The sequence below is a fragment of the Tachypleus tridentatus genome, chromosome 8 (genome assembly GCF_004210375.1).
Source record: "Tachypleus tridentatus isolate NWPU-2018 chromosome 8, ASM421037v1, whole genome shotgun sequence".
NCBI lineage: Eukaryota > Metazoa > Arthropoda > Merostomata > Xiphosura > Limulidae > Tachypleus > Tachypleus tridentatus.
The window spans coordinates 22,333,646-22,622,003 of record NC_134832.1 but is presented as its reverse complement, the minus strand read 5'-3'; the positions used below and the strand labels follow the sequence as shown (position 1 = coordinate 22,622,003).

Sequence of the window (288,358 nt, the reverse complement as noted above, 5' to 3'; positions counted from 1 at the left end):
CAACTCTCCCAGCGCCATGTTTAGCAACACAACAACAACTTACCTATTTTAAACTAGCAAAGTTTGATGTTGAATACCCTTTCTTCAAAAAAGGTTCAAATTTTATGCTTACACGTGATTAATACATATATCACATTTGTAGGATAAAATGTTATTTTATATATTCCATGCACGTGCCCATTGTAGAAACTAAAATATTTAACCAAAATTACACAAAACATGTACATTTGTTTATGGCGTATGGTATTACATGCTTCACTCAACTTCGTGATTGTTGAAAATTCAGTGTCAGTTTTTGTTTGGTCTAGTTCGATTAATTCAAATCTATATAATTCAATATGCCACAAATAATTACGGTTAATTTAAGTGTTTTCTTTACAGAAAATGTAGATTTCTTTGTAACGTTTGCACTTCACAAATCTAAACGTTAATAAACATATACTACAGACTGTTTGATATCTTTGATCAACAGATTATTTAGTTTACAAAAGTCTTGTGGAAAAGGCAACTCGAAAGTACAAACTATAACGGTATTGTACTAAATTAAATAAGTGTAAAACAACATTTATCAAATACAATGTAAAGCGAGTTGCTGTATTTAAATAAAGCAAGTTTTGTTCATAATACAGGTTTGCACTTGTAATGAATTTAAAATTGTAAACCAATTTCTATATAGACATGTAAACAAAACAGAATTTTTAACAGGTAGGTTTGTATAGTTATACTTTAAGAAACGTATTTGTCAAATGCCTGTACCTTAGTCTAGTTAAGAGAGTTGGTAATACCACAGTTTTTATTGCTATTCAGGATTCATCTCAATAAAAAAAATTCCTTGCTTACCTGAAAATTTTTAATAATTGTTGACAACTTCATTTTTTTTAGAAATGAAAAGAACTAGTCACCAAACCTCAGGTGAATATCATGGGCATTTTATGTAAAGTAAAAATGCATAAATCTCAATCAAGCATTAAATTTAATTGATGTATAAGCTACTTAATTTTTGAAATTTTAATTATTTTCCTATGTCACAGTCCTACATATATGTACTTTGTACCTTTTCTAAGTATTACTGTATTACGCATGCTACTTCCAAGATTTTAAGAAAATGTACGATGAAGTCCATGACAAACCTGAAATGTGTCACAGAATATACTGTAACTTCAAGCCAGTCCATGTTCAAAAAGTTAGCTTTAACACCTTATAAGTAATGTTAATTTTATTAAGAGTACTTCACCTTTTAGACTTACATTCTGCACTCAAAGGTATTTCCTTTTGAATATAAAGCAATGAGCAACATTGGGAGAGAAAAAAAAGCACAATATATGATAAGAAAGCTCAAATATACGATAAACATACTAATAAAGGAAAAAAGAACCAAGTGGTTATAAAGTCACCATGAAGAATCAGTTAAGGTCATCATTAATGGCAACATCTCAATATCAACACATATTTTTCATTTATGTTTGACAATGCATTTAAATGACTCAAAACTACTCAGAAAAGTCTATGGTAGTGTTTATCAAAAAAGTACTGATTACATAACTGTTTAATCTATAACATTTCAGCTTTCACCACATGTAATTCATTATCTCCAAAACAAAATAATATTATTCAACCCATCACTTGTCATTATTCCATGAAAATTTCATTATCCAACATAGCAAAAAAACAAAAAAAACTAGTATGCTCATAGAAATACATCAAGTTAAACAAATAACTACATTTTTATCACAAATCTGGTAGACAACTAAATCTCATTACAGATTTTAAAGTTAAATCATAATTTGTAAAAATGCCACACCTACCCATTTCATAAAAACAAGAAACACCAAACAAAGAAAAGTTTACTAATATGACTTAGTTCAAATGCACTGGCTTTTTTCATACACATACAACATAAATTTTACACTCCACTACTATATGTGTGTGTAATTATGTTATTGAGGTACTTTTGCTATTTTAACAAGACAACCTTAAAGGTAGGATAGTCCATTCATATAGCAAAATCATTATATTATTGATACACCTGATGCACCTTTCAACCCACAGAGACAAATATATAAAATGTTTGAAAATAACTAATAGGTCACCCACAACAAAATGCACATTAAACAGTGGTTAGTTTACAAAAAAAAAGTTGAACACTTCAGAATATACATCTTTATATATGAAATAACAAATTCAAGCAACAAGGATTGTTACTGGCCAAGATAAAAGGTATCTAAATAATGAAAAATACAAGTTTCTGATATTAATCATAAACCACATGATTTAAAATATGATATAATCTATTACACTAAGTTTTAAAAATTCATATTCAATTAATGCCTCAATAAGTTTTTTAGTTTTGTATTAGACTTTTAACAAGATTATACTAAAAATTAACTGCTTGTTCTACAGTAAAATATGATGGTGTTTTACTGCATGTGAACTTCAAGCAAACTAATAACAAGTAAAAATTAAATGAAAGTGATAATGTTGTCAGAAGTTTTCATCTTTTTTTTTGTTTACATTCCTACGAAAGAAATTAAAATAAATCTTCATATTTCAACATAACCTCCATGTATATCTTTATACCAACAAATTATGAGCCCTAATCATTTGAAAGACTTCTGGAAAGTCCATGCACAGTCTTTATATGAAGGTTGCGGCTATCCAACCACAAAAAGGATTTGTTACATATGTCACAGTAGTATTTCTTCCTCTGTACTCTGTGGATGTTCATATGGCGTACCAAACTGCTCTTCTGAGCATAGTCCATCCCACAAATAGGACAAACTAGGTCTCGTCTAAATATTGTTTCTTGTCGCTTTCTTGGCCGTCCAAGTCTTGATCGAAACCTGTGTCCTGAAGGAAAATAAATCATTTGTCAGCACATACAAACATACACAAACTATTAATACTAGTAATAAAAGACAAGTAATCTGAAATGGTTAAATACAGAAACCTACCACACAGTTTGCTTCATCAACCTTTCTTGGAATATTATAATTTAGAGGTACATCAAAATCATTGTTAAAACTTCACTGAATAATTCCATCTATAAACACATATATATATTAAAAAAATAAGAACTTGCAATTTCTTTCTAAAACAAGACTAGAGTTGTTTTTTATCTGTAGATAAGATACAAAAATATTTTTTTACTGAAATCTAGTAAAATGACACAACTTTTAAATCTACTGCTAAAACTCTATTGTTGATATAAGCACACATTTAATCACATACTTTATCCATACTTTATTAAATACAAATTTCAAGTACACAGTACAATCTACACATACCTGTAAAATATGAGTAAAATATAGCACAAATTTAATGTACAACATTAGACACATGTAGCACTTCATATGACAACATACAGACATCACAGAGCAAAAATTCATTTGTTGTAAATGTTTATTTAACCTATAAATGCTCTCCATGTTCTTGCTCGTATTATACAAGTTCTGAAGCATAACATATACAGGATGAATAACTGATAAAATGAACAAGATAATAAATACAGTTTTAGAATAAGCTAACTTACACCAAACTTTATCAACTAAATTCTCTGATTTACGCTTCTTGTACAATCATTAAACAAAAATATCTTAATACTTATTAGTTGCATGTCTCATTTATTTAATGTGTATGTTTTATTCGTAATTATTTTAAAAGTATTTGTTATGTAAATAAAAACACCATTGAGTTCTGTGTCATCTTTTGCCCCCAATTATACTGTAACAGCATAACTGCAGTGACCAACTGTTGCTTAAAAAATATAAGCATAATAAATAAGAAAATGTGCATATTTATGGTTTTCTATGATATATGATTGAGTAGCTTACACTAAAACAGTTTTGATGCAAATCAACAAGTCATGTGACAACCACTGCTGACAGTGGAACAGAATGTACCAAGCTAACTGTTGGCATAGCTTGAAATTTCATAGGTTGAGTGAAAAACTTATTACTTTTGAGAAGGGTATGTAATAACAGTCCTTTCCAATACAACATATTCATACACTTAAGTTGTAAAGCTGTGTTCAGATTAAGTATTTAGAATTTCTGAGAAATAGACTATCCTCATACTTAACTAAACTGGAAAACAAAGTAATATTGATCAATTAAGGAACCAAAATCAAAAGAGAAATGTAACAAGTTGCACTCGTGCCATGATAACTGTAACAAGTGATAATTCACAAACAGAAAGATCACTGGTAAAATAATCAAAATGAATCATGATCTCAATCTGAAAATGAACATAACTGGACACAGGTGTGTTCACCAAGATAAGGTATCCTGTTATATACCTCCTGTTAAACTGCTACACACCTTAAGCATCTAGAGAAAGAAATGATTATTCATGATGTTTTGTATAAAGGTACGCTGGTCAAATTGCCAGATACAGCACGTAAGGATTAATTTCTGTATGATCAGATTGTTGAAATAGTCACTAGGAAATAATCATTCCTGTACACTAGATGGAATTCACAAAGCAAACAGGCTGCTTTCTTTTAGATTTTACAATGGAAACTATGCTGAAGTCTTACTGCTAGGTCACTGGTTCCTAACTACCATTCCACAGGGAGATTTTAGTCGATCCACTTTATACTTGAAAAACAAAAAGATGTTTCAAACTATACTTACTTGCATATAGTTTTAGAATGTAACTTAGGAGTACTTTTAAAAATCAATATCCTCTGAAGTGGTCTATCAAATTTGGGAATCAGGACTACATGGTTGATGAAAAAGTGGCAAGGCCCCAAAATCATTTTAATATAAAGTTACTCAACCCTCTGTATAACACTTTAACACATAAAAAGAAGGCAGTACATATTGAAAAAATTTTAATTCTTAATACACTGAAATAGCAGACCCATATTCCCTCCATCTCTTATTTTTAACAAATCTTTTGTGAGTGAACAAGGAAAGTCTACTGGCAAATAAAAAAATGTAGTTGCACTGATTTATTTTTATATTTTATGTTATCTGCAAATCCAATTGCATTGTGTTGCTTTTAACAATATTTTAAGTTTATTGTTAACCTTTAAGGGAATAAAAATTACAGACTTCATTTTAAGAGTCTCCCAAAATACAAAAAACATTTTCTGTGACCCAATCACCAAAATGCATACAAAACACTAATAATAATGAAAAAAATGACTAATATCTTTATTTCTTACTATTAGTAACATCCAGTAACAAGTCCAAAGTTGTATATCATCTTCTACAAGCCAATATTATTTTGAAAGTTTTTTTATCTCCCTTAATAAAAATGAATCAACAAGGTTTACATATATAAACAGTAGTATTAATGAACTGAATGCAATATCTCTTGGAAGTTCTACTCTTAATGGTTGTTACTTCCATAAATTGTCTAGAGCTATATCACAACAATTAGCAGCTTTTTAATGTTACAGTTATCAAACATTACATAAAACAATAAAAGTTAACATTATCTCATTCTGTTGTCTATGCTTCCCAAGTTATAAGTCTCTTCACAATTTTGTGGCCTTAACTTTCTATGCACAAAGCAAAAAGAAGACATAGTTTATAGGCTTATCATAACTACACCTTCAAGTTTCATTTATAAATTATAAACACTGATCAATATCACCCATTATATTTTCTTTTTAGGTGCATGTATAAATAAAAATATATACACAAATATTATACAGATGAAGATCTGCATATAATGGTATAATATTAAAAACTTACTCTTGATTATACAAAGACATAAAATAAGAAAAAAAAAGAGGGGCTAAAAATTTCAATATGTTATCTAGACTGGGAAGTTAAGAGCTTATAGCTTAATGTCTAGACAAGACCCAAAAAATTCTGGCTAAGTTTATGTGCAAGAAAGACCAAGGAAGCTGTGGTTGAGAATTTGGATAAATTCAAGATGTTGTGACTGAATTTACTAGAGGGAGAGAGAGAGAGAAAGAATAATAATACCTACAGTTATGTTTCTGCATTTTTTGCAGTTTATTTACAAAATAGACTTATGAATAGTCACCAGAATTTATGGCTAAGTTATGTATGGAAGAATGACCTGAAAACGAGTTTCTAGAGAAAACCTGTGCTAAGTAATGGTGGTTAAAATTTTATAATATAAAGACTAGAGAACTTGCAGTTGATTTTTACATTCTATGTTAAAAATCTAAAAGTATGTCTGTAAATATATAACAGAACCTGTGACTGACTTTTATGTAAAAAGAAATACCTGTGAACTTAGAGACAAGCCTCCTTTAAACGAAATCAAAATTTGTAGCTTGTTTTTATATAGAACTAAAAAACTATTGGAAAGAAGATAAAAAAAACACACCCTAAAATCTATGATTTTCTGTGAAAAAAATTTACACCTTATAAATGTTTATGTAGAAGAAAATCCTGAGAATCCGAGTTTGTGTAAACTTCTTGAGAATACGATGTAGACAACATTTAGACATATATAAGTAAGAACTTAAAACTTAAAAAGCACGTGACTGATTAAATCCCTGCTATATAAATAATGTATAAAATGCTGAATTTATTCAGAAATCAGTTATTAAAAGCAGGTATAGTACGTACAGAAGCAACCATTTTTGCAAAAACACGGATCAAAAAAATTTAATTAAAGTCAAAATAATGACTTAAGAATCTCAATGGTACTCAACATTTGTTAAGAGAATATTACAAAAGCTGTAAGTTGTTAGAGAACATGCCAATAAAGTTTCCTAAAGACTTCAAGTTGTGCTGTATTTACACACAAGTATGATCTGAAAAAGTTTTGATACATTAAAAGCATGTCCAAAACTAAGTGAGAAGATGAAGTTAAGCAGATAAAACCTTAAGTTTCTATTTTAGTTATTCATCCCATTAATATACAAACTTTAACACACAACATAAAAACAGTCTTAATTTAAACCACTACTTTAAAGTACATACCATTAAGGAAACACAAAAATATCTCACAATACAAGTTCACATTAATATCAAAACCTGGATATTCATCATTACAGGTTATATTAAAACCACTTTAATTTAGTATTAAAGAGGATATTTCTAGCTTTTTACTTATATGCTGTATGACAAATTCTTTAAGACAATTCATATCAATCCATATTATATTTTTCAATACTTTGTAAAATCACAAATACTAAATTTTTAGTTTCAGTATTTTGTAAGTGATTAGAAAAAACAAAAACTTGTTAAAAAAAATATTGTCTGTACAAGACACCATCTATTTTATTGAATCAGCTGACACTAGGCAGTATGTTAGCATTTTAATAAGTTGCTATACTACATAAAACTATTGAGAGTTCCAGTTCATTCACTGAGCATCAATACTTTGTTAGTTTAAACTCAATATTACTATGTTATGATGAGATCCCTTGTATGGGTGGTAAACAAATTTATATAAACCCTAATTAAGAGATAAACTGATTACAGAAATTTTTTTTAAATAAAACATAAAAGATGTTTATTGTAAACATGGCACTAATTTTCTAATAATACACAGAATGACTTTTGGTAAGTAGAAATCACTAGAAAAAAAAAAAAAAAAAACACTGGAAAGAACTTGCTGTAATGGACTGAAAAGCCAAAAGTGAAAAAGCAAAATGACTCACATTTGGCATACATTTTAGTGTTGCTAAAATATACTGAACTATTGAAAAATAAATATATGTAATGTAAAAATGCCTCACGTAAAAAATAACAGAGTATCTTACAGGTCACTGATTTAAACCAATGCCATGATACCATAAGTAAGCTGCACTCTAGAAGGAATCCAGTTTGAACATAAATTCACCAATAACACACTTAACATGTCATAATACACCAGCAGTAATCTCCAATACTATGTATGTCTAATCCAGTTTTTTAACTTTTGAACAAAATGTATTTCATAAAATTCATCTGTGAAGGATGATTTATATCACTTCTTCTATTACTGAGAAAACAAAAAGTAGCTGAATGGAAGTTATGCTTTATCTACCTGAATAAGATGATTTTATAAATTGCTCTATGAATCTCTGTAAAATATACCAGATTACATCAATAATCTTGTAAGATACTTTGGTCTCCATTTTAATCTGGTAAAGAAACACATTATGCCACACCACATATATACAAAAACTTGCGATCAAAAACAATGTGACAAAAAAGACAGAGTATGTTCTGGAAACAATACATACACTGAACTACATAATGTATATGGTATATGTCACTTAATTCCTAACATAATTGTAGAACAAAAAAAGTCTCAACACTATAGGAGGGAAAAGAATTGAAAACATAAATGAATTTGTGTGTACAATGACACGTTGAGAAGTTGTAACTGATATCAGGACCAAAACTATACCTTGTATAAACAAAATCAACAAAGTGATTGTTTGAATGATATAAAGAATATGATTTATTGCATACAATCACACCTAACTTTTTAAATCTTGTCTGAAATTAAGATATTCATGATTAAGAATCACTAAAGAAATCAGGAGATGCTGCTGAATATAGCTGAGAGTACTCTGAAGATTCTGATGATTTGGTTGATTGAGACTGGCCTGAAAATGCAGGTGATGCAGCACTTCCTGCTGGTGGACGCAAAACAGGAGAGTATGCTGATGAGAGAGACAGGCTAGAAATGGTGGGAGACATGGTAGGGAAGGGGTCAGAGCATATACCAATAGGCTGGGGAAATTGAGGAAGACTAGAAAATCCTACAGCATTGGTTAGATTGATGGAAGAAGAACTCTTTTCAAGAGATGTAGAGGAGAGAGGGGGTTGTTTATGATTGATCAATGAATGTCCAAAGTTATTACTACAAGACTGAGATACACTTGATACTGATGGTGGTGATATGTTAGCTGGATCAGAAAAAGCACAGGACTGACTGATTTTAGCACAACTACTTGAAAACCCAGAACCCTGTGGCATATGCCCAGGAAAAGCAGGAGGAAGAGGAGTAGAAGGTGGAGTTTTATGTGATGCCAGTTGTGCAAAGCTTGGAGACTGAGGTGACAAAGGATTACTGCCAGGGGGAATGGAAGGAAAAGGTGTATTAGACTTAGGTGAAACTGGTGCATTGCTTGAGGCAGGGAAAGGGAGTCTTAATGGTGGAGTATGATGTACCATTCTTTTATGAGAATACACATTAGTTCTCCAGAAGAAACCTTTGTTACAAATATCACAATAGTACATCTGACGTTGAGGTCGGTGCATATTCATGTGATTCTCCAATATACTTTTGTTTGTGTAGCTTATCTTACAAATAGGACATTGATTCCTTCGATTGGCAAAAAATCCCATACGAGGTGGTCTTCCTCTTCGTCTTGTACCACCTAGAACTTGAAAAAAAAAGAAGAAGGAAACCAACAATTAGCTAAAACTGTTAAACTTAACAATTCTCATTTCTAACAACTTTTTTAAGATCTCAACAAATAAGGAAAACATGTAAAGACCAGTTCATAAAATTTCTTTAAAAATCAATAAACATTCTCTCATATTCATAATAATTCTAACAAAAACTTTAATGAACCAGTGTAACTTACTTTTATTAATCACTTTACTAATCTTTTTTGGAAATTTATATTTAGAAATTGCGAAAATGACCTTCATCAAATTAAAAAAAATCAAATTAACATTACCACTTATAATTAAAATACTATAAAGAACAATATATGCAGCACAGTTATATTTCAATCACTTTTTAATTTATATTTTGAGGCATGTTAGCATTATCCACAGTAAACATGTTTGAAAGAACTCCAACAATTTAGTATTCTGCACTTTTACTACCAATAAATACAAATTAAATTATAACAGTTTAACCACTAATATTTTTTGATGAAATCATGTAAGAACTCACAGAGTATATAAATCTCATACATAACTTCTTTTATTTAAAAAATTTCAGTAAGGCAAATAATGAAAGACTGTTTTTACAATATCTTGTTTATGTGTAATAATTATCCAACAGTCCTATGTAGGCTAAAACAATTTCATTATAACTGTTTCTTCATAGCATCAGCCACTGATGGTGAGTGTGCTGTCCTCAGGTGTCGAAGCAAGTGGTGGCGCCACCAAAACATGCGATGGCAAACTGGACAGCAGTGACGATCACGAGTAGGCCCATGTAATGCCATGTGACGTTGCAGACCTAGTTTTGTTGTAAGTGTTTTTTGACAAATTGGACAAAGGAACCTTTCCACTAGTAAACTTTTCAGACTTCCTCCTGCAAGACAAGAACTACAGTATATGTAATAAGGAACTTCACCAGCAACAATAATTATTTTTCTTTTGTAACAAAAGTATTGCAAAATTTTAAAATTGAGCATCAGGTATGAACATCTAGTTCTAATTTAAAACACTGTGAATTAGAGTTTAATTTAACATTTATAGCTTTTTCATTTATATACTGAAACATCACAAAACAATTAACTGCTAGATAGATATACAACTGACCAGGTGATGCATAAAAATGTCTGTAGTAGGTCAAAACTGGAGTATCTTATTTAACCACCATTACAAACCTGTTCCCAAAACAATGATCTAATATACAAGTACTCTATTTATGTTACTTAGTTCATCAGTAATAGAAATGGATGTTAAATATTCTGAATGTTATCAGCTTAAAATGCTAAACTACCTTTCCTTTCAGTCTGTTGTTGTTAAACAAGTGTCTTCAATAGAAGAAAACACAACTAAAAGACCAATAAAAATAAACATTAAACAGTCAATCTTTTTTGTAGGCAAGAATAATCTTTATCTTCATTTAGTCAATATAAAAAAAAATTGTGAAATTGTTTTTGTGTAAAATGAAGTTCAACATAGTTAAAAACTGCAAAAGGTGTTCATATAGATTAGCAGTGACAAAAAAATCAAAAGGCTTTTCTTTGTATTTTAAACTACTCACTGCCATTTGTATATGTTAACAAACTGAAAACACTTCACAAATTAAACATTAAATACTAACCTAAAACATAAGTTTTTATTATTCTACACAAAGCATCTCTTCCAGTTACTACCAATAATTTCTTGCTTTTCCTTTTTAAACCAAATATGCTCTTTTGGTGTATACGTTATCCAGTAAAAGTTTCCATAGTCTCTGTGTATTAGGAAATGTTCCAACCATCACAACCACACATGAAGTCCTGTGTTGACATTAAAGTAAAACAATGGTTTGTGTTATATTTACAATTATCTAAGATATATTCATGGAATTCATGCAGTCTATAATAGCATTTTGCAAAACTATTGGTAAAGGAACTTAGAAAAAAATAACATTTTATAAATGTAGTATAACTTTAATGCCCAAAATGATCAAAAACATTGTATTATTTTATCCATACAAGCGTGAATAAAATAATGACCTAATATTACGAATATATTACATAACATTATAAAACAGTTAGTCTTGCATATACATACATTTACAATCATATTTCACTGATAAAGCTCCACCTTTTTATTCTCACACATGAGACACACCATAAATAGTTAGCTGCTTAATATGGTGCATTTCAATAAAATGATTTTAAAGTCGTTGCACCTCAAACTGATATAAAAACAGCAAAAGATTATTATTTGATATACAATATAACAAAACGGTCTGAAATAAAACTATTTCCAGCCCTGAGTGCCATTCTTGAAACCTAAGCCAAAAACAACAGATAGACATGTCTTATTAATCATAATATATTATGATATATTATATTATAATATATTATAATATATTAATCATAATATATTACATAACATTATAAAACAGTTAGTCTTGCATATACATACATTATACTTTTATCATTGCTAAGTTTAAATGCAATAACATCAGTATTCAGATTTCTATAATGCATAAATATATTTCATTATATGAATGAATATTAAACCCTCTACACAAAATAAAGTTTTTTTTTCCCACAATATAATGAGCAAGTGTTTTCAAACACCATACTCATCAGGCACATAAAAACAAAACATGCTATAAAACCCATATCTACTATGTAATGCATACAGCTTGCATCATGGATCCAACATGTTAGAAGCCTCTAAACTACACTTCTCATGTGCCATTCTAAGGTGTCGATACAAGTTGTGACGCCATGAAAATGCTCTGTAACAGATGGTGCAGTGGTACCGGTCACGTGAGGTGGCATGTACAGCCATATGTCGCTGAAGTATATACTTTGTTGTAAGCAATTTCCCACAAATTGGACATGAGTGTTCTGTTACTGGTCTCATTATCTCTTCACCTGATATAAAAAGACCACAAAAATATATAATGTAATATCATGCAAACCACAATAAAAATTATCCTTTTAACCCACTGTAATGAATATTAAAATTAAATCTAACTAAAGTTTATAGGTTAAGACATCAATTAGGAAAGGTAGTCTCAAAAGATGAGAAAAGCATGCAGCCCCAAATTCTTTATTGCCTAAACAACAATCAGTATTGCTGACCTTACAACAAGACATGCAGATTAAAACATTAGACCAAAACAGTATCTTCTTTTAATGTCTTATCACACTTACATGTACTGTACACCCTTACTTTGTTTTTAATTCTTGATTGCTGTAACAAATGCCAATCTATTATATTTTCTTAATTCAGTAACTAACTGATACTTTTTCTAATGATTACAAAAAACATCTTATTTTGTTAAAGTAATTTAGATTACACAAGTTGTTTTTTTTATTTCTAGCATAATTACTATCTCATAAAAATAAATCATACCCTGTATAATGCTAAGAAAAATTACTCTGACAAATGTATATTGAAATTTGGAAAATCAATTAAGAATTGTTATTAAAACAACTTCAAAATACTAAGTTCACACCAGTATAATTTTTATTTCATTATCCTTTTCTCTCAGACTCAAAATGAAAAACAAAAATTTTTTACAAGATTCTTACAAACTCTTTATTTATCATCCACACTTCAATACTAAAAAGAGGGTAAGATAAAAATGAAAATTTTATAATACTTTATTAACTTAAGCATTCCTAAACTTCTTTAAAAAACAAAGGCAAAGCATAAAAAACATTCCTTGGTATTCCAGAAAAAAATATTAAGTATGAATAATTATGAAGCTTCTACCAAGTTAGCAATAAATATGCTAGTGACTTTTGGGGGGAAGGGGTGGCAGTGATGGCCATTTTTCAATTCTTCTCATTTTGGTTAAGTTGAAGATCATTGAATAAACGAATTATGAATCTGGATTTAATCTATATTCTTTAAAATATTCATAAAGACTCACTTCCTATTACTGACTTGCTCATTACCATTACCTTTCTCATCCATTAAAGATACATCTCATTTACAACAATTAACAAGAAACTTAGTTTACTTTCTATAACATTCTTTCTTCACAATATAATCACTAAAAACAAAAAGTGTCTTCAAACTATTTATCCATGAGTTACAATCACAAAGATGTTCATTCTGTGCTTCTTTCTTCCTGGTATAGAGATGGATGAAACAACTTTCCTTCTATTATTTAGTTTAACTGAAAATATAAACTGACACAATACCATTGCAATATACTGATTTTGATCATCTCTGAGACACTACAAATGTAATATGTTGGTAATACTATCTTAAAAATAGCACCATAACACCTAGTTTTAGAAGTATGTCTACATGCAACACAGTAAGATTCTCAGTGAGCCGTTTCTAAATATATACAGTAAGATTCTACTAATGGCTATGCCTTGTACAACATTTCAGGGTGTTACAAATCTCTACTGATTACACTTTGAACTCCAAACCCTAGGCCCCCCTTCAATATTTTGAGAAAGAAGTTCTACAAACCAATCTCCTAGAACATTTACAAACAGCTCTCACACTGGAAAGTGACATTTTCTTCCTACCTACTTTCACAGGAAGTTCTCACCCTGAGTACTTGTCAAACCACTATAAAACAAAAGATAATTACACAAACAAACTTTACTTAAATTTAAAATATAAGTTCATACAGCTCAGAAAGTTTTCCTGTTGCCTTTATACTTTATATTTATTCTAACTTTACAGTACATCCAAGTCACTACAGAATTAATAATCAGTGATGACGATAAAACCCACTTGTACAAAAAATGTATATGTAAAAATGGCTGATTTGGGTTGAGAAAATTTTTAATGTAGAGGAGCGAACAACATTTCGACCTTCAAAACGTTGTTTGCTCCTCTACATAAAAATTTTCTAAACCATTTTTACATATATATTTTTTCACTACAGAGTTCTTATATCTCAAATTTAAATGACATACTCTTACTGGAGGTTAAACTTGAGATTCCTCAGATTCCACTAGTGTTTGAGATATGCTCTATTGTTTAACTTTTAATTTTAACATAGAACTGTTAACCTCAGTAGATACCAGAAGCCACAGAAAATAGAATAAATTTAAATACCTTAACGAATTAGTTTATGGTTTGTTCTTTTCTTTGTATAACTCTCTATACTGGTCTAACCTGATTGAGGTGCAATAAGCAAATCTATGTTGTCAAAACATTAAAAAATAAAGCAAAAATAACTGCTGATACTTTTAAATGTTTAATAATCTTAGAAATAACATTACAGCAAGTATAGGAGTGTAATACAGTTTCACAAGTAACATCATAAAAAACATCACCATTTGACAGGCTCTTAAATATTATATAGCATTACGGAAATGTAATATATCTGAAGAACTGAGTTGTAAATAACAAGTGCCAAAAATAATTCTTTACTATTTGCAGTGATTCACTATCATCCATTTGACATTCTCATAAAGTAAGTAACACATTTGCCAAAGTTTCAAGCACCTTATTCAATTCCTTAATGCATGAAACATACAAGTTAAATTCAGAGCTTCTTGTGTAAGAAATAACCCCCCAAAATGACTTTTCTTTATATTGATTACAGGATCACAAGTGTCACTACCATTAATTTATTTTCGTGTGTTCATCAGCAATATGAATTGCTGCTTGTTTCATCTCCTTTTAATTTCAAATTTGATTTGTTAAAAAAATTTATTCTGCAATAAACTGAAATAATAAATAGCATATTCCATTTACTATTTATGATAAATAGCATATTCCATTTACTATTTATGAATGTGCTGGTAAATTCTCTGTTCATGCACAGAATGTCATCATTTGTACACATGTAGAATCTCAATATTGGTAAACTTAGTGATGGGGATTCTTGCATGGTACTTTTTTGTCAGAACTGATTAATTATTAATAAACAAAGTAGCAGCATTCAACAATACCTTTTAACTTAATCATATAAATAAAAAATTTTTAAAAACACAAATACATCTGGTTAAAGAAAAATTAGAATAAAAACACTTGACAATCCAAATGCTTTGATATAAAAGCCTTCCCTCTTCCAACCCTGAAGAAGGAAAGTACATTACGTGAAATTCAATTAGCTGTAAGATTTTTGCATTTTAAGTGATATACTTTTTAAAAGCATCTTTGAAAACTAATATTTTCCAAATTTCAATACATTTATGAGTTTTTATATTTTAAATGCAGGAAAAATTATGGAAAATATTAGTTCAAATTACCATATTGTTAAAACAAAAAATATTTCAAAATATAGTTTGTATTCTGTAAGATACAAACTAATAAAGAGAGAACTGCAAAAAGTACACAAAAATACTTTAGCTAAGTGTGTTTCAACTGGTACTAGCTTATTTTGACTACTTAAATTTAAGATTAATAATCAGAGATACAGTATGAAGTAACATCTCAATAAGTATGAGAAATTAATAGTCTCAAAAGCAACATCACTATAAGTAACAGTTATTGATATAGTCTAAAATGTGGCATTTAATACTCTCTCAAGTGCAGCATTTGAACAAGTATAGAAATTTCATACAACCTCAAAAGTAGCATTACCACAAACATCTGTTTTAGAAGTAACCTTATAATACGTATGGGAGATTAAAACAAGAACTAAATTACAACTGAAACAATAATCTTTGTATACATCTTCTAACAGATTTGTGATTGTAAAATAAATCAAATAAAAAATCAATCGCTGAAGTAAATCTATTTGTGAAGACTCACTTTCCAAAAAAAAAAAACAACTTAAATGTTTATAGCATATATTCTAATTCTATTCACTGAACCACAAATAACCAACAATTAAATTACAGGTATGTAGAGTTGTTTAAAAAAAACCAACTTAATAATACAAATGACAATTTTCCAAAGCACAAGTCTTTTCAAAACTAACAAAAACTTATTCTAAAATTAGCAAATATATATTGTTGAGGATGAAATTAACTTTGCTACTTACATACTTTTTTCTTGTAATTAAGCATAAAGTTACACAAATGGTTATCTGTGCTCTACCCACCACAGGTACTGAAACCTAGTTTCTAGTGTTGTAAGTCTACAGAGACATACCCACTGTGTCATTGGGGAGCCTTACATACTCAACACCAAGAAAAATAATAATCTGCATTTAATGTATAGACTGATTAACCTAAAATAACTTTCTGTGGCAAGATATTTAAGTAAACTTCTTAAATAAGAAATATGTTATCAATAAAAAAATAAACTGCATAACATATTATCAAACATGCTGTGTACATATTTCTTGCACTTGGATATAATCAATTTATTTATTCAAGACTGGCAAATCAAACCTCCCTCTTCATCTTCACAAATGTTTACATGTAAATTTTTATTTCCTCTTACAAAAGAGACTACCATTAAAAAAAATGCTAACAACTTTATAATCTTGCTACCAACATTTTCAGAATAATGTAAATTTGCTCAATAAATTTTATTCACATGACAGAACTCATGCTAAAAATGTAAAAAAAAGAGGTATTCTTTCGAGGTATTACATAAAGTAAAATTTTGGAAAAATAAATAATCCAGCCTAATACAATACCAAACTAACTTGATCACACATAACCTCTCAGTTAATTTGCAGATTCTACATGTTTCCGTTTAGGACAGTCACGTCGAAGGTGGACACTTAAAGTTTTTTTCCACTTGTATTTCACAAAACAGTATGGGCATTGGTGTAAAGTGTCTCTGTGGCTATGCATGTGCTGTCTTAGAAGGTGTTTTCCACGAAATGACTTGTTACAAATGTGGCAGCGGTGGTAAATGGAAAAAGAAGACTGATGCCCTTGAGAAGATATTCTCCAACGTCTTGCAGTAGACAAAAACAATTCTGAAAAAAAATGAAACAAACAAAAAAACAGATAGAATATAATAAAAGTATTCTAAAAATTGTACTCGAAAATATTAAATTTAAGATATATTATGCTACAATAAAAGTTTTATTATTTTCAAAATCACTTGTAAACTTACATTACATGATACATCAGCTCCTTGAACATTCTCATAAGTGTATGCACTGTCTGTCTGTTTATACAATGTACCTTTCATATTGAAAAATGCTAAAGGATATCTTTTATTATTACTATATCCTATCCCTGCAGCATTATGCCACTGCATAATATTATTACTTAGGTCATGTATGCAGACTTACAGTTGCCTGTTTGTTACCTTAGCCTCTGGTTTCAATCTTCTCTTAACTTATATAAAAAATAAAAAAGGACAAGTTTTTTGTGTGAAAGTTATCTTAGAACCTTTAAATAACTGATTGCTACAATCAATCCAAAAAACAAACTTTGAACAATGAGTTTGGTAACCTCACTCTCACAAAAGCAAATAGTTCACATCACCCTAGAATTAAACATCCATAAAAAATAACTGTACTTATGAAAACACAATATAATCAGAGATAAAGAGATATCAGACACCATGTTTGGTGTTTTGTTCTTGCATGAATAATGTGAAGGGATACTAGGTTACATTTTGTATACAAAATGCTATACATATATAATCTGCCTGTTTTATTTATATGTACCAAATGACGTATAAAACATTTTAAAACAGTGAAAAATTGTTCACAAATGTGTAGCTAAATTAAAGTATGTGGATTAATACAAAATAATTTCTTCTTCTTCTAAAGTGTTTATTGTTATACATGAAATTACTAGAAGAAATACAAAATAATTTATTTGTAAATGTTTAAAAAACTACAGTGTACAACTGAACAGATGGATACCAGGTCATATCATAATATTTCACACTTACAAACAACACATACACTAATTATAATAGCAAATATATCTTTATTTTATGATTATTGATTGTCAAAAGTATCTCCCTTTTAACTCAAGGCACAACACTTGAGTGAAACACTAGCACAACAACCTTATAATAATCCTACCTTTGGATTTTTTCATTCTTATAATGTATGGTCTGTCTTAACTGTTTTTCTTTTCAGACTTATGGTTCTTTGCCATCAAAATCTATGATATAACCTCATATGTGTACTCAATGTAGTTTTCCAAGAAAACCGCCTGAAGCATACATTACATTCATACTGTTTTCTCCTCAACCTATGTATTTCCATATGTCGATTACAAGTGCTTTTATCAAAGAACACTTTCTTGCAAGTGGGACATCTTGGCCTTCCTGTATCTGGATCTTGTTCAAGTTTTTGTTTTGAGGAGATTTTCCATCCACGCCTCCAGTGAGCTGGCAGCCAGGTACAGCCTGAAACATAAGAGATTATCAGAACAATGCACAAGCATTTGTATTCTCAATGGCAAAGCTAAAGTTTAAAATAATCCCATTTAAAGCAAAATGTATAAATAGCTATATAAATTCATTGCTAACACACTGTAATTAAAGGATATATATTCATATATATTTTTCTTTAATACACAATTTGATTATTCATACCAAATACAGTGAAAAACTATTACATGCTATTTTCTGTACCAAATCATGATTTTGACTAGAAGAAATTCAAGATTTTTTTCCTGTTTTTACTAAAGGCTAGCCTGAATAGTTACTGAAATCCTCCTGTTTGTGAAATAACTCAAAATTTATTTTAAGAAATAAAACAAAACTTAATTTATGGTGAAACAATACTTAGTGATGTGTTTTCTTAAGTCTCATGTCTCAATATCAACTTGGTTTGTAAGTTGTTTTTTACCACTACAATACTTCATAATTATTCATATGTCCACTGAGTAAAATAAAGTGTGTTAAAGTCAACATTTAAGAAATTAATGAGATTACCATTATTTTCTAAAATGCACAAGTCTTTTATATGTAAAAAAAAGAGAGAGAGACAAATGCATAGTTTGCTACTGACAGAGATATATCATAAAAAGAAATATCAATATTACTGTATTTTATGTTTCTCCATTTGTTGCATTGAAACTTACATTAACGTCAACACCAGGAATATTTATTTTGTAGATGTCACATGCTCTCTAGGTGTCTGCAGTAATTCGTTTACTCAATTATCTGGTTAACATACTCTTCGCATCTTAATATGTTCTTCCAAAATAAACACTATACTTGTTTTAAAACAAATTTTACAGGTAATACAATTTTTTTTCTATTTACCTACAGAAAATTTCCTGTTTAGGTAAAAAAGTTCTTTAAGAGCATTTTTGTTATGGAAAATGTTAAATATACACATCTTTTTCTACTTATTTTTGCAGTTGTAATTTTTATTAACTATGAACTGAAAATGCCAACATTTTACAAACAAATACTTTTATCAGTGTTAAGATTGTACTTGATTTCTTTACAAAACAATAAACAACTTCTTTGTTTCTAGTTATGAATATCATACTGTACATTAAGCTTTGTTTCATGATCCTGTTTGTTTGATAACTTAATAATGGAATTACATGATGAAATTTATATGTACCAATACATAAAAATCTATTTTTTTAATTTTTTTTACAATTTTAATGATGAAATTTTAAATAAGCTTTAAAGCAACTGTTGCTTATCCATTTATTGGGAAGCGCATTAAAAACCCCACAAAGAACTGTAAAAACAAAACAACTTAATGAAAATAATCACATTTCACTACATGGTGGTACTTTTACTTTATTTCTACAACACCTAAAATAAACATTTTTGTACATAGCTGTTAAACAATACTTTACGCTTAATGCTACCATAAAAAATACATAGGCCTTGAAATAATAATGAAATTATTTTCCAAGCAAAAGAAAACAAAACAACTTCTTATAGTTTACAACATTGCTAACTTTGTTTTGTCGTTAAATACAACTAAGGTTACCACTGGATATTAAAAAAGTTTACAAAAAAAGAAATGAATGTTTAGCCATTAATTCATAATTAAGATATTTTTTATCACAGCTAACAAGCCTCCATAGAGTGGACTGGTTACTTATTTAAGACTTTTCAATTTTTGTAACTTTGTAAGTACCAACTACCTGTAAATGCATGTGTACTCAAACTTTAAAGACTTTTCTAATAAAATAAATATCATTTTTATACCTCTTTTATTTTTCATTAAAACATTAATAACATTCACAAGAAGATATCTTAATCATCACCTTTTCAGAACGTAAAAAAAAAGGTTTTTTTTTAAAACAAAATTGTCACTTTTTACAATCAATTCCAAACAACAACTTTTTAGATTGGTACTTAACACTGTGAACTCTTTTAGTATGCATTTTCAGATAGTTTATGGTTGTAAACTTTTTATGGCAGAAGTCACAAGAATATTTTGGGTGTTGTGCATCATGCAAAAACATATGACGTCGTAAGTTACTGGTGTCGAAAAATGTTTGTGAGCAGATTGGACATAATGGTCTTCCTTGGTCATTAAACAAATATTTTTCTGAGCATCTCCTGCCTGCTCGTTTATACTGGTAGTTCACTTCAGATATTTCTTGGTATTCACCTAAAATTTAAAAGAAAATATTTTATAAATACTTTGCAAGCTAGATTACTAACATCTAAACCAACAAGATCTGTAGGGTACAAAACTGAAAGAGCATTATGAAAGCATTTAGTGACTGGAAAATGAAACAATAGAAACAAAGTTGAAATTTTAAATCATGCAAGCAAGATCAGAAACAAGTTATTTCTTCTGAAATTCACATAATAAATATGATTCAAGTGATGCAATCTTATTTCTCCATTCTTTTGTTAGTAACACTGTAAAGTGTTTTTTTTTTTCAGAATACAGATATAACAGAAAAAATGGTACATTTTTATATCCTAAAATTGGGAAATATTTGCATATTAATGACATCACACATATTTTTCAATAAATACATAAGTTAAGGTTCATGTTACCACTTTTCCCATTGAAAATTAACTTCCAAAATTTCACATAAATGAAAAATTTATTAATTATCTTCAGATTTAAATAAACATTATGACAAAATCATTGCTATTTTAATAATGAATTTATTAAATATCAAGCTTAATATGGGAAAATCCCAGTACCACATTAAACTGACTCAACATTTCAGCACCTATATTTTACATACAAGTTTAATGATACAAGCTTGCAATGATAATTTCATAACTTAAGAAGTTAATACCTACATTCAAATTGTAACAGTTATAATAATAATAAAACTCTCTAAAATGGTAGAATAACTTAAATATTTAATACTTATATCAACAAATATACATTAGTAATACAGAAATAAATTTTAGTTTTTGTCACCATGATTTGCATATGAAAATCAATATAATGTATGTAATGTTCAAGTAAAACAAGATGCATTAACATATGTCTAAGCTGCAAAACACATAACTCTGAGAAACTGCTATCAACTTCATTTTTTTATTCTTGTGAAAAACATTATAAGATACATAATACAACAATGAGCAAGTTCAACAAGTACTACAAAATTTTATTTTTATATCTTTGTTTTTAAATGCTATACAATATGACAAGAAGTGAAAAAAAGGAAACACCAAGTGAAGAAATGCAAAGATAAACACTGGTTATTATCTGATGGTTTCTAATATATGATTTTAGCTTAACATTTGTTTAAGAGCAGAATTTGGATTGGTAAATATCAAGAAATATCATAAGTAACAAGCAAATAAATTAAATGACTTACAAGGTGTTAATGTACTTTGATATTTATCTCCCATGATAACTAAAGACAGTTCTGCTGTCTGGATGAATATTCATCAATATAGTAATAAGCAAATAACAGATAAAGCTTAGAGATATAAAGGAACACCTGTACTCCTAGTGCTACACTATGGTCAAAGAATAACTGGTTGTACACACATTTTTTTTAAATAACCCTGTAGAATAGCCTTATTCAACCTATGATATGGATCATCTTGCAACAGAGTGGATGTAATAAAATAACCTACAGAATTAAATCTGCAGTTGAATACCTATGCTAATGACTCCTTTAGAACTGGGCAGTTTAATCAAAATTCCTATTAAAGTCAGTTAATTGAAAATATTAATTCCAATGGTTACTGTTTTCCATTATTCTAATAATGATTTAAATAAAATCTTGATTATATCAATTTAAGGAAAAATTAACCAACTAATTTAAACAAGGGTTTCCAATTATTATAGATTTTGCTTATTCCAACAACTGATTAACCAAAGTTATGATTAAATCAATTGTTACAAAGATAATCAAATAATGAAATTAAGGTTTTCACTTAATACTGTTTTTTTATTATTCCAATTACCTACATAATCAAAATAATGTCAAGAAACCTGCTTGCCTTCTCTTCCTTATGGCAAAGGTATTAAAAGAGTGTTTGCCACTATCATTAATTTTGAACTACCACCATTCAGTTTTCTTCTGCTGTTGTTATTGAGCTTCTGAATGGAGTGAAGGAAATTGGTTGGCATCACTTTTTATTTTACATATGGTTTAAGGAAAATGTACTAATTGGTTAATGGCACTACCTCTTAGTTCTAATGACCATACTTGAATAAAATAAGACAACTCCACGAATGAAGTTGAAGGAAAGTAATTACAGAAAATGCATTTGAAGTTACCAAAAAAGGGGAATAAGTATGAAGAAACTGTAAATATCACCTATGAAGTAATAACTGCCTAAAAAGATTGTTTCATACATGCTTATATCAATTAAAAATATTTAAATTCTGAACTAATCCTATAATAATCCTTGTCTTTTCTCTTCTGTATTCTATGCAGTGCAATGTCAGTGTTACTTCTAACTTACTCTTACAGTGAAAGTTAATTCTCATGCACATTTGTCATAACCAAATGAATATATTAAACATAACATGTTTTAAGAACATTCATAAATGTTAGAAACAGTAAATTTTAGCTAGAAAATTGTGAAAAAGCAATTACATTCCACAATAGAAAATACAGACTTGATACTTTAGTGTCTTCAAAGTTCCACAGTCAAATGGTAAAAAAAATACAACAGTATTAGCCATGACAAAATAGAATAAAACAGTCTTCTCCTTAATTCTTTGCTCAAGAAAAGTTTAAAACAAATATTTGTGCTGAGATCTTCTATAATAAAGATTTAAAGATAGTCTGTATTATTATATATAAATATTCCCTATTTTTCAGCCAGAAAATGGTAAAAGAACATGGCATTCTTTTATTAATATTCTAAAAGTTATTATAAGGAAAAACAGAACAAAGGACTTCAAAAACTAATAGAATTATTCACAATAATTATGGGATGTACCTTACAATTTTGGTTTTCATTTCTACAACATAATTTTAATTTAATTAGTGTTTATTCTCATTAGTAAATTATTATAGAACTGTTACATGTGAAAGTGAACAAAAATTTGTTACTGTCCAACGAGTTTATTTGTAATTTGAAAATGAATACTGCTATTGTTTTTGACAGTAGTTTAAGCACTTGAAAAATATGTAACTCTTGCTTCTTCTTCAGGTTGAAAAATAAAACTTTACTTACAGGTAATACAGAACTTAAAAGTTACAATAATATATAATTCAAGGTACTAAATGAATTCTGCAATACTTTTGCTAATTAGAATGCGCATTTTCAACAATGGAATTTCAAAAAAAGAAAAAGCAATAACAATGCTAAAATCAAATTTAAAACAATCAGCTTACTTGAATTGTTTTTATTTTTTAGCAACCTGAATAATGTTTTGATAACACCAGTAACAATTCTATAATTAAGGATAAAGGGTAGGGTATTATGTTATAAGGCTTGGAAATGTGATTGTGTTGTTGTTAATAAAATGTATACAAAATACTTATAAGCTGCTATGGTATATACAATATTGTCATAAACTTTTAATAACATTAAACATTACGCATCAATATACTACTGTTTTTTGATAAATTCATAAATCAAACTTTCATAAGTTACATATGTTTAGCTGGATAGAGATTTTGGTTCTGTGTACAAATGTTTAATCACATAACAACACACAGAATCTTATAAGGATTCTAATGTGCATGTATATATGTATATATATATATATATACATATATCCATATTCACAAAACCTTTTGTCTAATAAAACATCTATCTGTTTTGTCAATCATTTAAAAGCTTTTAGCAAATCAAATTAAAAGTATTAACGCTTCAAGTTCAATTAAAAAACTAAAGTGTTTTGTATGTCTTATACAAATCTTTAACCTATCCATAAAATTTTCAAACTTTAGGACCAAGAAAATAACATTAATATAAAAGAGATAACCATACAAAATATTCAGAAGCCTTAAATCACAAAAATTGCCTATATTTCTAGGTTTTTACTAGCAAGTACATGGTTACTTCCAAATATCCCTAGAGATTTTGCAACTGTTTTGGTCAATAATAGTTTGAAACTGTTTGCTGAAATCACACAAACAACAAAATCAATGCAATCATGTACAAGAAAAAAATTACCAAATGCTACAGTAAGTTATTTCAAAATAAAGTAGGCTTCTATCTTCTAAACTGAATGTTAACATGCATGTTTATGAATTTAATATTTGTCTCAACTACTAATTATAGCACTTAATGTAACAAATGTACAAGTTTGTGACACAACAGTTCTTAATTATTTACAACTGCTAAATTTCACCAACTTGGTGGTTGTATGAAAACCAAGAAAAAATCTAAGCTACGATGAAATATTCTTTGCTATTTTACCTACACTTTTGAAATGAAAGTTAAATACAAACATTCACCTATAATGGGCTCTCATCATTAATAAGGTAGGTTCTTCAGTAGCTTATGTCAAACTTCATTCCGTGAACTCGTTTCTTGTGTAATTTCAGATAGTTTTTCCATGCAAACTTCCTTTGACAGAGGTTACAAGAATAAAATGGACGCTGTGGATTATGCATGTCTAGGTGTCGTCGTAAGTTACTCGTGTCAAAAAACGACTGGAAACACACAGGGCATAATGGTCTTCCTTCATCATTAAACAGGTATTTTTTGCTGTAACTTCTTACTATGTTAGTACTTTGGTAGCTTGCATCAACTGCTAACACTCCTGGGCAATTACCTAGAGAATTATTGATAAATCACTGGTTAGAGATTTTTCATGACATATTTGAATGATGATTTTGAAAACTGAAGATATAACTAGAATAATGAAAAGCCTATAACTTACAAATCTAAAATGACAAGGAGGTTCCTAAAACATATGAATGGTGGGAACAATTCATGCAATGTGTGAACATATTAACCTCTAAATTGAGAAACACCTTACCTTGTGGTCAGTATTAAAACAAAATTTCATACCGAATTGCATTTCTTCTTATTTGGATTAACATAAAGATTACATATATTTCTACATTCCAGAGTGATATAATGAAAAACTGCTGTTATCAATTAATTTTATTTAATGTTATACATATATACACGTACACATCTTAAGTTGATAAAACAGAATTAACATATATACATATATGTTCTTGTAGTGTTCCAGTTAAACATGAAAAAGAACCAGTTAGGAGTTTTGTGAAAGAACAAATAGATATTTTGCAAATTTCTCATATTTATAATTCTAATCACTCATCCAGTATAACATATTTAAAACTTTGCACTGTGGATAGTTAACTTTCAAGGCAACACTGTCAAATCAAGCTCAGGATTTTACACTAATGAAAGTTAAATGGTAATCAACAGCTTCATCAAACCATCCTGTCCAAAATTTTGTAGCATTGACATATTCATAGCATTCACAACAGCTTAGCTAAACCAATAGGTCGGGTCATAAGGTTTGTTCTGTTTAAAATTACATGCCTGTTAAAAGAATTTGCCAAAAATTGTATTATGTTTATGGTTTTGCAATTTTAAAACAAAAGCAAACTTATATGTTTACTAAATTACTACAATTTTTACTTTCTAGTTGCTGAACTACTTCCCTTTTCACTCATCAGATTATTATACCACAAGATTTTCTAGTCCAGATAGTTAATTCCTAGAACCATAAATTTCAAGATACTCCAATTACTTTTAATTCATACAGTTTTAACATCATGACTTTAATGTTCATGCCTAACAAATCACTATTCTCTCCATCATCATGTTTTAACTAAAAATGAAATGCTGTTCTTTATTTTCAAAACTGTTAAGATATTTAAGTCTACAGGTCCAGGACTTCCACCATCATCAATGTTGAGAAATGAGTCTTAACTGTATGAGTTGCTTATTAACCAACATCCATCTTCAGAACAACTACACTCATCACCTTTAGGAACTGTCTAGTAACTACATTCTTCACAACCAAGGTTTTACAAGGGTGACAGTTAAACTATGAAATACATCATTTACACAAACACAATACGTTAAAGAAAACTATGATTATGAGGATTAATGACACATTACAGTAGTTTTGTGTAAAGTTAGAGCCTAAGTTAAAAAAAGGCAATTAAATCATCAAATCTTGCACTAAAAATACTTTTAAAAAATCTGTTTTCATTATGAAAGGAAAAACCAAAAGTTTTAGAAACATATTTTATTCACAAGGTACATAAAAATGCATAGTAAATCAATATTAAAAGTAATTTGATACAAACAGACCAAAATCTCTGAATACTTACAAAGTTATTAATCAAAACTAAATACAATCGTGAAACGAATGGTTATTCATGAACCAATAATACATTATACAGATTTCCCAGAGTAAAATAAATTATATCAGCATTTCATATTTAAAATTAAAATGCATAATAATAAATGTTATAGCATCACATGTCAAATAAATCCAACACTATCTATGTAACACAAACATGTTCAATATGTTTAAAAAAGTTATTGCACTTTAAACTGATTATTATGATAGCATGCAACTAATACTGCAATTAAACTTCTAACACAAATTCCAAATAGAATTGTTATTCACTAATATTTTAGACTTTTCTATGCTTAAATTCTGTAATAAAAAAGCACTTGAAAGTTAAAAATGAAGTTTTGAGTGGGAAAAAACAAAACAGCTGGAAAAACCCTTAAGAATCAAAGAAAAACATGGCCATAAAATGATAAACAAATATCACAAAAAATAAGAGTAAATGCGTATAATTTAAAATGGAAAAAGTTACTCAGATTAATTAAATACTCTTCTATAATCTTTATTGTCTTTGTTTGCTCTGATATACAGATAGGATAATAGTTTTCTTAAACCATATTTCTTTTAAACTTCATACAAAATTCAAGTTTTTTTTACTTCATTGGATTTTTTTCAGCCAAAACATTTTACAAATTTGCAACTTGTTTTCCAACACTTCATTTCAATTAGATCAAAGTGGGGTGGGTTGTAGAGTTAGCAGCTACTTTACCCAAATTAATTGAATATACATTATACTAATTATTCCTAGTATGCTTTCAGTCCTCATTCTTAAACAATATCTTGTACTGGTGGTAAACAATAAACTATCATTTAAAATACACAACTGCTTTCTTACAAATATAAAGCTAGCATCATAAATATATGTAATAAAAACATAAACTACATGATATACATATCCACAATGTGCTATTCAAATTCTGCTTAAAGCACTTGGTTTCAATCTTAAGAAAATGATAATCTTACCACAGTAATATTAAACAGAGTACCCTAACTTACAGTGCTACAGAAATAATTATGTTGGCAAGATAATAGTTTCTTTAAAACTTAAAACTTCAATTTCATGAAAGATATTATCAGTTTGTATTCATTAACTCCAGATATTACTTAAAGAGAAAACATATCAATCATAAGCATATACAAATGTGAACACAGAATATTTTCTGTGTCATGAAATAACTATATCAACTTGTTTTACATGATTAAAATACTTTCAATGAAAGACAACAGCAAAAACTGTGCTTTAACTAGTTAAAAAATAAAACTACCTAAAATTTTTAATGTTAAAAATACTTTACAATAAAACAGTGATGATAATAGTAATCATATGATAACATCTTTATGGCTTTCACTTTCTATGTAGAATTATTTCATATGATATTAACTATATAATAATAATAAAAACAAAAGTAATTATCTTTTCACAAAATATGTACAATGAAATTTAATGGTAGACTTACACTTCAAGTAAGTGAATTTACAGAGTCCTTCCCCATCATTAACAAAGTTAATAATACTGGTTTATCTAGAACAAATAATCAAAATGAACCATACATGCAGACAAAAATAATAACAAGATTCTATTTGATGTTTCTAAACAATTTTACATAAAATAAAAAAAAAAACAAACACATAAAAACAAAATGGAATTGTAAACCATTTTCAAACATTGTGAAGTCTCACAGCATTTACAGTAGCTAAAGGGCAACATAATTTTTTTGTTACAGATTTTTTCATACAGTTAAAAAAAAAGTTTCATGTGGCTTCAATATGTGATAACATTTGTTTCTTTTTCATTTGATGCTAGAAAACAAGAACACTTTAATCTAGACAAAACATACCCTTATAAATAAGTATGTTATAATTTCTTAATTTCATCTGATACTATCAAATTATCTATTGAACTTCAACATGTGCTATCACAGAACTTACATGATATAAAGCCATGAAATAACTGTTAATCATATACCTGCTTAGATATCCCTTTTACTTTTCAAACAAAAATTCTATAGCACTAGGATTTTAAAAACCACTTATGAATAACTGTATCATTCCCATCCATGTTAATATTTAGAATGGAAGTTCAACAGTCATATGATTAAATAATAAATCACCTATTCATAAATATGATGTATTCAAAATGATTACAGAATAAATTACAATTAATCACAATTATTACATAGCATATTACATACAGAAAAACATTATGATTGTGTCATTAGAGCTGGGTGGTTAGCAGTATTTATTAATGAACTGATGCCCCCATTAATCATTACATGGCCATGGCTAACTGATCAGCATAGTATTCCTCAAATGCAGGTTTTTCCCCTCTAGTTAGCAATTTAACAAGGAGAGAAAAAGAAACATAAAAGTAACTTAGAGATGGGTGCTGTCAATCAGTTGCCTTCTTTCTTATCAACATTTTAAAAATTGGTAATAGTAGCAACTACCCTTAGTAGCTTTGCCATAACAAAGACAGGACAAGCAAGTTGGGTAACAATGGAAATTAAGCCTGAAACCCTTAAGTCAAGAGCCCCCTCCCTCAAATTGCCAAAATGGACAATGTTGAAGAAGAAAAAAATTGGACAGAGTACAGATAGCCTATTAGGTAGTTATGTCCTTACAATAAACAAACTAGCAGCAATGTATCAATTACTTGGAATACCAGAAAATAGTAATAATCAGAATCCTCATTTTCAATTAGTCAACTTATGGAATAATTAGAAACACTACTTTTGATTAATCAATTCAATCCTAACTTTGATCAATCAGTTGATTTACAAGACAGAAATTGATGTAATTTCTGCTCTTAGGTAATCAGTTAAACCACCCAGCTCTATGTGTAACAAACCCAACTAATGAATAATCACATTAATTTCTTGTTTATTACTACAGATTTAAAGTATCCTTGAAAAGTGTGTCACAGAAGAATAACCATCTCCTGAACTATTACATAAATACTTCTGAAAAACTTGCGCATTTTACATGCCCCATACTTACAAAAAAAAAACTCCATGTAAGTAGATTCAGTTGTTAAACATAATACAGATATTAAAAAGTTCTAATATAAACCAAATGTAAGCCCTTAAAAGCTTTACGACAAGTTAATCTTTCCACAAAAGATTAACATGGTTACATTTTTAAATTACATAACTAGATGTAGCTTAAAGCTAACAACAATCATTCTATATTGATCACTTTAAATTACGTGTAACATGTATATAAAAAACAGTAAATTAGTGAAAAAGACCAAATTATATTTTGTACATTTGCTATATATCTTTAAACATAATGACCATCATCATTTGTATAAAATTTCTATACTTATTCACAGCTATACATGAGACTGTGCAATCAGTACATTAAGTTTACTGTAATAATCATATTTTTATAACATGTATCCATGACTTAGACAATAATAACAACAGTTTACCAGATCTTGTCTATAAAAAACATTCATACATAAACCAAAATTTGGAACAAAAGAAATCAAAGATGCACATTAACTCTTTTTAAGTGATATGTTTTGCCTAACAAAATGTTACTTTCTTACAATATAATATAAAACTTTGTAGTACACTTAAATTGTAAAAATTAAACAAAAATATACTTTATTTCCATAATATACATAACACATTATAAGTATGCTTCTAATAACAAGATGACCACATAAATGAGCATCACATACTTAAATTCTGTTGTATAAAAAACACATTTTATCAAACATTTGAGTAAACCAACACATTAAAAAAGTGTTACCAGTGATGTATTTGTTACTTTAATTAAAATCTGACATTGAAAGTTTTCCTATGTATTACTTTCTACTTGTACAACTAAACAATATTATTCAGATTTGTACATGCTGGGAAAAATGTGTTTGTGGTCACTTATGATTTACTATTTAAAAGTTATCTGAATTACATAAAATATTTTTTCTTAATTTTCTCTCATGATTTTGATATCTGAGGATAATTATTATGTTAAATTATAATAGTGTTTTATTCATACTTGAAACAAGCAGAATGTTTTTGACTTAAAACATCAGTTTGTTTTCAGTTGGCATGGACCAGTTATTGTGTCTATCCTACTATTACATTTCTTAGTTAATATTTTCAATCCTTAAATGTATACTTATAAACATCACACAAGCATGCTTCATACTTATAAATTACAATCCAATCATTTAGTTGTGTCTGAAAACAAGTTTAAATTTTTGTATCTTTTGGAAAATCAAAATAATACTGTGAATAACACACTACAGTGTTAATCAGTAAATGTAAAAGTTAATTTTTCTGTATTAGTACAGATTACACATGATACTAAACTACAGAAATAAAAAATTAGAATTTTCAAAGGTCACTGTAGGAAAAGAACGAGTTTCTGTCAGCTGAAGCAAAATATACACTAGTTAACATTCAATAGCTATCATTGAAAATGCAGTTATTAGTACGGATACATATGTTGAGATGAAAAAAAGGTGATTAAAATCTAAGGTAAAACTAAAGATCAACCACAAGTTCATATGTTAGTGAAAATGCTTGGCCTAATAAAGTTTAATGGCACTGGTGTATGATTTTTTTCACAAGAAAATTTGATATATTGAATTTGCTTTGAACACTTTCTGTAGAATATATAAGATTTTGAAACAATTCCACCTACAACAATACCTTAACTTTTTCAAATGCTTAAGTAATAATTCCAGCTTACCAAGTGTATGAAGCTCCAGACTCAACTGATCATGACAACTCTGCCAGCTTAAATGCAAAGGCTGTCACTCAAGTTTATTAAATACTGTCCAAAGCATATGCTGTTTTACTTGTTTTCTTTTATAATGATAATAAACAAATATGTGTAATGCCACCTAAACTAGCTTTGAGTGGAATGTGCTTTGAAATGAAGCTACAAATAATTCTACTATTTAAAAAAAAGAATTCCAATCTGACATTTTCTAATAATATCCCTGTTCAGTGTACTCTTATCATAGAAACTCTTTTCCATATTCTGGTCTTTTCTTGATGACCTTTGGAATAGTCATGTTCAGTTTAGCAGGACCTGAGGACAAAGAATGTTTAATTTCAGATACTTAACTTTGCATTTATCTCACTTATGTAAATTCAATTTTTATAGTTTGAGCTATAAAATTTAAAGAAACATTTTTCTTATAAATCATTAAAGTTTTTGGCACAAAGTTCAATGCTACACATACATTTATAACAAACTTTAATTATACAAACACATTACACAAGTATAATGTGCATAAATTTAAAAAAGTGTTTGGTAAATATTTCTGTTTTAAATGACCTATTACAGATGTGACTTTAAAATTAAATAGTTATTGGTCAAGATCATGACAATAGAGCTATAAACTAAGTCTTTACCTTTATTTGCAAATGTGTTTAGTTTGTTTCCCCACATCACTACTATTCTTCAACACAATATTTCTTATATAAAAACTGAGTTAAATGCCAAGTGATGTCCAATGTTCCCATTAAATAAGAGAAATTTCTTTTATAAACACAGTTCTGCTTCTAATCTTCATTCTTTTAAAATAAACTACATATTGTGCTCCACTGGATATTTCACAAGAATAATTGTGATAACAAACCTTAACCATTTTATCTAGAGATAGTAGAATCAGAAAAAATAAATAAAATTATGTTAAATGTATATACAGGATGGCCTGTAAGTCCCTACCCATCCACATGTTATTATGTTATATTCAATTACCCATGTATTATAAATTTTTCTTTTTTTTCAGAGAAATATGGCTGATGTAAGCCCATTTACACTTAAAGAGCATATTGTGACAAGTACATGAGCACAAGAATACTGGTGACACCACACAGATAGACTGGATACATAAGATATATGGATGGGTAGGGACTTACAGGTCACCCTGCATTTAACTTATCACCAAAAGTTTAAGATTTATGACTTTCAGTGTTAAATTCGTTCTTATATTATCCTTAAAAAGTGTGGTCATATTTTATACATATAACAAGGAATTTCACAAATTCATATTTTTGAGAATGCCAACATTATAAGGCTCTAACAACCAAATAGACCCTCTGATCAACAGGAGGACCTTTAGACTATATTTTCACTTAATCATAAAAAGCACAGTTTGGGCTTTTCTGTATATAAATACTTGATACACTAAAAGTGACCAAAATAATAGTTTTAGTAATAATTATTATATATTTGTCACTTTATAGATTTAATAGATAATTTCTGTTACTTTACTATGATTAATATCTTTATGTTTATAGTGCAAGTTCAAAATTACTACTAATATGATCTTGCCTTATTTATGAGCTCACTGCTGTCCTTTAATTTAGGATCTTCTTTTAAATAAATTCTTAAAAATAATAAAAAAGAAACAGAGGGCTCAGTGATGATGTTTGCCTTGGGTCTTGTACTGGCTCTCAATGCTCCTGTAACCACAAAGTAATGGATTTGGTGGTGGTGGAAGGAATTTCCCTTTTTCACTCAAAATCATTACCATTATCTCCTATGGTTTCAGCTGTGTGAAAAATGTTTCAGAAAGGAAAAACAATTTGTAAGTTATATTATGTTTGTTATACATTATATGATAAGAATAAAATGTATTTCTTCCACTCAAACTGACAGTTTTAACAACACTAAGTATGTATGAAAAGATAACTTATTTTATCACTCAATTAACTATCTGCAACATTTTAAGTACCTAATGATGCACAATAAAATTATATGGCTTACAACAATCTTAATTCAACATCGATAATATAACACCACCTTTAAACTTTGGTAAAATCCAAAATTTTGAGTCACCATTATGTCAATACAGATCAACTATACTTACTTGAAATAATGCAAGAACAAAAACAACGTTACATATATTAACCTTTCTCCAGCTGGTTCGGTATAACATACAAGTTTGTTTACACAGTTGCACACTTAAGTATTTGCACTATAACTTTTGTTAAAATTTATGTATCTTCATAAAATTTGATAGAATTTTAGTAAAGATTACAATTTTTAAACATCAAAAACAATTTTTTATGAAATACTTTTACTAAAGATGTGTTTGTGAAAATACTGAGACTGTTTCATTACAAGTTGAGTGCAAGTGATTTCATGGTATGCTTAAAAAAAACTATTTTTTTCATTCCAAAAATCTCAAATATTATTTGTGTAATTTCTAAAACCTACTAAATACATTTCATTATAATACATAAATTACAATGGCAAAGCATAATTTTTATAGCCTTCCATCCTATTTCTTTACAGAGTCACAAAATAGAAAACCCACTTGTCTCATCCTCTTTTGTAAATTGCTAAAACTTGTCTCTGACATTTTATATCATTTGTAACCAATAGAAAGCTCTTGTTTTCAGTATTGGGTAAGGTCAATTTTATCTTCAATTTGAAAGTTTATGTTGCAGTGTTCGTATCAAATATCTAAGGGAATTATTTGAAACCCCTCTTGTCCTGGTAATAAAGCTGATTAAATTACAACAGATATAAAACACTAATTGCTTTGTGTGTGTTATTATTATGTGTTCTTAAGAGCATTTTTGAAGTATATAAAAATTATTTAGTGTACTTGTACCATTATTATAAAAAAAAAAAGGCCTAAATTTCACAACAACCAACAAAAAAAATATAAAGATGTCAAAGGTAAGTACTATATTTCCTGTATATTCTTTATTTATACCTATAAAAGTAACTAGTATGTAAAAATTAAAATCATATTAGATCCAATAAGATTAGATTAGGTAAGCTAATAAAATTTAATAATAAAAATTATTCATGAGGCATTCTCACAAGTAGCTATGGCCTTACATCATTCAATACAGAATGTGAGATATACAACTTGTGTGGAGGAATTATTAGTTAGACACTGTTCAAAGAGTAATAAAATGATAAAATTAGCCCTTTCATGATGGGTTCATCTACAAATTTACACACATTAAGTATTTGCACTATAACTTTTGATACAATATGTGTTTCTTCATAAAAGTTGGTAGACTTATACTATAGATCACAAGTTTTTGTACACAAAAAATCAGATTTTTTAATGAAATATTTTCACTAAAAATTTGTTTGTGAAAATATAGTTTGTTTCATTACAAGTCAGAGTGCAAAGTGATTTCATGTTATGATTAAGAAAATTATTCTTTGTCACAAAAATTTCAAATATTATTTACATAATCTCTAAGAACTCTTAAATACATTTCAAATGCTTGTTTTTACTAAGACCTTATAAAAGGTTGTCCAGAAATAAACATCAAAATTCTCAAGATGACATTTAGAAGCTGAATATTGGATGGTTGGTTTAAATCAACATTTGTCCCTTATAAGGTGTCTTAATTGTTTACTGTTTCAACTCTACTCAGAGAAAGTTTTGCAACCCCCAAAGCAGCATAAACAAGAAAGACTTTTGTCTGATTTTCCTCTACAACTTCATACTTGGATGAAAAGCTACCAAAACTAAATGAAACATCAACCAGGCATTAGGCCATGGATCTGTTACTGAATATACAGTTCAGTATTGATTCCAAATGTTTAAACATGGAGATGAGAGTCTTGAAGACCATGAAGGTCATAGAAAAAAGCCATCCTTAGATGAAACACATTAAGAGAAGCAGTTGAGACAGACCCTTGCTCACCATTATGCGAGCTTGCAGAAAAGCTAGACACAAGCAAATCAAGCATTGCCAACCATATGAGAGCAACTGAAAAGATGAAAAAGTTGGATAAGTGGGTTCCACATGATCTGAGTAAAGATCAACAAAATTAGCGTTATGAGACCTGTCAAGGACAACGCTTCAAAAATTGAACGAATTGAGAATCAAGGTTTTGCCTCATACACTTTATTTCCCAGACTTTTCTCCTACAGATTTTAATTTTTTCAAGCAATGTGACAATGTTTTGACCAATAAATGCTTTCAAAACCAGGCAGCTACAAAAGAAGCTTTCAGGGAGTTCACTGACCATACATGCTAATTTCTACAGCAGGGGCATAAACAGCATCATTACTTGTTGATAAAAGTGTTTTGAAGCAAATAGTGCTTACTTTGATTAAAGGATGTTTTACAACACTGGTTTATACTTTTCCAAACTTTGCAGTTCAAACACGACATTTATTTCTAGACAACCTAATATTTTATGTTATTTTCTATACCTTAACTATGTGGGGTCTGTCACTTGACCAACCTCATAACCATCATAAAAAAAAAAAAGAGCAGGTAAATATAAATTATACTTTTTTTCATACTAAAATGACTACATATTATAGCGCGAAAATACAAATGTTTAGTCTAAGCAGCTGATGTCTCATAATGCTATATATATTTATTATTTTTTATTACATTGACCTTCCAGTCATGCCGAGCTAACATCACATAACTTCCACTGACATGGTGCATGTGTACTCATGTTATGTATGCAATAATATAAATGACATTTTGTCTTCCATCTTGGCTGTATTTTAGTGGACTAGTATATTGTAACACACAATCACATTTCAATTATTACACTTGATTAACATGTATATGAATTATTACTATTTAGAAATAGATTATTAAACTTATTTTTTTAAATATAGAAGAATAAATCAAGAAGTAAAGCAAACAATTATCTCTTCTCACTATGACCTTTGTACTCAGTTGCGACTGGACAGAGGTAGATAAGCATTTTAAAAAATTCCCACATTTTTTGCATGTAGGTTTTATATATACAGATACCATAAAATTATATTATAATTTATTAAGCTTAGTAACTAAGATGTATTTGGGTTTAAAAATATGAAACTTCAAGCAGATTAAATACACAACCTACCTTCTTGAAGTCTTGGTTTGAAAAAATGTGATAACCTTTCCACAGATATAAAATGGCTTAGGAGATCCCCTGGGGTATATTCTAAGCTATCAATGGTTATTCACGTGCCATATACTGAAGTAAATGCATGTAAGAAAATGTTTCCAAAAACAGAAAGAGGTGAACAGGACCACTGTGTTTAATTCAGGACATAAGCTATATCTCAGCAAAACAAAAAGACACGACGTTCTTATTTTGTATTCTAGCTTGTTAATATTGGCAATTTGAATTCCAAATTTGTATAAAACTACAGACTTAGTATTTTGACATCACAAACACCTAACTTTAAACTATGTTGCATTCAACATATCACATGATTCACTAAAATCTATTTAGATGTGTTCTTTTAACATTTACTTTTAAATTAAGAAATTAACTCACATATAATATTAAAGATTGAATTATAATCTAGAATTTGATTCTAAACTTACTGAATACAAATCAACAAGTGCAATGACATGGCCTTTGATCAAACACAAGAGTTAAAAATAAGTTCTTATTCTAAAACTATTCCGGTTGTATTGAATGCTCCTTTCATAATCTTAAGTTTAATTTAACAGCAAGATTAACTTGACCTTCTCATCTTTCATAGCATCATATTCAGTCATATCTCTGGAATTAAGTTAAGCTGCAAATCATCTACGGTTCCAGACTTTTTAGACACCTTGTACATACAGTTCAAAGTTTTAATGATCAACTAATTTGATCACATTTATATAAAATTTTACCTTCCAAATACTTGCAATTTCAAAATTAAAATAAAGTTTGGACTTTATTTATTACTAACTGAATGCTAATGAGTGGAAGTTCTATGCTTATTTTTAATACTTATTTACTGTAGCTATGATATTAAATTCACTTGTTACGGTGGCTTCTAACTCTTAGCATAATCAAATAATTCCAGTGTGAACTTGTTTTAACTTGGCATGAAACAACATAAGGCCAGCAGTACAAGTTTCAAGTAAGATATACAATCTGGCTGTTGGATACGTGTGTATTAATTATGTTTTAAATTTTAACCAACTATAAAACATGAAAACTTTCCTACACCATTTAACAACAGTATGGTAGACTAACTGTACAGAAACCACTGAACTAATGTTATGCAAAAATAATATAAAAATAACTGGAAACAGATTTAATCATAAAATAAAGGCCAAGCTAAACAAAACAATCTGGAAACAAATAATAAAAACCTTTTTTTCATTACTCCTGATTCTGTAACTAATATCATGATACATAACAACCAGATGTTTCATTCATAACATCTAACACAAATGGTAAAAAGCATAAATGTGACAGTGCTTAACAGAGCAATTTTAATAAAAAGATTTTTGATACATGTATAAATATATAATGAAAATAAATTAATATTTATTGTACTATCTTTGTAATTGCATTTCCTCATGTAATGAAATTAAGTTTATTTTGGAAAAACAATTCATTGATATTTTTGTGTTCATCTATTACTAAAAAACTGTTGAAATGACTGATATTTGTTAACATTATGTATGACAAATGATTTGAGAGAACGTTATGATAATGTTTTTGTTTTAGGTAATCTACTAATTTTGAAATTAATCAGCTGTAAAAGATATATTTCACTATAATAAAAAATTACAAAACATGATATGTATAAAAGGAAGTTTACTGTGCAGTCTAAGTCATTATGTTGCCAAAATTAAACAGACTGTTACTGTTGAAAAGATGCACACTCTGTGTATATTATGAAATTGAAGATCACTCACGGAGAAGGCTTTCCAGGCTATACTTTCTATGCACTATAATGGAAGATAATTAAAGCAATGTAGATGCTACATGAAAATCCTTCTGCAGCTACAGTAGCAATATATCAAATGTCAAATATTAAGAATAACAATAAAATAGAGTTTTGAACAACAGTTACGTTTTACTAAACAAATCCTACAGATATTAGGTCATACTAAAACATTTTTATTATAATCATTCTCACAGTGCTTCTGTATTTTTGATAATAAAATGACAGGATTTCTTATAAAATAACAAATGACCATTATGGTAAAAATATATAATATAATTTACTGAAAATAAAATCAGTTGAGCCCTAGCTATAGCAATATGCACAATAAGTTGTTACTTACAGCAATATTGGCACTCGACTTATAATCTGAAGGATGTAGCTTCAAATCCCTATCACACCAAATATGCTCGCCCTTTCAGTCATGGAAGTGTTATTATGTGATGGCCAATCCCACTTTTCTTTGATAAAAGAGTAGCATAAGAGTTGGCAGTTGGTGATGATAACTAGTTATCTTCCCTCTCGTCTTACACTGCTAAATTAGGGACAGCTAACACAGATAGCGCTCATGTAGCTTTGCATGAAATTCAGAAACAAACAGCAATACTACTCTTTACATGCATACATTGAATTCACGTGCCATATAACAAATACTCATGGTTGACAGATTGAAACAAATGTGTAAATATATTCCACAGTTAACATTCACAGCATTAGTCACAATGGATAATTCTAATGTTTCCCATTAAATAAAAAATAGTACACTTAATTCATGTACTGGACCTTGATGGAACTGGCTCAAAGTAACAAAACTCAAGGTAAGAACACCTGTTTAATAAATTCATAAATCCAATTACAGTTCAGCATTTGAAAGTAAACTGTTTGTGTCTTTGTGGCCTAGCCAATTATTTCTTTACTCAAACTCCATTAGTTTCAGATAGGTTCATAATTTCTTTGTTATATATTTTGCTGATCCTCTTATCATGTAGCAGACCTATCTAATTCACTTATTAGGGAAATAACATTCACCTGAAAATATAACAGCAGCATTCATTTATTGCACCTTAAGGGAAATGTCTAGGGGTAACAAATCTTAAGGTAAAAACACTAGTTTAATGAATTCACAAATCAAATTAACCCTTTCACGATGGGTGGGCATAGCTGCACATTATTTGGTCTTTGGTAAGTTATTTTCAAACTTTTATTAAACCACTCTTCATTCATGTTATATCACTTAGCACAGCATAAAATTGCAGCTAATAATCCACAACGTAAGAGTATGCAAGTAGTAAGTTCTTAATTTCATAAGGCAATATTTTAAAAAATCCTGAATTTCCCCTACTGTAAGAAATGTGATATTTTCTTTAGTCATGCCATCTTTATTTCATTCAGTACCCCTCCAATAAATATGAAAGTTAAAAAATACTGCTCACTGTAAAATCACCCTTGCTCAGACAAACAATAAATTTTATAGGATTCAATTTTGTTTAGTTACAGAACCACCAAATACAAAATCAGACCTCTCTTGTCACACTCACCTGACATATCTTCTCTTACAGGATTTGTTAAAAGTTCTCTTTTATGTTCAATTCTGTATAACCAATCAGCTATCAAATGATGTCTTACATTATAATGTTTTCTGAATAGAAAATTGTCAATTTCTCAGTAAGTACAAACTTCATTCTCTTGGGAAAAATAATAACTACCTTGGATGAATTTGTAACAGTTTTAGCCACACAGTTAAAATGCCAGAAAAATTGTGATAATTAGAAGAAACTGTCTGCTTTTTGCATGTTATAATTCTATGTTATTTGCATTATTTAAAATTTATTTAGTAACTTACTACTATCAACATAAAAAAGGTAAGATTAAGTGTCATTGACAGTTGAAAACAACAAATAAGCTGACCCAGGTAAATACTTTATTTTTTGTTTTTTGTGTTTAATCATTATTTATTAGAACAAAAGTGCCTCAGATATAAAATTAATGAGCTCTCTAGTGTAGTTAAGGTTAGATTAGGTAAAATTAATAATAATAATAATGCTTCACGGGACAAGCATGCAAGCAGCTCACAGCTAATTTAATTTGATAGCATAATGTCAGCTCCACATTTTCCAAGTGATTTACAACTTATAATGGCATGAATAGTAGTAGTTAGTTGTTCAAAGAGCAATAAAACAATAAAATTTAAGTATAAATCAATGTATACTGTTAAGAGTTGAAAGTTACTCAGAATAATGAATGTAGTTTCACATCACAATTCGAAGTCACTCTAAAAAAAACAACAGCAGCAATTTAGATTTATTTCTTCTTTTGGTGGTTACAAGGTCGGTCAAAGTGACTGACCCCATATAGAGTTATGACATAGAAAATAATACAAAATAAAGTTTTACTCAAAACAAATGTTTGGAACATATTTAGGAGGATTCAGAAACTATACAAATGATGCGAGATTTCTAGGACAAAGAATAGTTTTTAATTATAATATGAAAATCACAATGTACTTGTGCTAGTAATGAAACAGACTTGATATGTTCATAAGCAAATCTTGAGTGAAAATACTTCTGTTTACTAAAAGTCAAGAAAATTTTGTCAAGATACCATACTGCATTAAAAAATTACAATATAAATACCTAACACACATAGATGTGTATACAAAATTGTGTATTTTCAACTAAGCCCATAGTGAAAGTGTTAAAGGAAACTATCCAGTATCAGAAAGCAAGTTGTTTATGTCTTTAATATATTAAAGATTGATTTCACTGAGTACTACACATATCATGTTCAATCCACTTATTTCCTTATTCAAACTCAGTTTTAGATAAATTCAGAATCACTTTGTGATATTTTGTTAATCCTCATGCTACACAGCAGACCAACCTAATTCACTCTTTATGGAAATCAGTTTCACCTAAAAATAAAACAGCAGTAACTTAACCTTTTGTGTAGAATATATGTTACCAAATATATTATCAGATTCAGAAAATTCTGATTGTGCCCTGAATTACAATACTGCAAAACTACAATTTCACTTCACGTAAATGCCCAAGCAGCAGTGAGACAGTACAGATGGATTAACTCTCTACACACTCTATGAGTATGCACACTGATTGTCTCAACAGTTGACACAAAACAATATTAAAGCCCTTGTAGCATCAATGCATTTTAACAATATGGGTAGTGATGATTTTATTGGTAGACAGATTCAATGAATGACAAATCAACAGCTTTGGGAAAAGTAAATGAAGAACCCACACTTAACTATGGTGATATTAATGTACATATAAATAAAGCATAATCCTTACACAGTGATACATGCAGCACAAACATATGACACTTGTTCCACCTTTATGAGAAAAATAATGAACTGTGCCAATGCTACAAACCACATAAATATGATGCAGCTATAGCATTCAAGGTTCTATGATAGGATATACTGTAATCTTGCATGAAGCAAGAACATGAGGGTGCCAGGATGTCTTATGCACTACTTCTTAGTGTTTTATATTTGAAAAATAAATGGGGGCTGTAAAGAACCCACAGAGATTACTTTTTTTTAAATATATTTTTCAGTTTCTAAAAGGCTTGAATATTGTAGAGGATAGACATGCAGCAAATAAAAAATTGCAGAACTAGGTCATGGTTAAAGTTTTCAAACATATTTTTAAAATGTCTATTAACACATCCATTATTTTAAACTGATAAAGCATTGTCACATTTTCTTTGAATCATTTCAATAAAATTTTATAATTAACTATACAATACCACATACTAAAATATAGTTCATACATGTCAGATCACTGGGCAGGTCAAGAGACCAACCAAAACACAGTGTGTTAGCACAGCAACAAAATCAATGGAAGTGTGTAGTTACTGCACTTCCAGAAAACAAAAATCCGACACACGAAACTATTTTCCATAAGTGTGACAATATTGTAGTGTCTCATCCTTTATAATTCTCTCCAATGTTAGGTATGCAAAAACAGCAAATGCCATGATATTTATTGAAGGGAATAGCTGTAAAAATCAAAATTGCATTTATGCAGAAATGTGAGAGTACAATGTTGTCTGTCAAAATAATTGCACTCACTACCAAAAGTTTGAAGATCTGTTCTTATCTGGTTGCTTTCATGTCATGGATTAAACACTGTATTCTACATGCCATTCAGAGAAAAAACTGTCCACATCAAGATAAAGTCAAGCTCAATTAAAAATTTGAAACTTCTCATAGAAGTTCTGGATATAACTAATTATTTTATACAGAATGACAATGATAATCAACATATGGTGCTCATTGTCAGTAACTTCAAGTGGGCCCAGACTTATCCATTAACTAACACTTCAACACAGTCTGTCACTGGGAACAGGTAGCAAACCTTTTAAGTATGATCATGGCTCAAAATTTTAACAGTTTCACTGTTCCTTTAAAAATTTAATTAAACAGCTTTATTTCACATGTATGCCAATAAAACTAACATCAGAATGTACTTTATGATGCAAATCCTTATATTACTCAAGTTATAATTTCTTAGTTTTTAAAGAAAATATTTAGAAAAATTCTCAGTCTCTGCAGTGGTGTGCAAGTTATCTCAATTTTCCCTTTTCAATTTGTATAACTTTCACAGAGAACACGTATACTGTATAATATGTATATATAACTTACAAAAAAGACAAAGCTCCAACATTCAGTTTCAAAGTCTCAACTTTTCCAGTTAGTAAGATAAATAAATTTTCAAAACCATTGACAGAAGCCCCACCAATCCATCCTTAACTTTCGAAGGATTTTTCAAAACAATATCATCTTATTTGATGTATGTATCAAGAACTTTCTGTAGATGATGCCAAGCATCACAGAACTTAATGTGTTATCAAAACTATGATTAAATCAATGTCCAACAAAAATCAACTAATCTAAATTGTTTCCAATTATTATTTTTTTATTATCAAAACTATCCAAGTTTTGTGTGAGAATAGTCCATTAGCTGAATATAATTGATTAAGGAGCCAAACAATCAACTGATTAGCAAGGAGAAGAGGCACTTCAACAACCAATCTTCAGTCTATCAGTTTGGGTTGAAATATTATACATTGTAAAGTGTTTACTTGTAAACCTGTAAATTCTAATTATTCAGGATGAATATCAGCCATAAATCATAACAATGTAAAGAAACAAGCGACTATATGGTCATTATATTTACTATGTTCAAACATGAGTATCATTGAGTTCATCTGACAGTAAAATGCACCCCTGTGTCTTCATGGACGTATTGAATAAATAAGGTCTGCACTGGTTAATGCACAATAATTTATAATTCAGCAGAAAAATAAGGCAACCCAATGCAAATGATTTTGCATTTTAGTAAACAAATAAAGGCACCAAATATTAAAAAGAAATATCGTGACATGGCAGTAAAGAAGGTAAAACTGCATACAGCCTTGGTATGCTCATCTCACATAAAAACAGTTTTATTATCAAAAGACTGCTCCTCATCTTCTACTTAGATGGTTTAGTCACCAAAGTCACCATAAAAAAGTTAAAAAAACCTAAAGTAAAATATTCAAATAATTCAAAATAAAAAAGAAACAAAAATAGATCTGTATGTAGCAAAATTTATATAAAATTAATCAAAAATATCAAGAAAACATTAATTCCTAAAAATATTTTATTTTTTACATTAGAAACATATACCAAGGAAAGGACAGATGCAACCAGTAGTATATTACAGTAACATGATTACCTCACACACTTTACAAAAACAATGTAAACAATGCCAATATCATAGAAGAAAATATTTCAAAAAAAGCTAACTGGCTTTCTAACTGTGTTATAACAGCTTGTAAAATTTAGCTAAGCTAAATGACATATGCCCTGTTGAAATAGTTTGAATTGGAAGCAAAACAGATAATTCTCTGTATAGAAAACAGCATAATATGTCATTTGAGAGATTAAAACATTGGCTTTCTATTGGTTACTTTAATACAGCATTAAACGTCAAAGAGGACTATTAGCATAGAGTATGTAACAGGATATTATGATACATGCATCTGATTTTCTAGTTTGTCATTCTGCAAATATGTAAGATTGTAAAAAAAAAAAAGTTAAAAATTATTTTGTTACAGCAAAAACCATGTATACATGTAAGGGAACTACTGACCAAGAAATTTCTAAAACACTTTTTGTTTGCAAGAAAACAATGTGATAACATCATACTTCAGAAATTCAAAATACTAAAGAGCATTTATGATTTTGGTATTTTAAAGAAATATCATTTATTTCTTTGTCTGTTAACTTAAAACAAGTAAAAATGAAGAATGTTGATTTTATCAACATATGCACACTTGAAAAAGGAAAAAATTCAATGAATACTTGGAAACTTTCACAGTAATTATCTACTCTCTAGGACTTGAATGCACTAATTATTAAGAACTTGGTTTTGTTGTCCAATTTCTGAGAAACACCAATAATTACTTAATGGAAATGTTACAGTATGCTAGTTATTTTAAATTTTCATAAGTACTACAACTATTGACCATGGAAAACCTTCTAAGCAAAACATTGACCAATGGAAATCAAAAAATAAATCTTTTTCCAATGTCAACATAAGGCAAACATAAATGCTATGTGCTATAAATAAACAAGAGTTTTGAAATTGCTTTATGTACTTACAGTAAACTAAAAATAAGATAAATGTAATATACAGCCCACCACCCAATTAAAATAGTTGATTTTCACAATTTTCATCTGAATTATCTAGCATTTTATTCTCAGCCTTTGCACTGACTTGGCCTACAACTATATTGTTGATTTAAAATGACACAAATAGACTTGTGTGGTGTACCAATCAACCCCAACTTTGTTGTAAGTGATTATTTTTTATTTTACTATTTACTTTATTCTTACTTAATGCTTTACTATCATTATTGCTGACTATTAATATGCCTGAAATGAATTACATCAAAAAACTGTTACTGATGCAATGCAGGTAGAAACACAAGCAGTTCTTTTAAGTTTAAAGTAACATGATGATCCATTTTCATTGACTCCACAAGCAGTGACAGTGTATATAATGTAAATAACAAAATAATGTTGTTTTACCATATATCTGTTAATCCTTTCTATACAGGATTGGTCATTTACGGTTAACCTTGCAATCACAAAGTAATCACCTAAATAGCCGTGAAATTATAAACATAACTTTTATATATATATTAAATGTATCATCATTAAGTTTTCAAGCTTTTAGTAATTTTTATGTGTGTATTATTATTATTAACATTTTTTTCTTTCCTTTTTCCTTCTTTCTCTTTTTCCATCAATTGTATATATATGTATAAAAAAAATTAAAAAATAAAAGTAATAATGGAAAAAATAAACAAATAAAAAAGTTAAAAAAGGGCAAATCAAGACAATACATGGGCACTGCTCTGAAAAGGGCTGGAGTACTGTGAGTTACTATGGCCCAAAAGCACTACAACAACAACATAGTAGTAGCCTACATGAAAGTTAGGAATGGAGGAAGAGGTCTTGTGCACCTGACCCTCATGAGTATTTAAAATTCAACATACCCAAATACCCACAGAGAAGAAGCAAAGTTTTTAGTAAACATTACAACTATTTTGTAAACAAACAAATATTTTGCTAATTTTTTACTGAAGATATGTCTGCAAATTTATGGAATAAGAATTTGATTCTGACCAGTTTCAGTTCAAGGTGATTTTCATGTGAAGATTTTTTTTTCTATTATACAATTTTTACACTTCATTTATATATCTTTTAGGATCTCCTACATAAGTACCAAGTTTTCTTCAGCAAAAATTTCTTGAACCCAACACTACGTATATAGCATGGTCCACCTGACAGACCTTGCAATCAAAAATAAATAATATGATATAGGTCTAAATTACCCTTTTATATTTCTAGAATGACTCCATATTTTTACCAGCAACTACATATAATTTATTCTTACAACTAAAGCTAAGACAATTCAAATCTTCCTGTCATTTGCATTTATTGCCAGATATAACAGTATCAAAATTAATTATCACAGAGAAGCTTTGTTTAAAAACAGTATAATATTACCCACAAACTCAGTCAAATTACAATGTGCTGCACTAACTAGACATTTTTTATCAAATCAGTCCCTAAATTCTACATATTGTAGTTACTTTTACAGTGATAAATAGAAAATTTACATTAAAAAAAACCAAGAAATTTGGTTCTCTCATGATGAAATTTAACTCTTACTTTCCAGCAGGGGTATTGTTAGTACTTTGCTTAATTTCTATTTAAAGTATGCAGTTTAAAACACAAACTATTATCACAATAAAACAAAACATCCTAAAGCTATTATAATTTAACTGACTTCTTAATGAAGCTATATGTGCACTAAAATATTTTGTTTACTTGGTGAAAGTGATCTCAGAGACAGCAAACTACAAAACTGGTACAGAATAATTAAAATCCAATAATAAAAATGAACTAACCTATGGAAAAAAGTAGCAAGTCAAAATATTTCTATTCTTTATAAGTAATCCAAAAGCAAACATCAGTTAAAACTGTTTTTGTTTTATTTACTTAAAGAACCTGCTAAGAAATGCAGATCCTGTGAGTTGCAGTTTATGGATTTCAACAAAGCAATAAGAGATACAGTAAGTTTTCACTCTACCTTGAGGATATCTAACATAGAAGTGTGTAAGGCTTCAAAAACTTTTTAAATGATATGGAAATAAATTATAAATTGAACCATTCAGAACAAAAACACATGATAGAAGACTGAGAATTAATTAATTCAAAAATATTATTTGAAACTGAAATGCCCTAGAGGTATAACCTACATATATTCACTTGTGCAACCAGAACAAGAAATGCATTATCTGTTGGTAACACATCCTCAAAATAAAAATGTTCTCCAAACAGCATGAATTAAAGAACTAATTTCTACCCAAAGGTCAATTTTCCCCAAAAGTAACATCAACTTTTTTCTTATATGTACCATTATAGTTTATATAAAATATGGTAGAACTATTACTAGTTGAAATAGAAGCTATGCTGCCTGGTTATTGTCACAATGCATGGTTTACAGCTAGAGTATAATTGCATATAGTGAGATGAACTGTAATGTGGTAAGGTCCCAAACTCATTTTCTACTGAACCTCTTTATACTCTCTCAGATATAATTTTATATTTCTTCAGCTGTAATAAATGTCCTTATAAATTTGTCTCTTGTTAAAAAGCGTGGAATTTTTTATTTACTGTCACAAATTTCCTGCCATAACCTAATAAATTGTTAATATTACTAATATAATACACTTCAATTAAAATAAAGCCATAGACAGAGAAACACTACTTATCAGTATATATTAACCATCTCATTACAGGTATCTCAAAGTGTGTGTGGTTATATTTACAATTTAATTAAACTAATTTATCATCAATGTATACAAACTTGGGATCAAAACATAGGTAACATACTGATTTTTAATATTATACAAGTTTTAAGTTATTTATTTTAAAAGGAAATATTTCAATAAATCCTCAATTGCCCCTAACATGATAAGTCATGACATTTGTTCTCTAGGTCTTACATCATCTCTAATCTACTCATCACACCTCTCTAAGCACAAAATTTAATGTAACTTAACTGATCATAATACAGAAGTTACTACAGCAAAGTATAATATTTATAGCCTTCAATCCTATGTCTTCACAGAGTCATAAAAGAGAAAACCCATTTTTCACATCCTCTCTTTTGCAAATTGCTAATAACTGTCTGATATTTTATATCATTTATAACCAATAGAAAGGCAAAGTTTTAGCCTTTTGAATGGCACATAATACTATGTTGTTTTCAGTATTGAGTATTGTCAATTTTACCTTCAGTTTGAAGGTTTATTTTGCAGTATTCAGATCATGTAGCTAATGGAATTATTTTAAGCCCTTCTTGTCTTGGTTATAGAGCTGATTAAATTACAACAGTTATAGGACACTCTTTGCTTTGTGTGTGTTATTATGTGTTCTTAAAAGCATTATTGAAGTATATATAAATTATATATACATTTTAGTGTATTTGTGCCATCAAAGTAAAAAAGGCCTAAATTTCATCAGCAACCAACAAAAAAAAAAAAAGAGAGAGAGAGAGAGAGAGATCAAAGGTAAGTGCTATATTTACTGTATAATCATTATTAAGTAATTAGTATGTAAAAATTAGAATAATATGAGGTCCAATAAAGTTAACTTAGGTAAGGTAATAAAATATAATAAAAATTACTCATGAAGCATGCTCATAAGCAGCTCTAGCCTTACATCACCCAATACATAATGAGAGATATACAACTGTGTGAAGGAATTATTACTTACACACTGTTCAAAGCACAAATAAATTATAAAATTAAGTATAAACAGATATAGCCTGTTATGAGCCTTAAGCCATCTGGGATAAACAGATGTTTTTCTTATTTTCCCACATCACTGCTTCATGGGATCCCAGTCTTCTACCCATTTCCTTCAGTCATGTTGGTTCAATCTCTTTCTTGTTCCTTGTTTTATAGCTTCTGTAAGTTACTCTCTCACAAGACTGGCTGTCGTATCTTTTGAGAGTAACTATTTTATGAAGACAATCCTGGCTTATGGTCCAGTCTGTGCTCACATATCCTACTTTGTTCATCTTTGGTTTCTCTTTACACTAGTCTCTGGATTATTTGGTTTTTTTCTCATGTGGTTCTTCTTTCTGTCCACTTTCATACTCTGCCTCTTTTTTTTTTCTCCCCTTCTCCTCTTTCCCATGCCCTTTATACAGATCTTGTACATCTTCAACTTCTGAAGATACAAGATATATCTTCTGCTTTCTTGATGGAGTTGTATAACCTATCTTCCATCCTACTCTCAGATTTTATTTCCATCTCCCTATCATACCCCCCAAAAAAGACATGAAATTGGCACCTTCTCCTTGAACTGTCATCTCTCTAACACTTTTTTGTTGTTCTTTAATTTTGAATGGATGTCTTTCATAGTTTGTATTGGGCCCTCACTCCTATGTGTGGGTGACCAAGGTCAATATTTTGGATGCCATTCTTTATATTTTCATTTGTCATGTCTCCTTTAATTTTGTTTCATTTACAGATTCTCTCTTGTTACCACAAATTCACTTTAAAGCTTGCCATATTCTGGGTATTCTGAATATTGATAATGGATTGAAATAAAAGTTGATTCTCTTCACAGTTGAAATTTAATCCTGATTTAGCTCTGACTAAATTCTAGTCACTCAGCTGCTTCTTATGTAAATGTTCTTGAGTAAAGTCCTTATTTGTTCTGCTGTTTGTCTGGAAGTCAAACTATTCTAAGTAATTATCTCTTTGAAATTTTTAAAAAATGTTCTAACTTTTTCTTATCAGTACTTTTGTAAACATTTTCTCTAATCTCTGTTGACAGAGATTTTGAGTTGTCATTTTAAACAAGTCAGCCCTGCAAAATTTTGAAATACTAAAACTCCTTGTAAAATTATGACCAGTAAAATCGTCATAATTTTCTTCCTGAGCTATCTGTTTCCCTTTGAAAATTATCATTTTTGTTGAAAGTACAATGACTTGACTTTTCTGTTCTATTACCCAAGAGTACAATTCTTCTTCAAGTTCAAGCCATTTCACTTTCTTACCTCTGAAGTTGCATTTACTGCCCCAAGCTGACAGTAACTGATCTTTTTGTTTACACTAAGTACAAATCATTTTTTCAGTTAGCGGTGGCCCAAAAACTCTTTCAGCTGCCCTATGACCATGTTCCTTTACATACTTTATGACATCTAGCTCAAATATTATATTGTAGCATTGTCTTTTTTGCTTTGACACGGTATTCAACTTGATTTTTTATATTCCCTAAAACAATGACTTTTTTGTTATGTAAGGCATAGCGTGTCTCCAGCTTTTTTGCAATAAAAAGAATGAACTCACAAGGCCAATGAGCAGCTGTGATGCACCTCACACCCTAATTTCCACCAATCAGTGCACTCACCTTCTGGTTGCTATGGTTTGCCCTTTCTATTCTAAGTGCTTCATATTCCACCATTAGCCAAAAGATGGCATCACTCAAAGAGGATGTATGAGAGGAGGGGATGTTAACTTGTTTACAATTGCTCTGGCCTGAAGCCACAGATATATACATATATATATATTACAGCACGTGCCCCCATATCTTGCTCTGTGTTGACAGGTGGTGCCAGCAAGCCTTCCCTAGCAGCCATCTTGATGTGTACACTCTCATACTTTTTGAACTTACGTTAACTGCCCTTATAGTTTTGTGCTCACAATTACTATAAATTTCCAAACTTATATGTTTTTATTGTGTTCTTTATGGATATAACTCTAGTATTGTAAGTAGAATGTCTAATTTAAGTTAAAGAAAGGTCCCCCTAATGGAACACTGTTCTACAGTTGTTTTTCATAATAACCCATTTTCTTTAGCCTACGAGAGAAAAAAAACAAGCCCAAAGAAGTGTAAAGGTTGATCATGCTAGTTTCTAATCCTTGTTGTACAAGGTAGATATGCCTAGGGAGGCATTAAAATTTTAACCTTTGGTGTATAGGATACTTTGAGACCCCTTGGGAAAATTTAGTTGCAAGTGATCAACATTTGTCAATCAACATAAACTGCCTGTATTATTGTTTTTAACTTAATTATAAAATGTTGTGCCTAAAGTTTGAAGATACATCTTCCTTTGGCATTGCATGTTTTTTGCCATTATATAAATCTTTTTCAGGCATAAATTTTGATGTCAATTTCATATATTAATTTTAACTATGTTTCAAACACTTTGACATAGAAATATTTTATAATCAATATTTTGTCAATTCCCAAACTTATTCATTGTAATTCACAAAAAAATTAAAAATAGCCATATTTAAATTTCTGTAAATCTGAAAAGTTCTGGCTGTAAACAACACAACCTATTTTTTCATTCATTTACAAACTTTTCTGTCCATCCCAAATAACAGCCTTATTTTTACTAAGAAACATATCATCCCTTGATAAAATATTAAATATTTTTTGATTTCCAAGAATTTCCCTTAGTTCTCTTACATGGTTTGGGTAAAAAACTGTTATGGTACCACATCAAATAATCTGATCATCTACAAAGAAATCTCAAATGAATTAGAGTAAGAAATGGACTGCCATATTACAGCAGAATAGTTGTATTGACTTAGGGTTTTCTTTTACAGTTTCTGTAAAATTTATTTCCGTTCCTCTCATTTCTGAATGCTGAAAGTACTTGTGTGTGAAATTGTTTGAAAGCTAGACACATTTTCTCCAATGAAAAGACATCAAATACCTTAGATAAAAGTATTCTTATACAGTTTAGAAATGAGTTGATTAGGTAACAACAAAAGATAACAAATTTAACCCACAGACTGCTGATTTGCCATATAAAATACCATCCATCTTCAGCAGATAAATACAATTGTGCTGTATACAGTGTACGGCTTGCAAAAATACACAGCATGTTTAAAGCAGCCACAGTCAAAAGGTTGAAATAGTAACAAATGTACAATGTTTGGAGAAGGTTTTGTCATTGTCAGGAAAGAACAGTTTACCTAGATAAAGAAATAAAGAAGTCACATGATTGGAGATTTTTTAAAGCTTAATAAAGATATTTTGCTGAGGTATGTTTTTTTTACTTAAACATGCTGTTCTTACCTTTCAATACATTTACTATGGTTTTATTGAGTTGCATTGTTTGCAAATATCAGTTTCTATACTATGTTCATGAAATAAAGTTGTCTTCAAATCAGGTAAGTTTACTGTGTATGATAGGCAACTACAAAATGTTCTGATGACATAGATCCTTGCTAAATATTACCTTAACATTTATCCATTTCAATTCATTTCAACTGTCATATGTTTTAAACAAAAACTATTACAGCTTATGATAAAACATGATTTTGATATTTAATTACCAATTTAAAAATGTACAAAAAATCAGTGTGGAATTAAGGCAATTTAAAAACAAACATACCTGCTACAGTGTAATGGTATTCAGTTGACATTCATAAGTTTTCTCCACTATGACCAGACAATTTACATGTGCAACCTCTTGGTTAAGAAACTGACACTGATGGAAGAGATGGCATGCTAGTTGTCCACATAATGGTAAAAACAAAGGCCCCCTGAGATGGAAAAGGGAGGTAAAAGCCTTGATAACCTGAAAAAAAAAAAAAGGAGCTAAAGCTCGCCTAAAATTGGTAGACATAACCACAATGGGCAAAATGAAACCAAAATGAGATGCTGGGGAGATGGGAATGTAGAGGTACGCATCTAGAAATAGGAAAAAGCAGACTCATTGGAATCATAGCATGGGCTTTCATATCATGTGGGGATCGAAACATACTAACCCCAGAACATAATAGGTTCATGAACCTTATGGCATGAATCCCAATATCTGGTGAGGTGGAGAGAGAACAAATACTGATCCAAAAGATTCTCACTAACAAGGAAAGGGGAAGATGAAGATAAAATGTTAAATTCCTGGCCCAGTAATCCCAGGAGGCACAGATTATTACTGGAGCTAAACATTACTTTGTAGCAAAGGAAGGGGAAGAAAACAGGGTGTGAAAATCCATATCCTCATGTTCAAGTACCCCTTAAGCAGGGATGAAAAGAGACTCCACAAGTGAATCAGGAGTCTGCATGAAGGTAGCCAACTCTCTACAAACTAAGACCTTAACATCTGCTGACAATTGAAGATCCAGAAGTTGATTTTTTTTAAGTGAAGTTATGTTATATGTACAAAAATCAGTAGCAATAGTAGCTAAAACGTGAAACTCTGAATCTATTTCAATGAAGAATGGAAGTATAAAAGCCCAAAAAGTGAACTCCCAAACATTACTTATTATAATAAAAAGCAAGATGCAAATGTGTACTAAAGTCTCAGAATACAGCAAACAAAGAAAAAACTAAGTTCTAATAAAAAGTAAGGAGCTGACTGAAAATTCCATAAAGGAAAGCACAAGCAAAAAACATGCCTGAACACTATGGTGCCAATTGAGAAATGAGGATTGGCTAAGCTACATAAAAATACATGAGTTGTGCTATGAGTTTTGCTCCTTTTGATGGAAGGTTGTCAGGTGCACACTTGCATGCTATCACTTTTGAGGGCAGATGGGAATAAAGGCTAGTTATGAGTAACAATTTGCAAACATAGAGGGCAATACAAGTTGGGAAAAGTTATTCTGTGAGAGGAGGGTAAGATTATATATCAAAGTTTTACATTTTAGTTACCTTTGTTATGTGACAATAAACAAAAAAATTACATATTAACATTAAACAGTTGTGAACTTACTTTAGAGTTGAGGCCTATTTCAGTAATGATGAAGAATACCACCACAGAATTGACAGACAACATATTTACTGTACATTTTGGAACATATACATTTTATGTTCAGCAATTTTCTACAGTGAACAAAACTCTTGGTTACCAATAATCACCAGTATGTTAAGTAATAAAAACACACACAAAAAAATTATGTACAATGAGAATCCTTTTAAAGAGTGATACTAAAACTAGAGGGAAGAGGATTGCAAAACCAGTCAGCAAACTTGAATATAAGTATCCACAAGAAACAAATTAGTAAAACTATCTACATCACTAGTGATAAAAAGTTAAAGCAAGTTTAATGTAACAGAAGTTGCATTATAATTCAAGCTAGGGAAAATTTAATAATTATACTCTCTTTAAAGAGAAGTTACAAGTCTATAAGACTCATGGCAGTAGTTTGTTTTTTGAACACAGAAGAGGTACAGAGAGATGATAAAAGGAGCTCAGTTCTACAGAAAATTCTTAAGTGTTCATGAAACTACTTTGCAGCAATTATATGTATAAGAATAAGTGATCCATAAACAAAGTGAGGTTGGAAGGTATTTTTTGAAAGAAAAAAATGCTTTACCCGATATGTCAACTTAAAGACAATTCTAAGTTGAATTTATAAGAGTTTATTGAGATAATTTACAAAAATTAAATTTTACTTATTTAGGTAAAGAATACAGAAGTGTACAGGGCATTTAAGTTCAGTCATTAATTTAGTATTACTAAAGTAACCGAGTGATTATCAGTAATAGTTTCCAAGAAAATGTCCAAGATAGAAATTTTCCTATAGAGAAAGATGTAGGAATTTTATTTTATTGTATGAAAAGACAAAAGAAGAACAAAGGTTGAAAACTTTAGTTATTAAACAAGGGATCAGATTAATTTTGTACTTTAAAGGGAGAAAAACTGTCAAAGCAATTTTACAAGTCAGTGAAGATTTTCTTGAGGTAAGCAGATACAGAAATATCATAAGCACCAATAGTTCATAAGAATTTCTATTTTGGGGTAACAAGAATTTAAATATATTTTTTTTGAAATTTGAATGCATGATCCACAGAATAAACTGTAACAAAAGTATTGTCAACATACATTCTGTAATAGATTGGTTTAAACTGAACTGTAAAATTCTGAAACCATGATAGCTGATGGTCATTTGTACCCAAGAACATATATACGTAGCACTGTTTTTTGTTTTTTTATACTATGTTAATTTTCCACAAAATCCTTAATGTTCCTTTCAAATATGCAATTTAGGACACAAAAATGCATTAAGCACTAGAACAGAATGCTCCAAACCTACTTCAATATATATGGATTCTTAAGTAAGCTATAAGTAGATTTAAAAAAAAGTTCCATTAGTTGATGATTGCACAAAAATACAATCACAAAGAAACTGAGGTTAAATATCTACTTGGGACACCAAAATGAAATAAAACAATATACAGACTCACAAGATGCTCTTATTATTAATTTTAATAATTCATCAACAATGTCAGAAAGAACTAATGAAATTTTTGAAAAAAAATATGGGAGGTGTATGTCAGGTGAGCTCAATCTTTTTTTTTTTTATATACCTCATTAAAATAAAAAGACTGGAAGCTCTAGATTTATACTGAAAAGCCAAAATATAAATGTCTACATTACAAGTTTATGATTAGTTGGACCTTCAGAAGATCGTATAAACATAAATAAATTACAATGAGCAGCTTGGAGTACCAATGCTTCATATGACACAAACTGAAAACTGAGGGTTATTTTTAAATATTTTTTTCTCAAATTTAAGATGTTAAAATTGAAATAACATTAAAGTTTAAACCTCAAACTATATTTTAATGCCAAGTATACTGACACACTTTGACAACAAAGTTGTTTAATTAAATTTTGAATATAACTCAGTAAAAGGTCCCGACATGCATGCATTGATCCTGAAAACTCTTGGTGACTTTTTATTTGATAACCAACTTGATGATATGTATCCTTGTGTAGTAAAACTTTATCAATAAGCAGTCACAGTTCTCAATGTCTACAGCTGACTTAAATATGGCATAAGTGCATTTAATTGAGACAAATCCTCAAAACAGACTCAACACAAATCATGTGATGTCACATGCTGAGGAAGATAAGATACGAAACTTTAATTTTAATTAGGCCTTCTAATTTGCTCAAAGGAAAAGAAAAGGAGAATATTTACAAATACAATTATAGAATCCAACTGAAATGTCTAGGTAAGGTGTTTTGCTACATAAACACATTTATTGTGTTCCTTCTAAATTTATTGAATTACAAATGTTGAAGTGGTGTGTCCTTTGTTATAAAGTAAAATACAGTGATCCATTTCTCCATCTACTTGGTTGAAATTTATCACAAACTGTAACGTACTGATAATTTTTAAATACTAAATTATGTACATTTTTAACCTAAATGCTATAAAATTTTGAAATTCTATCTAAGCACTGATATACCTAGTGTCAAACATTTTTCTTTTTGATATTTTTAGGCTTTTTTACCACCACTCTGTGATGTAAATGTATTTTAATGAGCAGTTTTATATCAAAGATGCAGTGAAAACTCCAAATCAAAGTCTGTATGGTACATTAACTCACATGACATCTAATGAGGTAACTTGACAACATATCCACAAATTATACACTCTACACATACAAACTTAATAAGTAGATGTAAGCAAATATACCATGTAAAACTATTACTAGAAAATACAGGCTAAGACTGATTAGAACAGTTGGTATATTTAGAGTCAAATTTTGTTACCAGTACTAGAAGTAATATGTATTTTGAGCTTAATACATAAGTCAACAATGCATATGCATATAAAGAAGTGGATATATCTGAATACTATATTAAAAAATAAAGAAACATTTTGTCATAAATATACAAAATGCAAATGAAAATTTCTAAGAAATCAATATGAAGACACCTCTAAAATTAACGACTTGTTATTTGTTCTTCTAGTTTTAATATCTACTGCATTGCATCTAATTATTTTATTTGACAGAAGAGAAGTTTAAAATTATGATTCTAAAAAGACTGATGTTATGTAAACACACTCTGGGAAGCATGAGTTAAATTCATCGTTAAACTTAGTATGGCTAGAGATATAAACTTCACAAATTAAGCACATACAACTTCATTGCATGATTTATGACCAAATTCAGAAAACAATTTCATTTTAATTTAAGACAAATGTTTTGATTTTATCAATTTTTAAAAATTTTGGTTTTACCTGTTTGTTTGAATTTGTGACGCAAGGTCATCCACGTGCAAATATCTTTCTTAATTTACCTTTTGTTACTTTTAGTCTTACCAGTTGTACTGTATTGCAATTACTAATATTAAGAATTTACTAACAAAGATACTAAATAATAACGTTATACATAATTACAGCATACACACCTAAGCTACAGCCTAAAGGATTAGTTGCTGCTAAGCCTAACCGTTTCTTACCAATTGAAATTTTAGCCTAATTGCGACGAAAATTGTTGAAATATATTCAAGTCTCAGTTAAAAAGACATTAAAAAGAGCAATAGAAAACTACAAATACTATGTAAATATCAAATATATTTAAGAACAAACAGTTTACTTATGTTCAATAGTAACAAAAACAAGTCTAAACACTAACCGTCGTTTTCTTTACCAACTGGTCTTTCACATACTTTACTAAAACTTCACTTTTGAGTACTAAACTAATAAAATGTTAGTATTACTGTTTGCTAGTATGTATATATATATATAATATTATAGAAGATATCGATTTTATTCTATTATGATTCTGTAAAATGAATACAGCGACATGATAATATATTGGAACATTTCTCACTATTATACTCATCAAAACAATTTATTTAATTTCAAATATTACGTGACAGTTAACATACTAATGAACTGAAAAGAGGAAGCGAAACCAGCATTAATTTTACACGAAAAATCAGCACATATAAAAGGCTTTTGACAACACAAAAAATTAAAGGCGTTAGTAGGAAACACGTGCATATAAAACTTACCACAGTTACGAATAAATAAAACATTACATAAAAAATACAACGTCTTTTTAAAAACAATAAGTATTACATCAAAATTCATGTAATTATCACAAATATATATACTTGGATTATGTATTTTAAAAATGTGTTCATAATATTTTCTTTTATAAAAACTAATTTTGTCACCAATACATTACAGACGCACAATATGCAATTATCTGAAGTCCAACCCGCTAATATCTATGTTCTTAATACTTCATATAATTTTGCTACCGTATAAGTTACAAGATAGTTAAAGCTTAAATTTTGAAATGAAGAAAGCATGGCTTTGCGCAGATCGAACGTACCGACAGTTAACGCTGCTCCTTCAACAAAATGTCCGGATTATTCTAAATTATTGCCTCTTCATAGCATTTCACAGGGTTAAAACGAACAAAGCAACTTCATTGATAAACTTAGAACTACGTAAAAAGAAATAAAATCTAAATACTAATCTAAATCTAAATTAGTTTTTATAAAAACTAATTTTGTCACCAATACATTACAGACGCACAATATGCAATTATCTGAAGTCCAACCCGCTAATATCTATGTTCTTAATACTTCATATAATTTTGCTACCGTATAAGTTACAAGAAAGCTAAAGCTTAAATTTTGAAATGAAGAAAGCATGGCTTTGCGCAGATCGAACGTACCGACAGTTAACGCTGCTCCTTCAACAAAATGTCCGGATTATTCTAAATTATTGCCTCTTCATAGCATTTCACAGGGTTAAAACGAACAAAGCAACTTCATTGATAAACTTAGAACTACGTAAAAAGAAATAAAATCTAAATACTTTTATTTTAGTTGACTGCATATAAGATCGTAACACCTAAGAACTTCACAGACAATTTGAGTAAATTAAATTAATTTACAATAAATGTTAGAAACACATTATAGTTCAGCACTGTGTCTCGGGGACATATAAATTTATAATGCTTAATTAAAAATCGGGTTTTCTATAACTGCAGTTGATAGAGCAGTGATAACCTATCTTTTAGCTTTGTGCTTAACGAAAAACTAAACCCAAAATACATTCAATTATGAATGTTTCGAAACTGTTTCAAATTCCATCATCAGCTTAAAACCTCAAATGTATATATATATAAATTCCCTCCTCCAGTGGCACAGCGGAATGTCTGCGGCCTTACACCGCTAAAAACTGGGTTTCGATACCAATGGTGAGCAAAGCACAAATAACCCAATGTGCAGCTTTGCGCTTAACTACAAACAAACGTAACCTATATAAAAAAAAATTCTATGATCTAGAAGTTTCGAAACAACCAAAAGTTTAGAAATAACACATTTAAATGGGAGAAACAAAACAGAATTGATGGTAAAACAGGCAGTAAGAGAATAAGGAAACAAATGTTAGATAAACTGTTTCAGTTGCAATACCGTGTTTTACAGTGATATTATCTAATTGCATTAATCTCCTAAAGATGTGCGTTTTCCCACATTAATGAAGTTCGAGTGTGCAGCGTATATGTTTAATAACACTGTATAAAGTAAGAATAAACATTACGACTGGTTTGAATGATTTTAAGCACGAAGTAATGGGTTATCTGTGCTTAGCCCAGCATGAATATCGTGGCCTGATAGCTGGCGTTGTAAGCCTGCAGACTTGCCGCTGATACATTGGTGAGCTAAAGCATGCGAATGAAACATTGCGTGTTTCATTACAAGTTTGAATTACGTCTTTTTTAAATAAATAGTTCATAATTTGTTGTTCCATAAGCGGTAATTTTAAAGCTTTCGAGAAGAATGGGGTAGTATACCCGTTACGCGATAGGATACAATATGTGTGAATTATACTGAAAATTTGTGTAAATTTCCATTTGATATTCTGAACAAACAAACTTTGTTTCTACCCTAAAACAAATCTAAATGGTGTACTAATTCAACAATTAAGACTTAACAGACTACTTTTCACAAATTACAGAGATAAAACACAACGCGTAAGCACAAACTGTAAAAAATATAAAACAGCAAACAAAAAATAACTACACAAACATTCATAAGCTATACAAGTTAATACAATCTAGGTTTGTTTGTTTTTTCGTAACAAACGCTGTAGTTTGTAATTTAAAAAAGCATCCCAACACGTTGGCTGTTGTGTGACCCACCAGACAGTCACAGCATTTTATTAATGACGTACCACGTGACCCACCGGTTTGTTTTTCAATTTCGCGCAGAGTTACACAAGAGCTATCTGTGCTAGCTGTCCCTAATTTAGACCAGAGATGACAGCTAGTCATCACCATCTACCACCAACTCTTGGTGACTCTTTTACCAACAGAATAGTGGGACTGACTGTCACATTATAATGACCCCATGACTGAAAGGGCGAGCACATTTGGTACGACAGGGATTCAAACCCACAACCTTCCGATTATGAGTCAAGCACCCTAACCATCAGTTAACTAATCATGCAAATGTTGTGTGGCCAGAGTAATTAGTCAGGATATACTGTATTGGAAAAACACTTACATAGATAACAACTAGAATAATCAAATGCAGTGAAAAAATATTCAAGACCTGCTTCCTGAACAAATATGACTTACTTGGCTGATGTAATCACTGGAAATAGCTTGATTCATATTGCAGTGGAATGAGTTGTACTTCATCTCAATCTTATTTCCAATTGAGGGGTGCACCCACTTTGTCTCATACCAGCAATATTATATCAGCCCAATGGAAAACTCTCCACTAATTGTCCTACTGGGGAAGAAATAGTTTTTCCCATTAGTCCATTTGAATAAAACAAGATGTACTTGCATGGGGAGAGAGGGAGAGGGGAAAGTCAGACATGCCTGGATCAAGTACGAAGTACATGCATTGCACATACACAGAGTTCCACTGATAAAATGTGTAACTGATTACCATGAATAAAAACAGTGAGTGCTAGCTAGATGCAAGTACACACTTATGCATAGTACTGTAAATGTTTGTTCCTGAAATATGGCCCAAAAGGTAATATACACATATACTGCTGAAGCAGTTTGGAGAAAACCTCACATCTCAATAGTGGACACTAATCTAGTGTAGGTGCGCTTAACACTTTGTGGTATTCCACTCAACACAAATTTTGAGAGACAGAAAAAGTATACTCTCTGAGACAACACTGGCAACTTGGTGGTTCCATTGTCTCTGTATTTCCATATACAACTTACCTTCAGAGATCCTCTGTACAGAATCAATTATGGCAACAGTAGGGAGATGAAACTATAATATAATGGAAGTTATGTGATACTAATGGACTGAAAGTTGTCCACATCTCTACCTGCTAGGGAATGGTGATGATAAAAAGCAAGAGAAGTCACAAAATAACAAACATAATGAAGGAGTGAGAGAAAATATTAAAAAAGTGATAATCTGAAGAAGAATAAACTAACTAGATGTGGTTAATAACACAGTCAAAGTGGAAGGAGATAAGTTAATAGAAGAAGAGGAATTTTGCATAAAGGTAAGACAGTTAATGGCTATCAAACTGGGCAGTACAAGTGAGATAAAAATAACCCTTTTTGTTACAAACAAGGTTATTTGAGTCAAAATGATCACAGATGGAAGAAAGGAAAATTAAATAGAGAAAACATATAATAATCTTTCTTAGCAGCTCAAGTTTTGAAGAGGAATGAAAGGTCAGGGAAGATTAACTTGTCCTTTTGGTTACAGTGTGGAAAACATACAGGGTAAAAAAAGCAGAAGTAACTGCTCCTGCAAGTGGGAAAGAGAAGAAAATATGTCTAAAGCACATATAAAGAGATTGAACAAATCCAGACACAAAGCTGTAGAGCCTAAACCTGGAGGAAAAAAAGAGTGGAAGCTAAATGGTCATGTGAATTGGAAAGACAGCAAAGACATGACTTTCATAGTTGGAGCAAGTCCTCTGAAAACACCAGAGGATAAAGAGATCACTCTATACAAGGATACAGTCAAGGTAAGACAGCTGATCCACCATCATGTCCTTACATATCATGCTACAATAGACCTACAATCATATGTAGTGTTCATAAACTCAAAGGAGAAGTATAGTCCAAGTACAACATAAGTTCCGAGAGCAAGTGCTCCCTTCTGGTGGATGGGGAAAAAACAACAGAAAAAGTGTTTGAATGGATCATGGTATGAAAACCAAACAAATTAATATTTAATGCATGTCATTAAATGGGTACAATGTGTTAACTAAATAATATGTTGTTGTTTTTGTATTTTATGGTTCAATATTTATTTAGTACTACTACAAACATTAGAATTTGAATTAAGAGTTTTCTTATAAATTTTAAGTATATCATAAATCTGTAATTACAGTATTATTTACTACCTACTTAATTTGATGCTACTAGTTCATTCTTCTAAATTATTCAGCAGGCAAATTGTTTAAAGTACTGAAAACAAACATGGTGCCCAACCTATTACTTGATTCACCAATTGTCATTTAGCTAACACATATTGTTCAAATCCTCCATTAATATAGATTTACCAAGATCATTAAAACAACATAAAAATAATACATACTCCACAAGGTTGTAGCTGGGATAATTTGAGTGGAGGGTGGTAAAAAACCAGCCAAGCCCATATATGCATGTGTTTTTTGGCTCCCACCATCAACCCCACCTCAACCTGGCAAAAACAAAAGTTATTATTTTCATATTTAGAACTTTAATGACTTTGAAAATTGTAAATTATTTCAGAAAGTCTGATAAAACACTTCACATAAGCAGTAACTAGACAAGCATGAGTTATAAGGTAAATGACAAGCATAAAAAAATAAAGGTAGAAACAAATTTTACTCCAGGCTGAGTTTGATTTTTCTGATTGATCTAACTTCGACAGAGGGTAATTGATATAAATTAGTCACACTAAGATTAAAAATGTTCTTGTGCAAAACACACATTGATATACTTTTAAATTTTAGATATCCATAAAAGTCTGACAATATTTTTACACACCACATAAACTTTTACTGGAAAGAAAACTGGTTTTGTATAGTATCTGTTATTATTGATATTGTCAAATTTGCCACTTGTTCAGTTTCATATGCAAATTTTTTTTTCTGTATGAGGGTTATTTGCTTTGTGACTTTTATCGAAAAGTGTCTTTCTAACAAGCTAATTATAAAGTAAACTGTGCTGCGACATTATCAAAGAAATGCTCAGGGATTTTTAATGTCAGGTGGCAGTAGGCACACTGCATGGGAATGCTTACCAAGTAGAACAAGTCCTGGGTGGCCCTGCCCACTGCCATCCATGATATTCCACCACTATTAGTAACCTAGACATGTTTTTGATTCTCCCCCATCCAGACTTACTGATGAGGGATGAAGTTTTCTGAAACTGGTACAAATCAGTGACAATAAGAATGAATATATTAGCAGAATTTGATAATTTATTGTCTATTGGGTATATTAATCAATTACATTCAACTAATTAATTATTTTTGCAAGACATGGACAACTGGAATAATCAAAAATAGTGATAATCAGAAAAATTAGTTTCAATTAATTGAGTAGTTTTGTGACATTAACTGATGTAATCATAATTTTGATTAATTAATTTCATATTACACTAATCATGTAATGATTACTCACAGTTAATTGATTATATCATTTAATCAAGTTAATTACCTAATTTTAGTGAATATATCACATAAGATGAAATGTGGGTGAAAAAGCTGCACAATATTCCACAATGTAGGAGACAGAACAGAGAATAACCACAATGAGAGAGACAACAACAGTATACATACCACTTCTGTTAATACACAGCCACAAAGGACGAATGATTAGAATGGGAAATTAAGGATGCCACATGCTAAAAAAGGACTGTCTGCTGGGCAAGTTACATGAGAAAAGTCAGACAAAAAACAGAGAATGGGAATGGCTGGATAATGCACAGCAGTTTAGAGCTGAAGGAGGAGGGTGAACAAAAAAAAAGAGAAAGTGTAAGAGAAGGTATTACCAGAAGTTGGCAAAAAATTGGAAACCACTGCTAAGCTAGTCAAATTGGAACCACCAAAAGAATTAAACACAGTTTGGCCTGGACAATAGAAAGGATCTAAGAGCAACTGGAATGTGACAAGTTATCAAAATTTTCATTCAATGGCTGTGGGCACAAAATGGGAGATCCAATATCTGAAAACAGAGGAATTTGACTGAGTGCCCCATACCTGGAGATGTACGAGATCATAGCTGAGTTGTTGAAATGCACCAACCAACCAACCAGCCCTGAAAGGTCAGAAAGAAGTAGCCCAGAATTCAACAAATGGTGAGGATCTCTTAGAGACTGATATGGAAGAAGGACCCAGACAGAGTCCATTATCCCAAAACTTCTCAAGAATCTAGAAAGTACCCTAAACAGATTGAAAAGCAACTGTAAAGATGTGGCATTATAGATGAGTAGGAAGAAGAGGAACACCTAAAGTGATGTTGTCTTGCTCCAACCACTTTGGAAAGACAGTCTGTAAAGGAGAAGAGATGGGAATTCAAAGGATTCTTAAAGAGGCTCTAATGTTTCAATTAATCCCTCTGAAGGGTACTAAGTGGGTATAAATATAAAGGATGAAGGTTTATAGAGAAGCCCACATATCTAAAACAGAGAGAACCTCTCATGTAGTAGGAGAAGGAGAGCAGTTGAGGCTGCAAACTAGAAGATCCATATTCCTCACTTGAAGGGAAGAAGGTAGGGCATACCTGAGAAAAGAAAATGAAAAACACCTCAAAATAAACTATGCAGTGTGAGGGAGTGAGAAAATACTTCTCCACTTGCATAAACCAACCAGAGTATGAGGAACAGAGTCTGCTTGCAAGAAATCAAGAAGTAGCTGGTTCATGTAAGGGAAGGCCAAGGAATGAAGAATACAGGAAAACACACAAACCACTTGATAAAGAGCATAAGAGAATCAAGGTGAGTTTGAGCAGAAGAGTCCAGAACTGAAATACATTCTCCTGATGGGCAAAATAATGTCTGGACATTGGGGAGACAGGAATGTGTAGGAAAGCATCTGACACATCAATCTCTGTCATCCACAAACCAGAGATTAAATCCAAACAAAGTAATAAGTACAACTTCCTGGCCAAATATAGGAATAAAAGAACAGTGCAGAGCTGACAGATTCATGACAGGAAGATAGTCCCCTGTGTGTTCGGAGACTAACAAAATGACGGGAATAAAAATACGAACTAAAAGAATCTCCCAAGTGATGGCATCCTTGCCAAGTGTGTCTCAAACAACCACCTAAGAATGCTGGCAGGAAGCAGTATCTCAAAAGAGGGAAGAAAACAGGATGAGGGAAAAAGGAGTAACAAAATGGAAAGGAGAACCAAAAGCTGAAAGACTACCCCAGAACAAAATGGTCTACGGCAAAAGACTCAAACTACCTTTATAGGGCAAACCCAACATCTTTGTTCTTGTAGAACAATATTTTTTCATGTTGACCTTGAAATTTTTTGTAATGGCTATCAGCTGTCACTTCCATAAGACCTTTTACTTTCAAGAATTCAACGTTTTCACAAGAGATGGTAAGTGCATCTGGAAAACATGAACTTTTCCTCTTTACATGAAGTCAATAATGATCTTAAGCTATGAATATTTTACATCTTTCAAAATGCCAACTGGATGGTTGTATGTGCTTTCTATAAATAGACTTTGAAAGAATGGGCTAAGTGCAGGCAATACCACTTTGTACGGCTTCAGATTGTTACCTTCACATACCAGAATCACTTTAAAAAGAGCTTCATTGAATAGAAACCCTTCAAACAAAGCCAGTAATCACTGTTACAATTACTCCTGTATAAGCAGAACTGTTGAGAACCCATCTTGAAGTATTTTTGTGGTAATTCTGCAGTATACAAAAATTATCTTGATATAAGTAAAAAGAGGCTTAAATATTTATTTCCCATAACAATCATTATTTCTAATATAAACACACAGATGAATTGTAGTAAGCATTATGAATTTTAAACAATACTATTATTACATTTATCTCCATACCACCAAAAACCTGAACTGCAATAAATGTTCTATAAAATCATTATCCTAATAAATATGATAAAAGGTAATGGAGTGTTTAATTATTAGAAAAGATACTTTTACTATTATTATCCAGTATCTTTCATAAATAGCAGGATAATAAACAAAACATTATCCATCAATACCATTGACTTTAACTAAATAGCAAACTTGTACTTTTTAAAGTTATAAAAAGGCTTACAAGAAACAAAAAAAAAGTGTTAGACTATAATACGTTGATAATATAAAACAAATTTGACAGAAATGTAACTAAACCAAAATATTTAATAAAATACATTTTATATAAACAGGGCACACAAATATAAAAAAAATGTTTTATACCAATTAAGTTAACATCATTGCACCTTCTTTAAAATACTGAGTATCATATATTTAAGTGTATAACCAGTCTTCCTATTACTGTGTAAAAACAGTAATTATAAATATTAATGATGGCTTTTCACATTGAGATCCTTTTGAAACTCTTCCACTCTACATTAAAACATTATTGCTATAAAATAATGCAATATATTGAACACCTCTTAGCAGTAAATCACTGGTGCTGCATTTTTACATGAAGTTAAAATATTTATCTCATGGAAGGCCAAATCACAAAAAGTAAAACACAAGTTTGAAATAAATTTTTGCTGCCAAAACTAGCCTCTCAACACAATCTTTAAACATGTAACCCAGCTAATCAACACCTAAATGGTATAAGGTCATTCTGTATTTATATAAAAGTCAGTTACTAAAAAAAAATAATAACTACAGCTGGCAAGTCAGAGAATCAATAGATAGACAGAGATAACAATATAGTAACACGTGAAACTCCATACTCTATGAACATATGTAGGGAGAGATAAACTATTCAAACTAATGTAAAGGTTTGAAATTCTTACAGCCAAATTTAAACTGAAGTTAAAACTTTTCCAAGGGCAGTATACTACAGTTAAACAGTAGCAGCAATGAACTTTATAGAAAAATCAGGGAAAAAATCTATACAAATTTACCACAACGTAATTTGGTGGATTGACAAGAATAGAAGAGTTTTCAAACAAATATTCATTTGATGCTTTCATGTAGGTTTAGTCTTAAACATGACATGTGAAATTCATTTACTGTGGTGACATTTAAAAAAAATTGTTGAGAAACATATTGAAAAAGGTAACTCTAATTACATGGCCAAGAATATGTAGCCTAGCTGAGTACTGACATAAGTTTTTAACCTGGCTAACTATTGAAAAATGTTCTCAACTATTACTCAGTATCAACACTCAAAAACTAATCAAGTGTATATAAGAGTATTGATTTGATAGATATATGCAAATTAGCATAGAATAGAAACAGTATTTAGCCAGCTTTATTGGAAGAGCCAAAAACGTCCTTTAATTTCTTCAGTTGTAAAATGTTTCTTGTGAAAAATTCATAAGTTACAGTAGTAAAGTAGTGCCATAAAACTGTAAAACTGATCCAGTCTTTTATGGCATAATGTTTTTTAAATGTATGTGTGTATATATATCAGTTTGTTATAACCAACAACATGTTGAAACAAAAATAAATGAAAATAAAAATAAAAACAGTGCACTACTTTAAAGAATCTCAGGGTACAAGCTATAATGTGGGATATAAAATGTACTCTAGGTTTTGAAGGTGAATGAAAAAGTAGGGCCAATATTGAAGTGTGGATACACCATCTATCACTCTTAACCTCCATTTGCCAGTTTCACATAAAGAAATAACAACAGAAATTGAAATTAAACATATAGAAATAAAAATTAGGAGAGCAAGATATTACACATCTATATCACCTTTCATTTATTTTTATTTCTCAATTTTTTTTCTTCTTTACTTTGGAGAGTAGTTACCTTCCCACAACTGTCTGCAGGCAGTGAAGGGTGATATAGATGTGGGGCAATGTGGGCTTGAGCACCCACATCTTGCTCTCCTAATTTCTATTTCTACAACATTAATTTTAATTTCTATTGATATTCTTTTACTTTATTTCTTTATACAAGACCGGCAAATGGAGGTTAAGAGTAATAGGTAGTGTATCCCCACTGCACTGTGGGTCCTACTTCCACCATCACCTCTGAAACATAAGGTAGATTTTATATCCCATATTATAGCTTTTACCCTGGGATTATTTAAAGTAGTGCAGCATTTTACTTTTACTTATTTTTGTTTCAGCTTGTTTTTGGTTATAACAAATTAACATAATTAGTCAGAGGTTTGGATTTGCTGTTTTTAATTCAGTCCTTCCACTTGATTTTGTTTTAATTTAATTTACTTAATTCTATCTGTATTATTTTTTCTAAAATATGTGTGTATATATATAAAGAAATTTTTTTATTATTAGTTTTCATTCATTTTTGTACTATTAGATTGGTGAAGCACATGACCATGTTATGAAATACCAGGCTATATATCTTAAATGTCCAAAAATTGACAACAATATGCTACTTAGTATAATCCACAACTATAGTTGTAGAGTCATTAAACCTATGATAGTCTTGCTATTCAGTTAAGCATAGCTGTATAATAGGTAGCAGGCCCTGTTGACTAGCTACCTTCCTTCTGGCTGTCAGTTCTATATTTTAGATAGATATGCCAAAATTTTAGGTATTTATCTGGCCATTTAGTCCATGTGTTGCATAAAGTTTTATTAGATTGAAAAGACCAAATACCAATTTCTTAGTTCATTCTTATGCTCTGTACTGGAATGTACTAAATTTTATAACTTTACATTAAATCTTGCTTTTCTTATTATCTCATATGGTTGATCATCCTGATAACTATCATTAATTCAATTTTTAATATTTATGGTATAATTTTCACAAATCATATACTTTTCTGTAATCAAGATTGCTGTATAAGAAGATCTTTTACTTGTTGTTCCTTAAACTATTTAACTATTATGTCTTTTTTAGCATTATTTCATTTAAGTTGTATGCATGTGTTTTCTTATAGCAAAGCCATATCAGGCTAACTACTGTGTCAACCGAAGGGAAATGAATCCCTGATTTTAGTGTTGTAAATCTGTAGACTTACTGCTGTCCCAACTTGCATGCATTTGTTCATATATTTTCACATAAATGACACCATTTATTGCATTATATTACTTTTGATTTTATCTGATTTTCATTAGGTCCTTCTAGAGTGTCCATTCTTCAAACCTTTTAAGGAGGAATATCTATGCAACTTTCACTCACTCTTCCATGTAATATATTTCACCTTAATCTAGAGTATGCCATCTTAAACTTTTATCCAATAATTTCATCAGATACTTAATTAACAAAACTGTCAAGCAAAGAGAAGAGGAGGAAATAGGCTGTCAAAATCTTAATCATCACGTGAAGGCAAATCCTTCTTAAACTTTTATCCAATACTGTCATCAAATACTTAATTAACAGAACTCTGTCATCAACAAGTATAACAATGCTTAGGTTTCAATAATATAAAAATGTTCTGATGTTTCTCCCGATGTGTTATTTTAATTTACAACTTGCATGTTCTAACAAAAAAGATGGAACCCTTTCCTCTTATTAATTTGTTTTTAATGCTTAAATTACTTATTTTAGGAGATGGAAGAATATCTCAATAGACTGAATTGTCCTCAATCATGTTACTCTTTTTTGTCTTTATATTTGTTTAGTATATCATATTCCCATGACTCACCCAACTGAATTTTTTCTAACTTCATTACATAGATATTCTAACCATACATTGACACTGTTTGATTTTCTTTTCATTGCAGTTATCGCCTTCATCTGGCACAAAGCTTAACTGAAAATGTAAATACTATCACAGATAATTTATTTCTCTTTCTCAAACTCAATCTTTTGAGTATACACTAAAATCCTAGATTTGGTAGATAAATATTTTCAATAGTAATGAGATCATGAGGTTACCATTAAAACCTAGTACACCTATTAAGCACTACTGGGCTAAAATAATTCTGAGGCACATGCCACTGTTTCTCTCAACAAAAACATAACAGGATTGCTCACAAACTGAATCTGAATGAATATCAAAATTCTACCTTAATATTTAGTAAATGCAAGTTCTACCAGTGAAAATGTTACTCTTTAAAATTCATCAGACCTCTAGTTGAAACTAAAAAAATGGGAATTACCATCATTGCAAGATTCAAACAAGAGGACCACTGAATAAATATTTATTCATTGACCAGCTGAAGTCGGTTTAAAAAAAATTAAATTCTTGTTGTTATCTATTTATTCATACAGTTTGTATTTAGCTGTCATGTAGAATTACTTTTATAAAGGGTTGTTTTTTCCCAACTAATAAACTTTGATTGTTAAATTTAGCAACTTACTTAACAGCTTTATGGGTATTGATTTCTTTATAAAAAATTCTAGTTTAATAAAATAAAGTTGTATTAATGCAAAAATAAATCAATGTAGTAGCACCAATTAATGTATCCATATTATAAATCTTTCACCTCTATGTAATATTTATCTAATATTTAAAACCACAATGATTTATTTACCTAAAGATAATCTTTAAAACCCCCATCAAACACAAAACATGCAAAACACACACAACTCATTATACTCTTATGTTATTTAAAACATGACCTATCTACTTTCATTTAGACATAATAAACCAAATTCAAAAATAATGTTGGAAAACACCACATTTATTCTCCAATAATGCAATACCCAACACAAACCCTGTTGATTATATGAGCTACAACAGATAATTAAAAATTACATCACAATGTGTTGATTAATCTGATAATTAATGTTTAATGGGGCTTTTCAATTTCACTTATTTAGTTACTCTATGTGGTGCAAAGACACGGATCTGTTTAATCTTATATTTATTTATAGTAATGTTAGCTTCGAGTTCAGGTATGCACAACTATATTGTCGTTATTGACACTACATAAATGCGAGTGTGGGTAAACGCTACTCAGCCTATACAAGTGATAAGTAGATAAATTATATTTTTGATAAAAGTTAAGAAAAAATTACCTTCACACTCCATATAAATATATTTTTCTAGGTCGTTTTTCCTTAGCTTTTGACAAAATGTGTAAATCCCTCCACTTTGCACAACAAATTCTGAAATATTACAAAAAATATATAAATTATGATGTAGTAACAAGTGTTATTATTACTCTTAGAACTTTTAAAACAATTTATAGCAAGCCGTCTCATCTATCTCTTATTCTAAGTATTGACAAAATGTAATAACAATTTAGTAGCAAAAATCAGTTCAATGTGCTGGTTATAACTTGTACAACATTTTTTAAAATATGATAATGTCAAACCATTATTATTATTATGTTCAACTGTTTCGTTTTCAAAATGAAAATATGACAACAAAAATTAACATACAATATTTTAGAATACTAGTTGGTGATTGGTTATCCGCTGACTTTTACAGAACGCTAAACTTCAATTAAACTCTACCTTTATAACAGCGTCAAGCATATTGCATAAAAGTATGACAAGCTGCTTTATATTGATAACAGTCGATATCATCGTGCGCTTTTGTCAGTTGCTTGACATGGTTTACTTAGATTTTGCTTACCACAATTTAATTTAGTTAATCATTTTAATGTTTTATAATAAATCAAAATCAATAGTTTTGACTTGAACTAGTTTTGTTTCCTTGAAAGCAGGTCACGTTTATCCCACATTTTAATAATACATTTCTAGAATAAGTGATATAAAATTAAACTTTTATTTTTAGTTAATAATCATAAAACTATTTTCACTATGAATACTCCTAAGCGAGTAAATCCTATTTAACGTTAATCTCTTTGTTCCACGTCTTGGTCTTATGATTTAAATATTTATAAAACATGATGATAACAAATGTAGTAAGAAACGTTTGCAAAATCCTGGAATACACTGCTGGCCAAAATCTTAAGGCCAATGAACGTAAAGAAAAAAAAATGCATTTCTCGTTGTTAGACTCAACCACTTATTTGAGTAGAGCTTCGAAAGATGACAATAAAAAAGGGAAAATAAAAATAAAATACCTTTTTAGCATTTAATAGGGAAAATGTAAACACTATGAAATTAGCCTAAATACTAGCTGGTCGAAAGTTTAAGACCATACCAAAAAGAACTCCTAAACAGGGTAGGAAATACCCAACAAGAGGTTTCAGTGGCGAGTTGCACGGCCGTCATTGCAAATAACTGTAAACATTCGCTTTAGCATGGTCGATATAAGCGTTTGCAGAAGGGTGGCTGGAAAGTTATTCCAAGTGGTGAAGATGGCTTCACGAAGATCATGCACTGTTTGGAATTGATGTTTATTTCTATAGACTTCCCTTGCCATCCACCCCCGAACATTTTCAATTGGGTTCAGTTCGGGCAAACACGCTGGATGGTCCAAAAGAATTACGTTAATCGCATTGTTAAAGTCCTTTGTTCTGTGGGCATTGTGAATTGCAGTGTTGTCCTGTTGAAAGATCCAGTCATTTCCACATAAGCAAGGGCCTTCAGTCAATAAGGATGCTCTCTCCTACATGTCAATGCCTACAAGCTGTTTGACGCCCCTGTATAACCTGAAGGTCCATTGTTCCATGGTAGGAGAAAGAGCCCCAGATCATGATGGAACCTCCTCCACTGTGTCGTGTAGAAAATGTTTCCGGTGAGATATACTTATCGTGCCAGTAACATTGGAAGCCATCTGGACCATCCAAGTTAAATTTATTCTCATCAGAGAACAAAACCTTCGTCCACTTTTTTACATCCCATGTTTGGTGCTTCTCAGAAAAGTTTCACCGAGCTGTTTCGTGGTGTGGAAAGAGGCGTGACTTTTAAAGACGTTTACGGTTATTATAACCTTTCTCTCGTAGATGCCGTCTTATTGTTCTTGATCTGCATTCTGCGTCTGTAAGGGCCTTAATTTGGTTTGACGATCGGCTGGTGTCTTGTCGGACAACCAGTCGAATCCTCCTGCTCAGCGCCGGCAAAATTTTCTTAGGCCGACCACTTGAAATTCTCGTTCCGTATCGCTCGGGGTCTTTTAAGAAATTTGCAACAGTAGTTTTACTACGCCCAATCTCACCAGCGATGGCACCTGGCTTTTGCAGCTCGACAATTCTGCCACGTTCAAACTGTGTCAACTTTTTAGCCTTTGCCATGTTTTTACCCAATGTAACACAAGAGATGTCAGTGGGAGATGTTGACAACCCGAATGCTTGAACACAAATGACTAAATTTTGTTACGTGTTTACCGATTAACGCTTCGTTTCAGTATGGTCTTAAACTTTTGACCAGCTAGTATTTAGGCTAATATAGTGTTTACATTTTCCCTATTAAATAGTAAAAAGGTCTCTTATTTTTATTTTCCCTTTTCTTATTTTCATCATTCGAAGCTCTACTCAAATAAGTGGTTGGGTCTAACAACGCAAAATGCATATTTTTTCTTTTTTGTTCATTGGCCTTAAGATTTTGGCCAGCAGTGTATGCATAAGCACCTGAACCAAGTGAGTTGTTATTATTCTGTCACACATCTCTTTTTCATACATATCGTAACAGTCAATGGCACTGATGTAAAGTATTTTAATTACGAATAATGGAAAATACTTCAGGTGTTTGAATTAAATTTGACGTAACCGTCACATTTACTTATTCATTATTATTTAGTGGCTAACTAATAATTTCCTGTATTTTATTTCCTTTTCCTCATGAAAGAATTACGACAGGATTAACGAATCAAGGTACAGAGGACTACTACGTCATTAATGAATTATTTCTCTTCATCCCTCAAATTACATGCTTTGTTTGTTTGTAGTTAGACACCAAACTATACAATGGGCTATCTATGCTCTGCCCGCCATGGGTACTGAAACCTAGATTCTAGCGTAGTAAGTCCGAAGGCATGCCGCTGTGCATCTGGGAGTTACATGCTTTGTTAAAGAAAAAATGGCCCGGCATGGCCAAGCGTGTTAAGGCGTGCGACTCGTAATCTGAAGGTCGCGGGGTCGCATCCCCGTCGGGCCAAACATGCTCGCTCTTTCAGCCGTGGGGGCGTTATAATGTGACGGTCAATCCCACTATTCGTTGATAAAAGAGTAGCCCAAGAGTTGGCGGTGGGTGGTGATGGCTAGCTGCCTTCCCTTTAGTTTTACACTACTAAATTAGGGACGGCTAGCACAGATAGCCCTCGAGTAGCTTTGTGCGAAATTCAAAAAACAAACAAACAAAGAAAAAATATTCACAAATAAAACGCATAAAGCTGTCGTAGCATTAGAAACTAATTATTTGTTTTTGAAATTCGCGTAAAACTACACGAGGACTATCTGCGCTAGCAGTGTGAGACTAGAAAGGCAGCTAGTCTTCACCATCCACCGCCAACTCTTGGGCGACTCTTTTACCAACGAATAGTGGGATTGACCCTCACATAAATTTAATAGTTTAAAGATAAAACAAAATACAATACTCTGCAAGTTATAACACACTTCACAATGATACGATACAATATGTTACAAAACGTAATTGGTGCTGTGTGACTTAAACCTAAATCTTATCTTAAGCGCATATATATACTGCATATCAATAAAATAAACAAGGGAAATATACTATACACACATATATACAATAATTTGAGGAATAATTTACCTAAAGTAATCCCCGTGTCGTTGTGCCTGACCTGCAAGGATCAGGTACTTTTTAGGCATCTTTCTCTCTCCTTGATTGATTTTTTAAGTATAGAAACTGACGAATGCACTATTCTATCTTCCCTCTTTTCAGTTCCATGTCTATTATTATCATACTACAGCATTTAGTGACGCAAGCTGGTAGCTAATATGATCACTTTTAATTTTCATTGCGAAATGATTATGTGCTTCTCGAATAAAATAAAAAAAAAACGTGGTTGTGTTCGTTATTCTTTCCCAACAGTACTATTCTTTTGGGATAAAGAAAAAAAGTAACGAAAATAGTAGGTGTTTTTCACTGTACTTTCTTCTAAATTTTTTAAATTTCGGATTCAAAATCAGAGACTTGTGAAGATAGCGTTTCAAGTTATCAAGACCTGGCATGAGCAAGTGGTTAAGGCGCTCGACTCGTAATCTGAGGTCCGAATCCCCGTTGTACCAAACATGCTTGCCCTTTCAGCCGCAGGGGTGTTATAATGTACGGTCAATTCCACTATCCGTTGGTAAAGAAATAGCCCACGAGTTGGTAGTATGTGGTGATGATTGGCTGCCTTTCCTCTAATCTTACACTGCTAAATTAGGGAGGGCTAGCGCAGAGAGTCCTCGTGTAGCTTTGCGCGAAAATAAAAAACAAATAATAATCAAATTATAAAAAGTTATCGGCGGTGTAGTTTCTAAGGGGCCAAATTCTTTTCAGTAAGTATCTGTGACTTGTTAATAAATTTCAACAAACAATACATAATCCATTTGTTTAAAAATAATATATTAAAAGAAGTCAAAAGTACATGCAGATCTTAATTACATTGTCAGTTTTCACGCTCGTATCCAGAGCTTTAAATAACTGTCTCTTTATCGTAAAAGTCTACCCAGGTTCTTTCAATTACTTTAGAATACAAATGACAAGACAAACTATTCTTCTATACTCTGTTATTACAATACATGATAATTGTACTTTTTACAGCTAAAATCACAATCACTCAGTCTAGATCCTTTCATCAAACTAAACTTTCGATGTGTATTTATACCAAGACAAAAGTCAAGATTGTTTCACACTTCACTAGATATTATGATGCAATAATATTCAATTAAAACAACGAGTAAAACTCTGATTTTTGTAATAAAATACAATAATATAACAATCACAAATTTGTAACTTTGATCTATACAACATATGATTTGCAAAAAAGTTACATAAACAAACCTGTGAAAAACTACGTTTCTAAAAGTAATTAACACTCGTGCTATATAAATTAAGTCAAAACTCCTGCAATAAACTTAAACTGAAAGTCATACATGTTTAAAAATGAGCCTTTCTTCAATAAAAAATGTTATCAATATTTTTGTAATACATACAAAAACTGTTTTCAGTTCATGCACTAAGAATACTCATACTGTCTGCACCGAGATTTGCAGTTTTCTTAACGACTTCAATGTAGAACCAGTAGTTCTAGAGGTACAACACTAAATTAATAATCCTCGTGCTATCAGGTTTGCACCTCTGTATTTAGGCAAGTGGTTAATGATCTTTGTGGATGATAAACTTCTTCCCATAAAAATAGTTCTGGAATTTTCAGATAGCTAATATGATAGCCAGACCCCGTCATGCAGTCACAGAGTAGTTCTCGCTATTAAACAGCTTTTCATTGATGTACATTATGAGAAACACTCTCTGCATATTCTTGTAGAAGTAATGCTCCAGTTCTAATGTCTGATGAGTGGATTGAACAATGAATGACTTGTTAAAGTGCAACATTCTAAGAACTAGTAAACTTCCTAACACGTTATTCAAATTCTGGAATGCCACCTGCTATGACTTTTTCCACTTCAAGTTATTGAATTGGCCTTTCTTAGTTAAGTCATTCAGTGGTGCAATAACTTCAGTGTAGTTTGAAATGAACTTGATATAGTATCCACTAACCACAGGAATGATATGTTCATATTGTTTTGCAATCAGAACTAGTGCATCTTGTTTGTACGTTATCTTCTACTCTTCAATGGCTTTCTATTGGTCGCTCTATTTCTACACAACAAACGTCGGCACAGAATAAGTGATATAGCATTTATATAGTCTGATGGTCAAACTTGCTGTCCAAAGAGCTCTCTGAATTTGTTCAGTGGTTTTCCCATCTGGCTGTTAAAATGTCGTTCACATAATACTCAGTGTTAATAGTTTTGTGCAACATCTTCCTCATCATCTGGTTAATCCTATGATTACTGTGTCCTATCATCTGCATGATCTAACGTCACTATTATTATATTTTGTTCCAAAAATAAAACTTTTTTCAAAGTTGACAGGAACCTTCCTAAAAGTGTATAGTTTCAGAAAAAAAAATCATTATATATATGTATATAATTTTTTCTAGTATTTCTAACAAACAGAATCGTTATTTAATGTAGTTATTTGCACTTGGACTCTGAATCATTTGCAAGGTGATTTTCAGTATAAAAATACTATTTATTATTTTTTTACAGTTTTCACATTTCCTTTGCATAATCTCTAGAATCCCTAAATAAATACAGAAAGTGTTTTAAGGTAATGAATGTTCATGTTGTATTTTCAATTTCACTAACTCTAGCTATTATTATTAACATATAGTGAACTGAAGTGTTTGGAATTAAGAAATTTAAATATATATATACCATTCATAACTTTGTTCAATAATCTTAAAATATCTTTTGTGTTTGGGAGCGTCATATGCATAATTTCACGCTTCTACTTAATTTTAATATTTCATTTTTCTTTCCAATTCTTTGGGTTTTATCACTTATATTAAAAAAAATTAGAACTAATGTCCACAGGGGATTATAATCAGCAGATGCATTAACCACAGACAAAATAGTTCGCACACGCCCATTTTTTATAAACATTCCTAAACAAAATTTAAAAAATCGTTAAGCCTTTCAAATATACATTTTAAAACATAAACGTAAAATACTAATGCAACTTAACAGTCTATCAGAGTGTTATATGTGTAAGGTGAGAAAAATAGTCAAGTGCAAGGGACACCAATCTTGACTATGGACAAGCAGCACTTAGATAGTCATTTCTTAAACCAATTTATGGCTACATATCCTTTCTGCCCTGAGAAGTTAAGTGAGAACCATGCTCTTTCTCTTAGTTATAAGCATACCATTCAAGTATATAAAAAAGGTTGTTGCTTAGAAATAAATTATTATTTGTATTTTAAATGTGTGCCTGGGGTCTACCAGAAAATAACAAGTTATAAGCTAATTCTTGGAATGATAGCTTTGTAAAATGAAACTAATATTTAACCTTTGTCCTATTGATTCTAGAAGCTCATCTAGATTGTCGTAAAGGTACTGAGATAATTCTAAGCAACCACATCTAAGATTTTTAAACTCCATATGTCAAGAAACGAAGTTGCATTTGTTTGTTGCAGAAAGTTCTTTCAAAATGAAGCAATAATAACTTAGATAACGTTAAACTTTGATAATGGTAAGTTAATTAAACTACATAAATAGTATAATGTTTTAATCAAATTTTGAATAGAACTTAAAACACTTTCTGATATACGACTATGCAAAAAGCAGTCACAGATTTAAATGTCACTATTAAGTTGACTAACCCAGATAGCATCCTCATAAACCAGTAGCATTTGTCTGGTATCACATAAGTTGTCTTCTCTTTCGAGTCTGCCTCCACGGAGATCTATAAATAACTTTTACTAAAGTCGGAAGTTGATTTAGGTCCCTGGTGTCATAGGTTAATCTTCTGGAACTCTATACAGAAGCAGTTTGAGCAATACTTCTTTTTTACAATTGCCATAGGTGAACAGTATACTAAATTGGAAGACTCAATTATTCTAGCTTCTAACATTACCGCGACTTCAAGTTAATTCAGGTCTCTTATCATACAGAACATTGGTGGGGTTTCACTTTGAGTGGTCCATAATCGTGAACTCGATCTTGTGTTGGGCAATGTCTGTCTTGGCTGGTTTATCTGTCAATACATCTGCACACTAGCAAAATAGATTTTGTAACTATATTTGCTGCTTGCCAATCAATTCTTCATTAACGTTGACGTCTTTCTACCTTTCATTTACACACAGTAGTCTTAGGCAAAGTAAATATTCATCTTCTATAACAAATTCACCATCTTCTGACTCTGCGTTTATGACAGCCACACTTGCAATACGAGGTCTGTTCAAAAAATACGCGGACTGACATCATAAAACAAAATGTACTTTATTTAGAAGTTACAGGTCTGGGACCCCTTAAAAGTACTCTCCTCCCTAACGCACACACTAATCCCAAAGGTGTTTAAACTTGTTGAAACAGTCCTGGTACGCTTCTTTTGTAATGTCCTCCAGCTTCTTCGTCGCATTTGCCTTAATCTCGGGAATCGTCTCAAATCTTCTTCCTTTCAAGGGTCTTTTGAGTTTGGGGAACAAGAAAAAATCGCAAGGAGCAAGGTCAGGTGAGTAGGGGGGGTAAGGAAGAACAGTGATCGAGTGTTTGGCCAAAAACTCACGAGTTCTGAGGCACAAATTTCGCAGCAACGCGGTGTATCTTCAATTTTTCGGTGAAAATCTCGTAACAAGATCCAACTGATATCCCACACTCTTCAGCAAGTTCCCTGACAGTCAGACGTCGATTTGCCCGCACCAGGGTGTTGATTTTGTCGACGTGGGGTCGTCAGTTGACGTGGAAGGACGTCCAGGACGCTCATCATCTTCAATGGACTGTCGACCATCCTTAAAACGTTCATGCCACTTTAAACATGCCGTACGCTTCATAGCAACATCACCGTAAACCGTGTTAAGCATAGCAAAAGTTTCAGTCGCAGATTTTCCAAGTTTAACACAAAATTTCACAGCAAGTCGTTGCTCCTTCAAGTCATTCATTCTGAAATCCGCCAAACGAAAAAATCGCACTTCACTTAAAACCGCGTAGCTAATACACAAATGAAGATATCTGCAATCGGAAAATGGCGTCGTAATCAGCTGATCTGTGCAAACCTAGCGACACCAATCGGATTTCCCTGGAACCAACTGGAGCCGCGCAATTCAAACAGTCCGCGTATTTTTTGAACAGCCCTCGTATCCATCTGTGCTTCAATAGCTGTACCCATTAAGTCTTCTTCTTTTTCGAAGTACCTCTTCAATAGATTGGCAGGGTAGCTTTTGGTTTTCCCACTCACTCTCTCTTTATATTCCTTGATCACTTCATGCACTTGAAAAGAACCTTTTCACTATAGGGTGATCTCTTGGTTTGTAGGTAGCAAAACCAAGATCTTCTGTCTCACTTTAAAACGTCTATTCTTGAACGTCTTGTCATAGAGGTACTTCTAACTGTCTTGAGTTGCATAAACATTTTGAGGAGGTTGAGAAATCTCATGCAGTCAATTTATAGAAACTAACGAGTATTTGTATATGTTCCTCATCCTGACTTTTCTTCTCTTGTTTAAATTTCTTTCAATATCTACAAAGAACTTTGCACTGTTCTTTCATGAACGGTAAACATTTTATACTGACTTGTGGGACTTTTTAGTAACCAAATAATACTGCCTGTAGGCACCTGCCACAGTTACATGAGCTATCCTGACACATCTTCTTCAGCATAATCTTTAAGGCTCGCTCACAAAGTCTGTTATATCTTGTATTGTATGGGGTAGTAAAAAACTGTCTAGTATTGATGAGTCTACACATCTCGAACATCAGTTCTGAGGTAAGCATGGTCCTTTGTCACTCAAGACTTCTTTTGGAAAGCATACTCTGAAGAACATTTCCAGAAGAACTTATTCTCTCCTCTCTGTCTCTATATTTGGCAATGCCATAGTTTCTGGGTAACGTTGTATATTTGAATATTTTAAGGACATCCTGATTGTCCTTGTAAGATACATGTGCTAATGATCTGATCAAGTCCACAGCTAGTCTGCTGAATAGTTATTCTATGAGAGAAATCTTACACAATGATATCTTGGTACTTTCTCTCTAGGCACTGTCCTCTGGCAAATACCCCATGACTTGCAGGATCTGATCATATATTTGATGACCAATGGAAGTTACTAGTGATTCTCTATACCACCTTCATAACTGAAAGATGTCCTCCCACAATAGACTTGTCATTTAACCTCATTACTCGAGTCTGGTTTACTGTTAGTACTATTATCTGTTTAAATTCTGCAGTGGAACTGTCTTGATAGATTTGGTACAGCACACCCTTTTGATCCTCTAATCTGCAAGTCTTTTCCCCTTGATCTTATGCTCGACTTTCTTCTAGGCATTGTTTTATAATTTCTGCAGTGGAAAGTATTTCTTCTGTGCGTTCTTGAGTTCCTGTAGACCTACATTTGTGATGTCATCTTTCAAGACCTGCAAGGACTTGGTGTGCCGTTTTATTTCCTAAGTTCTTGTGGAGATTGTAGATGCTTCATTGGTCTCCTTTCTGTTTGATTCATCCAAACTTCTACTGCTTGGTATACTGCTAATCACCAAGTCGTAGATGGGAACCTTCCTACATATTGCCTCAACGTCTCCCACATAGTATTGAGTGTCCACCTTTAGTCCTACTATGTGACACTTCCTCATTATTATGTCAATCAACACACACAAATGGCTAGACGCTAGGCAAGGTACATTAAACACTAAAGTGATTTCCACTGCTACGCCCAGTATCTCATAGAACTTTCATGTTCTCAACAAAGCTTTCCCCGACTGTCATGTTGTGATTTGTTGGCACGTGTCGATGTTCTGGTCGCCACTGGCACTGTTGACTCATTTGCTGACTTGAGCTTCCCATCAATTTTGCACTGTTTAATCATGGTGATAGCATTTCTTTCTTGTGGTTGAGCGATGGCCGTTAGACAGTATTGACGCAATGTGATTTCTGCACAGTACTCTGAATGTCAAAGTGAAGAAATTCAACCAAGTACATAAACGGCGGGAATAACTATGCCTCTCTTAAGGTAGCCAAATGCCTCGTCATCTAATGTGATGCACATAAAAGTATTAACGAGATTCCCACTGTCCCTATCTACTATTTAGCAAAACCACAGCCAAGGGAATGGGCTTGGAGAAATCAAGATTATAAACTTGTAGTCACTCACAATGTGTCCCACTTTATAACAAGTACAGCATCTCTTCTCCCTTTTCTTTGTTAACATTTTGTCACCTTTGAGGGAATCCTACTTGTGGTCAGCCACCCCTGATTTTGACATTTAAGTGGTTATTCTTGGACTTTGCAGTTATACTGCCTCCATAAGGTTACACCTACTGCTGTGTCAATTTGATCATCTCATCTACCTCATTTAGAGCTCCTTCATTTAGAAACAGAGAAGCATGAATTGTTACCACATTAGCTGGTATGCCAGTCTTTCTAAACTATCTTCACACAATTCCAATCAGTACACTTTGTGAAGTATCACCTTAAATGTGCTACAAACTGTAATACAATTTTTGCAATGTGAGGTTAGACTTCTCTGAAAATCGAGCAAAAACTTCCTTTGTAAATTCATAGCATTTCAGCAAGGTCACTTTTAACTTGCCATAGTCCATAGCATTTTCTAATGTCATGCCAGCATATGCTTGTCAACCTTTTCCTGTGAAAAGCAGGCTGAGACAAACTGTGCAGTAACCTTTGTCCCAATTCTGACTTTGGGCAAATCGTTCATACCTCTCCATTCATGTAATTTTTCTGTTAATCAAATTTAGCATTTTGAATCCGTTGGCACTGACCTCACCATCATCTTTCCATCCTTTCTCTTATTTCCAGTTTCTCCTTTTCTTCATGCGTTCATCTTTCTCAGTTTGTTCTCTTACTCTTTCTTTCTTTTTCATCTGCTTATCTTTCTCTCTCATATATTTATGGCCTTCCTTCTCTAGGTCTTGTTTCGCCTTTTTCCATACATTTATCAAAATCAACATGGTTATAAAATGTGGTTGTGACCTCTATGATATTTTGGCCACCACTATAGGTGTTGTTATATATGAATATTTACCATGACACCTACTTCTATCGTTATAGATCCTAGTTGACTTATCACAGTCAGAATTTATGTATATATGGGTGAAATTCTTTAAAATAGGTGTCTCTGACTTGTCAGTGATAATATCAACAATAAACAAGTAGCTCACAACCCACTTGTTTTAAAATAATATATTAAAACAAGTCAAAGATATATGCAAATGGTCGTTGCACTATTGATTATCATAATTGATCCAGAGCTTTAAATAATTGTCTCTTTTTCGTCGAAGTCCAGAGACACTGGTTCAATTATTTTAGAACATTATAAAATATTCTTCTCTACTCAGTTACTACAATTAAATCTGTGATAACTTCACTTTAACAACTGTCGACGTATGTTTCTTACAGCTAAACTCACAATCACAAATTCTTCTATCTATCGAACTAAATTTTTATACATATTTATATCACAATAGAGGTCTAAAGCCTTTTGTACACTCTATTAGACATTATGATGGAATAATACTCAATTAAAACAACGAGAAAAAATCGGTAGGTTCTGGTAACATGATGTAATATAACAATCACTAATCCTAACTATTGAACAACATGATTCACAAACAGTGACATAAACCTGCGATAAACTATAACTTCTAAAAATAACTAAATTTGGTACTCGAACTATATAAACTATCAAAATGAAAACTCTCGCATTAAACTGAAACAGTCTTATACAGCTAACAGATATACAAAAGTAGTTAGTTTGTTTGTTTTTGAAATTTCGCACAAAGCTACTCGAGGGCTATCTGTGCTAGCCGTCCCTAATTTAGCAGTGTAAGACTAGAGGGAATGCAGCTAGTCATCATCACCCACCGCCAACTCTCGGGCTACTCTTTTACCAACGAATAGTGGGATTAACCGTCACATTATAACGCCCCACACGGCTGGGAGGGCGAGCATGTTTAGCGCGACGCGGGCGCGAACCCGTTACCCTCGGACTACGAGTTGCACGCCTTACGCGCTTGGCCATGCCAGGCCTGCACAAAAGTAGTTACAGTGCTGACTTGCTCCAGGAATGATCAAGGGCTCATTGATGGCACTGGAAACCTATAAATGATATTAATGCCTTTTTCCGTTAGCCCCCTTTGGTCATGTCAAACTCAGCATTGTCAAAACTGAAAATGCTTACTGAATTTCTTTGGTAACTCAAATGTTTCTTAATCGACTATAAATATTCCAGTGCAGTAAGCTTTTCAAGATTCGTATGCTGAATCATTGTTTAGTTATGATCTCAGCTAACAAGCCAGTATTTAAGGCTTACTTTATTTTTCCCTTCACACTTACTTTAATTACAAGTGTCATTTGAAATGTTCAATATTCATTAATAAAAATAATAAATCCAACTTTTATACCAGAACTTTTTGGCATTGGTATCCTAGTGTATGGATTCAGGAATAGTTTAATTCTCCTAATTATCCCAAGCTTTGAGTTTATGACGGAAAATATCGTTAACAGCATAAACAACCACCTGATGAAACAATGTATTCTAATTTTTATAAGATAGTAAGAAATTGTACTTAATTAGCTATGCTCATTAATGAGTTTATTTTTAGTTTTGATCTAAGTAAGTTGCCTTTGGGCCTGGCATGGCCAAGCGCGTAAGGCGTGCGACTCGTAACCCGAGAGTCACAGGTTCGCGCCAAACATGCTCGCCCTCCCGTGGGGGCGTTATAAAGTTACGGTCAATCCCACTATTCGTTGGCAAAAGAGTAGCCCAATAGTTGGCGGTGGGTGGTGATGACTAGCTGCCTTTCCTCTAGTCTTACACTACTAAATTAGGGACGGCTTGGTGCAGTGGGCTAACAACCTACTCACTTAAATACCTGTTGAAGAATGCGCAAGCGATTGCGGCCCTATGTTCCTTGATGGAATCTAATGATGATAACTAACTAACTAACTAAGTTGCCTTTATCCTTGTTGACGAGATAATCCGTTTGACACCACTTTGAAGTCAGCGCGAACAGCGGTTGAGAAAAAACTACGTGACACACAGACACTGAATCGTATTATATAAATTCATATTTATACCAAATCTTCCATGACTTCATGATTTCACAGTGTACATCATTAGGTCCGACTGATGTACTGCCAGACTGATTAAGGGCCAGTTTGAGTTTCACCAGTGTAAAGGGACGATTATAGGCACAGAGACAATCAGCTCGAAAGGAAAGAGGTGATCACTCTGCCTGAGTCTTGCTGGCAGAGAAAGTGGAGGAAGAAGCAGAAGTGCTAAAGTTTTAATTTGGAGTATCGGCTATTTCCTGGCCATCAGAGAGCAATTTCAAGAGGGGAACAAAATTATCTTGCCCACTAACCTTTCGAATCTTGTCCGAAATGATTTTGGAACTGGTGGTAGAAGATATGTTGGCTGTGAACTTAATCCAAGATTCCTTCTGCCTTTGACATCTTACCCATTGAGCATGTGCACGTGCATGTTGGAAAGTGATGCAGTGCGAGAATGTAGGATACCTACGAAAAGTATCCCAAGCCCGTTTTTGAGCCTTCAGTGCCATGTGGTAGGCAGGATTCCACGACAAACGAGGATATCGTGAAAACGTGTCGAGGTTTTAGGAATACATTGAGTAACTGCCTGGATAATAGTCAGGTACTGCTGCCACACAGTCGTCTATTGATGGTTTACAAACGATGGCAGGATCATGTTCTATAAGAGCAGTGAAAGAAGGCCAGTTTACTTGATCCAGCTTCCACCGGGGCACGTGAGTCAGATGTCATCAACCATGGCCAGTCTCTCTCAAAATTATAGGAAAATGATCACTGCCTCGTGGATTATTTTCTACACTGCATGAAAAGTGGAAGAACAGTGAAGGGGAGGAAACTGAGAGAACAATAGTGGTAAAGGACTGACTAGGTGCATGAAAATGAGTAGAAGAAACAGTATTGAAAAGAGATAGGTTGTGATCAGAGAACATACGCTCTATGGAGCGACTCCTCCCATCAATATCAGCACTTACCCAGAGAGGATCATGTCCATTAAAGTTTCCCAGGATTAAAAAGGAAGATGGCACCATTCAATGAGAGCATCAAGGTCTGATTGATCATATGTTTCTCCAAGCGACAGGTAGAGAAGACAAATACTGATAGTATGATCCAAGGAAACACGGATGGCTACAGCTACCAAGGCTGTGTAGAGTGGCAAAGACAGAGTGGGCACATGCTGATGAACCAACAGTGCCACCAATCCATGCACTCGTCCATCACACAACCTATCATTTCTGTACAAAGAAAACCGCCGAAAGGTGACTGTATCAGCAGGTTTCAGTTTCAGGTTTCCTGTAAGGAAAGACACACAGGATGGTAGGGTGTAATCAGTGCTTTGATGTCATCCAGATTAGAACGTGAATCTCGACAGCTCCATTTTATCAAGCTGGCCATTTTTATTTAGGTGTAGGCAAATTGGGTGGATAGCCCTTCTGTTTACGACCACGTCTTTACTGTCTTTATTCGAGGGAGATCTGTCGACCTCCATGGATCCTGTCCTGGGTTGATTGGGCAGTTCTTTGCTGTTGGAATAGGATTCCAGCAACTGAGGACGTGAACGAATGTTCATTTTGCATCTTTGGGTGGGAGAAGATGTACCTAAGGAAATACCTGTACCCAGAACCAAAGGAAGTGGATAGTGGGATTTGCTGGAATTTATGTTAGGGACAGAGATGGGTGTTGAAATTGATTCATCAACTTTTTTAACAATGGAAGTCAAAAAGACTTAATTTGGTTTGAGAACGATTCTTCTGGAGGCTCAGAGAGATCCGTCTGCTCTCACACTGTAGTAATGGAATGAAGTGCAGCAGCATAGTCCGAGATGAAGTAGTGGACAGCAGCTGTCGAGCCTCAGGGTAAGTAATGTTTTCAATTGTTTTCAAATGCTGCACATCTTTTTCTTCCAACCATTTTTGGAAAGAACGAATGTAGGACGGGTGAAAGCCATTGTAATTGACACAATGAGGGTCCATTTCACACTCACAGGCCTTGCCACCATAATGAGCACACGTCAAGGAACCACGACATGACGTTTTCAAGTGACTGAACTGTTGACACTGGAATATAGCCATATCCTGCAATTAAGATAACCTGTCTTGATGGTGGCAGGCTGACGTGGTGACGTAAATGTGAGAATTAGGACATTGGTTAGCATCATAATTCCATCTTTGCAAGTGGATATATGTCTGACTGCAGAAACTCAATGGGTGGAGAAACCAGCAAGGATCTTTGACTCAGGGATGTTTTTCAAATCCCTCTGAACAATAACTCCTCGTGATAAATTCAAAGTAGCATGAGGTGTAACCTCAATAGGTATATCCCCAATTGCCTTTCAATGCAAGAGGAGTTCACTGTGTTGAGAAGTGGATGTTTCCACCAGAGCAAAGCTTCTTTACTGACTTTGGAGAGCCAACAAGTCCCTTTAAACCCTTCTGAATGAAAAAGGGAGTCACCTACCCTAAAGAGTTATCTAAAAGAGAATGTAGTATAAGAAAATGAGGTACAACAGGTGTTACAGATGTTGAAAATTGCTGCTCAGAATCTTCAAGACGTGGTCATTTACCTATGGACTGTTTTTTACTATTTTATTTAAATTTTTATTTGGAGTCCCCATAATAAAAAGGAATATTTTAGTGCCCACTGACTCCAACAGAGGCACACTCCAATGCCAGGATTTCGAGAGCACTATACTCAAACACCAGCATCAGATACAATGTCCATAACACTTGTTGAGAACATCCAACACTGGTACTTGGTTGATCCTAGCCCAAGTGGACACAGGGGGCCATTCCAAGGCTGCCCATCTACAGGCATTCAAGGCCAAAGTGGTGTGTTAGGGTTGGACCCCTCAACCATCAAGATCCTCTCCTCCCCTTCATGGGTCTCCACGCATGGCAAACACGTGGGTGGATGTTTAGATCCCAGAGGCTGTAAACTGAAAGAACAGAACCTTCCCTGGGAGGTCCCCTCACTACATACAGGAATCCAACCAAGGGGCACAGAACAACTCTTCTGTTACACAGATAAAACCAACAGTTCATGCAGTAAGTGCTTCCCATACATCCAAATTTTTGAATCCAGATGATACACCTTTGATTGGTGAGTGACAGAGACAAGACAGTTGGAAACATGCCTCTCCAATCATGTCTAGCCAATGAATGTTTTCAAGATTTGTCTCTTATTACTAAGCTAGGGTGATGACTTCATTTGGAGTGCCTGATACATTGTATATCATGCAAAGATTATTTGATAGTGCATATCTATTTTAGTCCAGTAAGGAAAACCTTTTGTGTTTACCAAGAATGTTAAACATTTTTGTACATCAAATTTCTTGCTACGTGTGTAGTGTTAAGAATAAAATATTGATCATGGAATGAGGTTAAACCCTTTTACTTGGTTATCTTTTGTTTTGTGTCAATCCCCTTTAAGTGTTATATGTGCTTTCTGAGAGGAAATATTGCTAGAGAGTAAAATAATATATACATATATATATCAAAAGGGTAATATTTCTCATTAGTAGCTCAGGTGATGCCTAATGAACATCCTCATTTACTATTGGAACGACAAACAGCAGCGTGGAATGCACTTAAGCAGTCAAAACGATGGCAACCTAGAATTTTCAATTTAATACTGTGCTCTCAATCTAGAACACAATGTCAGTTTCATGTTCAGAACCAATCTAAATCCAGATTTTCAGTTAAGCACTGTTCATCAGTGAGTACATTTTGCTTTATGTTTTAACATTGAATAAAGATAAGTTTCATTCTGTTTAGTCTCTTTATTGTTCAAGCCTTGTCAGAGTTAGAAATTTAAGAGTTAACTCTTTGAGACACTTTCTTAAACTACTGTAATTATTATAATTATCTCTAAGGTTACCACTGTACTTGACACTTCCGTAACTACAAAATTGTTAAATACTAATAGTTTTTGTATCATGCAGGAACTTTAATAACCTTTGTGGCAAACAAGTGCTTTATACTGCCCTAAAACAAAGATATAATGGCCACAGTAAGATTTTCATGCTTATAAGAAGACTTTAGTGGACTATAATGAAATTTGGTATTGACTGCAGTTACTTGCAACAATAAGAGAGTAAAAGAACTATTAACTTAGGTGCTGAAAAGATGTAGATACTTGTGTAAAATGTGTGAACTAAGATGTGAATGCAAAGCTCTATAAAAGACACAGTATGTACAATTGCAACAGTACTATACTGGAACATTATTTAATGAGAGTTACTGTCAATGTGTTTGTCCTCTATCAGAGGGTAACTGTGGGAATAAATAAATGACAGTGATGAATTGCTTTACCAAATGGCCCAAATAATATGTTGTTCCTAAACATGAAATTCTATCAAACAAAACTGTTAATGAATTTGTTTCAAGATTTCAGGTAAATAAGGAACTTCATTCAAATCAGGAACATATTCACAGCCATTCAACCATCTTATGGTGGAATGATGGAGGTACAGTTTTAAATCAGTTGATCATTTACATGGATGAACATTATAAAACATGCAGTTAAGATCTTACACTATTACTCATGAGTTGTTTCTTACCAATAATAGAGTTAAAGGCATCACCAAAGGTTAGGAAATAACTCAAAATACTATTTGACCTTTTGTACTTAGATTCTGAAAATAATCATTAAAGGAATCTTATGTAAAGTATAGAAAAACTGCAGAGCACCATTAATTAGATACATTTCTTTGAAAAAAAACTGAAATCAGTAAATAAAATTAAATGCTGCTATGAAATCCAGATTTCACTGTAGTGATAAAAAATGATTATGCAATGTCTTCTACAAAAAGATAAGCTTCAAAATTAAGTGTTGTGAAGGGCACTGTTATAGTGAAAAGAATCAGTGTGATTTACAGTATCCAAAAGAACAGGTACTCAAAATCAAAGGTCCTGTATCATAATTATCTTTCCAAGTAAGTCAGCAAGAAAAAGGTCAACTGGTTGGCTTCAAAAAGACTTTGCCAGCGATGTTGACTTACTGAAAAACTTAAAATTTTCTGATAAAACCACTCTCTGAGCATCAGTTAATTAAACTGATTAAACTGATTCTTTAAACCATCCATCTGAAAAGACAGCAAGTTGCAATAAAGGGCAAGAGGTCATTCAATCTTCATATCATAAGCTAGAAAAATAACACTATCAAAACTATTTGATGAATAGAAAGTTTAAGCACAGTAAATGACAAATTCCAACTGTATTTTAACACATTTAATGAATGACTTAGTAATCGTAAACAGTAACTTTATTACTAATTATGCAAGTTTAATATATTATTATCTTATTTGACTTTATAAGCCAGTCAGGAAGGAGCATTGTAGGCTATGTTTATAAAATATTTTAATCTGGACACTTTGTTAGAGATAACTTTTGGTATGACTTGAAGGCGACATGTAATACCTTCAAACTTCTTAAACGTCTAAATTTCAGTGACATCTTGAAATTTTTGAAGATATCAAGAAAAACTTAGTACAAAAACACTAGTCAGTTAATCTGTTAACTAGTAAATTAGTTCATCCACAGGTTAAGTGCTGTATATTTTTGTTGAATTTGTGCTGTAGTTACAAGAGGAGATTCAATAAATGGCTGTTATGTCTTATCCATGGGTTATCATATCAAAAAATGTAGACTGTTATCAAATAAATTAATAACTTTGAAGTGAACTGGTTTTGGAAGTATTTACAAGACTGAATTTGGCATAATTTTCACTGAATAATAAAAATATAAAGTCTGCTTAATGATATAAACCATAAAAACAGTAATTTTCACAGTATAATCACTGTCCTCTCTCCTTTTTAGTTTAGACAAGTGAGCATTGCATCTGTCACGGAATATGTAAAAATAAAATTTTTAAATATCTTTAAACTATAACCTTTCATCTTTTAAAGCTTATTTAGATATACATCCACATGACTTGTACTTGTGACCATATGACTGGTACTGAGTATATTTGTACTGGAGAACACTAGTCAAGTAAAGTGGCTAAATTATCATTGCTCTATGCATTATTAGGGATAACTGAGCCTTTGACATCACATAAACTTTCTTGTGAGAAATATTACTGCAAGTATGTATAATGGAATACACTATCTAAAATGTTAGTAGTACTTTCAATTGATGCACTTGCTGACACACATACAAAACACTGGAAGTTTTATCATGACCTCTACACAAAAATTATTTGTACGTTTCTCTGGTAGTTATAAATATCTGATTATCATTAACATGTACAATTTAAATAATTATATTGATAACCTGCTAAACATATGTACCATGTATGATGATAACACCAGTAGCAAATTGTATAAGTACAAAATTTAACTCCCCTTAACATAGCTGCCCACTGGATGATTACCATTTAGTGAAGCTGCCTTTCTTGTTGTCCAGCATTTTTTAATCTGTGTTTCTGAATCATAAAAAAATATGAAAACGTATATTGTAAAATATAAATGCATTAATTTTCTATCACTCTGTATTTATGTGGGGGAAGGGGGATTGTCACAGCCTAAAATATTTTCAAAGGTGAGCCCAAGAAAAAATGTTTCACAACCCCTGCCCTAGTCTATCACTTCAAAATTTAGAATTGCTAGCATAAATAGTGGTCTAGTTTTGCATGAAATACAACAAATAAACCAATTATGGATTCACTCTCTTCTTATTTCCATACTATAAATAAATGCTTTTCCATTATTTCACGTACCTGATTTTTAGAAATAGCATTCAATTTCGTAAATGCCATTTTATTCTACATTCTATAACTCAAATTTGTTGCACAGATCAATTGAAGTTTAGCTGAACATACAAAAATATGATAATACTAACATTATAACACCAATTTTATTTACTAACAGAAAAATTACAAATACTATCCGTAATAACTTTGAAAATATGGTTAAAGATATTCACATTGAATTTTCAAAAATGCTTAACAAACAATCAAAATACGTTGGCCTCAATAGTAGAGTTTGGTTTATTTGTTTGTTTTGAATTTTCACGCAAAACTACACAAGGGCTATCTGTGCAGAATAGTAGAGAATTTACTTTTAGTACTATAAGAAACTAGTAACCAAAAGTTATTTAATGATGAAATAGATTTTCAAAAGACAGGTGTACTTAAAAAAACAAAACAAAAAAAAAAACACTGAAAGCAACCCAGTTTAATATTATCGACACTTGCTCAGTATTGGATTTCACATTACAACATAAAAATATTAATAATCAAGATATTAACAATGTGGTTTCATGGATGGGAGGGGAGAATGACTATCATTTTTTTATTACTAGAAGACATGCCATGGTTGTTGAAACAATTCTTTTGTGAATATTAAAATTTTAAGATTAATATTAATTATTTTATAAAGCACATAGTAGTATTAACTTGGTCAAATAAAACATTAGCTAATATTACTTTAAAACATTTATATGAAAAATGAATATTTGGTTTTTAACCAATGATATGTTTTTCAGAAACCAAAAATACAATTTTTTCAGAAAAACAGATTGTGTTTGGTACGAAGAAAACCAGACTGTTTAAACAATAGCCAAAACATCTTGTTACAAAAATTTTATCTTTCAGAAATATTTTCAAATCAGTATGGAGTCTGTGTATTCCCAATTTGCGGTAAAAGGTAAAATTATTATTGAGATCACTTTAAATAATTCATCATTGAATATAAGGAGTTGTCATACAAGTAGGGGCTCAAATCTCTCAAATCATTAACTATTGAAAAAAGTAGAGTTAGAGGAGATCTGATTGAGATGTTTAAGGCTATAAGATTGTATCACTTTTTTTTGGTATTCAACAGTGAGAATAGTAGGACCAAGAGATAGAAGGATAAATTTTAGCACAGTATGGGTATGAGTCATCTTCAGCTAAGAGTTTTATTTTTCTAACAGGGCTATTGACATTTGGAATAGGTTTGCCTTCCAAAATGATGTTAAAGGCACTAAATTTAAATGAGTTTGAGAAAAAGCATGATATGTATATGAATTATAATGGCTGGCTTTTAATCTGTTTGTTTTCTAAGTTACTTTAGAATGCAAAAACAGCAATGTACCAACAGATCCCATGTTGTCCAAAAGCTTTATGTTCTGCTTGCTGAATATACAACAAATTTTGAAAAGAAAAACAACTTGTTTCTCTCATTATATTCTAATGTTAGCAGATACAAAACCAATTTTAAATTACAGCACTAAACAAATCACTTCTTTATTACTAAAACAACATATTTTGAAGTGGTATCGCTTGGCAGTAAAAACAAAATGGCTTAAAGGGTAATACCTTTTTTTTTTTTTTTAATAACGTCAAAAGCTTCTCAGTTTTGACAATCCAACAACTCGTTCACCTTCAGATAGTAGAAAAGTACAAAGCAATAGAAACAAATGTATTCAGTTTTTGCAAGCAGCTTTTTGCTAATTCTTTTTAGGTCTAAAGACAACTGCACAGTAGCAGATCAGAGCTTATGAAAAATAAATTCAAAACAAAGGACTCTTATCACTGTATTTTGATGTAATTTACAATTCCATATTCAACCTCAACAAACATTCAAAAATAAATAATTCATTAAAAACTATGAAAACAAGAAAATTTAGACATACTGCAAGTACCTTTTTTTTACAGCCATAATATGCTAATTAATTATCGTATGTGATGTGAATTATTCTATAGTTAAAACTACAGTTTAATAATGTTAATGAGATAATAAAAAGTAAAAAATTTCGTATATTTCATTGTTGTTATAGCAGAGGGGTGGGAAGTCACAAAATTTAGTTAAGACAATTAAATTACGTTTTTACCCTATTGTAGCTTGAGCGAAATCATGCATCAATGACACACACTTCTTGTAACTTGTCAGACTAACAATTTCTATCAGTGTATTCTAAAGACTGCTGATATGGGTATTAGCACTTTCATTAAAACAAAGTAACAGAACAATGTTTCAACCTTCTTAGGTCATCTTCAGGTTAAAGTGTATTTGCAACCAACTGGGACTCAGCATATGAAATGAAACAAAAACTGAACATATTAAGAAACCAAAAAATACAGCCACAAAACTATGCTCACCACATAAAACTAATGATGAAATCAATAAAATAAAACACTTCATCAACATCAACAAATTTCCTCCAAAAACTGTTGAAAAAATTTTCACACATACCTAGACCAACAATGAACAAACAATAATAAATACTAAGATACAACAAACCCCAAAACCGTACATTGCCAAATACCACATATTCCCAACATCAGCAAAAACATATCCAGCATTTGGAAAAAAAAAACTTGTAATAAAACACAACATTCCAGTAAATACCAATTTTATTCATATAACAGGAACACAACCAAAGTTCATACTATTAAAAAAATACACTGACAAACATAACACCAACATTATTCATAAAACACAACTGCCACGACTTCTATATTGGAGAAGAAGGAAAAAGAATGGAAACCAGATTCAAAGAACACAAAAAACACCTTCACACGTTTTTGAATACTGCAAATCAAATAAACACAACATAACCAAAGAAAACACCCAGATACTATGTATGGAAACAAATATAAACAAATGCAAAATCAAAGAAGCCCTACTTATACACCAACTAAAGCCAAAATTAAACCAATTTTAAGGAACACTTTTATACCTATACTAATTTATAACCTATCATCTAACTGCAATGCTCCCTATAATCCCACACCCCCTTTACACTCTCAACCATAAGTCATGTGCCACAACAACGATCAGTTGCAAATTCTCTCTTTGTTAACCTGAAGGTAACTTAAGAAGGTAGAAACGTTGTTCTCTACTTTATTTTAATTAAAGTTGTAATACCCATATTAGCTATCTTGAGAATATATTTTTACTTCAAGTGGGTTTCTTGTCGTCAAGAATTTGTATCATCGTTATAAAAATTAACAGCTTTATAAACGCAAATATTTATAATATTTGTAGGTAGTACAAATAACTTGATAATTTGTCAGTATTTTGTAATGATGAATTCCACAAGTTTCTTGCATATTTACTTAAGATTGCTTAAACTCTGAGCCTTATACTAACCATTGTCTGAAATGAGCGCTATTTAACATTGTGTGCCGTTTTCCTGTGTCGCATCAATCCGTGAGGCCACATGAAAGAACGATGGCACAAGCTGCATCTGTAGCTATTTCGGGAAGCCTGAATGAAGTACCATATGCCTCTTCATAGAACCTTTTGTGGTAAAGCTTTTCTGACAAATATAACAGGCGTAGTCTTGAACTTGGTGATTGGGTGTGTTCATCACTTGAGCCATAAAAGTGTTCTCTGTTTCATAAAATGAAGAACAGGACTTTATATAATAAGTATTCATGACATGTTTGTTACTAAAACCACTTATGTTAATGTTTTATAAAAAAAGTTTGTATATAATAATGTAAACTTTAAATCTGTCTGTTGTAATATATGAAGCATCACACAAATAAATATTTAGTTGAATAGAGAAAAGGCCAACAAGTAAACTGTCATCACCCATCAAATGATTAAGAACTAAATAGAGAATCAGTATGCCATGTATAAAAGTCTGGGCTGTTCCAGTAAACTAATGTGAAAATTAGAGTATTTTTTATGTTGAGTTTTTATACTTCAGTAATTTTAAATTCCCTTTCTCTTCTAACAATACAATTCACTAAGAACTCATGTCTATTTTATACCCATTTCTAAAACTGAATCTGCTACTGTGATTTACATGTCAGATTATTTAATTTTTATAATAAAACTTCTCTAGCAACATTTTTATATATATATATAAGCCAATTACTTCATTTCTGAAAGTATATTATTTTAAAGGGTATGTAAATATTATATTAAACACACACACCCACATACCCTTTAAAATAGTATACTACATATATAGCCCCTATAAAAGAAAACAACACAAATTACATAGCAGTTAGTTTTTGCTTATAGCATGACAAAAAAACAACAAAAAAACACCAGTTCAAATATTAACTAGCCTTTGAGAGAATTTATAAAGAAATTTGTAATGTCAAATAAGTATTTATATCTTTTAACCTGAATTCACAAATTAAGATGTAAAATAAAAAAATTTAACTCAATAAATTATACTTTGTTTATCATTCCACTCCTGTTTCTTAGAGTATTTTCAGTAGATAGTAACTACCCATTTTATAATTTTTGTTTTGTGATTCAATAATTAGCTTTAATTTGTCACTAAAACCTTGAATAAATATTTTAACAAATTAAACACCTACACAACAAACAACATTTACAATAGTAATGTTAAGTTTGCTTCAACATTACCTTTCAAATAATCTGATGAAACTTCTAAATAAAATAAATTTTTACAGTTGTACCTCAATCAGGACAGTATATTCTGTACCTATGCTATGCACTTATGAATAGTTTGATATCTTTTTTCAGCATTACAATGAAGCAACAAAATGTGACCATACATTTAAACAATACTAATTATTTTCAAAATGTTTTCTCATTTACCTGAAACAGAAAGCATGACTGTAAAGATTGTCATTTCAATATATAATTAAAGCAGTTTTACAGTATCAACCTTTAAAGAATAGCTTTAAAATCAGTTATATCTACAAGGAATATGAATTTAAAACATAATTGTGTCTTTATGGCATATTTTTCAAACTGTACACTTTTGTAATATTTATAACTTGTCTTTCAATATGTATTTTTACAGCATGTAAACGTATATATTACAAGTTTAAGCCTTAACTCTATACATCTTCACAATGTACACTTTTAATCAGGGTTAGATCCATGATTTTTGCTAAAAAAATGCACTTTTTTTTTATCAAGTCTAAAGATACCTTTGATTCTTAAACCACCAGAAATGGGAGAGAGGGTTGTACAACATCAGTATCCACCTCTATTAATGAATAAGCCTCCATATTATACACCTTCATAATGTAATATAAATGTATTAATAGTATACATGTTCATACATTTTGTCCTTAGAGAATGTTTCAACTACACACATCTTTGCAGTAACACTTCCTTATCTCACATCTCAATACTCATCTAATTGCACTTGTTTCACAGCATATATCTTAACTCAATTTTATATATTGTCACTTTTATAACTTCATTGTATTGTTCCATTTTTAATGGTCATGTAAGCAACGCAAGATTATAATTGTTTTTTCCAATATGTACTTACTTATCTATTTTGGTAAATACCAAGTTTCCCTTTACTATAAGTGCATTTCTACAGCTGCATTAAGTTCTGTTCCTCTATCATGTTAAACTTAACTGAAATACAAGGTAACTCTCCTAAATACTAATAGAGAAACATAAGCAGTTTTATCCACAACTACATCTTCACAACTACACGATGTTCTTGCTTTCCATATTACGTATTAGGGTTCTTTTCAAAGCTTCCAAATTCAGCAACTGCAGATTTTTTAATAATTTGCTTGAAATTTTTTCAATTAAAAAAACAAAAAGAGAAAAAATCAAAACTACACAAAAAAAATCTATCACAAACAGGTTCCAGATTTTTGTTGCTTGAGTAATCACTGTAAATCTGTACAAAAATAAATTCTTTATGTCCTTTTGACTTTAATAAATGCTTACATATATTAGATGTGCATAAGTTCATTATACTTCACAAGCAGATTGCAATAATTTAAAGTATATCAATAAAATCCTCAGAAAAACATACTGAAAGAAATACAAAAGGGAACACATCAAGTTTTAAGTTTCTTCACTTTTCTTTACCAGTAGAAGTTATTATTTACTGTGTGTAACTTTTTTCATATTTTATCCATATGATTTACAGATCTTAATGTACTATTAAATATAAATAACTACAGCATGTTCATTGCACTCAAAGATAAACTGTGATAAATGTAACATCAATTAGACAGAAGTGTAAACAACTAATAAATTCAATCAAATTAATCACACTTGAACTACTAAATTTGTTTCCTCCCTTTAAAATGTTATTATAGTATTTTTCACCATAAATAAGGAGACACTGATATACATAAATCAAAAGAATAAACCACCTTGAAGCTTTACATGTTTAACAACAAACTGTTGGTAATTTTTATGGATAACAACTTTGAATCAAACAAGACTCAGTGTATGCAAGCTTAATTAAGTAACTGGGATAAAACAGAGAAACAATGTTAATAATAATGCAGCATCTACTTAAGTTATATAAATAAAACTTTCTATAAAAAAATGATAATTCCATAAAATTATCAGATACCAAAAACATACCAAATAAGTCTACAGAAAGTCAAATTGACAATACAATTGCTCAAGAAGATTTGAAGAAAATAATTAAATAAGAAACAATAATGCAGTCAATACTCTTAAGCTGAAAGAAATGTTTAAATGGTTATTATAAAAGTTTTGTCATCAATAAAATGAATACTATTAATCCAGAGCAATAATCCCTGTCAAAATATACCAACAAACCACAGAAAACATAAATGCTAGTAACAAAAGGAAACTGCACCTGTTTGATGTGGTCTCTGAAATAGCCTGAATCTTTAGTATCTATCATCTGATACACAGCTAAGTGAAGTTACTAAACTCCAACATGACATACTGGATGACCCACTTGATTTTTGGCCATGAAAACAACTATACACTTTTGAATCAAGGAACACATGAAATACTTAGTATTTTATAGCTGGACAGCTTTACACAGTTATCTATAATGTTATTCAAAAGATACAGGTCATTACCAATCTGGATGGCTGAATTTCATGAGTCACTCTGTGGTGATTATGATTTCTGATGACCAAGGATTTATGTTCCCCCTGGTGGTTTGGTATTCCCAAAAATTACTGCTCTTTGGTGTGTAGTTTTCATTTTAATAATGTTGAAAATTTTGAAAAACATTAAAAGAGAATGTAAGCATAGAGGAATGATATCACACACATCTCAACAGCAGGAATTTTTGGCTACATGAATCTAGAGAGAGGAAAAAAAAAACCAAGAATAAGGATATGATAGATCAAGTAATCCTGAAAAAATTAATCAATCAGAAAAAACAAGCACATATATAACTTGATGCTCAATTCACGTCTTAAGAATTTGTACAAAATACATAAACAATCAACTTTTTTGTTCACAACTCAGAAAAAGAAATCTACCAAAAAACTTTTTAAACCTTTTTTATTTTATTCCATTTCACTTCAACACAGACTTCAGTAGCTTGCACTAATCATAACTTTGGTCTCTGTCTTCTGTACAAACCTCAGAGTTCAATGGAAGTATTCTTCTTTCAACATTCTCAACTGATGCTTTACAGACAGCTAAATGATATTTTAAAGACTCCAGTCTTGCATAACTTTTACTGCATTTGCAACACACAAACTTTTCTGTTCTCAAACTTTCTGGTTTGAACTTGCAGTGGTAACGAATGTGTCTTGAAAGATGAGTTTTGTGCTTGAAGGTTTTAAGACACCAGGAACAGTGATTTCCAAGTGTATATTTATACAGGCCATGTTTCTTCCTGCCTGTAGGCATCAAACATTACTTAATAAGATTGCTACTAACATCTTTTATTTTTCAAAATATCTACAGATTCCAAATTCCTTGCATTGTAAGTCAGTTTTTCAGAGTATAATATAAAATAACAGTATAGCAGTTAAGAAAAATAAATTATTAAAATTACATAATAAAGTTAAAAGGCTCATAAATAAGGATATTCTCAAGCTTGTTAATAATAAATTCTAGAAAGTCAAAGCAAAGCCAAAAAAGAAATATTTCACAATAAAAATAATCAGCTATGACATATACATATGTGCACATATAATTAAATTAAATTTTAGAAATTTATTTTATAAAATATTCACTCATGTTGTTATATTTAGTGAATAAAAATCTCAATGTCATTTTATTGTCACTTGGAGTAAAAAATCATGGCAGTTATCGCTGAATGAAGTTACACTGGTATAAATTACTGTAGCATATACAAAGTGTCAATCTTAATGTTTATATAAGAAAACAAACAGTAAGCCATTTTCTCCTGTCAGAAACACATAAAACATAATACATACTGTTGGGCTAACCAGATATGCATAACAAATAATGCTGTGCATCTTCCAAATATTAATTAATATAATGTTCAGTACTTTTAAATTTATAGATCTGGGTCAGGAGAATGGTGGATATTTATTCATTGGATAGTTCATAACTGCACCAGTCTTCCTCTTCTTTCCAATATTCCATGCACAGCTTGCAAATGTGATTTGTATGAACCAGATCTATTGAAAGGTTTCTGACAAATATTACAGTAGTAAAATGGTGCCCCACCATGCTGGGTGCGACAGTGTCTCTTCATATTTGTAGAAAAAGTAAAAACCTTCTTGCATAAAGGACAAGGAAAACACCCACCTGCAAATATATATTAATAATTTTCACAATACATCATTAACAGTCTAATAGTTTTCTCTTCAAATATAAAAGGTGATTTACTTTAATGCACAGTTTCTTCTCTACAAAATGTATTTTGTTTTATTTTGCTTTCAAATATAGTTATTACAGCATTTTAAAAAGTAATTAAAGATCATAAATATATTTTTACATTTTTACACTTATTGATAAGTTGCATTAAAACTGAGTCTGAACACAAAAATACACATTTTATTAAATTTAAATCACTGTAGTTGCCAGAAACAGTTTGCCAACATTAATTCAATGTTTAATTAAATTCAATTAATGAAGTTTATCTTACAACAAATCACATATGAATATACAAATAAATGTTTACAATTTTAAAGGTGTGACTCAACACAAGTTGGTGCAACTCAAAATTAATCCCGTTTCTGTAAAACATGGTAAGTTTTACATTCTAAAGTTTTATTTTCAGAAAGATAAATCTCTAAGAAAATACCATAGAAAAGTTTTTTCAAATAATAAATTTAGAAGATTTACATGTTTATAAAATATACTGCGTGAATAAATCACTGTATGGTTGGAAGTTAGAAAATTGAAAATTTCCTATAAAACCACACTTAAAAATATATTTGAACTGCCACAAATCTCATCAAAATATTTGCATATTAACTTCTGATTTCAGTAAGTTTCTTCAATCAAGTGGTGTAGTGTATTAATATTGAAAGCAAAGTTTACTCTGAAATTATCTAACTATAGTTTTACCAGATATATACTTTCTTCCAAAAACATTTTCCTAAAACAGTTAATGAAATTTATTTCACTAATATACCTCTCTGGTAGTACATGGACTTCACAATTATGTTACAAAAAGCAAGGCACAAGAAAAATAAATCCAATTATGACAACTGTAATTTTCACTATGAAATGGTTTTATTTCTAAATATAAAGTATAAACATTGAGCATAAAGTGTTAGATTTTATGTTAAAACAATTCTGAATATGCAATAAACATGTCATGTGACAACCTAATCCAATAAAAGGTCAATAAAGAGGAGTGAAATATATCAAACTACATTATGACATTGTTTGGCAATTGAAAGGTAGTTTGATGCCATTGAAAATTGATTGCTTTTGGGGAGGGTATGTAAAAGTCCTTTCTGATGTTAAACACTTGTATACCCTGATTAAAAAGATGTATTCAGATTACAAATTTAAAATTTCTAAAACCGAGATGTTCCTTGTTTTCAAACACCTTGGAAAATGAAATAATATAAACTTGGAGGAACAGAATTGTCCCTAAAAAGATATTTGCAAGAAATTATTTCTCAGCCATTATAAGCAAAGTACAATATTTTCTAGCAGGTAAAAGTCCATTTTTATATCCTAAGCTACCTTATGCTACAACCAAAAAGGATCTCTTTCTGGAAAGGAGTCCCACAGTATATGGGTTCACCAAAATAAGGCTTCTAGTCATCCTCTTATTCAACCATCACATACTGCAAGTGGCTGGAGAATAAAACAGATACCAGGAAACTACAATTCATACTAGACAGACTATGGAAAGCCTTTAGAAAAGAGTGGTGCATTTTATATATGACTGCCTTAGTACATAGCTTTTTACAATGGAAAATATAATGCAGGGGTATTGCCAAGATGCATAGTCAAAAGACAAAATATTACTGAATATGGCAACATGGAGCACAATGAGGCTCCAAAATTGTTTTAAATGTGCTCTCAACTTCTGTGTATATAATTTGGTAATTTTAAAATTTTCAGTTTTGGATACAATGGTAATAAATGTCTTGTGTGCTACCTGACAAGAGTATTGTACATAACAGCAATCAAGTACATGCATATAAAAAATATTCACCATGCATAATACACTTTTCTGAAATTTAACAACACACAAATGTACTAACAAGTATGTGAATAGATAAACAGAGAGAATGTACATTTTTATTAACTAAAACTTTGTCTCTTTGTAGCAGTGAGGAGGAACACTTGTGTACAGTTTCTTTATTTCTCCTAAGCTGAAAATTAAAAATAAAATTCCAGTATATACAGAAATTACTTTAGTACTTCCTAAAAACAGGATTACATGTACATATATTTTAGAAGATTCAAAATAAAGTGTTCAAGGGCCTTCCAAGTGACAGTATTAGAAATCATTCAAAGTCATGTCCTTCAAAACTTTTATAAATATGCATCAGAAAATAAAACTTTAATTATGAAGATGCAGACCATAACAAATGAAACATTTTAAACATAACATTACCAAGATCACTCCACATTAACACCAGTTGAAGGCAAAAATGCATTTAATGTAAGCATTTTAACATTATTATGAAACAGTGGCAAATGACCAACAGCTCTGTCCAAAATGTTATTGAAATATGGTAGATGCAAATGTGGCAGCTACATTGCCAAAACTGGTTGTTGTCCTTTGTTCACTCACACAGAATCTACACAAATGAACCTGAAATGTGCAGCTACATAGACACATTTCCTCTCAACTGATGTGTAAGATAACATTCACTTAGGAAGTACTTAGCATACAATGTAGCATCATCCAGATCATTCTGTTGACACTCTACATATAGTAGGAGCATATTAAATTATTCTTCAACTAAATTCTGTACCCTTAAATAATTTCATAGCAGCTACAACAGAATGCTTTCTGTACTACCTTATTTAGAGAGCATTTGTTTCAGTAACATTTAACCTAATATACCCTTTACAAAGATGCAATATTCTGTTTATATAAAAAGTCTTGATTTTACAGGACGAGGGAATTTAATCACTTTTGGTTTAAAAGTGCTTAATTTGTTATTAGCTACACCTTTGCAAATGATATGCTGAGTGTATAGTTCATATTAATAACATTTCCAACCAAAATTATTTTGAATTGCCTGAAATTATATTGTTACATAGTAAGCCCACATTTCATTTTATACTACAAAGAGTTATTTTCCAATACCTTTATTTCTGAACCACCTCTCCTTCTCAATAGGCTTCAGAATCACTGTGTGTTTGTAACTTCTACTTATGTGTTTATCTATACATTTTTTTTATTATGAAATGTTCAAGGCCATCCAATTGGTGAAAGTATGGCTTTTCTTATTCAATTAATGTATTCTTGTATGATAAACATTTATTACTCTATGTTCAACAAGTTTAATATATTGTAGAACAAAAGATAAGAACCGTGAAATAAACTTTGCAAAAGTTTTTTTTTATACAAGAACATTTAATACAAAGACAAAAGGGTGAGTATGGATAGTAAAAACATCATGACAAGTGAGAACTATGAGCTACGTTATATAATGATTCACTGGAAATGGCTGGAAAAAAGCTAAGAAAGATGGTACTTAATATTAACTTACACTTCATTCACAGGTATAGTAATTTACAAGTATACTTTAAGTTATCATTTTATACTACTCTAAATATAGATAAACAAATAACTATCCCCAAAGTTTTAGAGTGCACTTGACATAAATAAAACTTTATCATATTTTTAATGTAATGTGTTAAATTGAAATTTTAAGAGTTTTGTAATAATTTTAGGAAATACATTTTAAATTTTACATATTAGTATCAGTTAGTTTCCCTTAACATGCCTTTATTCTAAGTTCTATAGGTAGTCTCCCATTAAGTTGAGCTTTAACCACATATCTGATGTCAATGACCTGCACAACTTCTAAATAGTTCATGCCAACTTCATTATTGTAATCCTAGCTTTATCACTGCCCATATGCAAAGATTATGAAAATACTATAATTTAATAGTACATCATAAAGCACCCTTGTCTTTTACTTACACAAGTTGAAACTCATATTCATAAATTAAACATTGCTTTATCCATACATTCATGAAATTAGAATTGTCTCAGTACTCAGTACTGAATTGACAATAAGTTGATAAGTTTGTTTGTAGAATTCCTGCAAAGCCACAAACACTATCTATGCTAACCCTCTCTAATTTTGAGCGACATACAAATTATGGTGTGACTAAATAATAGGATTTAACCATCACCCTCATAACTCACTGACAATCCCAAAGTGTATAGCACATTATCATTGTAATTTTACTGTGATAACAAAATGTGATGCACAGAACTGTAGATCTAACTATGTTATACTAACCACTACACTGTGCATAACCAACATCTGATAGAACTATACTGCTATAAGAAAAGGTAAAAATAACCCTAAATCTGAATGAAGCACTTTTACCGTCACTGATTTTGCAAGGATGATGATGATTATTTTATAGAACAAAAGTTGTGTCATCAGCACCGTTAGGCTTTGACCCATGTTAAAATTATAAAGGAAGATGTTGATAAATCAAAAGAAAAGATTCAGTGTCAAGCTAACAACTTTTTACCTTACATAGACATATAACAGTAATTAAACATCAAAAATGAAATAACCATTTGCAAAAGCAACAGGCCAATGGCTACAGGCCTAACTACACACTTCTTTCCTTAAAACCTACTATTCAAATTACAAACAATGAACCTCTGGATTAGTTTAAGCTTTTCAAATTAGTTTACTAATTATCTTCACCTCAATATATGTACTGATAAAAGTATATTGTGCACCTGTTTCCAAAATACTAATCTCGCACAATACACATACAATGGAATAGATAATTTTAGAAACCTAATCATCTGTAGAATCTTATTTCTAATTGTTCAATTTTAGTGTCAGAATAAATATGATTTTTCTCAAAGTTCAATGGATTAAGAGTGAAAAAATTCAACTAAAAACAAGATTTTGTAGATAATTTATGCACATTCTTTCTATGAGCATACATATTGTTCCTCCATAAGAATGCTTTGTTACAAACACTGCAGTAATACTTTTTCCTGTATGATTTATGCAGATGCAAGCTCAGATGAGCATCCAAATCTTGTTTCCTTCCAAATGTTTTGTTACAAATGTGACAGTAGACTCTTTCTTTGGTTGTTCTTCTGCTGTTCAGTAAAGCTACACATATGGTAAAATTTGGATTTGTCAATAAAACATTGATATAAATGGTTGCTTTATGGAGCAAATGTAAAACATTTACACTAAATCAAAAACAACAAGGTAACAAGATGGATAAAATACACAAATATAAACTAATACAACTTCTGAAACAAGTGTGACACAATGGTAGAAATCCAAGTAAATGTGTCAATAGTTTCTAATATCATCACAAAATAAAATGTTTAGAAACTGTAAAACAAGTTACTTGTTCAGAACATTGAAACTAACTTTTTTTTCAGTACAAGCTTGTTAACAAGAACTATGAATGACTTACATAGAAAATTCAAGTAAAAGCATAAGCACCAATAATAGGTAATTCAAACTACTGTTGAACTGTTCTATAGACATAATTTATGATTACATGTCAGCTGATTTTCACAAGACTTCATATTTCTCTCTCTAACAAAACACACATATACAATTTGACGTTTTGTGATGTTCTAAAAACATACTTTGATGGTAACCTTCCAATATTACAAAACAGCATTTACCTCAAAGTTTAAATTTATACAATATGTCAGATCATGTTCACCCAAAATAAAGAAGTTGAGTGGTATTGCAATAGTTGCACTTCTTAGATAGTACTTGATACATAATTTATACCACACAATGTACAAGACTGTGATGCTTATATTGGGTTATACTGTTGTGGAAAATTCAAAGAAAATTCTTTTAAAAATTTTATTTAATAATGTTATAAAGTCACTTTCTTGCTACCTTTCCAGCCATAATCATTCCCCCCTTCATATAACAAATAAGGATATTAAAAAGTCTACCTTATCTGTGGTTGAATTTCGGGCATTTAGCTCAGAAAGCAATATTCTAAATATATTGAACCATCCACACCTAAGAGATGAAATCAAGATAATTATCAGTTATAATAGTCAAGATAGTCAGTTATCTCTTTCTTTCTTTGTGAACCTGATGATGACCAAAAGGTCAAAACGTTGTTCGCTCCTCTACATAAAAAAATTTTCTCAACCCAAACCAGCCATTTTACATATATAAATCAAGATAATAAAATGTCTAACCTAAGCATGGCTCACAGTAACATACTTGAAGCTTTACTACAAATATATGTTATAAATATATATAATGATTTTTGAGGAAGGTTATTTTGTAACAAATGTTCCACAATTTTTCCATTTCAAATTTAGATCTCTTATTGAATATTTCACAGGTAAATATCCACTAACATTACTACAAAGAAACATTGTCAGTGTTAAGCAGCTGTTTCATACCAGTAGCTTATTCACTTAAAGTTACAAGGCACAGGCATATATAGCTATTGTAGAAAGGTTTATTTTCATTTTTAGCATGTTTTTTTAACTAGCACTTTCTTTTAAAATATCTGAAGAATAACAACAGAAATAAATGATTGAACAGCTCACATCCACTATCTAGAGGTCACTGAATTACTACTCTTTTTATCTTTCTCTAGTTCAGTAGTCCCTAATAGGTAAACTCAGGGACCATGACAACCCCTCAAAAGTCTGATTTCACGGCAAGCACTGTCATTAGATATTGTTAAAGCAAGGAAAGCTGTAGTTGTGGAATGTTGCAATTCTCCAAAAAGCTCAGACTTGGTCCATGATATTATGTCATCATCTGAAGCGGCCCAGTGTTGAAAATAAGTAGAACCATAGTTTTAGTGCCACTCTCAGTTATTTCCCTTACTGACTTCTTAATTTTCTATCCTTTACCTTAACTACTTTCTTCTTCCAGGTTTTCACTGGCTATGGTCCCTCTGGTGTTTACAGAAGAAGCTGCCAGATTCTACTTTTCATTATTCTACATTGTTTTGATTTGGCTGTTGCTAATTTTCAGGGTCTTCATTTTGGAAGAAATGGGGATGACTGTGTATTATAACAACTTACCTGTTCATTCCACTCTTAGGTTTCAGCATAGAAAATCTTACTGTAACATTGTATCATACATAAATGATTTATAAGTTTCATACTTTATGAGTTAAAACATTCTACACCCTAAGACCTGTTGTCTCAAACAATTAATATAAATAACATTTCAGTTCAAACTCTGTGCGTTGTAACCCAGGTTACATGATGAGCTCAGTTACTGAGCAAAAGACCTTGTTGTTTGCTGCACTTAATAGGTTGTATTTGAAATAATATATATTCTCCTTATTAGAAACTTATATTGAGTTGGTAAAGAATTAAGTAATTGTAACTATCAGTGGCCTGTGATGTTACTTCTAACCTTTAACCACTGTTTTTCAGTTGTTGACAAGTGCGATTACTATGAAAGGTCTTGACAGTGCTTCCCTACCTTCTTAAGATAGGGACCACATGAGACAGCAATGGTTGTCTCTTTCAATCTTGGTGATTGTAAGCAAGATTGGGTGCAACAAAGACTGTATCATCGTATCACCTGACATTATTTTTCGAAATCACGAAAATAATGAAAGTTTTAATATCTACAAACAAGTACAAGCAAATTGTTATACAAGTCTTAAGTACAATGAGGTTAACTATTTTAGTTCAAATTATTTCTTCTAATTAAAAGAAAACAGTAAAAACATTTTATAAATCCACGATCAACACATCCACTTCAATAGGCAATATATTTTGCGGAAATTATTCTTTCTATGATAATGCTTAAGTACATACATTTAATTCTAGGCTTCTAAAGTTTTAACTTGCACTTCTAATACTATGGCTACTTAACATAATTTAAAGAACAATTACTGCTAATTGAACCACAAAATGAATTTGCTGTTTGTCCACTCTTTTCAATCTATAGACCTCTAGAAATTCATGAACATCCTAAAACATCATTTGTAACAATAAAGATTCAGTTTTCTTGTTACAGTTTAAGAACAAAATTGCACTGTGTTTTAAGAAATTAAAATGTTTCATTTGAAAATTTCACTAGCATTTATACTTATGTCTCAGTCATTTTTAAAGACTTCAGGATCAGCTTCCTCAGATTATGCACATCTGTGTATTGGGTTTTGCCACATTGCCTGTTTTATGAGAAGGTTAGAAACATTGCTGTTTATGTAGTTCACATAAATAACATTAATCAAAAACTTTATAGAAAAAATTCACCAAAAATAATTTCTAACACATTAAAAAGAGTCTTGCTCACTGTTTTAAGCACATTTATATTGTACAGAGGAAAGGTATTTCAATAGGAATATGTTTTTATTACACTATAATACCAACTGGGTTGGGTTGGTTTGTTTTGAACTTTACACAAAGCTAAATGAGGGCTATCTGCTCTAGCCATCTCTAATTTAGCAGTGTGACTAGAGGGAAGGCAGCCAGTCATCACCACCGACTGCCAACTCTTGGGCTACTCTTTTACCAACAAATAATGGGATTGACTATCACATTATAATGTGAGCATGTCTGGTGTGATGGGAATTCAAACCCACAACCCTCAGATTATGAGTTGAGAGCCTTAACCACCTGGCTATGCCAGGCTACTTTTTGTTCTGCCCACCACAGGTACCAAAACCCAGTTTCTAGTGGTGTGAGTATGCAGACATAACATTGTGCCACTGGGGGCCAATACTAACTTATTAGCATACATAACACAGAGCAATACAACTGCTGCTCATAATAGATCATTACACTGATCAAACTGCCTTGCTATAAGAATGAATGTTTCTTAGTTGAAAATATCAAATATAATTTTTTAATGTTTAACTACTAAAACAGAAATAAGAATAATACTAAACATGTAAAATGATTCTTCTAGAAAGCAAAAAAATTTGAATTTGACAAGATTATTTTCAATACTTTTTTTAATAATATGAGGATTGAATGAATGGTTAAACAATTTACTCTGACTCAGGCTCTTGTCTTGGCTCTCAATGGTAATTTGGAGGAAACATCTACATCACTAGTAGCAAATATTAGTTTTAATGAGTATCTTCTAAACCGAAATATTAACAATACCATTGATTAAAACAAAACAACGATAAAGAAATTACAGGACTACAATATTCTACACGTAGTTTAACTTTTGTCATAAGCAATGATGTTGAAATCTTTCACCAATTTAAATGGAATAGAACAGGCATTTAATATTGTATTTCTTGTCTTGTAATTAGAAATGTTTTCTTGCCCCTCCATTCTGTATTGTTTTGTCACAAACATTCTATTTTTTAATGGAATTTTCAAATTAGTATTCTGTAACTAGAGTGATATTAGTTTTTTCTTAAAACACATCTGATAATTATCTGGAAGTTATGAAGACCTCACATATGAAATTTTAAATTTTTGTTGTGCATAAAAGTATTTTTAATCATAAAATGAAAATTAGTCTGTATGTTGCCTAATCAACATTTCGAAAGAAACAAGAAAATCTTTAACTAAAATATCTTAACACTTAATTTAAAAACCTGATATTCTGTGTATGAAACTTATGATAAAGTTACAGCTTTGTGCTGTAGTATCTTTCCAATTATTACATACACTTTATTTAGTAAATTAATATTAAATGTAATGCATTTTTAAAATTTGATTTGTTTCTTAATATGCAACATTAAAGGTTAAATAAAAACAAGATTCTTATATCTGCGGAACACTTTACAGAAGACTTGTTTCTTTGGTAGAAAGAAAATCAGAGTCGTTATAACTTAACATGATTTTGTTTGAAAGAAGGTCAGTATTGAGGATTTGTTCTAGGGTCTTAGTTATTCAGGATTTGTATTAATGATATGTGTAACTTCATGGGCAGCAACTTATTCAAAAACTGTTGATTATACTATCATTTCTTTAATGTATAAATATAAGGAAGTCTTAGGAAGTGAGCATTCTTTAGTAAAAATTTCTCAATGGGAAAATATTAAGTTGTCACATGGGTTATAAAATTTGGAGTTATTTCCCAACTGTATGAGAATTTTGGTGGTGTAGAAGAAGAAAAAAGTGGTACTAATATAGAGTGTGTGCTGCAAAGATATTAACAGTATAGTGTGCAGTTCACATTGATACTATCATTACCACCATTTTAATTATCCACTTTAATTTCTTTCTAGATGATTTATATTTATCCATGTCTTTGTTCAGCAAATAAATAAATTTTGTGTTCCAAAAAGAGTGCTTTAGTAAAATAACCTTCATTATCAAGAATTTTGAATTTTAAAGAATTATGTTGTTTTTAACTTATTCATGTTGTAAAGTTAATTTATGTTAACATAAATTTGAAAAAGAAATGTAGATGAATAATAATTTGATCAATATTTCTAAAACAAATCTAACATTTTTATACAATTCCTCCTGCTATAATATTCCTGTAGATTTTAAATTCTGTCATCTGCTCATTTCAACATGAATAAGTTAAAAACAACGTAATTCTTTAAAATTCTTGATAATGAAGGTTATTTTTCTAATGTGACATACATGTCAAAAGAGAACAGTGTGGCTTAGAAGGTCTATTTTCATGTTGTTGATTATGTTACTTATAAAGAAACTAATCGTACTAAACTGGCCTTTACTGAACTTAAGAGTAATATTTCACTACTTTGCAACACCGTTTAGGGTATGTTTCAAATATCATGTTTTCTTGTCTACAAACAAATAAAAAAAAAAGACACTAGAAGCCAAAATCAAAACCTTTTGGTAATGGAATTTTATTATTTAAATAGATTCATATAAAACAGTTGTAAAATATATTAAATTGTATACATTTTTCGATTACTTTGTATTGTATCATCTTTAAAACAAACAAGTTATCTTATATTAATTCAGGATGCAGCTTCATAACAGCTTAATGTCTAATATATTTTGATATGCAGATCTTACTTTTGATATAACAGTATTTGAATATGCATCAACAGTGATCAACTTTGAAGCAGAGTGTGTACATACATGTACATCAAGCAAAATTCCAAAGTAATTTCCCACATGAAACTTGAACTTTCTATAAACACTTGCACACAGTTGTTGCTGTAAATATTTCACTAAATAATATGCACTTACTGAGATTTAAGCAAGACATGCATTCACTGTGCAAATTTTCTTCAGTTATTTTCTTGTTGGTCCAATGCAATATATCTTCATTATCTTTACAATATACTTCCAGTGATTCAATCTAATTCCTTGTCACTTTCAGATGAAGACTTTGTCATTCTTTGTTTTCTACCATTTGGTTCTATACACATTTGCATGCAGTAACATTTGATGAAAGTTGCTGAGAGTCATTGCTCAGTTACCAATTATGTATAATTCAAACTTGTTATTTAACTCATTTCTTAACTATCTATATGATTAGTTTCTAATTGGGAAGAATAAAAATATTCTACTTGAATCTCTTTAAAGAGTTTTAGTGTTGAGTCAGTAGTATAATTATGTCCCACAATTGCAGGGGACATAAAAGGGGTGCCAAATCATAACTACAATTATAGAGAAACAAATGTAGAGGCCAATTACTTTTTATGTGGAGAGAGGGCATCTTTTGTAATTATGCCACTGTGTTGAGTAACAAAAATTCAAAGTTAAGACTGAATTAGATTTAGGTGCATATGTGAGAAATAATGCAGAAAAATGAGATTTGTTCTCATACGAAAAAGACAAATGGTATTGTTAAATATCTTGCATGAATGTTTTGTTTATAAAAGTAATTGGACAACTGAAACAAAAATAGAAAAAAAATACTTATTCTCACAATCTCTTGAGGTATTTCACTACCTTATTAAACAAAATATACTCACCAAATCTATTCTGGTGTATTGGATCTAGGGTATTCATCCATGATTTTCCTCTCATGATCAGATATTGCTTTTGAATAGTGAAAATAGCAAAAATCTAATATAAGTTCCAATTTTATGTATTCTCTAGATATACTATTTACAAAATAATCACAGATTTATTTCTTTTTCACCAAAGGTAAAACTAAAGTGTAATCTCTGACACACTACACCATCTGCTGTAGACTGCAATTTACTGGTTCAAGACTCATTAGCAGAGCTTGGGATAGCAAATCACAGAAAAACAGTGATTTGCCTTTTTATTACAGTGATGTGTTTAAAATACTTATAAAGGATTTCAAGTCCTTTTTAACTCACCATATAATAACTTAAGTTAAGTATGTCACTAACATTATGGTGCCCCATCTAATTTATTATTTGGTATTATAGTGAACTAACTTTATATAATTACATTAGATTTATTTTCACCAAAGATAAAACTGCAATAATTATAAACACACTACAAGTACAATTAGTTGTAAAAAGACAGAATTTAAGATGATTTTATTTCAAATTTTCTAAAATAAACTTGTTAATTTAACTACATTACTTTCAACTCTAAGAAACATGCTATGGTATCAACAAAATATTTGTAAAGATACTTAACTAAACTCTTAAAAACATTATGTAAAAAATGTTCAAATCAAATATTTACATTAAATTTTTCAGTTTAATTTTGTAGTCATGCACTCATCACTTAACTTTCACAAAAATAAAGTATGTATACAAATACACCTAGCACACATTTTTACTAAACATGTACTTTAGGAACATAATCTGCAGACAACATAAAAGCACTTGTCTTTCAAAGCAGAGTTTGCACGTTCATCCTTAATAAAAGCATTTTTCATGTAACAACTGACCTCCCTTTTAAAGTCTTATATAGTGATGATCTCCAATACTGCTAACAGCAACTCATGCCATAAGCTACTCATCTTGCTAGAAAAATAAAAATGTCTTAATTACAACTTAGCCTGTAATTCCAAGCTTTATGTTTGCATCATCTTTCTGTCTTTAAAATACAGCAGAAATAAATCAATGGCCACTATATATTGAACTTCAACAGGATAATTTTTTACTCAACTCTTATCAAGATCAAATAAATTAGGATATCTTAACCTACTCCCACAAAATAACTATTTCATCCACAGACTAATTTTAGTAGCCCTTCTATAAAATCATTTCCAAAAATTAAAGATCCCTTTTTAAATAAGGAGACCAAAACTGTAAACAGCATTACAATTTCTAACTAGTAGTTTATATAAAAATGATTACCTATTTTAACTTGTAATCAATACCTTTTATAGTACATGCTAAAATTCTATTAACTTTAGTAGCTTCAATCATTTATCCACCTCTATACCTACATAATTTTCTTCAGCCACACTATTCAATTCTCATCTACGTTAAATATGATTCAAATTGTTACAACTCAAATACATTACTTTGCACTGGCTTGATTAAAGGTTACTTGCCAAATATCTGGTGTCCTTCCCTCCAGCTAAAACAACAACATATTTAGCTCAAATTTAGCAGATACGAATTTAAAGTTCTCTATAACAGGAAAAGAACATCAGAATATAAGATGTTATGATAACTAAGAATAAAAAGATGTGTGGTTAATAATTTTATTATTTTCATACACTAAAATATTGTAACTCATGTAAATGAATGTTATACAGAGGACTATTAACTGCAAAAGCATGAATTATGGTTTTAGCACTACTTATGTCAGATAAACTGCCATAACAAGTGTGAAAATACCAAAATAACTTAAATTCTATATAAAAATTAAAGTACAAAATAAACTGTTAATAAAGTAAGGCTGTAAAATGTATGGAGTTATTCATCCAAAATTATCAAACACTAAAACATTCATTATAAAATTCATAAGTACCTTGGTTAGGCTATACGAAGCACCAATAACTCTTTAAAAAATGACTATGCAAATATTTATTATAAGTTTAATTATCATTCGTTTTCAACTAAAACAAATGTTTGAAATAAAAAATGAATAAACACAACTATGTTTAAATCAAAATAGACTAAACTGCACAAAAATTGCTTTTATAACTAGCATTAACGATGACGAAGTACCGACTAACCTTCGTCTAAACTGTACATTGCATGGTATTAATACTAGGTATTAATAAAATTAATAAAAAGGATAACAACAAATACAGACAACATTTTGTACAATATTTTGTTTATTATTCATTTAAATTTTATGATGCTGTAGTTTTAATTAAATTACTTTAGTTACTTACTTACAAATTATATAATTCTTTTCTTTTGCTTTAAATACTAAAAGTGGAATCTGTTGAATTCGTAAATTTTTATCTGTCCTCCCCTCATGTTATAAATAATGTTATTTAATTTAAGTGTTGTTATTCTCGTTATTAAGAAATTTCGTTTATCTCGCAACACACCAGTTACTAGCTTCTCAGTGTACTACAATAAAATTTTCCAAACGAAAAAAAAAAAAAGCATAATGCAGTTATAGTTATCTGTTTTTCAAAATTCTAATGGCTGTTATTTTGAATTAAACGTAAAACGCATAATTTGTAGATACTGTGTTAGTCTCGTTCAGAAGTAGTACTTTTGTTTAAACTTATGTAATGTACAAATTAGAAATATATGTTGGTTAAAAATCTAAAACCTAATGAAACTTACTGCTTATCAATCTTACTGCTTAACTTAGTTCCTTGTTCTAATTACGTCGTTGATGTTCGCCTTTCAGTTTAATTCATTAAACATTGAATTTAAATTAAAAGTATAACACTATACAAATGCTAAAATAGCTTGTTTTAATACTTCTTAGATTCACAAACCCTTACACTTTCTGTCTCCTTGTCTGATCAAAAACATGTAAATTATTTGGCATTAATAATAAATATTTTAAACATAAAACGAGCTTTGAAAAGAATAAGAAAATAAGTGGCAGAAAATAACTCCAACAAAACACTTCTATGTGTATATATATATATATATATAAACATAACATGAAAAAATATCAGTTTATACTATTCGTACCTTTTACATTATCTAAGGGGAAAATTCTCATATAACTTTACTAAAACGTTGTTACGGTGAGTTTATTTTTATTTGTTTGTTTGTTTGCTTTATATTCTAACAAGTGTAAAACTAAATAAATTGTGTTGTTGTTTTATTAATTTCGCGCAAAACTACTCGAGGGCTATCTGCGCTAGCCGTCCCTACTTTAGCAATGTAAGACTAGAGGGAAGGCAGCTAGTCATCACCACCCACTGCTAACTATTGGGCTACTCTTTTACCAACGAATAGTGGGATTGACTGTCACATTATAACGCCCCCACGGCTGAAAGGGTGAGCATGTTTGGTGCGAGCGAGATTCGAACCCACGACCCGAGTCGCACGCCTTAACCGACTTGGCCATGCCGGACCAATAAATTATGCACTTCAAAAACTGCTTAATAATATGATGTAATATTGACAGTACATCACGTATCCCTCCCTGTTCATTCTCTTTAACTAAATATTTTGATTCACTTTAAATTTCGAGTTTTCGGTTTCGAAAAAAAAATGTAAATACTTAATACAATCTCCCTTTGATACATATTGGTTTGAATTATGACGGTTTGTATTTTAGTATGACGCAAGCGACAAATGGAAAGCGACATTTTTTTCATAGTCTAGTAAGAATTCCAAAAGCTTCATAGGAACCTACCTTTCTCGAATAAAATATTTTTATTTGGTATATTCAGATAAGCTAGATATACTTCAAAACTATTTCACAGGTCCGCTAAACACGAATTTTGTTCAAGATTTGAACTTACCAAGTAATACTAAAACGCTTATTAACTGCGATTATACTAAATAAAACATACTTAACAAAAAGTCCTCCGCTGGTACAACAGTAAGTGTATGGACTTACAATGCTAAAAACAGGGATTTGATTCCCCTCGGTGGATTCAGCAGATAGCCCAATGCAGCTTTGCTATATGAAAAACACACACACTTAACAAAAAGTGAACTATCTTTATTAAGACGCTTAATATGAAAACGTCTATGCCTATTCATTGTAACCTTCCTGTATTTTGGCTCAATTTAATTTGTGTGACTTGCTTTGTTTGTAATTATTAACCGAGATTGTTTTTTGAATTTCACGCAAAGCTACTCGAGGGCTATCCGCACTTATTAACTGAGATATGAAATACTGTTGAATTTACGCTGTTCGACTGATATTCCCACGTGACAATTTATTTTCAAAATACATACTTCAGACATTATCTTCTAAGTATTACCCAAACAACCATTGAAAGACATTGCTAACTTAATTATTACACAAGATCATATTAAACAACGTCCTCCACGAGCGATAACACATTAATACTCCTAACTTGAAATTAACAAAGAAACAAAACCATTTAAAAGAAGGCTAATTTGACTGTTTTCTTGACTTTGTGTCATATGGAACTTGCACACATTCGTAATAAAGAATAAAGTGGCAATCCTTAATAATACTATCGAAAAAAAGAAACCCATGATACACTGACTACATATCCTATATCCACTCAGATATTATAATTCCAAGCGATCAAAATATCTTATACTATTCTTATCGATAAACTACAAATACAACTGTTTCTTCTCCGTCTGTGACATGATGTTTTACTATTCGGAAAAAATTACAAATTAAATCGAATTTCTCTCTAAACTAGTATGTTTTTGTTGTTATTTTTTATATATTCATGAATATTCACTTCCTTCCAAGTATTTTAAGGTCGAAATTGGAATAATTTCTCGAGTACTGATGAAAATTACTCAAAATAATAGCTCACAATTCAGTAATTACAGTTAACTTCATGATACAAAGTCCTAGCATCAGGTTCAAATTATTTATATCCATTCTCATGTAGCTTAATAATAGTGTTTCTTCATGCATTTTATACACTTATGTCATACAACATTCATAAATGCCTTTGTGTAATGTTCCAGTATGCCTAGTACGACAATCCTGCATCTATTTATACATATATATCAAAATACACATTTATCTCTATTACACATCATTTCCTACAATATCTTCTTATAAACAGATAACCTCCGACTTCCTATTTATTTCACTCCGTAGACACGTCAGGTTACTTTCTGAAGTCATGGTTAGTAGCTTGGCTAAATTACATGCTGTCATCTATAAGCTATCAAAGTCATGAAATTTTTCTTTTCAGGCTCTCACAAAATTGACAATTACAGATTGATTTCAACTGAACTAAAATTGTTGAGCTAAATTTCTCGTAAAACAAAAATAATTATTTTGCTTTGACTATAGCATAAGTCAATGTACATAAATAAAAAATACAACCATCCTACCACAGAAATGTGCACAGGCAACTAAGAGTTAGCAGATATTAAGTGTTATTTTTATTGGAATTCTAACTCTCCTACCAAATCAGTTTAGCAATTTTCACAAAACATTAGAAATTTTATCTTGGAGAAAAAAATCACTCAATAGCTTGGAAAGCAAGGGTTGCAAAGCCATTTCAACTGTGTTTTGAAATATCATATTCAGTTGTGTGAACTTTCTATTCGTTAGGCGGTATCTCCATTAGCACGAGTCATCTTAAACTGTTTTAATAGAACAGCTGTCATCTAACATCTTATATATGTTTTATTATTTTAACATTCTGCTAAAAATCATAAAGTAAGAATTGGAAAACTATTTTGGTTTTGTTTATTTTGTGATAAGCAAACCATCCTATCTTTGTGTTATTGAAATGTCACACAATGTACTTTAAAATATCACCTGATAGCTCAGAAAGCAAGGGTCAACACACTTTTTAACTATGTTTTCGATCTAGCTATCATTTCAGTTGTACGAAAAGGTAATAAACCATGTATTATATCTAGTGGCACTAGCAATTCTCACTTTTTGGTAATCATGTGGAACCCATACACATGATTGGAAACAACACTTGATAATTTGGAAAACAAGGATCATCTCTTCCTTTCACCTGATGATTTTATCTGATTTATGATTCAGTACCGGTCTTATAGCTTGGACTCGTCATCTTTGACATTTCTATGGGCCATCACAGCATTATTTTACATATGGATCTGACATTTCTGCATTTGAGCCATCGTGACCAATTATATAAGTATACTCATCTCTTACCTCCGCATCTTCAAAGTTATAATGGAACAAGACAGAGTTTCTGATGTAATCTTACTTGAATACCTCTTCTTCTGAAGCTTCATGATCAAGTTAGTTCACGAGAAGTTTGTTAGCTTTAGATGCAGTTGACTGACATGTACAATGTGTTTATGTGTAATTAGACTGCTGTTTTTATGTTTTAAAGAATCAACTCGTCAAATTACAAGAGGCTCGTTCCAGAGAAAGCCAAGAGGTTTCTATGCTACTAGTATATACCAAAAGACCAAAACCATGACCAGTCTCCACTTTTATGCATCCAGTCTCAAAACTGACTTATGCATTCCACAGCATATCTATTCCATGAATATAAATGCCAGAGCAGTAATAATCAATAACTACCTTCGTTCCACGAGAAACCATTCTCTTACACGTAGACAGTGCATGACCTTTTCATTTATGCATATCGTTTCTCTATTTGCCAGAACGAATATGTTGATAGGCTTGAAATGTGGTTTTGATTAGAATATCAGATGTACTGTGAGATTTCTCAGTTTTCTGATCACTCCTGTGCTTACCAGGAGTTCCAGTTTTAATTCTGGTGTACTATCAGGCATATATCAAAATCTACCCAGCCTCGAAACACTTTTCTTGAATTCTTCCAAGTCAGTTGCCATATCTGAGTTGGGATCCTCTAGTTTTCTAAAGCTACAATTGTAGCATTCACCACTTGTCATTTGTTCCGGAAAATCTGCTGTTTCCTCAATCAAAACAGATTGCTAGCTTTGTCTTGCTGATCGATAAAGTACGTGACCTAACTCCTTACCAGCAAAGCATAAGTTTTGCCCACTCAGGACCGCTTCTAGATGAGTTACCAGTGGATGTTGTAGAAAGTGTACCATATGAGAAATGAGATAGTCCTGCCCATTTAGTATAAACCAGTATTGGCGCATTGCATCTCTGGAATGTCCAGATAGTTTGTTGAATCATGACTGTTTTTGATCCATATATGATATGGAGAATTGTCTGCTTGGCTTTAAATTACTGAAGTCACTACAACAGGTTTCTTCCGCTCCAGCAAGTGATTCAAATTTACCAAATTGATTCTCAGCAAGATAAAAACTATATCTCGCTCCTAAGTGATATTTCATCATTTCATTTAGAAATTTGTACACACAACTATTAACGAGAACATCTTCCTGATCTGCTGATTCAATCCCAGAGTAAACTTTATAATGTAAACAGCACAGATCATTCACGCAAGCTGTTAAGCTTTTCATGGCTTTTCTTTTAAACCTTGAAACTGGCCCAATGGAATGCATGTTTTCTATCAGGTCGAACTTCAGGCACAACATTATTATTTCTGTATTTCATTCTTGAAGCTGTTCAATTGATTAATAGTCCAGGATTGAAATGTTTAGGCTCAAAATTAGGTATTAAACTGTCTTTTCATGAGTTTAGCCGTTTTCAAACAAATATCACTCTGAACTGTTTAAAAACTAGTCCAACTTTCTCTTTACCAAGTATCTAACTGTCAGATGAGCACTTTCTTTAACGTAATTTATAGAAGCCCATAAGTGTGACTAAACAGTCTCCCTACCAGCCTCGCAATCAGCATGTAACTACAAGATTCTTGAAATTATTGGTTCTGTGTGGCAGGAGTGTTCATAAGCTCTACTGATCTTCTTGGCAGGGAGCTTGTGAATTAGTGATGCATAGCAACAAAGTACATTTATCCGAAACAAGTTAAAGTATATACAGAACCCTTTCTATAATAGAGATTACAGTTGTATCTTAAACACTATACCGTTCTCTTCTTCTTGTCAAAAGTCCACTTCGATCAGTTCAATTGCTTTAGAATTCAGTTGACAAGTTGTTATTCTTTTCTATTTTTATGCAGTAGTATCCTTGTATAATTCACTTATGCTGTCGCATGAGTTACTGCAGTTGTATCCTGAACTTCCAGTAATCGTCTGCATTTTGTTAAAGTCCACACAGGCTAGTTCAATTAATTTAGATTACTCTTTGACGAGACAATTTATTCTCCTTATCTCTTTCAAACTGCTAATTTCACTCTAACATATCAAGTGTTAGGCTTTTCATTTCTACTGTAATTAACTTTACGTTTTCCAATTTCTTCCAGCCGAACTTCTATTTCACATGGCTTTACTTTTACTCTACTTCCATCGAGTGGTCACAGCCATTCATATATATGTCACTTAAGCCTTCTAGAAATCTTCATAAATTCGATATCAATAGATTACAAATACAACGTTCAATAGCCTCGACATAAATGAATTACAAACACTAAATAAATGAAGTGGTAATAGTACACTAAACATATTTGACAATGATATTGGTTTTCCAATATTCTAGTATTTTTCATATGAGATTTAGTACTTTATTGTTCAGACTGTAATAAAAATATCTAATGACTATATTCATAAATTCATAGACACCAAATAACAGATTTCTTATAATCTCATTTGCTGATATAACATTTGCAATGAATTCGTCATTTTTGTTTAAAATCATTACCTTAAACAGTCTTTTTTTGAACAATATATATATTGTTGTTGAGCCACATACTGTTAATCTATAAAAATAACGAATAATAGATTCTCCTAAAAATGCATAAATTGGTGCTTTTATTTTAATTGGTAAATTATCTTTTATCCTCCATACTTTTGCTGTAATTAATTTTTAATTTATTTAAAATAATATTCATATGTTCAGATATTTCTGTATTGTGAATGAATTAGTTTTGTTTCATGAGTATTCACATAGACTTTACTTATATACAGCCAGCCAATACTTTATTTATTGTATTTATCTTTCATGATTTATTTGTCAGCTTTCACATCAACACATATTGTAGTTGAAGCTTATCATACGCATATTTATATGTTTACCTCTTTAAACCTATGTTTACAATATCATTAACAATTAAATAAAAATATCAGTTAACCTAAAACAGAACCTTGTGTTCGGAACCTTGTAATTTTTAGTCATTGGATCGCTAATTATTTTCCCAATTCTTTTCACGTACCTCTGCTACTCAAAAAAGATATGAATCGTTGTTAGTATTAGAATAGTAACATTTGTGACAATGATAATAACAATATCCTTAGAACTGATATATTATGTTTTGATCACTACAGAACCCGCCTACTATATAGTTAAAATCTGTTATTTTTTTACATTATTCAGGGCATATTGACAATAATCCCTCCTGATTTCTGTGTGAAATGTAATTACTGGCTGTGATTATTGGATATAGTGTGTCATGGTTTAAAATCAGAGTGAAGGACCTTAGAGGGATGAATTTACTCTGTATACACCATACATACAGAAGCAACGTTAATATATCTACATGAATCAATATCCCATGTCGAAAGAAATTGGTCTCTAAAATTGGAGGCGGTACCGCTGGGATATATCAGTGTCAAAATGATTATACCTGAGAATGGACAAAAAACAAATATTAGATGTCAGTTCGTTAAATATTATGTCACATGTGACATATAATATTGTTTTCCTACCCTCAGAATCATGGAACATGCAGTAACAAACTTCTTGTGCTGCTCTCTTCAGTTAGGTCTTAATCCCTTCCATCAAAATCAACAAACACTCAAAAACTGACCACATATATTCCTGTGTGATCCTGATTGATCTCAATCCTTACCCTTAGAATCATGAACCATATAATAACTAACCTTATGTATTTCTGGTATCTGGTATGTATCAATACTTATCGTTAAGAGTGGACCATGAAGTAGTTAAATTTGTACTTTTCTATCTCCTGATAGGTCTCAATCCTTGCCATTAAAAGAATGCTCTGTGAAACAGTTAACCTTGTTACACAGATAATCTCTCCACATTGATGAATCTCTGGAGAACATTGTTTTTCTGCCTAGAATATTGAAACGTGACGTGCAATGATAGAATATTTCAAAACAAGAAAGTTTTCGTATCTTTGCTTTGTTCATGTTGCAACACTTAACACATTTATAAAACCTATTACAATTTGTACAGACTGTAGATCGGCCGACTTGACAATTTTTAGAGTATCATAAATGACTCGTAATCTGAGGGTCGCGGGTTCGAATCTCGCTCGCACCAAACATGCTCGCCCTTTCAGCCGTGGGGGCGTTATAAAGTGCGGTCAATCCCACAATTCGTTGATAAAAGAGTAGCCCAAGAGTTGGCGGTGGGTGCTGATGACTAGCTGCCTTCCCTCTGGTCTTACACTGCTAAATTAGGGACGGCTAGCACAGATAGCCCTCGAGTAGCTTTGAAAGCGAAATTCAAAACAAACAAGTATCATAAATTACAATAAGTCATGCAATTATATTAATGTTATTACACATTAATTCAGTCCTCTGTCATAATCCGTATAGTAATAACTTACCCCACAATAACAAAACTCTTCATAGGTGTGGGGCTCGGCATGTCTAGATGTTTGGGGCGCTTGACTCATAATATGAGAGTCAAGGGTTCAAATCCCCGTTACACCAAACATGCTCGTTATTTCAACTGTGGAGAGTTATAACTTATGGCCATTCCTACTATTCGTTGATAAAAAAAGTAGCCCAACAGTTGGCAGTGGGTAGTGACAACTAGCTGCCTTCCCTCTAGTCTAATACTGCTAAATTAGAGAATGGTCGCACCAGTGATCGAGACGTCGTACAAGCTGTAATTTGTAATAAAATAATTATTATTATGAGTATTATTTGTTTGTTTTTTTAATTTCGCGCAAAGCTACACGAGAGCTAATTTAGTTGTGTAAATCTAGAGGGAAGGCAGCTAGTCGTCACCACTCACCGCCAACTCTTGGGCTACTCTTTTACCAACGAATAGTGGGATTGACCGTCACATTATAACGCCCCCACGGCTGAAATGGCGAGCATGTTTGGTGCGACGGGAATTCGAACCCGCGACCCTCAGATTATAAGTCGAACACCTTAACCCACCTGGCCATGCCGGGCCTTATTATTCAAAAGTAAATCGTGTGTTTTATTTTATTGCTAAACACAAAGTTACACAATGGGAAATCTGTATTGTGCCCACCGCAGGTATAAAAACTCGGGGTTTAGCGCTATAAGTCTTCAAGCATAACATTGAGCAATTGAAGGATTTTTCTGTATACTTTAAATATATTACCTATAAGTATATAAGAAAATTATAGAGGAGATATTATTTATCAATATGTAATTAATATATAATACAATAGACGTACACTTGAAGTGATTAGACTGATAATTTAAATTTTTTTAAAAGATTGATGTAACTTGACTACAGCAGAATATTATAGTACTTTATTGCATGGTCTTTTAATTTGGTGAAAGCTCTTGTTAAATGTTTTGACGAATTATCTTTGGAAAGGTTATTTTAAAGAAAATTGTATTTCACTTAGGCTCTACTGCTCAAGAAGTTGCATGAAGAATAGATATTTGTTTAATGTTTTCGTTATATTTTATTTTCTATTTAAACTCTTCAGTAAGCTGTTACATTTGACTAAAATGCTTTGTTTTGCTAAGTTTCTATGAACAGGTTCCTAAATAATTAAATAACTATTAAGGTATGTTTTTTTCCATATTAGTCCTAGAAAACTGCTTGCTGGTCAGATGTGTCTGTAAACTAAATTTTTTGTGATTTGTATCTTAAGACGGCTGGTATGGGTATTAAAATTCAGATTAACCTGAAGACAACCTAATAAAATCGAAACCTTGCTCTTTACTTTATTTTAATAAGTTTTAATACTCATACCATCCAACTTGAGATACATTTTTACTTCAGATGAATTTCTCATCATCGCAAATTACTTTTTGTCGTTTTTATCAGATGTATAAGGTGCCTGTAATTTAAAACTCGCAAATATTATTTACAAGTGGTAAGAACAACGTTTTAACTTCCTATGTGCACACTTACATAATTCTTAGCAATCTCTGGATTTTCAGGGTGCACACCATCATCTAATACAGCCAGATGTATGCCACTTCCGGTGTAGCCTGCTTTCCATACCGGAAGTATGTTCATGTCGTTTTCAGTTGGATATCCAATTTGCCCTCTATTGTGCTACAAAAAGACGAAATGATGTGTTGAAATACGTCAAATTTCTAAAGCTTCAAATTAATGTGAACATTTTCAAACGAAATTAAGTTATTATTATAGATACAAGTTACCCTGTTAAAAACTTAATAACGTCTGTAAAACAGTGTTAAGTTTACGTTCATGAAACGCTAAAATCTGGAATTCGATTCCCGTCACAAGAAACAGCGGACAGTTTTATTTTAAAATAACCTCCCTTTAAAAGAAAGGAAAGACTTTTAAGTTGTTGAAACATTTTCAATTAAGTATATCAATTATAAAATTTCAATCTTATAGAATAATTAGTTTGAAACAAGAAAAAATAGTAATGTTCGTTTAGTTTTATTTGTAAAATAATTAAACAGTATACACTGAAATAAAGATTAATTTTATTTAAATAATATTCGTTTATGGATACTTTCATGTTCGCATTTTAATATTTTGATAGTTTTACATATTTCAGATACACATAAGGCCGTATCAAAAGTAAAAACAAAACTTGCAACTTCTACACATACACCATGCATATATTTTAAAAAACAACAACGAGTGAAACATACCAAGTACCATTGATCATGGTAAAACGGATCATTAAAGTTCATGTCATCTTCATCTAGAACAGCAGTTTTCTGTTCACTCATTCTATAATAAAATGAACTGTCCACAATCTCAACCTGCGGGAGTTCCACTGCTTTATCATAAATTATTTCAGGAAGGTTTTGATCCAACTGTCGTTTTTCTCGAATCAAAAGCTGTTGTTGTTCTATCCATTCAATCTGTAAAAATGTAATAATTAAAAAAAAATGTTTGAACCTAGTCTGAGTTTATAGTTTGTAAAATATCTCTCATATTCTTATGTGTGCTTTTGAAATAACGTTTGTTCAAATAAACTAAAAAATCGCTTCTATTACACTATGTAAAAAATTTTACTTTTTCTTGTTCCTGAACAGAAAGTGTTATTTCCCAATTGCTTATGCCTAAAGTAAACGGAAGACCTACTTTTACAATCGCAAATCTCGAAAAACTACTCACTTCTAAACATTTTTGTTCATTTTTATATAACTTTAGTATAAACACATGTAAATCTTGTTTCGTATGTTGTTTTATTCAGATCTTATGTAAATGAAAATGTGCAAATTTGCCCGCTTTTACAAATAAAATAGGTTAATTTCTAAACTTCATTATCTATGTCAGAAAAGCAAAGTTTGAAGGGAATAATGGCCATTTTCTGTACTTTTACAACATAAGCAATTGAGAAATAACACATACTATCCAGGAACAAAATTTGTGTTACGTAGTGTTATTATCGGCGTTTTATTATTATTACAACATTCTGCCAAACGATTTGACCATCAGAACTTTCTTTTGGATTCACGGAGAGTTCCAGTTAGCTTTTCTTTTAATTATGTTTTTAAGGTGAATGTACTGTACGGTTATAGCAGCATTGAAATAAAAAATATGTAACTCTATGACATCGCAGTACCAGCGATAAATATCGGTGATGCGTAACATGTAAGGCGTGCGACTCGTAATCCGAGGGTCGCGGGTTCGCGCCCGCGTCGCGCTAAACATGTTCGCCCTCCCAGCCGTGGGGGTGTATAATGTGACGGTCAATCCCACTATTCGGTTGGCGGTGGGTGGTGATGACTAGCTGCCTTCCCTCTAGTCTTACACTGCTAAACTAGGGACGGCTAGCGCAGATAGCCCTCGAGTAGCTTTGTGCGAAATTTCCAAACAAACAAACAAACGTAACTTGTAATGTCATTTGGCATGGGTTCAAGTTATGCTTCATTTTGAGCGACGGTAGATCAAAATTAACAAACTTACGAAACTAATCAGCTGTTTGAAACAGCTTCAGGACCTAACGATGATTCTCTGTTAGAGAAAGAATCACCTTTGCTGTGATTTATTGTGCAAATAATGTAATCAATTTAAGTTTTTGTTGTTTGTCAGACTTGAATGCAAATAAACTTAACTATAAAACCGTGTTGTTTTTTGTAAAAATAAACAAAATAAAATATTTGTTTACTACTAAGCACAAAACTACACAATAGAGTATTTGTGCTCTGCTAACCACAGGTATTTAAACCCCATTTTAGTAAACTTGCAGTCTTACTTCTGAGCCACTTGGGGGCGCGTAATAAAAGAATAAAATAATTGTAACTATCAACATACTTCTTCACTTTTGCTTATTAGATGTGTTGCCAACATTTCTGTGAAATTTAAATGAAACACAATAAATTCAGTGTGATTAATAATTCTCTGAATTTGAACCAACTAAAAATACTTGTATGAATGAATCTTCAAAAATATCCATTTAAAATATAAAGAAAAATCAATTGTAATGAAATAAATTCAAGTAATGATAATTTAAAATAGTCGTGAATAACCACTGTTGTTACTTCACTGTTTTTGTTTTCAAGACTGTTTAAAAACAAACACCAAAAGGTCTGCCTTATCTGAATGTCAACAAACTTTAGAAAACGTCCACGGTCTGCTTTAAGACACGTTTAGGCTTATTTTTCTTTGTACCTTTAAAAACAATGAGAAAGTCATTTCTTAAAACTATATGCTTTCACTTCATCGAGACAGAATCTCGTAAAGAATCACTAAGTCGATAAAAATTTGAAAACAAATTGTGTTACACAGTTTCTAGAAGAGTATGCTAAATTTAAAATACAGGTTTTTACTAATTTTCGACAAGTACTTTTCAGTCACGATAAAATAATAAAAATAACATTTAACGACTCATCACAATAAGTATAATTATTACATAATGACTAACCTCAAGAACTGACTTTCTTTAGAATTCTATTCTATATTAATTAACTTAACTAATTTACTTCTTTGTTAGCACAGACAAACTTTGCATGCTGTCTTACAATAACCCGGGAGGTGTCCCTATCTAGATGGCGTGAACCCTACAAAGAGGATAACGATGGGAAGGGGACTAAACTTCGCCAGAAAAGTTACCCAGGCATAATGAGAGTGTAGGGTTAAGTTTCCTGTGTCGTTCAGTTCAGATATGATATCGTATTTTATATCCTTGGCTTTCTTTGAGATCCAGAAGATGCCATTTTTAAAGTTGATTCCACACTCCCGCTAACAAACTAGTGTGATCAAACTCAGGTATAACGTGTGCACCTTCTAACGATTCTGTTTTCGGTTAAGGACCCTATACCTTCAGGTAACTATATAATGGGGATAATGGAGGAGTTTGACCTATGCATTGGACTTCTATAAATCACGAGAGAGTTTCAAACCCCGCAATGAAGCACTGGTACTTTATGCCAATTGTCGCTAATTCTTGCTATAAAATAAAACTTCATACAGAACTGTTAAAACAGTGAAATGAAGATATGAGAAAAAATCCAAGTTTTTACCCTACTGTCGTGAGTCCATTTTTTCAGATGTCTAGTGGCAGCCCGCTTACATCTCCGACAGACCGAATTATGCTTGAAGAGAAAGTAGTCATCAAAAATCTGGAGATGAAAGGAAAGTACTATCAACTGTACATTCAGTTTGGAAAACGTAACTTTCAATCCTTCTTTAAAAAAACTACAAGTTTGACCGTTTTAATTCATGCAGTTCCTTAAAGTAACAAATACAAAATACACAGCGATCTTTTCGTGCTATAGTAAATTGAGCAATCTAAGTTATTTATTAATCAGGATTTTCAATTAATTAAGTTAGTAAAATTATCAAAATTAAAATCAGTATAATTCATTCAGAAATAAATTTCACATTAGATAATTAAGCATATCAAAAATAGGTTAAATTGATTCATAATGAGTAACCTGCCGGGTACCTTCTTTGTTGAAGATAACGTTTCGATAAAACTTCGTGATCCTTCATTCTAAAAATTTACCAAACCATGTGTTTTCAAGAAATATATCCTCCAAAAGTTTGTTATTTTTAACTTTATTTCACCAACTGGTACACCTCTAACCATTTATCATAAAGACATGTCATAAAGTTAATTTATTAAATAGTTATTCAAAAAAATTATATATATTACCCTTCTAACAAGTTCCAGTTCACAATTCTGAGCAATTTTCTTTGCTACTGTTTCTCCTCCACTTAACTTCATTGCAAATGTGTTTGTAAACATTGGTGTTTCATACCTTCTTGCCCGTTCGTGTCTCCTGAGGTACCTACGATGTCTTCCTTTTTTATGCGGGAATTTCAGAAAAGAAGGTGTCCGTTTTGAAAACTTCAGATTAAATGGTTTTTTATTTTCTTGAAAAGCATAAGTCGATTCGAAGAAAAGTAGCCTTTGTGAAGAATTATTTTCATTAGAAATGTATTTATTACTGTTATTATTGAGAGAGGTAATATTCTTCGTACGATAAGAAATTTCTTCCTCTTGGGGGTTAGTTGGAGAAAGTTGATTTTCAACATAATTTTCTTCAATCAGAATTTTTTTCTTCAGGCTCTCATTGTTCTGCTTGAGTTTAGAAGTAATGTAGCTGTTTGCTTGTTTTGGAAGAGATGAAATAGATGTGTTATTAATGTAGCTGTTTGCTTGTTTTGGAAGAGATGAAATAGATGTGTTATTAATGTAGCTGTTTGCTTGTTTTGGAAGAGATGAAATAGATGTGTTATTAATGTAGCTGTTTGCTTGTTTTGGAAGAGATGAAATAGATGTGTTATTGTCATAATCTTCATTCCATTTATTCTGTTTGAAAAACAATTCTGTTGATTCCACAAAAAGAATTGTGAAACAAAATATAGAAAAATTCAAGATAATCCATTTTTTTATGACTTTCATTTCATACTGCCGCCGTAACCTATAGAATGAAATATAAAATTAGTGTTTCTGACAATTCCTAAATTTTGGCTATTGAAAATTAGGAACGTTAAATAAACAGTATAGCGTAGATTGTGTTTCTCTAAAGTCATAATTCAAAAACTATAAGCTTTTGATTGTTACTATTAGAGGAAAATTAGACTAAATAATTATTTTGATCCTTAAAACATACAATAAACATGACTGCCTAGTCAGAGCTTGTTGTGTGAGAACTTTTTATTATTATTTTATGTTCTGTTTATGAGAGTAACTCATCAGTAAAGTTCAGGATAAAAAGTATTTTCTCTTAACGTTTTTGTTTTGCAGCTAAGCACAAAGCTACACAATGGGCTATCTGTACTTTACCAAGCACTGGTATCGAAACCTGGTTTCTAGCGTTGGAAGTTCAAAAACATACTGCTGCGCTACTTGTGGATTACTTGAAAGAACACCATAGCTCAAGGTATCGATTTTTTGTCGTAAATTTTTGTTTGTTTGTTTTTTAGAGAAAGGGCACATTGGATTATCTGTTGTGTCCATCATAATGAATCTAACCCTGGATTTTAGTGCTATAATCCTTCAGACTTTCCACTGTACATCCCTAAAATTTTAGTGACAAACACTGAGTAAACTTTGGTTATCCACAAAGTATTTTTCCCATAAGTTGAAATCTTGTATACAATAATTTATGTCATGCTTCGTTTAAAATGAAATACAAATTAAATACACGCACTTCACCCATGATTCGAAACGAAGGTATTAACTAAAAATACTCCAAAATAGTCCAACCAGTTGAACTACATGCAGCTGAGTGAGTGTTGTCCTCATACTTAAACATCTTAGTTAGAAAGAAATCAGAATGTCTGCGTTTTCGTTTACAAGTTTCTATAAGATTTTCAGACGTATTAATATTTTGTCTTGATTTAATCAACTAATAAATCGAAACAGCTATATAAAAATCTATATAGCATTTATTTTATTACGTAAACGATACGTTGACATTTACTCCTATCATTTTTCATGTATTTAGATAAGAATAAGAAAAATAAGTTTATTATCACTAACTGTATATCTCCAGGTATGTATAATTGTAAATATCAGTCAGTTTGTACTGAAAACAAAATATATATATATATATAATTTTTAATGCATTTAAGACATTTGATTATTTGTTTCAACATAATAATCGACACATTAATGAGATATTTACTGATTTTTAAAAAGATATAAAATGTTATATATTACTTTACGAATAATAGCATGTTTTCTCTTGGTTTTTATTCTATAATTTTATATAAGTGGCTGTGATTTGGTTTTGACCATAACTAAACGTAAAACTACTCAACGACTTTTTTAAGAGTGTTTTATTTTTAGTTCATATTAATGACATGACTAATGTTACGTTCCCCAGTTGGTCAGACGTAAGTTTACAGACTTATCAACGCTAAAATCTGGTTTGGCCAAATTATTTGCTAATCTTGCTTTATTAATAATGCCACCTGTCAGTGACATAGCGGTATGACTGCAGACTAACAATACTAGAAGCCCATTTGGATACTCGTGGTGAGCAAAGCACAGATAGCCCATTGTGTATCTCTGGGCTTAACTACAAACAAACAAACTTGATAATATTTAACACATACAGAAACACAGAACTTTCATGTTTGAAATCCCCTCGAAAAGCTGTTGGTCAACATCTTACCCTTGTTAACTGAGTTTGGTTCTTTTAATATACTTCTTTAAATCTGAGATCCCATTCTCTGTGAGATTTTAATAAATATATTTGTTTTTTATTCTGAAGCTTTCTAACTGTATATTTTTAAAGTTACTGATAATTACACTTTTTGCTCTTCTTTCAACCTTTCTATGTGTTTCATACTTATGCCATTATTTTGTGTAAAACAAGCTCAACTTGGTTCATTTTTCTACGCATACTTTTCATAAAGCATAATAATAATAACTGATTCGGTTCTTGGGGAAAGTTCTTTTACAAAGAAAGCCATTTGAAGTTTGAAGAATAAATTGTTGTGAAACAAAACAAGTCGCTTTACTTACCTTCTGGTTATTCCCTTGTTTTGAAGTTCTAGGATTAGCCATAAGGTTATGTCGTTTAGTGGACTCAATACTTTTAACTGGAAGGAAGAGAAAGCTCTTCCTTCCTAAAGACTAGGTGGCGCAAAACATTTTCCGGTGCGAAACGTTTGTTCATATTTTCATCAAATGGTTTCAATAAAGCTAATAAAAGTATACGCGTCTCATCAGTTTCAGCTATGATTTTCTGAATTACTGATAGTGGTAGCAACATATAACAAAAGCGTTTTAAGATATACTTTCACTAATAAGAACAGACACACATATTGAAGTAACAATCAGCGAGGGTATTTGTGTTTTTTCTTATATTAAACCTAAAAACGGGTTACTGCTGTGTCCACCAAGATGAATCGAACCCTTGATTTTAGTGTTATAAATCCGAAGACTTACTGCTGTCCCACAGGGAAACCAGTAAGTGAGAGCTTACAGTTTTTAATAAGAGCGATATATTTAACCCAATCCAAAGAATATAGAACAGTAAATAGTTTAGGTGTCTCGACTTATTTAAACGCGATTACGAGTCGTCGGTCTTTTATAGCTAAAATGTCACACCAAAAATGTTAAAAAATATCTCCAATATTACACTTATTCCCACTAATTACTATTGGTTCTCTTATATCTTATATGGAAATAGATGACTTCATCCAACTGTTTTAGTTAGCTTTTTTTACTCAGTGTTTTAACAGGCAAAAACATATAATTACTCAATATGATTCAATACATGGACCTTACCGATAGTGACCAATTTAAAAAAAAAGTTGACGATTTGAAGGTTAAAATCAACTTTCAAGAAACATTTTTTTGTCGTTTGACAACTGAGGCCTTAGTTATCTGTTGTAAGTTCAAAGAAAATAAGGCATAAGTATATCAGTTTTTATCTATGTAACGTATTATGTACGGAACAATAATATCTGTCAACAGGTGACTTAATGCAAATAACCTGTTTCACACAAAATCGTCTTTTCCTGTAGTACACGAAAAGCTTTTGAATTAAAACGTACGAAATATAATCTTAACAAGCCCATTACCTGTTCTCATTATAGCATACGACGTGGTTTATTCAGGATTAAAATAAGTTTCGTAAATTCTCTTTTTGGAAATAATTACATATTTTCAGTAAATTATTTTATAATTGTTGTAAGCTTTGTTTTCAATGCTTTAATTTAGATATTTATTAGAAGGCGCATGATATTATAATATGGAAGTTTGGTGTATGTGCCACTAGTATTGTAGTTTCTGTTGAAAAATCTGGTCTCTATACTGAATTGGATTGAGATTTTACCTATAAGTTGTAAAATGGACGTCTTGTTTATTTCTTGCCATACATCAGTTCGTAAGATGTAATGTAAAGATTTCAAGATGTAGCCTGTGTCGAATATAAAAATATCTGGTATTGCACTGAGTTGCTATAGGAAACTAAGAGCTGGTCCAATTTTGTTTCGGCAATTTAACATTTTTCTCCCTCGTAAGTAAATGAAATTAATTTTCAACTGCCAACATATCGTATACTTTGGTATAGTACCTCTATCGTATAATAACAATAATATTACTCAACTGAAGTGAGGTTGATATTTGAAACAAATATAACTTTGGTGTGTAAGTTCAGAGTTTCCGTTTAGTTTTATTATGGTAGTTGTCAGTCAGTTGATTTCATGTATTTTAAATTTTTATTCAGCTTTTGAAGGGGGCAATACGAACTGTTTAGAAAACGGATTGTAAATATTCGGAGAAACAAGTGATGTAATGTCCAACAAAAGCCTTCAAGGTGACCTCTGAGCATTTTGAAAAATAATGTTTCAATCTCAGAAATAATACTTTGATCAACAAACATGCATTTCTATAGTATCTATAAAAATGTATATTATATTAGTTACTTAGTAGAATGCTGTTCTGATTATTCAACTATATATTTAGAGTGTTTGAAATTGGGTTAAGTGTTTATTCTAAGAAATATTCTGCTGATGTTCAACTGTTAAGTTTTGGATTAATTATTGTATAAAGTTTTGTAGATAAAATTTGCTAAAACTAAGTCTCCTGGTGGAACAACGGTAAGTTTACAGACTGACAGCGCCAAAATCTGGGATTCGATTACTCACAGTGGACTCAGCAAATAAACTTGTGGCTTTCTCGAAAAACACAATAAAATTACTTTACTGTAACAAAACTAAATGAGTAAATGAAATTAACTGTTATCACTCATAGACTTATAATACTGTCAAGAAACTAATCAATAGAAAATTGCTGGTGTATTTGAAAATAAATATTCATAGTGACATATTCTATATTTGTTTAAATCATGACATTTCTGTGAAATAGATGAGAACATATTTGAAATTTTCTCAGCACATATGATATCACCACTATTTTTAAGAAGATTTGTTTCTATTTTAAAACTAAAACAATGATGCTCTGTGTCGATTTACATAAACAGACAATTTTCTTGTTAAGTGTCACTATAACATTTCTGTATAAGCTAATAGTTAATAAGAAAAATCAAATAATAATGTAGATTTTCCATGCAATGAAATACATGTCAAAAGAAAGTTGGATGTAAATTATTTTAATATACAACTGATTCACTTGTATGTTGTTATTTACTTGCGATTTGCCAAAAAAAGAGATAGTGACGTCGCACGAGATCGAATAAGGACACCTAAAATTGTTTCTCCAAATCCTGTTACCACGTTTACCAAAATCTTGTAGAACAAATAAAATTCGTTTACTTCTAGATTATAGCTGTCTTCTGAGTAATAGTCCTGAAACCATGAAGAAAGTGAACAAAAGAATTAGGGAACAAATCAAGTTCTTACAACGAAAGAGCAGACGCGTGAAATTAACTGTTGTTTCATTAACCATGACTGCGTAAGTTCTGAAAAACGAAAACTTAATATCGGCCAAAGGTTCTGATATGCGGAATAGCACCTTTTCTGATATATTTTAGAAATTTTTAAAACGACATTGCTTATTAACAGGAAGAGGAAATTGATTCACAAAGTGTTTTTCAAGTATAATCTTGTTCTACCACATTCATTTATATTCAAAAGTGACATAAAAACATTAACTGAGCATCCGGTTTTATACGAGGAGCATTACAAGTAAAGAGGAAGAAAAGGAATCAATTATTTCTGTTTTAATGCTAAATAAAATGCCCACAAGAAAGTAAATATAGTGGGATGGAAATTTCTTGCCAATGTTGATGTGTATGTAGATACGGGAGACGATATAACTCCTTATATCAGCCATGCCACTTCTTCGTACTAAAAGGAGTATTAATATCTCGCCACAAACTTTCAGCCATGTTTTTTTTTTTCCATCATAACAATGAAAAGTGCAAAATATAATATGTCGTACATTATCTCACATGCTAAACCTCGTTCGAAACACTTTTATACACAATAATTTTTTTTAAAAAAAAGTAGAGATAGTGATTATATTAATTGGCTGTTCAAAATAAAACTGAACTTTGAGTTAATTTCAGTTTTCAAGAGAATGATACGAAGTGCTATCAGACATTTGTATGATCTATTTAAAAAGGTTAGAAGAAATAACGATGATTGAAAAGAGAAAATACAATTTATGACACAATAAAACATCCGGAGAAGAAATGACAAAAACAAAAATTAATTCATCCGTACCTCTTTCTATACATGCCTAAGAATTTCAATCTAAGACACAATTTCCCATGAAATCTGGTATAGAAGAACCTATTTCGCCTACACTTATTTCCATTGCGCTGTCTGTTACTGTAGGACTTTCTTGAACAAATCCAGCTATATTACTATGAAATCCAACTCTAGAACTTAGCTATCCATTTCAACAATATTGCTAGATTGAGAAATAACGGCCTCTGGTGGGAAAGCAGTGTGGGAGATATGTCAGATTCAGTTCGAAATAAATGGATGGAATAGTGAAAAAGTTATTCATCTTGCTCCACATTTAAACTGGTCAGCTTTAACGATATTAAGTAACATTCCAGGTGAGAACTGTAACAACTATCAAGTATTGATAACTGCCTTATTCAACAGGTTTGGTGTTAAAGAGTAGAAGGAAGTATTTAGAGCAAAGTTACGGAATAAGGTAAGGAGGAAGGAAAAGACATTAGCTATTCCTGCAAAGATTTGGAAAGGTTTGCCTAACTTTACTACCTGGAGGATCCATGAAAAATTATGCATCCATTGGTATGAGACTAATTTACAAACACCATGCCAATGAGAATATGAAAATTAAGTTGAAACTCTCTAACTAATAGAAATGGATTGTAGTAAAGGTGTAGATAAACTACTAAAAACACCCTTTAGAAGCAAGGGGGTGATTAGTTTAAGTATTGTTGAAACGGCAGCTTGACATTTCTCTATAGAAATACATTTTGTTGTTTTCCACGCGCAGGGGCCCGGCATGACCAAACGTGTTAAGGCGTGCAACTCGTAATCTGAGGGTCGCGGGTTCGCATCCCAGTCGCGCCAAACATGCTCGCTCTTTCAGCCGTGGGGGCGTTATAATGTGACGGTCAATCCCACTCTTTGTTGGTAAAAGAATAGCCCAAGAGTTGGCGGTGGGTGGTGATGACCACCTTGAAAAAAATGACATTTTTGTTCTGCACATAGGATGTTATGTTTTCTCTTTCGGAAACAGCTCTTATACAGTGATCTCATTTTAATTTTTTAGGCATTATATAAAGATTGTTTCATTTTTTCATATATTTTTTCCAGTCTCCTTCATTCTTCAAACACAGCTGAAGTAAAATAATTCAAATTTGCTCTTTAATCTATTGTTTGTAGAACTTCTGTTATTCTGTAGTATCTAAACGATTTCTTCTGGAGGAAATCAGGAACCTGAAAACACCACAGAGTAAGTTATTAATAAAAGAAAATTTGATAAACTGACCAAAGTATTTGCTTTAAGTGAATATTATGCTTTTCTTCTAACATTTTATTAACTGAATTTAAAAAGCTTCATGCATGTAAAAATTGCATTTTCAATTTGTTGAAGAATTTACAACCAAGGGCCTGAGAGAGTAGTTGAGTCTTAGAAAAATATTTTCTTTAACATGGAACTTTCGTTGATATTGTAAATGTCCACGGCTTATTTATCGCTGTGATCACACAGACAGGAAGGAAGTGTACCAAAATCTTATGCACTGAGATTGGCCGTTTGGGTTCTTTCCCTTAGGATTCATCTCAGTGTGAGAAGGTGTAAACAACTTAGGACATTAAGGACATCATAATAGTGCATGGTCTGGAGAGTCTGAGATTCTTGTGGCCAGAATAATCTAATACTGCTTCTGATTGAGCTCAACAACAAGTCTGACTGGGAGAAATTGGAAATGCCGCTGGGGAGCAAAGTCTATTATTCTGAGCTATTTGGCCAACAGGTGCCAACTGATAAAGTTGATAACCATAAAAGTAGTTACGAGCTTCTCCTTGATTGTAGATAAACTGGCCAAGATGACCATTAAAGTTAAGCCAGTGGTCACATAGAGCTGAATGCGTGAGTTGCCTATAGTAGTTCACCATTCTCCCAACCAAAGACATGGATCTAGTTCTCATTCAACTGTATAGGTACATAAGCATGCTCACTATTCTGTACTCCCTGCATTTAGAATATATCAGCTTGGTATTGATCAAAGGCCCTTGAGTGAGAGGTTTATGTTTTAACCACAGTTTTCTGTAAATGAGATGTGGCACATCTTTCCCTTTTAATTTCAGGTGAGTCATCATTAAGAATGGATGGAGTTAGTGCAGTCACTGATCTTGAGTTTGGATGGTCTTGCTATTGATTCTATTAAGTGAGGAGTAGTTTTGAGACTGGAAGATAGTCGAAGCCAAATTGCCAATTTTCTTTACTCAAGGGAAACATAACTTTGTAACAAAACAAGTTTAAAATTAGATAGAGGAGCTTGGGCACTTATATAGACAGTATGAATCGTTTGCATAAAAAGATAGAACCTGCGTTGGCTTCAGCAAATTGCAAAGATATCCTTGCAGATAACTCACTTTTACTGTTGTAATAAAGTTTCTATTCATACCTTTTAAATGAGTGACAAGAGATGAAGCAGCATGTAGCAGCAACTGTTGTGGGTAAATCTCGAACAGACTATCCACCTCATATGGCTTAACAGTTCCAAGCTTGAGTTTCGCCGAGAGTAAACCAGCAGTTAATTCATCTTAGTCCAGAGACACAACACCACTGATTTCCAGTGAATAGGCATGGATATTTCATGATCTTCTTATAATATGTGTTAGACAGAAGATTGAATAATGCTTTCACTTGAATATTACTCTAGAAAGGAGGTCCAAAGCTTTCTATGATCATTTATGTTACTTCAGCATGAAGTTCTCACACCTTGCTACGCAGCAAGGTAAGTAAAATTACCAGTTTGACTAACTGTGTAGCAGGTTTAGAATAGCAAATGCTAACTGTTGTTACTTCAGCTAAAAGAAAGTAATGAAGTTGGGTCTGGTCACCAACTTGGAGAAGTGTACTAGACAGTTTGTCTAAAATTATTTGGTAGTAAACCTAGCTTTCTTAGAACTAGAGGGCACTTGATATGTACTTATAACTTACGAGGATAAAAAAGATAGGACATGGCTTATGAAGTTTCAGATTTGGAAGGGTCGAATGCATTAATGCCAATGGATCGCGTCACTGCACAGTGAGACTCTGTCTGCTCAAACACAGGATACCATGTGATATTTGAAAGTATTTCTATCTTAATAGCATAAAATCACATGATAAGAGCTTCAGATACTGATTGGCTATTACAATCAGCACTACATAAGATCCAGAAGGGGCAGCTGTAGGTCCAGAACTACTTGTGCACTCATTTCTACTGGCGGTCAGTGATACTGACTAGTTCTAGTCTGTCACTTCAAAATTAGAAATGGCAGGTGTAAATATCGTACAAGCAGCTTTGGCAAAATTCAACCAAAAAGCATTTAGCCCTTGGTCAGTGCCTGGTTGAGGTGTCTAGATGTAATGGGAGTTCTTCAGATCATGCTTTATAGTCTTCACTATTTTTCTCGTGAATCTGGAAAGCATATGACATATCTATATCCGGTCAGGGGGTTGTGTTTTCTTTGAATGTATATTGACATATGTATATTTGTAATGACAGCACGAGTATTTACTTTTGATGAAAAATATTAATTTAGCCGAAATCTGCCAGTGATTTTTTACTTTATGACGTCTAAAAAAGATAAACGATGTGAAGTTGACGGCTTCTAGATGACATAGCTCTCAAATCAGCCTGTGAGTAATTGTGTCTCAGTACAAGACAGTTTGTTCTAAATTACGAGGATATACCATAAAGTAAGACGTTGCTATATACATATATATGACCATAAAATAAACGCAGTGGATGCACTATACAGGCTTAAACATGTGTACAAACATTACGTAAAATCATTCATAAATTTTGAATAACACAAATAGCTCAATACACAAAAGAAAACATAATAATTAAATAATACATAAGTGAAAATAAAAGGTTTTAACTAGATGTGAAGACTTTATGGAATGAGATTAGCTGAGTTTACTGAGATTGTAGGTATTATTTGATGACATAGTGCACCATTACTGTCATTTATAATAATGAAAAAATATTTCAATTTCGACATCGAAATGATTGACAGGAAGTGAATTTTCATGGAAGAATTAGAGTGACAGAGATAGAAGTACAGTTCAACATGGTGTTTTCGGTTAAAATGCTGCAAGTTATTTTGATCAAATCAATTTGAAGCATTAATGAGCAGATGCATTATCAAGTTGACAAAGCCAGTATTTTATTTGGTTATGACTGAAGGGTAAGTTATATGGGTCATTATCACAGAAATGACAATAGCAAAAGGCACAGCTAAAAATATAGATCAAGTGGAGGCTCAATGAAGCCTGGGTGATGTTATAGATGGATTTTTTTATGGATGAATAAGGCATAGAAATGTGTGAAGTGTGCAAAAATATCTGTTAAAGTTACAAAATTCAGATTTTTTCTATAGTGCCTTTAGGAGGAAATCAGTGCATATGTTGAGGTGAGATGGATGAATTTATATTTTTTACGTGGGAGAGGGGATGAATGTGAGATAGGCATGTCAATAAGTGTAAATGATAGTGCAATGAATTCCTAATATATTCCATCCTCTAACAATAACGTTATTTCCGGAACAAAGAATTTCGTTGTTCTTATTTTAGTTCTTACTTCCGTCTTTAAAAGTTTCCTCACTGTAGTGAGGATTTGTCGTGAGTACTGAATGATTTGTAAATATGTTAGAGATATTTGTGAAACTAGCTACGTGTAAAAAGTCTGTATAAATGGATTTTTATTATTTTCCTACAACACATCACACAACAAATAACACGAGTTTTTTAGATGTTTCCCCAACTTACAATGTTGAGCGCAAGCGAGTTCTACAGGAAACAAAAATATTGTGTAAAACAAGATATGTTGTAAAACTACATAACCTGTGATGGATGTACAAAAATATAAATACAAACTTCTTTGCCGCTTATAGTTAACCATTCTAATACAAAATATGTGTTATGTTTAATATATGTTATTAGCAACGTTAACTTTTCCTTTCAGTTAACTTAAACACATATTTAGATCTGTTTGATTGAAATTCTCAAATCATATGATGCCACAATGAAACTTCGTCACAGTTACAGCCTTTAAAAAATAGTTAATTAATTATTACTTGAAAACCAGACTTTTTGATGTCGCGGCCTGGTTAAAAGACCTGTTACATAGGTTAAATATCCATGTGCTATCCAAACAAAAATAAAACCTCATACTAGTATTTGAATATATGTTGCTATTACGTTACTTTTTATTTTATTAAGTTGTGAAAGTAGTGCCACATTAAAATATGTTAGTTTGTATGAGTGATTGTTACATTTGAAATGTAGAATTTATTGATACTTAACTTTGCAATCAATCTATTGCATCTGATTAAATGTAACTGTGAATACACTAAGAAGCTATAGAAATCAGCTTTCATTTCATTCACGATTTGTTTTTAGCAATAGAAAACATTGATATCCAGAGATTTTGGTCTTAGTAAAAAACTATGCAACCGGCACACAATTTGCTGAAACTGCCTTAAACTGAAAGAAACAAAGATATAAACATAATCTATATATTATTAAAAAGTGCTTAACAAACAAAAAATTTATCTCCAAAATGCAATTTAAAATTTTGAGTGGAAAAGCGGTGACGTACACAGGGGGATTGGTTTACTTCATTCATTCATTGTTGGTTGATCTTTCGGTATAGAATTATCCCAGGTAAAGCTTCGATAAGTTGCCAAAGATGTTCAAAAGCTTTTGGCTTCCTGAAATTGGAGATCATGGCATAGGTGAGGTGAGGATCTAACTGCTTCTTATGGTTTTTCATAATGTAAGTGCCCTTTTTGTCAACGAACTCTGCCTTTTAATATCGTTTGAACATTACTGTAAACCTTTAAAGTAGCAAATGAATCTGTATAATGTTCAAAAGCCCTGAAAATTCGAAGTAACCAGAAAACAAACAGCGTTTTAGTGTTGTTTATTGAGTTGGTTGTGTTATAATAACTGACTAAAATAAAGAACGTATACAACATGTGCAAAATTATTCTTAACTGTCTTAAACAAAATGAAATTCAAAAAATTAAAAATATGATTCCAAATGCATCTATAATATTGACTCGAAAAAATTATTTCAACGATATACTCTTTTATTAATTATATTTTCTACATGCACATTTTCATTAATGTATTGAAAGATGTATTTTTTTCTTTTCAAAACTGTTTCACTTATATATTATCGTTTATAATAGAAGGGTGAACTCATTAATTTTATACTTATTAAGATGCACCAGAATGCGCTTACAGTCTTTTCCTTGTTTCAAGATAATGATTTTAAATTCATGAAATTAGGGAGGCTGTCTAAAGCGGAATAATAGTTTTGTTAATTTTATCGATAGATTGAGTTAAACGAAACTTCATGCTGATCGCATAAATTATCCTTAAAACATGCTGACATGATATATATATACTTGTAATTTGTATCAAAATTAGGCTATTAAAATGTTGAATACTAGTTTTGTTTCAAAATTTCACACTTGTTTAATTGTAATATGTTGTCATAGACTTATTATTGATACAAAAAGTAATTTAAAATTATGTCGACTGAAAATATTTTTAGTCCTAACAAAAGAATTGCTTCATTATTACGAAATCACACATAAGAAAGAAACCAGTAGAGGTAGGCATTCATCAGAAGATTCAAGAAATTTGATTGTGTAATAAAAAAGTAAAAATAATGCAGTTTCGAGTTTAAATGAAAACAATGTATGATATTTTAAAATCAATACGAAAAAAATGGTATAATTTATACAGAACTTTAATAAATTAAAAATTTGAAATAAATTGAGCTACTCAAATGTATATGTTTATATCAGGGCTTTAATTACATCACAGTTAATGTCGTTAAACCACAATGTACAATTAAATTACTTGAAATCAAAAAATGTAACTTGATTGTATATCAGCTTACAAAACAATTCATAAAATATAAACCATTGTTTTTTTATTCCCACAATAGTTTATTTCATCATTATTTCAGTGACCGCTCTTACATCTAATCACTTTAGAATCAGAATAGTTCAATGGTAGGAAATTGTTTTTAAAAACAATGGTCATTGTTTTAAATGTGTGAAAATATTATTTCGAACCATTTATTTGACTCATAAACATTACCTATTACTGAAAATGATTGCTTATGTAGTCTGCCTAGCAAACACAGAAGCATTAATTGTTTAAGGTTTGTTTCTTTTCACGGAGAAAAGAACTGAGAAGCAAAACTTTCTTTAATTTGCCATTATTCACTTTTAAGGTATCAATTATTATGTTATCGAGAGATAGGCACAAAGGAAGGGGTTACGAAAGTTTTTAGAAAAACATGCACTGGTTAATATATTCTCAACTATATTCAAAGAAAAGATTTGCATATAACACAATGCTTTTAAATTATCAATTAGGTCACTGGATCGCTCTCTAGTAGCAATCTCACAATCAAACTTGTGTATTCTAAGTTTCTACCATATTATCTAAAAAAAGTGATAAAAGTCGATTAAACTTTATTATAATCAGAATCGTTCAGTTAAATTTCACTTATTTGTGGTTAACATCTTGCGATGAAGGACGTGGCTTGTAGACTTGATTGTTGATTTCAAAGAAATCGGAAGACCTGCTGCACTGTACTTTGTGAGGCCAATCACAAGTCAACAGGGCTTGACTGAAGATTGTTCCAGGAGGGCACATAAGGTCATGCTGTCGCTTATTGGGCTCACAAATGTGAAACACCTATAACAACATATTTTATTATATAATTTCTGTATTTTATTTTTAAAATATAATTACCTAACTCTGTTTAAGAATAAAACCTTACAATAAAATAATAGTTTTGATTTTTATCATTCGTTAACTGTTTGACATGGACATTCAACAATGGAGTGTATAATAACATTTCATTTACACATCATTTATTGTGCGTTTCCGCTGAATAAGTTTTTAACTCCAATACCAAAGCTTCTAAGGGCAGCTAAAAAAACACAATACAAAGATTTAGTTGAAACACAGTTTATATCAGTTGTTTGGAAGACATCAGGTCTTATGGCGTGTAACGCTTAGTCTGAAAGCTAAATATGGAAAATATTGATGAATTCAAAGAAGATATGACCAGATAAAGATAAAGCACCGATACAAATGTAGTAAAAGAAAGATGGCTGGGTCGAAAATGGAGAGTCATTAATGTTCTTCTATTGGAGGAAGTTGTTTGGGTCTGTAAAGTATCAAAAGGAAGTAAATAACAAAATAAAGACAAACAGTGATGGAATGAGAAAGAACGAAAGGAGATAAAAGAGAAGGGAAGAATATTCAGAGAGTTTCAAGGAAATGAGAACAAAACTATCATGTATAGGAAAGCTAAACAAAACGCCAGTAAAACAACGGCCGTAATGAATCATGGGATTAATGGTATAGTAAGCTGGAAAAGCTTGGGGAAACGATAATGTAAAAGATAGTTAAGTCTAGAGAAATAACACAATGAAATATTAAAGAAAGAAATATAATAAAGAACAAATATGGATCAGTAGTTATTAAGGATAAGGTCATAGAGAAAATGTGAATGCAGTATTATGGAGAGCTGTTCAATATAGAAAATAAAACAGATAATATGGAGGATGCAGATAGAGTTTAAGGACCAGTGGGTGAAATAAGCAAATCAGAACTTTAAAATATTATCATGATATGAAACCTGGTACGACCATGGGCCATCAGGGGGCGACATTTAACATAATTACAAATATAGATGAAGAAGACATAGGTATGGAGTGGAAGTTCTTGCAGATGGTGTTAAATTTAAAGAAATTCCAGAGGACTGGAGAAAGAACGCAATGATACCAATATACGTAAGCAAAAAGGTGATGTATTAGAATGTGTTGATTCCAAAGGCATTAAATGATTATTTTTATCTCGAGGGAATAGTTAAAGAGAGTGGTCAAAGAAGAAGATATCATCAGATGAAAACAGTTTGGTCTTATGCCGTCATATGGTTAATGTAATATTCCTTGTAAGGTAGCTATAAAAAAAGAATTTAGAGAGAAATGGAGCATTATACTAGTGTTTTGACGGCTTATATAATACATATAACAAAGTATAAAGGGAGATTGTTTACTGGTGTATAAAAAAAAAATGATCTAAGGAATGTATTAAGACGTAAAGACGTAGGTAAGAAAAAACAAGGAGATATAGATGAATTCGAAGTAAACATACGATTACATTAAGGGTCAGCTCTAAGCTCATGGCCCGGCATGGCTAATCAGAGGGTCGCGGATTCGAATCCCGGTCGCACCAAACATACTCGTCCTTTCAGCCGTGGGGGCGTTATAATGTGCCGGTCAATCCCACTATTCTTTGGTAAAAGAGTAGCCCAAGAGTTGGCGGTGGGTGTTGATAACTAGCTGCCTTCCCTCTAGTTATACACTGTTAAATTAGGAGCGGCTAGCGCAGATAGTCCTCGTGTAGCTTTGCGCGAAATTCAAAACAAGTAAAATCTAAGCTCATATAATGGTAATGGATGATCTTTCATAAAATGCCAGAAAAAGAGAATTGAGAGAATTATTATTTGTTGCCGATCTAGTGAATACGAGTAGAAGAGAGGAGAAAATACAGATAATGGCAGGAACAGTTGGAGGAAGGTGAGCTTAAGATAGATATAGGTGACATGCATGTGATGGTAATTAGTAAGGAAGGAAGGCAATTTGTCAGAATACAGGACAAGTTAAATAGGAAGGTAACCCAAAGAGAAAAGTATAAATACTTCTGCTCACAAATCAACGAGAATAAGTATATGACTTGGAAGAGAGACAGATAAGAAGTGGGTAAAAAAACGTGAAAGAGTGTTTTGGGGATTGTCTGTGAAAATAAAATGCCAGGAATTTATAATAGAGTAGTTAGGCTAGTTCTGTTGTATGGAGTAAAGACATGGGCAATGAGAGGAGAAGAAGAACGTTGTCTGGAAAAGATAGAAATGAAAACGTAGCTTTAGATGATGGTAACATGTTTAAGGAATAGTATTATAAATTATGATATTAAAAGTTGGCTGAGATATGTAAGATAACAGAAAAACCAAGTGAAGCTAAACTGGGGTGATATACGTAATCGAAACGAAGGAAACAATAATCTAGTGAGAAAATATTTGGAATGCCAGTCGAACGTAGACAATGTGGAGAACATCACAAATTGAGATGGAAAAACGAGACACACCAAGACATGAGAGAGACTGGCGAAACGCTGAAAGATGTAGTGAATATCAGTTATTAGAGAATTATCCATAACTAGATAATATTAAAGGTGAATGAAGAAGACCAAGTTTCCTAAGGCTGGCTGGAATACTTAATAAAAAATGTAGTTAAAACACAGTTTATATCGGTTGTTTACAAAGTATCAGGTCTTATCCTGGAGAAATATGATCTCATCCTGAGCAATATAGATATCATATTATTCTATATACTTATACAAAACAACTGGAAAAGTGTGATATCATATTATTTATACTGGTCCAAAGAGGATTTTCAACGACTGTATAAACCATTTCAACTATACCCTATTTATTGCACGTAACTCGCTAGGAATTCATCAAAATGGTTAAAATATTTTTATAAAGAAACGAAAAAATATTCAAGTCCTAATTTAAATAACTTTTTAGAACATCGAATTATCTTTAAATCATCTATTGTGGTGCCAAAATATTTTCATGAACAGCGACAGGAGGTCAGATAATAAAATAGACCATTATTTTTATTGCATTGTTCTGAATTAAGCACAAGGCTACATAATGGGATATCTGTTATGTACAGATATACCGATGTGACACTAATAAAGAGTTTAAAAATTTGTCGCTTAAAAAGCATCTCTCATAAGAATAGGAGCAAGTTACAAAATTCAATATAGACTGTATGCATCTCGCTGGGCTAATACAGTGGCAATCGATTTTTTAGTAGAAATTTTAAATAAATAAGTAGTGCTTCACCATTTTATTAAAAATTAGAGTTTCATAAATACAGTTATTTAAAAACAGCAAAAAATTAAGCAATTTATAAATAACTACATATATATTAAATCAAGCCCATGGCATCTTTTTTGCTAGAAAGTGACTTATTACTATTTTAAAATTTGGGTTGGTTTGTTTTGAATTTCGCGCAAGGCTACACGAGGGCTGTCTGCGCTAGCTCTCCCTAATTTAGCCGTGTAAGACTAGAGAAAAAGCAGCTAGTCATCACCGCCCACCGCCAACTCTTGGGCTATTATTTTACCAACGAATAGTGGGATTGACCGTCGTATTATAATGCCCCCACGGCTGAAAGGGCGAGCATGTTTGGTGTGTTGGGAATTCGAAGCCGCGACCCTCGGTTTACGAGTCGAGTGTCTTAACCACCTGCCTATGCCAGGCTTTAAAATTTGGTATAAACTGTTGCAAAAAATATTTAGATAAAAATTAGACATGCTTTCATTGAAACAAACGAATGCTAGAAACTAAATAAATTACCTGCATGTATAAAAACACAAGAAAAGCTTGATTAAAATTGAGTTTCTTTGCGTCTTTTTTTTCAATTTTTATAATAAGAAACAAGTATAATAGTCAAAAAATTAAATTACTCTAGTGAATTGTCCTTGAAAAGAGTCAACCTTTGGTAAAGACGAAAACTAAAATATCATATAAATAAAATAGAAAAACTTATAATTGCCGACTTAGTTAATATATTTTTTTACTTTACCAATAAGCGCTAGAAAAACTTAAATAAACACATTCTTCTGATTCTTACTTTACATTCTGTCTCTGTATCCGCGTAATAACCAGGGAGTTCATAGTTACGACATCGAAAGTTAGTAAAGGGAAGTTCTGTATATTTCGAATGACCAGCTCCAGAAACGTCTTTGTTGTCGAATGTTAGCCTACTAGATGGAGAAATATTATCATTATTTGGAGTTCGAAAGATTTCAGATGGAGTGTTGAACTGATGAGTACCACTGAAATGAGTGGTATGTTCACCCTGTGTACCTGATGACAAACTTTTTCTCAGGACATCTTCAGAAATTGGTAAGTTGGGACCACCGAGATTAATTATTGAGAATTCAGAAGAATGGATGTGAGGATTTAAAGAAGTTTTGGATTCGACATGTGGAATTGAACTGAATTTGTCTATTTCTGGTGATATTTTACCTACTTCCAAAGAAGGAATTTCAATTATTAGTGATTGTGTGTTTCTATCAAAAACTGTAGGATTTCCAGATGAACTTTGCCTTGTAGAGTATTTTAATGGTCCAACAACTGGTGTGTTTTCATAAAAAGAAAGCTTTCCTAAAGAGTTTTGTGGAGCTAGATTATTGATATTTTGGACTTGAAAACTCGATGTTTCTTTTTGATGTTTTCGTTCTTTCAGTGGGATATTTTGTAGTAAATTTTCCAAAGTTTGTCCTAAAGAAGCAACATTGACCGTTCCTTCTTCAGAAGAATATTTTTCTGGCAGCAATCCTTCGAAAACAAGAATTGAGATGTTATTTTCTCTGTTGGAAGACTTAATATCTTGAAAATTACCATTCAAAGCCTTGGCATTAACAAAAACTGGTTGTTGGTCAGCTCCTATCCAAAATTCTTCTTTCTGATTACTTATCTCTGTTAGAGGTTTCAGATTTTGAAAAGTATTACTCTGAGCTGGTAAAACTCTAAAATTTTCTTTGTGATTTACAAAAGGTATTCGTTTAACCACTTTCACTCGTCTAGGAAGCTTTCTTTTAATTGAGTATCCTGTTCTCCAATCAGCATTATCCGATGCAGAAGTCAATAGGTGGGACTCTTTTTCTAACAAAACAGGGTAAATGTTTTTAGATGTGTTCTCCGAACTTTTCAGATTTTTTAACTGCAATGAAACCTTTGCTTGTCTAAATGTTGTATTATTTAGGTCTTCTAGAACTCGTGAACGACGCTTCAGTAAGGGTCTCCATGGTTCTTCGCTAGACTGTTGCTAAAATGTAGGCAAGAACAAAATACTATTATTATTATAGCACAAGTAGCCTAGTTGTTTTGCGTTATAAAACACCAAACCATTGTTATTACTAATTGATCTCAAAACGTATTGACAAAAATAAGCAAAACATTTTTATTTTATAAATAACAAAATAAAACATAAATCACAAATAAAATAAAACATAAGCGGGCTCTTGATGAATAACTGAGACAGAGCAAAAAATAAAAAAGCAAAGTGCTAGGGAGATCAGTAAGTACGAATGCTATGTTTTTATTGGTTACTTGGGTCCAAACCAGAAAAGCCATGTACACGTGACAGTGTAAAAGTATTTGTTTTCGTAATAGTTTAAAAAACTCTTGTTAAGTAAAAATAAATTGTTAAAGATACTATGAGCACTGTCATCTTCAAATATTACTCTGAGAATTTACATTTATTCTTGCTTTAAAGCCAATCTTATAAATTACGTTATGGAAACTGACAAAGCTGCCTACCTGTGCCTCACATGTCATAAGTAGAAGGAATCCTGCAAAAATAAGTCTTTTTATCAGTTTCCACATTGAAAGAGTGGCAAAATATTTCACATACTTTAATACTATATGGTAAAGACAACTGAGTCTCTAGAGTTAGTTTAACACATGAATATCTTTGAGCAGTCAGTCTTCAAACTGATACCATTATAAAATTCCTAAGACATTTCCAAATCAGATACTTTATTAATGATACTAATCTGACACGTCTTTAGAAGTAATACTAAAATATGATATTGTAAATGAATCAGAGGACTATTTGATAAATATTTTATCGAAGAAAATAGCATATACATATTATACTTTATTTAATATAATCTACATATTCTTTCGAACAAAATATATCCACGCTTTAGTTTTTCCACTTAAATGTTAAACTTACCAAATATAGAAGTGCGAAGTGAGCAATGCATTGTAGTAGATCCTCTTCAGCCTACAAAAGAAACAACTTGTCACATGAGAAGCAAATATATTGTTTCTGAACTATTGCGAAAAGGTCAACCATTATTATGACAGCAGAGAGGGGCTAGTAAATTTTAGGGGGCGAGCGATCTATGCGAGCAAATCAGAGGTGTTTCGTTTTTCTGTGTACGAAAAAAAGAGGGCTTATGGTCATTATTACGATTGTAATTAAACTAGAATTACAGATCTTAAGCCTAGAAAATACATTATTTTGAAGTCCAGTGCTCTGTTGGATAGTTCTTGTCGTACATGTAATATAAAAAATAAATATGCTTTGAGACATTTTTTGTGTAGAGCATTATCAATAAAACAACATATATGACGACAGAATAAGTGAAAGGTTGTTTTCTTCCAAATTAATCAAATACGCTTCACTATATAACTGTTAATTACTCTTATTTTTAAAATAATGGTTATATTTTAAACAGAGAAGTATAGAAAAACCTAAGAGGTCGTTTTCTTTGCATACAACTTTCAAAGTTCCAAACAATGACTGATCCCTATGCCTTAAAACAGAAATTTTATAAGAAGTAAATACGTTGTTGCCGGACTAGAGTAAAGTTCAACACTCAGTTTTTATGTGAAGAAATTTTGTTTCTGAAAAAAAAAGACCAATTTCAACAGATGCAAGTTTTGATAGGAAAAAACGACATTATTATTTCTAGACAACTGCCAAGATTAACGTTTGCAATATTTGTAAGAAGTTTGATTATTTCAGTGCTTCTTGGTCAATGCTAACTAAATTCAACTGTTGGATTTCAGTGGTACTATAATAAAGCAAAATGGTACCCATTCAGTGTTAACTCTCGATGACGAGAAACCCACTTGAAGTAAAGATGTATAAAGACGGCTGGAATGGGTATTAACATTTTAACTAAAATAAAGTACAGAACAACGTTTCGACCTTCTTAGGTCATCTTATGGTTGACCTCAGACTACAATGTTTACTCTTAAAGTAATCAAAATTGATTCTAACACAATAAACAAAGTTAACGTTGAATAACAAAATGCATATTAATGCCACTTGAGGAGTTAAGTTTTGAACAGTGTCAGTTTTCAAAGACAAAAAAGTATCATCATAAGGAAGTTAACTTAAAATAATAATGCCTTATGATAAATACATCTATAAATTAAAACTACTTAGTTCGCTGTGTCAACTTTAAAACGCTTAGGCAACTGTTTAAAATAATACATTTTCTTTAAAATATTTTACTGCCAAAAGTCCTATATTTCATGCTTTTTAAAAGAAGGAATCATTTTTTAGAAGATACATCTCTTTCACTCTCAAACTGTCAGATGAAGATATGTAATTTTATTGTAGTTACTGTATCTACCTTAATACATGTTAAAACGATCATGCTGTCAAACAATTTAATAAATAATATTTTAAGTAAAAAAAAAATAAATTATTTTCCACATATATGACTCCCTGTATACTTACGAATAACATAAGGTTTTCAAGCAATAGATATACGTTTGACTGTAATTCAGTGACATCATACATTATTGAAAAACACAAGATACACCTAACTGAATATCAGAATCAAATTAAAATGGTTTGTTTTGAATTTCGCGCAAAGCTACACGACGGTAAGATTAGAGGGAAAGGAAGCTAGCCATCATCACTAACTCTGGGGTTACTATTTTACTGACGAATAGTGGGATTGAGCGTCACATTATAATGCCCCCACGCCTGAAAGAGTGAGCAGGTTTGATGTGACGGAGATTCGAACTCGTGAACCTCAGAGGAGGAGTTGAGTGCCTTAACCACCTGGCCACACCGGGCCAGTTAAAGTGACAAATAAACAAATAGTTGCATACTATAATAACAAATAAATATATGCATTTTATTCTGAAGTTTAAAAGGTTTTTACAAATTTTCTTAACTACAATATTTTTTCAACGTTAGCAAATTTGCTATGAAATTTTTACTACAAACATAATTTTAATCAGAAAAAAATACTTTACATGTTGTTAAATTATTTTACTATTTCAGAAATAAAAAATGTACCAAAACGTATTTAAATTGTAAAAATTATACACTTTTTATAAAATAATTTTATAACTCAATAAAACTGTTTTTATAACTGAAGCTATTTATTAATTAAAAATTACAAAACACATTATTTATAAGTTTCTTATTTTATATACCTAAAATAATAAGTATTTTACATTATTAACTACTAATATTGTTTAACTATTAAAATAATTAAATAAAAATATTGTGTTCATAAACATTCTAGCTAACTCAAAAACTCAGTGTTGTAAGTTTATAACATTAAACTAAAGCAAAATTAGTGATGAATAAAGGAATTAATTAAATATGGCTTAGCACTGGTAATGTTTTTACGGATCTTAAAACATTAAGTATAACACTGTCTTAAAAATACTGTTATTAATCTTAATCTAAATATTCCTCTCTCGCTAATGCCGTATGTATGAAAATATCAAAAAAGAAATTTATTTTGTGTATTAAAAGTAATTATATATTTCGCACTAACACTGTAGTTTTAAAAGCATACAAAATTGCAAAACAAATGTCTTCCCTAAGATTTAAATTTAAAATAATGTTCAAAATGTTTTTAATGTTTACTCGTTTTCTAAAATACAGAATATATACAACTATTTACAGTCAACATTCGTTCAAGTGGTAGTTATGTTATATTTTAATTATTATATAATGCAAGACAAATGATATAATTAATATCTCTGTAAGAATATAGTCACTTAAATACCTGAATATCAGAAAAAGATGTCGTATTTCAAATTTTCCTTCACAAGTGGAATTAGTTTTTGTCAGTAGCACACACACTGTAGACTTTTGTTGTAGATCAAATTGAGAAACGCTCGCGTTTTTATACCTTACTAAGCCCACTAATCTCTCTTCGAAATGGGTCTTGAGGTCACTGGCTAGCAGGTAAATAAGATTGTGCTGAGATGTAGTGGGCCGTCTGTAAGAATTTATTCTAACGACAGAAATCCACGCTTACTGATGCTCTTACATGAATATCTTCACTGTCTCTAATAATTATTTCTTCGGTACATTGTTATGTATAAGAATACTCTTATAATTTGGCATCACCTTTTCATTGTATTACTATTCACGTGATCTGCTTCTCTAGCCTAGTGAAAGTGATTAACAAGGCACATTATTTTGCTACCCCTAATTATGTTGTACGTATATGTACACACAGATCGCTTTCGCTATACACATTTACAAGTAGTTAATGAGCAATGATGGTAGACATTGTTTCTGTCGGTCTCACTAGATTTGTTGTTGTTGTTAAGTTGTATACACTTTCAAGAACAACGGACCAGGAAGTAGCTTTTGCTATGTAGACCAGTTTTTGTTTAGATCCACCACACCTTCTTTATCCTCTTGTTTATTTACTAACTCTTGTTGAGCTCGTGGAAGGTACTGAATGAAGAATGAGGCTGATCTTTGACTCTATTCAGTAGGATCAAAGCAAACGGGGCTACTGAAATAGAACAATCGCACAATATTGGTATTCAAGTAGAAGTATGTATAAGGTAAACAAAATCGTTCTACTTAACAGTGACCGCTTTAAAGATTTTTTTTCATATTACTCTTAACTTTAAGTTTTCATGCATGATGGTTTTATATTGTTACTTTTCATCACTCTTCTTTTTTATAATATCATGAAGTAAAACCTTTTTTTTTACTTCAACTCTTAACTCGAAGGAAACATAATACTTAAAAATTGAAAATGAACTATATTTTCTGTTTGTCTGTATAATTCTATTTAGAATTAATATATTCGAATGAAAGTGTTTTAGCCGCGTAATGCTCTCCGTTTTTCTTTCTTTTTTTCTGACTTAAAAATCCAAAGCTATTTATTAAAGTTTTTTGAAATAAAATTAAATCAGAGGATTTTCATTTAATTTGATAGAATCAGATATTTCTTTATTTTAATTTGAAAAATTAGACTAGGAGTTTGAAAATGTTGTCTCTAAATTGTGAATTTTTAATATCTTAGCTAGCAATTCCAAATGCCACTTTAGATTTGTTCTAGTAGTCGAAATTCCCCTTTGAAGATATGTACTATTAGTCGAAACATTGGATTATAGTGCAATCATATACATATAAAAGCACACATGAAGCATAAGCTTATAATATATTTATCAAAACATAGAACAATTCAATTAATTTGGATGTTGATTTGAAGTAGCAAAGTGGTTTGTTTCTCACAGTTCTCATAACTAAACTTCTAAAGTCTAAAGTGTTACTTCCACAATGTTCATATCGTTAAAAGTTTGTGCTGAACACACGCTTTTATAATCATAAAATAGAGGAAAACGTTTGTTTGTTTTGGAATTTCGCACAAAGCTACTCGAGGGCTATCTGTGCTAGCCGTCCCTAATTTAGCAGTGTAAGACTAGAGGGAAGGCAGCTAGTCATCACCACCCACCGCCAACTCTTGGGCTACTCTTTTACCAACGAATAGTGGGATTGACCGTCACATTATAACGCCCCCACGGCTGGGAGGGCGAGCATGTTTGGCGCGACTCGGGCGCGAACCCGCGACCCTCAGATTACGAAGCGCACGCCTTAACGCGCTAGGCCATGCCAGGCCTAGAGGAAAACGAATCTCGCGTCAGAAAGTCCTGTAGTCTAGTACGTCCGGAAGAACTCAATTCAGACCCTTGTAAATCATCACACTTGAAATGACTGCAACAAAAGGGTCTTCATTTTTAGTTTGTTTAGTGACAAACTACGAGGAGTAAGTAATTAGCAAAGAAATAATATTGCTATTTTGTTAAATAAGCAAAATAATTTTTCGTATGATTTCATGCACTTATCCCTCAGCGAAGCGAGTGTGAGCTAGTAGTTAACGTGTCCAGACTGTGAATCCGATAACTCACGGTTTGCGTATTACTACAGTAAAAATGAGTTCCACAATTTGGAACTGTGGGTGCGTGACAAGAGAACAAGAAAGCTGGCGGCGTGTGCTGCAATCTGACTATATTTTAGGAGCATAAAATTAATGACACCTATCCATTGTTAATTTTCTGTAGCTTTGCACAAAGATTAAAAAAAAAGAAATGTTAATAACCTAATCTCATCAACCTCATCAAACCACAGAACTGAATTTCTTCGCATGACTAGAACACGTATATTTCATTCACATTGATTAAATAACAGACAAATGAATTGCCGTTTTATATTTGAACGTTTATTAAACCTAAGTTGTCAATTTTGAAATATCGTCATTAACTAAGTTTTATAACTTTCTTCCTCAGCTGTTTTAATTCAAGGTTACGATAGTTACAAAGGATTGTATTATATGTTTTGCTTTAACAAACATAATGAAAGAATAAAGTTGTAAATAATACGTATGCTGCACTGTAGTATAAGGTTTAGCATGGCTTCATACATTGGACTCGTAATCGGATAGCTGCAAGCTCATGACCAGATTTCATTATGCCAATGTGTTCTAGAACAAAACACATTACCTCACGTATTTCAGAATACTCAGTTGTATGATAGACTGTGACAAAGTGGAACTGGTAACCGGAGGTGGATAGCACTAAAGAAAGGTAATGTTCCAACATATTTTTTGTAGTATTTTACATGAAACACATTATTTTATTTTTACTTCTGTGCCTTTTATGTCTTTGTATTCTAAAATCAAAACAAAATGTTCGGAATTTCGAAGATGCACATAAAGTAATATTTTATATATTTTTTTATTTTAACATTTTCGTAAATCCTGAATAGTATCTATCGTTTAGTTTGGATTATAAAAACCAACAACAATTCAGTTTTCTGTTTCTGGGCTCATAGATATTTTCTTCAACAAAAATAATTAACTCTGTATCGTTAAAGTGAGGCACAGAACAAGATTTGAAACATCTTGTCACTACTTTGTTAGTTAAATAAATGCATGCCACTGATACCGAGCTTTGTTTCTTGTTTTGAATGTTTTATGCTTGTTCCAATGAACAACATCTGAACCTCATGTTGATCGATAGACGTCACTTGCATGACGTCACAACATCAAACCGGTTTTCATAGCGCAAATATTTACTGTGTACCTCCATCAAAGGAATACTATTCAGCAGTTTAGTATTGTTCAAGAAACTATAAGTGATAAATGAATGACTGCTCATTAAAAACTATAAGAAAATAATGATAACGATTATATTAATGTATTTGATGAAGTTTTGTTTATTAAGATTGCTTACGAGTTATAACTTTCAAAACTTATGAATGAACTTTATGCACTAGTGTTCATGGAGTACACCTAGCGATAAACCTGTTTTATTCTACAATGTTTTGCTTCGCTAAACACGAAGGTCAGTGAGTATGCTAACTATAGAGATCTCTTTAAAAATATACTTCTTTCTGCTAGTGAGGTCAAGACACGTAATTTTACTTTAATATTTTGTTTTCATACAGTTTTATGTGAAATATTTTATCACAATAATCTACCTTGTGTAATTTCGTATATACACACACACATATAACACACCTATAAAATTCGTATGAAACTGTGTCGTTTCTTAAGTATTATATGTACTTTATTTCCTAGTTCCTTCTTTTTCTGTGATTATGACAAACAAAGAACATAGGATTACACAGCTTATGAATCGTAATAAATAACACACAACAACCTGTATTTATCTAATCAATCTCAATTTCACCCTCGACCCGAAAAATATAAGTACTTTGTTTTCATTTCTCTCCTTTTTCATGTTTAAATTATCACGTTAGTAACGTATTTTTATACGTTATTAAACGAATTTGCAATTGAACATTTTACGGTAATACGCTCAACTTCTCGTAAAGATTAAGTTTTCTGTTTACCTCAAAATAAATTACACTTTAGGCATTTTGCAATTGAACATTTTACGGTAATACGCTCAACTTCTCGTTCTACCAAGAAATCCTGTAATTCCTTCCTGAACAGAGAATAGGGGGGGGGGGATAACTGGAGGCAAAACACGTTTGTTTAGAAAGTGTTTGGTAATTGTAGTGTTCTAGGGTTACAGTATTCATTTATTGGACTACAGAGCTCTTAAGTGGTTGATCAAACATATCATTGTTTGCACCTCAGGCACGTAATCTTATGTACCACTAGCGAGATAATTAAAAATATAAAATTTTATTGAAAAATACTTGAAACGTAATTAGAAGGATTTAAATATTATGCAATTGACATTTCAGATGTTTGGAATATTAACATGAAAATCACTTTGCACTCGAACTGGCAAAATAAAAAGGACTCGATATATTCATTGGAAAATTTTTAGTAAAAAATACATAACTGAAATTATTCTTTGTATATAAACAACTTGTAATGTTCACTAAAAGTCTGTCAAATATGGAGAAGACACACATATATTGCATTAACATTTATAACATTAAAAATATATTCAAGTAAAAATGGTTACATGGTCGGTCCCTTGGAACGAGCCTGTTTTGTAAAGTTAAAGGCGTGTGTGTGTGTGTGTGTGTTTTTTTTCTTATAGCAAAGCCACATCGGGCTATCTGCTCAGCCCACCGAAGGGAATCGAACCGCTGATTTTAGCGTTGTAAATCCGGAGACATACCGCTGTACTAGCAGGAGGCAAGTTAAAGGCAGAAGCTCTAAAGTAATTTATTTTTTCAAAGTCTATGTTGAAGTGTTTTTACTTGAGGTATTAATTCAGATCAAAATTCAAACGAAAACGATGCTGAACAAAATTTAGTGTCATTGTTGTCTTAATTGTACGTGATATTATGTGAAATGAATACACATCTAGTACTAAAAATATATCATATTTCTATGCAAAACTATTGTGTGTATACATAATTTATATACATGAATTATTCTTATGCACATACGCAATTGTTGTAATAAGCAAGGATTATACCACTTCGAAGATTTATCAGTATCGCATTCCTAAATCAATAAATATAAGACACCAAAAAATTAAAGCATTTGATAAAATAAATCGTGAAAATTTAAAGCAAATATATTACGGAAAGCTATATTTTCAGCGTTAACTCTTGATCGAATCAACGACTTTCCTCTGATACACTGCTGCATCCGTATCAGATTGTTAAATCACGACTGTATCATATTTCTTATATATGTGCCTTTTTACAGGCTGAACCCATCCTTCAAAAACTTTCTGTACCTGCGCCTGTTAGTATGACAAAAAAAAAACATTTTTAAAAGAAAAGTGTTATAATATATCTTATTACTTCTCAAATAATTTACTTCTCTTGCTGGTTTATTTACAGCTTATGGACTTAAACTTAAAAATCTTAATCAGACACTTAACAGAATAAAAATATTTGCTCATCTCTTTTCAGGTAATTTTGAAGAAAAGGAAAGACTTAGTGATATTTGTGCACTTATCTCCCGTATGTCAAAGTGTTATTATGTCACGATAATGGCAGGTATTTATAAACAGGAAAAAAACGCTTGTTGTTATTTCAATCCTAAACCTAAATTACCAACTTTATAGGCAAGACAAAAGTATTGGATTATGAAAGAAGCACCAAAGATACGTAACGTAATTAGTTTTATGATCTGTCTTTCTTGTGTTTTAGAAAAATACAATAAAACGTAGTTTTCCTTAATTTGTTTATTTTTTCAATACAGTAAAAGGTTTTGATACTTTTACTAATCAAGAAGATAGCTGAATTAACTTTATAGTGTATTACTTATATATATATATATATTATAACCATAAATGTTTAACCAATAAACAGAACACATTAAAATTAAACAAAATACGCTGCATATTTTTAAAAGGATCCTAGGATACAAGTTACAACGTGGGATTATAAAATGTATCCTGGGTTTTGGGGGTGACAGAGGAAGTAGGACCTACATAGCGGTGAGAATACACCGTCTAACAGTGTTAACCTCCATTCGACAGTCTCACATAAGAAATAAAAGATAGCAAAAAATATATAATTAAAAATTGAAATTAGGAGAATGAGATATCAATGCTCAAGCCCACAATGTTTCACATACACTGCTGGCCAAAATCTTAAGGCCAATGAACATAAAGAAAACATATGCATTTTGCATTGTTAGACTCAAACACTTATTTGAGTAGAGCTTCGAAAGATGAAAATAAGTAAAGTAAAAATAAAATAAAAAAAAATTTAGCATTTAATACGGAAAATGTGAACATTATGAATTTAGCCTAAATACTAGCTGGTCAAAAGTATAAGACCATACCAAAAAGAAGTCCTAAACAGGGTAGGAAATGCCCAACAAGAGGTCTCAGTAGTGAGTTGCACGGCCGTCATTGCGAATAACTTCGAACATTCGCTTTGGTATGGTCGATATAAGCGTTTGCAGAAGGCTGTCTGGAATGTTATTCCAAGTGGTGAATATGGCTTCACGAAGATCATGCACTGTTTGGAATTGATGTCCATCTCTATAGACTTCCCTTGCCATCCACCCTCAAACATTTTCGATGGAGTTCAGTTCGGGCGAACACGCTGAATGGTCCAAAAGAATTACGTTATTCGCCATGAAAAAGTCCTTTGTCCTGCGGGCATTGTGGATTGCAGCATTGTCCTGGTGAAAGATCCAGTCACTTCCACACGAGCGAGGGCCTTCAGTCAATAAGGATGCACTCTTCAACATGCCAATATTGCCAGCTGCTGTTTGACGCCCCTGTATAACGTGAAGCTCCGTTGTTCCATGGAAGGAGAAAGCACCCCAGATCGTGAAGTAAACTCCTTCACTGCGTCGTGTAGAAAATGTCTCCGGTGGGATATCTTTATCGTGCCAGTAACGTTGAAAGCCATCTGGTCCATCCAAGTTAAATTTTTTCTCATCAGAGAACAAAATCTTCTTCCATTTTTCCACGTCCAATGTTTGGTGCTTCTCAGCAAAGTTTAACCGAGCTGTTTCGTGGTGTGGAAGGAGGCGTGGCCTTTGAAGACGGTTACGGTTTTTGAAGCCTTTCTCTCGTAGATGCCGTTTTATTGTTCTTGAGCTGCATTTTGCGTCCGTAAAGGCCCTTAATCTGGTTCGATGATCGGCTGGTGTCTTGCCGGACAACCTGTCGAATCCTCCTGCTCAACGCCGGCGAAATTTTCTTGGGCCGACCACTTGAAATTATCGTTCCGTATCCCTCAGGGTCTTTTAAGAAATTTGCAACAGTAGTTTTACTATACTCAATCTCACCAGCGATGGCACGTTGAGAGAGACCTTACTTTTGCAGCTTGACAATTCTGCCACGTTCAAACTCTGTCAATTTTTTAGCCTTTGCCATGTTTTTACCCAATGTAACACAGGAAATGTCAGTGGGAGATGTTGACAACGCTCATGCTTGAACACAAATGACTAAATTTCGTTACGTGTTTACCAATTAACGCTTCGTTTCACTATGGTCTTAAACTTTTGACCAGACTAATTTCATAGTGTTCACATTTTCCCTATTAAATGCTAAAACGATTTTATTTTTATTTTCCCTTTTCTTATTTTCATCTTTCGAAGCTCTACTCAAATAAATGGTTGAGTCTTACAACGTAAAATGCATATTTATTCTTAATGCTCATTGGCCTTAAGATTTTGGCCAGCAGTATATATATCACCCTTAACTGCCTGCAGACAGTTGTAAAAAGGTGACTGATCTCTCAAGTGAAGAATTAATTAAAATAAAAATTAAAGAAACAAGGTACTACCATTTGAGAGTAAGTAAGATGAAAACTTACTTCGTGAAGTTAGCATTCCAGCCCTCAATATGGTAGAAAGGCACTAACTGACAGCACGATAGGGGCTGTAATGTTAACATCAAGAGGTAAGTTTTCACCTTACCTACTCCGAATTGGTAGTACCTTTTTCTTCATTTTTATTTCAATTAATTCTTTACTTGGGAAAGCAGTCACTTTCCACAACTGTCTGCAGGCAGTTAAGGGTGATATAGATGTGGGACATTGTGGGCTTGAGCGCCCCCATCTCGCTCTCCTAATTTCTATTTCTACTCCTAATTGTATATCTCTTACTATTCTTTATTTCTTATGTGTGACTGGCAAATTGAGGTTAAGACTGATAGACAGTGTATCCTCACCGTTATGTGGTTCCTCTTTCGCAGTCATCCCCAAAACGTAGAGTACATTTTATAATCCCACAATGTAGCTTATACCCTGGGATTTTTTCAGTTTATGGAGCGTTTTATGTTTAATTTGTATTTGTTTCGGCTTGTTTTTGGGTTAAAAAAACAAATTATATATATATATAGAAAGAGATACATACTTGCATATAATTTCTCAAACAAAACTGACATGTCGAAAATGACCTGTTTGTGGTCAAGCACAAGGCCACATAAAGCGCTATCTGTGCTTCTCTCACCATAAGTAACAAAACCCATTTTCTAGTGCTGCAAGTTCACAGACGTTCCACTGTGCAACTGGAAAGCATAAAAAATGACAAAATGAAATATAAGACACGTTAAACTTCGCTCAACACTAAAAAGATGTTAATTCAAAAACAAATGTCCCTATTAGTGTGCTATGTTTTCACCTTAATATTAGGAATGTTTAATTTAAAAAAAATTAAGAAACAAACTTAGCGATAATATTTGCATAAGTTTATTACACTGTAGTTTTATTTTACAAAATGCACTAGAAAGTAGTTCTTCTTTGATGCTATTTCGAAAGTTTATGCCTAACAAAAATAATATACAAATGAGTGAGAACACAAAAGCTCACTCATTTAACACTATCTTTACAATCTTACGATAACTAAGCTTCATTATAATGATAAAAAACAGATTTTTATCTCACCGTGAAATGGTAGGTCACGCCAGCACAATTGCTGTAGGTATACATATGTTCGTATACGATACTAGCTAAACAAATAATCCATCAATTACTCGTATAAGCCTGATTTCAGAAACTTTAGACGAATGATAATTTAGTTTACTTTCTTTTCTCCGAGAATAAAGCGTTGTTTGAGTTTTAGAAAAAGGTTAAGTAATTATAATCGTTGTTACAAATCTGTATTGTTTGAAAATGTCCCACTTTTTGTGTATAATTAATAAATTCAGGTCAAACGGAAACGAATGTATTAATCAATAAGAACGGATTATATAGATAATTTGTTATAAAGAATCTCAACACTATTCCATTGTAATCACAAAGACCTAGCGAAGTCAGGATATGTGTATACGTGCATTGAAAATAAACTGAATAAGCAGACTTTGGGAAAGAAGAAGTTACTGTGTTGTTTGCAGTGTTTACTATTATGTTCTTCAACAACTGTCAGGACTTCAAATCCCAAAAATAAAATAAAACAGTGGAAATCTTTTCAGACGTATGTTACTTTATGGGATTCGAAATCCTCATGAAAACACCAAACTTTTCCCAAATTTGACATTAGTTTATATGTAGGGAATAACGTGTCTGTGAGTAATGGCATCGACACGTCTAAAGTATAATCGTGAGAGAACAAATAACATACTTGATTTATAACTGTAAACTTCCTTATCCTGAACACTGAGGTAAGAAGAAAACAGTGCGCTAACTAAAAACGTGACGTGACGTTTTCGACAGCTAAAAGTGGCAAACCAATTAAAAACCTTTAAGCTTAAAAAAACCCAATGATAATAAAATTGGTTTCAAACGTTTATCAGAAACTGAAAGTTTAAGGTTAAATTTTACTGGGGAGTTCAGAAAAAAAAAACCTTTTCTTTTCATCCCCACTCGTAATAGTTAAATTAGAATGACTACGTGGGAAAAGAAACAACAACAAAATGACAATTTTGAGAAGCACATTATGGCTGATGGATCATTAACAAGAAAAAACCAAGGATGGTGAGCACAAAACCAACGGCAGTTGTAGAACTTACGGTCTTTCTGGGCTGCGGAGGAGCTACAGATACCATGCCCAGAGCTAGGGCATAAGTGAACAATACATTCAAACTTGTAATAAATGTGGAGTATATGTGTGTTAAAAATCAAAGAGAATAGTCCGTTTAAGTTGTATGAGTAGAAAAAATACCTAAATTTTGAGCTAATTAGATTTCAAAGTGTTATCTTTTGATAATGTCTGAAGGTGTTTATTTGAGCCCTATCACTATGTCACAATAACGATTTTCACCTTGTCTTCGTATATCACTCAGATGTTTAATGTTTAGTCCTCGAGACGACAAGCTGTTTCTCCTATATAAACTGTCCAAAATATTTACTTATAATACACTATATCTGAATAGGTTTACCCAGTGCCTACGAGTCCTTTCGCTCAGTACCGGGGCTCATCAAGTCGGCTAGGATATGAAAGACTCACTACTGATTGAAACGCTATTTATATTATCCCACTGCTTGAAAATAAGTGTTATAATGTGAACTATTTTAAGTAGAAAAGTAATATATGGCATTCATTTTAATTTACTTGAATACGAAATATGTGTTGTTGTTTTTGTGAATACTGTTACAACAGTAACATTTTCCACCTATGCTTGTTTCTGCGCGTATATTTGATGTATTAGCTTTTGTTTTAAATTGTCGGAAAGAAACGTGTGCTTCGTTTTTTTTTTTTTGTTTTTTTTTGTTTACTCTAACTGAAATGCAATAAGAAAGATTTGTACGTCAGGCCTAGATTTTTCCTATCATAACCATAGTTACATGTTTCGCTCTTTGTGAAACCTGGTGAGTAACGCTACTTAGAGCATGTTTGGCTGTCATTATAATACAACACTTTGGGCATGGCTTAAGTCATAGATAAAGCTAAAACTAAGAAAAATACGCACTTTGTAATGAATTACTCTCAGAAATGTGCCATTATGATACTATACTTTGGACATGGCGTAAGACATAGGTAATGTTAAAACTAAAAAGAAAAAAAAAGTGCTCTTTATAATGAATCACTCTCAGATAGAAGAGGGTAAATTGAAAATTCGTTTGGAACCTTGCTGTACCTCTCTTTTCCCTGACAATGTCTACTGAAAAATGACCAAGCACTATCTGAAGGTTGTATAACTTTAATCTGCAGCATCTGTTATATTTCAGTACTAGCAACATTACTCTTGCTTCAAAGAAGCTGGTAAAAAGATTGCTTTATCAAGCGTGTCGTTTGTGCCTATTTGGTGCTAAACAATTGTTGTTTGACCCAACTTGCCACCTGGTCCCACAATTACAATGAGTTACTTTTACTTTGTTTAGTCAAGATTGTTGACATGATGATCAACCAACAATCACAGATGTATTGATAACATTTTATTTGCTTCTTCCTCGCCATACCTATAATCATTCCACCCAGCGATCAGCAGAACAACTGGTGATCATGGCTACAAAGCAACATCAAGACTTCATCCCTTGTCAGATAGATCACTTCTCAGGCTAATGATATGTGACTTCTATGACCACATTACACAACACCAACACATTACATTTTTCGGAATTAAAACACAAAACACTAATTGTGTACATGGAAATACTGCCATTTCTTTTATTGCATACACTCGTGCAGTTCACTATTGCTGGGACTGATCTGGGTAGCACTAGACAACTTTCCTGCAAAATATCAACTCGCCCATTTCACAGGAAAATTAGACGGAAAAACTCTAAAGTATGTCCATCCCAAGAATAATGATTTCAGATCTGATATTATGAAAGAGTGCTTTCATTCTGTAGAAGCCACCTCCTAAACTAAATCGGAGATCTTCTTTAAGAAGCCTCACCAGTCCTGTATCTACCGGAAAATCAACCTCTTGCTCTTGTACTCTTATCGTCACATACCAAGCCCCATCAAGCACTGACAGAGCTGAGCTAAGCACAAAACTCTTCGGTGTAAGCTGTCTACTGTGCTCCTCCGAATCAATTGCAAAGCTTTAAATGGGCCCAGTCACTTTTCCGAAACATTTTCTACAACGTCCTCCACTTGTTGCTGGTCATTCCAGATGTGCTAATTCAACATCTGGTATGGATATCCTTGCTTCTTTGCTGCTCAGCAAAGTACTTACACTGTGAATTGGTTGGCATTGGGTGAGTTGTAGTCTAGAATTGATAGTCTTACTATATTTACTGCATAGCAAAATAAGAACCATTCCTTCACCAGTGTCCTATTAATCCATAATTTAAGTAAATATATTTTTCTTCCAGACCTAGACATTGTTCTGGTTGAGTCATCAGCTGTGGCTGAACCTTGTGGTGGCATGTACCCTTGTGAGTGGTACAAAGCCCATTGATGAGCCTTGTCGTAGCATGTATCCCTTGGGCAGACTGCATAGTTTTACTCGCTCACTGGAACACAGCTTGGTTGGATAGCACTTCTTCAAGTCACCAATCCATCAATGCCAGTCTTCTTCTAAGCATTTAATTTAGCCCAGTTGGTTCTCCGTTGAGTTGAACTATTAAAGCATACACAACTGTTTCCCAGTTTTCCTCCTGTTCTTGATCCAAACGTACAACAATATCATAAACTGGACCATCTAAGCACAGGACAAAGCACTGCACAACCAGTTCCTGTATTCACCCATTCAAGGACGTGACCTGTCTCAAATACTGTAGGAACTGATCTAGGTCATCTTTTGCTATAGAACATACAAAAGTAAAATGTAGTGTACTTATCTGCATTTGCAAAAAGATATTCACTTCTACTGGACTGTGATTAGCTCCACCGCTTCCCTTCTCATGCGATACACTTTTTGAACTAAACGTGATGAGCTCAAAGTAGTCATTTATTCAAAGAACTTCAAATATAGCTGAATTATTAAGACGTACCTGAATTCAAAGTGTAAGATCAGTTTTTCGTTAAGCCCGACAAAGTTACCTCTCCACCTTGGTTTCTTTGAGGCGCTGAACGAGTCGCCAGCAGAGTATACTACATTCATTAATCTTTAGAACCCGGATACTATTTATTACTGTAATATCCTCTCTAGCCGAACAAGAATTATTTACGTTAGAGAACAAAGAAACTTAAACAAAGCAATCTCAAATACTTTCTTGACTATAGTTAAGGCTAAAACTGAATATAAATTAAACAAACAAAAAGTGCAAAAAATTCTTATATTACTAAAGTAAGTAGAAAAACACACGATATTCCTGCATGTAATAAATTTGATAACGAAAGTTGGCATGGCCTAGCGCGTTAAGGCGTGCGCTTCGTAATCTGAGGGTCGCGGGTTCGCATTCCGAGTCGCGCCAAACATGCTCGCTCTCCCAGCCGTGGTGGCGTTATAATGTTACGGTCAATCCCACTATTCGTTGGTAAAAGAGTAGCCCAAGAGTTGGCGGTGGGTGGTGATGACTAGCTGCCTTCCCTCTAGTCTTACACTGCTAAATTAGGGACGGCTAGCACAGATAACCCTAGAGTAGCTTTGTGCGAAATTCCAAAAAACCAAACCAGATAACGAAAGTGATTTTATTATTCGGCAGATAGCTCAATTAACTCTCGCTGACAGAACTAAGTTCAGAGTACTACAGTAGGCGTAAATGCACCAATTTCACTTACGTCATAATGTCTATGCTATTTATGAGACTTTCTCTAGTATTTTGCTGAAAGCCAAACTCAGAATTCCTAAAACCAAAGTAACAGAGAACCGACTAATAAACTTGCTAAATCAACAATAAGTCCACTTATGTCACAAACTGACTTATCAGTTATTATCACACTTTTTGGGTCATTCGCGTTTTAACACTAATTGTTTCCTAAACTTTCAAAAATGATCTAGTCAGTAATACACTGGCTCATGATATCTAAACTATAAACAAAATATCCCGGAAATTAGCCATAACCTTCATCTTGCTGATGAAAATGCTGTTATAGATTGGTTTAGGGAGTAATCTTGGAACCCGTTGTTGTTTTGAACGCTTTGTTGTGTGTTTTTGCTTTCATGGAAAACACTGAAGGTTTTCTTTGTAATACAGTTTGTTTTGCCGGTCTCGGTTTAATAATTTCGCTTTTCAACTACCCTACCTCGAAATGTTTGTGTCATTTTTCTTACAGCTATAAGCCTATCCAGGGAGGCATTACATTGTTGAATGGTCGTGTATTTGCCATCAATTAAATACATGTAAGTGCTAAACAAGTTATCTGTAGAGCCGTTATTCGCATCTGTTGTGATGCAGCATGCATTATGCGTTTAAACAAAGCATGTTTAACACTTTTACATAACCTAGACTCACTACAGTAAAAATTATCTTTATTTAATAGTCTGAAAAGTGTGTAATAATCTAGGTTTAATAAACAGAAAGTATATTTATATAAATATTTAAAGAGTTCATATGACTACTACCCAACAGAAAAATTTGCTTAAATTAATGATATGACGAGTATATCTAAGATTAGACCATAACGTCTCTAAGATACGGTTAATTAATTACATAATATCTGTTGTTGTTATAATCAAACCATTTTGGATAAATTCGAAAACCAAAAATATATTAATGCAGTTTGTGAATTGTAGGAGCAACAAAAGCTAAAATCAAATATTTTAGATACATTAAGTAGTTAGGCGGTACTTTGTTGATGTTTTATAAATGTCTGATAGCTTGGTAACTCTCCCAATATTTTTATTTTTAATTGCTTTTCTATGTATCCTAAGCATAAAAATTGTTGTTATGCCTGTTAATCCATTACAGAGAACTGGTTTGTTTACTGGTATAAGTATTTTTCTTGTCAGGCTTTTTTCTTTTCCCGTGTTGTTTTCCATTGACAAACTACCTGTCAATATTATAAGTATAAGATTAAGTTATATAATTTCTGTCCTGACAAGTTGTTAATTGTTAGCTAGTAACCACGACCTTATACTTGAATAACATCAGACTCTCATTACATTACCCAAAGAAAAGTTCTAGAGCATTAATTAAACTTGACAACGTTTCACTATGGCTCATTTGGCATTCATTAGGTCTGAGTATTATATTTACTCAAATGATTATCTAGCCTAGCTTTTAAATAGTGGCATATCACGAGCTCAAACAATGAATCTTCTGTTTAAACTGCTGGCATACTAGCGGTAAGCCACTCCCGATCCAGCACCTTGTTTAAAACTATCGAGCAGGTTCCTTTTTACAAACAAAAAAAGAATAAAAGTTCAGTATAAAATTACATTTTAGGTGACATATACTAACCTGCCAAGAGTGAGATATATATTACATTTATTTTAACATTATCAGTATTTCTATATACTCTTGTCAGCTATAACTAGCACGAGCCTTGCAAAGAGCCTATAAACAATACAATCGACATTATTATCCACTTTGTAGAGATGAAATTAATATTAAGTACATAATTGCGTCCTACCTTTGTATTGCAAGATTATCGTTAGCCTACTTAAATAGAGTGTCACGACAGTTTGTTACAAAGAATACAGTTCACTAATAACAGCTTCTCTAATTTTGTTGTTAAGGGAGTCAGTATTTTCTTTCATAATTAACCATCATTGTTCTTACTTGCATTTCAACTCGTGTTTGTCTCCATATACGAGTCCATTTTTCAGAAGTTCCAGCTCTTCGATTTTAAAATTTATTCATGAATTTTAGCTTTAACTTCTCTTAACGTCATAAACGTAAGGCATGAGTAACAAGATGAATGACCAAACGTCAAAATCGGAGTTAGTATTCAAGTAATATCTTATTGAAATACGCTAAAATTTTGAATTTATTTTTACACCAATTTTAAATTAATGGGGTTAACAGAAAGAAAATAGTAGAAAATATGCTGTTGTGTAGCAACACATATGTGGCGTATGTAAAAACGATTTTTATATAAAGGCCTTTTCAACACATTTGAACACTTTATCTCTAAGAAAACTTTATTTTTTCTAAAGTATTATTCCTGAAACTAAAAGACAAAATATACCACTGTCAGAATTTTAAAAACTCCCAATTTTTCTGATAATTTATTTTAATGCTAAGTCCACAGTTTTCAATGTCGAACTAGATTTTAACAGAAAGACATCTTAAAACAGTACTTCATGACACGTTAAGATATATAAGTAAATCGAAGAGGGATTGAAATATAAGAATCAGCTGTTAGATAATTTGTGTGAGCATAATGAGGAAGCCGATACAGTATTAAGAATATGATGTACAAGTAAAATGTAGACTGTTTAAGAAGTGTTTTCAAAGAAATTATGACGTTTCTTTATTGTTGTTACACGTTCTATAATGCATAAAATGATTTTTTTTTATTAAGTTATACTTCTGACATCATAAAGGTCAGTCTGAACACCCTGTGTAATAACGTACTTGTCTTGGTGGTCTAACTTTTTGTTTGGTTTCTGTAATAATAAATATCATAAAAGAAATCTACCTATTGACCTTTTTATGTCTTTAGACATAAAAATAAATCTGAGGTATTATCTTTAAGAAAAGTAAATAATTAAATAGATTAATATGGGAAAATTAAAAAATGGACAAATAAAAAAATGTTCTACACTTGTTATATTAATTATCCCTCCACACTGGCACAACGGCATATCTGCGGTCTTTGACCGTTAGAAACCGAATTTCGATACTAGTGGTGAGCAGAGCACAGATAACCCTTTGTGTAGTTTCATTCTTAATAACAAACAATAATATATTAATCAGTTAGTTGGTTCTTAATATCTTTACTTTAATTAACATATTTAAAATAAACTAGTTAACTACGTATCTCTGTGCTGTTAAATCAGTCACTAAAACACGTAAATTGACATCTTTCAAAAATGATTATAAACTGGTAAAAATAGATAAAATGTTAAGTAAGCAAAACACAGTGGCGTAATAACACTTAAGTTATAATTAATTTACAAAATTACTTCCAATAAATGTCTCTCGGAGACTCATCAGTAAACTTCAGGGCGCATAACACTAGAATTGTGAAGTTGACCCACACCAACGGACAGGGTACAGTTAGCCCAGTGTGTAGTTAGTACTGAAGTAAACAAACAAATAAAAGATAAAGAAATATAAAGAAAGGGACACTTAACTTTCAGTTGCTGCTTTTTACATTTATTTCTTCTTTGTTGTGGATTGGACAATTCATTTCTTTCTTTGAAAGAAAAAAAGGTTTCGGCCCACTGGTTACTAACCTGAAGGCATTTTTGTGCCAGTTCGTCGGTCATCTATATACACGAGGACAGATATAAAAACAACACACAAAAACAGCCTCTTTAATGTAAAATTATAGTAAAATAAAACATGATCATATTTACCTTTCTTTAACCTACTTTCACCATGGATGTTTGACAGAATGTTAAGTAATGAGCTATTAAAACACTCTTTTGTTTTTCTCATCTGTGAGCAACAGAGCTTCAAGAGATCGACCATTCAAGCTCGTAATTTTAAGACATCAGATACTTATTTTCAGAATAACCATACACAAACGACAAGATGAAAATATTTTGTTAAAGTATCTAAATAAATAACTTTAAATACGTTTTCATTTTCGTGGTTGTGTGGTTATGGAAGAGTAAACTCTTGTTGTACTATTCAGTCACTGGGAACGTTTAGTTTGAGTTACTAAGTAAGATATTAAATAATATATTTTAAAAGAAGGCCAAATAATATCTACCCATAGATATCTCACGAGTATTTGTACTTCGAACTTTAACAGTACATTATACATCACGAGCTAAGCGGCGAAGTCAGATACCCCTATAGTTCAGGCTAAGCCGTCCCTGATTTTGCGCAACTAGGTGGAAAGCAACCACTCAAAAAATACTTCATTTCGAGAATATTGTCTGGCTCTTTGAACCGAATTATAGGACTAACTCTTCAACGATATCGTAGTGCGAACCTAGAACCTTGTGATACTCAGACCAGTACGATAATCACTAGATCAACACTTAACAAGTATCTAACGCTTCATCAAAAATAACAGAGTTATAAATATTTAGGTTTTATATTAAGAAGTGGTATAACGTATTTTAGCTTTTAAACCGCTCGTCTAAAGACTTGTGTTTTCCAAGAGGAATTTTCTGCTGGTGCATATAACCATGTAAAAAAGGTATCTTATAAGATGTCAAAACATAAGATAGCTAAAAGTGAGCCACATTTATCGTTATCTAACTCAGTTTTCGCTGACACCATTATATACCAAAGGACATAATGCATTAAAGTATTATATTCATTTTTTCTATTACTTGTTTGCTTTTCTGTATTCCAAGGTTATATTTCTATAAATGTTTCCCCATCCTCATTTGCTCACAAATACTAAAGCAGAACAAATGTAAGATTTGAGACGAGAAGTGATCAAATATTTTAAGTGTGTTATGTAATTTAGGTACGAACAATTGCTGCCATATTCCTTATTTAAATGGGCCTGCAAGCTACAGTGATAAAATATTGGAAATTGGAAGACTAAAGGAAAAGGACCAGTAATATTAATATCATTAATTACCTACAATTTTGGCATCACGTAAAGGATCGTATATTTTAATTTATTTTACCTCCATCTGGAAATCGCTCTTATCTTATAGCAATTGTATTTTTAAAAGAATACAGCATACAAATAAAAATATTTTTACAAGTTAGATAATGCAAATATATTCAATTATAGAAATCTAAAACATATATATATATATATTATGTACTTTGACTTAAGTAAGTTCATGTATATGCTATTTTTTAGTTAACACCTCTAAACTACACTACAGTCTTGATAAAGCACAAATTTGGTCAAGCTCCTGAAACGACTTTCTTGTTAGAAATTTAAAAACGTTTTTGACTATCATTGGGTACCATTATAATTTACAAATACCTACACGTTTCTGTGGCTAATACAAAGTATAAAGCTAGTTGTCGAAAACTTAACAAGTTTTTAATGGTACACCGCTCGAAACGATAAGCGGAAACAACAGTGTACTTAACACATATACAGGGTGTCCTAAAATTCTGAAACCATAAGCACTGCAATTAATTTTACAAAATATATTTTACAAGCTGCTCTTGTAAGTTGAAACAAGTTTGAAGACAATATTTCCATTCTCTTTAAACAATGCGAAGCATATTCCTGTCATTGAGAATGGTGCGACACCCGTCGCAAATTCATTGTTTCAGATTTTCGGTGTTTTTTATCTTCTCATTATTCACTCATGGTTTGAGCAGTGACCAGAAAGAAAAAAAATGCATGGAAGTCAAGTTCGGAGATCTTGGGGTTTATTCCTTGGAAACATGTCTGCCAATCAATGTCCTGAGAAGGTGTCATTCACGTATCTGAAATTAAACAAAATCTGCAAATCATTTATGGTTCCAGACTTTTCGGACAGCCTGCAAAGATTAGTTTGTGTATCACATCAGAGAAACTGACTTATCGCATTTCACTATTATTTTGTAAAGAAAGTAGCCAACTAGCAATATACTTTACAATTACCCAGATGCTTAATGGCGCCAGTAAGTTGACGATCAACAAACTGGCATAAAGTTATTTGAACCACTCTGTAATCTACGTAATATTTGGAATATTACGAATAGTTAAACTTTTGTAAACGCGTTAATAAAATCATATTGACTCGCCGATTTTTTTGCTTGGTTAACTGAATACAAAATTTGCCAATTTATAAATTAATTGCAAATGAACAACTAGTAAGTACCCAATTATTTTGTTGAATTGTGATCTAGTTACAACATTATATTATTAAAATAAAAATGCTGACAAGGGTCTAAGGTATTATAAACCATCTCTTAGTAGAAAACTGTTTTCAGGATATCTTAATATCTGTAGACATTTGACGGAATAGACGCGCCTTTTAAGAGCATTTCATACATTTTTAATGGTAACATCTGGTGATCATGCAGGTTACTTCATTCGGTAATTTTCTTTTCCAGTAAATCAGTTCAGTACAATTGGGTGGTCATTGTCATCATTTTGACTGAGGCCAAGGGCAATTGCAAAGGCCTATGACAACACCTATAATTTGTGGCATTAATAGCACCACTGAGTAAAATGTACAGGTCAGTTCTTTCATCAATACCTATTCCTGGTCACACTATATTTCTACTACCCTTATGTGTGTCATATCTGTGCAGATAAATGTTGTTAGAAATTGTTCCCGGACCACTCACTTACATGGGCATTTCAAATTTCTCGGAAAAGGAGTGTTTTTATGGATCAAACTGAAGCAAGTCCTTGCCTTTAACTGAAAACAAAAAGCTTCTACATTGCCTGAACACAGGAGTAGCTCTAAATAACTGTTAAATTCATAAGGTACATCAGATATTGTTTGAAACTATGAACTGTACTAAACCTATTTGTCAATGTATCCATTTTAGTGCAGACATCGTAAAGAACAATCTTACAACAGTTAATATATTTTCAAGGCTACTTATTTTCTTTAACTAAATATATTATTGCTAAAAATAAGTATTAAAGTAATGTAGATAACAGCATTTTCGTCACGCTACTACAATATCTCGCGCTGCACTTCGGTGCCATGGAAATATTACTAAAGTGAGTGTTAAAGCTCCCTATTTGAATAGAGTAGTCCAAGAGTTGGTGTTGAATCAATCTGCATTCCCTCTAGTCTGTCAGTTTAGAATTAGAATGATTAACGCAGATGGCAGTTGCACGAGTATTAGAAATAAACAAACATTTGAGATGCATCATTTATGAAGCAGCGCTATACCTTATGTTGGTTCACTAAAGACGTTCTTCATATCGTTGCAAGTCATCTATTTTATTTCTTGATATGAATAAAGTGCATCTCATTGGTACCTGATATACCAGCCGGTCCTGTGAAGTCTATAGATTTCTAATCTGTTCGATAACAGTTACCTTTTCCAGTTGATCAGAAGAAGTGCCCTATACTTTCTACGATATGAATGTTATGGCTAAAACATTACAAATTAGAGTTTTTACTTCTTTTTGTAGTGTGTATTAATATTTTATTTGTGCTATTTCTTGTATTTTCTTTATTACCATTACCACTAATTTCATAGTTGATTAAATGCTTGATTTAGTATTTTATGGCACAAACCAGTTTGGCTATCTGTGCCTGGTTAGATGCATCCTATAAGTCAACTTGCTGAATAGTAGATGGGAAAGTTTGAGGTTCGCGCCGTATCTCAGAACATTCTCCACATTTTTAGCTGTGTGTGCATGTCACTGTTACTTGTGTTATTACTACAGAGAGATAGGAAATTATATCCAACTCATGCACGGTGTTGTAAAAAAACAACACTTGTATATATATATATATATTATACCGTTTATTTGTCCATGGTTAACAATGATTTTTAATGAAAATACCTTGCATAATTTAAGACAAAGAACTAACGTAGATTCACATGTTAAGTTTTACAAAGGCCTAACCAGTTAAATATCACGACATTGGGGTCAAAATTATGAGGAACACAAGGTAGAAATCTCGGAAGTGTGTTCACTCTGTATTATATTTTTTGTTTTTCATTATTATTACGAGAGATTTAATGGATTTACTATTATACATTTATCTTAATTTTTATTCAGAAGTGCACGTAACTTATGCTGTTAAATGTATATTGCAAAATCCCCATCTATTCCCTAAATTTGGAGATTCTCGAGTGTGAGAATAAACAATACGTCTTACGAGTGCACTAGCGTATTTTATAAACTTCAAAAGCCATCTGTGATTAACGCCTATTAATCGGAAAATTACAGGCATTTAACCAGGAACATTTATAGATTTCGAACATTACAAACCATTTAACTTCAGCAGATTACTATCGGAAGTTATTTCTAGGAAAACATTAGATAACCTCAGCGGTAAAAAACTCACGTGATCAGTGAAGAGTTAACTAGCTGCCCGTAAAATAAACTGCACAGATTTTGGCATTAAGTTAATGATAAACTTAATTAATTCGCCTATCCCGAACCATTGATAAAATATTCCGTTCTATACCAGATAAAGGTTCAATACTGTTTGTAACTTTTTTTTATATATAAATCATTATTCGTAATAATTGTTATAATAAATTATATTATTGTTTGCACATTAAAATATATTAAAGAAAATTGTGTATCAATCTTGCTGGCAAATGTAATAATTTTTATACACCTCAACACTCAATGAACTTTAGATTTAAATTACAATTTAACTCAGTTTCAGACAATTTGAAATTGTAATATGTATTGTAATAAACTGGAGGCTAAACCGATATAAATTATAATACGTATCAGGTCAAATACGCGTTTTCTCTTGATGGGAGTTATGAGCAGTTCGAGATTCTAAGTTTCACAGTAACAATCACATAAATTGATTTTATTTTTCAATCTTCAAATCAAATTATGCATCCTTTCTTCATTTTCTGTTTGAAAATAGTGACCAAGTAACAAGCTACTAGTACTATCACTACTGTTTTCATCAGCATTAGGAGTATTTTTGAGTGTTGTTAAAGAATCTTTGGTCTTGTTGCCACAATGCTGTCAAATAGTCAACTGTGATCATAATTACAGTAGCTGCACAGATCAGATATAAAATAACTTAGAATCACGCACGTGTATGTAATCAAGGAGATAAGGGTGATTGATGATAATACGCTGAAAAGTAGCAAAGGTTACTCTCAACAAGTACTGTCATTAACTATGGTTTCTTGCTGTTGCAGATGATAGGACCATAACTAGGCTATTTGAAAAACAGAAATTGTAATTGTCATGTTTCATATGCTACATCCTGTACAAATTCATAGTTGTTTTACAACTTCTCCTGCCACAAGACATCTCTGGGTATGGGAGATATACTTTAAGTTTTCATAACACATTTTTATTAATTTAACTATTACATTGTTTAAGTAAATGTTGAGGGATTATGGTACTTTGTTTTGGAGACTTATTCCACCTTTGAATTGCCTGCATAAAACATCAGGTTTGAAGCACAACATTTTTTTGGTATAAAATCAAATAACTGCCTTGAACACTAACAGTTGAATTCGAAATTTGCAATACTTTTTCTTCTCCTACTTACAACTACATTGCTAATAAAAAATATCACCGTTTATAGTTCATTAAACATTTAAAGTTTCATACTGATTAGGTTAATGTCAATACAGTTGGCTATTTGACAAGTATGGAGAGAGTACACTATTATCAATAACAATGTTGACCATATTGGTTCAACACAAACTTCATGCTCCAAACTGAAACAACAGAGAACTAATGTGAAGTCAGCATGTAAATTGTATGAAACATGTTCCACAAGGTTTCCCTTTATGCTACAAGAAGTCATTCTTGAATTACATGAAGAACAAGCAAAATGCTCAAAAATTTAGGTGAATGTCATGTTCCGACATAAAATCATGCCTGACACTACAGTCAGAAAAGAGCAATGTAGGCAGGCACACAAGGAATGAGCAGAACCCCATCCAATTTTAACAAAAACATGCATACAGCAGTGGCATACTAGTTGAAAGAAGAATTAATATTAGTGGCTACAAGCATTTATGTGCTCTAACATGACACTATAAAAATCAAACACAGGATAGAGTCTTTTACCTATTAGTGGTATCTCTGCCATTCTCAGATAGTTAACAACTTCCCAGCAGAAGATGGTATAATGCATATGGCTTGGCCAGTGCATTGTAAGAACTGATCAAGTTGAGCATGTATGGGATTGTTCTATGATGACATTTTGTAACATATGATTCACCTCCAAGCAATGTTAATGAAATGGAAGCAGTTCTGATGGAAGATTGATTCATATTATCCCAGTAACTCGCTCATTTTAAGCCCACTATACTGATAGATGATTTGTTTTAGTATTCCAGATGGTATGTATATTAACACATTTTGCCTCAATTTATTAAGTTACAAAAAATTTAAAACAAAAAAATTATGAACATATCCTCCAATATTATATACTTACAAATAAGATCACCTGACTAGTCACTACATTTTGCATAGCACAGAGCTCTTGAAATGCAACTGACATTTAATAATAGTAGTTATTTCTTGTCATTCGTTGAATAGAAATTAATTATCCCTCAGTTGCTTTGAGGAGCTTATATATTTCCACCTCCAGCTTCCTTAATTCACATACAAATCAAGGTACACAGCCAAGTTGCTGCTATTTGCAATTTTTAAAAGTTGATGATTACAAGAAAAAAGAAGTTAGGCTTAGGAGTGAAAATTACTATAAAACACAATAAATATCCTATCTTTTCAATAGAAGCTCAGCATATAGAGTGAAAAACATCAGTAATAAAATACAGCACCATGATAAATGAAAAATATCTATCCTCTAACAAATTTAATTTACAAAAGAGCTTCTTGATTATCTGTTCCTTTTCCATGATTATATCATACCTTTCTAAACCTGCACATCTTCAATGCTAGATGATAATATCAAATAATATATACATTGAACATAAATTTTTACCTGCACGTAGATATGGTGTAGAATCATAAACTTAATTAAAAACAATACTTTGGGATCAACTGTAACTGTAATAGTTAACAAAAATTACAATTATAGATATTTTAGATATAAAAACAAAGAAGACAATATTTTGTATTTATTTTATTGTAAACAGCCTTAGCAACTGTAGCAATGAACACTAACTTTACAAGAATTTATATAACATCTGAATTACTGAATGTTTTAAAATTATTTCACACCAAAATCCATCTGGTCATGAAAACAAAAGTAAAAAAGATGATTTTATGAAACTACTGAATTAAATATAAACCAAAGAGAACAAAAACTATGATACTGATCACTGCAACATGATTACTGTGTGCAGAAAAAAGTACAGGAGCATTTCAGTTGTTTAGAGAAGGAAAGATAATCTAACTGTATACCTTTGGGACTTTGAAGTTAATCACAGTACAGAAGATTCCCACTCTTGTATAATAATTCAAATAATATTGTTTTGAAAGATGAGAAATAACTTTAAAACAAATACTCTATGAAAAAATAAAAATGGCTCTTTGTTTCAAGTTCTTTTACAATCATGTGATGTCTTAGTCTTCAAATCTTATTGAATGAACTTCAGTACTAATATTGCCACCTCGATAACTTCCTCGCTTTTTTTTTGTCTTCTCGTGCCGAAAATCCTTGCCTCTCACATTCTTTAACACATTGTTTGCCCTCTCTCCCCATGATCCCTTGGCTCCTTTCTATAATAAACAGTAAAATATATCAATATCACAAAAATACCACCAAATAAAGCTTTACTCTAAATTTTGGATTAAGAAAAAAACTAGCATAACACTTAAAGCCACAAAGGTGTGTACCACATAAAACATTAGTAACAAACCAGAAAACATTTTTTAATCAAAAAATGTAGTACATTTGCAAAACATTGTGAGATTTCAAAAATGTAATTTAGCATGATCACATGATACTAAAACCATGATTAAAACTAACTTTAATATGTTAAAACTTAAAGACTAACATTTTCCATTAAAAAGTATCAACTGAATTTAGTTGTTTTTTTATGAGTCTATGACTAAGTCATGCATACTGACATATCAGTTAAATTTCTTTACAATGATTAACCTTCCACTGACCAATCAAACAAAATACTATTTTTATATAGCCAATAAAACATTTTATATGACATTACACACACTAAAAGGTGATAACTAAGATAACAACAGAAGATCAGATTTCATACACTCAGACACAGGTTAAATAGAATCAATTTTGTTCACAACTTTCCAAACAGAGTATTTAATGTAACATACACAAAAATTTTAGTTACACAAATTCCCTTTTTCTAAGCAAACTATAAAATTAAAAGTTTTTTCCAATTATACCTCTCTTCAAAACTCAGATATGCATATAAAGTTTCCTAAACACTTTATGTAACTTGAAAGTATCTCTTATACATTTTTTTTTTTTAATTTTCATCAACTTAATACACACAGATACATAAAATTGAAACAAAGTAAATTTCATGGTTTAGATTAAATATTCTGTTTCAGGAAATGTGAGACTTGAAATTTAGCTACATTACCTCACTACACAATTGGGAGATTTAATGAACCATGAAATGTTCAACATGTAGCCAATGCTACTACACTAAGAACAGCACTGTGAAATATATCCTATGAAATTCCTTAGATACTGTCTAAGTTATTGCAATCTTAACTTCCTGCATAGGGTGAAGGTTTCTTTTGAATAACCTTAGAGGAAAAAAGTTACAAATATTCCAATTAGGAAACAAAATAGACTTAATTCATTGATATCCATTGATAACAGGGAACCAATTTGAAACACCTTTATATAAAAGGTTTATAACAGCAAACACAGAACAATGTTTGCTAATGTGTTGTCACCTACCACACTTTATACCTGACTACTCACAAACACAAATATACAATGTACAAAAAGACACCACATACATATAATACATCATAAAAAGAAAGAGTGAAAACAAATCACTGACAATACATAACTAGCTAAATAAATAAAATGTGTTAAAAAGATTTTATTATGGTTTTAATTATAGATTCAAAAACTGTACATGCTCTCACAATGCTTCATACTTCACAAACAGTACAAATCAAAACTAACCTTGGCTTCAAAAGAATTATCCTTGAACTTTGTAGGAACTTGAACATTCTCAGAGTTTACTCTGCGGAAAGGTGTGCTTTTCTGAGAGAAACGACAAACAAATGTTATGTTCATAGTTACAGTTTAAACCAATTCTCAAAGATGTAATCCTCTTACAGTAACATTTATTAAGAAATAACCACAGAAAAAGAGTAAGAGAACCAGTTCCTGACATTATAAATAATCCAAGTGAAACACAGTGATATTAAAAGGTAAATACTTTAAAGAATTAAAACCTTCTAACTAATAAATGTGATAAAATCTATGCTTGTAAATTCCAACACACTACTATGCGATTTGCTTAAAATATACATCAGTTAATGTTCTGTAAAATTTTCCATGCCATAGTTCTAAATACATGTAGTTGGATGTTTAATTCAATAATTTCTCTAGTCAATTTGATTTCAAACTACATATTTTGAACCATAATACAGGAAAGACCAAACTTAAAGACTTTACAAGAGAACAAGTATTTAGTATCTCACTGCTGAATATTTTTGAGTAAATAGAAGCCAAAATTAAGCAAATGAAACACATCAAAAGATTTGGTTTTAAAAATAACCACATTTTGCATGCGTTACACTATTAAGTTATGCAATTAAATGAACCAAGAAATGCATTTCACACAATGAAATGGTGTTACTTTGGTATACATCTAAAATTTTAAACAAATCACAAAATTACATATGATATTGACAATGTACATCTGACAAATATAACCAATTTTCATAAATGTCTGTTGTGTTTAAACACAAACTGTCACTCATACTATGTCTACATGAAATAAATCTAAAAGAATATTAAAACCACAGATAGTTCTTGATTTAGACAAATTTTTTATGTATTTTTGAATTAATGTGATCAATGGAATAACATCATTTCTTGATTTATGTGCTTGCAAATTCGGATTAACAGGATTTTCGAATAATTTGTGTATTGTAATGTTACAAGTAGAAGCATTTACTTACTATGTGCTTGAAGGTTTAGCTCAGTGTTTCCCAAACATTTCCAACTAGGGACTGGTTTAGTTTTGTAATTTTTCATGAGGCCTGACCTCCTCAAATACCTAATTAGATAACCCCCTTCTCTGATCTTACCTGCAGACGGGAAGATGGACTTCAACTCAAGAGTAGGACGTATCTAGCTAACGCGTGGTTTAAATTTATGGCATTTCACATGAATATCACGGTTATCAACACCATAACACTTAATCTTAGGCTCTCTAATTGCACTAAGTAAGAACACTTTAATTTATAAGGGACTGAAAATATAAAGTCAACCATCAACTTATGAATTCTATAGTTTCGTAACACAAGTACAAACTTCCGCTTTTCCTTCCTGTTATATTAACTTAGTTGCAACACTGAGAAATCCAAGTTAGACAAAATTTAAATTATAATGCACTTGAAAATATTAAGTTTATTAGAATATATTTAGATTAACTGTTTTAATTAAATTTTTCTTTAATACACAACAAGGGCTTGGAGAAAGTTTAAAAATGGCATTTAGTAATAAAAGGGTTAAAATTAATTAACATTTTTTTAGTTTTCTGTGGACCAGTTTTTTTTTTTTTTTCATGGACTGGTACCAGGTTGCAGACCACACTTTGGTAAACACTGGTTTAGCTGATATAGATGCTTTATTTATTGATTGATTTAGTGTTTTATGGCACAAAGCAGCGAAGCTATCTGCGCCAGACATTCGGTAAAAAAAATAAAATAAATAAATAAATGTAGTAATAGACATAAATGGAAATGAAGGTAAAACAAAAAAAGTATAAAACCAATGTTGACACCTAGTCTACAATGTTAAGATAGAAGGCAGAGTATAAGAAGTTGTAAGGTATTTACTCTAGCAAAAAGGTAATGATCATAACCCACCAGGAAGACTAACAGGTTAAGTTCAAGAACCACTGTCAGTCACCTGAAGTTGGTCTTTCCAGTCCTGGTTCTGGGTTATGTGTCAGAGCAACCAGTATCAAAACGTAAAAGAATAGAAGTTTTAAAAGATACATAGCAAAATTGTAACAATGAATATCCAAATGTCCAGTAAAAAGATAAAAGTCAAGTAAATGGAGTAAAATTTGTAAAAGTAATTGAAGATAAAAGCAAAACGGCAATTAAGACAGAAAATGGCGTAAAAACCAATGTTGACATCCAGTCAACAAAGTTGTAAAAAACTACCTGTAGCAGAATGGTAATGATCATAACCCGCCAGGAAGACTAACAGGTAAGTATAAAAACCACCGTCAGTCACCTGAAGTTGGTCTTTCCAGTCCTGGTTCCGGGTTATGAGTCAATATGGCCAGTACTAAAAAGTTAAGTAGTAAAAGTGTGAAATGATATGCAGCAAAAGTATAATAACAACTCGCCAGGACGACTAACGAGTAGTTCAAATGGATAGTTCAAACAGTAGCGTTAGTCACCTGAAGTTGGCCTTTCCAGTCCTGGTGTCGAGTTATTTAATGTTCTGGCCATTGTCCAATGTCAAATTGAAGGGGAGAGATTAAAACTGTAAAAAAGGAACCACAATTAAAAAGGTGTAATGAATAAATATCCAACATTTAAATGAGACTAAAAAGATTAATGGCCATTAAAAAATTAAAAACATTATCAAGGTGGACAGAGTCACCATCACCAATAACTCTGTCCAAAGTTACGGACTGACCCTGGGAAAAAATATGTTTAAAATATTGCCGTCGTTGAGAATTGTAACGATGGCAAGAAAGTAAAATGTGGCTGATAGTGATTTGAGTGTTACACAAACTACACATTAGTGCATCAGTTCCGGATAAAAGAAAATGATGAGTTAAAAAACTGTGACCAATGCGTAGCCTAGTGAGAACAACTTCCTCCTTCCGAACTTTACAGAAGCTAGATGGTCAAAGTCCAATTTTGGGTTTGATTTGAAAAAGTTTGTTGTCACGTTGCTCACTCCAAGTGGACTGCCAGCTGGCATGGAGCCGAGCCTTGAAGACAACACCATAGTCCATGTACGGAATGGGCATAGGAGTGATGGTGCTGAAGCAGACATATTTAGCTGCCATGTCTGCAAGCTCGTTCCTGCGAATACCAACATGGCTTGGTATCCAGAAAAACTGGATTGAAATAGCTGCTAATGAGAAATGGGCCAGTCGGTTTCGAATATCAGTGAGAATAGGATGTGAGCTAACGTGTAGCGATTCCAAGGCAAGTATAGAACTAAGCGAATCAATATAAATAGTGCAGTTGGAGTACTGCTCAGCTGCAATATGATCCAGGGCAAGAGATATGGCATACAGTTCAGCAGTGAACACAGAAGCTGTAGAAGGGATTCTGCACGCAACTACTGACCCATAGCAAACCATAGCAGAGGCCACTGAATTACCTGATTTGAAACCATCTGTATCAATGGGAACTGAATGATTGTTTGAAAGATATTCATTGAATAAAAGACGGTACTTCCAATCTGGAGTATCTACCTTTTTTAGGTGACTGAAAGAAAGGTTACATTTGGGGGCTGTAATAAGCCATGGTGGGATGGGCCAACCTGTGGAATCTGCAATGTTATCCAAGGACAGACCCAATTCATCCAATTGTGCCCGGATGCGAAGGCCAAACGAAGCAATGACAGATCGTCTGTTATGAAAAAGTACTGCCCACCGAGGAAGGAAAACACATTTCCAGATGGGATGCTTTGGTAAGGAATGAAGTTTGAAGAATATTGTAAAGATAGTTGCAAACGGCGAACGTGTAGAGAAGGTTCATGAGATTCAACATATATACTTTGAACTGGAGAGGTACGGAAAGCCCCAGTGCAGAGTCGAAGTCCTTGGTGATGAATGGGGTCCAGCATCTTTAAGGCCGAAGGTCTGGCAGAGCCATAGACCATTGATCCATAATCGAGTTTCGATCTAATAAGAGCACGATATACCTTTAACATTGAACAGCGATCTGCCCCCCAACTGGTAGAAGAGAGAACACGGAAGATGTTCAGTGCTCTTGTGCATTTGACCCGAAGCTGCTTTAAGTGTGGTATAAAGGTCAGTTTACGATCAAAGATAAGCCCCAAGAACTTGGTCTCCGGGACCACTGGCATCAAAACTTCACTGATATGAAGTTCAGGGTCAGGGTGAATACCCCGTCGACGGCAAAAGTGCATGCATACAGTTTTGGAGAGAGAGAAATTAAAGCCGTTCGCCAGAGTCCACTTCCGTACACAATTGAGGGCAGTTTGTAGTTGCCGCTCAATATATCTCATGTTTGACGTCTGACATGAGATGTGAAAGTCGTCGACATACAGCCCATTCGCAACAGTAAGAGGGAGTTGTTCAGTGATGGCATATATCTTTATACTGAAGAGTGTAACACTCAATACACAGCCTTGAGGGACTCCAAGTTCCTGTACAAAAGAAAAAAAGGAAAGTGTCGAACCCACACGACCTTGGAATCTCCTGTCCATTAAAAATTTAATAAACATGGGTAGATAGCCATGTAACCCATATGTATGGAGGTCTCGCAAAATGCCATACCTCCATGTTGTGTCGTAAGCCTTCTCTATGTCAAAGAATATTGATACAAGATGTTGGCAGTTGAGAAAGGCTTCTCTGATAGATGTTTCAAGACGAATTAGGTGGTCTGTGGTGGAGTGCTGTCGACGGAACCCACACTAGGTGGGCGAGAGGAGGTTGTTTGATTCAAGGAATTAAACAAAATGAGCATTAACCATCCTTTCTAATGTCTTACAGAGACAGCTTGTCAAAGCAATTGGACGGTAGTTTGAAGGAATCTTGGGATCTTTCCCTGGCTTAGAGAAAGGTAAAATAATAGCCTGGCACCAGACATCAGGAAAAACATTCTCCTGCCAAATCCGGTTGAAAACAATCAGAAGGACATCAAGAGAAGCAGGAAATAGATGGTGCAGCATGTCATAATGAATATCATCAGGTCCAACAGATGTACTGGCAGACCGATGAAGGGCCATTTTTAGTTCCACCAGGGTAAAGGGACAGTTATAGTCAAAGAAACAGTCAGTTTGAAAGGAAAGAGGTGATCGTTCTGCCCGAGTCTTGATGGCCAGGAAGGTGGAGGAACAAGCAGAAGTGCTAGATACCCGGCAAAAGCTTTCACCTAGAGTGTTAGCGATGTTCAACATCAGTCACCTCCTGACCATCAGAGAGTAAGATCGAGAGGGGACAGAATTGTAGTGCCCATTAACCTTTCAATCCTGTCCCATATGATCTTGGAACTGGTGGTAGAAGATATGCTGGTTGTGAACTTAATCCAAGATTCCTTCTGGCTTTGACGTCTTACCCACCTAGCATGTGCACGGGCCCGTTGGAAAGCAACCCGGTTTGAAAGTGTGGGATATCTAAGAAAAGTATCCCAGGCCCACTTTTGAGCCTTCCGTGCTAAGTGGCAAGCAGGATTCCACCACAGACGAGGATATCGTGGAAAACGTGTCGAGGTTTTAGGAATACACTGAGCAGCTGCATGTGTAATACAGTCAGTTACCGCTGCTACACAGTCGTCTATTGATGGCTGATTTACGATGGCAGGATCAAGTTCTGCGAGAGCAGTGAAAGTGGACCAGTCTGCCTGATCCAGCTTCCACCGGGGCACGCGGGTAGGGTGGCATCGACCACAGCCAGTCTCTCTCAAAAGGATCGGAAAATGATCACTGCCTAGTGGATTACTGTCAACCCTCCATGAAAAATGGGAGAATAATGAAGGGGAGCAAACTGAGAGATCAATAGCAGTAAAGGACTGACTAGGTGCATGAAAGTAAGTGGAAGAACCAGTATTGAAAAGAGAAAGATTGTGATCAGAGAGCATCCGCTCTACAGATCGCCCCTCCCATCAATAATAGCACTTCCCCAGAGGGGATGATGTCCATTAAAATCCCCTAGGATTAGAAATGGAGATGGCAATTGTTCAACGAGAGCATCAAGATCTGATTGATCATATGTCTCTCCAGGGGACAGGTACAGAGAACAAACAGTGATGGTATGACCCAAGGAAACACGGATGGCTAAAGCCTCCAAGGGTGTGTTGATCAACCAACAGTGCCACCCCTCCATGTACTCGACCATCACACAACCTGTCATTTCTGTACAGAGAAAACTGCCAAATGGAGACAGTATCAGCAGTTTTGAGAAATGTTTCTTGTAAAGAAAGACAAACAGGATGGTAGGAAGCAATCAGCGTTTTGATATCATCCAGATTAGAACGTAAACCTCGACAGTTCCATTGTATCAAGGTGGCCATTTTTTAAAAACGGGTAAGTGAAGTGGCTGGAGAACCCTTCGGTTTACGACCACGTCTTTTTTCTTTACTGTCTTTAGTCGGAGGAGGTCTATCAACCTCCATGGATCCTGCTCTGAGTTGGGTGGGCAGGTTTTTGTTATTGGAAGGGGAATCCAGTAACTGAGGACGCAAACGAATAATTGTTTTGTCTCTTGTGGTGGGTGTATCAGAAGAAATGCCTGTATTTGAAACTGAAGGACGTGGATCTTGAGGTTTGTTGGAAGGTATGGGAGGAACAGAGATGGGTGTGGAAGTCGATTCATCAACCTTTTTAACCACGGAGGTCAAAAGGCTTTTCATTTGTTTTGAAAACGATTCTCTTGGAGGCACAGAGAGATCTGTCTGCACTCCCACTGTAGTTGTGGAATGAAGTGCAGCAGCATATGTCCGAGATGGAGTTGTGGACAGCAATTTCCGAGCCTCAGGATAACTAATGTTATGTGTCGTTTTCAAACGCTGCACCTCTTTTTCCTCCAACCATTTTGGGCAAGAATGAAAGTAAGAGGGGTGAGAACCATTGCAGTTTACACAATGTGGGTTCATGTCACAGTCATAGGCATCGTGGTCCTTGCCTCCACAACGAGCACGTCAGGGAACTACGACAAGATGTCTTTGAGTGGCCGAATCTCTGACATTGGAAACATTGAAGAGGGTTTGGTATGTATGGCCGAACCCTGCAAATGAGATAACCTGCCTTGATGGTGGCAGATGCACATGGTGAAGTAAATGTTAAAACAAGGGTATTTGTTGGCAGTGTAACTCCATCTTTGTGAGTGGAGATGCTCCTCACTGCAGAAACTCCTTGAGTGGAGAGACCAGCAAGAATCTCTGACTCGGGAACGTTCTTCAAATCCCTTTCAACAATAACTCCTTGTGAAGAATTCAAGGTAGCATGGGGTGTAACCTCAATAGGTATATCCCCAATTGCCTTTGAATTCAAGAGGAGTTCACTGTGTTGGGATGTGGATGTTTCAACCAATATGTCACCAGATCGAAGTTTCTTTACTGACTTTGGAGAGCCAGCAAGTCCCTCTAGTCCCTTTTGAATAAAAAAAGGGGACATTTGCCCTAAAGGTTTTTCTGAAAGAGAATGTAATACAAGAAAATTAGGTACGTGCGTTACTGATGTTGAAGATTGCTGTTCTGAGTATTCAAGACGTGGTCGCTTACCCATTGACTGTTTTTTTACAATTTTATTTACATTTTTTAGAGGATCCATAGGAAAAAGAAAAAATTTCGGTACCCACTGACCCCACCCACCATGGAGCCCTACAAGGGGACGCACTACAAAGTCACGCAAGGACAATGCAACAACGCCAGAGTTTCGTGAGCACTGTACCCAAACACCAGCATCAGGCACAATGTCCACAACACCCATTGAGAACTTCCAACACTGGTACTTGGTTGACTCTAGCCCAAGTGGACCAGCCGATTGACCCAAGGGGGGCCACCCAAAGGCCGCCCGTCTACAGGAATTCGAGGCCAAAGTGGTGTGTTAGGGTTGGACCCCTCAACCACCAGGATCCTCTCCTCCCCTTCACGGGTCGCCACGCACAGCAAACACGTGGGTGGATGTTTAGATCCCAGAGAAGGTAACCAGATAGAACAGAACCTTCCCTGGGAGGTCCCCTCACCACGTACAGGAATCCACACCGAGGGGGGATGCTTTATTATAACATCTACTATAATGCATGATAGTTGAAGTGACATTACAATGACAATAACATTACGATTATCTGTGCAGTAACCAAATGGTCGCAGTGTCCATTTTGTCATACTACAAAGTCGTTAAAATCAAGTTATCATGCTTCACACCAGAGATATTTTCTCTTGACAAATGTTAACTACATGAACATTGGCAGCACTCCTGCAGTACATTAAAGTTTGACTAATGGTATTCCCACTGTGATTGCATGCATCGTGTACACTCTATGGGAACAGTGCTTGATTTAAACAATTTTGATTTACACGATTAATTCCTGGAATGTAACCACAGCATAAATCGAGAACTACCTGTATTATATTTTGATATATCAAATTTGGCACTTTTTTGCTAGTTTACAAAATACTGACTGCCTTGCTTTGTTTCCTTGTATGCATTTAAATGCAAAGCTACACAATGTGCTTTGCTCACTAGAGGTATCAAAACCCAGTTTTTAGTGTTGATATTCAGTATGAGACTACACAGTTATTTCTATTTCTGTTGAAAGTCGTGTTTTTGTTATATATTTTCAGTAAAACATTACAGTTATGCAACAACTATCATTACTTTAACAATAAAAACTAATGCACCGCTGATAAAGAATTATGCTGTCTTAACATTTCAGGAAAACAAAATACACTTAGCATCAGTGATTTTATAATTTCATCTTTCAGTCTATGGAAACTTGTGCTTCTTCAAATTACCTTACACCACAAAATTACAGATTTGCTTAACACTTACAAAATCTTTCTGCATTTGACCACCAGGTGTGTGGTTATTTCAGAGTGCCAGTGAAATTTGCAAAAAAAAAAAAAAAACATTCTTATTTAAAGTCTACAAAGCAAAAAACTGCAAAAAGAACTACCTATCACAAAATTTTTTAAATATTACTTATTACAAACATACTAATATTTGAAGTTCAGTCTGTCAACTTTTAAAGACCTACCAAGTATGAAATGCCAGCATTTTAAGTGTGTTAAATTAACTTACCTCTTAAAATAAATAGTAACATTTAAATCTAGACACTAAATGTCATAACAAAGAAAGTCACACTATATGCATTCTAGGCTGCATGTGTTACACTGACAAAAGGCTGAGAGCACAAATAATATGCAACCCAATATCTGATGTATGAACACATTAATCTTTGTCTAAACCATAAAACCTGTATCCTTCTAAACAAGAAATAATTTTTTCTAAAATCAAAATTAATGTAACTTGTATTATTTTACAGTTAAAAACTACATTACTGATACTTGTACTTTGGTACACTAACTATTCTCCAAAAAGTTTGTTTTCTTGAATAACTGTTTACATAATTTCAAGTTGCAAATGATAAAATAATCAGTGAATTCTGAACTAATCTAGCAGAAAACTGTCCAAATTTAAAATATATATACAAGTTTTTGAAGCAAAAGCACACATTTTACAATAGTTTGAAGAACCTTACCTCTTTTTCCTCATTATTTGATGTATTTTCCTGGAATGTGTCAGTTTCGTTTATACCTTCAACTGAAGCTGCTAGCCTTGGTTTCTTTCCTACAGAAGTATCACCAGTCCACAGAGTTTTTCTTTTTTGGCCAACCAAGGACTCTTTATTATTACTGTTACCCAACTCTTGTTTCTGCACTAAATTTACATTTTGCTGTGCTAAATGCTTGCTCAGAGACTTTGTTTCTTTCTCCTTTTCAGATTCTGAAGAATCTGATGAACTAGCTTCATTTTTAGATAAGAGCTTGTTTGTTTTATCAGAGCTAGGTTTCTTTTTGCTGTTATCTACTTCCATTTCACTATCTGAAGATTCAGAATTTGAATTGGCTGTTTTTCTTGCATTCTTTTCAGGTGGCTGAGCTTTGACATTAGGACAGGATTTTACAATTTTTTTTGGTTCTTCTTCAGATGATGATGATGATGATTCACTTTTCTCTTTCACTTCCTGTGTAGCAGATATCCCCCTCTTTTTACCTGCCAAATTCACAGACTTTGTAGTTTTATTTTTATTAATACTTTCTTTCACAGACTCAGAGGAAGAATCTGATGAACATTCTTTACTAAACTCTTGCTTCTCAATTGCACTCACATTCTGATTCATAGTATAACCCGATCCAGTTTTTTGCTTTTCATCTTCAGATTCTGAGCTTGATGTATCAGAACTGCTTTCCTTCTGATTCTGTGGAGCTCTTACTTGGGAGAATGTATTCGTTGTTTTCCGTGTGTTCGGTGATTTTAACTGAGGTGGTATTTTATTAGAAACATTTTTGTTATCAACTGGAGCCTTTTCATCTTCAGATTCTGACTCTGAGCTTGAAGTATCAGAACTACTATCCTTCTGATTCTGAGGAGTTTTTACTTGTGATAATGTATTTGCTGTTTTCTGTGTATTAGGTGATTTCACTTGAGGTGGTGTTTTGCTAGAAACATTTTTCTTAGGAGCCTTTTCATCTTCAGATTCTGAGCTTGAAGTATCAGAACTACTATCCTTCTTCTGATTCTGAGTTTTTACTTGTGATAATGTATTTGCTGTTTTCTGTGTATTAGGTGATTTCACTTGAGGTGGTGTTTTGCTAGAAACATTTTTCTTAGGAGCCTTTTCATCTTCAGATTCTGAGCTTGAAGTATCAGAACTACTATCCTTCTTCTGATTCTGAGTTTTTACTTGTGATAATGTATTTGCTGTTTTCTGTGTATTAGGTGATTTCACTTGAGGTGGTGTTTTGCTAGAAAATTTTTTCTTAGAAGCTTTTTCATCTTCAGATTCTGAGCTTGAAGTATCAGAACTACTATCCTTCTGATTCTGAGGAGTTTTTACTTGTGATAATGTATTTGCTGTTTTCTGTGTATTAGGTGATTTCACTTGAGGTGGTGTTTTGCTAGAAACATTTTTCTTAGAAGCCTTTTCATCTTCAGATTCTGACTCTGAGCTTGAAGTATCAGAACTACTATCCTTCTTCTGATTCTGAGTTTTTACTTGTGATAATGTATTTGCTGTTTTCTGTGTATTAGGTGATTTCACTTGAGGTTGTGTTTTGCTAGAAATATTTTTCTTAGAAGCCTTTTCATCTTCAGATTCTGACTCTGAGCTTGAAGTATCAGAACTGCCATCCTTCTGATTCTGAGGAGTTTTTACTTGTGATAATGTATTTGCTGTTTTCTGTGTATTAAGTGATTTCATTTGAGGTGGTGTTTTGCTAGAAACATTTTTCTTAGGAGCCTTTTCATCTTCAGATTCTGACTCTGAGCTTGAAGTATCAGAACTACTATCCTTCTTCTGATTCTGAGTTTTTACTTGTGATAATGTATTTGCTGTTTTCTGTGTATTAGGTGATTTCACTTGAGGTGGTGTTTTGCTAGAAACATTTTTCTTAGAAGTCTTTTCATCTTCAGATTCTGACTCTGAGCTTGAAGTATCAGAACTACTATCCTTCTTCTGATTCTGAGATTTTACTTGTGATAATGTATTTGCTGTTTTCTGTGTATTAGGTGATTTCACTTGAGGTGGTGTTTTGCTAGAAACATTTTTCTTAGGAGCCTTTTCATCTTCAGATTCTGACTCTGAGCTTGAAGTATCAGAACTACTATCCTTCTTCTGATTCTGAGTTTTTACTTGTGATAATGTATTTGCTGTTTTCTGTGTATTAGGTGATTTCACTTGAGGTGGTGTTTTGCTAGAAACATTTTTCTTAAGAGCCTTTTCATCTTCAGATTCTGAGCTTGTTGTATCAGAACTACTATCCTTCTTCTGATTCTGAGGAGTTTTTACTTGTGATAATGTATTTGCTGTTTTCTGTGTATTAAATGATTTCACTTGAGGTGGTGTTTTGCTAGAAACATTTTTCTTAGGAGCCTTTTCATCTTCAGATTCTGACTCTGAGCTTGAAGTATCAGAACTACTATCCTTCTTCTGATTCTGAGTTTTTACTTGTGATAATGTATTTGCTGTTTTCTGTGTATTAAATGATTTCACTTGAGGTGGTGTTTTGCTAGAAACATTTTTCTTAGGAGCCTTTTCATCTTCGGATTCTGACTCTGAGCTTGAAGTATCAGAACTGCTATCCTTCTTCTGATTCTGAGGAGTTTTTATTTGTGATAATGTATTTGCCATGTTCTCTGTGTTTGAGGATTTTATTTCAGCTGGTGCTTTGGTAGAAAAATTTTTCTTAGAACTCTTTTCATCTTCAGATTCTGAGCTTGAAGTATCAGAACTGCTACCTTTCTTCACATTCTGTGGAGTTTTTATTTCTGATAAACCATTTGTTGTTTTCCATGTGCAAGGTGATTTCACTTGAGATGTTGTGTTGCTAGAAACATTTTTCTTAGGAGCCTTTTCATCTTCTGATTCTGAATCTGAGCTAGATGTATCAGAACTACTATCATTCTTCACATCCTGTGAAGGTTTTACTTGTGATAATGTATTTACTGTTTTCTGTGTATTAGATGATTTTATGCAAGGTAATGTTTTGCTAGAAACATTTTTCTTATCAGATGAAGCTTTTTCATCTTCAGAATCTGAGCTTGATGTATCACTACTACTATCTTTCTTCAGATTCTGTGGAGTTTTTATTTCTGATAAACTATTTGTTGTTTTCTGTGTGCTACATGGTTTTACCTGAGGCTGTGTTGTTTTAGAAGTATTTTTCTTGGTATTAATTTTTCCATCTTCAGATTCTGACTCAGAAGTTGATGTATCAGAATTATTAGTTATTTTATTGATCTTTGTAGTCTGGACTAAAGATTCTTTTCCTACTTTTTTCAGTTCAGTTGACTGAGATTTAGTCTTTTTTGAATCGGAGCTGGTGTTTGAACTAGAATTACTAATACTGTGTTTTTCTCTAAGAACTGTACTTGTCTGGTTGGAAGTAGAAGTTTTATTTGTGTTGCTTTCCGAGTCAGACGATGAACTGTTACACAATTTTGTTGCTAAAGCTTTACTTTGTGATGGTGATTGTTTTTTCTTTGCCAATTTATTTTCCTTTACAATTTTCTTACTGGAGTTTTCAATTGTTTCTTCATCACTTTCAGAAGAACTGGATGAAGATGATGATGATTTAGCTTTTGAACTTAACACAACCTTCTTTTGTTGAGGTTCATTCTTGCTACCTGGTGCACTATCATCACTTGAATCATCTACCAACAATCAAATGACATTATGTTAACTTATACTTTTTATATATGATCATTGTTAAAACCTCAAAAACAGTTTCATATAAATCTAATAATGGTAACTAACAAATAATGTACTACAGTATAATGAGAAATGACATTTAAGACTAAAAAGAGCTGATATGCACTACTATCAATAGCTGAATTAGCATGCACTTAGAAAAGCATTAACTGAGACATTTCACCATTATAATCTCACTTTACTAAACGGTACTATTTGATAACATTTTATTGTAGTGTCCTGTAGATAAACATGCAAATCTATATTAACTAACATTTAAAATGTTATGATGCAAGCCTAGAAGTATTCATTTGCCCACGACAAGTGAAATTTATTAACTGAGATTGAGGTCTTTTTCTTTTTGTTTTACCCATCAAATGGTATTGAAAACTTAGTTCAAGTTTCACTACGTGTCATGATTTGGCCTATGACCCAGGTCAGTTACTGTTTGTCACATAAAAAAACAACAACCAATAAATGCATATATTCAGATCATATATAGTTATGTTTGAGCACTGTCAAAGATAAATAGAAACACGAGTACAGTACTTGTATAGAACATTAAAGTTCAAGCCATCCATTTTTGCAATAATGTAATACCATTACATTCAAAATAATATTTGACTAGTTACCCAGAAACACCTCTGTAATTGAAAATTTAAGATACATTTGCTTTTTAAGTTCTTTAACCATTTCTTTACAACTTCAGAGATGATATAAATAAAAAATAAAATTTACCTATATTTCCAAAAATGTTAATTGAGGTTGAAGAAAAAAGGCTACCTGAACTTGGTTCTTGTGTTTTTCTTTTCTTAACAGGAGTGTCTGCATTCTGTACCTCAGCTAATTTACATTTCACATTTTCAGGTGCAGATCTAGTTTAGAAGAAAAGTTAACATATAAATACTAAATATTTATGGCAAACCAATTAAAATAATTATTTATTCTAGCAACAAACTGATCTGTATACTATTAGCTCAATGTGATGCAAAATGAATGATTATTTGAAAATTCTTATAAACACAGACAACTATAAATTGAATTATATTGAAATAGATATGCAAACAAAATCACACCTTAATTAAAAAAAAAAGATGAAGTAATATGAATCTGTGATTAGTGCCTAAAGATTCTTATTAATATTTGTATAAACACTTTTGTAAAAAAGAAACAAGGAAATATTCTATAGCAAAATAATTTAAAATGTGTAAAAATCTAGAAATTAACAAATAGGAAAGTCATATTTCCTCATAATCTTGAAACAAGTTAAACTCTTAAAACTTGTTCATAAAGCATTAAACATTACTTATTAATGACCAATTCAAGAGAAAAGGCATCTTTTATACAGTTTGAATGACTTTTAAAAATTTATAGCATTATTTTGAGTCTAACCTTTATATATGTTGATTATAGATCAGTACAGGTATAAAAATATCAAGAAAATTTTTACATTCATTTTGGTCATTGAGATACCACCCTTCATATGTGGATTCTCTTATAAAGATAGCTACACGCTTTCAGAGGAATATAGCTACATTCATGACTCGGAAGAGAATACACATAAGAATACATCTGAATCATACAAGGTATTACGTTTTTCTGGATCCAAAACATTCACACTTATACTAGGACAAAAATAATTAAAATTTTCTTTTTGTTTCAAAATACATGAAGGGCTTTGTTAGCTACTGGAATCTCATAATATAGAAACCGTACTGATAATATATGCATTAGACTTCTATAACAGGAAGTTTAAGTCACCTTATGGAACATTTGATTGAACCTCCTGCTCTTGTCTGAAATAAATTAATGTTCTATTTTTGTTTTCAACTAACTTAATACTTTACAAATGCTAAAGTTTCTCAACAGCTTCATGAAAAGGTAAAGTAGAGCAACCTTGTGTACCTTGGCCACTCCCATACCATAGCAACTAACTAATTTTGTCTTAGTATTGCTAAACTGGTAGTATTAATACTGCAAGCATCTTCTGAAAGTATGTTACCACTGCAAACTTTCAGGTTTTTTGTCCCATTAAGACATTGTGACATCACTGGTAAGTATTTCATTTTGTTTCTTACTGTTCATAACATCTTCCCCTTGCTGAAGTTCTAATCTAAAAATATATCAAAGATGTCTGCCTTTGCTTCTTTAATTGGAAGATGGATCACATAGATCTTTACATCATATATTAACAGTGGTTTGTACTTATGTTAACTGTCAACCTCTAAAATACACAAGCATCTGTATTTTCAGTGGCTGAAAGTTTGTAAGATTCAGCCACAAGTCAAATCACATTTAAAAAAATGTTTTGATTTCCTCTTCAGAAAACAATGTTTGCACTACATTTTAGATACAAAGTCCTAGAGAAGTGAAATCCCCCTGTATCTTCAAAACTTGAATGTTGCATTAGCTAAATTCATCTTTCTGCTTGATATAAAAACTAGGTAAATGGAAACAGTGTTTCCATAAGTGTTTGTAATTTTTTAGATGCTTCATATCTATTCCTAATATGCTTTTTACTATAAACAATTATATGAATACAAAATTAACTGACAATAAAGGTAATTTTATTTTCATTCTTCATGTAATTAATGTTAACAGCATTGTAACTTGGCAACAACATTACTCTTTTGCAATCTAAAAACTAACACTCGGCAAATACTTATCTTGATTGAGAAAACATTAAATACTCACATAATTCAAATAAAACACACATAGGTACCTCTTTTGAGGAAAACTGGTTATTAAAAAACTATATATGGGAAAATAAAACAAGGTTACTACTTTGTGCACAGATATGTTGTTTTTTTTAGATACATACTAACATGCAACTCAATTATACCATTACAACTTACAAATCAAAATACTTAGAATATAAATTCACTAAAGTGCTAAAAAGTTAAAAATTATCTTGCCTTAAAAAGTGACGGAAAATGTCTTGAAGACATGGAGAATCTGGAGCAGGGGGTATCTACAAGAGAGAATAAATTAGTAAATCTTGTACTTGTGTGTGTGTGTGTGTGTGTGTGTGTATATTAAAATGGTACACAATATACAACATTGTTTTCTTATTAAATCTCATCTACATGTTTTAGATGAAAAAAAGCTGAAAAATTCATATTCCATATATTTAAATATCGCGTCAGTATGATACAAACAATAAATGTATAAACCATCCAATCAGAACTTCAGTATTTATGGTACTCCAAGCCAGATGAAAAAACACTAACCCATATTATATGTATTACCAACATTTACTTTATATATAAAATTCATTGTTACTAAAAAGATTTTAATACACTATCAAAAACACACACAATAACAATTAACTGCAAACACTTACAAATACTTTAGCTGCGCTTTTCTTAACTAAAATAAATTAAATTTACTAGAACATTTTACAGAAAACTCTGCTCAAATTTTCAGTCAAGTAAAATAGTCAGAACCTAAACTGAGGAGTCGGTCAGCAATTGACAGAGATGAGAAGACTAGATGGCAGTACAAAATATAGAATATCATAGTGAATACATTATTCTCTAGAATATTAAAAAATTTGCATAAAACAGAAGTAACAGAAATTACTACCATTAAAATAAAATAACTTATCTCAATTATATCTTCATCTTCTTTAATCTAACTTTCACATAAATGTTACATACTTATTCCTTTCTCCTGATTCGTACGAAACAGGATCTGTCTCCATTTTAACACATTATTCTGTCAGTATACTGGGTTGTTTCTCTTTCTAACTACATAAATTCACCATTAGCACAATTGCTTTGCCAATAGCAATTGTCCATATTTGGCAAGTGTGTGTTTCTTTTCACATGCTCAGCATGTTTCATAATCTATAAATTTTTACAATGGTTAACTGTAATATTGTACATTATACAATTACTTACTGTTATATTATTAAGCACACACATTTTAAAAAAGTTAATGTCTAACTTATGTACGACAGTCCCAGAAAAAAAGGAAAATACCCAGTTGTTTAACACATTATTCCAGTATATTCTCTATCCATGTTTTAAATAAGCTACTTTTTACTTTTTTTCTAAACCATTTACCTCAGATTTATTCTGTAATAATTTCTTACATATAACCTAAATAACCTAGTGATCCAAATAGGGTGATTAATTTATGGACTGACTTTAAGTTAGCACAAGTGGAGGCCAACATATTACAAGAGCTTAAAATGGAAACCAATAATTTCCTTAATAGTAACAATTAGGTTTATATTTTTACTTTTCTCAAGGGAAGGTGTGAAAGGACTGTCTTACAAGATCAAATGGTACCTTCTTGTCTCCAGGTTATACAAGTTGTGTGGGATATTAGTATGTTTATATGCAATTGAATAACCTGGGAGTGTGTTCTTAGGCTAATAGTGTTAGTTCTTTTTCCACAGCATTTTAAATTAAATAATTATAATTTACATATTTACATACATGTGTAGCCAGCCAAACTGTCTACTGACTCTGAAATTTGGATGTGTGTATGTGATTTTTGTAACAAAGCTACATCAGGTTATCTGCTGCAAACAATGAAGGGAATCAAATCCCTAATTTTAACATTGTAAATCTACAAAACTTACCACTGTCCCATCAGGGGACCTGAAATCTGGGGCACTAAAAATGCAAAAGAAAACAAGTTCTCATCCACCACTAACATCTTTCCCTATTGCAAAGCATTCTGATTCTTTGCTTACACACAAGCTTTACCTAAAAATACACTGCTTTTCTGGATCATATTCCAACTAATATGAATAAATTTTGAAATAACCTTGAATATAATAGTTGTCATTAGGAAACACCTTGAAAACAATTTCTGTGCAAATAGATCTAAAATTTGTAAATTTATCTTTTGTTGATCATAGAAACCAGATATGCTTTGCAAAAATTAATACTGACTAAGAACCATTTTGGAATGTGTTGCCTATTACAGCTATTAGATAATGATACAAAAATTGTAGCAGGCTTTTGTTATTGCCAGGATATTATTTCATTAGATGCATTCAATATCAAAGCTGATCTGTAATATTAGGCTCTCTGACACCCATTTTTCTTGCACTTTAAGACAATAGCTATATCTCATACATAACTGAAAATATTATGTTTAATATACAGCTCTCCTTAATGCTGTGACAATTTTCATAGAATTTTTGTCTGTTGTGATAGATTTTTTTTCACCCTCTAGATTTGGATGTGTCAGTGTGCATGTCATAACCTTTTTGTGGTTACATTCAAAATTGAATTAAACTACTTTATTACTTAAATGCATCAATAAACTTTGCATCAAAATAGAGTTTATAATTAATAGTTTAATATTTTGTAAAATTCAATTTCTTAAAATTCAAAAAAAAAATATTTAAATAAATCCTTACTTTTCAATTTTATCCAACATTTAACATTTCTTTGCTCTGAACTGCACATTTTAGAACTTAGTTCCATCCCTGTATCATTTTCTAAATTTCTGAGGACTTACAAGATAAATATCTGAGCTAAAATGAAAACCTAGTGTGTGATCTCACTTTAATGAGTTATACAGCATAAAATAAAATTTTTTGGTACTCCTCTCTTAAAACATTTTACATATAATCTCTAAATAGCACAAATGTTGTAGGTAGCAACATCAATAGATGATGGCTGCCATTTGAGGGTTAAAAAACCTGAATAATTCAGTCACTTGCTATTGGATTACTTATAACCAACAGAAAAAAAATTTAATTTACTGCTTTCCTTATTATGTTAAGCCATTCTCACTGTTCTTAGTTCAATTTAATTTTGCAACAATTTCATAGATTACTATTGCTGAAATTGCCTAAACAAAGTGGAATTATTTTAATACACATATAACTGTTTGAAAGCTAGTTAAATTATAATTTTAATACATTGTGTTTAATAATATTGTGTTACAAACTGCACATTTAAATTAAAATTAAGTACTAAAATCACAACAAAAATGAAAAGATTAGCTTTCACAGATATTTTGAGATTAAGAGCAAAAGTATGTTAGACCCAATAGTAGTAAATATTTTTAAGTATATATTTTTACTTATTTATTGTTATAAAAGTAACAACAATGTAAAAATTAGGAACTTAGGAATGATGCATCAAACAATCCAACTGCTTTCTGGAACACGTTCTCATTCTGCAGTAAGCTACAGCTACTACACTGTAGGTAGGAGTTTTATATCAACTGCAGAACTTCATGTTTATTGTGTATGAATTAGTTTTATCATTTATCCATGGACAAATATTTAAGTAAGTCTGGTGCTGCAAAGAAGAATGTGTTGAATCAAAAGCAAGGAATAAAACGAAAGTACAAAAACGAATACATCAAATACGGTTTTATCGCTTTGGAATCAGAACTTTCTCAGTTACCATTCTGCCAACTCTGCAATGCAGCTTTATCAAACGAGGCACTTGTTCCTAGCAAACTGAAGAGACACTTGGAAACAAAACATTAGGAATCTTACAACTGAGGAGGAAGAACAGCTCATTGAATTACGAAACGACAAATTTTATCATTGTTTCCCAAAAGAGCTTGGATGAGCTTTGGATCTCCATTAAATTCATATCCTGCAATCAGTTCAAAAGCAGTTGAAGTTCTGCTTTCATTTGCATCTTCGTGGTTTTGAGAAATTGGATTTTCAGCATTGACTGAAATTAAAGCCAGGAAGTGAAAGAGGTTTTTTACAGTCGATGATGATATGTGAGCTTGTTTGTCTATGTTAGAGCCTCGCTTCAATTTGATTTGTTCTCGGAAGCAGACACAAGTAACACACTGAAAACATATGTAAAAATAAAAAGTTTTGATTTTTCTGCTCTACCACAAAATCATTAAAAAGCCTTAGAACAACACTCACGGGCAAAGCAAAAGATAGTATTGTCAATGTGCAGATGACATTAATATCGCTTGCTTTGGCTGTGATTTTCGTTCTAAGGCTTTAAGTTAACTCTTCTGTGTTACGTGTATCTAAACATGATGCATAATGAGATTATTATTGCTTGCTTTGGCCATGCTTTTCATTCTAAGGCTTTTAACACTTGCCGTATAACTTGTACTTAAAAAATCGTTAAGGCTTTTCAGGTATGCCGTAAAAATTCAGATTGTCATAGTTTGCCGCAAGTCAGAAAAGGTTGAGAACCACTGCTGTAGCTGCTACTCAATATATCTTATGTTCAACAACTGACATGAGATGTAAAAGTCATTGACATTGAGCCTGTTTGCAACAGTAAGAGGGAGTTTTTCAGTGATGGCATTAATCTTTACACTTAAAAGTGTGACACTCAAAACACAGCCCTGAGGGACTCCAAGTTCCTGTACAAAAAAAGGAAACTGTCAAACCCACACAAACTTAGAATCTCTTGTCCATTAAATTTTTTTTAAAAAGAATGGGCAAATGGCTACGTAACCCATATATATGGAGGCCTTGCAAAATGCTATACCTCCATGCTGTATCATAAGCCTTCTCAATGTCAAAGAATATTGATACAAGATGTCCTTTGAGAAAGGCTTCTCTGATTGACGTTTCAAGTCAAATGAGGTGGTCCATGGTGGAGCGCTGTCCTAGAAACCCACACTGGGTGGGTGAGAGGAAGTTATTTGGTTCGGGGAACCAATCAAGACGAGCATTAACCATCCTCTCTAAGGTCTTAGAGAGACTCTAAAAAGCAATTGGACAGTATTTTGAAGGAATCTAGGGATCATTCCTAGGCTTAGAGAAAGGTAGGACAATAGCCTGGTACCAGACATTAGGAAAAACATTCTGCTGCCAGAATTAAAAACAATCAGAAGAATAGCAAGAGAAGCAGAAAATAGATGACACAGCATTTCACAGTGTACCTCATCAGGTCTGACCAATGTACTGCAAGAGCAACGAAGGGCCAGTTTGAGTTCCACAAATGTAAAGAGACGAGTAGAGTCATAGAGACAATCAGCTCAAAAGGAAAGAAGTGATCACTCTGCCCAAGTCTTGATGGTTAAAAAAGTGGAGGATGAAGTATCAGCTACTTCCTGGCCTTCAGAGAGCAAGATCAAGAGAAGGAGAGAATTATATTGCCCACTAGCTTTTCAGATCTTGTCCCATATGACTTTGGAACTAAGATATGGTAGAAGATATGCTGGTTGTGAACTTCATCCAATAGTCCTTCTGGCTTTGATGACTTACCCATTGAATATGTACATGGGCCTGTTGTAAAGCGATGCAGTGTGAGAATGTGGGATACCTACAAAAAGTATCCCAGGCCCTTTTGTGGGCCTTCCGTGCCATGTAGCAGGACGGATTCCACCACGGATGAGGATATCATGGAAAACGTGTTGAGGTTTTGGAATACATTGAGCAGCTGCCTGTATAATACAGTCAGTTATTGCTGCCACACAGTCACATATTGATGGCAGAATCAAGTTCTGTGAGAGCAGTGAAAGAGGGCCAGTTTGTGTTATCCAGCTTCCACCAGGGCACGCGAGTCAGGTGGCACTGACCATGGTTAGTTTCTCTCAAAATTACAGGAAAAGGTAACTGTATTGGCAGGTTTCAAAAATGTTTCCTGTAAGGAAAGACATACGGGATAGTAGAAAGCAATCAGTGCTTGATGGCATCCAGATTAGAATGTATACCTCGACAATTCTATTGTATAAAGGTGGCCATTTTTATTCATGTGTAGGCAAATTGGGTGGAGAGCCCTTCTGTTTATAACCACATATTTTTCTTTATTGTCTTTATTCGAGAGAGGTCTGTCGAACCTCCACAGATCCTACCCTGGGTCAGTTGGTCAAACTGTTGTTGTTGGTAGAGGATTCCAGTGACTGAGAACATGAACGAATTATTGTTTTGCATCTTGGGGTGGGATAAGTTGTATTTGAGGAAATGCCCATACCCAGAATCAAAGGAAATGGATCTTGAGGTTTGCTGGAATGTATGTTAGGAACAGAGATGGGTGTCGATGTTGATCATCAACTTTTTTAACCATGGAGGTCAAAAGACTTTTCACTCAATTTAAGAATGATTCCTATGGAGGCACAAAGATTCATCTACACTCCCACTCTAGTAGTGGAACGAAATGCAGCAGCATATGTCCAAAATGAAATGATAAACAGCAACTTTCGAGCCTCAGGGTAAGTAATGTTGTGAATTGTTTTCAAATGCTGCACCTCTTTTACTTCCAACCATTTAGGTCAAGAACAAAAGTAGAATATGTGAAAGCCATTGTAATTGATGCAATGAGTGCCTATTTCACACTCACAGGCATCATGGTTCCTTTACATGTGCTCGTTACACCTTGATGGTGGCAGGTGCACGTAGTGATGTAAATGTCAGAATGAGGACATTGGTCTGCATCATAATTCCATCTTTGCGAGTGGAAATACACCTCACTGCAGAAACTCCTTGAGTGGAGAAACCAAAGAGAATCTCTGACTCTGGGATGTTCTTCAAATCCCTCTCAACAATAACTCATTGTGATGAATTCAAAGTAGCATGAGCCATTACCTAATAGGTATATCCCCAATCAACTTTGAATGCAAGAGTTAATTGTTGAGATGTGAATGTTTACACCAATATGTCACCAGAGCAAAGCTTCTTTACTGACTTTGGAGATCCAGCAAGTCCCTTCTCAATGAAAAAGGAAGACATTTGCCCTGAAGGTTTATCTGAAAGAGAATGTAGTATAAGAAAATGAGGTACAGGTGTTACAGATTACTGCTCAGAATGTTCAAGATGTGATCCTTTACCTATGGAATATTTTTCACTATTTAAGTTTTTATTTAAAGGACCCATAATAAAAAAAAGAACATTTTGGTGCTCACTGACCTCACTCATTACGGAGCCCTATGAGGGGACACTACAATGCCAGGTTTTTGTGAGTACTATACCCAAACACCAGCATCAGATACAGTGTCCACAACACTTGTTGAGAACATCCAACACTGGTACTCGGTTGACCCTAGCCCAAGTGGACCAGCTGATTGACTCAAGGGGGGGCCACTCGAAGGATCCCCATCTGCAGGAATTCAAGCTCAAAGTGGTGTGTTAGGGTTGGATCCCTCAACCACCAGGATCCTCTCCTCCCCTTTATGGGTCACCACACATAGCAAACATGTGGATGGATGTTTAGATCCAAGAAGAGGTAAACTGAAAAACAGCATCCTCACCACATACAGGAATCCACACTGAAGGAGTGAAGGAGCTAAGCAGAACAACTGTTTATTTCAACACCTGAACAATATCTCAACAAACAGAAAAGATAGAAGCTTCTTATTTTACATTCTCTATTTTCAACATCAATAAATTGAGTTCCTAAATTGTATAAAACTATACTTTGTATTTTAACATGTCAAACTTCTTGTTTGAACCAGTGTTGCATTCAACACACAAAAATAAATATTTAGGCGTGTTTCTTTAACATTTACTTTAAAATCAAGACACTAAATAATATGTGATAAAAAACTTAATTGTAATCTGAAGTTTAATTACTCAAATTGATAAAATAGTAGTTCAATAAAATTTTGAATGTAATTCAACAAACAAGATGACATGGCCTTTAACCTGTGACTTATATGAAAAGGGTTAGCCTTTTATATGGGACACCATGTCTGCATCAAGGCTCACATATCTGAAAGATGTGCATAAAAGTCCTTTATAAACACTTTCCAAAAACAGACAATTAAAAATCACAAACTTGCAAGTTGTTTAGAGGAACTACCTTATTGCATATGCATTGTTTACAAATGTATCTACTTTACAAAGCAAACCCTTTTGAATTCAACTTTGCAGATGGTACTGAATAAAAGCAAAGACAAAAAAAAATCACTATTTAACCAGTCTTATCACAATCCAAAATCACCAACTGCCAATTATTATAGCACACAATCATCCCAATTCGAAATACATGTATTACTACTTTTGGCAGCTTACCCTCAAAACTAACTACAAGAATGTACTTTGAAGCTTAATTAAATTTGAAATAGTTGAATATACCAATAAATGTGTCATATAAAATTAAATTTCTTCTCCATTTTTTTTCTCTATTTGTTTATTACTATATTAAGCCCTTCCTATTTTTAACTGTTGCCACATGGTGTTATGTTCTTCAGGTTTTACAGATTAACTTTTTCAATCATTTGGTTGAGGTTAATACACCTTTAAATATCTCCTACTATTAGTATGGTTGATGTATTATACACTACTTTCACTCAAAAGATTTTATTAATAAATACTAATCATATTTGCAGTGATAAATTATTTTCTAAATTTATTTTACTTTTATGTATTTTGATTGTTTTTCAACTTTGACAGCTACCATCATAATCACACTTAAATGTGCCCATAAAATGACATTTGCAAGGGCTTGTGAAAGCCTCCATCTAGCCTGTCATGAAGTCTAGTACAGATTCTTTTATTGGTATTAAGAAATATACTTTTTTATTCAAATCCTGTTATTTATCATGGCATTAACTATTCAATCAGATGTTTGTACACACACACAAGCTCACAAGTAACTTTGTATAACCCTACTGGCTGCTTTAACTCTGATACTTTATTTTTAATTGGCCTAAATAAACTAGCAATGTTAAAAGGACAATAATATAACATTTTTGGAATATACTGGTATATACATAAACATTTGTAAATGAGAACCTCATTCAAAATTGAATATTATTAGCAATATTAGACTAATAAGAAGAGAGTTTTAGTAAATTTTAATCACAATCCAAAAAGCCTTTTCTGCACGACACAAGACTGCAATATTGATCAGAGGTCATTACTGTTCAGTAGAACTTTGTCAACACATCTAAGTTGAGCTAGCAAAACCTTTTTTGAGAAAAAAATAGTATAATTCAGTCAATGCAAAGTAGCTTTTATTGTCATTTTTATAAACAATGAACTAAAAAATAACATTAGTCCACTAAAAACTGTAAACTGTTTGGGGGAAGACAGTTTACAGCTTTAATTACTTTTCACATATAGAGCTGATATAATTCACCCACTTTTCTAAGTAGGTTACAGAATATGTTGCAAAATTCTGCTAACTGTTCAGAACACCAAAACCATGATCCTGCAACTTCTAACAAGTGAATACTCTCCTAATTATATTCAAATGGATGGTTGGAAGCTTCATATAAAAAAGAACTCACTCTTTCTGTTGGCTGTAAAAATGTCTTGCAGTCATTTAAATTTGTGATTTATCTATTAAGAGTGACTTCTCTTAACATTTGACAGATTTATTGATATTTCAGCAAATAAAGGTAGGAAATTAAAATTCTAGGTTCCTGGTTCGGTTTGTTAGAAGTTAAGCACAAACAACATTATGGATTATTTGTACTTTGCTCACCATGGGTATCGAAACCCAGATTCCAGCATTACAAGTCAGTCTACAGGCATTCCACAGGGGGAATTCTAGGTTCTTGCTTGAAATTATGTTTAATTTGCATTTCTAATTGGGTGGAAGCTGCAACATCCTACTTTAGAAGGTACAAAACTGAAATGCACAGCTTGGAGCTCAGATACATTAGATAACACACAAAAATTAATTTTTGACACACATATTTATGTTTGAAATTAAAAACAACAGTTGTTTAAAAATTTGAATTATATACTGTTTGCATACCAGGCTTAATGAAATGCATTAATAATAAAGTTATATAATTAAAAGGTCATATTAAGATATATACATTAACACTTTAATCTGTTTGAATGGAAAAGTTAAGCCCAAAGCTACTCAATGGCTATCTGAAATATGCCCACAACAAACATCAAGCTTACCACTGAACCATTCAGAGTTCATTATCAGGAGAATTAAAATGATAAAGGTAACTATTTTTTTGTGCTGTATTCTGAATATGAAACAAAAGAATACAAGTTTGAGATCTGCAAAAGAGTTTTACCTTTCTGATATTAACTGTCATTGTTTTGTGAAATGAGTCATTAACAGCAGTAATATTGCCAGTGTTGGTGCAACTAGAAGTCAATGTATTAACACATTTAACAAAGTAATCAATAACTTTCTAAACTGAAAAAGTAATAAGTGAATTTAAATTTTTATTTTTCTCAACAGCTGATGTGTAAAAAAGCCTTAAAATAAAGCAAAGAAAAACATGCTACAAAATGTCAACCATATTGCATCTTCCATATCCAGTGCCACTTCTGATCCATTAATACATACACTCAATGGGCTGGTTTTGAACATGGTAATTCCTTTTACTTTTAGGCACTACTTATATAATTCATTTTCATGAACAAAAACTATCAATATTGCATTAAGAACCAATTATTTATTTGAATTTATTTTCACTCAAGAGAAAAAGAGAAATCATTAACATGGCTTAACGTACTTAAATTTCAACTTTCACGTGGAAACTGCACATCTCAAGGGAAGTACTTTCCACGACTGTATGAAAACAATTAACCAGTTTTTGTAATGAAGACAATATAAAAATCTCGTTACACCATTCATATATAATACAGTAAAAACAACATTAATGATAAGCCATGTTGAGCATTTCTTTACATCAAGCGTTTTACTTTTACTGTCCCCACTACTGGATGCTAAACGGATCAAGCAAACACAACATGTGAAAAATTACATTAGTGATTTTTAGAACTTAATACAAAAGAAAGCAAAGTAAGTGTGCTACGTCAACCACACTACACCTGTTATATTTACAACCGAGTGAAAACGAGTAATGGTAAAGCTACGTATCGCACTTTGCTTTTGCTAAGCCTAATCCACGGCGTGGCTGAATTATGTCATATTTTTTACCGAAGCAATATACATTTCAAAGTACAATAAATGAATAAAACATACCGAGTTTGTTTTTCTCCTAAAAGCTTCAGCTATTTCTTGATTTTGTTCCTTTAAGTACGCATATACAAAAGATGCAAGACCACGTTCCTCGACTATCGCCATTTCCACTAGCGGTAATAAAAAGACCCAATTTTACATCACTACATGTGATAACCATCAAATCCTACTATAATAAAAGGTCTATGGTAGAAGTCAGAACTAGCCCAGAGAAAAAAACAAAATAGAAATATATATATAGTTATTAATAATAATATTAAGAAAATGAGTGTTTGTTTTGTTCTGAAAATGGTTTAATGGAAGAAATCTTAGAAATATTATTTGCTCTAGAACAATATCGTTGTAAAATTAAATTACCATGCAACATTTCTGGTAACAAAGAAGGATTTTAATACAAATGTAAAGCCAAAAGTAAAAAAGTTGGCTTTACATGTTTAACACAGCTAAACATGCCATCCATCATCAGAGTTAAAAGCACAAGTTTAAGACTAATTCTGTGTACCATTACAGCTGTAAACAGAACGTTTTGTGCTCAGTACTCAACTTCATTTTTTTGTCATCGACTAACAAGTATCAGCATTACTCGGTTATTCTTAAGAGAGATTGGTTTGGTTTGAATTTCGCGCAAAACTACACGAAGGCTATCTACTTACCTAATTTAGCAGTGTAAGACTAAAGGGAAGGCAGCTAGTCATTACCACTCACCGTCAACTCTTGGGCTACTCTTTTATCAACGAATAGTCAGATTAACCGTCACATTATAACGCCCCCACGGCTGAAAGGGTGAGCAGGTCTTGTGTGACGAGGATTAGGACCCATGACCCTCAGAATACGAGTCGAGTGCCTTAATCAACTGGCCATGCCGGACCCTTTAGAGAGAAAAAAACATCTAAAATTGGAATAAGTTAATGATCACGTTTGCTGCAAACCTACATCAGAAAGCAAATGGAATTAAAGCCTTGCAATATAACTTGATGAACGCAATGGCGACTTTTCCAAATATGACATTTCATGCTCTAACAAACCACGTTGAAGCAAAATTGAAAACTTATGTATGCTCAGGAAGCATTGGTATTTTCAAACTTCTGTAAAAACTTCAGCTTCTTTCTAACTAATAAAAGAAATTATACGCTAAGTTCGCTTCACTTGTTCAACAAATCTTCTTCAGTTTTATTTATTTTCGCCTGTTTAATAGAAACTGAAGTTTTTACATATTTTAAATAGCATGATATTTAACTAATAATTATAATCAAGTCTGAATGTACAATAACTTTCTAAATGCTTCCAGAACCACAACAGTGGATACATGAATTGTCAGTTGGTTAGGGCGCTCGCCTCGCAATTTGAGAATCGAGAGCTCGAATCCCTGTCCCACCAATATATTTGCTCTTTAAACTGTGATAGGGTTATAAGTTACTATCAATCTTACTATTCGTTGGAAAAATAATAGCTCAAGAACTGGCGGTTGGTGGTGATGACTTGCTGTCTTCCTGTCTCTCGTTGAGACAGCAGTAAGTCTTCGGATTTATAACGCTAAACTAAGGGGTTCTATTCCCTTCGATAAAAACAGCAGATAGCCCGATGTGGCATTCATATTAGAAAACACACACACACAGCTGCCTTCTCTTTTAATTGTTTATTACTAAATTAAGGACGGATAGCGCAGATAGCCCTCTTATAGCTATGCGTGAAATTCAAAAGTAAAACCAGCAAAGTTTGTAATATAACAGCCAAAATGGTTTTCGTGTATTCAATCACATAAGCCAAATACATCATTGTCTGAAAGTTATGAAACAAATATAAAAGTACAAATTTTTCGAAAATCCCCGTAAAGAATAACATGAAAACTAGAAAATGAGTGAGCTGCTAATTTAATTATAAATATACATATAAGGACAAATAATTAGTTTTATTTTCAACTAATTATGAGCATGAGAAAAAGAATACTAAAATCACGAGCTTAAACTTGAGTTAGTAAAACGTATTTTAAAACAAAAAAATATATCAAACTGGAAGGAAATTTTACCCTTGTTCAAAGGCATATCTAAATTCCTGGTGGGATTCTCAAGGCTATTGATGGCTGAAAATCTGTCTATATAGAGCGTCCCAAATATAGTGCATGTGATTTTGATTTTGGTCCATGCATGAGATACATTTTATTTACAGTTCTATGTGGATGCAACTGGATATATACTTTTGGAGGATTTCACCACTATATCGCAGACCAGTTAATTAAGGACCTGCCTTCACAGACAGTGAGGTTTGTGCAGCCATTGATAATGATGTCTGCCCAAACAAAGAGACCATCATTTGTATAATGGTGTTTGAAGGATGATGCTGAGTTTCCTACTCTTTTCAGATGAATCTTCATAGAGAGTCACTTTCCAGGCAGAAACTTAACACACCTGTGAAAGAAAATTTAACCAACTGTTATGTACTCATTCTAAGTATCGGTCAGGAAAAATAAATATATCTCTGGGAGATACTAAAAACACGAGCTTAAAATTGAGTTAGTAAAACGTACTTTAAAACAAAAAAAGATATCAAACTGGAAGGAAATTTTACTTTTGTTCAAAGGCATATCTAAATTCCTGGTGGGATTTTCAAGGTTATTGATGGCTGAAAATCTGTCTATATAGAGCGTCCCAAATATAGTACATGTGGTTTTGATTTTGGTCCATACATGAAATACACTTTATTTACAGTTCTATGTGGATGCATGTTAACATCCATTAAAATGAAATCACATCCACAAAAACTCTGAAAAGACGAATGTACACTGCTGTAAGTATGCACCAACAGCTCGTGCAATTGAAGAAGGTCCAAGCCAGAAGAGGATCCCAAATTAACCACAGTCGTAATAACAGTTATAGAGAAATAAATGTAGGGGTCCAATTACTTTTTTGCAGGGATCTCATCTTTTGTGGTTATACGACTGGATATATACTGTTGGAGGATTTTACCACTATATCGCTGACCAGTTAATTAAGGACCTGCCTTCACAGACAGTGAGGTTTGTGCAGCCATTGACATCTGCCCAAATATGATAATATTTTCACACATCGCCTCTTTACCAATTTTGTACATTCAGTCTAAAATTATTCCTTCCCGTTGTTACTGCATTATTTACTTATATGTTTCTTACGCTCCACACAAAAACAGGTGTTAATAGATACGAAATAACAATTACACCATAGGTTAGACGATAAATAGATTAAAGAAGAAGTTAAGTGCGCTGTTACAATATGGAAATTCACTCACAAAACAGTAATACCCTTTCTATAGACAACAGCAGAGGCTTAAGACTAGTGAATAATACGCTAGGTACAATATTTAGTTTATCCAAGTGATGTTTTACTGTAAAGAAAATGCCTGGAATGAGGACAATGTCATATAGGATTAAACACCTAACAAAATATTCTGGGGTTCGATTCCCCTCTTCCCCTCGGAGGACTCAGCAGATAACCCGATGTGACTTTGCTATAAAAAAAAACGCAAGCATATACAAAATATTCCAAAGTTCCTACAGCCATTAAACCACAAGAATTTTACTCTCTGTCATTTCAGCTTGATCAATTAATCTACAATAAAAGCATACTTACAATAAAATATTTGAATATATTCTGAAACCAGAACAATGATGAACAAGGTTAATTAAAAAAGTTTAGAATAATTTAAAACATTTACTCCACCACTGGCTGATTTCATTCGTTCCCTGTTTTTTTGAGCTATAACGCTGAAATCAGCGGTTTGATTCTCCTCAATAAACACAGCAGATAGCCTTATGTGGCTTTATTATAAACACACATCTGACCCTGTTCTGTCTAACATAGTAAGATTTCCCAAAAATGAAGCTTTTTTTCTTCTGATACATAACAGTTTTTTATTGTTACAATTAACTAAGTATTTTTTGGTCCTAGAAATATATTTTCCAAATTCAAAATATGTTACTTAAAAGTTGATGAAATAATTACTCTATCATTGAGAAACTAAATTCAGTAGCTTTTAAAATATAGTAGGTGTATTTTATTATTTAAAAGCCATAATTACTGATTACTTGGAATTCAGCACAATACTACACAATGGGCCATCTGTGCTTTGCCCACCGCAGATATCTAAATCCTGTTTCTAGCAGTATGAGTCCGCTGTGCCACTAGTGGGACAGGCATAACTAACTGGCTCTGATAATACTACACCGACATTTCCAAATTTGTAATAAATCCAACCTCTTCTAAAAACTCCAAAGCATCGTTAAGCTGAGGCAAAGAAAAGCTATTCAAATGAGGTACAAATTTAAGCGTTAATAATCAGTTCAAATCATAGTATCAGTTATAGTCGTTGTCACCAAAAGAAAAGGAGATAAACATGAACAAATGGATAAATGAATAACTCAAATTTCCAACATTTTATTCTCGTGTTTACTCATTCGTGTCTGCTTAGTTAGAAATATTCAGTATAGCATTGATCTTATGAGTGATAGATTCAAATTAAGCACAAATCTATACAATGGGCTATTTATGCTCTACCCATCATGGATATCGAAACCCGATTTCTTGCGGCATGAGTTTGCAGACATACCACTGTGGTATTGGAGGGCATATGAGTGATAGAGATGATATTTCAATGCTAAGAAGCACCAATAATGTGATTTTAAAACCAGCTTCCTAGTGCCAACAAATACATTATTTTTTATAGGAGTATTCCCAAGCAGTTCCCTTCAGTGCATTTTGTATGAAGGAGAAAAAAAATCTTATTAACGAACATTTTCTAATATAACTGAATGCAAGGGTCAAGCCATAAAGTTATTAAAACGTATAGTAAACTTCTCCCTAAAACATCAAATTTCACTATACGATTTTATATTGTGTTTTGTAAAACAAGTAAAAATCGAAACGGTTCTATGTTTTTACGATTAATCTTTTATACGAAACAGTGAAATTCAGATAATTCCTATTTATTTCACGGTACACTACTTCTAGCTTCTTGTTATCTTGTGGACCCTAATAGATTACTTCAAGGGAAAATAAATGTATCTGAAAACAGTTGTTACTAAATAAATGAATTAATTTAGTTCAGTGTCGAGCAGGCACTGTCATTCAATTTCTTGATTACGAGAAATCCATTTGAAATAAAAATGTATTTCAGAACGGCTGGTATGGGTATTAACACTTTTATTGATAAGCAGAGAACAATGTGTTGTTAATAATCATATCATCAGTTCTGAAATACATCCATCATTTTCTGTTCAGGATATTCTATAAACACAGACATATAGTCTCTGTATGTTTTTGTTTTTATACCAGTCAGGAACGATTTTCAGCGACTACAAAAATTGTTTTACAAGTATTCCTTTCTTCCTCAGGCCACACTAACATGTGTTCTAACTGCATTGGTCACAGTTTGGCCCTGTGGCAGAGCTCTGGATTTCGGATCTGTGTTTTATTTGGTGTTGAATTTCGCACAAAGTTACACGAGAATTATTTGTGCCAGCTGTTTCTAATTTAGTGGTGAATGACTAGACGGAAGATAGCTAGTTATCACTACCTACCGCTAATTATTTGGTTACTCTTTAACCAACATATGATGGGATTGATCGTCACATTATAATGCCCCCATGGCCGAAAGGGCGGTATGTTTTTTGGGACCAAGATATGACCCCGCGACCTTAATATTGCAAGTGAATCACCCTAGCTACCTGGCTATGCCAGGCTGATCTGTGTCTAAGTCCGTTCAATGCCATAAAATATCCACCTCATTCGAAGCTGAAATGCATTATAAGAATGACTGTCAATCTCTTACAGTGTATAGTGAGTGGTAGGATGCTGTTTACTAGTTGCCTTTCCTCTAGCCTAAAGTAAAGATAATAGAAGGTATTCTTACCAGCTTTGCTATAAATACAGTATATGAATTCTCACTGTAACTTGTACCAAACCAGAAGTGTTAGTGTTAAAACATTCAGTGAAAAGCTACCTGCTTATGAAATATTTAAATCTTTACAATTGAAGATATCTTACTAAAACCGATTAAAACAATTAATACACAACGTTTATTTTTTGTATGACACATACATTTCTTTCAGTGGATTTTACTTCTATGAATAATTTTGTTCACTGAAGACTATTTCATTTTTATCCAACCAAAAATGTTCTTCATCAACAGTACTGAAATAATGGGGTGAAATAATTTTTCCTTTCAAACACAGGTTCAGCATTTAATATGTATGTGACAGATAACATTCATGAAATTATATACAGTCTTGTTAAATTTGTTTGTATACTCTTCCATATTAATGTTATTGTCTACATCGGACAAACATGTATAAATTGTTATTCTCTTCTGTACAGCTTGTTTTGAGTATTTGTTCGTTGAAACACACATATACACCTGTTTTGTATATAAGTGTGTGTGTTACAGTATAATCGTTTTCGAAACAGATCAATGCTCTGTTCAGAAATTTTTTCTGTACTTAGTGTAAGTCATGACTCATCAAGTGCCAGAAGTTATGGGATTTAAATTTTTCGATTGTCCAGGAATGGAATGAAGCAAATGGACATTGTAAGAACAGTAGTATGTTTCCAGTGCAGCGCATATAGAATCCTGAAATCTCATCAGGCTACAAGAAACATTGTTCCAGAAATGTCTACTGGTATACGCCGAAAACAACTGCCCGAGATGACTGTGTTTTGATCAGGTTAACATGTCACGATCGAAAGAAGTGTTGGAGCATCTGATGACAGGAATGGCATGAACACATTGATTCTAGGATATCCAGAGGAACAATAAATGGGAGACTGACCAAACCAGGTTATATTGTAAGAAGGACTATCTGAAAACCAGTATTAACTAGAATTCATTGTGTAACTTGGGCAAAAGAGCATACAGTTATTAAACGTGTCATCTTTTCAGATAAGTCTTATTAAAACTGATAGAAGAATTCGTGTTTGTCGTTTGTCTGGAAAACAGATGAGGCAAGACGGCTTTTCCCATAGGAAACCCACAGTAAGTGGTGCAGTACATGTTTCGGCAGATATTCATCCTGATGAAAACTGCTTTTCATATCGTCCAAGGATAAATGGCGCCTTCTACAGACATTGCACGAAGAAGACATTTCTGCCATCTGATAGATTAAAGTTTGGCAATAGCTTTATGTTTCAGGATGATAATGCTACTGCCCAGGATTATTTCGAACAGGAGAATGTTACAAGAATGCCGTGGCTAGCAAAGTCTTCAGGTTGCAGTCTTATTGAGAACTGTTGGGCAGAATTAAATCGGAAACTTTCCAATTACATCTCTAAACCCAGTACTACAGTTGAGTTGCAGCACCTTTCAGAGACAAGATGGAATAAAATCACAGTAGACTGAATCAATAATCTCATTGACATCATGCCACTCCACCTTAAGGTTATTAAAATATAAAGAACACCACCAAGCATTGAATGTAAAAATCAAACTGATATAAGGTTAAAAACCTATTTATAATAATCTAGTGTTATATTTTGTCATTAATTATATTTTGATAAGATTTTGTTTTCATAGATAAATGCTAAATTACACATCTTTCTACAGGTGTCTACCAAAATTATTCGATATTCTAATAAATCATTCATGGTGTTCATAGAACCTGTCTCTTAATACAAATTACATATCTAGATGTTTAATATAACATACATTTCAAAGTTTGATACCGCTAAGTGTATTTGTATTGCACCTTAATAATGGTCTTATTTGTTACAAAATATACGACATTTTGGTCAAGTCTGTACGAATAATACCAGATGAATATATATTAATAAAGTTTTTCTATACCTGCCTTTGAACTTTTGCATTTCCTAGATCTGGAACTGCCTACTGTATGACCTGTTCAACTAATTACTTTTAATATCATTAACCCATCAACCAGACACTTTCGTAACATCAAGGGATACTTCTATCAACTGTTTTTAATGTTCATACTTCTGATACCATACTGCCATTTATCAATAAGCCGATAATTTCGACTCTCTCTTTTTAGCACTGAGGCCTAACATGGCTACGTGTTACTTGATCCGCAAACTTTGATTCATGGGTTTAAGTTCCATCACCAAACATACTTGCCATTTAAGCTGTGTATTATTATAGTGTGGCTGCCAATTCCACTATTCATTGGTAAAATACTAGTCGAGGAATTGGCGATGGGTGATGATGATTAGCTGCACCATTTGGTCTTTCACTTCAAAATCAGGGACAGCTATTGCAGATATCCCCTGAGTAGCTTTGCAAAGTTCAACAATAAGTAAATGTAGCGTATTCAAAACAACCACTCTAACTCCCATTTTGAGCCTTATAGTTATCAATTATACAATTATTATAAAGCAGCATATTACAAACAAAGTTAAGGATGTATAAACCATTTGAAAAGCCAAAATCACACAATTCAACACACAATGGAAGACACATACTTCGCATACCACAAAATGTACAGAAACCCACAGATACGGCCAAATATCTTGACTATAAATTAAATGACCTAATTAGTGTAAAGATTAGCGTCATACGCTACCTGTATTTCATAACTGGCAAGATTTTCAGTATCAAAAATCCCAAGAAGAAGGGAGAGCAACAAATCAGTAGGACTCTCCATTGTAAAAGATACATGGGACACTTAATAAAAGAAAAATAAAGATATTCACCAAGAATACGCGAGAATAAAATTACAGGCACATTCCCGTAAGCTAAGATTATCTCTGAAAGTTTACCAAGGATACGTAAAAGGCATAACATCAGTGCAGCATCCATACCAGAAGCCATAACACGAAACGATCACAGATAGAACATACTAAACCATTTAATGACCTGACAAATGTGAATGTCGATTTCAGTACACCAAAAGACAACAAACACGAGAATTGAAGAGCGTAATAAATGAACGTCACTGATTAATCTATAATAGTCTGTAATGCCAGAAAACAATATCATACAATCAATTAGAATAATGCTAAAATAATGGAATATGAACCATATTAGAGAAACAGAAATATTAAACAAGCCTTCTACGTAACACACTCGTTCAATGTAATATAGAGCTCAGCAAAATTTGGGTACCTCTCTTAGAAGCACTCGAATAAGCTAGTTGATTAAGTCTTAGAGGAGAGACGTAAAACAGTACCTTAACCTTCTATTACATATAACTAGGTTCAAATCTTAGCAGGTATCATGACAAAAATAGTGCTTTTTTTCTACAACTTCCCTGAATTCAGCAGCATATTATAAACCGTAAAATAGGATGATATGATTAATTTTTTGTTTGTTGGTTAGATTTTATAAATGAAAAATGAATGTATTACAGAAACACATCGATATCCCTTCTTATTGAAACTTTAAAAAAAAGAGTTTGATAGCTTTTATTTATTTATTTTAATTCCATGGAGAAAACACGCCATTTTTATTTTTATTTACAAATAAGTATATTTTTACAGATTCTATTTGCTTTAATGTAAAGTAAAAGTTGCTTTGCGTGTTTAAAATCGCAGTTGCAATTAGATCTCTAAAAGAAATTGTATTATTTGCAATTTAACTAGATTTTGGGGTATTATGTTTAGTAATCTAATAGGGAATATTATTTCCTTTACGAATAAGCACAATTTTTAAATATTTATTTGTTTAATGCAAAGGGAAACTAAGTTGTTTCTTTTGCATCTAGTGCTAAAAATGTTTATTGTGATATTTATGATTTAACCAGATATTTTATTTATGTTTTGTAATTTTCATTAGTTTACTAAGCCATCTTTTTACTCAAAAGTTAACAAAAATATTATCAACATAATTTTTAATTAATGTAAAAAAATGCTTGAACTTAATAAAAAATGTTTTGAATAGTTTATTGAAAATTCAGGACTTATGATGAGTAGCTGATATTCCACGATTTTTATCGACAGGGACAGAATTTCCAGAAATATTGAGTGGTAAGAATGTTGGTTAACGACGATGTAAAGTCAGTCCTTTCTGCCATTTAACGGAGAAAGTTGGAGATGTGTCATGTTTGAGTGAGAAGCTCATGAAAACACTAATGTGTCATGGCATCCAATGCAATTCTACCAACTTATCAACGATACGTTAATGGTGTTCCACAAGTTTCACTACGAAAAACAATAAGGTTACGTGAAAAATTTATAATTTTGTTAGTTTTAGGTACTTTCGGTGTGATTTGTTTAGGCTCCCTTTTTTTCCTACCCGAACTTCGTGGTGGGAAATCAATCCATACTGCTTATAAACGTTTCAAGGAAGCAGGGCCCGAGTTACTTTTACCACCCCCACCTCGTGAAGAAATTGATGCAAACTTGGTGAGGCATGGAATTGTAAATAATGTAGAATTAGATCCACATAAACATGTAGATAAACTTAAATTTAATTTGAAAATACAAGAAGATATTGAAAAAGAAAAAAATAAGAATATAGATGTAGAGAGTGAAAAAGCACAAGTGGAATTGCCAAGGCCCAATGAATCAAATTTGAATGATGGCAATAATGATGTACAGTTTGGCGTAAAAATAGGTGATGAAAAGTCGGAAAGTGGGAAATCTTTTGGTTATAATAATATGTATAAACAAGAATATTTGTCAAATGGAAAGAAGTTTGGAGGAGATGTTTGGGTGGATGATTACGGTGAACCAACTGACCCTGTAATAAAAGAAAGAAGAAATAAAATCAAAGTGGTAAGAAGGCATTGAAGTTTTGAATTTTTAAGCCATGAGATTAATTATATTTGACTTCAGTACATTGGTAATACCTGAATCTTGAAATATAATTTAAAAAAAAGTAATGAAATATGAAGCTACAACAAATGTTTCAAGGAATGCTGGCAAAAAAATACATCATATAAAGAAAAAATATAGTTAATACAGCTGATGAAAAGTACAGAATAGTTAAGTCTGTCAATATTTATAAGCACTTTGATAATGTAAAGGTTAAAAATCAAACAAATTGTGTATGGGCCATTATGTTGTATGAATTACAATTTGGTTTTTCTGTTTGTTGTGTTCAAAAACTTACCAATTACATTGTCTGTGTAGGATGTGCTAGTGCTGAAAAGTTAAAGAACTGGATCCAGTGTATGTTTGTCTTTTAAAAGTGAACTAACTTTGGTCCATATCTTTGTGTATTTGGTGTCCCTACTTTAGTATTCAAATTTGTGTTTACAAAATTTTAACACTTTCCCATGTTCTTCCATTGTATAAATTTTTAATTTTTTTTGTTTTTTAAACAGTTATGGTGATACTACAGTTATGCTTATTAATAGTTATGGTACTTGTACAGAATTTCTCCAGAAACAAATATTTTTTATATGCTAAAAAACATGTAACACATTGTAAACATTTTTGTTATTATTACATGAGTTTTCTATGATTCAGGGCTAGTAGTTCTGTCATTTGCTAAAATTAACAGTAAAAACAATAAATAACTTGCATCATAAAATTATAGTGAGTTGTATATATATTAGTGTCATATGTATGATAATAAGTGTAATTATAATGAAGTTAAGGATATTATAATTGACATTATGATCAAGAATTGTAATATCTTTGAGTTATGAACTACTACAAATAGATGTCTCTGACACTCGAGATGTTACTGGAGAAATTCTGTATAAGTACCATAGTTACATACTTGAATATGTTTCCAACATAGAATGCAATATAACTCATTATTCTAACTGTTTGAGTATAAGGCTTTACCTTTAACATTTGGACAAATAAAGTACATATGTAATAAGTCTAATAACTTTCTTAGTTTTCAACACTTTCAGCATCTGTGCAAGAATATAAGCTACATTTGATTATTGTATCAGCAGACTGCTTTTAAAAAATATTGAATGCTTTAATATTTACTAAATCTTTTATTAAAGAATGTTTATTTCACCTTACCTTGACATAATGAGTAATTAGACTCGGTTATAATGAAACGAAGAAATATGTTGGCTTTATTTGCTTTATACAGATTTCACAAATTAATGAAAGGGTGTTAAGAAAAAAGGTTGAAGTGACAACATTTTAAACGTCTTTAGTTTCTGTTTCCCTACTGCCTTAACTGAAGTCTGATCTGAATATTCTTTTTCTTAAACTTGTATCCTTTGTTCTTATTGCTTGAAGGTTTTGACAAAAACATCTTGAATTTTGGAGTTTAAACCTTTATCAATCTCTTAAAACATCAGACATGCCTCTCCTTAGCTAATCTGCTGAGCAAAACATCAAGTGTTTTCAGCCTATCCCCATATGATAACTTTATCAAACCTGGATTCATCTTGGTAGCATCTCAATGGCTGAAAATATTGTTAATATTGAAGGCAACAAAGTGAAGAAACATTGCATTTTGATCATCATAAGTAACATAATTTAAACATTTGATTTAATTAGCTATGTTTCTTACCAGATGTATACGTTTATTTCCGATTAGAAGTTAATAATTGCTCTAAGATAATGGAACTAGTATTCTGAGTGCATGGTAACCGGCAACTTAAAGTAAAAATATCACCTCCTGTGGTTTGTACTCTTTTTTTTTTTAGCACATAAGCTGAAAATAAAATCCAATTTTCCTGATTATTGGATTATATACATTATGTAAAAGGCCATAAGTTATCTTGTAAAGCAATTCATATGTTTTTATCATCTTGAACTTCACCTATAATTTCTCAAGCAAGACATTAAGAAGGATTAATGTAGTGATAACCAATATTCATAACTAATTTTATTGAAATGTATGAGCCAGTATTATTCAAGAATGTTGAATAGTCCAAATATTTCAGTCTTCAGCCAGGTGTGAGAAACCTATTAATTTGATATAATATACAAACTTAATTAGAATGAGAATTAACAAAGGATCTAGCACATAATTTTTAAGAATACCTTGTAACATTAATCCTTAATGACTTCAACTATTAGTAACAAAATCCAGCCTTCAATCCACTTAACTATATGTAGCTGAACTCTTCTAGTAGAGCTAAGTATACAAGCCATATTCAGTTTTGTGTGAGTGTCCATTTTAAAAAATATTTTATTTTAAAAGAAGTTAACAAGTTCATCCCCAGCACACTAATAAACATACATGCCTGAGTTGGCTGTGTTTATGTAATGAAATAAGAGGTCTTAAACACTTAAACCTCAATATTAAAGGTCACACAATTTAATACATGACTCTCACAATATGAACATTTTTACGACAACCTGTACTATGCTATTGGATGTATGTAAAAGATGTCAAAAGTTACATTAAATGACTTTAGAATGAAGTACAAAGCTGTTTGTAAATTGGAAACACAGAATGCTGTTTCTGTAGTGTCAAACAAGATGGTGATGTCTGAAAAAGTTATTCTGAAAGAAAAAAGAGAGGTATAACCTATAAGACAATAGAGAAGTTGTTGGAAGCATTGCATTCTGTTTGTAGTATGCTTATTATTAAAAATGTCACTTCCCACAGACTGCCCCCAGAATTATAAAAGAATGTTGTACTATAAAACAAAAGGAATCTTGGAGTCCTTTAGATTTTTCAGTTGTTGAGAAGAGGCCAAAGGAGGGCTAGTAGAAAGATACATGTGATGGAAAGGTTGTTATACAAGGACAGGTTAAAATCTCTAAAGTTATCTTCTCTTGTAAAATGTAGTTGGATGGGATTAGATTGAGGTTTTCAAGATTATTAAGGAAATTTATAGTAATGATGCATCATCATTTTTCATGATTAATGGTTAGAATGTGTGACAAGGAGGGACACAAGTATAAATTGACAGGGTAGGAGTTATTTTAAGCATAGATAGTTTTGGTTTTTCAAAAGGCTGTTTGACTTTGGGAATGAGTTACTTTAGATGTAGTAAATTTTAAGAGCTTTTAAGGGAAGGCCTGGTAGCCATTTGAAGAAAAGGTTTGGTTTTAAGTGTTTTTTTTCTAAAAAGTTTAGTGGATGGAATGGCCTAAATGGATCAGTTAGCCCCTTTTGCCCTTATTTTACTTGATATTGTATGCTAGAGATTGGATCCATATAAGCGGGTTAAATAATGGGATGTTTGGGAAGCTCTTAGTGTGTTTATTAAAAATTGGTTAAGCTACACACACATCTGTAAAGAGGCTTAGGAAACTGAAATTAGACAAAGCTGTAGGAGAGCTAAGGTAACAAAAAGTTTGGGAATGGGAGATTCAGAGCATAAGAAATTAAAAAATATTTGAATTTTTTAAAATGAAGTTTGAATATATCTTGAGTGGGTAATGAAGGAAATTTTGTTATAAATATATAATGTTTCAATAAGATTGTCATCATCAGGTCAAGTAGTTTGTATAGACAAAAGAATATACGTATAGTATGTAACAAAGAAGCCACATGACTGGAGATTGGTTAACACTTTGGTATAGGTATCTTGGTATCTCAGGGTGGTGGTAAACATGAAGGTTTTTCTTGTGTTCAATTCTGTCTGGTTATTGCATGTTATTTTATAAACACTGTTGGTATTGTGATTAAAAAAAATTAATAGTTATAATTTTAGCTTAGGGCTGGGGTTTTAAATAATTTGAAGTCAATAGGAATATCAATGGCAAGATTTCTCCAAGTGCTGATTTCTGAGATAAATAATATACTGCAGTGTAATGTTGTGTTGTTTGGTGTATTCATGTTGATCTTGTATGTGAATTGAGTTCTGAGGTTTTTGTTCTGGTGATTATTTGGAAATTTTATAATGTTTCTTAGTATATTGATTTTTTTGGTGTTGTTTGGATTCATGGTGAAATTCCAGAGGATATAAAAGCCTGTGTGAATGACTTTTCAGTGATTATTGGTATTGAACTGCATGTCAGATCTAATCATCTCAAGATTAAGTAAAGATAACTTTGTTATTTTCATGTTCAATGGTAAATTTAATGTGAGAGTAATTGGAGTTTATCAGTTCAAAGAAAATGTATGGTTTTCGTAGAAGTGAAACCAATAATAGTATCATCAACATATCTGTACCAGTATAGGGGAGGACAAAGTCTAGAGTATATGGCTTATCTTCTGATCTGCATCATAAATGTTGTTAAGAACAGGTGAAACTGTTACCCATGCTTAAAATATGTGTTTGAAGAAAGTTCTTGCTGTTGTGAATTCTAAGAGAGAAACAGAAAGGGAACTGGGGATGTTAAATGATTGGTGTCATTATGGTATATGTCAAGTGCAATATTACAAGCTTCCTTGATGGGAATGTCTTTGAAAAGTGATATAACCTCATAGATAGTCTTAAAGGCTTTAGGGTTTAGTCATTTAATGTGTTTCTGAAATTAAAAACATCTTTGAAAAAGAACCTACAGATGTTATACAAGATGTTAGGACCAAGGCTACGTATTTCCCAAGATTGTAGTCCAGTGAATTATAGGTTGGTAGTATAGGTCATATGGGACACTCCTGTTTGGTTTGGTTTGGAAGTGCCATAGAGTTGTAGTGTGCATGAGTCAGTTTTCCTTAGATAAGCACAAAGATCTTCATTAATTATCCTTCTTTGTGTGTGACAGGATTTTGTTCAGTTATTATACATTATCACACAATACCAGCCTCATTTTATAAGATTACATGTAATAACTGTTCAGAATTCTACATTGGAGAAACCGGGAAAAATGTTGGAAATTATATTCACTGGACATAAAAAGACAAAAACCACATTTACTACCATTGCAACTCAACAAACCTCACTAGGTTTATACAAAACACTGTAATTTTAAACAAAGAATCAGACGTCAACAAATGCAAAATAGTGAAAGCTATCTTAATTTGAACAATTTATCATACTCTAAACCAATACTCCAGGGTACAAAGATCCATTTACTAAGTTGCTAAAGAATCTGATCTTGATCTCTCTGTTCCTTACTATGTATATGTGTGTCAGTGTAAACCACTTGTAACTGATGATGAGAAAACCACATCAACATGTTGTACATTTTAATAGGTAGTTCCAGTATCATTCAAGTCATTTCCAAACTTATAAGTTAAATAACAGTTTTAGTGATATACCTGTGCATATAAACTTAGTCACTGTCATAAAATGTTAGTAGTTTTTGGCACAAAATAGAATAATTTAGTATAATGGTTAAAATAGAAGGCTATGGTATAATGGGAATTGCTGAAATTTGGTTAGATTTTGTGCATATTGATTAAAAAATTATTTCAAAATTCCAAGTTACAAGTTGTTTAGTAGTGATACTCTTTATAAAAGAGTGAACAAGGTGCTGTTTATGTTGTGATGAATTTACAAGCTCTTAGTGGTGAAGCAGAAAAATGATAGTGAAGAGCCTGAAGATTTATGTTATAATTAAAATTTTAGAGGTAAAAAGGTTTCAAGTATAAATTGTTGTAGGCTACCTGAAAGAAGAGATCAGTGAAAAACTGTGTAATAAGATTATGGTTACTCTTAGTAAGAGTACTGATGCAATAATTGCCAAAGAATTTCTTTTAAAATATTGATTAGGATTGTATGGGGTTAGAGATTTCTTGAAGTAATTTAGGATGTTTTTTTTTTGTACCAAAGACTCCAAAAATGTGTGAATAAAAATATATTCTTCTACAAATACATCAGTATATACTTTTTGAATCAAAAGGAGATAAAAACTCATATCTCAAAAAATCTAACAACCTATAACTCTAAACAAGGTGGCCTTGTTGAATATATTTAAATGGACTTAGTGACATATAGCTAGCTGTGCATGTAAGCAATTAGCTGAGTAAAAAGTAGCTAATATAACAGGGTAATAACAGTTATTACTTTTCACAAATCTAAGGCAACTCTTGGAGAATTGAGATGTTCTACACAAATTGATAATGTTATGAATTACTTTATATTACTGGTGCTACTCTGGATTGTATAGGTTGTCTCTTCAGCCTGATTGTATTATAGAGCAAATATTTCAAAATGAATGCTATATAAAATCAAGCATGGTATTTATTAACAAAATTTACTTTTAACTTCTCAACTGTAATATGCTGTCTTTTACTAATAATGTTTCTGTAATCATACTTGTTGTAAGAACTAAAAGCTGATTTTATGAGATTATTTCAGGATATGGCTTGCTTGACCCTTTTCAAACTGGCTCAGTGTGATATACATGTTTGTCTACACATTTACATGTTAAGTATTTGCACTATAACTTTTGATATAGCATGTGTATCTTCACAAAATTTGGTAGACTTTTAGTAAAGATTACAAGTGTTTTGTATTTAAAAATCCTGGTTTTTCCATGAAATATTTTTACTAAAGATTTGTGTTTGAAGATAGTGTTTCATTGCTAGTCTGGGTACAGAGTGATTTCATGTTGATTGAGAAAACTATTCTTTGTCTGTAAAACCTTTCATACTATTTGCAAAATCTCTGAAACCTCCCAAGTACAATTCAAATGTTTGTTTTCAGTAATACTGTGCATTTTGTATTTTATTATTTTCTGATTATGTACGGTCTGTCACTTGACCAACCTCGTAAACATCGTAAAAAAAAAATTAGGCAATATAAATTATACTTTTTTCATGCTCAAATGACTACAAATTATAACACTAAAATACAAATGCTTAAGTAGCTTAAGTCTCAATGCTATATAATTACATATATTTATTTTTATTATATTGACCTTCCAGTCATGCCTAGCTAACATTACATAACTTTCATTGATGTGATGCACATGCAGATGTTATGTATCCAGCAATATAAAACTGACCTTTAGTCTTACCTGTTTTGGCTGTGTTTTAGTGGACTAGTATTTTGTAATATATAGACATATTTTAATTATTATACATTATATATGTATTTTTGTAGATTATTACTATTTAGAAATAAATTAGAAAACTTACTTTTTTTAAATATATTGGGTTTTTTAAATATATTGGGTTGAGGAATAATTCATTTTCAGCTCATTAAATGGAATGTCAAGTGGACAAAATCGAGCAGCGTTTTTCAAGTTATAAAAAATATATTCATAAATGTAAATGCATTGAAGTATTGTATAGTCGCATGTAATGCTTGAATTTATTTAAAAGCGCTCACGAATTATTCCTCAAAAATATTTCATGTCATTTGGTAGATAATTTTTTGCTTTATATATACAGTTCAATAACCAAAAATCATATATAACTATACTGATACTATAGAATTACATTATAAATTATTAAGCTTAGTAATTAAGATTATTTAAATTTTAAAAAATGAAACTAAGCAGACAAAAGACACAACATGCCTCATTGAAATCTTGGATCGATAGAACATTGTAGAACCCAGTCACAACAAACCTTACAGCAAAATGTTCATTGAGGTAAATGAAATAATAATTTGATAAAAGGTTTTTCTTTCCAATTTGTTAAAGATCATTACATGATAGAAAAAATGGATGTTCTATTATTATGGGCTTCAACACCAAGTTACCTCTTTTTGCTACTTGTAACTTATCTGAAGGCTTTGGCAGGTGATGCCTTTAGCCAAGATTGGTCACACAAGTATCTTTATGTTTACCCAACCATCTTATTACTTCATTAGGTGATTTCTTTTGTCCACTATATATCCTTTTGATGGCTCTTTATTGACTACCCCAGCCTTGGTTTACATGGTTATAATGACTACTACTCTCCTCTCTGGTCCCTCTTGCATCTTTGTGCTTTGCTTTTATCCATTCCTTGGTGAGGAGATCTGGTTCCTCCTATTAAGTTACTTCCTTGTTAGCTGGTTCCATCTATGTATCTTCCATGGAGGTGTTCCAATTCAAGTGGAAGGCATTCTGTAGGGGTCTATCCTGATAAGCTTACTGTGACTCTTATGGTGGAACGTCTAACCTGGCATCCTACTCTTCTGGATTAGAATGCTAATGTGGGCCTTTGTTCTCTTACTTTACCTCCATTTGACCCACCTTCTATGTGTTCCATGTTTGAACTTTTCCTTAAAATATATTTTTTCCTCCTCTTAGCCTATGAATGTCATAAGTCGGACTTGTTTGCTGCTGACATTTGATGATTCATGTCAGACCATATATCCTCCCCTTTATCTAAATTGCCCTTTCTTCTGAAGACCTCAATAGTTTAGAAGAGGGGTTCCTTCTTGTTTTCTGCTTTTGGTCCATCGTTTTCTCACCTTTACTTTCATGCAGATCTGGATATGCTTTAGTGCTTGGTCTGGGCTCTTTGTTGTTATATAGCCTGTACTGTTCCTTCCAGAGTATACATTTTTGACTCTGTATCCCCTGACAACCCAATTCTTTTCATGATCTTTCACTTTCCACCCTTATCATTGGCTCTGTGTCTTGATTTAGTTGAACCCTCCTCCTAACACAGATTGAAGGTTGTATCTGTAAGACTGCTGGATTTTGAACTGGAGTTGACCTGCCATATGCACTTTGTCCTGCTCTAGCTATTCTACAGATTGGAATACATCCAGTTTTTTTTTTTTTCATATTACCTACAACCTCTGTTCAGTGGAGTTGAGAGTATTATATCATATGATTCAGATTCCAGTCCAACTGTTTTCTCTTCTTTTTTTTTCCATCACTGTATGTTGTACTTTTTTTCACACTAGGCAAAGAGTATACTTTGTACAGAAGTGGTGCTGTCTCTCACACATCATTCTCAATTAAGAGGATCACTAGTATAAAGTGTTCTTCAGATACTTTTGAAGGGTGCTATTTTTCTTATCCTTAATACAATAGTCCCTCTGTGTTTTCAGTGTGGGATTATAGTTATATATGAGAGCAACAAAAATGTATCATGATGGAAGTTAATTTTCTTATATTGAAATTATATTTCTGAAAGGTACTTATTTACTTGTATTTTACCACCCTTCCTCCCCACTAAAAACTGGTGCTTACTTTTTGTATTAATTCAGTGATAGCTTGGTAGAATTGAATGTAGGCAGTCACATGTGTCAATAGGGTATGATGCACTCCTGTTAGTGGGGAGTTATCACATGATGATTTGTATGCGAGATGTATTGAACCATGAGAGTGCATATTAAAGCATCACAAAAGTAATTGAAAGTGAGATATGAAGAACTACCTGGCATGGTTCTATTTCAAGTATATATGCCACTTTTCAGCTATCCAGAGCATCCAAAATTTGAAAATCAGCAAATAGCCAAAACTGAATTTTTTTTTCATTCATCATCTCTTTCTTCAATAGGCTTAGCAACTACCTATTTATAGCAGTAATTATAGGTTTTATCATCATTTGTTAGAATAAAACAGTCCTCACAATTTTTGACTACATATTTCATTATTATTCTATACAAAATTAAAAAACTATCATAATGTGAGTGTAAATTGTGTTATCACCCCCTTGAGATTAGCTTTCTTACAGAAATATAGTGTTATTTTAAAAAGCTTAACTACAGGGTAAAACAGGAATTTTCAGTCAATAATAGATAAATATTAGATGACTAACATGTAGAATACTTGATGCTTTATACCATGTACAATAGGTGTCTGTAGATAGCCATCTCCCATATTATATGTGAAGTGAAGGAGTAAAAAAACCCAAAAAAACACATAGTATATATACAGGTTATTAGAAGCCAGATGTGAAGATTCTTTCTAGCATAGGCATTCTGTTGTCAGTGCAGATGCCACTTGTTTAGTTACCCAGTGTGTTCCAGAGTTGAAAACCAGCAAGTAGCCAAATCTTGGATTTATTTTTGTTCATCATCTTTCTTCAACAGACCTACTACATATTTAGTTACTGCAGTAACTATAAGTTTATCATCATTTGATAGACTAGACAGTTTTTGTGATCTTTGACTACCTACTTTATTATGTTATGTGAAACTTATAAAGCTGTAAAATACACTGTAACCTGATAATTTACTTACAGCATTTTATAAAAAGTAAACAAGTGTGAAGAAACATTTGTTAAATAAAAAGGTATGTAGAACTGGTTACTGAATTTGAAGAATGGATCCAAACAAGATATGGATGGAAGCAGACATATCCGACATATCTCTTGATTGGCTAATGATCACGTAGTAGACTAAGTTATCTTGACATTATGTGGAGAGTAAAAGCTCTACATTACTGGCTTTTCCACAGGCAAAATAGAACCAGAATTTACAATCTTAAAATGTTACTGTGCTATAAAAAAAGTCAAAGTAGAGTTATAGAGTTAACTACAGGTAGGATATAATGAAAGCTGAGATTCTAATCAAACACCAAACTTTCTGTACACAAAGTGAGAAAGCCAGTATGATGAGGATTTTATTCTCCATGTAAAGTCAAGACAGCTGAGTCTGTTTTTGATCATCAGCTGATCAAGTGGTATGTCTGCTTCCATCTCTGTTTTCTTTGGTTCCATTTTTCAAGTTCAGTAGCCAACCCTAAGAAGTGTTTTTATTCATCAATAAATTGTTTCACTTATTTGTAAAAAATAATTTGATGTATGAAATCAAACTTTTTTGTTAAACCAATTTCAACTCTGCAGGATTTGTTAGTTTTCTGAGTAATCTCTAGAAGTTTATTTTCTATAATTTTTTTTCAGTTCAGTAGTGCAGTTTTGTCCTCAAATTTTGAGGAACTTTGTTTTCTGTAGCTTGTAAGCTAACAAGTATTTCAGTCAAAATAATATGTGAAGTGAAGCTTTAGTGTAAAATGTTAAAACAAGTTACAAAAGATGAAAAGTTTTCTGACTTGCATTTCCAATCTGTTATATATATTCTTCTACTTGTACATCTTAATACTTTTGTCAGCCTTTGCTTTTAGTCCAGTTGGTTTTGATTATTTTTGTTGCATGTATGCTACTTAGAGTTATAAGAAATTCAAAGAGCCTGGTATCTACAAAACTTAATGTATTCAGCTGACCTGGTAAAACACTATTGATAAAGTATAGTACAAAAGTAGTAAATCTTTATAATTTGAATAATATATTTTCTTTGAAAATCTGTGTTTAGAATTAACAAGTTCAATACAAAATTATCCTAACTTGGTTTCTTTAGGAATCCAATATTCTTGTATGGCTTTCCACTGCTACAAGAAAAAGTGCAGTTTTATTTAAAAGAAATTGAACTAGTTTCAGTATACATTTTAGTAGTCACTTACAGCTCTAGGGCTGTGCTGTGGTATATTTTATGATGCCATAAGTCTTCTGTTTGCTTTACAAATGTATAACTGATTGAGAATATAAAATATGTTATCACAAATCTTTAGAATTTTATGGTTATTTTCTGTGTTCAATATCTAATAAAGTTTGTCTTTTTAATTTTTCTAGATGATGAAGCATGCATGGGATAATTATGTTCGATATGCATGGGGCCAAAATGAGCTAAAACCAATTAGCAAAAGAGGTCATTCTGCTGGGATATTTGGTAAAACTGCTATGGGAGCAACAATAGTAGATGGCTTGGATACATTATTCTTAATGGGATTGAAAGACGAGTACAAGAAGGGACGAGATTGGGTAGCTGAACATCTGAATTTTGATCAGGGAATAAGTGGACAGGTACTGAAATATCATAGAGAGTTGTATAATATTAACTAATTGTTTCATATAATAAAGTACTGTTAGTTAGTATTTAGTAGCCAAGTATCTTGTGCTTTTAGACTGTGAATAAGTTAATTTCTAGGATGTTCTTTTTTCATATAATAAAGTACTGTTAGTTAGTATTTAGTAGCCAAGTATCTTGTGCTTTTAGACTGTGAATAAGTTAATTTCTAGGATGTTCTTTTTTCATTGTTAAAAATTTAACAATCCTGTTTACTTCTGTGTCAAATACTCAATTTTAAGAGCTTTTACTTTAATATGTAACTTTGTATTATGTTATTTTTCTGATGATTAATGGTATTGCAAAAAAATACCAATGCAAATCTACATGCATGACTGTAAGTGATATTGTTACATAGCTATTTCTGTTTTCTTAGGAATTACATTTATATCTTGAAGATATTTGGGGTTCTAACCCCATTTTCATAACTTGTAGATTAATTTGACATTTCTGATTCTAAACGAAAAAGAAATTTTTTGTCACAATTTTGGAAAAACAAAATATGCTGTACACTGTAAAGAGGTGAAATAACTGTAGCACGTTAGTTAAAGAAAGTTATTTTGTTGCTTGTATTATAAATTTGAATTAAAATTCAGACTGAAATGTGTCATTATGACATCAAAATATCTAAAGACAAATAATTCAAAATTATTTTCGATACTAAGAAAGAAATGGGTTGAGATTAAACCATCTGCATTCATTGGTTTTAGAATGATTCAAGTTTGCTAGGATGTTAATTTATTGAAGTAGCTACACTATGTTAATATTTTCTGTAAAAGCTGTTATCACTACTTAAAAAACATTTGTGAAGCTTATAATAATTACAATATGAAAACGTTGAAAATTTGATATGAGAGTGGTTAACATCTTTTTCAAGTGGGGTATCTATCCTGTAGTTGCAACTATTTCATTTATATTCTTTGTACACACGCATATATCATGAACTTCATCATCATTTTGTCATTTATGAGATTATCACTTGATCTCTCCTAATGTTTTTTACACAAGCCTGGTTTGTTTTTATTCATCTAAACAGGAAATAAATTTTTCTATTAAACACTCTATTTCCCTTTTTCAAAACAAGGGTGCGTACATCTGGTTGAGATTATCTAGGAAATTTTTAACAAACTGTTTACTGTACCATATTATTGTGGATGTTAATTTGGGTAAAGTATAGATTTATGTTATTTTGTGTGATATTTATCTGCTTACTTGTTTAAAATATTGATGTAAAATCTGGTCTTTGGATGTTGTTATGTGTTTTATTATAATTATTTTAATATTTTTTTCTGTTATTATAGCAATTTTAACTTATTTTGAAGAGCATAAAAACAAGAAAAAAAATCTTAATTCTTCATCACAGAGGTCTAATACTCATTCTAACAGGTGTACATATAACAAGAGAAGTATATACCATTATTATGTCTGAGAGGAAATATTTTGCATGTAAGACTGGTAGTATGCCAGTTTGTGAAACTAAATGTGAAATTGCATCTGTATCAACCATAAATCAATTAGAAATTGTTTAAGTCAAGGAAGGACTTTGTAGGAATTATTTTAACCAAAATGTGAAGCTATGGCTATGCTATTATATAAATATGTTGTTATAACTAATATGAGACGTGTTGAAGTTCAGAAAAAAAACTGTAGAAAACATTTTACGTTAATGTGAATTTTTTTTTAGAAAACTTATAAAAGACATTTATCTAAATGTGGATCATATTCAGAAACAAATATATGAGATAATCAGGTTCCTTGTTTATTTCTACCATGGATACAGTGCCCATATTAATTTTATCTTGCAGAGTTGTACATCTTCACCTGATTGCAAAAAATAAACAAATCACATCAGATTAATTATGTAATTTAAACAAACTTTGTCTTTAATTTGGTGGCATAAGGCTTGCATATAGACTTGCATACTATTAGACAAAAGGTGTTTGATTACATCTTTGTGGAGTTTCTGAAGTAACTGACAGTGGTGAGATGATGCTAATGTTGCTATTCTAAGAAGCAACTTCCATTCATAATACTCATATTGTGATAAAGTGAAAGAGCATTGAGAAACAATTAAATTTATTTTTGATATTTAAAAATTCTGTGGCAGGTAAAAGATATCATTATACCTAATACTTTTAGTATTTCAATTTCCATGATTGATTAAGGGAAATATAAAATGTTTTAAATTGAGTTGGCTAAACCATTTAAATTTTAAGATTTCAAAGTGAAGAAACTATTAAATCAAAGGATGTCAGCATGCCTGTTTTACTATTTTTGCAATGAATATGGTTAATCTGAAAGATCATTTTTATTTTGAAAATTGAAGAGCATCTGAGGCCTCTGACATTTTATATAAGATTGAATTTTGAGCTGACTGTAAAATAAGCAGGAACTACCAATTAGAGAAACACTTGTAGAAACTTTTCACCATTGTTTTTGTAATGTGCAGTTATCATGCATTTCACATTCAAATTCAACTTCATACAAATACTCAGTCTCAGCTGTCTGTCAAAAAAGGTTCAACATGTTCATACTAAGGAGAGCTGTTTACATGATTCCTTTCAGACTGGTTTTGTGAGTGTTAAGTGATATCATTATCTTTACAGTTAATTTTTCCATACTTTAATTTATATTTGACTGAGTGTTGAAAATATAATTGAAAAAATGTTTTAACTCCAGAGGGCTTTTATTTTTGTTGCCATTTTTTACTTTACAGACTTTTATCAAAGTATAAATGTGAATTAGGTTTTAAAACAAACAACATCTAAAAGACACATAACAGGCTCTTTATTTCTTCAGTGGATGTAACATTCAGATTAAAGCAAGTTCTAAACTTTTGTACACCCATTATGAAGTTATGAGGTGAAACAGGATGATAAAACCAAGTTTTCACTTGAGTTAGAAGGCTCATTATTATTTCTTTTAAGTCACTTAATCTCACTTTTTTATACTTGTTTTTAAAATTTGCCCTTTAACAGTGCCACACTTCAATTATTAGTCATTTTGTAGTTATTTATACTTAACTGTAAGTTAGAAGAAATTAAAGTAAATATTGGATATACATGTATAGCATGATGGATCAAAATGTGAAGGTACAGTTTTGTCAAAGGAAAAACCACAAGTAAGATTAACTTTTGCCCTTTGTAATAAGAAAATACTTTTTACAATATATATTAAATGTTTAAAATCAGGTTTACAAATGTGGAACACTTGTTCAAGATATTACTTGAAGCAGTTACAAAATTTAATAAAACATAAAATATGCATAGTATTTTACTTCAGAATAAAAATACAATGATAAAATTAAACCAAAGAATTGTAAGCACTTAAACGCTGCTGTCAAAAACAGAGTAGGTTGACATTTACATCATATTAGCAAGTTGACAAATGAAAGTAATACTAAGGTCATCACTTGCAATTGAAGTGAGATCATAACAGTAAAGCATGAAAAAATTTGTACTGTAAGTAAATTGTTTCAAGAATTTTGTTCAGTTTAGTATTCACTTGTCTTCAGTAATAAATTATGACATGGTAGTTTCAAGCTTCTTTATGGTGCTCTTATTTTGTATCTTTGTTTAACATTATAACAGTTATCTCTGTTAGTTGCTTGTAGAAGTTAAGATGATTGGTAATAGAAAGTTCAATGACATATATATGTGTTGTTGGTAGGGTAAAAATTTAAGGAACAATCTCAAGTAGTATTTTAACTCTGAGTTTTATTAACATTTTTTCCCTAATAAAGTATAGTTAAGAATAGAATAAAAAAGTAACAAACAGCACTGAAAAAAAAAGTTGCTGTTTACATGACATGTTTTGATTTGTATCAAATGTGATTAGTATTAACAATAAGCCTTTATTCAACTGGCCCAGTTGTGTAATTTTTGGTAACAAAGGTGGTCCACTTGAAATATGGAAAAGTTAAGTTAGAATAAAGGGATGAATAAGGCTTAATCTGAAGAGTATTCTGGTTTAACTTTTATATGTATATAATGGTCTTGTTGGTTTTCTGTTTCCCTGGAGCTACTCCTCTGTCTGTTTATTACTAAGAATTTGTAAGTGTACCTGCTTCATAGATGGTTGTATTTATCTTCAACTGTTTGCCAATTTTAGTAGTGTTGATGGAAACTTTTCTCGGACATTTGTTATGGCTTACCATATTTGCAAATGATACCTCATCATGGTCATGTACATGTTCTACATTGGTAGAATATTAAGCATTTTATTCACTACACATGCAGATAAGCTTTGAATATGAAGCTTTTGTCATTTAAAATATATGCAGTTTCACAGAAAATGTGCCAGTTTTCCTTACAGTCTTTCCTGATCACTGGATTCATAAGAATTTCCATAGATATTGTATTATAATAACACTAAGGCTTCAAGCAAAACTTCTCTATCAATGAGAGAAAAAAAAGAATTGTATCTCCTCCATTTCTTTTTAGGTTTTGAGTTGGCAAGTGCTGTTGGATTTCTCCTACAATAGTGCAAGTTCTGTGAAAATTGCAAAACAGTTGAAGAGAAATGACAGATGTGTGTTTTAGATGGTGGAGTACTGTATATGAAGTTATTGATAACTTCAATTATTTCATATTTAATGACATTTCAAAATAGGTTCTGTGTAGCTGTTGTAGTTTTTAAGGTTAAACCATTAATACCCATACCAGCTGTTCTGAGATATAATTTTAAATCGTTAACAGCACTATACAATGATCAACTTTATATAATCTGAATCGGCAATAGAATTGAACCGGTTGTGTACTATGATAACACTATGTAACAAAATTTTTACTTTTTCTTGTTTCTGAGCAGAAAGTGTTATTTACCAATTGCTTATACCTAAAGTAAATGGAAAAGACCTATTTTTCTCTTCAAACTTTGCTTTTTTGACCTGGATAATGAAATTTCCAAATTTATTCACTTCCTAGAACATTCCAGGTAGATTCAGTACTGAGTAGCTGATAGAGAATTTTCTCGAACTTACAAGAATTTTCAAGAACTTTCTAGAATGTTGTAGAATTTTTAAGAATTTTCTAGAATGTTGTAGAACTTATGGGAATTTTCAAGAACTTTCCTTAGTAATACACACACACACACACACACACACACACACACACACACAAAGGCTCACCACTCACCACTTCAGTTTAGTTCTAGCTGCCTAAGTGAACACATAGACCAATTTGATTTTATCAGAGATGGCATCAAGAACCTGCAAGCATTTTCCAGGTGCATTCTGCTATGTATGTGGCCAGAAGGTGGTGTTCCCACCATTACACATAAAATTGGGTCTTATGAAAAAATTTTTCACAGCTCTTGATAAGGAGTCTGCAGCCTTCAAGTACCTTCGAGACTTCTTCCCTGAGCTGTCTTAGGCAAAGGTCAAAGCTGGTGTGCACAGAATTTTTCCAAGTAGCTCAGTAGGAATGAAAAAAAAAGCTTGGGGCAGCTTTGTTGCAGTGGTTTGGGGCTTCTTGAGAAATCACAAGGCTGAAAATTATGTGGAATTGGTTGAGGCTCTGGTGAAGAACTATGGCAAAATGGGCTGCAGGATGTCCCTGAAAGTCCATATTCTTGACACTCATCTTGATAAATTCGAGGAAAACATGGGAGTATACTCAGAGAAGCAAGATGAGTGCTTCCATCAAGATATACTGGACTTTGATTGCAGCTACCAAGGAGTGTATAATGAAAACGTGATGGGAGACTGTATTTGGAGGCTGATATGTGAAAGTGATTTACATTGCAGTCACAAGTCTCAAAAAACTACTCACTTCTAAATATTTTTGTATAACTTTGGTACAAGTACATGTAAATTTTGATTCATATGTTGTTTTATTCAGACCTTATAAAAATGAAAAATGTGCAAATTTGCCCATTTTTACATAGAAAATAGTTTAATTTCTAAATTTCATTATCCCAGTCACAAAAGCAAAGTTTGAAAAAAATAATGGCCATTTTCTGTACTTTTACAACATAAGAATTAAGAAATAACACATATTATCCAGGAACAAAATTTGTGTTACATAGTGTAATCTGAAATTGGTAGTTTCTGATTGTGATATGATCAGTAAGATAATATTATGTTTTATTTTTGGCCAATGTGCTCTGCAAAGCTGGAATCAAAATTATTTGTCTTAACATTTATACATTTACAATGTACATGCAGTAATTTGATTCTCCAAACACCTTACAAGCTTTCCTAGTTTTGGAAAAGGGCTATGTGTATTTTTCAAATGTTTGAGCCCTGAAGCATGTTTGGTGTCATATATATATATAAAAAATTAGAAAAGTAACATTCTGATTAAAAACAGTAGTAATGTTTATAAAAGTTCAATTATTCATTAAATTTCATACGTGCATGTATAAAATCAATTCCTTTAGACTAATACAAGAAGTTTAATATTGGACAAAGCAGTGGCATTTGTATTAATGAAAGTGCATTTACTTTGAATACATGAGCATTCATATTGATAATGTTTATAGATTGTACGTGCCTGGTCAGCATTTATAAATTTCAGAAGTTGCATTCATGGTTTGTCTTAAGTTCTGCTTGGTTAAGAAACCTGTAGATAAATCTATGTGTGGTCAAACTTTTAATTGCTTTTATGACACTGGCTACCTAACAGACACTAATTATGGGCCTAATGGCATATTTGGAACCATCGACTCCCAAGATCTCGCTTATTTTGAGCCCTGTATTGTTTCTCATGCTTATAAAAATATTGTGGTTTAAGTTTTATATCTGTAATTGAAGTCACTCGTATGCTTTGTAACTAACCAAGGGAAATGAATAATTAAAACTTGTTTATTAGGAAACCAAGTACTTAGCCAACATAAAAACTTAGTATTTTTTTATATTTTCTAATTAACGTAAATTTAAAATTAAGAATTAGAAAAAATCAATTTAGTTTCTAAAATAACTTTTTATAGGGACAAAAATTTAAAATCATTAGGAAATGAATTAGAATGAAACTAGAACGTCTACTTAGATAACCTTGTATTTTAAACAATGTTTAATTTCTTCACACTAGCTCTAGCAATGTTTCATTTTTACAATGATGGTACCAGTTAATTTTTTGAAACTTCACTATGCAACACTAATAAAAGTTTTAGATTTATTTTATGAATGAAGAGATTTCCACTATAATATAGTATTTTGGAGTAACTGGTGTTGACAGAAATAAGTTACAATAGCCTGTACTATGAATGATTAGATTAGTCAAGTTATAATTGATGTGAAATCTTATCTTTATTTTTTTAAAAATGTAATTATTGAAATAAAAAAACAAATATTCTAAAACTATTGAATCAAAGTTAAAGTTACAATTATTTATAATGACATTTAGAAAAAAAAAGTAAACAATGTGTCTGTTTACAAAATGTTTAGAAAACATTATTACTTAAACTGTTAAACCACATAAACAGTATGTAAAGCATTTTTCTCATGGGAATTCTGACTTCTAAACAATTAAAATCTGAAACAAATGTTATAAAAACTGCTGTTTTATTAACTGAAATCTTTAAGCATCATATCTGAAAGAAGCCAAGACACAAGAATTTACTACTATAATGGTTAATTACTGTTAATACTGTTGTAAAAATAACACGTTATTGGCTGAGTCATTAGCTGTATTATTGTGGACTCTATATGTGTTTTTCAGTGTCAGAAAATCTCAAAATACTTTTATGATAATTATTAGCTTAATCAAGTTAAAACTGACATTTCTTTTTGATACTGTATAGTAGTGTAAGGACATAGTCTGTTTTTGTTGTTAATTTCAGCTCTCCCCTAGATCTGTACCTACACTTACACAATATTAAATAGTACAGTTATTAATTTCTGAGAAAAATGGGCAGAGGGGCTGTTTTCCCCTAGACCCTTTAGATTTGTACAGAAAATGAATAGACATTCGTACTACTTGGAACCCTCATTTAGATGCATGCTTGCTAAGATGGTCAACCAGCTATTAATTAAAAACATGACAGTGCAAGAAAGAACATTAGATTTACACTTCAGGTAATACCAAAGCAGTCAGAATTGGCAGTGGGTACTGTCACCTAGTTACCTTCAGTTTAGTTGGTAGCTCGAAACTATTAACAGTGGTAGAGAAACTTAGTAGTTTTGTAATAACTTCCTTGACATTGGGAATCAAATCATGAGATGATCCTTACCACAGTTATGTAGCTTTTGTACTTCTAACAAACAAGCATAATAACAGTATGTGACTATTCATGGATGATTGTAATAATCATAAACCTTAATTTGGTTATTTTTGTGACAGTTGAGTTACTCATAATTTCAATTAATTAATTAATCAAAAACAGTAATAATTGGAACAGCTAATTTTGTCTAACAGGTTATTTTGTGAGAATTAATGTAATTGTAGTTTTGACCAATTGTTGAACTAATTGAAAATAGTAAACACTGGAAATTCTAATCTCAACTAGTTGATTATTTTTGTAACATTAATCAGTTAATTGTAATTTCAGTTAATTGATCAGTGTATGAGACACTCATTGAAGTAATTGCTGCTGATAAGTAATCAGTCAATTTGCCCAGCTCTAATTAGAGGTTGAAATGAAGTAGGGACAGTTGGTATTTGGCTGAGATAGATTGTTACAGATTATTGCATATATGTAACACTTTTAAAGTAATAAAATATGTGAATCTTTGTTTTTATTACACATTATCTGTAGAAGTTACTTAATAAACATTTGAAACTTTTTTTTTTACAATAATAAATTATAGTGAAATATTGTAAACAGAAAAATTTATTATAAAAGAGGAAAGTTAAACCATCTTTTAAGAAATGTTTAGTAATTTATGGAGATGAACCTGTAGAAAAGTCATACTAAAGATTTTCAAGTTTTACATAGGGTATGAGTGTTATTTCAGGTTATTACTGATATAAATATTGATTTGATTTGTACAGTAAAAAGCACAATGATTTTGCAAAAAAAATAGTATTTCAAATCCTTTTTTGAAGAAGATTAAACAATAAGTTGAATGTTAGAAATTAGTCAAGATGTGCAATTTTTCTTCTATTTAAATATCTAGCTATTAGCTCAGTAGAATCTCAAGTATAAAGAAACTGATATATTAGTGTAACTACTTTGTGTGAGTTAATAGCTGAAATGTAAAAGGTTGTTCCATTCCATCATAATTAATGCTGTAACTTCCTGTGATTATCATTATGGGATTCTGATCAAAACAAGCCACTTGTATGTGGTTATTTTATACTTGAGCACATTCAAAAACAGATGGAGATTTTTCTTATTAAGAGGTTTTGTTCATTTAATTTTTTCCTATTTTGTAGCATTCAGAGATATCGGTGTTTGAAACAAATATCAGATTCATTGGAGGGCTTTTGTCATGCTATGCTCTATCTGGAGATGTGGTAAGTAATTTTATTAATGTTTTTTGTTTCTAGTGATATGGTGAAATTAGCAAACCATTACCTGTAAAATATTGTTATAAAATTTACTAATATCACATTAACTGATATTCATTTGAAGCAAGCAATATTAATGGAACAAGTTAAGGTTGCAATTATAGTGTATGTTTAATAATTAAATGATGACATCATCTAAGCATGGACCTGTGGTTAGTGGTGAACTGTGGATCTGAGGTGTTTGGGTTTTATGTCTTAATACTCCAGAAATAGAAATTGCATTATGTACTTTGAGGCCATTGGTGTATTATAAGAGTTGCTGATCAAATCTCGTTATTCAATTTGACAAGAATAGAATTAGCAGTAGGTGGTGTTGGCTTCATGCCTTTCCTTAATAAACAAGTCATGAACATAAAATATATTTTCCAAATCAGACTTTATAAAATATACGGAACAGTGATGTATAGTCCCGTATTGTACATTATGTTAGAACATGGATCCCTGTGTAGCGTACTTAATTTTCTTATTTTATAGTTGATTTCAGGTTTTATAAACTAAAATTTGCCTTAATAATATTATCAAGTTGTTGCTTTTAGAACTTTCTATTAAAAGTACTTAAGTAGGTTTTGCAGAACAGTAGGAGGTTTGATAGAAAATATAGAAAATAGTAGATCTGAGTGTAAAATAATCAAAGTACCTTTTGTAGAGCTTCCAATAATTTCTGTGCAAAATCAAGATTTTGTTAAATAATTTCAGACTGAGAAAACATTTTATATGATGAAACTTTGTAGAATGGACGGCAACTGCCTGTTGTGGAGACACAACTGTAGAGAATGATGTTTCAAAAGGCAGAAGATGTCCATTCTACAAAGTTTCATCATGAATACTCTGCCTAAACACTCTATCAAAGAAACATTGTATATATAGGAAAATGGTGTTATTTTTTTCTGAGTTTGTCATTCACATCAAAATACAAGTTGAAATGCCTGTCAACTGATGGGTAATATTTAAACTTAATTAAAACAATGTAAGTTTAACACCAATGATATGTTTCCAAGTAATAACATAAACAAAATGTTTTTAAAAAATGTAAAATTATAACAAAGCTTCTTCATCAACATGTACAATTTACTTTCCATATACCAACAAATAAAGATTTTGAGGTGATACTATCTTGCTTACAATAAAAAAAAACATGGTTATTTGAGAATTAATTCAGTAATTTTCATAACTGGACCTTGAATTATTTAAGAATATTCAATGTTGTTTGTCTGAAGTGTTATCTTGCTAATATTGTTTAAAATTAACTCAGCAGGGTGTAATTAAACAACAGGCTTTAAATATTAGAAATAGTGTTAAGTTCAATTTTGAACCCCTTTAGGACATTTTCCATAGTTCATTGTGCTTATCTACAAATAGTGGTTGAGATTAGTTCAACAGACTCAAAGGTGTTAGGGTGCAAAGAATTGCACATTTTATCTTTTGTGTGTGTTTGTGTAAGGGAGGTTATATTCTCAGTGTCATCTGATCTAAATTTGGAAAAGATCACTGTCTGATTTCAAATTGTATGTTTTTATTCAATATATCAGCCAATGTGAATGGTCCAGCACAATAGGTAACTAGGATTAAAGGAGCTTATCTATGTTATATGTTAAAATTATGTACACTATGTGTGAGGGAATTTTGTAAGTTTTTATATTAAATGAGAGTAAAACAGTATTGCTTTCTTATTACATTATCATAAAATAATGGTTAAATAAATGTTAAGCAATAATGAATTAGATTGCTTCAGATAATTAAAGAATAAGAAATTCAGATTGTAATATATTCTAGATATGATAAAGCACAGCAAATTTTACAAAGTAATGTTAGTGGTAACTCTTGCTCAGTTCTTACAAAATGTGTCGGCTAGCTGATAATGACATTGACATGTACTTTTAAATACATGTAAAAATGAACAGCAGTGTGTTATCAGCTAGAATAACAGCAAAGTTTGTAAAGAGATCCACATAGATAATGAAATATAGCAGGATTGCAGCAAAGACATGAATATATATGATCTTGGAGATAGTTGCACAGTTAAAAGCTAGTCAAATGATAAGACAGTTTTATAAACTGGTTTATAAGTCTTGCAAAGTTAGGGTAACACAATGTGGACTCATTTGCAGACCAACAATACAGTTGGTCAGAGTCTTGGCTAGGTTAGACCATTGTTGACAGTCATATAAGATGACTACTGTTTGACAATATGGACTTGAAGAAAGAGATGGGGTTTATCTTTTCAACTGAATCAACTGGTTAGAGTAGCAGTTGGGTGACAATTAAACATACAAATATTTTGAAATAGGTTTCATAAAGGTTGATCTTTATGCCAGGCAACTAGCAATATGGTTTTTTTAAATTGTTATATGAAAGTCTGTTGTCAGTAGTGTCAAATGTGGACTTGTTAGTCAATATGTAAGCATATGTCTTACTTATAGATGACTTATGCTTTATGTTACAACCAAATATTAGACATACAAATTTGTAGAGTATTCCAATTCATGTACACCCACATTTTAACAGAGAAATGACATGCATATAATTGTGTTAAACTGGTTATGGGACACACCCATTTTTATGTGTAGTGACATGAAACTATGAATGATGTACAACGTAGGTGTACAATTTCACAGCCATTGGTGTTGCTATGTTTGGTTGGAACTTTCTTCTGGTGAAGGATAACACGTACTCCAGTGTGTTCAACTACTTAACATGCTTGTTAGTTCTGACTTTGATGGAACTTGTATGAGATGTTCCAGAAGGATGCTAAATAGCACTTGATTCACTTGTAAACAATGTTTATGAGCAGTTTGAAGCAGTTCTGGATAAAATGACTTGTACTGTATCCCTTAAAGCTCATTTATTCAGTTATTTAATATACACTTCAATATGCAACTTCCAATAGTGTCCACAATCTCCTTATATTTTAATAAGATATTTTAAAATCATTTATTGGACTCAAACATCTGCAGTATAGAATGAGCATTTACAGTAGATATTTGCATATTAAATTTCATCAATTCCCAACTGATGCATGTTTCACATGAAAGTAACCATAACGATGCCACTAATATTATTTAGTAACAATAACTATGCTTTTTTGTAGCCAGGATATATAACACTAATTATTTTAACAGATGTAAAATGTTAAGAATCTTGTTTATTTTCATCATTGATATTTTGGATTGAATTGCATATCAGTCAATGCTATCAGGACATTGTAGATGTATCATACTTCATTCAGCTAATTGTGGTGAAAGGAAAATCTAAAATGTACATGAAGTGGTTAAATTTAAAACTGGGTTTTTGAGCTTATTACTTCACTTTATAAAAAACGAGTTTGGTGAAGGTGTAAAATTAACTACCTTTGTAAAGCTATTTTGGCATTTGGGCATATTTTCAAATATAAACTTTTATATTTTCTAGGTGTAAGTTTTATGATGAATGGCTAAACTTTCTGGAAAACATTGTAAGGTTCTTTTCAAAAGTATATATTAAAATGTGTTACAGCTTTACTGTTATTTCTCCAATGTAAATACTTCATTGTATTCACAAGTAACATCTTTTGGTTAAGTATCATGAAGAAAGTGTAACTAAAGATTCCATATTTTATTAACTGTATTGTTTGCGAGGTTAAAACTGACTACACTATTGAGAAATTATTATATATAAATATAAGTACATTGATGGTGAAATCATGATATTAGATTTTATTGCTCCAGAATATTGCTTAAAGTACCTTAAACTGTTTTTGTGTCCTAAAATATCCCATGTAAATAAACTTAGACAAGGAATCCTAGAATTTCAAAGATTTCTGATAAGTGTTTTGGTTTTTTTTCTCAAGTTTTATTAATTTTTAAGTAAGTGATAGTTCTTAATTTTTGGAATTTGCTTATTACAGTATTGCTATTTGAAGAATGATTGTTTTATAAATTACATTTATTTTTTATTTTCTTAGATGTTCAAAGAGAAAGCAGATGAAATTGCTCAAAAACTTCTTCCTGCTTTTAATACTCCCACAGGAATTCCGTATGCTATCATTAATTTAAAAACGTAAGTTATGAGGTTAAACCTCATGATTACAGTATACATCTTCCTATAGACAGTTCTGTTTTGTAGGTATGACTTCTTTAACAGGTAATTTCAGGTAATCACAAACTAGGCCTTTTTTTTTTTTTTTTAATCTATATCCTAATGGAATATTTGGCCTGCCATTATGACCTAAAAGTTGCACTGTTGAACTAAAATATGTGTGTAAAGAAATATATTTTTATCATTGTGTAACTTTTGTCAGTGTTAATTTAGCAAAGCAACCCTATTACCATAAGAGGCCAGAATATCCTGTGTCCTGATTCCATTGTAGGGCAGTTTAATAGCTATTAAACATACAATAGACAATGCCATTTCATTAACTTAGCCCACCAGTTATATTTCCTAAAAGTCCAAATGAGGTCAAATTTCTAATTTCTGCATAAAAGGTGTTATTCATATTTTTATATTATTGGCCTCATCTGGAAGTCATTTAGGGTTAAATAAACCTTTTACATAAAAATTGATTGATCTAGAGACATGAAACTTTGTTCACGCCTTATCTCTGTGGTAACAACATCCCTATCAATTACCTTTATAACTGGAAGAGGTCTAGTCAGAAACCTTTGTAAAGTGATTAATTTGATATGGACTGGCCCAGAATTTTTTTAGAAAATCAGGATAAAAATGTGAGGATGAAAATGATAGTTATTTTATACATAAGCTTGCACTGAGCTTTCAATATATGTCAGAGAAACTTGCTGTTATTATATTAACTTTTTTGTGTGTTTTGTATTTGCTCTGAATTAAAGTTTGTATCTGCAGTTTGCATCATATTAAGTAATGTTATGTTTTTGTTTGTTATTGAGTGTAAAGACATGACTAATGCAACGATGGAATATACCTAATTTTATATATAAAATACACAGGAATCCTCAGTTGTAACTAAAGAGGTTAATACTTGTGGTGTTTTTATATTTTTGAATGACTGATGCTGAAATTGTGTATTAACAAAATGGACTCAAACTTTCTATTGAGTGTATAGATTACTTAGAAAAATATTTAAAATTGTGAAAGAGTTGGATCTCATTGGTAGTTCTGGAGGTTAATTTGAATAAAACTATTAATTTCAATTAGCAGATTTTAAAATAAAAATTAAACTAAGAAACTAGTTAACAATAAATTTTTTTGAGATAGAGGGATGTTCATTAATTTTTTAAAGATCTTTTAGTTTATCAGAGTAATTATAAATTATTTGCAAAAATAATGTATTATCTGTATCAAGAAAAAGTAATTACTGTATGCTGTTGTGGAAATTTTCAATTATTTACAGAGGCACTAGCAAGAACTATGTGTGGGCTTCTAGTTCCAGTTCTATACTAGCTGAATTTGGAAGTCTTCACCTTGAATTTATCTACTTAAGTGAAGTTACTGACAATCCTGTGTACAAAGAAAAAGTTATGAAGATTAGAGACGTCCTAGCTAAAATGGAGGATTCTCAAGGCCTTTATCCAAATTATTTGAATCCCAAAAGTGGTAAATGGGGCCAACGTAAGTATGCCACTTTACTAGTTGTCAAAAACCAGTTTAAGTAGAAAGTAGTGTTCTGTTTATTGTCTTCATCCAAATAGAAGTGTTTACTAACAGTAAATGTGTTGTTTAACAATGTATTGAAAAAATATTGTATCTGTTATTGATGCTTCAGAGGTTGCTTTATAAAATATTTAGCATCATCATTTTTTTTTTTTTTTACAAAATAACAAAATACATTAATAGAATGTATTCACTTAACATTTATTTAACCTGTTGATTGCCAAGTATTTCAGCTGCTACAATACAACTCTAATGCTTCTTCATTTTGTAACTTTTTTCGTGATGTTATTTTGGATCGAAAGTGAAACAATTTCTAAGTAGGTCAAATGCATGTATGGTGCTAACATCTAGCGTTGAAGTTAGGTATTATTGAGAATGAATTAACTCATCCGTGGCACTGTGTTACCGATTGGCTTGGACGAGTTATCTTGTCTACAGCACTGAACAGGTTAAAGAAATATCTTCACAAACATATTCCTTTTGGGATATCATTACATTTTGTCACACTTTCACGTTTGATTAATCTTTTTTTGGTAAGTGTGGCATTCCTTTTGTTTATAGAAACTTATTATTTTTTAATTATTATAGATTTTTCTGAGTTCATCTCTTTACAGTTTTGTTTTTCTAATAGAATTATACAGTAATTCATTTTCATTTGTGCCATAGTTTTAAGCTTAGGTTTTATAAGTTTTCATTTGAATGTTATGTTTTATTGGCAATTTTGTGGCTTAGTTTTCTGAGCATCATTTTTTTTGTGTGTGTAGCAAGTAAAATAACTAAATAGTCATTGTATTTCAGGGATTCAATATAACACCAATCCTCTGTTTACTCAGAAACCATGTTTCTCTGTATTAAAAGTGTTCAAGTGATTGAAGTGAAATTTCAGAAGGCAGTTATTTGATATGCCATTAAAGTTTAAAGAAAGGGAATTATATTTGCAAAATATTGTTAATTTTTTGATAAATGGTTTCATCATAGATCAAAGAAAATTTCTTTTCAATGTTTTTTGGCTCTCAGATAAACAAATGCCTCTACTGTGTCTTTTATTTGATATTAAATAATTAAATAGCTTGAAAGAAAGAAGTTGTGAGAAGCATTTCATTTAAAATAACTTTATTAAATCCTTATGAAGGCTATTTGGTAAACATGTTCACATTTTCTTTTTCTCATATTTAACTTATATATTAAATATATCTTCATAGATCAAACAAACATATTTTTAATGAAGAAATTTTATATTATCATGGCAGGTATTAAGTGTTTACATGTCCACTTTCACTGTACATTTTAAAGGCCAGGCATGGCTTAGCAGTAAGCATGCATGAATTATGTGTCCAAAAGTTCATAGTTCGTTTTCCACTGCTGTAGAAAGGTGTTGCTCATTTTGTAAAACACTTGCTATTTAGTCAGATAAGAGTAGCAAAAGAGTTGATAGTGGATACTGTTGGATAATTACCTTCTCTCTATCCTTTAAGTTACTTGTGTAACTTCATTGTGAAGGCTGTTAAACAATAGTATACTTTCTTGATAATAGGTCATATTTCTTTGGGTGCTCTTGGTGACAGCTTTTACGAATATCTTTTGAAGGCCTGGATTCAGTCTGGGGGAAAAGATCAGCAAGCCAGACAGATGTATGATGAAGCAATGCAGGTAAGTAGAATAGTGCAATATACTTGGTAACGTGGAGTCCAGAAACTCCTATATCTCACTGTATTTCTGAAGCTACAGAACTAACCTCTTTACTTGAAGTAAAGTGAAATTTTGCAGTTTTCCCATAACATATTTGTGGGGGGAAATAAACAAAATAGAAATGCTAAAACTAATTCTTCTAATGTTGTTTGTTAACACTCTCACTATGTGTTTAGTTTTATGGACAGACCTCATAATTGTTTTGTGCTTGTTACCGTTTCATATGAAATTTGGCAGATTATTATTAAGCATAATAACAGTTTTATACATGAAATATTGTATCATTAAATTAAGTTTTGAATTTTTTTAATTACAGATTTGCTTATGCATTTTTTCTGTTTGTATGTTGACTATCTCATATGCAAAATAATTTTGACTTTAAGATTAAAAATATGTTTATGTATCACAAAATTGTCAATTTCATTTGCAAAATGTTTTAAACCTCCTAGTAAAATCCAGATAAAATATCAAACATTTGTTTAGAAATATTATATTTTTATATAATATTTTCTCTTGGTATGGGTGGGTTTGATATAACTAAATAACTGTGACCATCATGAAAATTGAAAAATAGGTTTAAATTGCACTTTTTTAAAATCTAGAATGATTACAGATTTTAATATGAAACCACAAATATGTATTTTAAATAGTTTAAGGCTCATAACATTATACATCTATTCATACTTAATATTTTTATTTCATTGATCTTTCAGCTGTGTCCAACTAACATTACAGAAGCTGCAATCAGCATCACAGTACTCTAGTTTACAAAGCTGTTGGTCGTAGCTTTGCTCTAGGTTCCATTGAACCCCAGGGTTTTGATGAGTCAGGGCTCGGCATGGCCAAGTGTGTTAAGGCGTGCAACTCGTAATCTGAGGGTCGTGGGTTCGCATCCCCGTCGCGCCAAGCATGCTTGTCCTTTCAGTCGTGGGGGCATTATAATGTGACAGTCAATCCCACTATTCATTGGTAAAAGAATAGCCCAAGAGTTGGTAGTGGATGGTGATGACTAGCTGCTTTCCCTCTTGTCTTACACTGCTAAATTAGGGACGGTTAGCACAGATAGCCCTCGAGTAGCTTTGTGCGAATTTCAAAAAAAAAAAAAAAATCGATGAGTCAGTCTCAGGGGTTCGGCAGAGGTCAAGACACACACACTGTACGTGTGTTCGTTCCGTTCACCCCACTCGTATGATTCGTGACGTCATATTCCACTTGGCCATCATTGGCTGCAGCTAATCATGTCACATCACTTGGCCTTAATATCTGTGCTGCAGGGAACTTCGTGTGCTTAGCAGTCAACTTGTAACTGTAGTAATTGTGCATCAATTGTGATTTCTTTCCTAATCGTACAATATGGATTCACGTGTATAACGGAACATGATGGGAGTCAGCGTCTTCAATGCATGATTTGCAATGCCAAGTTGAGCAATTCTAGTCTAGCACCAGCAAAACTAAGAGAACATTCCCTAAAGCTGCATGGAGATGGGAAATATAAGAACACAACGCTTGCTGAATTCAAGGTAAAGAGAGCCAGGTTCAATGAAAAGGCTACTTTTCCTGTTTTCGGCTTTGTACCCATCGACAAACCAATCCTCACAGTATCGTACGAAGTTGCATACTTGATTGCAAGGCAGGGCAAACCACACACCATTGCTGAAGCACTCATAAAACAAGCTGCATGGAAGATGGAGAATATCATGCTGGGAAAAGCTGCTGAAAAAAGTTATCCCAAATTCCTCTTTCAAATGACACCATCAGCAGCAGAATAGATGACATGAACGATGACATCTTGGCTCAAGTAGTTGCAGATCTGATTTCATGCACAGCAAAGTTCAGCCTTCATCTTGACGAGACCACCGACATTTCCAATCTAAGCCAGCTTGTTGTATTCGTGCGCTATGTGAAGAACGATGAGATAAAAATTTTTTATTTTGTAAGCCTCTTACAACAATAACTAAGGTAGGCGACGTGAAGAAACTTGTGGATGACTTCTTCAGAGACAACGATCTTTTGTCGTATATGGTTTCTGCAGCAGTTTGTTCGGATGGAACTCCAGTCATGCTGGGACGACACTCTGGTTTTGGTATGCTGGTGAAAGCTGATGCACCACACATCATTGTGTAACGCACTGTGTTCTGCACAGGCATGCATTGGCAACAAAAACCTTGCCTTCAAAACTGGCAGAAGTATTAACAATTGTAGTGGAATGTGTGAACTTTGTGCGAAATAGTGCCCTGAATCACTGCATCTTCAAAGAGCTGTGTAATGAAATAGGCTCTGAATATGAGGTACTTCTGTACCATTCTAACGTTTGGTGGTTATCCCAGGGAAAGGTGCTGAATAGTGTTTTTGCCATGCATGTGGAATTAGCCCTGTTTTTGTGAGAGCTCCAACATTGTCATGCAGATTGCTTCGAAAAATCTGAGTTCATTCTCATTTTGGCATACATGTCCAATATCTTCAATGCTCTCTATCATCTCAGTCAACAGATGCAGGGTGGTGGAGTCAACATCATCGAAGCGGAAGAAAATCTGAAGGCTTTTCAAAAAAAAGCTACCGTTATGGAAACGACGAACAGAGAATGATAACTTCGCAGACTTTCCCCTGATGGACGACTGTGTAAGTAAGATCGAAGATGTGTCTGAAATCGGAGACATTTCTGTACCCGGGAAACTGAAGCAAGCAATAGCCATGCACTTAGATGAGCTCGCAAAGTCTCTCGACGGATACCTCTCTTCCAGAGAGTCATATCCAGCATAGGTGAGACAGCCGTTCAAGTTTAGTGTTGCGACAGCCGTTCAAGTTTAGTGTTGCGACAGCAGATGTCAATGATAAATACCTCGACGAAATCATTGAACTTCAGCAGAGCCAGGTTCAACAGCAACTTTTCAGAACAACAACGCTCTCAACTTTTTGGTGTCACCAAATCGTAGCGTACCCTCTTATTACTAAGAAAGCCCTTGAGATACTCATACCATTTGTTACAACGTATCTTTGCGAGCAATCCTTTTCAAGGATGGTAAACATAACGAAGAAAAGGAACAGACGTTGCGAAAATGATATAAGAGTGGCACTTGCCAAGGTGAAGCTGCACATTTCTGAACTTGTCTCTGAAAGGCAACAGCAAAAGTCATGTTAATTTGTAGTAAATATTCATTGAGTTATGTTTTTGTTTTTGTGTGAAATTCATGTTTTGTTGGTTTTGTTCTTTGAACAAGTGATATTGTGTGCAACTGATGCATGGTTAATTTTGTGCACTAATAAAATATCTACTTATATTTTGAATTTGAAAAAAATCATATTTTATTTTTCCAATTACGAAGTGTTCAGTGAATGCAAGTACAAAACGTCTGGAGTTCAGTACCTCCAACAAGGTTAAGAACCACTGCCCTAGTGGATCAGTATTTTGTAGAATGCAGTCACATTATGGTTATAATATATTAAACAGATGCATGCACGTGCACGCTACAAATAATTTCTTACATTTCAGTCATTTTTTAAAACAGAATGATAAGTAATGCAATATAGAAAATAATAATCTCATGATAACGAGAAACACTTAAAGTAAAAATGTATTCTCAAGATGGCTGGTGTTAGTATTAAAACTTTAATTAAAATAAAGTACAGAACAATATTTAGACCTTCTTAGGTCATCTTCAGGTTAATAGTCTTTACCATTTACAAATAAGTTCTTAAACTCATCTTGCTTAAAAATTAGAACAGTAAATATATATATATATAGTGTTATATCTGAAATGTGACTATTTTACAAACTGCTAGTCCATTGAAACACAGCCAAGACAGGTCACTTTGTGAAAAACAGTTTTATGTTCTTGGATACGGTAACATGAGTAAATGTGCACTGCATCATTGCAGTTTTTATAAGGTTAGCCAGGCATGATTTAAAGGACAGTATAATAAAAATAATAAATGTATATAAATACACAATGCTATAAAATTTAAGCTATTTAGACTAAACAGTTACACTTTCATGTTATAATTTGAAGTCATTCTTGAGAGAAAAATATTTATTTTCTAATTTTTTATGGACGTTGCGAAGTCGGACAAATTGAACCAACCCTTACAGAGATACAGTAGTGAAAATAACAGACAAAATATAAAGTTTTTTTTCTAAAATAATATTTGATAATTATTTGGAGGCTATAAAGATTTCAAATGTGAAATTTGAAAATGTTCTGATAATTAAAAGTATTTTTATTCATAAGATCAAAATTACTTTGCATGTTGAATGGTCAACATTCTGAAAAAATCAAATTTTATGAGAAGGCCTTTAGTTAAATATCTTAATGCTTAAGATCAATTTTGTGTTTGAAAGCCTTGTAATGTTTACCAACAACTTCCAAAATTTTGTAAAAAAGTTGTACATTATCAAAAGTCGTTGTGTAATAATTACTTTCATGGTTATGAACTGGGTGGATTACACTCAACCCATAATGGAAGGGTTAACATTTGTTTTTGTATTATGAAATTGTCTATGAAATTTGAATAATAACTTAAAATTTGATATCAAACTTGTTAACATGTATTTGTAATATTAGTTCAGTAAACTTTTGAATGTAAGTCTACAAATGTGATGACCAGTTCATTTACTTCTGGCTGTAAGTAAACCTGTAGGATTAGGGTTAACTCCATTTAATTGACTAGTACAGAATGGTTTGTGTGTGTGAGTGAGAGAGAGAGAGAAGAAACATATATATTTTAATAGCTTATTTGTCATTTTGAAGTAAAGTAATCTCATAGATAAGTGATTGTAGACGTCTTAAAGTTCACTGACTAAATTGTTGTGGATGTAGGTTGTTTATTCATTACAATTAACATTTTCTCATTGTCTGCCTTCTTCACTTTTTTTTTTCTGTTATTGTATATTTGAGTTTTTGTTGAAATAACATATCTTGTTGTCTGTTATTAAGACTGTTAACATATTTTTAATAATTATTTCATATAATTTTATAAGTGTTAAACTTGTAAGCTCAGCAGAGGTCAGTGTGGTTAGACATGCATAAATGTGATATAACATTTATTTGTTTTTTAATACTCTATAATGTTTATTATTATAATAAAGATTGTGGAGTTAAAGATGTAGAGAACTTGACACTGTTAAAATTATAAAATTTTGTAGAGAATTTGGAAAAAATATTTGATTCACAAACACCTATGAATATTTATGAATATTAAGTTTCTTTTTTTTATAATGTGTCAGAATTTTATGGTAATGTATTTATAGGGAGCTGAAAAGAAGTTGCTTCAAACCTCTAAGAGTAACTTGAAATATTTTGCTGACTTGAGATATGAAAGATTAGATCACAAGATGGATCACCTTGCTTGCTTTTCTGGTAAATTGAAGTTTTTTTATAACTGTAAACATAGTGTAGGTAAGAGAGAGAATTTAAAAATTTGAATCTTGAACCCTTTATCATTCAATTATTTATAAAACATCCCCTTAAACACCCTTAACTACATCTAACGTATCTGAAGGCAAACTAACCAGCTAGAAAGATAAAGCTCTCTTAGCTGAAGATGATTTTTACCATGGCAAAATTTATAATTTTAAAACATGATGCATCAACATTCTTAGTTTCCTTAATTTTGAACATCTCAATCAGATCCATTCTAATTTTTCTTTTTTGCAAGATAAAATAATTTTAGAAATCTTAACCTTTCCTCATATGACAACTCTTCACTTCCAGGTATCCTTTTAGTAGTTCTCACAACTGTTTTCAATAGTTCTATTTCCTTTCTAAGGTAAGATAAATTAAAGTACAAAGGTTTTAACACTGAACCCTGAGGTATCTTGTTTGCAACATAAATCCAGTTTGACTGAATACCATTTATAGCAATCCTTTGCTTTTTTTTCCATTGAGCCAGTTTTCTATCCAATAAGGTAAATTATCTTTCATACCTACATTTTTAACAAGCCTTTTATGTGATACCTTGTGAAGTGCTTTCTGAAAATTTAGGTATACAAAATTTGTACATACTCTTATCTACATAAGCATTAACAAAGATTGTCAAAAGAATAATAAGGTAAATTGTTCACCTAGTGAAAACATACTGATTATCCAACAGAATTTTAAACTTTGTTAAATGACTGCAAAGCATATTTTATTGGATTTTCAAAAATATTTTCCACCATTGACATACGATTAGTAATGTTTGTATTTTGTATTAGAAAATGGCTGTAAAAAGTCACATGGAGGACATTCTGACCTTACCATAAGTTATTCACATGTCATTTATAGAAGTTAGTGTATATGAAATGGAAAGAGTTCAGTGGGGTCACTTTGTTTGAAGCTGTACAAGAGCAATATCTCAGCAAATGGGAAATATAGGATGTTCTTATTTTATATTCTAGCTTTTCAGTATTGGTAATTTGAGCTCATACAAAACTATAGACTTTGTATTTTGATATCACAAACATTTACTTTTAATCAGTGCTGCATTCAACACATCATGTAACTCACTAAAATCTCTATTTAGGTGGAATCTTTTAATATTTACTTTTAAATTAAGGAATTAAATAACATATAATATGAAAATCTGAATCACAATGTACAGTTTGACAGCAAACTTGATGACATAAGTTTGTAAAATAGTAGTTCAGTAAAATTGTGAATGCAAATCAATAAAAGCAATGGTGCCTTTGACCTATGATCTGTATGGAAAGCATTAACAACTCTCTTGATCATCTATTATTTTCTAAGTTTCAGCTTATAACAGTCAATTTAAATTTCTTAAATTTGTAATGTTTTTGCTTAATTTTATCCTTCATCTCTTTCAGCAGGGTACCAACCTTATAATCATTTCTTAATGACAAGAAACCCACTTGAAATAAAAATGTATCTCAGAACGGCTGGTATGGGTATTAACACTTTTACTAATAAAGCAGATAACATTTTGACCTTCTTAGGTTACCTTCAGGTTAACCGTTCTGATATACATTTGTAAACATTAGTGCTTGATATAGTTTTCAAGCTATAACTCTTTTACAACGGGTCATGGGTCAAATGCCATTTCATTACATTTGTTGACTTGCATTCAAAATTTTATTGAACTACTTTTTTATGAACTTATATCAGTAACTTTGGAATCAAAATATAGATTATTATTCTAACTTTTATATTATATAAGAGTTAATTTCTTAACTTAAAGTAAACATTAAAAGAACACCTAAATATAGATTTCAGTGAGTCACTTGGTATGTTGAGTACAGCATAAATTAGATGTTTGTGATGCAAAATACAAAGTCTGTAGTTTTGAACAAATTAGAAACTCAAATTACTAATATTATCAAGCTAGAATATAAAACAACCTCGTATCTCTTTATTTTGTTGAGATTTTGTTTATGTACTGAATGAAACAGTGGTCTCATTTACCTCCTTCCCTTTTTGGAAACAGTCCCTTACATACATTTACTTCAATATATGATGTGAATAACCAATTGACAGCTTTGAATGTCCCCCTAGTAGTTTTTTCAACCATTTTAATCTGTGAAAATGCTACCATGTTCTGTTGCATTGAGATTTCAAAGAGGTAGGTTGTGTCTGTAGTCTGCTTGAAGATTCTTACTTATTTTAGAACTAAAAACTGCTTAGTTACTAAGCTTATTAAATTATAGTGGAATATATCAGTGTACACACACACACACACACACACACACATTTTATATATATAAAAACTAAAAAAAAAAAAATATTTTCCATGTGCAAAATTGTAAAAGGCTTAGCAACCTACATCCAGCAGCAACCAAATTCAAAGGGATAAGCTAGAACAGTGAGTACAAGAGATAATTGTTTCCTTTACTACTTTATTTATTGCTCTATATTTTAATCAAAATAAGTTTCATAACGTATTTCTAAATAGTAGTAATCTATGTACGTATATATAATTTGTAATAATCTAAATATACTGTATAATACTGTTTCACTAAAACACAGCCAAGACCAGGAAGACTAAAGGTCAGTTTTATACTATTGAATTCAGAAACACAAGTGCATGTGTGCCTCATCAATGTAAGTTAGGTAATGTTAGCTTGGTATGACTGGAAAATTACTATAATAAAAAAATAATAAATAAATAGTGTGTGTTTGTGTGTATACAGTGAGTATATATATAATGTTATAAGACTTAAGTTACTCAGATTAAACATTTGTATTTTTGTGTTATAATATGTAGTCATTCTAGCATCAAAAACGTATTTCCTAAATTTTTTAAGATTGTTACGAGGTTGGTTGAGTGACAGAACCTACATAGTTAGAGTATAGAAAATAGATAAAATATAAAGTCTTGCCAAAAACAAACATTTGAAATGTATTTAGGAGGTTTGAGACTATGCAAGTAATATTTGAGATTTTTGGGAAAAAGTTTTATCAATCATATGAAACTACTTTGCACTCAGACTAATAAGAAACATTATTTTCAAACAAATATTTCATTAAAAAAATCTGATTTTTTTCACATACAAAACACTTGTAATCTTTACTGAAAGTCTACTAAATTTTGTGAAGATACAAAAGTTATAGTGCAAATACTTAACATATGAAAGTGTGTGGATGAACTCGTATTATACCAAGTCCATAGCCAATAGGTTAAAACAGAGGATTTTGATGTCATGGGAATAACTGAAATTTAGTTCAAAGGTAGACAAATTTTATTATTGTAATCTCTTTTAAATACAGAGTTAAAGGTGTTTGTTTTTTTTAACAAAAAGAATTAAAGGGAGGAGTGGCATCAAATGTAAAATGAGTTACATCCTGTTCAAAGTAAGGATGTCAATCTTAGAGCAATAAGGTTAAAGGTTAATTGTGATTGTGGTTTCTCCTAGTGTTTATAAAGTAACAAAGTTTTTGGTGGATTTTTTTACATCTCACAGGGTGAAATTTAGTAGGAAACTATTCAATCAGGTTATGAGGGAGACAATTTTAGAAATTGTTCAGAATAGTGTTCACCAACTGGTAAGGGCACCTTCTAAACACAATGCTATTTTAGAGTTATTGTTTTGTTTTTATACAGGAATATGTGATAAGGTTAAGATTAGGTAACATCTGTTCAAGTATTCATTGCTCAATTAAGTTTATTATATTGTTGCATGTGGAGTTGAGGAATAATGAGAGTTTGGTTACAAGTTTCAAAAATGCAAATTTTGAGGAGATGAGAAAAGAATTTTCTGCTGTAAATTGGGCAACTGAATTAACTGGATATATTAATGAAATGTGTAAAACATTTTAAACAAGTTGCCTATTTTGAATATTTATGATGTTCCTTATAGAACAACAAAAAAGCTGGTTTGATCTCAAACAGTATAAAGCTATCAAAACAGGTCAAAGGCCATGTCATTATATTTGTCAACTTGCATTCAGTATGTTCTTGAACTACTGTTTTATGAATTTATATCAATAAGTTTGGAATTAAAATGTGGATAACAATTCAAACTTTATTATATATGAGTTAATTTCTTAATTTAAAAGTAAATATATAAAGAACACATATGAATATAGAATTTAATGAGTTGCATGGCATGTTGAATGCAGCACTGATTTAAATTATATGTTTGTAATGTCCAAGTACAAAGTTTGTTACAAATTAGGAACTTATATTATTAATATTGACAAGCTAGGATAAGTAAGAGCCTTCTATCTTTTCTACTTGGTGAGATACCACCATGTTTACTACTAAAACTTTCATGTTTCTTTTTAGACCCAAATAAATATTAGTTACTAAGCTTGATAAATTATAGTGGAACTCTATGGTATCAGTAAAGTAATTTGATTTTCTTTATTATTTGAAATGTATGTATAATATCTAAAAAACGTTTTTTGTTTTGCATCCTCCACGAGCAAAATTTGATAAAGCTTAGCAACGTATGGCAAGCAGCAAACGAGTACAAAGTTTATAAGTAGAAGAGATAATTGTTTGCTATACTTCTTCATTTAGTATTCTGTGTTTCAAGAAAAATAAGTTTAAGAATTTTTTTGTAAATAGTAATAATATAAATAAATATATAATGTGTTGACAGAAATGTGACTGCATTCTACAAAATACCAGTCCACAAAAACATGCTGAAGACAGGTCACTTTGCAAAGTCCACTTTTATACTTTTGGATATGGTAACATAAGTGCAGCTTCTGTAATGTTAGCTTGGCATGACTGAAAGATCAATATGATAAGAATAATAAATTTATATTGTTATGAGATTGCTCTTTAGACTAAACATTTATGTTTTAAATGTTATGATCTGTAGTCATTCTAGAACAAAAAAGCATGATTTACATTTATTTCCTAATTTTTATGATGGTTACAATAAAGATCAAATTGATCAAATCCATTCAGAGATTCAATAATTTTTTTTCTTATGAAATGGTTGACTATTACCTGGACATTATAAAGATTTTGCAAGTGAAATTTGAAAATTGTATGATGTATAAAAGTATTTCTAATTTTAATATCACAATTACTCGGCATTTTGGGTATTCAACATGCAAAAATGAAAAAAAATGGCATGAAAAAATTACTCAAAACATCTTGCATACAAAAGCCTTGTAATTTTTACTGATAATCTGTAAAATTTTAAGATATGTTAACCCTTTCACGACAGTCTTGGTATAATATACATGAATTCATCTTCACATTTGCACACGTTAAGTATTTGTACTATAACTTTTGATACAGCATGTGTACCTTTACAAAATGCAGTAGACTTTTAGTAAGGATTACAGTTTTTTTTTATACAAAAAATCAGATTTTTAACGAAATATTTTTATTAAAGATTTGCTTGTGAAAATATTCTTTTATAACTAGTCTCAATGTAAAGTGATTTCATGTCATGATTAAAAAACTGTTTTTCATCCCAAAAATGTCAGCTGTTATTTGCATTGTTTCTAAAACCTTCTAAATACATTTGAAACTTTTGTTTTCAGTAATACTTTATATTTTATTTTCTATACTCTAACTATATGGGGTTTGTCACTTAACCAACCCTGTGACCATCACAAAGAAATAACAAAATAAATATAAATTAATTTTTCTTTGTGCTAGAATGCTTACATGTTATAACACAAATACGAATGTTTAGTCTAAATGGCTTAAGGATCGTTACATTATATGTTTAATATTTTTATTATACTGATCTTTCAGCTGTGCTTGGACACCATTATAGAAATTACAATGCAACAGTGCATGTTTACTCATGTTAAATATCCAATAATGTAAAACTAACCTTTACTCTTGGCTGTGCTTTAGTGGACTAGTATTTTGTAATATAGTCACATTTCAATTATTATGCATGTATATAGATTATTACTATTTAGAAATAGGTTATGAAACTTATTTGTCTTGAAATATAGAACAATAAATAAATAAAGTAAAAGATACAATTATCTCTTCATGCTATGACCTTTGAACTTTTTAAAATTTTGCACATGGAGGATATCAGTTTTTTAAGTTTTATATATACATTTGAATGATCAAAAAATCGTAAATAACTATTCTGATATACAGAATTCCAGTTCAGTAGATAAGCTGTAGGTAAAAAATAGTATGAATCTTCAAGCAGACTAAAGACACAACCTATCTCCTTTAAATTTTGACAGAATGTGGTAGCCTTTTCACAGATTAAAATGGTTGAAAAACTACTAGGGGACATTCTAGCTGTCAATTGGTTATTCACATCATATATTGAAGTAAATGTATGTAAGGGACTGTTTCCAAAAAGGGAAGGAGGTGCATGAGGCCATTGTTTCATTCAGTACATAAACCAAATCTCAACAAAATAAAAAGATATGAGGTTATTTTATATTCTAGCTTGATAATATTAGTAATTAAGTTCCTAACTTGTCAGAACATTAAGTCTATAGTTTTGTACATCATAAAAATTTAATTTGAAACATTCAACATATCATGCCTCATTAAAATCTCTAGGTGGATTCTTTTAATATTTACTTTTAAGTTAAGAAATTAACTATTATGTAATGTTGAAGTTTGAATTATAATCTACAATTTGATTTCAAACTTGCATAAATTCAGGAAATAGTAGTTCAATAAAAATTTTAATACAAGTCAACAAATGTGATGACATGGACTTTGACTTGTGAACTGTTGCAAAAGTGCATGCCAGCTCCTAGTTTTCAGATAAAATGTGTTTCTTGAGCTTATTGAATCTTACAAACTATGAAGGATTCTTTATTATACTCCTCTTATTCATTGTATTATTGTGAATAAATAATCAACACTAAATACAAAAAGTCTATTGGAGCTTACAGTGGCAGGCTTGTTAGATATGTGATAGCATTTCTTTAATTTGGGTTTTGTGGGTTCAGTCTCATTCTCCTAAATTCTTATTTTGTGATATTTTTGTTTCCATTGATGACAGTAATGGCTGCTTTTTTAAAACTGTTATAACTACTTTGATTTTACATTTTTAGCCATTTTCCTTCATAAATATTTGTCTTCAGACAGATATTCTCTAACTTTCCTGCCAATAACTATCTCCAGTAGCCAAGTGATCAAAATTCTTCATGAACTAAATATACAGAAGCTAAACAATATGACCTTTGGTGTTGTGACCTGCATCATTAAAATAAAGTGCATTTAACAGGATAATAAACAATAAGCAGACCTAATATTTTTAATTTTGCTTTCTAAGAGCATTTATTGAGAACATTTCATTTTATAAAGATTTTTTTAATTGAACTCTCTGTTGGATTCTCACTGTGCTTGTAAACTAATAGTTTATATATTTTGTAGAGGCAGTGTAGACCTAACACAATCGTATCAGTAAGTCTCTGGGCTTATAGTGTTTTTATGTATAATTCTTTAAGTTATTTTCTTTCAAAAAATAAAGTTGTACTCTTATTTTTCAGGTGGAATGTTAGCCTTAGGGTCGCAGTCTCTTCCAGATGAACGTAAGGAGCATTACATGACATTGGCTAAAGATATTGGTAACACATGTCACGAGTCTTATCAGAGATCAGGTGTGTTAAATTCGCTAGTGGCCACCATTTCATCAGAAAATCTGTATAAATGTTTTCTTTAAACTTGTTTATAGTGTCATTTTGATATTCAAGATAGTAATATGTGCGTGTAGACATGTAAAATCCATAGTGCAAGTTTATTCAGTGAACTCCATTCTCCAGTACTTGATGCTTGCTTATGTAATGGACACTAACCCTTCAAAATTAATAAAATTATAAGAGATCATTTCAAAAAATATCCCACAATCTTTTAAAAGAACGTTTTTCTCAGCTTTGCTCCCATGGCTCTTAAAGTGTTGTGTATGTTGACAAACTGGTTATGTGGCCTGTCACTGTCATGTTAGAAAAAGTATATTTTATTTATTTTACAGTTTGTTCAGTTTTTAGCAAAACGATAGTTTTATGTTGATTTACCGGAAAGAAAGTTGAATATTATATAAGTTGCAATTGGCTGTGAAATTATCTATATTTCTATTTTATCTGTTTATTTTTAATCTTGTTTGTTTTTATTTTCAGTATATATATATATATATACACACACACACATAGGTTTATGCTCTACAAGTTCTTATTTGTTTGTGCTATATTTCCCTTAGCAACCAAACTGGGCCCAGAGACATTTCGATTTACAGATGATATTGAAGCTAAAGCCATAAAACAGAATGAAAAATACTACATTCAGCGACCTGAAACAATTGAAACCTACTTTTACCTTTGGAGATTTACTCATGATCCTAAGTATCGTGATTGGGGTTGGGAAGTTGTGCAGGTTAGAAATGAATATTTTTTGTTTGTAATAGAATGTTTGTTAAATTATCCTAATATAGAATCTGAGGGTATTTACTATATAGTGAATCCTAATTTATTTTGTTTTATAGAATAGTAAGCTAAAACTTGTAATTTTGAGAATTTAATTTTAAAAGTATTCAGTGGGTTTTACTGTTTTACCAGACATGACTTATAAATATTCATAATGTCATTATGAGCATTTGTATAACTGTTTAAAAGCTTACAGTTCTTAATCTTATTTATAGACCCTGTGTTAGAAGTATTTATCAAGTTTTGGTAAATAATTTTCTTCATATATTTATCCAGGCTATTGAAAAACACTGTCGAGTAGAAGGAGGCTACACGGGATTGAAAAATGTTTATCTTCTAGATGGGCCAAAAGATGATGTCCAGCAGAGTTATTTCTTGGCTGAAACCTTAAAATATCTTTATTTATTGTTCTCAGATGACAGCCTCCTACCGCTAGAAGATTGGGTCTTTAATACAGAAGCACACCCTTTTCCAGTTAACCATAACTCATGAAAAATCTGTTCTTCATAAGAAAGAATAGTGTCAAACAGGACATTTAACTGTTGCATTTAGATATGACATTCTCATAGTAGTACTGACTTTTGTGTGTACAAGGACATCTATGACTTTATCCATTGAAGCATTATTTGCAATTTACATTTTAAACCAAATACATCAAATATCTTATACACATGAACCTTTTGGTGGTATTTTAAACTGTATATTGTACAGATAAACTGTTAAAATACGGAAAAACAAATTCGATTATGCTGGCACAATAAATACAATGCCAGTAAGATAATCTGATGTATATCTTTATTGTGTGCTAGAATGTACATTCTCAACCTTTTTGTAAGTGTTTCATATTAAAGGTAGATATTTACTAGTAAGTTTAGGTTTTGGGGTTTTCAGTTGAGTGGCAATTTTTAGTCCAATTACTACATCTATAATATGGAAAAGAGTATGAGACAAAACTACACTTTTAAGTTGACCTGGCAGTATGTTTGTGGACCTACAATGCTAAAACCTGTGTTTCAATACCCATTGTGGGCAGAGCACAGATAGCCCATTGTAAAGCTTTATGCTTAATTCAAAACAGCAACAACAATTTAAGTTACATGTTGTTGTGTGGTCTTAAGTTTTATGTAAAAGTTGGTATTCTATTTAATTTGATTTGCATAACAATTTTTAAAAGCCATATAGAGGGTTTAAGGTATTAGTTTTTGAAACTGAATTTTAATATATAGTTAAGAAAGGGCTTATCACAGTATTTCATACAGTTAACATTTTATTAAACTTTATATATAATTACATACATCGAATATCAAGTAACTGTTTTTGTTGATGAAGATATAAAAACCAGAGTAATAGTTTTAAATGACCTAATTACTAATGTTTTAATGCATGATTATTAATATTTAGACTGAAGTGAATACTAGAGATGTTCAGTACTTGAATAAAGCATCTCAGTCAGTTTCAAATTAGTGTGTGTTACTGATAAATGAATTGAGAAATAATAGATATTACAAGTATTATTGAAAAGTGTTGCATAAAATGTTTATGAAAATGCCATTTCAGAGATTAAAGTAATTTTACATTAGTTTGTGATTGAAATTTACAGATGTTATTTCCACAGTTATTGATGACCTTCTCACCTTTTTTTTTTTTACTTTAAACATATGTTTAAGCATTACAGGTGAAAGAAATGATTACTGCATTTAAATATGCTTTTAGTGTTCACATAAGTTTTAGTTACAAAATTATAAATCAGTGATAAAACATGTTTTATATTGACTTAAAGGAAGTAAAATTTTCAGAAATGTACAGCCAGTTGATTTTGTTTATTATTGGTGCAACTGGTTGGAATTCATGTGTATTACTTGAAACGATTCTTTGAACTACTTTATGTTTGGTATGATGGGTATAAATGTGTTTTTCCTGTTAATGAATGCAAACTTTTGGCTTCTGCTTTGAAGATTATATGTATTAAAATGTCTTTCACACTACTGGCTAACAATAAGGCACTAAAATAGTTTTTACTGGTGTCTGAGAAGTCAACTTCAGATACTACATTCACAAGGAACTGACTATCAGAAGTGTAAATTAGATCAAGTTTGAGGTTTAAAGGTATATATTAAATTTGTAATTATTGTTTTCTTAAATTAAGTATAGCATTTATTCATCTACTTCTGATTGTATAATTTCTCATATGACATTGTATGTAGTAATCCCTGTTATTAAACTAAAAACAATTATTTGTAGCATTTAAAAATTCCATGACAGAATATTCTTAACTTTTTAACTGAAGAAATTTAGTAGCTTTATATAAATAAAATGGAAATCTTTTAAGCAGTTAAATTAACATAACAATACATTTAATTGTAGTTTAAGAGCTGTGTCTTGATACATTATTCAAGAAAACACTGCTATAGACTTGTATAGATATTTATGCAAAAAGTTACCAGCTTTATATCATGTTTGCAGAAAAGTTTACTATTTATTGAAGGACATCAACATGGTCTTTGTTCTGTACAAATCATATGAGATTTCAGTTACATACCATTTACACTTTTCTCTTCTATTGCTCAAAAGTTATGTTTATTACACAAGCCGACAAAATTTTGTGGCTAAAACACTTGTTTATTTGGTTAAACTACAAATACACCTCTCATATTTCACCACTTCTTGTGTTAGTTTAGTTATATTATTTACTCTATTGGTGCGATTACAACTGTATAGTTCTTCCTTTTGGTCCAATTACAACAGACTATATCTTTTAGAAACTTTCACTTCTGACGTTAGACCACTAATGTATTACTTTGGGTTAAACCTGTGTTAATTCACTGGTCCAAGCTCCAGGATGTTGAAGGTATACATATTAAAACTAAACTTCATGAAATTTTGCAAGTGTTAAATGAACATTATAGGTATGTTGTACACAAAACATTCAAATTTTCAATAAAGTATTTGTACTGAAGATTTATGTGAATTTTCAAAGCATTCACTGAAGTGCTTTTTATGTAAGAATAAAAATACATTCATCTTTCATTTTTCATATATGTTGGTGTAACTTAGAGGCTCTTAAATGCATATCAAATATTTTTTTGATAAAACTTTTATTTTCTGTACCTTAAGACTAAATGTAACTAAATCATAAGTTGATATACTGCATGGTATGAAATATATATGTACACTCAAATGTAGATGAATAGACCTAACTTTTTTCTCTTAGATGTTCATTGTCCTCACAAAAATCTGTATACCTTTCAAAAATGCATTTTATTATACAAAAATGATATCAGTTAGTAAAATAGAATGACTCACAACTATTGTGTTTTGATATGGTGAGGTGGTTAAAATGCTTGACATGTAATTTGAGGGTCATGGGTTCAAATCCCCATCACACCAAATATTCTCCCCCTTTCAACCACGGGTGCATTATAACATGATGGTAAATCCCACTATTCATTGGTAAAAGAGTAGCCCAAGAATTGGCAGTGGGTGGTGAAAGACTAGCTGCTTTTCCTCTAGTCTTAAACTGCTAATTTAGAGATGGCTAGTTCAAATAGCCCTCGTGTAGCGTTGTGCGAAATTCAGAAACAAACACAGCTACTGTCATTTAACTGGCTTTACAACTAAGCAATAAATAGAATAAAATATTTCATTGTTGCTGTGAGCTATATAATTATACTACTACAACTCCTTTAGTAATATTACAACTGGCCTGGCATGGCCAGGTGGGTTAAGGTATTCAACTCATAATCTGAGGGTTGTGGGTTCGAATCCCCGTCACACCAAACATACTTGCCCTTTCAGCTGTGAGGGTGTTATAATGTGACGGTCAATCCCACTATTCATTGGTAAAATTGTATCCCAAGAGGTGGCAGTGGGTGGTGATGACTAGTTGCCTTCCCTCTAGTCTTACACTGCTAAATTAGAGATGGTTAGTGCAGCTTTGTGCAAAATTTAAAACAAACAAACGTATTCCAACTATGTAATTCATTCTTTCACTTCCTGGATAAAGCTACACCCCATCTATTATTGAAGCTGAAACAATGTCACTCTTATCTCTGCTATGTGTTTGAATAAATCACTTATCTCAAGATTTTTTGGTGGTGTCCACAAGTAAATATATGAGGTTGTAGTAAGTGTCAATTGTTTATTTAAAGTAGAAGATACAGTAACTTTAACCCACCTACCATATAGGAAAAGATCTTGTAATCTAATTTTGTTGAGCTCAGATAGTTTATTTAAAGTATCGTTAGTATAAACATGTATCTTTCAAAGTTAATTAAGTATGTTTGTGGACAGTATTTTATATTCAGTACAAAAATGTAATGATATAATGCATGAAACTCAGGCTTGCTAACATGATGTTAATACTGCACATATTTTACTTTGTCTTCCAGTATAATAGTTTTATCATATGTTTTTAGTAACATCTGTGTAGCTGTTTGTAATGAATTTAATAAGCAATAGAAACACAGCATAAGTTCAAGAAGACTGCCAATATTTGTAATATTTTGTAAGTCTTGTATTACTGGATTGTGTGGCCAAACTCTTCAACAGGTAAAAATCATTTAAATGTTTGTACTGATAACATTAAATGCATCACTTGTTTCCTGACATGTTTGTTTTATGTAATTGTTAAAAATTGTGTGCATTTGTGTGTATATATACACACAAATACTTGTGTGTTTGGTACTGATAAAAACTTGCTCTTTCCACTACAAATCCATTGTGAAATTAGTTTTATAATTTCTATCCTTTAAGACATTGGCTCCCACATGATCCACTGGTGATTCGTGCTCTATCCTCTTTTTAAAGGGCCACTAACTGGTTGAGATAACAGCTACATATACATTCTTCCTAAAAATAATTGTAAAATGATTAGTGGGACCCTGGAAAGTATCTGCAAAATAGGCTTGGGAACCAACATGTTAAAGTCCACATTTATAGTTTACAGTAGTGAAACAATGTAGAAAGAGACTTGTAGATGATTACATCAAAACAACAGGATAGGGCAGTTTTACACTCTTGAGACTTACAGTTAAATATAAGAAAACTACGATTCATTTTCACATGTATATATCAACCACATATACCTAATGAAGTGTACGTTTTTTGTTGCATGAATGAAAATAATCATGGTTGGGTACAGAAGTATACTTTTTATTGGTTTTAAAATTACTAATTTTTATCTTTGTTCCATCTAGTATTTTAATCATACATCTGAAGATATTCAGTTTGTATTAGAGGGACAATACTCAGAATACTAGAACTTGAATTTTACATTATATAGAATATTTCTACAATACCATTAGATCATTCATGTATGCATTTTGATATGTTGGATGTATGAACATTTTAAATTCATAAATTCAAAGTGATTTTTGGCTTTGAGAAATGTGCATGTGATGAATTTTTTTTTAAATTGTTTTGAAAATGCATTAGAATATAGAGAATAGCTTAAGTCCTTCACTGTCATAAGTGAACTATAAAAATACTTTACCTTTTTAGTGTGAAGAAATGGTGCATTTTCTTTTCTTAATTGTTATTTCAGTCTCATTTCATAGTGGTAAGTACTGTCATTGGTTGCATGTAACATATATTTTTACCTAGTCACTCCATAAGTTTCTGGGTATTGATTTTAAACTGGTAAACTAATTACATTGTCCACCTGTGAATGCATCTTTTGAAATAAAAAAAAACAAAATGTATAGTCCTAGCATATCGAAATCTACAAGAATATTTAAGTTCCCTGCTGTGGTAAATATGATAAATATTTAGAATCAGGTACACTCCTTAAAATATTATCAAAAGGCACAACTACTATTGCAAAGTAATGTCAATGGAACCATCAAAATTATTTTCATGCAAACTTCCTTAGTAAATATAAACTATTGAATTCTAGATCCACAAATGCTTGTTTGGTGCTATAGACTTTGACCTTAGTGAATTATTAAAAATGTTTGTTAATAAAGTATGTAATCAATGTAGCAAGCTCAAAATAAGTGGATCAATAAGTCACTTCCAATTTAACAAAGCTGCCTGCAGCTGAATCACGTATTACTAAAGCATTTATATTGGGCACCTTGTATGCATTTAATCAAATTCAAATCTGTTAGATGTGCAACTTGTTCAAATTTACTCAACGCCATCTCCTAGAAGTTGCTGAGCAGTTCAGCATGGTAGTTGTGTTAACATCCACTGAAGAACGTTCTTCCCAACTCCACCTGCATATGGCAGTAGTAAGGGTAGTAAAATTGACATCTTATGTCACGCATCATTCATAAAGTTAAATGTGGCTAATGAATCTTTTCCAAACCAGTAAAAATAAATAAGCCACCAAAACATTATGCATAACTTTCTTCCATGAAATGCTGATTGTATCAAGTCCTTTGCATTCCTCAAATTTGTTTCTGGCTATAATATGAAGTACAGCAGTTACAGAGAATATGTTCTCATGGTAGGATATTTTTTCTGCATGAAATTAAAAAATACTATTGTTTTTAGGAAAAGATGCCATCACCAGTTAATATATGCTTGTACAAGTAAAACTGACAAATATAAACTGATTATTGAAATCTTGTCTACTTCTTGATTGTATTAATGTGTACTATTTGATTCAATCAAAAAGTGCCCCATCACAAGATTACAGTTGTATCACTTAGTGTTGTAGTATCAAATCTATTCATTAGCATTATTTTGATAACTGAACCTTGATATTGTTAGGTTCAGGTTGAAACCACTTCTGCAATAGAGTGCTTCAGAAACTTAACTTATTGCATAATAGAGGAATGAACTAAAAGTGTAATGCCACAAATCAAATAAATATACTCAAACCAAAGATGTTCTAAGTTTACCTTTTAATCTGTAATGTTTATTCCTACAGCTTTCAAGGTTGCAGCACAAGTATGTCAAAGTAAACAAATTTACACACAACTTGTGCTTGAATTGGGAAGTATGGTTATGTAGCTAAATCATTTTTTTTGAACGAAAATTTTTAAGTGGGATTTATGTCCACTATTGAGTGCGTGTCCAAAATGGAACTTGACTATAAGGGGCTTAGGAAATACATGCAATAAATATTTTGAAATTAATCACTTTTAACCATAGGAAAGAAAGTAATTACTATATTACTGAAGGTGGATGTTTGTAGTTTTAAGTACAAAATTAGTTATTAATTGGGAATGTTATACTAGTAATTCGAAGACATACCATGGAAAAAAAAAGCATAGAATCCTGGTTTAATGGTAATGTATGAAGTAGATAGAAACTTTCTTAGTTCATCTTAATGCATTCATCTTTTCTGAAAGCTATCTCAATAGCAATCAAACTATCTGCAAAATAATTTAGAAGATAAAAAGAATAAAAATTAGTTACCTGCTATAAAATTTTCAGTACAAACTAATGTCAGAAAATGCTCCTGAGTATGTAGAATAATTTTTGATAAGAACAAAGCTGATTAATATCTGAAATTAACTACTGGTTGAAACAAAAAGTCAGTTTTTTATTCACTGAATGTTAATGAATTAATGAACCAAAAATTTATTGACTTTTAGCACAATTTTCATGTATACACTGAAACCAGCAAAATTTGTCTTTTTTCTGTTCTAAAAAATTAACAGGCACTAAGCAATCCAAAATTGTGCATGATAACTTAAAACTCAAACATTGGTTGATGTTTGTGAAGTTCAGACATCAGTCAATCTTCCCTAGAGCTCGAACTCTTTGAAGCAGTGGTGGATGGGAATGATGCCAGGCAGAAAAGAGCCAGTCATCAACAGGAAAACCAAGGTTGTCTTTATTCAATTTAATGAGGGCGCTTCGTAAATCTGCTGCTTTGTTCTTTGCTTTTGCAAATGCATCTGCTTGGAACTCATAATATCTACTTAAGACATTCAAAAGGAAGGACAGAAGCTGAAATAGCAAAAATAAATTTCATTTGGGAGTTGAAATAAGGAGTAGAGACATTTGTTCAAATATTAATGTTAAACACATAAAATTTGCAAGTCTCACCGAGATCTTTGTCATAAATTATGAAGTAAGGATAAACCATATAAAACAGAAGAGGAACTATTTTTCAGTTGCCCCAGTATGAATCATTTTGTATCGTATTGGATTTTCTAATTATTACCAACATATCTTTAAAACTCTAAGGTATACCAATATATGTACCATTCTATAATAGTGGTTTTTACATTAACTATTAACTAAGTTACTAGAGCATAAGCATATTTTTTTATGCAGATGTTCAGTTATCACACAATAATCCATAACCTATAAAGAAAAAAAGCATTATGCAAAAATATACAAGCCAGGAAAGCTGTTGAAGTGAATTGTTTACTCAGTTACATTTTGCTTTAAAAGATGTTTTTTAAGAAGAGAGAATGGAATCTGTAATAGCTGCAGCCATAATAAGTTTGTTTGAAAAAAACAACTTAGCCATCATGCTGAAAAAAATAAAGCTTTTGTATTCTTTTACTCTAACAAATTTTAGTTTAACCTGTATGAAATGGATGTAATCAAATTACTTTAAGCACTATTAATAAAATAAATAATTAAATTCAATTAATAAAAGTTAACTCACCTCATTGTATGGAGAGAAGATATACTGGAAAATGATAAGTAGTCCAATAAAAACAGGTTTCTCTGTACTAAAGCCAAAAGCAGCATACAAGATCTGGCTCTTGTACAGCATGGAAAAGACCAGGAAATTTAGGAAAAGGTTTACCTTTAAATGTAGAATAATGCAATAATTTTTTTACTCTCATATAAAAATAGAAATAGTAACATGATTGGCTTAAAACTTTAAGAGTAAGAAATATTTATTCTTAAAATATCTCATTAAAATCTTAAAATTTTTTTGTGATGACAAGGAACCCACTTGAAGTAAAAATGTATTCTCAAGATGGCTGGTATGGGTATTAAAACTTTAATTAAAATAAAGTATAGAACTATGTTTTGATCTTCTTAAGCCATATTCAAGTTAACAAAGTTGGCAACTTAATGTGGTTGAAAAATACACAGTATATGTTCTGTAAGAACAATCCAGCAAATGTATCAACAACATATTTGTCCAGTATAGTGTTGGGTGCAAGGCTGAATTAATCATTTGAGATTCAATCTGTGTCATGAAAATGTTGGTTGGAACTGATGATATGGGATTACCCATACTTAAAAGCCATTTACTTGTAGATAGTTTTGGTAGAAGTATGTTCTACAAAGGTTGCTAACTGGTTGCTGGGGATGTGTATCGATGTGTTGGAGTCTTGGATATAAAGGTTCTAAAGCAGGCTTTGGTAGTTGAGACTTCTGTGAAGAGGGAGATTACATCAAAAGAGGCCATATGCCCCCAACATTACATTCACCTGTGAACCTCAAGAATTGATATACAATTCAAAACAAATCCACAGAAAAATCACCCATACTGGATTATACATTCCCTGGAACTCAGTACATGAAACAAAACAAAAACTCAATATGAATCCAAATAAACACAGCCACAAAACTATGCTAACCCAATGAAATTAATAAAACCATTTCATCAACATCAACAAATTTCCTCCAAAAATTGTTGAAAAAATCATACACACACACACACACCCCTAGCTCAACAAAGAAAGAAACAATAACAAATTCCAAGAAACAAATTACAAAACCTCACACTGCTGTATACCATATATTCCTGAGATCAGTGAAAAAATAACCAACATTTGGAAAAAACTTATAGCAAAACACAACATTTCAGTGAACACCAAATTTATTCAAAAACTAGGTACAAAACTAAAGTCCATACTATGTAAAAACTACACTGACAAACACAATACAAACATTATTTATAACCTACAATAAAACAACTGCCACAACTTCTATATTAGAGAAACAAGCAGAAAAATGAAAACCAGATTCAAAGTACACAAAAAAACACCACATTTTTGAACACTGCAAATCAACACAACATAACCAAACTAAACACCCAGATACTAAGTAGGGAAACAAATATAAAGAAATGCAAATAAAAAAAAGGCCCACTCATACAACAAACTAAAATTAAACCAATATAAAGGAACATCTTTATACCTGTACTAATTAATAACCTAACATCTAACTGCAACACCTCCTATAATCCTGTACCCATTTACATACACCCTTGTCCCCAAGATGTGCCCAGTAATGGTCAGTTACAAACTCTCTTTGTTAACCTGAAGATGACCTAGGAAGGCCAAAAGGTACTTCTATACTTTAATGAAAATAGTTATAATACCCATACCAGTTGTCTTGCATTAACAAAAAAAATTAATTTCCAGCAGTCAGTTTTAAATAACAGATATTAAATATCTTAGATACTATCAGTTACATTATGAGTCAGTAAATAAATGCACATTTTTACAAAAATAAAATTAAAAACACAAAACCAGTATTTTACTTGCATTTGAAATAAACACCTACCTGAAATATTACCAGATATTTAGTGGTATGACTGAATTGCCAATGACCCAACTCATGAGTTAAGACAGCTAAAACCTCTTGATTATTGCAACCTGTTTTCTTTGCTTTCTTCTCTGTTCCTTCCTATAATAATTAGCATTCATAAAAATAAACAAGCTCATTTAAAAAAAATACTTTGCTCTACAGATTTCTTTCAAAAGTACAGTAACTCTGGATGGCATTTTTTTATGTAACCCAAGATGCAATTTTTTCTTGATCATATGTACTTACATTCATGTGAGTTAACCTCTATAAATCTATTATAAGTTTCAAACAGCTGACAGGAAAGTTTGCAGTTGAATATTACACCAATCTTCAAAAATTTGAAAACAAAGCTAATAGCGTATATTTTCTGATTTAATTCTTAAATCAGCTACTTGAACAAATCAAGATACTACTATCCAAAAAAAAAAAAACAAAAAACATGAAAATATTCTAATCCATTAATGTTGTCATATAACATTCCAATTACAGTAAAACACTCAAAGTATTTTTATAAAAAGTAACTGTCTGCAGGTGAGAATGTCTAAGTGCACATGAAGACTTTTTATAATTATATTAACATTTTTACATTATGGAAGTTTTATTTTTATTTTTTTCAAAACGTAACATTCAAACAACTTCACAACTTTCCCTTGCTGTACCATATCATAATGTTCAATTTGCATTGCCAGTTTTTGATTTTCTCACCAGTCCTATGTGGTCGTCTTGACTTTAACAAAATATTTATATATAGGTATTACTAAGGCATCATTTAATTTTATTCACCAGTCTTCTTGATTTATGGAAGCATACATCAGTAAGTCAAATCCACTTTCCATGCCCTCCTATCATAGCCTGTTGTTTTTTTTCCAAAATGTTAGTAATTTTCTTTGATGTTTGATTTTAAATTATTTATAACCAAGAGAAAGATAAGATTTTGAGTAACTACCTTCTGTATAGGAATAACTCATTCTGAAAACAGAATTATGTGAACTACAGACTTATTGTTGCTACTGCTGAATTCACATTAGTGAGTTAAGCAAACTGTTTTAAGATATTTATACCTCAAAAAGTTAAGTAATAATGGTTATATGGTACTCTATATTTTGTGTTTGTGCTATTATTTTGTGTTCTTAATTAAATATTTAAAGTTATAATACATATGCTTTTATGGTTATCTGTGGTTGCAACACCTGTAAATATGACAGAGCCCATATATGGAGATTTAAAATTAATAAAATGTTACCCAAATACAATTATGAAAAAGTGTACCTTTTAATAATGAAACCTAGAAAAAAGTTATTTATCAATTTACTTTCAGGTCTGTATAAAATAATAGAGGAAATTCACAATTTTATAAAGCAGTTTTCTAACTTTTGAAATTTAAGATATTAGTAAACAGGATGGTAGTAAGACATAAAAACCATGCTGAAAAATAATGGCTTTCAAGAAAAGTCTCAAGTCAGTGGTTTAGTCATTCTAGTTTGTTTATTAATAGATAATTACTTGGCCTAACAAAATTTATTAAGTTTTGGGTTTTTGAAGTTATTTCTTTCCCTTATAAATGTTCAACACAAAAGAGAAAATATATCCCATTAAGAATATCAAATATTCAGGAATTTCACTTTTCTTTTAAATTATGCATCATATATATTACCTAAAACTATGGCACACAAAAAAATGGTTTAACACCTCATACAACACATGAACATGGATAGCTAAAAAGGTTCTTTTTCAAAATTTATACAAAAATGTAAATTGTCAAACTGTATTCCAGTTTGATGTCTGTTGAAAACAAAAATCACATATGTAATAGCAGCTTTCTATACTTCACACAGGAAGATTTTTTTTACGTGTTTCTTAACAAATAACACTTGTAGATTTTAAATATATCAGTGGAAAATTATTCAAAAAATTTATATTTTTGCATACATAATTACAAAATAGGAAATAAGATGTAATATTCCTCCAATCTGTAAAAAAACAATATAAAACCTCACAAACCATGATTTTGAAATGTAATAACATCACATAACATTCTACAATTCCTAATCATTTTAAATATACCCAACTAGTTTTTAATAATTTAATGAAAATACTTCTTTCTGGATTTAACTTTTGTGAATAAAATAGCAAGTTTTAGAAAATATCTATGCTTCGACTTGTCCCAAAAGTTCTGGTGATTATAAAAGGTTTTTAAATGACGGTACTTTAACACATATTGCTAGTAAACTCACAACTGTCTCTTTTTCTTTTTCCTCTTCACTAGTTTCACTTTTGTTGCTGTCTTCATTTAAAGGACTGTAGTCTTCAACAAGTGTATCAAAAAGAACAATTCTTTTGTTTTTGTAGAAACCATAGAAATAAGCATTACTATGAGATGACCTCTTAGATCCTAAAATATTAATAAATGTATGTGTATGAATGTGCCTGAAATCAAAATGCTACAAAATTACATAATCATAACTATTTAATTTCTATAAAAGGCTCAGAACACAAAATTTTAAAGAAACATTTTGACTGAATGTCCAAAAATAATTTTGTACATAAACCTATGTGAATTAATAACTTAAAAACACTTTAATAACTTGTTAAAATAAAAAATACTTCATAATCATAATATGAAATTCATTACAAAAACTAATAAAAAAGATTAGACACTTTTTCATAAAAAAAAATTCATAAATATTTTGACAAAAACACTTACAGAAAACATTTGCAGTCATTGATTAATTACACAAGCTATGCAATACTGAACACAACTTATATTTTTACTAGGTAATGTATGGACTTATAAAACACCTAGGCAGAGTTTCAGATTATAGGCCTATGGATATTTAGTTAATGGGGTAATCAATATTACTTGACCAACTATTTAACTGAGTTAAACATTATGTCTTGCAAATGCTTAAACAGATTAGATAATCAAATACTATAATTTACTAAATGAAAAAGAAGAATAACTAAATGTATTTCAATTGTTTTCACATACCTTTATATAAACTAATAGCTACAATACATATTAACAGTAAATATTTGACATCTTTAATAACACTTTTAGTTACAACAGATAGTATTAGAAAGACATTATAATTAGTTAATATACAGAACCTTCAACAATGAAGAGTTTTTTCAAAGGAAAGTCTATACTAGCTGCCAATGCTTCAATCTGTGTCCTCAATTCTCCTTCGGGAAGAGGAGTGAACTTGTCAAAAAGGGGAGCAATATAATCTGGATATATAGTCATCAGTACCTATAAAAATATAAGACAATTACTTGCATAAAAGAGCAAAAGCTCATCAAAAATCTAATATTTTTCAACTAATCATTGCAAACTATAATTATTATTTACGGATGTATCTTTTAACATAACAAAAAACTTGGTTATCTTTTTGTTATTTCAAGATAATTTTATGAAAAAGATAAATTACTCTAAAGTAAAAGTCTATTATGTTGTTGACTAGATCAATAAATTTTTATTGTTTTATATTCTATCATGAATAGCAAGTAAAATACATATTATTCTACATATTCATCTGGTAAAAAAAAAGTTTTACCAAAACTTGTAACATTTCTTATAAGGCTCTTATATGTTAAGATACTGATAAGAGAAAAACAAACAATACAAAACATAATGAAAGGTTTTACAATACTACTTACAAGAGAAACCACAAAACAGAAAAGCCACAGATAGATGAAGAAGTATTCTCCACCAATCTTGATGATTTTAATAATAGCAGAAATAATTGGCAACATGATAACTTGAGTAACTATAAACTTTTTGATCTGATCCTTGATGAAAAAACCTGGAGTCTATAGGAAAAAAAATAATATTAATTTTAAGTGTTACCTGAGAAATATTAACTTAATCAGAAAACTCCAGACAAACCAAGTAATGCTCTGAACTAATTACTGAAATTATTCTCTCAGCAACTTCAAGATACTTTAACATTTTTCTTAAAAGCACACACACACACACACACACACACACACATATATACACATATATATATATATATATGACAAAAGTACCATATGAAGTTGTGAAGTTGTGTCTCATAGATCAAAATAATATACTATAAGTTTCAAACTAGTGGATGTACACATGTGCCATAAACATACCTTAATACAAGTCACTTTCCACTTTCTGGGTTGTTACTGCACTTAATTATGTTTATGTGCATAAAGATTACTTTAACCTATTAACTGCAGCTGGGACATACATTTCCCAGTACTCCCACCCCCCTCACAGTCTGAATGGGACAAATGCTTCCCACTGTCAACACTGTTTACATCTTCTTCTGCTGGCTCTAGGTTCATCATCTTGACTGTCATCACTAGATGAAGAGCTAGGATCCTCTTGTCTCGTTGCCTATTCATCATCATGCATTTGTCTCACTTTCGTGATTGTCTGAGATATCAAAGTCAAACACATAGAGCACATTTACAGAGTAATTAGGGTTATTACTTGCCACTCTAGTGCTGCAGATACAGTCAACATGCCATTGTCTAGTTGTTGTACATTCAATTTGGCATCATGTTAGTTATGGAAGGGACAAAAGAAAAACACTGAGGGAAGTAATATATCAACATTAGGTGAAATGCCAATAAATACTTTCCACTCATTTCACTCCCATATGCCATGTGCAGCAATTTTGAATGACAAACGGAAACATTTGTCCTAGTCATGGTTAAGTTTTACATGTAGGTTTCATAAGTTAAAATATTCCCAAGCTTTTGCTATATTTCTGTTTTGACATATTCCACAAATAAGAAGATGAGAATATTTTTCCCTCATTATTTATATATGTAGAGAGTACCATTTGCACATGTACATTCATAAAAGCAAGTTACGATGTCAATAGCATATAGAAACAGGATTAAATATCAGATTCTATCTTCAACACACAAGTTTTATGCAATGAAAAATATTATTTACGACTCAAAGCATGTCACTTAAAACTCACTAAATGACGTAACCAATGACTGTATAAAGAGACTTGTATCTTCCCAGAACACAACAAAGTGTCATTATTGTGCTTGCTGCTTACAGTTTATCTTTGCTCATCAAAGGTCCAAAAGCTCACTTTTACAAAGTATAAACCAATAAAAATACTAAAGTTATGTTTTAGGAATAATTTTTTATATACTTAGAAACCCTGTTGTATAAACATATGTTTCGCACAATACCTCACTAGAGGAGCCAGGTAAAAAGCTTGTTAAAACAGTCATCTCTGTAGATGTGCAAGTGAGAAGTTGGCTCATTGAATATAAAACTGGATAGATGAAAGAAAGTATAGTTGTAAATGGAGTTCAAACTGGCTTAATGTCATAAGTGCAGTATCTAACTTCTAAGAGCTCAGTGTTAGGGCCTTTGTTGTTGTTTTTTTTGTTTTAGTTAAATCAATGAAATACATGAATGAATGATGAATATATATGCTGATTATATTAAGGTTTTGAGTGTTGCTAACTGTGAGAAAATGTTCCTACTCCACAAAAGGATTGGGATTATTTGGCAAGTTAGGAAAATACATGAAAGATGGCTCTTAAGTATAATATATGCAAGGTAATGCACATGAAATATCACAATTTAGATTATAAGCACAATTTTCATGGGAATAACCTTCACAATGTTATGGAAGAAAAGGATATTGGTGTTCTGATTGATCAGACTCTCAAGTCATCTGAGCAATGTACTGTTGCTAGTGGCAGTGCAAAGAAGACTTTAGGTTGACTCTACAGATATACTGGATATAAGTCTAAAGAGATTATGAAGTCATAATATAGTTCATTGGTTAGGCCTTGTTTGGAATACTGTATTCAGTCTTGGGTTTCTTACCTTAGAAAAAGACATTGAACTGTTGGAAATGGTTTAGAGGAAGGCTACTAGAATGATATCTGAGACAAAAAGGTTGTCATATGAGGATTGGTTAAGATTCTGAGACTACTTTCTTTTAGAAAAGAAGAAAATCTGACTGAGGCATTGTTAAGGAAATTCATAAGTGTTGATTCATGAACACATTTTGTATTTAATATTCAAACTATGGGACACCTAATATAACTTTTAGCAGGGTAGAAGCTATTTTCCACTAAAACAGCTTTATTTTTTTAACAGGGTGTATAGCTTTTGGGACAGTTGTCTTTCAAAGTGATAGATACAGTTAATTTAAAGAAAAGCTTGATAAATATTTGAACAATAAGGAGTGGCTCTGCATTATTTTAGTATTTAGTTTAATTTAGTGGATAAGATGAACAAGATGAACCAAAAGGTCCCTTACCATTTAATGTTATATTAATCTCTCAAATTCTCGCTATTACATCATTAATTTTTTTCAGGAATTATAACATCTATCCTTCAGAATGCCCCAGTAAAAATCCATATTCTGACTCTTACATCAGTATTATTTTTATTTTGAAAAATTATTTCCATTACTCACATTAAAAGCAAAAATCTTACCTGTTTATTAAAACCATGCCGTTCTTCCAAAACAAATACCCTATACACGACCCATGGTAAGCTAACAACAGATGAGAATACTGATCCCAAAATTGTAAAAATTACTGTTTGAATAATCTAGATTAAAGAGAAGAAATAATATTGAGGAACAATATACATTTCTTAATAATTATATTACAAACTTTTCACTAAAAGTAAAATTGAAAATTCTCTTTTACTCTCTGCTGTGGATTGCAGTTTCACCTATTCAAGACTATGAACAATGCTTAATAATTTGTTTGAATTACTTAGAAAATTTCTTTGAATTAGAAATGTGCATCTGCTTAAGTTATGAATATGTTTACTCCAGAGTTATTATACTACTTTAACTATATCTGTACAGGTAAGTAAAAGTGCACTTCACAACTTTTTAGTTACATTCAAGATTTAATTAAATTAATTATTATACTTTTATACAGTTAAACTTGGCATCAAAACATACCTACAAATAAAATTGTAATATTATACAAGTTTTAAGTTCTTAATTTTATAAAAAAAAAATTAAAAATATCTAGTAAAAGAATTGTGACATTTGCTCTCTAGATCTTCTCTGATTTATTTACTATCACACTGAGAGGTGTAAAATTTAACATTTTTACTCATTACAATATAAATGTTACTAAGATAAAGCATAATTTTTACGGGCTTCAATTATATCTGTTTATAGAGCTATAAACTATCATGCCCACCTTTCACATCTTCTGTCTTACACAAATTGTCAAAAGTTCTCTTCTGTTTTACACCATATTCTTTGTAATCAAAAGTCAAGATTTTAATCTATCAAATGATGTAATAGTTTTTTGTTTTTTTCTCACTGAGTACTGTCTATTTCAATTTGACTTTGAAAGTTTTTTTTCAGATAACAAGCTTTGATAAATTTCTAACTCTTTGCCATAGCTGGAAAACTAAATACAGTTACGACAGAAAGTGTTCATACCCCTGCATCCCAAGTGGTTTTTTGCTCATAACTTAAAAAGTATCATGATTAGGCTAATAGAAGTATAATATATTATGAATATTATACTAACACATATCTACATAAATTTTTATGTAAATTAAACGACAAATAAACTGTTTATAAACAAGTAACCAAAAAGAGCAGAAGCAGAAAGTGTTTGTATAGTTCAGAACGTGTGAAAAAACTGATATTCCCGTAAACATTTTGTTTAGTTTGGCAAATAAACTACATTATACCATTCCAGAACTAGACACTGAATTCATGATTATTGGAATTTAGCCAGCAAAAAATGTACTTCTGGCAATTTAGCACCGTCTCCGTCATTATCTGCTTGGTCATCATGGTGAACAGGAAACAACTGTCCAATGATTTAAAAAACCGAATTATTGTGAAATAAGTCTTGTGTGTCTCTTTTCAGTATTGATACACAACTTAATGTGATGAAATCTACTGTTAAAAGCATAATTGCCAAGTTTAAGCTTACAGGATCAACTGCTAACCTCCCTCATTCCGGACGCCCCACCAAAATTCCAGAGAGAACCAAGAGGAAGGTTCTCAGAGACGTTAGTAGGAACCCTCATTTAACCAGTAATAACATATAGAAACTGGTAAGGGAAACTGGGGTTGAAGTAAGCACCTCCACAGTTACGAACATGTTATGCTCTTATGGATACAAAGCATGCAGTCTTTATAGAACTCCATATTTAAAGCCTGTTCATTTAGAAGCATAATTGAGGTATGCAAGAAAGCATGTAGATAAACCCTTTACCTATTGGAAGAGTATTCTCTGGTCAGAAAGACTAAAATTGAGCTTTTTGGCCACAATGATGTTCACAATATTTTCCGTAAGAAAGGGGGAATGAAATCTTCCAAAGAACACCTTCTCTACAGTTAAACACGGAGATGGCTCGATCATGCTATCAGGTTCCTTCAGCTCTTCCGGTGTAGGCAACCTTCACCGAGTCAACAAAATCATGAAAAAAGAAGAGTATGTTGATATATTAGACACTTATATCAAGACTGATGCTCGGAACTTGCAGCTTGAGCGTCGTTGGATTATTCAGCACGACAATGACCCTAAGCACACATCGAAATATGTGCATTCCTCGTTGCAGAGGAACCATATAAGTGTTCTCGAGTGACCATTGCAGTCACCCGATCTCAACCCAATTGAAAACGTTTGGCATGAGTTAAAGACCAGGGTTCATCAGCATCATCCGAAAAACTTGCAAGAGTTGGAGGCCTTCTGTAAAGAAGAATGGAAGAAAATACCAGTCGAGTACTGTCAAACAATCATAGAAGGCTATGAGGAGAGATTGCGCCAAGTAATTCACCTGAAAGGCTACACAAATGACCATTAATGTAGATGCATGAACACTTTCTGCCCCTCCTATGTTTAGTTATTTGTTTATAAACAATTTGTCGTTCAATTTACATAAAAATTTATCTAGATGTGTGTTAGTATATTTATAATATACTATACTTTCATTATCCTAATCATGATACTTTTTAAGTTATGAGGAAAAAACTACTCACGACACAGGGGTACAAACACTTTCTGTTGTAACTGTAAACTACAACAATTACTGAACATTATTTGCTTTGTGCATGTTATTATTCTGTGTTCTTAAATGCACTACTTAAGAAAATAAAAATTATTTATTATACAAGTATTATTAGTATTAAAAAAGTAGACTTATATTTCATCAGCAATTGTCAAGAAAAAACAAGGAAACAGGTAAGTGACATTTCTTGTTTTTCTTTATTTATTATTGTAAAAGTAATTAAAACATAAAATTAGGTACTTATTAGGTCATATAAAGATGTATCTATAACTCAAAGTAAATCTCTCATGTTAAATGTATAGAATTATTCAATTTGTTACTGATAACAGATTATTACACATCCATATGTAAGTCAGCAGCTGTATAATCATTATTTAGTTTTCAATAATTTTTTTTACTTTCAACTGAAACTTGCAGACAGTTTTAATATTGAAAAATTTATAAAGTGAAACAAATATGCATCTTTGTTTAATTAAAAAATAACATACATTCACTAGCTAATTAAATTTTACTATTGTGTATTTGTTTGATAAATGTGTCAGGAGTTTCTTGTACAGGCTCAATAAACAGAATGTTCAGCTGATAATCTTACCTCAAAATCTGGATCAAATCCATAAGAAGTACAAATATTTCCTGCTATTTTCCACAAGAATGGTATTCCACCATACACAAGAATCAACTACAAGAAGTTAAAAAAACAACTCAATTTGAAATAATTTTGCATAATGCAATATAGTGTATTAAATCATGTGTATGTACTTGTAGAGATATGTATTATACTACAGATTACTACAAGTTTACATACATAAGGAAGAAGCTGAGGACCAATCAACTACTTACAAAAATCCATAGCCAAATGACAGCTGTGATAGCTGATTAAACAGGAATGCAAATTTTAAACTTCACAGAAGTTGTTCAGGTTTTAATAATGAATTTCCAATAATCCAGTTGTGCAGATTTTAAAAATAGCATTACTTTTTTCTTATTACATAAGGAAATTTTATAAACTGGGGTAAAAAAAAATCTTACTTAGATAAAATTTCTAATAAATTTACCACAAATATAACATGTTTGGGTCATTCACACAGCCTCTTATTGCCATAGGAACAAATAAATAATAATGAAAAGAAAAAAATTAGTGATATAGTGCACACACAAATAAACACTATCCAGAAATGACATGTTATGTGGACTGTTAACACTTATATACTAGCAGGTTTTCTTGTGGGTTCTAGAATTATCGATAAGACTGTCATGTTGCAGTTGGTCTAGAAAAATCTATAGCCAATGGTTGTCAACATTTTAAGCATAATAAAATGTGACACGATTTCAATGAAAGTGATTTATTTATATAAAAGGTAGATGTGGTATTTTGTTAAAAATCTGTTTGTGATAGAGAAAAAACAGGTATTTTTGGATTCTTCATATAAGAAACACCCTGGAAGTGTAAAGATTTCAAGACAACAATACCATCATAGGCCTGTGTTATCTTCCAATATTTGATGAAAAGTAAGTGCTTATAGTTAAAATGCCTTTTAAGATCCCCCCAATATTTGCAGAACAGCAACTACTTCAATCACACTGTAAAATCCTTTCAGAATGCTTCTCATCTTAGTATAAAAAAATAAGTGAATTACACATAAAACAACTGATCATGATCCATCCATTTCATAATCACCTTGAAAATCTTTCAGCATCTGCACAAAGAAAACAATAACTATGGATGCAGTAACCACCTACATATGAGACCACATGAACATTCATAGAAAAATAACAAATATGATAGAATAACTATCATATAAACATTTATAGAAAGACAACAAATATGACAGAATAACTATCATATAAACATTCATAGAAAGACAACAAATATGACAGAATAACTATCATATAAACATTCATAGAAAGACAACAAATATGACAGAATAACTATCATATACACATTCATAGAAAGACAACAAATATGACAGAATAACTATCATATAAACATTCATAGAAAGACAACAAATATGACAGAATAACTATCATATAAACATTCATAGAAAGACAACAAATATGACAGAATAACTATCATATAAACATTCATAGAAAGACAACAAATATGACAGAATAACTATCATATAAACATTCATAGAAAGACAACAAATATGACAGAATAACTATCATATAAACATTCATAGAAAGACAACAAATATGACAGAATAACTATCATATAAACATTCATAGAAAGACAACAAATATGACAGAATAACTATCATATAAACATTCATAGAAAGACAACAAATATGACAAAATAACTATCATATAAACATTCATAGAAAGACAACAAATATGACAAAATAACTATCATATAAACATTCATAGAAAGACAACAAATATGACAGAATAACTATCATATAAACATTCATAGAAGGACAACAAATATGACAGAATAACTATCATAAAAACATTCATAGAAAGACAACAAATATGACAGAATAACTATCATATAAACATTGATAGAAAGACAACAAATATGACAGAATAACTATCATATAAACATTGATAGAAAGACAACAAATATGACAGAATAACTATCATATAAACATTCATAGAAAGACAACAAATATGACAGAATAACTATCATATAAACATTCATAGAAAGACAACAAATATGACAGAATAACTATCATATAAACATTCATAGAAAGACAACAAATATGACAGAATAACTATCATATAAACATTCATAGAAAGACAACAAATATGACAGAATAACTATCATATAAACATTCATAGAAAGACAACAAATATGACAGAATAACTATCATATAAACATTCATAGAAAGACAACAAATATGACAGAATAACTATCATATAAACATTCATAGAAAGACAACAAATATGACAGAATAACTATCATATAAACATTCATAGAAAGACAACAAATATGACAGAATAACTATCATATAAACATTCATAGAAAGACAACAAATATGACAGAATAACTATCATATAAACATTCATAGAAAGACAACAAATATGACAGAATAACTATCATATAAACATTCATAGAAAGACAACAAATATGACAGAATAACTATCATATAAACATTCATAGAAAGACAACAAATATGACAGAATAACTATCATATAAACATTCATAGAAAGACAACAAATATGACAGAATAACTATCATATAAACATTCATAGAAAGACAACAAATATGACAGAATAACTATCATATAAACATTTATAGAAAGACAACAAATATGACAGAATAACTATCATATAAACATTTATAGAAAGACAACAAATATGACAGAATAACTATCATATAAACATTTATAGAAAGACAACAAATATGACAGAATAACTATCATATAAACATTTATAGAACGACAACAAATATGACAGAATAACTATCATATAAACATTTATAGAAAGACAACAAATATGACAGAATAACTATCATATAAACATTTATAGAAAGACAACAAATATGACATAATAACTATCATATAAACATTTATAGAAAGACAACAAATATGATAGAATAACTATCATATAAACATTTATAGAAAGGTAACAAATATGATAGAATAACTATCATATAAACATTTATAGAAAGGTAACAAATATGATAGAATAACTATCATATAAACATTTATAGAAAGGTAACAAATATGATAAAATAACTATCATATAAACATTTATAGAAAGGTAACAAATATGATAGAATAACTATCATATAAACATTTATAGAAAGGTAACAAATATGATAGAATAACTATCATATAAACATTTATAGAAAGGTAACAAATATGATAGAATAACTATCATATAAACATTTATAGAAAGGTAACAAATATGATAGAATAACTATCATATAAACATTTATAGAAAGGTAACAAATATGATAGAATAACTATCAGTGATCCAATAAGAAAAAACAAAATAAAACAATTTTTATAATTAATGGCCACTTAATATCCTTCCAATACCAATTTCATAAACTTCTTAGGATCCTTTCAATAATTTTGTAACTAAATCACATCTGCAATCTATACTTTCACAGCACTTACTAATAAACTAAAAACTAGTTATAAAGAAAAGTCAAAATGCTAATGTTAAGGATATATGTATAGTATAACCAGTGAGAGAGTGACTAAACTGTAGTTTAGTGGAATTTTGATTATTAGTCTTATTAGACTGTAAGGAACAATATTTATTTATTTTATTTTTTTAGAAATTACAATGAATTTGCTATTTTGTACAACTCTTCAACTATTTACTTGCTTTATAATACAAGTACTCATTACACTTTTTCAAATTCTTTCACACTGCATCCTCCTTTTCAACATTTATTTGTGTGTATGCACTCTGGCTCAAACATTTATATGAAACACAATCCTTAGAATGTCAACTAGCAAAAGAGTACTTAAACACACCATTTTCCACACAAAATCACAGCTCATTTCTTTCATAAACCAGTTCAACAAGTTCTGAAATCAGAGATTGCAGATACACTACCACAAACTGTTATACTAAGGAAGAAGAAATACTTAATGTTTAACAATGAAATCACAAAACACAAACAACTGAAGAAAAAATAACACTATTGACTGCAGAATTACTAAGTACTTACAGTATTTTCCAGTTGATCCCAAAGTCCTGCCCAGAATCCAAAATAACTTTTGTCCAACTGATAAGCTCTTGCTTTAGCAAAGGTTTCTGAATCAATGACACCTGCCAGCTCAGGAGGTACAGACACAGTGTTTTTGTATTCCCTGTGCTGAGTATAAAACATCATAAAACCCTGAACTTAAGTACCCAGCAAAATATTTTAATGCAACCATACTGTTTTTAAAATTAACCATTTTTATTCTTCTTGATATTAACAACTGGATTACACAACTAAATGACTTTGTGTCTGAGCATATATTGAAAAATGTTACAATAACAAGAATATTTTATTGATTTTTACCTTCACATAGATTTAAATTATTTATGTTTGATTATTTAACATGTCTTAAATTTTTATTCTTGTATGGCCTTATCTACCTTAGAAGTCAGCCATTTTGAACGTATAAAGGGATAGATAATTTAAAACATGTTAATAAAAACTTAATTGAAACACCAGAGAGCAAACAAATATATACATATACACACACATACGATGCTAAATGTGTGCTTTTGATTAAATGATTTAAAATAGATTTTTCAGAAATAATCTTGTAATATGCTCTGTAATTTATTAAAATGCATTTTAATTAAAATTAAACACAACGAGCAAGATTATTATTGCCCAGTGTAAAACATTTCTGATGTTTAAATCAAGCAAAATTACAAAAGTGTAACATACATCTTCAGTTAAAACAAGTTTAGCATTTTGTTATAATTAAGTACAGGGTGTTCCATAATTACCTTTTGTATTATGAACACATAAGTAATGCACATACAAAATGTAGTTTGCAATATTTTAAGCCTAACTCAGAGTATTTATTGACAATTTTCTTCTTTACTTGTGGCACTCCAGTGTAATGAACTGAACAATAAAAAATTTGAACCATACAAAAGAAGGCTCAATGAGTTGTAAGTGAAACTGAATATAGGTTATATGTGATGAGACACTAATAGTGCCTATCTGAAGGTTTACTTGTATGTCACTAAACACTCTGAGTTTGTTCACAAGATGTTGGAACTTCATTTGTATGTGTGTCTGTTAGTTTATGAAAGGTAATTTTGACAAACTCTATATATTTTACAAAAAAACATTTTAACATAAAAACTCTTAAGTGCCAATATGAGATAAACTGTACTTACAGAACACTAGGACAAATGGACAAGTAACATGCTATTGTCACAACATCTGTAAGTTTAAATTAATATAGCTAATACAGTAGCTTAAGCTTTACTGAGCTTTAGATTTCAAACTTACAGCATGTCATTATGTAAATTATTTGTCCATGGATCTGTTACTGAACGTACAGTTCAGTATTAGTTCCAAAGATTTCAACATGGAGATGCAAGTCTTGAAGACAATGAAGGTCGCAGAAGGAAACCGTCCTTAGATGGAAACACATTAAGGGAAGCAGTTGATATAGAATCTTGCACAACAATGCGTGAGCTTGCAGAAAAGCTAGGCATGAGCAAATCAAGCATTGCCAACTGCCTAAGTGTGAGTAAAAAAATGAACAAGTTGCATAAGTGGGTTCTGCATGAGCTGACTGAAGTTCAACAAAAATATGTTATGAGATCTGCTGTTGTAGAACTGAAGTGATACATTTCTTGAATGGATGGTGATATGTGATGAAAAGTGGATTCTGTACGATAATCAGAAATGATCTGCACAATCACTCGACCGCAAAACAGCCCCAAATCATTTCTCAAAGTGCACGTTTCACCAAAGAAAGGTTAGTGACAGTACGGTGGACTGCAGCCAGTATTATTCACTTTAATTTTCTGAATTCAGGGGAAACAATCACAGCAGAAAAGTACTGTTGAGAATTGGTGGAAATGCATCGAAAATTGTGTGAGAAACAACCAACTTTGGTCAATTGAAGAGCCCTTATTCTTCTTCATGATGATGCTCATCTCCATGTGTCAAAAATGATGCTCCAAAAATTGAAAGAATTGGGAATCGAGGTTCTGCTTCATTCACTTTATTCCCAAGACCTTTTCCCTATGGATTTTCATTTTCTCAAGCACTTTGGCAACTTTTATGAACAATAAACACTTTCAAAACCAAGCAGCTGCACAAGTTTTCAGGGAGTTCATTGACCATAGAAACTTTAATTTCTGCAACAGGGACATAAACATCATCATTACACGTTGGCAAAAGTTGGCAATACAACCTCTAAAAATGGTTTTCAATGAAATGCATACTACCAAGTTGTAGATAACTAACAATTAATCCTCAAACATCATAAATGCTAAGGGTATCATCTATTTTTATTTATGTTTTTAGCAGTCTTTCAGTTTTGTGTAAAGTAACAATATCAGACTTGATTAATGAAGTTTAAACCTTATAACCATCCTCCTTAACTTGTTAAATTTTTAAAAGCTTTAAGTAAAATTCCATTGTATAATTGAGGAAAACAAAATTTATTCCATTTCATATAAAATTTCCTTGTACAAAAAAATAAAACTCCTCTAATGCCAAGATGAAATATTTGTCACAAATGACAAAGTTCTTTCAACTTTGTTTGAAATTTTCTCTTGAAGAGAATAAATATAAAACTAACTTGTACAAAGCAGAGATTTTTGTTCCTTTTGGCCAAAAACCTCCACCACCTCATATATCCACAAGAATAAAGTAAATTTGTTTCCAAGTTTCCTATTCAACTGTTACAATGCCAATCAAACTGACCTTCTTTTAAAGTGTTTATTTTACTTTTCTCTCATGGGTTTAATTAACTTTTCAATTTAAGATAATTACACAATAAAATCTGAATGATGAGTTAAACTATTGTTTTGCCTTTATTGCAGTATTCTATTATTAACTTAAAATAAACCAACATTTATGAATATATTGAATAAATAAACTGCATGGAAATTTTGATCAAAAAATTTTAGGTATGATGAAATTTCTTTTTTTTTCACATCTGTGGTTCCTATTATTGCACAATATCAGCACTACTCCAAATCCTTTCTAATATGCTAATATCCTTTCTTGGATAAGGAGACCAAAATAATATACAGCATTCCATGTAAGGCCTAATTACGGACTTCTATAAAAATATAATTATTCCCTTTGACTTCTATTCAATATTTTTAAATACACCTTAAAATTCTATTAGTTTGACTACTAGCAACAGAGCATTTGATTACATATGAACGTGAATTATACTGACTAGTTTCACACAAAACAGTCAACTGAAATTACAGTTAAATTATTAAATGTCATGAAAATAATCAACTAAAATTAATTTATTAATATTTCAACTACAAAAATAATAATATTGCTTTTACAATTTCTCAGTTATTTTCAATTAATTCTAGTTTATTCAACTTAATAACTTTGTGCCACAACTCATGACAATAATCAAGTAATCAAAATTACTTTTTTTAACCAATAGAAACTAAGAATGATTGTGTCACATTACAGTGATGGTATGTAGGCATTTTGCTTTCACAAAAATGCAAATGTGTCTTAATGGCCATTAATTACATAACTAGCCTCAGCAATGCCCATTTGTTTTTACTTAATTTGAGTGAATTGTAAGAATTGTATGACTAAGTTAATACATTGTTTAGTTACACACAGTATAAACATAACCATTGTTATGTAGGGTAAGTTTACTAAATAAAGTTACAATACATAATATTCACCACCTTTAATCATTCAGAAATATTCTGATTGCTGTGTCATAACCAAACATTGACTACTATCAGTCTAACAATATGAAACACTGTTAAGTCATTAAACTATTTATACAAAAAGAAATCATATTTAATTAAAATTAATTATAGCTCAACAGGAAGCACTGAAAAACTGAAATCCAGTTTGGCTGTCATTACAAATCAGTTAAACACTGCTCATTACAGTAAGCTTAATTTTACAGACTTCTCAACATTTTCATGTATTTTACAGCATCTTTCAGCCTCTACTGTAAAAGAAAAATACATTAATCATTTTAATATATTCATTTAAACTTCCATCAATATCTCAACATTTCACTTGCATGATGTTTTTAACACACACACAAATATATACATATATATATATATATAAGGATGTTAATTATCTTTGAAGATTTTCACATTGATGATAGATTTAGATAACAAATGCTGAAATGTCTGTAACTTGTTTCTTTTACCCTCCCAAAATTGTAATTTCTTATATTGATTTCCATCTTATAAATAATTGTAATCATTACAAAAAAGGTTATCTAATATCATCACAAGGTTTCTCATCAAACACAAAATACAGTAGTATCTTTAGTAGTATGTTTTTCTAATATCAAAGTGAAATTGGTTTCTTGGAATTACATTTTATCTGTTTTATTACCATGGCAAGAATCTTTATAATTTTATCACAATATCTAAGAACAATTATTTTTTTTAATAAAGAATAACTTCACTTAGCTTCAGTATTCTTATAAATATTTGCAAGGAGAAACCTAAGATTGGTATTAATCATGTTTTTTGCTTGTTACACAGTTTAGGATTTAAAAAACATCTAAATCCTAAACTGTTTTACATGCAAATGTCTATGATATTCAATGAAGAGGTAAATTGAAAATATCTTGAAAAAAATGCATACAAGCTGAATTAGAAAATAAGAATTTAAACTATTGAGGTGTCCAATTGGAATTAGCAATAATCATCCAGCTTAACTAATGAAATCATCAGTCTAGTTTTGTTGGAAAGTGGAGGGCAAAAAAATATACAACCTAATTAATCTGATATAGTCAGGAAACTATGAAAGTAATAATTATTACTAATAATTGACTCTTGTCTAGGGCCACAAACTGAGCTTTCTGGAAATTGAAAATAAAATTTCATTTTTTTTAAATCTCAAAATACAGAAAAAACAGCTTTAATACTTGAAAAACAAAAAATGACCAGACTCCAGTTATGACAGTTTTATTTTTCTAACAGTGTGACTGGCTAAAATAACAAGTTTTCTTTGATATTAGTGTAGTTTGGCATTTTTAAAATTTAAATACACAACTAATACTTCTTGTAATATAAGAGGTGAATCTAGATTTTTACTAAAATAGAGAGTTTAAGTTCCCTTGTATCCATTTATTATGTTTATATCTGCATATATATAAACTCTTCCTCAAATATTCTCCTACTTTTAACTTTTGCATCTGTAACCTCATTATTGGTTAACAATAAATCAAGAAGGTATAATATGTTACCCTTCTTTTTTCACGAGAAAATATGATTTCATAACCAGTTACCCCCTTCAAACAGTTCAAGTAGCCTTCTTATCCCCATATTCATCTTAGCAGTAATCCTCCTTTGTATTCTCTTCAGCAAATCAACATCCTTTATCAGAACTTGCATAAAATTAAAAACTATATACATTATTAAAAGTTAGGCCTAACCACTGATTTCTGTGGATAATTTTTTAGACTTATATGGTGTAATGTAATGAACATATCTCCCAACATTCCCTGTTACTGTTAACTTTACTAATACTAACAGCAACAATGTATTTCTTTGATAACTTCAGCGATTTATCCATCTCTATGCCAAGATCCCTTCCTTCATTCAAACTATTTAACCATTTTGGGAAATTATTTTTTTTTATAAAAATTACAACTATAACTAAAAGTTATATCTGTTTGTTTCGAAGTACAACGTTTTTTGTTTTTGTGTCACTCTTAACTTTCCCCACCACCCACACAAAAGAGATTAATAAACTTACATACACATGTATATAATTAATAATTCAACACATTTACATTGTACTACTAGCTTGTTGAAACTAAATTTAAGCTACAATCTATTCTAGTTTCAACTACTATTACTAATAGATAAGTATTACTACCAGAACTAGCGCGTAATCAGCAGCAAAAATAATTAATATACAAAATTCAAAAGAATGTCGGGTGTTCTACCATGTCTTTCATAAATTATATCTTACCTGTCTATATGAAAGGTAATTCTCCCAAAAATATACTATCCACAAAAAAGTGAGTATAAAGACAAATATTCCATTTTCAGACCAATATGGTTTGAAAGTGGACGCTAATTTATCTAAATTTACCAATTCCCACTCCATCATTCACACACACAGTGAACACAACACCGCTAGCAAACAAGAGCGTTTCCACTCTTGAATTTCTTGAAATTCAAGCACTAGTATAAAAAAAATCATGATAAATCAATTAATAATTCTGAAATATGTCGGTAAAATTCAAATGTTTATTCAAAACAATTTTTCTGTAAATTAAAAATATTTCCTCTGTTTTATTATTAGTAAAACCCACTTTGTTAATTTTCAATCAAATATGAATATCTCTAAAATCGAAATGTTGCATAAATAAGTTACATAGTGAAAACACAAAACTATAGTATTTTTTTTAGTTCTAATTGTTCTATAGTTATAAGGGATAAACTATATAGAAAAACATTTTGTTTACCTTTGCATTAAAATAAACAAAGTTTCTCTTAAAATGTATTCATTTACAAAGAAAAATAAAGTTACACATTTTTATGAGATTATAAAGTAGC

At 31.5% G+C, this 288,358-nt stretch overlaps 6 protein-coding genes and 1 long non-coding RNA gene across 60 annotated transcripts; 2 read left to right on the top strand and 5 right to left on the bottom strand.

Annotated features, from left to right (window-relative positions):
- Positions 1–1,204: 1,204 nt before the first annotated feature.
- LOC143258659 (uncharacterized) lies at positions 1,205–114,604 on the bottom strand. 50 transcript variants are annotated; one of them, XM_076517964.1, is made up of 18 exons: positions 113,550–113,912; positions 112,516–112,591; positions 111,617–111,683; positions 104,769–104,895; positions 98,673–99,901; positions 98,245–98,473; positions 94,583–94,825; positions 70,877–70,966; positions 60,441–60,597; positions 52,489–52,674; positions 33,151–33,370; positions 28,308–31,899; positions 24,962–25,281; positions 18,214–20,727; positions 16,867–17,145; positions 13,838–13,880; positions 11,980–12,217; positions 1,205–11,119 (listed from the first exon to the last, which is right to left on the bottom strand). In XM_076517964.1, exon 18 carries the CDS (start codon positions 9,273–9,275, stop codon positions 8,442–8,444), a length of 834 nt encoding a protein of 277 aa, XP_076374079.1. In that variant the 5' UTR covers positions 9,276–11,119; positions 11,980–12,217; positions 13,838–13,880; positions 16,867–17,145; positions 18,214–20,727; positions 24,962–25,281; positions 28,308–31,899; positions 33,151–33,370; positions 52,489–52,674; positions 60,441–60,597; positions 70,877–70,966; positions 94,583–94,825; positions 98,245–98,473; positions 98,673–99,901; positions 104,769–104,895; positions 111,617–111,683; positions 112,516–112,591; positions 113,550–113,912; the 3' UTR covers positions 1,205–8,441. The 50 variants fall into 50 exon arrangements, 49 of the variants coding, with proteins under 49 accessions (XP_076374079.1, XP_076374082.1, XP_076374081.1 ...); XR_013032449.1 differs by having other exon boundaries at positions 1,205–2,847; positions 2,952–11,119; positions 11,980–17,145; positions 113,550–113,913; XM_076517967.1 differs by lacking the exon at positions 113,550–113,912 and adding exons at positions 113,098–113,206; positions 113,920–114,319 and having other exon boundaries at positions 11,980–17,145.
- On the bottom strand, positions 82,248–130,926 carry LOC143223884 (uncharacterized). Its single transcript, XM_076452359.1, has 6 exons — positions 130,717–130,926; positions 127,891–128,662; positions 127,256–127,354; positions 124,433–124,648; positions 123,714–123,860; positions 82,248–82,379 (listed from the first exon to the last, which is right to left on the bottom strand). Exons 2-6 carry the CDS (start codon positions 128,641–128,643, stop codon positions 82,248–82,250), a joined length of 1,347 nt encoding a protein of 448 aa, XP_076308474.1. The 5' UTR covers positions 128,644–128,662; positions 130,717–130,926.
- A 2,197-nt stretch (positions 130,927–133,123) lies between these two features.
- LOC143258657 (uncharacterized) lies at positions 133,124–173,822 on the bottom strand. Of its 2 annotated transcripts, XM_076517952.1 has the most exons (6): positions 159,538–173,822; positions 151,039–151,782; positions 148,224–148,274; positions 147,806–147,837; positions 146,112–147,311; positions 133,124–142,089 (listed from the first exon to the last, which is right to left on the bottom strand). In XM_076517952.1, the coding sequence occupies exons 3-6, from the start codon at positions 148,252–148,254 to the stop codon at positions 141,898–141,900; spliced, it is 1,455 nt and encodes a 484-aa protein (XP_076374067.1). In that variant the 5' UTR covers positions 148,255–148,274; positions 151,039–151,782; positions 159,538–173,822; the 3' UTR covers positions 133,124–141,897. The 2 variants fall into 2 exon arrangements, with proteins under 2 accessions (XP_076374067.1, XP_076374068.1); XM_076517953.1 differs by lacking the exon at positions 151,039–151,782.
- On the top strand, positions 154,280–156,896 carry LOC143258658 (uncharacterized). 2 transcript variants are annotated; one of them, XR_013032448.1, is made up of 3 exons: positions 154,318–154,621; positions 155,798–155,920; positions 156,627–156,896. It is a non-coding gene; the product is annotated as an uncharacterized LOC143258658 (long non-coding RNA). The 2 variants fall into 2 exon arrangements; XR_013032447.1 differs by lacking the exon at positions 155,798–155,920 and having other exon boundaries at positions 154,280–154,621.
- Positions 173,823–175,686: 1,864 nt separating the features above from the next.
- Positions 175,687–204,864, bottom strand: LOC143258656 (uncharacterized). 2 transcript variants are annotated; one of them, XM_076517951.1, is made up of 7 exons: positions 204,692–204,856; positions 193,802–193,857; positions 191,670–191,761; positions 189,536–190,849; positions 187,176–189,379; positions 177,701–177,781; positions 175,687–176,298 (listed from the first exon to the last, which is right to left on the bottom strand). In XM_076517951.1, the coding sequence occupies exons 1-7, from the start codon at positions 204,791–204,793 to the stop codon at positions 176,143–176,145; spliced, it is 4,005 nt and encodes a 1,334-aa protein (XP_076374066.1). In that variant the 5' UTR covers positions 204,794–204,856; the 3' UTR covers positions 175,687–176,142. The 2 variants fall into 2 exon arrangements, with proteins under 2 accessions (XP_076374066.1, XP_076374065.1); XM_076517950.1 differs by having other exon boundaries at positions 187,176–190,849; positions 204,692–204,864.
- Positions 204,865–214,438: 9,574 nt separating this feature from the next.
- Positions 214,439–260,668, top strand: LOC143258653 (mannosyl-oligosaccharide 1,2-alpha-mannosidase IA-like). Of its 2 annotated transcripts, none has more exons than XM_076517931.1 (10): positions 214,439–215,379; positions 226,889–227,119; positions 236,480–236,560; positions 240,555–240,649; positions 241,959–242,176; positions 243,753–243,868; positions 249,153–249,261; positions 256,783–256,893; positions 257,490–257,662; positions 257,989–260,668. In XM_076517931.1, exons 1-10 carry the CDS (start codon positions 214,741–214,743, stop codon positions 258,202–258,204), a joined length of 1,989 nt encoding a protein of 662 aa, XP_076374046.1. In that variant the 5' UTR covers positions 214,439–214,740; the 3' UTR covers positions 258,205–260,668. The 2 variants fall into 2 exon arrangements, with proteins under 2 accessions (XP_076374046.1, XP_076374047.1); XM_076517932.1 differs by having other exon boundaries at positions 214,521–215,379; positions 258,128–260,668.
- A 4,558-nt stretch (positions 260,669–265,226) lies between these two features.
- Positions 265,227–287,982, bottom strand: LOC143258654 (CAAX prenyl protease 1 homolog). The gene is made up of 10 exons (XM_076517933.1): positions 287,769–287,982; positions 281,814–281,960; positions 277,779–277,865; positions 274,625–274,741; positions 271,828–271,980; positions 271,279–271,420; positions 270,405–270,562; positions 268,147–268,269; positions 266,285–266,428; positions 265,227–265,614 (listed from the first exon to the last, which is right to left on the bottom strand). Exons 1-10 carry the CDS (start codon positions 287,907–287,909, stop codon positions 265,396–265,398), a joined length of 1,431 nt encoding a protein of 476 aa, XP_076374048.1. The 5' UTR covers positions 287,910–287,982; the 3' UTR covers positions 265,227–265,395.
- Positions 287,983–288,358: the final 376 nt, after the last annotated feature.

Coding starts and splice junctions, on each gene's coding strand:
- LOC143258659 (XM_076517975.1), bottom strand. CDS start 9,275: ATGGGATTTTTTGCCAATCGAAGGAATCAATGTCCTATTTGTAAGATA.
- LOC143223884 (XM_076452359.1), bottom strand. CDS start 128,643: ATGAAAGTCATAAAAAAATGGATTATCTTGAATTTTTCTATATTTTGT. Junction 127,355..127,890: donor AACTGGAACTTGTTAGAAGG/GTAATATATATA, acceptor TTTCATCTCCAG/ATTTTTGATGACTACTTTCT. Junction 124,649..127,255: donor AATGGACTCACGACAGTAGG/GTAAAAACTTGG, acceptor ACATTTTTACAG/ATTGAATGGATAGAACAACA.
- LOC143258657 (XM_076517952.1), bottom strand. CDS start 148,254: ATGCATTGCTCACTTCGCACTTCTATATTTG. Junction 147,838..148,223: donor ACTTCGCACTTCTATATTTG/GTAAGTTTAACA, acceptor TTATTTTTGCAG/GATTCCTTCTACTTATGACA. Junction 142,090..146,111: donor ATACAGAGACAGAATGTAAA/GTAAGAATCAGA, acceptor ATGTTGTTATAG/GTGTTTCACATTTGTGAGCC.
- LOC143258656 (XM_076517950.1), bottom strand. CDS start 204,793: ATGGCGATAGTCGAGGAACGTGGTCTTGCATCTTTTGTATATGCGTAC. Junction 177,782..187,175: donor CAAATAATGAGGAAAAAGAG/GTAAGGTTCTTC, acceptor CGTTTCTCTCAG/AAAAGCACACCTTTCCGCAG. Junction 176,299..177,700: donor ATAATTCTTTTGAAGCCAAG/GTTAGTTTTGAT, acceptor TGTTTATTATAG/AAAGGAGCCAAGGGATCATG.
- LOC143258653 (XM_076517931.1), top strand. CDS start 214,741: ATGGCATCCAATGCAATTCTACCAACTTATCAACGATACGTTAATGGT. Junction 227,120..236,479: donor ATCAGGGAATAAGTGGACAG/GTACTGAAATAT, acceptor CCTATTTTGTAG/CATTCAGAGATATCGGTGTT. Junction 242,177..243,752: donor AAGTGGTAAATGGGGCCAAC/GTAAGTATGCCA, acceptor TCTTGATAATAG/GTCATATTTCTTTGGGTGCT.
- LOC143258654 (XM_076517933.1), bottom strand. CDS start 287,909: ATGATGGAGTGGGAATTGGTAAATTTAGATAAATTAGCGTCCACTTTC. Junction 266,429..268,146: donor AATATCTGGTAATATTTCAG/GTAGGTGTTTAT, acceptor CTACATTTAAAG/GTAAACCTTTTCCTAAATTT. Junction 265,615..266,284: donor TCTTCTCTCCATACAATGAG/GTGAGTTAACTT, acceptor TTGCTATTTCAG/CTTCTGTCCTTCCTTTTGAA.